Source organism: Astyanax mexicanus, chromosome 11, assembly GCF_023375975.1.
Source record: "Astyanax mexicanus isolate ESR-SI-001 chromosome 11, AstMex3_surface, whole genome shotgun sequence".
Lineage (NCBI taxonomy): Eukaryota > Metazoa > Chordata > Actinopteri > Characiformes > Acestrorhamphidae > Astyanax > Astyanax mexicanus.
Window position 1 is genome coordinate 4,254,520 of NC_064418.1, and position 229,692 is coordinate 4,484,211.

Below are 229,692 nucleotides of genomic sequence, written 5' to 3' on the forward strand. Positions count from 1 at the left end.
AGAGCTATTGTAGGTCACAAGTGTCTTATACAGTCAATGGCAGCAGTGTGTCTTGCTTACGGTCACTTACACACTCTAATATGTATAATGAATCTGCTGTGATCTGATCACCTGAACACACTCACGAAAGGCCTAATGGATTAGTGAGTAGTTGTACAGACTCTGGTGAGTATCAGGTCAGGCTCAGTAACATGGCGTTTTGTGTAGACGGCACAATCCGGCTGCGGACTCTCATTCAGCGGGCATTTGGGAAAGCACTTTTCTCCTTCATTACCCGAATAATTCTTTAAGCCAGTGACCCTGTGATTTTCCATTTGTGAATACTTTCCACAGCATTAACAGTTTGATAAATCCGCTTTCGAACAGAGCAGCTGCCTTAGCCAGCTTTTCTCACAACATTTGACAGAATGCTAATCTCCTTTTTCAGGAATGTGTATGAAAAAAAGGTGCATAAAAAAAGACTGTGCCAATTTAATAACAATAAAAAAGGCCTTACGCTTAAGACCCAAATTAAAACGTTATAACATTTTACACTACAGTGGAGTTGACCCTAATGACCCAAACAAGTCTGTGTTCCAAGAGAGTATGCAGTTCCAGATTGAGGCCCATTGCAGAGCTCTCCTTTTTTACTCTCATATAGTATTTATATTGCTTGGTAACACTTTACTTGAATGGTCCATTTGTGGCCTAATTTATGCTTAACTGACATCCAACTATCCTTCAACTGCATGTCTATTGAAATAATCCTTTTATGAATGTAACCCGACATCCAACTCTAACCCAAACTCTAATTTTAACATTTTAGCATTGGCTTTAGGGTTAGATTTAAAGTTTAGGTTAAGATTGGGGTTAGATTTTACCATTGATTAATGGTTAATGTTACAAATGACCAGCATATAGGAAAGCCTCTGGACTGCAAAATCACAACAAAATGCATAAACTTGGATTTTATTTAATGAAACGCAAATTCAATTTCAAATTCAAATCTGCACCTATTTTTTTTTTTCATTCTATATCCTGTACACTTGTTGCTTGCTGCAGAGGAAATTGATATGATGAGGTATTAGACGGATTATGCCGTCTAAAACTCCCAGGATGATGCGGCTCAATGAGGGCTAGGAAATTCTTAATCCGTCTACAGTCACCTGCTGTAACCTTTCAGTAAACAAGCAGCCCAGCACATACTGCACCTGCACAGGTACGTAAGTAGCATGGATCCAGTGGCTCCATTCTCAATATTCTGGAGATAAAATGCTGAATAAATACAAATAAAAGGATACTAGTCAGCTCTCACTCTCATATATAACAATAATCTGCACAACATCTGGAGAAGCTAAAATTCTCTCTGCTAAATCCAAAGCAACAGCACAAGATCAGCCATTTCCACTGGCAACTATTACAGATCCTAAAGAAAGTTTTGTATTTTGCTTTATTATTTTTGTTCATACTTAATTAATGTGAAAAATTAATTTTTTTAAACTATGGAATCATTATCAGAAAACTTTTCAAAAATATTTTGGGGTCGTTTTCTATATGCATTTTATTTTTTTGTCATTTATTCACCGACAAGCTGCGTGAAAAGCTGCAAGACAATGTGAAAAATTACAGGATGGACAAGTATTGTGAAACTTGGACTTACGGTCGACCTTCACTTTCAAACATATTGAACTGTTTATGGTGACCTTGTTCTGTTTCTAAAAGGTTATTTTTTATTACCTTCTTAAGCTTAGTAATAGTATGTTATTATTCGCCATGTTGACATGTGACAAAAATAAAACAGCTGTAATGTCAATAATATCAAAAAGCATTATGGTGTGGGATCCTTTAAAACTGGATACAGTTTGAATTTGGTGATTTTTTTTGCAAGAACGCTTGGTCTCTTTTATCTCACTAGATCTCTTCAGTTCTAATTCTGTGTTTATTTGTTTTTAACAATGTGTAAATTAGCAGATGGAGACTGAATTAAGCATACTGATATGTCTGTGTTTCAAGTATCTTGAAATGATGCCTTAATATAAAGTTAAACACATGTTTCAAACAAATAACAAATTTGAGGCAATCTCTCCTTGGCTACAGCCTGAATGACACATTTAATTACATCACTGATACTCAAAGACACATAGACTAGTAGAATGCCCAATTGCTCTTAAACAAGAACTAAAGAAAAAAAAAAGATTGACTTAGTGCTTGTTGCACATCCAGCTGCTTTTTTTTTCCTTTTCTAGCATTTCTTTCTTTGATATATATCCAATTAAATCAATTTAAAGCACTAATCCAGCTTTCGAGAACTGACACCTGCCCAAGAGCAAGTATTGGCTAGACCCACCACACTGTGAATCCATAAGCCTGGATCCTCATTAATTTATCTAGCATCATCTCCACATTAACCACGCCAGAGCTCAACCAGTACTGGCCACCTTCACCAGAGGAATTCACCACATGGACCACATGGATCAACACAGTGAATTCTACACATCAGTCTGTTTAAACAAGCTATTAAGTTCACATGACTCCTGTTTTTCAGTCTGATTGATGTGCTGGTGGCTCTGTGCTTTAGCTGAGACACAGCAATGCTACTGGTGCTATCGACTTCATTACTGCGCAGGCCTGAGGTGAGGAGCTCATTTGCACTGAAGCTACTGAGGGAGGCCGCAAAAGGCCATGTCAAGGACTAAATCACGCCACTCAATCCTTCAATGAATTCCTATAGAAGGTCTAGAATAGACATTTACATGCAGTAGGTTAAGCACTGTGGTATACAGGGGTTGGACAATGAAATTAAATAAGGTTTCAAATTGGAGCAGCCTGGTGGCCAATCTTCATTAATTGCACATTGCACCAGTAAGAGCACAGTGTGAAGGTTCAATTAGCAGGGTAAGAGCACAGTTCTGCTCAAAATATTGCAATGCACACAACAGTATGGGTGACATACCAGAGTACAAAAGAGGACAAATTGTTGGTGCACGTCTTGCTGGAGCATCTGTAAAATTTTTAGGTTTTTTTTTTTTTTGCATAATGAAAAACCACTCAATTTAAGGTGTGTTCAAACTATGTACTGGCACTATATATTTGAATTCTACATTTGGAAAGCAGAAATGCACTGTACCTTTACTTGAATAAATAAAAAACTTTATTTCTATGTGAGCGTCGGGGCGGCACGGTGGCGCAGTGGGTAGCACTTCCGCCTCACAGCAAGACGGCCTGGGTTCGATTCCCGGCTGGGGCGACCCGGGTCTTTCTGTGCGGAGTTTGCACGTTCTCCCCGTGTCTGCGTGGGTTTTTTCCGGGTTCTCCGGTTTCCCCCCACAGTCCAAAGACGGCACGTTCAGGCTAATTGGAACTTGGTTGGAAATTGCCCCTTAGGTGTGAGTGTGTGAGTGAATGTGTCTGTACTGTTACCGACCTACGAGTCCTCTTCTGAGGCCGAGATCATAGAACCTTGTGAATAGACGTTACCTATCCTGCCACGAAATAGCTGATGTGGCGTTAAACTCGACTAACCTGACCTGACCTGACCTATGTGAGCGTACAAGTGTTTTACTGTTTTACAGTTTAACCACAGAAAATGATGTACCTCTTACATACAAGCAAATCTACCTCTGATTGTGGTGTGACACTATGCAGATATGGAAATAGAAATATAATAACGCATGCAGCACAGGCCGGCGAAGAGTCGGTCCGAGCATTGATCCAGCCTCAGCATGGGAGAGGAGTACACTTCCTTTAATCAGGAGCAGGGCCCAGGGCCTCTGGCTCCCCAGAGGTCCCTCTCAGATAAAACTGTCCTGGAGCACAACTGGCTGAGATGAGGGAGAGAGAGTCGGGCCTGAGGGCCTTGGCACAGAGCAGGTCCAGCGCTGGATCTCAAAGAACTCATTATTCCGTACCTGCTGAACCTTCGCTGGAGCAGGCTGAATCCAAAATCACCCTTATACGGGGCAGGTCCCAAGGCCAGGAGAGCGAAGAGGGGCTTGTTTTCAAGGGAGGTGCAGTTTGATATTCCTGGTGCCATGCCAAGCCCCTGAGCTACTGACCAAATTTGGATTTTTTTTACATTTTTTTTGGCATTAATATTATTATTATTATTATTATTTTGGACATTAGCTAATTGTTCTCTCTACACCTTTCGATGACCCTTTCGATTTTTTTTTTTTCTTCTTCTTCTTCTTCCCCCACCATGTGTGCAAATGAAGTTTTCACCCAGGCAATCACACCTTTAATTAAATTAAAACAAAGGTGCTAAAGCTGTTGATTGTCAACGCAGAAGGGGACGAGGGGGGGGGGGATGTATGGGGGGGTCGGAGGGGGTGGAATGCAATGAATATCAATGCGTGATGAGTGACTGAGCTCCCCCAGCTGTCAGCCAAATGAATGTGAATATTCAGTTCTTTCCCCTCCACTTAACTTCCATTTAGCTCTGATAACATTTTATTAGCTTTTCCCCCAGCGCCGCTAAACGAGAAGTGATCCACGGAAAAACAGCTTCGTGTTCATGTTTATTCCAAAAATCGTACCGCTCCTTCCTGCCATGTTCTTAATTTTACTTCTCAACACTTTGATTATTTTTTTATTATTTTTACTTAGTTATTACATCCTCTCAACTGATCCAATCATGAATAATCTGGGTGTGCATGTTTTATTATTATTTTTTTTTAACTGTACTATGTGGATATCTTTTCTGTCCAATAAAAAAATAAAAATAAATATCTCCAAAACTGCAACTTTACAGGAGAGAGAAGAAAAAAAAGCTTTCAATGGAAGTCAATGTAAAAATAAGTGGATTTGTTTGTACGTAAGAGAAATATTCTGTGGTTAACCTGTAAATCAGGTAAACACTTATACGCTCACATAGAAATACAGTTTTTTTTATTTTTTTATTTAAGCAAGTAAAGGTACAGTGCATGCTTTCATGCAGATAATATATAATGGACGATATAGCCAAAATGTACAGTATAAGTCGAATATACACTATCAGTCCATAGTTTGGACACACCTTAAATTGTAAAAAAGAGTTTTTTGTTATTATTTTAAAAAAATAAATAAATCTGCCTTGTAGTTTAACACAAAGACTACAAAGAAAAACATATGGGAGTATGTAGCAAAAAAAAAATGTAAATATATTTTCATTTTATTATATTATTACAGTCAACTTTATGAGGTAGGGTCTCCTGGAATGTCTTTCAGTTAACAGCTGTGCTGAACTCATCAAGAGTTACAATCTATTGGTCTACAGTGTAAGAGATTTTTAAATTTGGTGATTTTTTTTTAAAGAACTCATGGTCTCTTTCATCTCACCAGATCTCTTTAGCTCTAATTTTCTGTTTCTTTCTTTTTAACAGTGTGTAAGAGTTTGTGTGTTCAGATTATGTAGTATGCTAAATATCAAGAAAAATATAGATACTTTTTTGTTTTTCATTGGACAATGACAGCATGCACTATGCACCAACTACTGTATGCTTTATATGAACAGACTTTATATGAAAATCTGCATAGAGAGCTCTGGAATTCACCACAATGGATTTTTGCTAACTTGCGAACTGCTTGATGGAAAAGGTGAGTATTAATCAGGCGCTCTGAGAGCGCGAGAGGATCCTCTGAAACTTTGTGATGTCTCTGAAGACCGGTAATGAAGGCATCCATCAGGACAAGAGATAAAGTTTGGATGTGAAAGCCAGATCTTCTTCTTTCCGCTCTCTCTCTTTCTCTCTCGCTCTTTCTCCCTCCACCTCTCCCGAGTCTCCTCCGCTCCAGCACACCAATGTCAACACATCCTCCTCATGTCAAGACAGATTGGAGCGCTGGTGTGATGCTAGGCCCTGAGCTTCAATCATTACTCTCCCATGCCCTGCTCCACATATTGATTTAGATGAAAACAACTTGCTAATCCAAATAAACACCATGTCAGCAAGCCATTCAAGCTAAAAGAAATATTAGCACAGCATGATCCATCGGCCGGGTGAGTCCAAGGTCCCCCAGCGCTCCTGCCCAGGCCGAGACGCGAGGGAGACGGGGAGCCGGCAGGCAGCAGGAGCATCGCACACCGGTCCTGCGCTACGGGTCAAAGCAGGACAGTAAAAACAGGTCGACTTATGGCTTAACCAAAAACCACCAGAGTCCATCTCTCTCAGGGACATTATAAAATGAAATTCCACTGATTTAATGGTCATTTGATGGTTGAGATGTAAAAAGTCCTTTTCGAGTGATTTGATGTGAAATGGGTAACCATTAAAAAAAACCTACTTAAATTTAACTTTATAGTGGTGATGACAATTTAATTAAGCTGTATGCATTTATTATTTTAGTGAGTCAACAGTAGTAAAAGTAAACATACTGCTAAAATAATATCTGCTAAAATGTACAGAGGTTTACAACCCCTCCCTTTCACAATGCATACATTTAAATTTCTGGCTAAATTGCAAATACCTCCACACTCCCTATTTAGTTACTTTCATAAGTCCAAAAACTACAATGTCTACATATATATATATATATATATATATATATATATATATATATATATATATATATATATATATATATATATATAAATATATATATATATATATATATATATATATATATATATAAGTAGCACTGTATTTCTGATTTTTTCATGTGAATACCTGTAATTACTGTTCTATTACAAGTATATAACGCAACATGTAGATTCATAATCTTTAATTTAATGTGACTTGTAACAGTACATTACTTAGGATATATAGGGTGAGATTTGGGATTAAACTTCTTTGTTTCCTTTCTTTTGTGAGTAATATTCTAATCTATATTATGGCAAGAACTACTCAACTAAACATTTTGCTCATCAAACATTATGATGGAACTGGCGCTCATCAGGACCACTTCAAAAAATAAAACCGAAAGTTGCACAGGGTCAGTTCATCAGTTCATCAGAGTTACCAGCCTCAGAAACAGGAAGTTAACTCTTTGACCCTGCATGGATCTTTCCACTATGAGCACATTTTAAAAACAGAATACAGGCAAATTTGCATTGTATAACCATTTCATTGCAAAACAATATTTGCAGCACCAATTACCATTTATATTTCTTAATAGTAGTAATAGCTTTCTGAAATGTAGCTTTTAGAGCTTGTTAAACTCTTCAGATATTTGGGTCCCATTACAATCACTACAAAAAAATAGTTTTGCTAAAATGTTTCAGGTCAGATTAAACATCGATTAAATAAAAGTCAAGATTTGAAAGTTTTCTTTTCTAAGCTGTTGTTAAAAGTACAAAAATTTCGAAAATCTCAAAATCTCCTAATGAGTGATGACATCACTGTAAGGGGACACAATTCATAGGTTACGGCATTGCTTCCACTTGTCTTTTTTTTTTTACAGATTCCTGCAGGTTCTGCAGTTTCTGCAGATAAATGCCAAGATCTTAACACCTTCCTGTTAATGTTAAGAGCAAAAAAAAATGTTTTCTGTGTCGAAGTGACGAGAAAACGTTTGTTTAATAAAAACAAATGAAAAGCTAGGTGTCCCCTGTTATTCGACAGGCATCGCATGTGAACCCAATCTGACATTACGAGTCAACACTTCACCCTGTTTGGCCATTCAAGTGGTGTTAATGTGGGGTTAGGGTTGAACCCCCCAAGCCTTGCTTGTCCCACCACCACCAGCACCTCCCTGAGGACCCGGCGGCCCCCGGGTGACCCCGGGGCAGGGTCTGGTGCGCTGCGGCGGGGGAGCGTGTCGGCTCGATCGCCACAGCGTGGCACAGGGCAGGAGAGGCTCGACACAGCATGGGCAGCAGGGCGGCCGCGCCATTCTTAAGGTCATGCTAATTGCCACACTCCACCGGCGCTCTGGCGCTTAGCGGCGCAGTTCTGCGCGCCGAGCAAGGTGCAGGTGTTAGTGCCCTTTAAACCTTTAATTAAATATCACCGCAAAAGGTTAATGCAGGGAGCCAGGTATTCCAGCCCACTGCCCGAGCAACCACTGCTCTACAAAACTCCAACCCTCGCAGAGTACGAGCATGTAAAGGAGCGAAGGAAGAGACAGAGGAAGAGAGAAGATGGAGTACTGTTTGAGATAAAACACTGACCAGGTCACAGTACTGTTCCTTGTGCACAACATTATCATCATCATCATCATCATCATCATCATCATCATCATCATAATTTCCCAGCTCTTCCCAGAATCCTTTAGAACCTAATGAGAGACATTAGAGAAGAGTTATCCTCCAATTAAAAGCATCCAAGATCATTTAAATGTGCATTATGCTGGAGTTTTCTGCGTGTGAACCAGTGCATCTGCATGATTTGGAAGAAAATCTATTAAGCGCTATATAAAGAACAATTGTCACTCTCTAAATAACCTAATAGACAGTTTGTGTGACCTTTGATAATTAGTACCATCTGCTGTGCCATTATAATAATGTAGAGGAAAACACACACACATACACACACGAACACACACACACACACACCTTACAATCCAAAAGGAATTCACTGCAGCAGAAAAAAAGAAGCCTTGCTGTTTCACTAACTCAAAAAGTGCTTTATTTAATCTAAAATTAATTTCTCAAAGCAACATTTTCTCACAAAGTTGCTAATTAGGCGTAAAAAGAATACAGCCCTAAAACCGTGCAGCACAAATCAGGGCCAAGGGCGTTTTTCAATTCCGCCTTTTACGCAACTCAGTAGCTCCTATGCTGAGCTGCTCGCTCTGGAAATATTTGGACACATTAGGAAAATAGGTTCCAGGCCAACAGCAGAGCTGCGATATGAGACTCGGTAAATATTTTCCAGGGGAATTTTACAGTGTCTCTTCTGCTGCGGCACAGCGCGCGGAGCACAGATGGGGAAAAGGAGCATGTATGATTGGTGTGACATCGGGTTCCAGCACATAATTAACATAAATGACCCTAATTAACATCCGGACAGTGTCACGATTTCCTCAAGCATGGCGGCATTGCCAAAAAGAGCAGATCTGGTTCGGCTAAGCCTTCTTTCTGCGTGCACTGCCAAATACTGAGCACAGCCAAATAGAGGTTAACCAGTACACCACATTTACACTCTCATTTGCAGAGTGAGTTTGCTGCTATGGGGAACAACCCCTAAAAAAAAAAAAAAAAAACATACCATATGCAGTAAATGAACGTTAAAGAATGCTATTAGAAATTAAAGCTTTCTAAGATAACCTCAAAAAAAAAAAAAACTAAAAAAAATATTTGCAAAACACTAAGCGTGGCCACATGCTCATTCCCTCTCTCTCTTTCTTTCCTTCCGTATCTACTGTATTATCAATAGCTCCTCTACGGACATCTTAATTCACACACGTTTAATATTCATCATGAGTCTGGGAAGCTTCAGCGCAGCCAAATTTTCATACCATATTTTAGCAAGGCAGAATAATCTCACTTAACACAAGAGTGGGTCCCTTCTCTCATGCGCCGCGTTGGCCCCCCGCTGAGGTTTTGTTGTTTCCTGTTTTGTTAAATAATTAATTCCTCCCTGCAATTCCCCCCATAATCTATAGCGCGCCATATGCAAGAGCCGGAGCACTAGTGGCACAAGCGTTTCGTCATAATAATGGAATTATTCGGAGGAGCCGCTGAACAAAGCATTAAAAAAAAAAAAAAAAAAAGGTTTGCTGGTGAATAAGCATACATACATGTGGGGATTTTATTTTTTTTAAGTCACCATGGCTACTAGTAGCACAGGGACCATATTGTTCTTTTTCTGGGGATGGTGGGTTTGGGGGAGTATTTTAAGCCCCACCCCTTCCTAGCACCTGGCTGAGGAGGCTCTATTGTGGCTTGGAGCTCGAGAAGCTGGAGCGTTTCTTAGCTTCACTGTCCATCATCACCATTAGCTGCAGGTTAGCTGCTGGCCTTCTGCGCCTTCAGCTCCTCAGACTTCGTTGTTTTCTTTTAGAGGTTGTGTGTGTGTTTGCCTTCTCTCTTTTTCTTTCCCCCACTCTCTCTTTCACTCTCTCTTACTCCCTCGCTCTCTCGCTCTTTCTCTCTCTTCGAGGCTGGGACAGGGGCTGAGCCGCTTCCCCATGGAGAAGCCTGAATCCGGGGGCCACCTGCAGCAGCCGCCACCAGCGCAGCCGGACACCGCCGGCCTGCTTTGATTTGCGCTCAGGCAGCCGCCCCGGCCGCCTTTACGCCCGCACGCCCTCCACACAGCCCACCAGCTAATGTGGGATATCAAACGGCCGTCGTCTGCTCCGTCTCGCCCGCTTTATTATTCTCCCTCTCTCTCTCTTTCTCTCTCTCTCTCTTGCTTTCTCTCTGTTGTTTCTTAGGGTCTTTTTTCCAGGGGTTTGGGGCATTTGGGGCTGTGGTTTAAGCCTGAGCTGCAGCCCGAGAGCAGGTCCTTTCAGAAGCACAGCTTGGGCTCAGTGGCCCAGGCGGCTGCCTCCACACTCCTCTCGCTTTTGTTAGCAGGAGTCTAGCCAAACTGGGCCGCCATTTTTTCGCTGGCATCTTTGAGGAGAAGAGAAACACATGAAACCTACGAGCATCAGTCCAGCGCTTGGTATCACCAACAACAAATCTACCAAACCAAGTCTTATATTATATACTTATCTTAATCTTACAGTAGAGGAACGTGTACTAAAAATATACTACAGTTTTTACTAATTTAATTCATTTTATAGTATAAACTATTTCCAAACCTGCATATACTAAACATATCTGCACCCATTTTTTCCTCAATAAACTATGTGATAACTAAAATATACTGCAAACAAGCCTAACAAATACCTGGTAAAGTCACTGGTAAAAAAAAAACTGAAGGCCTATCCTTTCCCAAAAATTTGGGGAAAGTAATACAAGCTTAATTAATATAATAACCATGAAGTAAAACAATTTCTTTATTTACTTCCAGATTAGTATTTTCATTGTTCTATGGGAGAAACCTTGTGTTAACACTAGCCCCCGTTTAGCCTGAGTTAGGCATAATGGTGTTAGATTACAGTCACCAAAAGGGGAGACTAAAATACAAACCAAAATCAGAAAATGTCTGGACAGTATGGACAATACAAAATAAACAAACAAAAAAAGTCTAGCAAAAAAGCTGGTTGGGGTAATTTTGGGCTTGTAATGAGGTTAAAAAATACAAAAACAATTACGTGATTTAAAAAAGTGACGCTGTATCCACTAAAAACAGAAAATATCCAGTTTGTCAACAAAATGTGAAATGTAAAAAAAAAGGGATTGGAAGGTATGTGCATATTTCTTCCTCTACAGTACATAATATAATATCATTAAACCATTAAAGGAAGCATAAAGTTCAAGGGCACAAGCCTAAGCTGAACACCTGTGATGGAAAAAGAATAAGAGACCACTTAAAAATGATGAGTGTCTTTGATTTTACCAAATTGAAAACCTCTGGAATATAATCAAGAGGAAGATGGATGATCACAAGCCATCAAACCAAGCTGAATTGCTTGATTTTTTGCACCAGGAGTAAAGCAGCATAAAGTTATTAAAAAGCAGTGTGTAAGACTGGTGGAGGAGAACATGATGCCAAGATGCATGATTAAAACTGTGATTAAAAACCAGGGTTATTCCACCAAATATGGATTTCTGAACTCTTGAAACTTTATGAATATGAACTTGTTTTCTTTGCATTATTTGAGGTCTGTAAGTAGAAACTAGAAACTTTAGTTTTAACACTTGTTAGAACCTACTCAGCCCAAATAGCCTAAGATAAATAAAAAATGCACAGCAAGTAAAAGTCAAGGTCTCAGGAGGATCAGTTGAAAATCAACCTAAAGATAAAGAAAGCAACGTGTGGAGAAAGAAGAAAAATTCTGTACTGTTCAGAAATAGGAAGTCTATTAATGGAACTGCACTACACTCCTAGGCCGCTTCAACGGCTTGCTAAATTAACAGCACTTGACAAGAAAGAAGGTATTCCACCAGTTCATACATCACATTAAGCTGAAAGACTGGGAAATATCCGTGGCCGTAATTTTTTTGCATACATAAATTAAGTGCCAGTAAGTGATTTGCTGAGGCTGGGAAATATACTTTGCACATGTCAGCCATTGTTTATACATTCAGATTGAGGAAGCAACATTCATGGTGTGCTTCCAGTCGGCCCCCCAGGAAGAAAGGGATAATTAAATGAATTGACTAAAAGGGATGCAATGAATATCCCTGCACAGCATAGGGTCAGAGCCAGGCACAAATTAAAGGCTGGTGCGAGGAGCTCAAGATCAATTCCGTGAACTGAACTGAGAAAAACAGATACCGACCAAGAGAGAGCTTGAACACTACTTTCCTACATATTTATACTCAAATTACATTAATATTAGTTAAAATTACTTAATTTCAACACTACGTAATGTTGCTACAGCTAAGAACATGTAAGTCTTCCGGCTTTACATTATGTTAGAATGACAAAACAAACAATTAGCGTGACGCTGGAAATGTGCAAATGTGTACATAACTGATTTACTCATTGACATTCACTCATTGACACACAACACATACACACTAACACTAAATAAACAACTGACTGAACACATGTCGTGTGTACAAACACCTACTTACAAAGACCATGACAAACAAGAAAACACACACACACACACATACACATATATACACACATACACAGGGACACACAGACATAGCCACATGCATACGTACACACACACACACATACAAAGACACACACACACCTACCTCGCACCTGAGGAACATGTGGTGATAAAACTGGAGCTAATTAAGTGACAGACAATTGAACTCAGGGGAGACATTCCTGGGAATTACTATCAACAACTGGATCAACATGGCAGGGAAGAGAAGGTGTTTATTAGCCAGTTGTTCGGCACTTTCCTTTACGCCGAGGTGCTAAAATGACTTACTGCCTCCACGTTCTCCACCTTTTTGGAGAGGTGGCATCCAGTATGTGGCATAGAACACATTCCATAGGGGAGCCTTATAGAGTTTTATTTTTTTTTAAAGGGTCTAATTTTGGAAGCTTGATAAAGTGAGCCAAGAAAACCAAGAAAAAAAGTGCTACTTAGAAACAACCCTGACAAAATTAGCCTAAAAGTAGCCTACAATACCTAATCTACATTTTGTACACACCAGTATTATAAAGGACAGAAAAACAGAGAATATTCACTAAAGAACTCTCTCTGCAGTGATCTCTCTCAACAGAAAGATCACTACTGCCAAAAAAAAAACATGAACATGCTCCTGCCTTCTTCTAGATTGATCCTTGTATGCGAAAAGATCTGAGAAAAGAAAGAATGAGTTGGTCTCTGATAGATTTTTTAATTTCTTTCTATCACAAGCCTGCAGGTTATTAGGTTGCATAGGTTATGTTGAAGGTATAAACACCTTTAACTGAATTCACCTTCCAGACTCCATTGAAGAAGATTCTTCTTTCGGCTTGTGGCTTGTTACTTCATAAGGAAAAGATGCTAGTCAGAAATCAGGATCAATCCACACCCTTTAGAGCGTGTACGCCGTCGTCCTGTGGGTATTCTACCAGTGGATGAAACGATCATGCTAAGTATGACATTTTTGGGTCTGAATTCCCTTTATATTCACTGATACATGAATTCAAAGCAAATTCGCAGAAGCAAGTCGAAAAGTAGAGAGAGAGAAACAGAGAGAGGAAGATAGCAAACAAGAGAAAGAGCAAGAGAAAGAGAGAGATACAGAAAGATCATGTCATACTGTAGCTAATCTCCCTGATGTATCAGCATTGCCACCATAATTCTGCACAAAAAAAATTCTGGAAAAAGAAATAAGAGACACCTTAAAAATGATGAGTTTCTCTGATTTTACCAAATTGAAAACCTCTGAAATAAAATCAAGAGGAAGATGGATGATCACAAGCCATCAAACCAAGCTGATCCAACTGCTTGAACTTTTGCACCAGGAGTGGCGGCATGAAATTATTCAAAAGCAGTGTGTAAGGCTGATGGAGGTAAAAACGCCAATATGCATCAAAACGTGTATGCATGTGATTAAAAATCAGGGTAATTCCACCAAATATTTTTGATTTCTGAAAAAACTTCTCGTGGATATGAACTTGTTTTATTTTTTTGCATTATTTGAGGTTAGTTTTTTTTTTAATAAATGCTTTAAAAATGCTGTCTGTAGTTTTTAGTATAAAACAACAATGTTCATTTTACTCAAACATATACCTATCAATAGCAAAATCAGAGAAACTGATTCAGAGCTGTTTTTACATATGAGAAGCAGACAAAAGAAATAAGCAACACATTATTCTACCAGGGAAAGGAAAAGCCACACAAGCCATGTTATTTTGACATAATCAAACGTTATCACAACACTTCCCACAAAGATATACCACATTATACTAAAGCTATGTGTCAAAGCACTTTCCCTAAACATGTAAAAGGTGTGAAATGCGACAACGATACATGTGACCCCCACTTTAGAGCTGTCAATTAAACACAATGCATGTTAATTCCATTGCTAGGAACGGACAGATGTGCCAGACAGGAGGCATGTGGGATTTACCGAGGCTGCGATTCAAACAGCAAGCCCTTGGATAAAGTGCAGCGACTGTACGCTCCTCATATACAGTGCATGCTGTGCAATTCACCCAAAGTTGCTGGTGGCGCTTTGTACCAGAACATTGCAGTACAGTGAAATGAAGCCGAGCTCTCAGCTCTCGCATTTCAGACGACTTTACTCTGCAGGCCGTGCTGTTCACAATGCATAACGCATGACAAAGGATCCATCTGCATGATAAATGATGCTGAATGTCCTGATATTACCTAGAGACATTGTCTTCATGCTGTACGCCCAAGTCCGAATGTGGAGTGCATTGTGGTGATCCTACGAAGAAAAAAACCTGTGAAAATCATTACCTAAAGCATTCCACTAACTGCCCATTATTGGGACAGAGTGGGGGAAATTCATGGTCAAATGTATTCTTTTGTACACTTAATGTGTTATCCATTCCAGACTATAGAACAGGAAGTACTTTATCTGCCCGTTTCCTACATCTCAGCCTACATCACCAGCTATTCAAGCACTTTAGACTTCAGAGATGCAAAAAAAAAGATGGCGACTACCGTTGTAAAATCTTCCAAAATCCCCCCAAAAGCACTTGGAGTTCAGAACATGCACTCTTGTCACTCTTCTCACAGTCCTTATAGTCATAGATAGATCACAAGCCATCAAACCAAGCTATGCACCAGGAGTTGCATAAAGTTATCCAAAAGCAGTGTGTAAGACTGATGGAGGAGAACATGCCAAGATGCATGAAATGCACTGTGATAAACAAATATTTATGAATATGAACTTGCTTTCTTCTCATTATTTGAGGTCTGAAAGCCATTTCTCATTTTCTGCAAATATCTGCTTTATATGACAATAATTTTTTGGAATTTGGGAGAAATGTTTATAACGTCCATAGTTTATAGAATAAAACCACAATGTTCATTTTACTCAAACATAAACCTATAAATAGCAAAACATAGAAACTGATTCAGAAACTGAAGTTATTTCCAGAGCTGTGAGTGTTAGAGTCAAAGCTGGAATTAGGCCTATGGCATCTTATAGTTGTGACATCACAAGGAACCTAACCCACAATGTTTTTTTAAAGAGAGAAAATGAGAAAAATATATTTGATTTTAAATACATACAATTAGCTAATATTTGAGTTCTGAAATGAAGTATGTTCAAGCCCTGTTATAGTAATAGTAATGGTAATAACTGGTGTATAATATGGTTATTATATGGTAAGAAAGAAATCTGAACATTTATTTTCCATCCTAACAGTTGAACCACCTTTGCTTGTATATTGTCATCCTTGTAACAAGATTCTTTTCAGGTAATGGGACTCTGATCATGTTTTCTGTTAAAATTAACACAAAACAATAAATCCAGACATTTTTTATAAGGTAGAACCAAGTGGCTAAGAGTTTACAGTTGGTAGCTACTATATGTCAATTATATATCAAAACACATTTGATCCAAATTGTGCACTATACCATTATTGATGTGCTTATTTAAACTTTATACTTTAATTTTGACATTCAAGTTTTTTATGCACATATAAACCAAGAGAAATGACCTAATGAGCATAATGAGTTGGTTTCAGCAGTTTAAAATGTTGAGTTGAGTTAAAGTAAAAAGTCATAAAAAGTGTAAGTAATCTTTAAAGTCAAGAGAAAACTACTCAACTCAACTGCCTATGAGGCCGAACAAGGTTGTGCAGCATTTTTCTCTCTTCTATTCAAAGTTCAAGTTTATCTTTGCACATACAACGATTTGTCACAACTGCAACGCTATAATCTTCCATCTCTGATCACTGTAATGCACTTCCTGTCCTTGGATAGCGAAGACCATTTTCGCTAACAAAAGCCAAATGAAAGATAGAACAGAGAACAGTGGCGGGAGGGGGGGAAAAAAGAGCACAATGTGGTTTTAAGCATCTCCATTTTTTCCCAAGGTCTGCAAAGGTTAAACTCAAGTGGCTGGTAACAACTCTATTATGTGGTGAGTCCTTCATTGGCCGCCAGAAGCATAGCATGTAAAACTGCAGAGGAGTCCTCTCCCAGGAGACCCCTGTGCACAGCAGGTTAACCTGTCAGTGCTTTTTTTAAGGCCTGATTGCCAAGCCCCCTGTAGCTTGAGGTAAACTGACAATTTTCCATCAGCAGGGAAGGTGGCTTTATTAGTGATGGGGGGGAAGTAAATTCAAGCGCATAGGGCATTGTTCCCTCCGATGGCGGATTAACATATGTGAGGTCCAATCAATTAGCTTGATGCTAAGACACAAACCAGGGCAGCTAATGAAGGGAACAGGTCTTGTCCAAACAAGGCAGAGTGAGCAGAGTTTCCCTGAAGAGCCAGAAAGCATTTTTTTTTTTTTTTTTTTTTTTTTTTTTAACAGAGGCTTGTGCTACAGCGTGCACTCCAGAAGTCAGGTACTATTTGAGCTATTGATTGTTTGAGAGTTTTCTCCCTTGTAGCTGGCAGGACCCAGCAGTTATGAAATCAGGTATACAGTAAGCACTGGGCTGAAAGGTTGGCTGCGGTAAATAGCATTGCCTCTACACTGCAATCGTACAAGCATCAGCTTGCTCTTTTTCTCCAAATGGCAAATCAATATGTCCCTCAGCTACATATAAACACAGAATTGATGCCTGTGCAGCAGTCCTCATGCAACTATACTGTACATGCTAATAACAGTCTAGTAAGAAAAGGAAAGTTGCGCTTTTAAGGTTTATTTTGGTCTTTTTTCTTCCTTTGGCACTTTGGTGTATTGCCCACTGTGGTCTGAACACACCTCATTATTTCTGAAAATGTCTACTTTGTTCATCGTCTATGCAATGGAGCTTAGATATAATAAAACAACTTAATGCTTTTTAACCAAATCTATTATTTCCACTTTTTGGAAAAAACACTTTATAAAAATAACAGATTAAATGGCACACACAATTATGAAGCTACAGTCATGGATATAAATGCTAATCTCCTGAAATGGCAAGAGCTCAACAGATATTGTACAGGTCCAGGTTTGAGCTGACAGAAAGGCTACAAGAGCTCTACTAAGAGCACTGGTGAAAGGCAGAAAGACATCTCAGAATGTACAACACTCCTATCAGCCAATAATAGAAAGCTGAGGCTGCAGTTGGCAAAAGTTCAGCAAAACAGTTGAAGAAAAAACTAGATCTAAAGAATTACAATGTCTGATGAGTGCACAGGATCGGAATTTGGTGTAAATTGCATAAATTCACCACCCAAGGTGGTGTAAAGGTTACAACTTGATACCATGTGCATCCCTTAATGGTATAATGCAAGATTTCCTCACTTTAAACTGAAGTCAAACTTCAGTTTAGTGTTCATTAGTCGCCTTCCTAGTTGCAAGATAAGAATTCAATACATAACATTGTGAAATAGAGCAGGATTAGAGATTTGCAGCATAAATCTGCACCTTTAAATCTGTATGAATATTATGGCTCAAATATGTGAACATGATCCCTAAAAGGACCAGAGCTGTCTTGGGAGCAAAGTGAGTTATATTCACATACAACCCAAACAAATGTCACATGTACATCTAAATAAATGCACTAAAAATATAGCATGTGAGCCCTTTAGAAGAAGGTCTGGTGGAAGAAAAGGAAATTATGAATCCATGAATAATTCAGACACTCAAAACACATATATATACATGGAATTAAGGCGCAGTCTGACCCTAATAAGGGGACGCTGACGGTTAAGACTGGCATGGAGTCTGGGGGTGGCTTCTGAGCAGCATGGGAGCCATTTAATCTAGCCCTTGATTAACTCATCGTCTGTCCACTTGTCCTACAGACATGTGCTGACATGTCATAATCGCCATAATTCTCATCAGCCTCTGAGCTCGCTCCCTGGCTCCTTGATTAGGGCCCAATTCCCAAAAGGGTCTTGGTTAGTGCCTAATAATTCCCCCTAGCTTCACGCCAATGTTCCGATGGTCCTTTAATTAAATACACAATATCTAGCATGCACACTAACTCAAGATGGACTTGAACCCAGACCGCACCACGCAACAGGACACTAGACCCTTTCGTGCAATAGTCTGCTCATATTAAGGCATCAGCGTTAAATCCAAAAAAGCATTATGTCTTACTGTTCTGTGCTGAGAAGGAGAATCTAGTGCACAGGAAATGGTGCAAAAAATAAAAGATGAAGACGACACACTCATACGTCTGTAGCCTGCTGTACCTTCAAATAGCTTCCCTCCCTCGATTTCTTAAAACTGCTACAATATTTGTCAGGAGCGCCACTCCTTTCATACAATTCCCTCTCCCCCTGCTTCATTGCGAAAAGCTGTCAACAGTGTTTCCCATTTATTTGTCAAGTGTTAGGAAATGTGGGGAGGGCCGGTGTGGGTCCCCAAGCCCAGGCTGAGCACGCACCAGAGACCGCTGCATCCACACCCCCTTGCACGAAGCCAGCAAGGTGGGAAGTGTGCACGCTCATTTTCTCTGCACCTGGGCGCTGTTTGCTTATCAACACCACCTTTAAGGGCTGCATCCCAGAGACTGGACAGCCAAGAGACAGCACATGGGTCTGCTGAAAGTGCGTGTCGGGCTCTTCAGGGCTGCAGTTATGCTGCATGACTGTGAGCGGGGGCATGGCGTTGTCGGCAGGATGAATTACCTGCCTGCGTTTTAAAAAAGTAAATGCTGCCGCCAGTCACTGCGGTGTCCTGCCACTGATGACTGTTTTGCTCCTAGTGACTCATCTAGATTCATCTGGACTTACTGTATGTTTATTTAACTTCCTTTTCTAAAAGAGCACAGTAGGTAATGAGGCTAATCCTAACCCTAGTCAAATGCCATCAAATGTGGTCAGATTGTGGGTGAGTGTTGGGAGTACCTCATTTTAGCCCATATTTTGTGTGATATATCCTACAGGAATCATGCTGCAATCAGCTGCGATGTTTTAGCAATTGGGCATAGGATCACATATAGAGAGAAAAGTATGTCCAACCAATTTATCTTCTGCATGACATCATGTGTGTTTAGTTCTCACGTGTTCTTCAAAATGTGCTCATGTAATTTGTGACCCTGTGTTGCAGATCCACCATGCAGTGTTCCACAACAACTGAACGACTCATAATTACCTGACGACACAAAATGCAGCAGTTTGGTATAAATACAGGCTTGGGCTATTATATTACATGTTGATTGGGGAAGTGTAAAAGAAAATGGGCTGCGATTGTGCTGAAGAAATGTACATCATGTTTAACCTAATTATTTAAGCAATATAACCTATACAAGAAATTACTTATCAGAAATAAGTGTTTTAACCATTGGAATAGGTCTGAAAGACACAAATTCACAGCTACATCAGAAGACAAGTTTCAAGTTTACATAAGTCTAAGCCTTCAACTGTGAAGAGCTTTAGGTTTTACAGTTCAAGTGGCATAAAAAAAAGCGATGCTAACATCGCAAATTGAGAAAAGGTGATTACTTTCAATGCATGGCTAAAACATCTAGAGAGTATTCTTAACTATTTGACCAGTCTCATCATCCTACAATCACTCTACAGTTACTAATTTGGCACAGGTACTCAAAAGTTTCTGAATATTCTCCACAATTCCTCTATCATATACATCACCACCATGTCCAGTCGCATAGTCTGAAAAAAATACAAGCACAAAAAAGTCTCTAACTCGAAGACAGTAGCTTTCTCAACCACTAAAGGACATGAATTGAAAAAGAAACACCACAGAAAAATACCTCTGAACTCTCTAAAACACACAAGCCAAATTCATGTATTCCTAAGAAACATAGTCTACAAAAAAATCTACAAAAAATGGATCTGATTGCAGTAACTAAATCATAACACTTCTCACTCAGTTTTGTTTTCACTCAGGTTCTGGTACTGGTTCTAATAGGCAATACTGAATCACAGCTCTCTGGATGATTCAGTCCTCACTGGCAAAATGGGATGCCAAGATTGCACTGCTAACATGATTCATGTTTACAGACAAGCTGTTACACACACTTCTTTCATGCATTTTCAAGATGACAGTGACTGTAAGACCTCTTGTGTAACAGCATTAATTATTGTTTTAACAAGACTCTGCAATCCTCTCATCATCTTGACTGTTTAAAATGCAAAATATTGTGTGAGGAAAGGATTAGCTTCAGATTACAGGGACAAATGGTAAAGATTAGCATCCTCGTGGACTTGGAAGTGTGAAGCAATTTTCACCAAACATCACAGTCGCCTCTAAATAAACCATTTACGATTAATTATCATCATTTTCACTTCGTCTGTCTTCCAAATAATACATCCCTATTGGAGCTCCTCATTTGAACTGAGGTCATGAGGGAATCATCACACATCGCGAGACTGTCATTAAACGCAATCTGTCCCATTCGTTCAAATCACCATCACTTTGGGCATTAGCTTAACTCGCGTGTGCTGTTGTTCTCCACATTGACATGTGTCAGGTGCTACTTGACTAGCCACTGATGAGCTCACTGACCATGAGTGCCTAGACTGTCAAGGGAATCAAGGCTTCCAGCATGGAAACTTGGCATTCAAAGTCAATCAAATTAACTCCTTCCAGTTCACTAACCCAAGCAGCAAAGGACCTGCCTCCAGACCAGTTGCTCTACGCTGATAATATCGATGGAGCGATCTCGAACGCACCGCATGTGGTACGACATACACTGATAAATATGGCGGAAATGAAGCACTCCACTGCACAGTCCTCACATCATACTCAGTGAAGTGCAGCAGTTATCAGAGTCGAGAGATACAGCTCCCTTTTTCCAGTGCCTTGAGCATTGTTTTTGAAAGAAAAGTATCGAATTGGACTAATATTTGTACGAGACAAAGATGTTTTTGTTGTATTCGGAGAGCTCTGCAGGCGTTAGGCCTCCTCTTGAGAGGACCAGACAGCGAAAATAAAAAATTAGGATCAGTTCTGCAACTTATGGCACAGGAATCCATTCCGCACAGACTGCTACTGTTTTGATGTTCATCTTCAACCATCGCTGGCTGTTTTAATAACCCGTGGAAGGCCACTTGTGAACTCTTGATGTGGGCAAAGTCACAAAGTTGTAAGGCATTAGATATTCACAGGGATATCAAACCAAGCCCTTAGCGTAAAGGGGCTTTCACTCCACCAGGATTCCTCCATTAGCTTTTGAGATGTTGTCAAAGGTGGTCAAGGGGAAAAAAAAGTAAACAGCAGACAGCTGGGAAGAGGTTTGCCTGTGAGAGGTAAGGGAGGGGGTCTGGATTCTCCTTGATATCATGAAGTCGGCTATCAACACTTGTTCCTCTCAACTTATGTAAATCTTCCAGAATTGTGTTTTTCACTGTTTTACCAACAGTTAAAATAAAATGAGAAGGAAACCACAGGGGAAAGTGGGGTGGGGGACGACACTGTGTGCATGATAAAACACAGGACGTGTAGATCTGATATAACCAAAAATAGTTGCATTTTCCATCTTTCTAAAGCATTCGAGGTGTTTGGGCCCACTGAAACTATTTGAATTGTTTGTTGTTGTTTTTTTTGTGAATAAAGGACAAACACAACTTAATGACAAACTTTAACTTCCTTTAATTCTAGTAATACAGAGCTAGGGTCCTAATATTCTGGTCCTGGGTCAAGAAAAGTTAGCTAACTTTCCTGCTTAAACACACATTTACCCAGGAATTAAAATGTGGGGTTAATCAGGTGTGTTTCAAAAGAGAAATCACCAAAATGAGTTGGGCATCACCATTCCATAAACGAAATAAAGAAACTTGTTTAGAGATAATTAAGTAATTATGCAATAGTATACACATCTGCACACACCTGTATCTGGGCCTTCTGACAAATACCATAATATGTAATATTTTCTTTAAAGCCAAAATCTGATGCACAAGATGTAAGACTTTGTGTTTGCAGTGGCAAAATGAAGGTAGATATACATAAAAACAGAACAGGCTTGTTCCATGATTGGGCATGTGGCTTAGGTTACTTTCCTCACAAAACATTTTTTTGGGGGGGACAATGTTCTGTATGTTATATCTTGGAAAGGTGACTGGAATAACAAAAGCAGCCCTCTTTGACCCTTAAAGACACAATCAAAAGCTCACGAACAATGAAAAGGTCATTTAAAAAGCACAGTTTAAGGTAGTAATGTATTAAAGAAAAAAAAGATTTAATTCTGACATAACTACTTTATAAATGGAACAATAAAAAGCCTCTTTAAGCCCTGATTTTTCAGGCAGAGGAATGCTGTGTTTGAGGATGAAAGAGGTGAAGGACTGGAAGTGTAATTCTGGATTTAAAGGTGTTGGAAAATTGAAAATTTCCTTAATCTGTCATGGCCTACTTTTAAAAAGTGGGGCAAAGAACTTGTAATGCTCCTTACAAATCCAAGGCAACACCTTGAGAGTTTGCTGGAGTTTGGCACACGTAACCTGTCAAATACTTAAATGAGTTTGCTACCTTATCTTGTTGGGGCAGACTTAAAAACACACCAAATCCAAAATATGTGTGTGCATATATATTTGTGTGTGTGTATGTGAGAGAGAGATACAGTATTTTAAAGAACAGATATAGTTCTTTAAAATACACCAGAACCTTTAGCAGCATTATGTAGTTGTTACAATTTCTAAATTATTTAAAGTTAAGAATATGAGATTTTTGAGCTTTTATTTCACTGTGATTGTTTATAATTAAGTTTCATTTGTTGCCCGATTTATCCACAAATCCAAAATTGTTCCCATTCATTCACTAACCTGGAGTGCTCAGAATCAGTTTAAACACTGAGGGTGGACAATAAAAAAATCTACAAAATAGCTTGAACTGTTATAAAATATGCTTTAAGGTATTGCAACATCAATAGTATGGCATGAATCAATTCCTTATTTAAATGAGCCCTATTTCAACATTGCATTTTATTCTTGATAAAAAATAATAATTTGGCTGTAAACTTTTGCATATTTTTCTGTTTTTGATATGGATAACATTTGGCAGTCAATTAGCAAACAGTTTTTATATTGTCATCATTTTATTCGTATAATTTCTACTATATTTTGACCATATCATTTTGTAATTTACAATCATAGGGAAATGCACGTCTCACTCAGGTGTGCCCACTTTAAATGACTTCCACTAATGAAAAACACTCACGCCAGACAAAAGTGTGTTTTGCTTTGGAGGCTATTTGTATGGCCTGGTCATGTTTGTGCCGAATGGGTGGTGCCAGTGCCCGTTTCCTTCAGGAGTGGGCCTTTTTTGTTTGCTTCTCTGGGCCAGAAGTGACAGCTATTCCCGCTCGCTCACAGAAAGCACATTCAGCTGTGGGAGAAAGGCGGCGTCTGCGCCCACGCCACACAACATGAAAGTCAGAGCTCTGTAACACAGGAAACTCAACTGTACATAAACTTCCACATAAACACAACACTGGCTATGTGAGAGAGGGGGACCTCAGAAGAGAGAAAGAGAGAGAGAGAGAGAGAGAGAGAGAGAGAGGGGTAGAATGAGTGTACGGAACAATACAGCATATTGTATCATATTGTCACATACTGATATACAGGTGTATCTGCATATCCAGCAGACTAGAATTACTTCTTTTTAATCCTGGTTGTCTTGTCATTTAAACGAAACAAGCTATTTAGCACTTTTCTTTTTATTTACTTTTCTTTACCTTAAAACTGAATATAAATGGGTGAAACATGTTTCTCTTAACATACTGGCTTGTGTCTAGTGCATTGAAAAAAATAAATCCTGTATTTTTGCTGGTTTAAATTCTGTTTACACTAAAATAATGGGAAACACATACAAAAAGCAAATTCTCCAGTGTTTAGTTAGTATTTTTTAATACTCATATTGTTTTGTCAATAAAAGGTACATTTAAAACACATTTTGCAGCATTAAAATGTACTGAGTTAAGAAACCACCAATCTGGATCTGGATCAGATTCTGTTTTTTGTTAACCATGTGAGAATCTAGCCTGATAAAATACTTAGAAATATTTACTAATATTTCATGGTCAATTTAAATAAACAACATGCACATAAATAAGTTTAAACAAATGAATAAATAAATAGCAGTACTATGCATATAATATACAAACATAGGCAAAAACAGATAGACAGACAGACAGGTAAACAGGCATAAAATGGCTAAAAATATACTTTAAAAATATCTACTAGGTCTTACTAAACATGTAAAATACATAATTATATAAGAAAAGACACCATGTCATTTGCCTACCTGTCAGTCAGACATGCTAGTCAATAGGCTACATTTTGTTTCTGCATTAGCTATTCACACAGCTCTGTTCGCTAGCTATCCAAGCCATCCTTTAGCCTTTAACACACTGCTTTAAATTTGAGGGGAAATGGTAGAGCAGCACAGGAATTCAGTGGAAACCGCTCTATAGCTCATAAGGCTGAGTTCAAAACCAAGTCAATACATTCGCGCCATTTCTCCTTACGCACCTTTCACCTTAGCAGCAGGATAAGTCTGCTCAACCAATCACATTCCCTGCTTCAGCATCGTCATCACATCGTGATTGAATGTCGCGTGTCTTTCCTGGCAGAAGCTGAGGATGATGGGCTGCAGCGGCCCTGACATGCAGCACGGTGTCAAAGCGCCATGTATTCGTAGTTCTACAGCTAGAGTTTAAGCATAAAAACATGAATAGTTTAGTCTAGTAACTATACTAGAAATGTGTCTGATGAGCTTGTTATCATGTAGTTTAATGACGCATTATGTTTAGCTTTTAATTAGAAGATATTTCAGACACAAGCTCACTGAAAACTATAAAAGTATGCACTTGCATTTATCATTTATTAAATTAGTTAATTAAATACATTTTACTACAAGTAAATATGCATAGATATTTGTCGTGCAAAATGATGCATGGTATATATATATATTCACCCACTAAATGTCGTTTGTAAGAGTTTAAGAGTATTAAGTCTTTACTTTTTAATACTTTCACGTAAGTGTTTCATTTCTCATTTACTCACCAATGTAGCAGTACAATATTTATTATTCTGTATTTTAAAAAGACATATTCTATAAGTAACAGAATAGACAGATAAAATATGTTATGTCTTAAGGCATGTGTTTTAATGATTTTTTTTTTCACTTTGCCTAGAATTAATACGCAATTCTCATATAACTTTAGACACCTTAAGGGGCCTATAGGCTTCAGAAAATAAATCACAAAAAAAATCCTACTAAAACTGAATTGAACTACTTGAAAATAAAATAGCAGTATGTACAGTTAAAATAATTTGCAGAGGAAACTCGATACGAATTTGGTAGTTTGGTTACTGATTTACACCGAAATGATTCCCCAGAAATAGAAGAGTGCTTTTAGATTGTTTGCAGCGGGTCCTATAAAACGAAAGACCGAGGCTCCAAATGCACTCTTAATGAAAGCACAAACACGGTCTAATACAAGTATGACAATACATGGAAGAGCCACAATAGCTGGAAGAGTCTCTTCAAAAATAAATTACTTTTTTTTGCTGTCCCGCATCCAGACTAAACCCACTCATTTTATGCTTCTCAACTCAAGCGGCATTGAAAATAAGATCATCTGTTTATACTTATTCTTATTTTTACGTGTTTCACGCAAAGGCCTATCAGTTACCTCTATCAGCGTGGGTACATTTATCAGTCAGGACAAGCGCAAGCCTAAAAAAGTCAGAATTTGATAACACTTTATTCCTGCTTATTTCTGAACCACACAGCCTTGTTCACTACACATCTATATTATCTACTTTCAGATTTACACGCTGGTATTAAACAATTATTAAAATCCCTTTGTTTTCGTGTAATTTAAACACAACTTGAATATAAATGTTTGATAGGTTGAAATACAATTAATGTATTTTTGTCTGAAAGGTTTTTACAGTGTATCTATATTTTAGACTAAAATCTGCTTTGTGCAGAACCTATCTGTGCATCAGTTACTAATTATAATTTATTCAGAGACAATATTTAATTTATTTACTCTTCTATGATTCTGTATAGACTTGAAAAATAGTGTTCATTGCTCCTCTCTTTTTAAAGACAACGGCAACGTTTGCATGTTCAAATGGTTCCGTTCCTTGTTAAATGGAACAACTTTGAACAACCTTTGTTATATTATGATAACAATACCTACATTATATATAAGGCCTTTTTAACAAGAAAAAAGTATATGTACACTTAAAAAAACCTGTGAATCGTGGAATTAAAGCAAACACCAATAATTACTAGTCAGTAATAATTCAAAGGCGAGACAGCTTCGATTCTTTGTTGGTGCATTTCGCTTATATGAAATCCTGATATGACATATGAGCTCGTATGTCTGTAATTTATCAGCTGTTACTAAATACTTTGGGAGAGAGTGCGGGGTTACTGGGGGTCACGGCGCAGGTCACTGACCACGGTCTGAACGAATTTCACTTATAACTACATTTACTGTTATTTCCGCTGTAGCCGGATATTTTTTTCAGTTAGTATTACGTGTTATATCCAACAGCACTGTGAGTGAGTAAGCGTGTGTGTGTGTGTGTGTTCTATGTACCGTGGACTTTACCTTGTAACTATGTTAATTAAAACAATGGAACCAAGTTGGACAGTTTTCCTTGGGCGCTGCATCATACATTAATACTCATTATATGTCTGTTTTCATTATATGTCTGATTTATTATGTTATTTTTATAAAAAAAATTCTGCAGTATGATGGGTGAGTTGCTAAATATAGCTGAATATGGGCCTTATATATGAAGCTGTCCCTTCTGTAATAGGCTACACACTGATTTACAGTGGGATACCCTTATGGTGTTTTAGTTTGACGAATAGAAATCTTAATACTAGTTAATATTAGTTCTAATAAAGAATTTCCCTAAATTATAATATTCGTTTCTGAGATTAATGTTGTAAGGAACAATTTAAAATAACCAAGCCCAATTAAACATTAAACACTGAACAAATTGGGTAAAAATATTAAAAGAATAAATGTTGTTTTCTCGAAAGTTAGAATACAATTGGATCTGAAAGGACGTGCAGTTTTATTTATGTTATTTGTCTCATTAATTGTAGGAACAGATTATATTATATTCTTACATTGAACTGACTCGTATGAACAGGCTCTGGTCCAGTGTGAGGCGGGGCTGAGGGTGCGCGCGGTCGTATGCTTGTGTTCTTGCAGGTGTGGATGTAATTGGTGGAAAATGAAGGCAGCCATTACTCTAATGATTGAAAGCGGAGACACGGCGCAGATGCTCCACATATCTTATAGGTTTCAGTTAAGACTAGTAACGCTGTTAACAGTATAAAACGCACCAAAAGCGTCAGATAAAACTTTAAGACAAAGCGTTTAGCAATTTTATCACAGACAAATGTACTTCACAGTTGTTCAACGGCTTTTACATTAAACGGAATAATAAAACGCAAACAAATGTGATTGTGTTTCGACAGTGAGAGCAAATACAATTTTAATATAATTAGATTTAAATGTGTTACCTTTTACAGAAACGAAAACGAAACGAACCATAAACAAGTACATGTGGTTTCTACACACCTTACGAAAAAGCCTTATACAGTTTTACACGTGAATAGGTTAAAAACTACATATCACAAACACGTTTTTTCTCAAATGAAAAACACATAATCACAAACAATTTATCTGTGTGGAAAAAAACGTTTGATCACACGTAAAGATGTATAATCCAATGAACCCAGGCATGATAACTCGTAGCAAAAGTCGAATCACATGTGTCTGACCATATGTAAAATGTCTTATTACATGTGCAGCAAATTACATGTGTTATTACTTGTGGAAAAACAACTGACCACAAGTAAAATAGATGCAAATAAAATACATTTTTGGCAAAACAATTAAATATATGTATAGGGGCCATTTATTTTATGTTGCAACGCCTTGACACGTCAGCATCAGCAGCTGATTTTTGTTCACATACTGTGTGTGTGTGTGTGTGTGTGTGTGTGTGTGTGTGTGTGTGTGTGTGTGTGTGTGTGTCTGTGTGTGTGCTTGACAGTGTATTAATATAGTGCGCCCGCGTGCATCCTGCTCGCTCACACTGCTTGTGGGAGTTCGTGAAGGGTACAGTGAGACCACATCTAGTAGACAAGTAGCATTCCACCATCTGTAACACTAAAGCTTACCCCAATTTTAACGACTCAGCCACTGGAATGCAGCCATTTAACCCCTCGCTCATGTACAATAAAATATACAGTATGATCAGTTTTCACATCAGGCTTAAAACAGCTGTCGGGAGACTTTACAGTGTGTTCAGTTAAATAAACATTAGGCTCATAACTCACGTCTACTGATACTATAACTGCCGAGCTGCACTTCACATTCTGTCATTCAAGCACAACAAACAAGGGTTCGCGCGCGCCTAAACTGCAGTAAATAGCATGATACAAGCAGCACGTGTACCTGTGGCGGGTGGAGAGATGCACCTCTGCATCTCCATCCCGGATCAATATCAGAGCAGCGTGTGCTGTGAAGGGAAGGGGTCTCTGCGCGCTGCGTGACACTCTGACCTTCCACTTTCGCTACAGGTCACGAGACTCTCTTCTAAAACAGGTCATAGCAGTTTGGTCAGAGCGACTGCGACATTACAGAAGACCCAACGTCCAGCATAACTATACAAGAGCCTAGCGTGGGTTTGAGACCTTACATTATATTATAGATACACATGTTATGTAGTGCAAAAACATGGTGGTTGACACATAACATCTATCAACCATTTAGTCATTTTCATTGGTATGTATAGAACCGTTACCCAAATAATTGTTAAAAGTGTTTACAAATGGTTCCCACTAATGTGAGGAACCATTTAAATATTTGTCAATAATAATTAAATAAAACGATTGCATTTCCACAAACGCAAAGAAGAATTTAACCATCGGTCATGATACACAAAAGGTCTCATGCAATGCGATAAAACATTTGACTAGCTATCATGGTTCTAAATTCTAAATAGAACTGTTGTCTTATATAAATAATTAAGTGTCCACCAGAAGTATTTTCAATCTTTCCACCTCTGCAAAGAACCATTTGACCAGCTGCTCTGGTTATATAGAGAACGTTTCCCTTACAAAAGAACTAAAAGAAAAAAACAATGCTTCCAAACAATTAGTATGGATTTATTTAGATTCACTTCATACATACTGAACCATTGAGGAACCATTTTAAACATTTAATATTACTACACGTTTATGTGTCGATGTGCAGTTGTGCTGGTTTTGTATGTTTTATGGAAGCATAAACATGCACAACTCTTGTGGGTGGGTGTTCAGTGTTATTGCAAAACAGTTAGGAGAAAACTCTTATGGACTACCCGAGACCTGGTACCTGCAATGTAGCCATAACGTTGTATTATTACACTGGAGTACGAGGACAAAAGTTGAATTAATTTTCTATTCAATGTGTGTACAGTTACCACATGAAAAAGTGAAAAATGTAAACATCATTTCCTTGTGCTCATTTGTTATTAATGTAGAATTTGCAACAATTTGAATTGAGGAGATTCAGTACAACACTGTTGTTTGGTGAAAGCCAGTAGAGTAGGAACTCTAAGACTTTCTAAGACGGCTACCGGATGGCAGTTGTGGTGGGTTTTGTCACTGGATTAGCGCCAATTGGCCAGCCTCTTCCCTTAGGCTTCGCATATTAATATTAATTTTATCATCCATAGTGAACGTGCTGCAGCGTCTTAGCCCTCGCCCAAATTTCAGATATTTTTGTTGTTTTCATTTTCCCCTTTTTGTATTCCGCGTGTTGAGGGATGTTGTTTTTAATCTGGGGTGAACAGAAAGGGAACTGCTCAGCTGGTCAGTGTAAGGTGTAATAGGGTGCCAGCTGATGTGGCGCTTGCCAACTGGCCTATACCAATATCGTCAACCTCGTCTGTGTTGGTCTGTATCGCCCTAAAATACCCACACCGAGCGCGCTAAATTGTTAATTGAAGAGACATTTTCATAGACATTCTGCCAGCATTAATACGGAAGGCACGATTATTGCTACATCTTAAATTAAATTAGTTTTATTACTGGATAATCTTACTCAAACTACACGAATACGCGTTTTTATGTGCTTGTAACCATATAAACAGCAAAATGAACAGAAATCATGAGTGCAGGATCTGTTGTTTCCCAAGATCCTAGCAGAACGTTCTCCGATAGCTGGAAGCGTCTATCACCTTCCAAAGGTGTGTAAAAAGGCGCTCTGCGAAAGTTAAGTTCAAGTTCATGCTTAGGCTATAACTGTTTTATCACACTCGAAGGTTGAAAGACGAATGATATAACAAAACTGTTCACAGTTTAAAAAAAATCTATTTCTAATTTAATGTCAACACGCAATAAACCTGAAACCCGAAACATGTGCTTTTAGATTAGATCGAAGTGCCTAAAAATAGTAATTTAGGGTTTTTAATGTCTACTTGCAGAATATTAGATTGGATTGAAGGCGTTAAAAGTTTGGGACTTTATATTAAGTTCATAAAATCGCGTAGTACAAGGCATTGTTAATGAAAACACGTAAATTCAAAATATAAACAAATGTGATACCATAAGCGCAATAGTAGATCGCCCGATATGTAAACCAATGTGACCATTTTTAATGTATAAAGGAAAATAAAAACACAGAAAATGATAAACAGTTTAACACTTGCACCACATTTTATTATATTTGTATGCAGTAATTTTTTATCACAATAATGAAGGAAACAACTCTTAAACTTTGAACAAAAACACATAACAAAACACCTGCCCATGTTCAGCTCTTAATTGTACATATTTATAGTAAAGAAACATTCTTTATAAATATTGTTTCATCTGTAGCAAGTAAATACCATAATTTAATTACAAATGGATAAATATGGCAGTCGATATTTACAATAGGAAGGGTGTGGTTACAGAAAATTTAACGGCACGACGTTTATTTTCCTCACAGTCTTCCAAATATATTTCACAATTCCAACTTGCAAAGCACAAAAAATAAAAAAGACGTCACAAGTTAAGCCCAGCAAACTAAAAATATACATTCACAAGCAAATATTGTGTTGTCTCGGTAAGGTGTTTGACTTTGGCACTCTTTCCAGTTAATAGATGTTTAGGTACAATCAGTTTGCCTTAATGGGATCACAATATTTATTACCATAATACAACTTCTGTTTCTTCTCTTGTTTTTATTTTTAATCGTAATATGTGCACTAAAAAGTCCGGTTAGAGAAATAGCTACCATTGAAGTAACATCTATACACCAAAAAAACGACAAAATCTATTACAACCATTGGGAAAGAGGGCGTATATTATTTACAAAATAAGCAGTGCGTCTCGTGAACGTCTCTTCGATGGGTGAGGATCACTCCCGTTGGAATAGCCTTTCGTATAGTTCGTTTGTATGTGTTCGTTTGTGTGGTTTTACTTGTACAAGTCTTAAACAGACTCCGTTCTTTTCTGGAGTCGTGTGTGAGATGCTTCTCTGTGGATTGGCACAGTCCTACACATACCACTCACTGAAGTTAGACGACAGGCTGCTGTGTCCGTTTGAGGTGTGCACCGCTGAAGAAGGCGACAGATTGGTGTTGCTTTGGGTCTCGGTGGAGGGGGACACCAGGCCGGGGGGCGTGGAGGACTCGTAGCCAGAGCTGGCTGCTGGCGACGAGTCAGAGGCTGGTGGCGACGATTCGTGAACCTATAAAAAAAACGTACATCAAACGTTAATGGACCATAACACCTGATGGATCATAAGTTCATAAGTTATACCATTAATATATATATATATATATATATATATATATATATATATATGTGTGTGTGTGTGTGTGTGTGTGTGTGTGTGTATACGTGTAAAACCCTTTACCTTCATGTGCTTTCGCAGGGAGCTGGGGTGTGTGTATGACTTGTCGCACATTTTGCACAGATACGGTTTGTCTGAAGTGTGAACGTGCATGTGCTTCTTTCGGTCACTGCTGTTCGCGAAGCGTCTGTCGCAGCCTTCAAACTCACACTGAAACGGTTTCTCCCCTGGAGATGCAAAGACAAAAAAAATGAGGAGACAAATAAAAACATGGAAAACATTCAATAGACGGGACAGCTGCTATGTACAAAACGCCCAACTTCATCAACACTGTACATGATAAGTGAATTCAGTGCAAAATAATATGCTAAGAGAACCCATTTAGTCTGTTCATACAAATAAGTGAAGCTATAAAATGTGTCAATAAATGCGCGCAGAGTTATTTTAAAACATACCAGTGTGAACAAGTATTTAAAAGCTGGGGGAAATACATTTGAGGTGGGTCTCCACTTTTAAGTTTCACCGTGTGTGGCTTTATTTACAGCATTCGGCTCTTAACCCAAAGGTTCAATGGCAAATTAAAAGCAGATTAGTGGACTAATAATAATAATTATAAATAAGATACATTTACTGTAATTTTGCTCTTCGTAATGTGAACAGCTATGTTAAAAATGGCTACACAAACAATCCGACCACCGTTTGAGCGTTATCCTTCTCAAATTGGCTACACCATGATCTACTAATGATTTTAGGATTTTCCGTTTTTAAAACAATACAAATCCATTAACACCTCCAAAAAAGTTAATTTGCATAGTGTATTATAACTGGGGAAATGGTTCAAATGCTCCTGATAGCCTGTCTAGCACATTAACAGCCACACTACTTAACAAAACAATAGGCCTTCAGTCCTCTTTTGTCCAAAAGTAAAACGTAGTAAAAATGAACACGGGCTTAAAAATCATCTTCAGTACCTCAAACAGTTATGGCAGTTATGGCTTATAACTTGGCGAATCACTCGAGCGTATTTACAAACCCTGACGTAGATGTGTGACTGAGTGAGCATTGGTCCACGCAAACAGTAATTCTGTTGGGGAGATTTAGGGCTCCTGTGCGCCCGCCCTGTGCTCACAGGACAGAGCCCTCACATCGCCTTTGACCCGTTTAAAGTTTACGCGCTACAAACCCTCCTCAGATCGTTACATAATTCAACACATTCTATACAACATCGTGTCTATTCAGTACCGCGACACACTGGCCGCTGTACCACCCCGCTATATACACACTGCTCACTGGTATGATTTTTTTTCTGAATTAATTAATTAATTAAGCTTTAAACCAACATCTTAGCCTCTCCTTCCAAGAACACAGTCACGTTTGAACGAGTTGTTTTGAAAATAGCGTAATTTCAGACTGGAACGAGTATCAAGTTATTCTATGGCACAAACCAGCGCGTGCGTCAGATTTCATAATTATCATGAACTGATTATCCAAGATAAAAAAAACAGGGAATTAATTTAATCGTATTTACCTGTATGCGTCCTCTTGTGAATCTTTAGGTTCTCCGACCGCGCGAAGACCTTGCCACAGCCCGGGAAAGGGCAGGGGAACGGCTTCTCTCCCGTGTGCACGCGGATATGGTTGACCAGCTTGTATTTGGCTTTGAAGGGCTTGCTTTCCCGTGGACAGTCCTCCCAGAAGCATATGTGGTTGCTCTGTTCGGGTCCGCCGACGTGCTCCACGGAGACGTGCGTGACGAGCTCGTGCATGGTGCTGAAAGTTTTATTGCAACTCTTCTTGGGGTTACTTAGCTGCTCCGGGTCGATCCACTTGCAGATGAGCTCCTGCTTGATGCATTGCTGTCTCATATATCGGAAGAAGGCACCGGGGTGGTGGTGGTGATGGTGGTGGTGCGCTGCCATGTTCATGCCCATGTTCATGTTCATGGAGCCGTACTGGTTGTGCAGCTGCGCGGCCGAGTAGGGGTCGGCCCGCGGACTGGATACCTGGTGGTACTGTTCGGAGCGCCCAAACACCTCGCCCGCGAGCCCCAGGCGCATCTGCCCGTTGAGTACGTTGGGCGAGCCGTGCGAGCCGTGCTGCTCATGGATGCCCGGGAAAAGGATGTGGCCCTGGCTGTCCGCATGCGAGTGGTGCAGCGAGCTGGCGGCGGGGCCGAAGATGGCGTGCTGGCCGCCCGCCGGCGACGAGTCACCGAAGCCACGGCTGCGAAACAAAAAGTCCCGTGTGGAGTTGAACGGTGAGCTAGCGTACGATGTGACATGGGCGGCGTGTGCGCCCAGTGCCGCTGCGGGGTATGCGGGTGCCTGGGATGTGAACGCCGAACTCTGTCCCGGGGAGAGCTCGTGGTTCAGTTTGAAGGCGCCCATGTGCGCCGAGTCTACGAAGCTGTTCTGCGCTAAACTCAAGTCCCTGTCCTGCATGTCGCCGGCCGCGTGGTGCCTCGCGAACGTTCCAACTCCCAAGCCGGGGAACTGATGACCAGCGTCCAGTAGCATCGCCTTGTCGATCGATGTAGATGGAGCTCAAGGCAGTCTGTGTGCAGCGGCCCAAGAACGAACGCGAAATAAACAAATAAACAATAACAACAACAACAAAAAAAAACAATGCAATTGGCTAGGGAAGTATTAACTTCCAATATTGAAAACACGACATGAGGTGAACTTCTGGGTGCTGATCCGCTCACAGGAGAAAACAATCACACACGCACACACAACAAGCTTTCTTACTCGGCTGGTCAGGATTTTTTTTCTTCAGGATAACTTGCAACTTAAAAATCCCATGAAAAGAATGGAACAGATTCCTTTGCGTCTTTCCGTTCAAAATAAGTCGATGTGCTGGTATTTCTTGTTTGTTTTTACCAAATTAAACGAAAAAAAAGCAAAACACGACCGTTCTTACTTCTTTAAACGAAGGACCACTTCTCGAAGCATCTCGGATTAGAGTGTTTATTTCTTTCGCTTGGCTGTGTTTATCTCGGAGGGTCTCTCTTTCTCAGTGGACTGGCCCTACCTCCTCTTACGCCCCCTTTAACTGGAACCCGGCACTCCGCTTGCCGCGCTCTCATTGGCTACGGCGCCGCGTCAATCCCACACGGCCCGCCAATCACGGGTAACATATCGGCAACTAATAGGTGATCGCCATTTTCCACTGAAAATTACCGCCTACTTTTTCTGTGAGTCTTGTTCTGGGGGAGGATAGCAAAGCAACACAGGCTACTATCCTTTTATTACACCATCAGGAATGCGTTTATAACGAACGGAAAACACCTATGAGTGCTTATAGAGTACGTTTGACAAAGTACAACCGCGCAGACTGGAAATATAAAGAGAAATACTAAATCGTTTCCTTCTTCGGTTATTACTTTGACTATTTTATAAAAGCCAGTTCGGGTGAATCTAATTAATGCCCAGAACAAAACCGTAATCTACCAGACAGTTTGGTTAATGTAGAAAACGTAAGAACCATAATTCGTGGTAGGCCTGGCTCGATTTGTACGTAAGTACTCATAATGTAGTAAACAAACAGAATTTAGCCAGTGGTAAAAGCATATTATAGGAGCAGAATCATGGACACATGGATTGTACGTGAAATTGTTTGCTGGCTGCCCGGACGTGTGTGTCACCATTTAGAGGTGTAGGAGCGGAAAATAGGCAGATAACAGAGTGAAAAGCAGAGTGTCGGGTCTTGAATTTTCAACCAGTAATATTAAAAGGGCCGAGTTAACTATCCCTGGATAGCTATTGTTTCTATTTATAAGTAATTTACTGTAATACAGACAATGTTAGTCTTGGCCCCCATTACGCCGCTCTTATAAGCACCAGTACAATCATGTTAATAACATCAGAATAATCTGCCACATATATACTATAGGAAGACTGGGCGTAATACGCGCTTAATGGTCTATTTTTAGTAAAACTGCAAATATGTCATACAGGGGAAATTATCATGTTGATACACACGAGCAAATATTGAATTATACTAGCACAGATTTATTTATTTTATAACAATGTGACGTCATAAATCTAGAAAAAAAAACACTGCATTGAATTTACAAGTCTAAACTGTGTTTGAGGAATGACGTGTGTTACAATCACAACACAAGCAAAAAAAAATACAGCAGCTGTCTTGGTGTAATGTTACTCAGGCAAAACCAGGAATTAAACAAATTTTCCAATAATGTATTCAAATGCAGATTGTAATGTATTGCTTCTACATCTTATATTCACTGACCAACAAATCCTTAAAACTAAAGCCACATAACAATGTCACTGATATGATATTCCCCACATTGAATCCAAAGCCTGATAAACATCTAAGTGATTAAATAATTAATTACAAACTCAATACACAAAGACAAACCAAATAAATCAGTTGAGCTAAGGGGACCTTACCTACAATTCGACTGAACTCATATTCCGCCAGGTCCTGCTTCAGCACACTACAAACTTTCTCTTGTCTCTCGCCTCCAAACACTTGCAGCGGCCAATAATAGGGCGGAAGAAGTCTTAAACTTCGGGATTTCTGAGCGCCTCAGCTCAAAGCCCGTGCAGCTTGTACGTTATGTACCATTCTTTCCAGACTATTTCTACCCTCTCCGCAGGAAACACAGGATCTGATCCAAGTTCAAAGTCACGTCTGCCGACCTCTCTAAGAAGTTCTTTATTTCCCCAGAAAACCACAAAAAAAACTTCTCTCCTTGTCATGGGCAGGGAGAAGAAGAAAAAGAAATTAGAAAGAAGGCCAATGTATTCGGCCCGAGGCACAAAACTGTAGGTTCTGTTCCTCTTTTCTCATGGCATGGGAAGAAAAAAGTTTGCAAAATGGTAAACCGCATTTTTGGCAATCCTCAAAAAAAGGCCAGAAAAAATAAAGTGGCGTTCACGTGGTCACTAAAAATTATCTTACAAATGTAACACTGCGTTCACTGCTAACCTACTCAATTTTTTAATAGAGCTGAAAACAAAACTATAATATATTTGAGCTGGTTGCCTTTAGGCACAACACCGTATTTGTCTAAGATGTGACATTATCAATGTGTTGGGGCACTGTTGGTTACTTTCAGCGACCTTTCAAGGGTGTCTGACCTTCGACCCGTGAGGACCACATATGTTGCCCCTTAAACATACTATGTAAAGGACACCCCCATTAAAACAAACCTCTATACATAACAGGTTTTAATTGGACCTAACGGTGACTTCCAAAAAAATATTCTTGTAATGTCAGTAAGGAATAACCATTATTTACATTAAGGCCGGAGGCCACGCACACACACACACAACACACACACGCACTGTACACGTGTGCATACGCATATATAATGTATTAATTTGAAACGATAGCGAGATCAAGCTGGTTAAACTGAATGCACATTGACGTAATGTGTTTCTAAAAGGCAACGACATCAAGATGTTTTTTTCCCAATAAATCTTATTAATTGTGCGTAGAGGGAAGCATTGGCATAATCGGTGACTATTATGGCCCCATGCATCATATCTGACCCCTAACACTACTAACAGGTATGAATGAATGTGACTAAAGGCGTGGGAATTGAAAATGAAAAATTACATTCTGCCACAGGTTCTCACGTAGGGTCAGGAAAGAAAAGAGACAATTGATGAATAATTGACATTAACGTTATTAAGGATTTATTTAAATTTATTTTATTAACAATAATAATAATAATAATAATAATAATAATAATAATAATAATAATAATAACAATAATAATATTATTATTATTAATAATAATAATGTATAAATATTATATATATATATATATATATATATATATATATATATATATATATATATATATATATATATATATATGTGTGTGTGTGTGTGTGTGTGTGTGTGTTTGTGTGTGGTTTTTTTTTTTCAACGCTTTTTTTCTCAATCTGCCAGAAGAAGTTTAACTTTACATGACGGTCCAAGACAGATTTTTTTAAACATTCATTTTCTAAAAACAATTAATCAGCTTTAGATGTCCTCACACTTACACAGAAGATAGTTTACCTTTTGTTGCAGATTAGAGAACTATACATTGTTTTATTTAGTTTTTATAATATAATATATAAACTATATTATATGCAATAAATATAAAATGTAACACAATATTTAGTGTTGCATAACCAAATTAACCCTTACTTGTAAACAAGGTTCTCAGTGCTTTTTACTAAAAATGAATCAATTGTAAAAATTATTTTAAATTAAGACATATTAAATGGATGACAGTAGCATATCCTGCTGCGTTCAACAGAAAAAATAAGAGCGTAAACTTGTATCATGAAGTACGACAGACGTGCGCGCACATACAAATACATAAACACATAAATACACATATCAACGTTTAATTTAGAGAAGATATCCATGTCTTTCTCAAAGGACAATCTGTTGCAAATTCAAAACAAACAGTGTATATTTAATCCAAAATGAGGCTTAATTTAAAATATTTTACATTTGTTAAAAGTCGCGTCCCTTCGCTCCAACTCGCTCCATAAGCACGGGCATGTATTTGGACGTGTCCATGCATTTATTTATTTTAGTTAATTAAAAATAATATATTCAGTTGAAAAAAAGGCTGCATTAGTTTGACATAATACTATATTTGTGTACATTTGGTATTCACTTTACATTTAGCCTGTTAATCCTGATTTGTTTACTTTGTTTAACAATAATTGCTGTACATTATTTTAAAATAAATTTAAAAAGTAATTAAAATACAAAAAACATAAACCCCATTTTGGTTAACCTCTAATATATATATATATATATATATATATATATATATATATATATATATATATATATACAAACGAACAGACGGGTTATTTTTTTTTAGATATATGTATAAGAAGTTAGATATTTAGAAGATTCGGATATACAGTACAAGAGTACAAATTCAAGTAACCTGAGTAAAAACAAAAATGTAGTCAACATATGTCCACGCGTGTGTGTTTGCGCGCACGCGCGCGTGTGTACGCTGGTAAACAGAGTCGACCATAAACAGATTTGCGTGTAACTTTGTGAGCAGAACTTTTTGGAGAGAAGAGCGCTGTGGAGAGTGAGGGGGCGGAACCCCGCTGAGCCTCTGCGCTGAAAGACAGCCAATCGCTTCGTTCTCTTAACTGCCAGTCACCGAAATCTGTCCAATACCCGCAGTGCCATTTCTAAACTGTATTCCCCACTGTGTCCTCCAACTGTTGTATGTTCTGCCAATCGCTTGAGGACAGAGTGGGAAAAGGAGCAAGCAGAGTTAGAGGCAGGACAAAAGAAGTTATATAGACGGGTATATACATATATTTTAATGTTTTAGAAGGCGTGTAGTGGGGGGAAAACAATAGGAGTGAGTGTGGTCATGACAGTGTAGTTATGGAGCCCCCTTTGAGCAAGAGGAATTCGGCGATAAGATTAGCGGATTTGGCAGCGACTCAGCCCCTTCCTCATCAGAATATGACAGGCTTCCCGGGGATAGGGGGGCATCACCCTCACTCACACCATGCCCACCTCCACCCTGGGGAGATGGGCAACGACCCCGGAGTGGCTCTCACTCCATTTGGACCCGAGCACATGGCACAGACAAATGCTCTCAAACTTAGCCCATCTCAGCCCATTCAAAGCCACCCCGAAGCCCAGACCGCGGCGTCCTTCACTTCTTCTCAGACCACAGTTGGTTTCCCCGTGGCTCACCCCCACTCGGGCTACGCAAGCAGCAGGGACTTCATCCTCAGGAGAGAGCTCTCTGCCTCTGCTATGCATGCACTTGGCGACCAGCATAGTTCCGCCTCCTCCCCTCATCACCATGGCATGTTCATTTCCCCAACAGGTGCTTATGGGCACGCGGAAGGTGGTGCCCATCCACTTTTCACTGGACTTCACGAGCAGGCGGCCCCAGGTGCCCACCACCATGCGCTCAACGGCCAGATGCGCCTGGGTCTGCCGGGGGACATCTACGGCAGGCCAGAGCACTTCGGCCACAGGCCCGAGCACTATGGACCGCCGTCGTCATTGCACACCTACAACTCCATGAACTTGAATGTGAACATCGCTTCAGCTCCTCACGGAGCCACGGGGGCGTTCTTGAGGTACATGCGGCAGCCCATCAAGCAGGAACTCATCTGCAAGTGGATCGACCAGGAGCAGACGGCGAAGAAACCCTGCTCGAAAACTTTCAGCACCATGCACGAGCTGGTTAACCACGTCACCGTGGAGCACGTCGGGGGACCTGAGCAGAGCAACCACGTCTGCTTTTGGGAGGAATGTCCGCGCGAAGGGAAAGCCTTCAAGGCGAAGTACAAGCTGATCAATCACATAAGAGTTCACACGGGAGAGAAGCCGTTCCCCTGCCCATTTCCCGGCTGCGGGAAAGTCTTCGCGCGCTCGGAGAATCTCAAGATCCACAAGAGGACCCACACAGGTCAGTGAAAGCGCTGCAAAAAAACGAGCAAAAAGTTGTTTTGCATGCTCAGAAAAAAAAAAAAAACTGTAGCGTTAAGTTTGGAAGTGTGTCGACTCTCGAAGACGGTATAGTCTGTAGCCCGAGTCCTGCTTTAAAAAACATTAAGCTCTTGAACTTTTTTGCTTTTACTAATTTACCCGACAGTGTGCAAGAAGCATTGACGGCGATAAATCGTAACGTATTAGTTTTATTTATCAGTGGCTTGTGTTTTTTTGGTAGAGTAGTTGCAAAACTTTTTATACGCGTTATTGGAAAGTACTTATTTTCTTTACCACACGCCTATTGGCATCACGCTTTGCTTTCTGAGGTTCCATTGATTAACACAACACAGAGTAATCAGGGTTTAAAACATAAAGCTGGAAACTTTGAATACTTCAGATTTAAACGTAATACGAGCCTAAACCCCTTGCATATACAGCAGGGGTATCACTTTTCGGGATTTATAATAAACTCTACAACGCAGACGGGTTTTCTCCCCCGCCTGTGCATATGTAGGCCAAATGTACCTCACTATGTCAAACGTAGTAGCTGGCATGGAGGAGATCCAGTGGGATAAGCCGTGCATACAGCAACAGCAGCTGATTTTCTAACCCATTCCCTTTATATGACCTCGTTGTCCAGGCTTTGTGACCAAGTCAGACTGTAGGTAAATAGTTCCGGCAACGCTATGCTAGTGAAGGCCCCACTATTTTCAGCCGTTTTATTTAAAATAACCAATATCCCACATCAAATTCGGATTAAACCCATGTAAAACCTCTGCTGAAATGTTGGTCCATGCTCTGTGGACATTGAAAACGGGTTATTTCTGGCTCTCCAGCCTCGCTGCTATCCAAACACGTGCTACTCCCTTTTTTTCAGTTGCATCTTTAGAGCTACAATACCAGAGCCACATGCTACGCTTTTGCGGTGTTATGCCTGGGCAATGCATGACATCTAGCCCTCTTGTATTTAATGTAATTCATTAGCGTTAACGCAGAGTATATAAAAGTAACCCACTTGTTAAAAATAACCAAGTATTATCCTTCGGCTTTGATTTAACATAGCACTTAGTTCAGAACACAGCGTAGCATACGTTTTGTGCTGATATTTGATATGTGGTTGACTGATCATCAGCTGACACTTTTGTCTCTCTACTGACATACAGTGGTTGTGGATTAATCCAGTTTTGCTGACCAGGCTGATACTTACAGGCAAAGCAAAAACAGAAAGATAGGCCAGTTTGTTGTCCGCGGTCTGAAAAGTGGTAAATGTCAATTAATGCATTTGTATTTTGTTTAGCGAATCTGCCTGTGCAAACACACGTGGTGGTTTGGTGCACATGGCAAGGTACGTGGCATGCTGAGTGAAAGTAAACAGTGCGTTTTAGAGTAAGCTTCAAGCGTGTATAAAGATAGGGGAAGAGGTGAAAATTGATTACTGTATTTCAAGCAGATGCTGTTCAGCTCGGACATGCCTATAGCCATAGGTCAGTGGAATCACCTCCACAGTGAAGTCAACAAATAATGTCCATTAATAGCTACAACCCAAGCATACTCCCACTGACCCTTTGAATACTACACTTTCAGTTGGCCAGAGGGAATCTACAATTAATACGGTAATCTACAGTTATTGTTACAATGAATTTGACAATTATTCCACTAATATTGTTTCTGTTTTGCTTTTGCTTTTCAGGTGAGAAGCCTTTTAAGTGCGAGTTTGATGGCTGTGACAGGAAATTCGCAAACAGCAGTGACAGGAAGAAGCACTCTCACGTGCACACGAGTGACAAGCCTTACTACTGCAAAGTGAGGGGCTGCGATAAGTCCTACACGCACCCCAGCTCCTTACGCAAGCACATGAAAGTCCACTGCAAGTCCCCTCCGCCCCCTTCGGCCAACTCAGGAGCCGGGTACCATCCGTCGTCTGGCGGCCTCGGTGACACCCTCTCTTCGCCTAGCGCAGGGGAGGCGCACAGGAGCCGCTCCACGAACCTTTCTCCTCAGGTCACCAACCTTAACGAGTGGTACGTGTGCCAAGGCAGCGCCGTCCCCAACCACCTACACACCCCCTCCAGTGACGTGCCAACGTCGGAATCCGACGACGAAGACTCTTTCAGACACTCAGATCCGAGGACAATGCTCTGATGTGAGCACACGCGTACACCAGGAATATATATATATATATATTTATGTTACAGTCCCACCCCACTGTTTCTGTTGTTGCTGTTTTGTTGTTGTTGTTTTTATATGCATAATAATGAATAAATGTGCTTGATGCACAGTAAGCTACTCTACGTAAGCGTTTTAGTATGGAGGAAGGTCGCGCAACAGCGCCGCGGATGTCAGATGGTGAAGAGCATCTGCTCTCAACACCTTCTCGTTTGCCCTTAAAGATGTGCATTCTGTGCTTTCATTTTAGATGTGACCCATTCCGTTTTTACGCGCATTCATAAACTGACCACAAACACTGCAAAGCAGTGGACTGAACTGATATTCTGAACTGATATGGCATTTTTTATTTCATTTTTTAAGCGACCGAGAGTTAATATCATGAGGCCTATTTGAAAATTGTTACTTCATCAAGACCACATGGGACTATTTTGCTCCATCCCTTCACATTCCATTCCAAATAGGGGGACGACCAGCTTTTTGTCCTAAGTCCAAAATGTGCTCTTAAATAATCCATTACTACTCGATCTGTAAAGGTGCCCCGACAGTAATGTCGTGTTAAAACAGTAACAGTTCATTAATATGTGTTGCGTGCCAACGAGCGAATGGATTTATATAGCTTACATTCCCCCGAGAGCTCCTTGTCAAAGTGATGTACTGACGTTGAGTGTCTGAAGAACGGTTCTTTATTTCTTTATCGAGTGTTATGTAACAATTTGATTTTTTTTCAAATGAGAATCATTTTCAAGTAGGCCGTCCAGTCGCAACTGTCAACATGGTTCATTTTAAATAATAATGGTAATAAAATGATGGATTATTTGATTATTTGTTCAAGTTTATACAACTGTGGTCTGGGAGATTTTTTTTGTTTTGTTTTTGTGATATTTAATAACTATTTAAAAGTCTATTTTATGCAAAAGCCAATGTAACTCTGATTTAAGAGTAGACTATGTCATTTGAGACCTTAAATCATGTAAAACCGACGAGCCTGTATCTCTGACGGATTTGTTAAAAAAGAAAAGAAAAATAAGAAAACGATGGAAAAAGAGGCTAATAGTGGTGGTGATGTTTTGTGAATGTTGTGGTAACGTCCCAGCGAGTTTTGTACATTGTAATTTATTTGCTGGTATTCATGTTGGTCTGCAATTACAGATTACACCAAAGAATAATATGATTAATTTTGGTGAAATGTAGTGATTTTTTATCGTGTTCTGTAAAGAAAAACAAACAACAACAAAAAAAGATTTTACTTGAATAGACTGTCTAATGTGAATTGTCCCTCGCATGCCCTGTATAGTAACCTCTGTTTTTTCTGTTGAGGTGCATGGTGCTGTTAATGGTTGCTGTGGTGGTGGTTGTGGGTCGGGGAACTTGAAAGAGGATTGTGGAGATCTTGTGATGTTCGTGAAAAACTCTTTTGTATAAATTTATGGACTTGAATTAAAAAAAAATAATATGTAGATATGGTCTTTCTAGTCAACCCTTCAGTTTTGTGAGCCGACATATGTTATTATTGATAGTAATACTCTGAAGTAAATTTTACAAAAACGTATTCCTTTTTAGAGTTAGAGCACCTTCTGACCAAGCAAACCATTAAGTCTCTCGTTTTAATGACTAACAAAATCAAGAAGATATTGCATATATATATATATATGAAGGTTCTTTGTGACGTAAACTTAATTTCCATCTATTCTATATATTTTGTTACTGGAAAAGCTTAGATGAAAAGTAGTCATTCATAAACGACTGGCTATGCTTAAAAAATCCACGAATCAGTCATGAGTAATAAAAAGCACAAACTTCTATAAGAATAAAAAGGAATTTTGCATAGAGAATATGACGCCCCCTTCTGCTGCTCATTTTCTCCATTAAAACGCGCAACCACACTTTCAAAGTTTCCCCTGTCGGGCTATAGAAACAAAATTGACCAACGCCAGTCCTGCACCGCTTCAAAGCAAATCTGTTTCAGAGCGGAAAGGCGGGCGCTTTGACGATTTTCATGGTGCGCTAGGATTTCTATGACAATTGGCTCCTGAAACGCGAACATTTGAATATGTCTTGTATAAACTCACTAAACTGTCTGTAAATGGAAGCTCGTCAAAGCAGGGAAAGCACCTTCACCCACGAACCCTATAGGGCCTACGATCTTTCTGCATGCCTGCAATGTTTCCCCACCTAAAGAAAAAAACACGACAGAATAGGGCATAAATAAAAATGAATGAGAAGGGTAAATACTCTCCAGAGTAAAATTGCTCTATTCGTTAAAAAAACTCAAGAATATTTATTTAGGAACAGTTAATCAACAGTGATATTTATTTGCTCTGAAATGGTTATAGGTAAGTTGTATTTTAGCTTTTTACTGGACCCTTGAGGCTAATATAATATATGCAAATATACAGTAATAAAACAATATAGTTGATGGTAAAAAAAATACTTTTTAGTAACAAGGATGTCTTAAAATGTATTTAACTTTGAATATAGAAGAGAAACTTCGTTGCAATTTAAATCAATTCGAGATGATTTAGCATTGTGGTGAAACATACTTATTTAATTCTTGAAGCAATTTTTTCGTCTTACTAATAAATGAGTTTGGTTGTTAAAGACTACCTTGGCACCTGATATTAGCATCTATAATTTTGCTCTAGAGATTCGAAGGCAGTGTAGTGGAAGAAATCAGTTCAAAAATTAATTTTAGAGAACACAATTTTACATTGCATTTATGTTTAAGCTACATTAAAAAATAATAATTTAAGACAATATCGGGCGAGCAAGAGAGAATCAGTGCGAGGTTGGTGTGTCGGTGAGCTACGCCTATAAAACTGGGCCCAAGCAGCAAGAAAGTGAATGTTCACGTCATGTAAAACAACACCTTTCACCAAACGGTGCGAAGTTCAAGGGCACCTTATAAACCAGTCCTGACTCTCCCCTGTAAGGCACTGGGCGAAGTTCTACCACCAAAACAACCCTCTTCAATTCGAGACACTCTATTAAGATACAGTTGCGCTGACCTTAGTTTCATGCCACGTTAGCGCGAGTCAATTTGCATTTGATCAGAAGCTCTCATATTTTGTTCCCAGAGCTTTTTAAAATCCCGAGGGCATATTCAGGTTTAATTTGAAACAAGCGCCGTCGTACTGCCCACCTTTTGTCCCAGATCCATTCTTTGCCAAGCGAATGAAATGATCTTTTATTTATTTCAAACAAGTGCCCCGTGAATGGGGTGCAAAATAAACACGATGAAAAATAATCAAAGAGATAGTCCCCTCACAGTGAAATGGGGGAACTTCATAAAAGAGCCGAAGCAGTCCCAACTGAATGAGAGGCGCTTTGAAGTAGAACTTATTATCTGAGGAATACTTCTCGGTTGTCCTAACGACGCTATTGAATCGAAAAGCTACTCCTTTGTCAACGATTTGTTCTCCTTTAGAGCCATGCCCGTGGAAATCACTTACACGGGCTACCTTAAAACATGCAGCCTGCAAATCAGTAACTCCGCGAGTCAGACTTGTAGACGCCACTTTTGAAAAGACAAAGCAGAAGTCAGTGTGAAAACGCAGCGAGGTCTCTCCCATCTCGCCTTTATTAGACAGAATAATCACATCAGAGGAGCCTGTTTACTGCAGTCTAGTCACATTTCACACCGACACTTTCTCATTACATTTAACGTGGGCTCAAAGTGCCGAAGTCGCCTTTTTTTCTTCCAAACCCAACAAGCGTGTGTAAGAGCTTTCCCGTCATTCCAACTCCTTTCCAAATAAATGAAGGGGCACGTTTTCTCTCACATCGTTTACATACCATTTATTTTAGAAACTTGGCTCAGAAAAGCACTTCTCTCATTTGTGTCAAGTTTGAGGTAAATTTCACTATTCTAAAGCGCCCCAACTTCAGTCTATACCCACACAAAAATATGTTGCATAGCTTATGTGAAGAACTGGGTGTACACTGAAATATAAATACCCATATTACAAAAAAAAAATAAAGTTCAAATAAATTGATATATTGGTCACAAATTTTAATACATTAAAAATGATTTAGATATTAAAGTCCTCTTTACTGTCGAAACGATTAAATCACTTCAGCTAAAATTAATGCACAAAGCTACAGTCTGTCAACCCAGTACTCTTAACTTAAACTAGTTGGGTATGAAAATAATCCGTATGCACAAAACAATCCACACGCATAGTAAATCGTTCACGTCATGTTTTCAGTCACTCAAATTTAACAGTTCAAACCACAAAATCAAAGGTTCACAACTTTTTTTTTTAACTTATCATAAGGTTTATCCGCGAAGAATGTATATATATATTTTAAATATGAGCCCACGCCCAAGGCGTTAAAAAGTATAGTAACATTTTCTCTCACCCTCCCAGCCATGCCTCATCATTCTAGTAATATCAAATTAACAACAAACGAGTCGTCCAAAACGTGTCTGCTTTACTGGTTTTGCTGCAGTGAGCTCTGAAGGCAAGAGCAAGAAAAACTGGGCACATTTTCCCTATCCAGGCAGCCTGCCAAAGTCTTCCAAGCACCCTACCTGCCTACTATCTTAAGTTTCCCGAATAAGTGAGAAAACCCAATCCAGTTGCAGCTGTAGCCTACGTTATCTCTCTGCTCAAGTCCAAATCTTACTAAAACACACGTCCCTTTGGAGCAGCAAATAACTTTTTAATGGGAGTGAACGTCGCCTGCACACAGTGTGAGTATTTTATGAGCTTGTTTCTTTAGAACATCCAGGTGGCTACTTTAGGATTTTACTTTGCCGATTGTCTGCCGACGTGTCCCGCGTTTTGGTTCTCTTTGAGAAACTCGAGGTTTGTTGAGGGAGGGAGGCAGGAAAAAAAGTTTTGTTGGCTCTTTGGAGCGAAAGCTGAAGTGCCATTCAGGCAGCTGAGAGTTCACCTATTAGCCCCGATGTCTTTCCGAAAAGACTGGTAGAGTTAAACATCTGACAATGGGCTCTACAGGGCGCCACTCGCCTGACCTATACTCGGTTTTAATAGTTTCATAGGAACTTCATTAAATCAATTACGCAGTGAGCACATCATAATGTAAATGTAATTAGCTCTGAATAAAGTCTGCTTTCTGTGTCATACAAAAAAGAGAGAGAACTTCTTGAGTTGGATTGCATAGTGTGGATTTCTAAGTTTGTTTGTTTCACGTGCTTGAAGCAGGCTAATATCAGATTGCTGAGTGCAGCCTTATCAGTCTATCGAGGTTCTCGCTAACGCACACGGCACTGGGTCGTCTGTTTTGACTAGCTGAAGGTTTTTTACGCAGCTCCTGCACCCTCGAGAGAGGCTTCTCATTAGTGAGGTATGCACCGTGCACGGTGTGACCAAGACTGGAAACATGTCTGGAGGGTCCGACAAGTTCTCAGCGAATAATGCCACTCCTAATCCGAAGAAAGAAAGTCAACAGACTGGAAAACAATAGCTTTTCATCAAATGTTTATAATTGTTCAAGAGTGCTGTAAAGGGATTAAATATTAAATATTGGAAAAGGTGTATGATTATTGTAAGTAGTGATATTGAATGGAATGAATGAAGCATAAGCCATTACATTTTAGCTTCTTTTTTTTTTCAAGAAGTGTCATTTACTAGAGCTTACTTATTAACAATTAGTGGGAATAAGATAGACATCTTCTCAACAATAATATGATGTAACATACATAGCTATATATTTGTCAATAAAAAAAACAAACAAACGTGTATATTAAGATACATCTCAATGTCTTCTCTAAACTGTGCTATGACCAAAACATAAGAGCATGGGTCCTTTGATACCAAAAACATATGAATCATCTTTCTTGTCTGCTGGGGGAGAAAAAATGAACATAATATCTGGCCTCCCAGCAACATCTGTGGGCCTCCAAATTTGGTGCACGTCCAAATGTGGGATCCACAGGACTGGGAGGCTTTCCAAAGCACGGGGTGAGGAGAGCAAGGTCGTCCACGGGCAAGCACTGGAGCCAGCCCCTCGTACCTGGCCCATCCAGCACGCCAAGCAGACGGCCGAAACCTCGGAGCCGAACTAGCACCTCACCACTCGCCTTGTGTTTGACAGGGTCTGCTTAAAAGCCTCTAAATGCAGGGCTGCAGTTCCAATAGAAGCATGTTCCATCCAGGTGGTAAATGCTTGACAGTGTTTGTGCGGCCTTATGCTGGGAAAGGACACCATTTCAAAAGATGCTGCATGTTCCAGGAGCCATCCTCCATAACGGGCTGTGGTTAAAACAGAGCAGAGGTTATTTTAGATGGTATAAAGCTTAGTTACTGTACAGCTGTACACAGGTTGTAAGTAGAATTGACCTCTTTGTGACTTCTGGGTGCCATAATCTGTCTACATAAAGCATTATCTAAAAAGGGCACAGATGCTTGTTTGATTTTGATCTAAACATCTTATTCAATATTGTTAGTTAGATCACGGATATGTAATCAGGATTAAGAATGATAACAATTATTAAAGGTTTGATGGAAATATTACACGCCAAACAAAGTTTATTGTAGTTAAAGTGGAATTCCATCATGTAAAGAAACACATTTAAAGAAACATTTGAGGTGTAAACAAAATCATTTAGCCTGAGTTAATGTAAAATGGTTGTGATTTTCTGCTTACTAACCAAAACAATCTGAGACAAAATACACTGTAGCTCAAGAATTATGTAAGGGCGTGATGTAACTTTCAGAGGCATTGAACAACTCTAATCACAAAAAACAATTGTTACGTTGTCTAAAAATCGGAAGAACTCTGTTTTTAATATTTAATCATTTAATAATGCAGAAATCTTACATTTACACTGCTATAATGTTTCTCGTACATTTTTTTCCTCTGAAAAAATACTGTAGTGCTGCATTTAAAAATAATATAAAATAATCTACACCTATAGAATGAAGTCTGGCTCATTTTACCTATAAATTGAGGAAGTCTTTCTAAGAAGCTATCGTGCACACCACAGCAGTGCCTCTGAATGCAGTTGCAACACCTCTCTTACAGGAAAAGGTCAAGATTCAGTGTGAAGAAATCATTCCAGCGCAGCTGGACCACCATAAAACACAGAGAGAGAGAAAGAGAGAGAGAGAGGAGCTAATATATAAAGAGAGCAAAATCAGAGAGAGTAAGGAGAACCAGAGATCTCTTATCAGCTTTTAGCATCTTCACACATGAGGCTGATTGCTTATTACGTTGTCCTCTTTTTGCATTGCCAGTTTGGATCCCACAATCTGTAAATATCCAGAACCCCTCGTCCCTTCAATGGGGCACTAATCCCAGCATGATAAGCCCATAAGCTTGCGTAAGAATCCCCTAAACTGACCCCGTTGCGTCACCGGCCACGTGCCCATACCTCCCACCCGCCCCCTCCCAGCTACAGCTTTGCTAAGGTTGCTGGATGTTCTTAAACATCACAGGCCACATTCGCTGTCCCCAGGTGACCTTGGAACAACCATTAAACCTGGCTTTGAGCTGCTGTAACTACTGCCTCATAGACCTGAGGGTCCCTCTGTGCTGTTGATGACTTGTTTTCGTACCTGCTCCACAGCATTTCGAACAGGTAATGCAAGCACTGCAAACCGTATCTCCTTAGTGCAGTGCTTCTTTACCATCTCTGCAGGGCTGAATCAAAGTTGCAAAGTTGCAATTTCATACTTTATCTGCTTCCCCCATGCACACAGTGGGTCTGAGCACGGTGATTTGTCTCTACTGGACATCTTGTCCCTGTACAACTCCTGTCTGAAATTTGCATTCAAATTCATTTCTCAACCACAAAATGCTGCCTGACTAAGCAGCAAACGATTTACCTCTTCTACCGAACATGTTCTGTGGATCTAGTGGTTAAATTACCATGTGTATGTTGTATGTAGACATTCAATATAATGTCAACTAAGATATGGTAGGTAGTTAAAATGTATTTTTAGGTCCATACAGCCTGGTGTTTTAATATCTAGGATAATGTAGGTTCTGTTTACCGTTCTGAGCATCAAAATCAAATTTTAATTTTTCATTCATTCAAAGGGATTTTAAAATATATGCATGAACTGAAACTGAAAACGTTAAGGTACAAATCTTACTATTCAAAATAGTTTGATATAACGTGTTTTATCCTAGAGGAACTTACCAGGTATTTTTTTTATAGTGCTGGTGATAGAAAACAGATGTCTGATAAGTTTAAAGGTCTCTAGAAGCTACATTTTCAGGAAGTTGTTACATAAAATAATTACAATAGCCTTAAGATAAATTAGGCCTGATTAAATTTACCAATGTTAATCATATTTTTTATATAATATCGGCTAGCAAACAAAATGGATTTTGTTTAGTTTATATATATATATATATTTTTTTTTTTTTTTTTTTTTTTTTTTACAAAACAATATCAGTGCCCAAAGTTACTAAAAACCAAGAATCCAATTTAAGAATACATGGAAATTTTACATAGTACAGCAGCTAGAAACATTCAACATTCACTGCTGACCTTAATCCTGCTTTGATTCTTATTCTTATTGATGGAAAGAAAAAATAAATGAACTCACCTGGTAAGCAGGCATTTAAAGCAGCAGTGAGAGAAACAGTGATGGAGACGGGCTGGTGAAGAAGTAGTCCCAATGGAGATTTTAGTGCTCTGTCCCAGTCACAAGACAAATTGTATAATTAGGCTCAACTCTTAGGGGAAGGCCACCTTTGCCCCGTCAGTGACATCTGCAATGGTAAATGACAGAATGTTTCAGTAAAATAACGGGGCAGATTAATCTTGGTCAGATATGATCATCACTGAAACGATTAACTGCGTTTTAGACAAGTTATCTTATGTGCAGGTTTATGTGCATGTCTGCGTCCGTTATAAGATGGCGATTATTTTGGTAAAAAATAAAAATAATGTTAAATGATGTAAATAAAAAAGTCGTTATGAATGCCACTGTACCTCAATTGAATTAAATACAGCTGAAACACAACTCCTGGTTCAATAATAATAGTAACAGTAACAGTAAGTCACGGTAACAAATGTTGAAGTGCTTGTTAATCACCCTGACACAGCTCAGCATTACATTACTTAGGTGTTCTTTTGTATTTTAGAAACGGGTCTACTGGGTCTTGGTTCCTTCCAAGTTTTCTTCCTTGCCACTGTTGTCTCCACAATAATTGGCATCTCTGTGGTGCAGCTCATAAGAGGCGTGGACCTGTTGTAACAAGTGCTGTATAAATAAAATCGAATTGAATTGAATGGAAATGCAATATTAAACGTTACATTTTTTTCTAATATTGGAACAATTTATAGAAAGCTTTTGGTAAAAACCTCGAGCTGTTTGGGGGTGGGGTGGTAGGTATGACTTTAGGTAGGTATGGTCCTGATGCGAGGCAGCCCGAAAACTTCACATTCTCTAAGTCTTTTTCCTGACTGTCTGAGCTCATCATCAGCCCTGTCAACCTGTGCGCTCTCCGCGCTGCGCGCGCTGCAAAGGGGGTCGCTCAGAGTGAAGGAGCAGAGCCGGGGCTTCAGATTGCTGGAGACAGGGTTAAAGGCATCAGCCCCACGCGGAAGGCTCATTACGTATAGACTGCCTGAACAGAGACAACGGCGCCTTACCTGAGCATCCCACCTTTCTGACACAACGAGACAGCCCGGGGCAAACCGATCACGTTATTGATAAAAAAAAATGTCAAAACGTCAAGGTGTCCGCGGGTGAGGCGACTAACTAACTAACTAGCTAACTAGCGCTCACCGAACTCGGAATCAAAACTGCTAACACGTATCTGAAGAAGTTCGTATAGAAGTTTCTTTCTGTAATTAAAATGTATATAAGGCAAGGGGACGAATAAGAGCTGGCGTTTGGGACGGGTGTGTGTTACCTTGATATTAAATACAATTAAGTTTAATTCAGGGTTTAAAGAGAGGGAAAAATAAGTAGCGCGTGACCACTGCGCTGGAGAGACAAAAAAAAAGTTACGACACCACCTACCAAAATATCTACCCATTAGCAAAGCAGATTTGGCTGTTGTGGAAAACACTATTCAGCTTTTCAACTTTTCCCGTTTTACGCATTACGCACAAAAATCAAACATTAATATCAGAAAATGAAAAAGGCATTTTTACAAAAAGAATAAAAACATTAAGTGGCTGATCACAATTTCAACAGTAAATTTCAGTATCAAAGCTACTGTCTGGAAGCTAAAAGTTACTTATGCGCACATAATAGCTGCACAAAATCAACTTTTTAAAGTAAAAACAATTGTTTTTTAACGGATTGTGACGGAATGAAAAAAAAAATCTAAATGAAAAACATGTTTAAAATACAGGTAATAGAGGCTTAAATCATGTCCGCCTATCCTGTGGAAAGTAAACTAATGTGAAGTGATGAAGTTGCTCCTAAACTTCGCCGCTGCACACTGTGAGGAGAACTTTCGGGGTCAAGTGGTTCATTAGGCCTATCCCTCTTTACTTTGCCGTGCGCTGGGCTTCTCCAATGACATGCCTCACACACTGTGTGGATTCAATTTAATTAAGTGCCATGAATTCAGAGTTGCTTTAAAGCCAACGGGGGGCTTGCCCGTTCCAGAGTTTGAATGCCGAAGCTACTGTATAAAATCACATAGACGCGATATATATAAATATACATATATAACTGGTCAAATATCTCCTCACAATGTACCAATTTTCCAGAATTAAACAATCATCAAAACAACTTTTAAACATTGTAAACTGGTGTTACTTCATGTGGTATACCAAGCAACTAAACGGTGTTAATGTAATTTAAACAATACTTTCAATCAAGTAAATATTTATTCAAAGTATTTGTTTGAGCCATTTTTCAGTTACATGAATCACTTGAATATTTATTTCAAACATAGTATAAATTTAGCGCGTATCAGTTCTGTAATAAATTGTATTTCTTAAACTGCACCTCCAGCATAAATCTAACCTATTTAAAAAAAGGCATTGGCTTAAAATAATTTGATGTTGTCTTATTCGTTCAATTGATTATTATATACGACAATAATACAGTTTTTAAAGTATGTTCACTTTCTCTGATTCGAATTATTGACCACCCCACTCATTGTAAATAACAAAAAAAAAAAAAAAAAAAAAAAAAACAAATACCAAATAACTTTATAAATAACCAGTTAGTTTGAATTATAATGGCGTTTTTTACACAGAAGTGATCTTCTGATGTCAGCAGTGAGGAGCTTGGAACAGTAGCTCGGAAAGTTCAGGCAGCGCAGGACAAAATGTTTAATTGGATTAGAGGAGGTGATGGCATATATTACAATTAAGAACCTCAGAGTAAGCACGCGCCTTTCTCCCAATTAACACATGTTAAATACAGATTAAGTCAAGATTGTTGGATTTTTATTTTGAGGCGCTAGAACTGAAAAAGTAGTTTTATTTTTTTTATACATTTTAGTCTCTATATATAATTTCGAACGCTCATAATTACATTCAAATTAAAAGGACATTTACTGTAAAAAAAAAAAGTCTGGGGCGTTTCTGATAAGAAAAATCAGAAGCAAGGTGCAAAAGTTTTCCCCCAAAAAACACCTTCAGACGAACTCCGTGTTTGGCACGCCGCGCTGCTGCTGCTCTGAGGGGAAGAGAACAGGTAATGTATAGTGTGATGTGTTTCCCCTAAGAGCGTTCGCGCGCCACTGCGCTGAATATTGCAACTTTCATGCACAGGGAGGCACAAACATTATGCCACGAGAAAATAGCGAAATATGCTGTATCTTTAAGTAGATCCTCGTGGAAGTGAAGGCGCGTCCTGCTTGAACCTTCGAAATGAAGCGGGGCACCTGCCCGCGCGCTTCATATGAGGAACGAGGTAATGAGCGCGTGCCAAAGATCATCAGATACTTGACAGTCGAGTCAGAACACTAAGTGTAATTTAGTGGGGAAGTCTGACAGCAGTACAGTTGAGCTATTGCTCGCAGTTACTGCTCTCTTTCTTTCTGTATTCTGACGGAAGAATGGAAGATGATTCCTGTTTCTGGCTATTTGAAAATAGATAATTTAGCAAAAAAAACAAAAAAACAAAATCCACCTACCCTCACCCAAATCTAATCAATCAGACAATATTGGTATGGAGGCTGAATTATGCTTCTTTAGTTTTGTTTCTTTAACTACAAAGCCAAAATTAATAGAAACGACATCTATAGAATAAACTCATTATGAACTAGAACATAAAAAGCGAATTATTTTGTGAATGCAGTTATTTTACATAGAACAGTAACAACCCCAGGATAAAATTAAATGTAATGTAAATATAAACCCAAAATCTTTTTCAATGTAATCTTAAGCAATCCATAAAAGTTATTGTCTAGTTTGCTTTAAAAAAATATTATGTATAGTTACAGGAAAAAAACAACGTACTAATTATCAACGGAAGTCATTGTAAAACATTTTGTTTCATTATATTTTATTTGCTTGAATGATTTCAATCATTACGAAATTTTTTAAACAGCGAAAGGCAGTACAACTGGCAGGAAACATACTATGCAAAAAAATTATGGAAATAAAAATGTATATTCAAGATTCAAGAAAAAGACAATATGGATTTCAACAAATCATTCCTTTTCTGTTTAGAGAAGTATTACCTACAATAATCAGACTTGCAAGCATAACACTTTATCTCTTTTAACTGACAAATATAGACATTTTAAAGATTAAAAAAATATATTATCTTTAAAATCAGTTTGTGGAATGGCGTTTTTGCGTTTCATAAATGTTTTACAGAAGCAAAAATTGCGATATTCAGGCTTGAAACGCTCAGAAATATTTGTCCTTCTCCGATGTGTTTGGACGGATAGGTCGTAAAAGCCAGACCACGGCGTTATTGGCCCTCCAGGATAAGTTAGATAGGACAATGACGAATGCCCCAGAGGAAGTCATTGTACAAATGGACCGTTGACTTTTAACCTGTCGCCTTAAGAGACCTAACACGCCTTATCAATCAGCATGCCTCTACTCTGAAGGACATAAAGCTGACAGAGCAGCGGAGAAGTTCTCCACATTCTCAACAGCCTTTCCCAGCATGCTGACACGATCACAAAAATAAAGGCCATCCAGAAAGAACACTACTTTGTTAAGTGGTGGAACACTTTCGATCATTTCCTTTATATTTTGCTATTTTAAAATAGAAATTAGACCAGGTAAAAACTTCAGTGGGCCCATATCACTACTGCGCCCGTTCACGAGCAACAAGGAACAAGAAACAAAAAGAAAAAAAAAATCAACTGTCGCCTTGCTGAACACCCATTCTCTTCTTCCCCCCAATTTGGACAGCATCCGGCGGCCCACGTCTGAAACGACGGCGCCTGCGTTGTTCTTCTTTCATCACGAAGTCAGTGGGTGAGACGCTGGAAGCTGCGCAAAATAGTCAAATCACACAGCAAGCTCACTCCCACTCAAAAGCGCATTTATTTTATCTTTGCCATGAAAAAGAACACGAGCCCGCTTTAATTCCGCTCTAATTTATCAGCAATTGTGTGATAATGAGCTTCGGCTTCACCATTATGGGCAACGTGTAAAAATGCAGGACGGGCAGCCTCTCCTCCAGCCTCCGCTTCGTTCCTGATAAGGGGATGGAGAGTGTTGGGCTGTGAAGACCCGCAGGATACACACCCTAAACACAGCCCGAGAGAGAAAATGAGCCAAAAAGAAAAATGCACCTGCCCATTAAACGCAGCGACGTACACGCTTAAATTTACAATGAGTGCAATTTTCACAACCTGGTAAGAACGAACACATTTTAAATTCAGACTGAAAGTAAAAATGAGCTTCAGACCTTTAGTCACAAAAACCGAGGAAAGACGGCGATTGAACATCAGACAAATTAACCAAAAAAAAAAAACATAATAATAACATAATAATAATAATAACACAAATAATAATAAAATAAATATTTATAATGTTTTATAGCAATTTATTTAAAATACTATTTGTTATAATAGAAAAAAATCACAACTATTATTACCTATATTAAACGTATATAAAAATATTATTAGAATAACTATTGTTATGTAATTTAATAGATATACTATATATTATATGAATGTATTATTGATAAGTATATTATATGTCATTTTATTGAGCTTATAATTTAAGTAGTAATTAAGTAGTAAATAAGTTTAAGATGAGGGACGTAATCAGACCCAGTTGTGATGTGTTGAAAAGGCTGGACAGTCCTGAACGTGGTCTGCTGTGAGCAGAAAGCAGGCTAACAGGTAGACTGTGTCCAGGAGTGAATCCTGCCTCCAGCTGAAGTTAGCGGGACCTGAGCGGAGTGTGAGGAGTGTGATTAACGCGTCCCCCCCCCCCCCCCCCCCCCAACACACACACCCACACCCCCACACACACTCTTTCCTCGCTGAAGCCTAGCAACCACGGACAAAAGGCCCTGAGCTTTTACCGGCCTTAGGGCTCCGGCCTTTGATATGCCTCTATTTCACCCGGGCAGGTCTGATTAGACCGAGCAGAACACACTAACCTGCCCGGACACTAATCAACCCCGGTCCGGCCTGAACACTGACTGTTAAACACGGTACAGAGTTTTAACCGGGCGCGTGTTGGAGGAAAGTTTAGAAAGGTTGAGAGATGAGGGTTATTTTACTGAAACACATATCGTGCTCATGCGCGAGATCATTCAGAAGGTTGAACTTTAAATTTTATCAACAAAAATGAGCAATTTATTTTAAAGACAATGTATGTTCTACAATTACTTTAAATCTCTCTCATTAAAGGCTCTTTATTTATTTATTTATTTATTTAATTCAAAGTACAATTACATGACACATATCACATAACGCAAATGATATTTGCAGAATTTTATTATTTTTTCTGCTAAGCTTTGTTCATAGACATGTTTAAATAAATACATTTATTAATTAAATTAAAACAAAATTGAGCTCAAATAAAAATAAATTACTACAGACCATTGTTCAGACCAAATAACATTAAACCTTCTAATACGTCCAAGAGTCTAAACAAAAGTGTAAAACAGATACAATTTGTGACTATCACGCTTTCTTTCCCCATTCCGTTGTATTCCGATATGAATTTAAATGTTATTTCATCCGCTCTGATTAATGTGCACTAGCCGTAAGATTTATACAAAATGAAGCATTATATGTCCAAAGTCAATAAACGTCCATTTAAAGTTTTTAAATGCATTAAAAATAATTTATATTGTTCCGTTGATCAACTTGTTAAAAGCAAAAAGCTGTAACAAAATATGACAAAAATGAAAAACCAGTACTTTTGACCAGTACTTGAAAGAGTGGTTTAACAGAGGACGTGTAAAAGTCGGTAAAATCAATCAAGTTTCAACACATTTTAAACATATTGTCGAAATAGTTTTGATAAAACGGAGAAAAAAATCAGGAACGAGAAAAACGTATATGTTTCATTAAAATGATTACAAGTCATTTTTGGAGTACTGAAGCGACTGTTTTACTGGTCTATGACATGTTGATTTAACATTGAATCAACACAATGTCCTCAACCTTCTGCATTTTGAAAGAGCATTTTACTTGTACATTTCATCACCATATAATTTCTTAAAACGGTTGGATGGAGGAATAGAATGGTGGTTTGCTTCTATTTGCAGTAACTGCTTTTTAATTTAACACCATGTTCATGTTCAATTTGGTTTACTGTTTTAGTGTTTTTGAGATCAGATGTTCGATAATCAGATTGGTAATGGTGGGTAACATTCTTTATACTCATTTTTACTACAGTGATGTAAGTTTATTGGTAACAGTCTGTTAACCACAGAATTAACACCAAATTCAACGTTGATTCAATCATAACATCAGTGTTGATCAAGGTTATGTTCATTTTACAGAAGGATGAAATAGAAGGATATAAAATTAATTATTGCTAGGTAAAACTGTGCTCGTTTTCTAAGCGACGTCCTGTAGAAAGTTTTAATGAGATAATTTTTTAAGGGGCACCTGCGAGTTTTCGTGATGCTGTGAGAAGGGAGAGCAGCTCAAGGCCTCCTTCCCCTCCTTCTTCTCTCCAAATCCTCCCCATCCCCTCCCTCTTTCTCTACACAGCTCTACTGTAGAGCACTCTGGTCCTTCTGTACTGTTTTATCCTGGTTGCTTATGAATTAAATTTCATTTCAGTTACGCATTATCCCCTAAATGGTCTCTGCATTAAGAAACCTCTTGTTCCAGTCGTAAACTATTTCTGTTTTATTGCAGGGGGGAATAATCTTAGATGAAATTGGTTTGTCACATATTGTCATTACAGCGCTAGTAAAACAATGAAGTCATTATTGGCGGATCCCCGGGCGAGAAATTAGGCGAGTGAAACCATCCCCGCCACACGGGCCCCGTCGAGAAGGATGGAAATATGCAAAACGTTTCGTTTTAATTTTCGCTCCGACGCCGCTTTGCATACGTGCATTTTTCTCTCCGGCGGATTTTCTGTCTGATCGTTTCTGAAAGCAATCTCGACACGTCAGGGGGAACACAGGGACCCCGGTCCGGCCTAATTGAGTGGCGTCGGGAAGCGGCGAGGTCCTAATCGCGTTAATTGTAGCGAACTCTCTCTGGGAATTACAGTAAATGTATTTAAATAACTCCTCCTTGTAACTGGAGGAGATTACGTCAAGTAAGGAACATAATAGAAATGTCATGTAAAATTACACACAGATAGAGACAGGCTTCTCGCTTAGGCTGTCTACAGAGATGTCACTCAAATTCTCCCTAAAACATGATGTATAAAGTCGCCTCTTCCTAATTATACCTCTTAACAAGTTTAGGTAGCCAAGAAAAAAAGAGCTAAATACATTTTTCACTAACCATATGTCTATTTTTATATATATATAAAAAATAATAATAAAAAAAGAGACCACGCTCACATAAATGACGACTTTCTTCGATTTTGCCAAATTGAAAACCACTGGAATATAATCAACAAGAAGTTGGATGATCCCAAGCCTTCAAACTGAAGATTTAAGCTGAACTGCTTGAATTTTTGCACCAGGAGTGCATGGCATAAAGTTACTCAAAAGCAGTGTGTAAGACTGGTGGAGGAGAACATGATGCCAATATGCATGGAAACTGTTATTAAAAAACAGGGTTATTCAAATCAATATTTGGTGGATTCATAAAACCTTTACAAATATGAACTTGTTTTTATTTGCAAATAAATGCTCTAAATGACAATATTCTTATTTGGAATGGGAGAAATGTTGTCTGTAGTTTATAGAATAAACAACAATGTTCACTTTACTCAAACATAAACCAATAAATATCAAAATCAGAGAAACCGATTCAGAAACTGAAGCCTGGCAATATCTATCTTTTTCTCTTATGTCTAAATCACAGAGTTTTGCACTGTTTTGTACACTTACATAGCAGTTGACGAATTGTTATGGGTTATTTCTGCAATGTTAAATAAAGACAGAAGTACAGTCAGAGTGGGGTAATTTGTTTATTTGTATGATATTGTAACAAAGAGGGGCACAAACTACTGAAGAGCAAATTCTATATGGACTTTTTATGTAGTTAAACTGCTGCCAATATTTCTCCAGATTCACCATAAATATTCTAAAGTGTGTTTTTGATTGAATTTGCACTTAAAACTATGTATTTATTAATGGTTCCTGTAACATAGCAGGATATCATACTGACGCATGTAAAAATTTGCAGTTTTTTTGCCATTTGATCTTTTAGTCAAAGAGCAGGTTTATTACAATCCCAATATTTTTTGATGTAATATGTTTAGAAAAATAATTTGGCCTAAACAATACAAATTGTTATTATTGCATTATCCAGATAATTTGGAGTCTGTTACAACTATCTATCTAAGTTGGTTACATTTGAACCAATTTATTGCGTAGATTGTAACTGAATCAATTATTAAAGGTTTGTGTAGATGAGATATGAAGATGTGCATGTTCTTTATATATATATATATATATATATATATATATATATATATATATATATATATATATATATAAAGCACAGAATAGATTTTAATGCTGGAAACAAAGTATTAAACGAACACACGAATGAACACAAATCAAACACCATCTGCCCATCTGAAGTTGGAAAAAAAAGTGACCATTTCTGATGGACCTTCTCATGGCTTCATTTTTGACAGACAACAGCAGGCTTAGCAAACAGTGCAGTGCGAGGTTTCTCTGAGCTTTTTTACAACAGCAGCGTCAGATAAACCTCTCCACCTGGGGTTCCATCACTACACATATTGCATTTCTGCTCTAAGCCTATTGGCCCATTGGGCTTAAAGCCCAGTGTACTTACTGTCTGAGCTAGTGACTTATGCAGACACTGTGTCTGATTGTGGGAAATTCGGCAGCGGCCAACAAGACACCGGGCCTTCGCCATCGCCGTCTCCAAGACGTGACGGGAGGGTGGAAAATGAGATCACCAGATGAGATGACCAAAACAAATAGAAAGACCATTAGAAAATTAAAAATAAATGAGAATGAAAGGCTAAGAGAAGGGTGGGGTGTGTTTTGGGGTGGGGAGGGGGTTAACATGGGCCTGGTGCCAGGCAGGCAGCTTACTGTCGGCCCTTTGGGCTGGTCACAGCAGTGTCCTCCATCTTTTTTGTCTGCGTCTCAGGGCTGGCACCGAACGCCGACCTGAAGTGCTCGCCGCAGACACGATTGATCACGCCACATCCAGCCGAACGCTACGACGAGGCCTTCATTACCATAGTGACCAACTGAACTATTAACCATCCAACCCCTCCACCCTGCTCTCATACCTCCCCCACCACCCTCCACCACTTCTGCCCTTCTTGCCAAGGCCTCATCAACAGTGGGAGACAAAAGACTGGCAGACGCGAGAAAGAACAGAGTGTTCTGCAGGACGCATTCATGAGGAAAAAAAAAAGGCACAAGCGCAAGTGTCAAAATGACAGTCACTCATTCAATATGACATCCTGGAGTTTTGTTTAAAAAGGAGCTTTCTTAACAAGTAGTGTTGCTGGAGGTTTGACAGCACTGCTGAAGAGAACAATGGCGGCGTGAACTTGTGCTTCTCGGGCATGTTATGGGTGAAAAGCAGATGAGATTCATACACAAGCATACAGGATCATACAGGAGTCTACCAGCTATGAGACTGTGGCAACAAAGCAAAGCAGAAAACAGAGAGAAACGGCAGATATTTACTTACTGCAAAACGGACAAACACTGGCCCCTTGCGGTGTGTAAGTGTGTATATGTGTGTATTGTTGCCACACAGGTCAGCTTAGAGCTGATGCCTGCTTCAAAAACGTATTCACCCCCCTCGCACACTTCACCAGCTCAGAGTGCCCTCTTAAACAAAGGCGTGCGGTTCGGAGTGGGCTGCCGGCCCAAACTCTCCTCTCACTGTTGGTTTAAGGACATTCATGGCGGCTCTTTGGCAAATGATGTTTTGATGTGCCAGGCTCCGGACAAGCGTGGAAGAGCCTTGGGGCTGAATGGAGAAACAACTGTTTGTTTGCCCTTTTGCCAGCCTGGCCGAACCCTGGGCCAAACAAGTGACCCCAGCAAGGCAGGAGGCGGAGGCAGGGACGTATACATACACACACTCACACACACACACACTACAACCAAACACCACACTGTTGGGATGGAAATAGAGGGAGATAACAGCATAACAGAAAGTCACATATAAAAGTTTGGGCAACTGCTTGTTTTGGTCATCCTTGTTGCTGCTACGAAAAAAAAAAAAAAAAAAAAAACTCTTACGTCTAAAACGGCATATTTAAAATATTTTATTTCAAGACATTTTGGAGTATTTGTATTAGTGTCTTCATCATGAATTCATGAATTTGGTCAAAAGAAAAAAGTGAGAAACTGCACAAAAACATGGCAAAACATGGTGTTTCTTTTTTTTGCGATATACAGCTCTGGAAAAAATCAGTTTTCTGAATCAGTTTCACTGATTTAACAAATAACAGGCTGAAACAACAAAAAAAAAGATGCAGAGCTGTCAGGATTCAAATAATGCAAAGAAAACTAAGAGAAATAAATCAATATTTGGTGGAATAATCCTGGTTTTTAATCACAGTTTTCATGCATCTAGGCATCATGTTCTCCTCCACCAGTCTTACACACTGCTTTTGGATAACTTTATGCTGCTTTACTCCTGCTGCAAAAATTCCAAGCAGTTCAGTTTGGTGGTTTGATGGCTTGTGATCATCCATCATCCTCTTGATTATATTCCAGAGGTTTTAATATGGTAAAATCAAAGAAACTCATCATTTTGAAGTGATCTCTTTTTTTTCTTCAGAGCTGTATGTGCCAAAGTAAGTTTTTTAAATCTTGTAAGTGAGACTGAACAATGGCCAGTGTGCTCATGGCAAGGAGAAATGAATTATTAGAAATGAATTATTAGTATTCGAGCGAGGTCTGGTAGTAGGTGTCAGATGGATGGGACATTCCATTTCCAAAATTGTGTGGGCATATAGCATTCCTCATTCCACATTTATTTTGTGTCACACATGTACCGGATATATATTACACAGAATACATTACCACCCACAGTGGACAGCACAGTGGGTGGTAATGATCATGACCACCAGCTGCCCATCTGCTAGAAATGTCCACACAAACAGACAGAAAAAAAGTGACTCTCCAATGAAAAACATGTATCTCCATTTATGTTAAATTTTAGTTTATAACATAATTTGTTTATAACTCACAAACCGTCCCCCTACACTGTGACAAAACTTCTTAATGAACAGACCAATAGAAGTACTTTAAAATTACATGAAATAAACTATTTTTACATTGACTTCCTTTGAATCATAGGAAGGTTTATGTCTCTCCTGTAAAGTGGCTGTTATGGAGATACTTTGGAGATACTTGTTTTTTATTGGACAGCAACGATATATATACTTATCTGGTGCCTTCAGGTACCTTTCCACCTTAAAGATTGCATGTCTATAATAATAAATTCTCTGATAAATAAAAAGAATTTTGCAAAAATGATGCATAATGCAAATTTACAGAATTGCTGTTTTCTGTAAATCAAGGCACCACTGTATTATATTAAATCAAATGTAGATTTTTTCTGAATTCTTACACCACTAATAAAACAGGCATAAATTAAAGATGCACAATGACATTGATCTTTTGTGTGAGAATACAGACAGCCACATCAGACCATCCAACTTTTTTTTTTTTTCAGTTCTAGATGAGCTATAGCTAATGGTCTGAGAGGACGCGTCTGTCTGAAGTTCACAGTTTATCATCCGACGCCCTGCACGGTGACAGATACGGCTGCCCCGTTCAGCCCCGGTTTGGCTCATTTCCCCTGGACGGCCGAGGCCAAGGTGACGATGTTCTGGGCCTGCTTCAATGACGGCATGTCAATCATACTGCCATGGAAGGTGAACGCACCCTGGGGAGAGAAAAGCACAACTATGGATGAGTTAAAGCTCTATAAAAAGGAACAGAGAGATACTAGGTCTTATTCTATATTGAAAGCATATATTGTATTGTTTTCTATATGTGTACGATAAGAATAAGCGCAAATACTCCTGCCCTAAAAAAAATATATAATTTCATGCAATCATGAGTTTCCATCATGGTTCATGCTATTTTTCAACAAAAAAAATCAGGCAGAGAAACTTGCTACAATATCACATTTTAAAATATTAATTAGAATTAAACCCTTGGTAAAATGTTGCACTTCGAGTTGAGTCCAGCCAGTCATCCATGATGACAAAACGTTATGTTCGTGTGTTACGTTTTGTGATGCAGCCACATAAAGCCAAAAAAAAAAAAGCCACGTGAAGCTTTTAAAAAGTGGACAAAGATGTTATGTTATCTGCCAACCCATCCACAGTATCATCATAATAACATCTTTGAAAACGGTAAGTAGAAAACAGCTTATAAACCGCTATATTACATCACAGTTAGTTCTGACCCTGCAATGTGATTGGCTGAGAGGCATTCTGTGAGTGCCATTATCAGCCGGTAATGCACTGTAACCGAAGCTCTCCATGAATTACTCTGCCCCATACGTACAGATAACCTAGCGACGATGCAGCGCTTACAAGCCAAACAGCGCAGCTACAAACAGAGCAGCAATGGAACTATTTTAAATGGTGAAGTTTTTTAACTAAACATCCTATTTTCTCATCCGATTTAACTTAAAATCTTTCAGTAAACCGTGATAATGGAACTGTGGTATAATCGCAATAATACACTCAAGGTTCGTGCTATAGCATGTTATATTGGGACGAGGAACACAGAACAGCAGTGCCAATATTACACATTACAGCTTTGACATAAAACTACAGAATACAAATGTTTGAAAACTGTATTTCTGCATTATTGTGTCCGGATGAGCAGCAATTAGAATTCAAACCAGTTCTCCATGCTTAATTGGCATTCCAACAGAAGAAGTGTTGTCTACTTGTTCAGCAGTATGATTTGGATCAATAAAACCTTGTAGGAAGCTTATGGACAAATGCAGTGTTGTGTGTTTTGTTCGTGTCGGTTGGAGATTTGTGAAAATATTGCATTTTCTCCACCAAGATTCTCTTGTTTGGCTGCATGGGAAAAGCTGGAATAAGAGGAAAAAAACAAAAGGAAATGCTTCTGACAGCTGCATGAATTATTGCTGGAAGTCTTTTATTTGATTTTTAAAGGCCTTCATTCATTTTCCCGCTGCACAGTGCCAGATATTTCAATCAGCCAACACCAGTCGGAATAAGCTTCTGTTATACGCAGCCGTGTTTGCTGTAATGTTCGTTTATTGCCAAGAGCAAAACGCTGAAATCTGAATGTACGCTTCGGCGTTACCCTGAAATGCCAAGAGATAGAGAAAGCCCAGACCTCAGGTGGGTGTTTTATAGGCTTTTCCTGTTTATGTGAAGGGGAATTTAATAGTCCAAAGAACAAGCGCAGAAAAAGTAAGCCCAGAGAGAGACAGTGCTCCAGTGTGCGGCCTAATGGCGTCTGATGACGGCACAGAGCTGAGAGGGCCACACAAGCTCCCTCAGGCTAGCCTTAATCTAAGAATTACTGGCAGCGAGGTGCAGGCAGATTGTGCATTAGCGGCACACTGTCTCTAGCGCGGGCAGCCCCACAGAGTACGAAACACAGGACTCACTGATGCACTAAATTTTTATTTTGCTTTTTTTTTCTCCTTGTCTTGCGATGCTCTCCATTGCAGAGTGATGTGATTTTGAGGTGTGCTTGAGGAGCATGCTTTCGCGCCGTTACTGCAGCAGGAATTTTGCGCTGCCAGTCAGAGTCTGCCACATTAGTCTCTGCTAGCTGCCCGGCTGCGTGTAAAAAAAAAAAAAAAAAATGCGCACCAGGCTGTGGGAGGGTGGCGTGAGGGTGATAGCAGGGTGGGAAGTTTGGGTGGGACACAGTGACGTTTACCTTCCCCAGTTTCTGGTGCTCTTCAAACGCAGCGATCAGCTCAGTGGCCCATTTGACTCTCTCAGGACTGGGGGAGAACTCCTCCTGAACTGTCTGGATTTGGTTGGGGTGGATCACTTGTTTTCCTTGGGAGAAATGTGGGAGAAAACAGAATCAGTATTTTCAATAATTATATCATATGATAATAACTTCATGTGTACAATACCAATTACAAAAAAAAAGTTGGGATGCTGTGTAGAATTTAAATAAATGCAAAAAAAGAGAAAATAATTAAATGATTTACAAATCTCATAGACCCATACTTATATAATATTGTTTATATTGTGTGGTTGGTGTGGCGCAGTGTATAACACCACTACCTGCCAGTGAGCGAGACTGCGGTTCAATTCCTCGCCTGGGTGACTGTTGCTCCCTGAACAAATTTCTATTTTTCATTTTTAACATAACATCAAAAAAAAAAAACAATAAAGTAATTTGTTCTTTACATTGTCTTAAAATTTTAGCATAAATGGACCCTTAGAATTTTTTTTATATTTAAAATTATTTAAAAATATATATTTTACACTGACATGTAAAATGTCATGTCCCATGGTAGCTACTGTGTGGTATATACACACACTGAATGCGGATGTGATTTCACTTGTCTGTTTAATAAATGAGCGCACTTGAGTGAACTTTTAAATAAAACGTCTCATCCGTCTGGCACACAATCAAACCTTTATATCTCCTTGCTATGAGTATACAGGCCAGTGTTCAATCTCACTCACAAGATAGCACCTCACAACCTATACTAAATATACTGTCTATGATGAATATAGATGAATATACTGTTACACTCACAAGATAGCACCTCACAACCTATACTAAATATACTGTCTATGATGAATATAGATGAATATACTGTTATCTCAAGACTTGTTTCACGTAAAGTGTAAGTTGATGTTCACTGAAATGTGAGAAAAGGATATATTCTTTTGCAGAAAACTTTTCAATTGGGAAAAACAAGGTTTTGTTTAAACACTGAGAAAATAAATGCTCTCATCATTCTGTGTTTAATTAATGATTAATAAAATATTGTATTACATTTAATAAGAATGAATTGACATGTCTAATGTTTTTCAATAAACCTGTAATGATTATGTTTTTGACCTATTGTAAAATAAATAGATTAATAGATTAAACCTTCATTTTGCTGACCTCCATATTGTCCTATTGTCTTTTCCTACAATTGTTTAAAAAAAGAATGGTCTTCACCAATAAATCAATAACAGCATCTCCATATACATACATAGTCATAGTGAAAAAGTAAATACATCTTTTTAACTTTAAAATGAGTGCAATTGTATTATTTTGCTATTAAATAAATAAATAAATAAATAAATAAATAAATAAATAAATAAATAAAATGTTAATTGCTGCTATAAAAACGGCAGTAAAACACAAAAAGGGTTAGTAGGTTAATATTTTGTGTACTAAGCTGCCAAACCTGCACTATTAAGATTAGTGTATAGTATAGACATTAAATTATTGGGACACAGCCTACATCAACTTACATCACTTCCTGTGTGTTTTATCTGTTCCCCGAAATCATTCAACATTTTCAGAAAGTGTTTAGAAATTGTTCATATAACTGAAAAGTGAAAACTGAGGAAAAACCTTGCTGTTTTCTTATAATGACCACCGAGCCTCAAAGGGTTAAAGGACTTTTCTGTGGTGGAGCGTTCTCTAGAGGCGGCGGCTGATCTGACCAGCATCCACTTTTTCTCCAGCTTGATTCTGAGCGACTCAGCGGGGAGAGAGGATGCTATGAATCATGGGTGTCATCCTGATTTTCACCCTGTGCCCAAACCCAACTCTGAAACTTTACTGCACGCTTAGTTACACTTCAATCTGAGTCAGACTCTGTGAGACTCTGCTTCCAATAACACACACACACACACACACACACACACACACAATACAAACATACATACAGTACATTTCACACTGTGAAACAGCTATACCAAAGAATGTGCAACCAACCTTATGTATACACAGTAAACTCAAGGGCCTGACCGATATATCAACTGACTGACAATATCTGACGATATTAACATTTATAAATATATAAAAAAAAAAATCACTTACAATTGCTAGCAGAAAAGTTATGATAGTCATGTGACATTCGGTTTAAAGTCTGTTAAGCTTATTGTCAATATAGATAACTCCTGAATATTTATTTAAAAATAATAAAAGGTTAAAGTAAAAAGTAAGCTACTGTCATCACAAATAAATAAAAAAAAAAAACAAAAAAAAAAAAAACAAAGGCACAATATGACATGCTTACAAATGTATTCTTTAATATGACTATACAATAAAAATCATGATAATGTAAAAAAAACAACATTTTTAAAATAATAAAAATAAACAAAAATTACTGACAAAATTGGGAAAACTTAATCAAATATTATAGAATAATAGAAGCAAAAAAAATCTGTTAAGATGTCTCTGAAGCTTTCAATTATATTATTTTTGATTATTTATAATTTTTTAAGTTTATAAAAAATGACAGATGAGAGATCAGACACAGATATAAAAAGTGTATGTTTTTTCCTTTATTTAGTTGTATTTTATTGTTTTAATCAATACCTTTATATCTGCACTGGTTACAAAATAACCAATATCATTCAGTGTCTACTGCAAATATTCATGTAACAATTAGGGCTGCCTATATTGTTTTTTTGTGTGGATTTTCCCAGTGTACAGTGCAATGCCTCTACTTTCATCATCATCATCATCATCATTTTAATTTTTGGCTAATTTAACATATTTAAAAAGCATTATTTTTCATGTGCCCATGTTAGGACATTTAATGTAATATGTGTTTATTTTCTATTCTATTCTATTTATTTGTATTTCATTGATTTATTCTGCATACTTTAAATTCATTAAATGCAAAGTTTTTGTTTTTTTTGCTCTATTATTAATTAAGAAAGGTTGGTTCACTTAGTTTTATTAGAAAATCAACAAAATGTGTCATTTTAAAAATAGATCTCCAAATGCACAGGACATCTTATCATCTCACACACGCACACGCCCACATACACCCCCTCACACACACACACACACGGATGGAAACAACTGACGTCTGTAAAGCTCAGCTTTGGCCGTGTTAATGACCTGATAGTGGGGTGAGAAATCGGAGAAGACTATAACTGATGCCCATGAAATCCCACTTTATGTGATGCAAGGCTGCCATTAGCTTATGTCTCTATAGACAAAACAGGAGACACAAATAATCCTGTTGAGTCCGTACTTAATGTTCATGCAGTAAAACCTAAAACACACTTCATATTTAGTGTCATTTTTTATAGCATATTTCATTAAATTTAATTTTCTATCAAGAGCCTCATTTTTTATATTTCTTCTCATTATTTTTAAGTGGCTGTTAGTCTGCAGGTCTGTGCAGCAAAATCATCTCTGTCATCTCTATTTTGGCTATGCCAATAACATTTGTTTAAATTATCAGTAAAAGTATCAGTAAAATAGTGACTTGGTTCTAGAATACATTTTTTCAGCAGGATTCAAAATTTTGGACACCTTTGTGTTCAGTACAAGTCATTTACAGAAAACTTAGTCAAACGAAAATTAGTTATTACATTTTCAGCAGATTTGTAGAAAAAAATTATTGTTTTAAGTTGTTTATTTCTAAAATTATATTTATTCTACAAATAAATGAAAATATAAAGCTAAAAACACAACATTTTACACAAAACATTTTTTGAGTATATTTCAGTATAGATTCAATAGATGGAAATCAACAAAACAGCTATACCAAAAAAAATAATAGGCAATTAATGTGCAATTAATTTTGAGTGTGTACACACAGTAAACTCAAGAGCCTGATCGATATATCAACTGACTGACAATATCAGACGATATTAACATTACATAGATTTATAGGCATCAATTAAACAGGGTTCATATAGGTTTTAACCAATACATTTTCATGATTTTTTCATGACTCTTCCATGCCTTCAGACATGAACAGTAAAATAAAAAATCAATCAAAACTATAATCAAAACTGACCAAATTTTCATGAGTTTTCCGAAACTTCCTGGGTTTTTTTATTTTTCCAAAACTAATCCAGGCCAGGAAGTTGCTACTATCAGTCATTTCATGACCTTTCCAGGTTTTTCATGACCGTACAAACCCTGGATTTATTGGCCAGCCATACTCTAAATACAATGTTTTAAGCTGGATATACTTTTTCTCCTGTATGTTCTCTAGAGACATATTTATGAAAGAAAACTGGTATGAAAGAACGCAAGAACTGAAGCAACAGCCCAAGAGCTTCCATTCTATCCATCTATAGGTTTTATCCACTAAATCTTTCATGTGTTCTCACTTGTTCTCAAGTGCCAGAGAAACAAATCTAACTATTGTGTCCAGGCCAATATAAAAAAAAATATGTCATGAAACCTGATTCTTCTTTAAATCTTTGTAAATTAGATGTAAACTTATATTTACTTAGAAAATCACAAAACAAAACATGCAATTTAACCAAATGCACCTAAACTTGTGCACAAAAATGATTTTACAGGCGCTGAAAATCAACCTGCTGAAAAGTACTGTATGAGGCGCCGGAGCCGTCAGCAGGGACTTTTGCGTCACTTTGCGGATTAAGAGTCTCCGAAGAACAAATCCGCAAAGGTATCTGGCAGGCTGAGAATTCAGCGCATGAGAAAACCATTATCTTCATCTGCTAGCCTTACCCCAGTTAACCCCTCGGAACGACGACTCGCAGCCATGTGTGACACATTTCAACTTGTGCACATTTCATTCATGATGTAACATATGATTGACATTATTAGGCTTTAATATGTTAACACACTCCTGCGCTCGGCACAGGTGTTACTTTCTGCCACATTTGTTTCAGTGACATGGAGACAGAGTGTTTTACAGGATGCAGTTTAGTGGATCCAGTAACGGTTAATGAATAATGCACAGCTAAAAAAAAAGAAAAAAAAAAGAAAAGAAAATAGCTGAGGGGCAAAAATTAATAATAATAATAATAATACAGCGACAACACTGCTTACAAATGACAGCGAGACATACACTTAAATGTAAATAAAGCAAACCAGCTTGGCAGAGGGTGTAAGTGTCTGTCGGGCAGGGGCCGGCGTACGCTGAGGAGTGGATGGAGGGTGTGGGTGGAGAGGGATGTGTGTACTGTCCCTCTCCGCTCCCAGAGGAGCCGGCCTGTTGGATCAACAGCCTGAAGAGGAGGCTGAGGGCCTGCGTCTGCGACGCCCGGCCCAGAAAAGGCTGGCGGGGGGTAGTTCCCTCACATCAACAAAATATGCCCCCTTCCCTGTACTGCCACCTGTTCAGGAGCTGTCTGCTCTGAGCCAGCTAGTGACAGAGCCAGCACGAGGGGCGTGCCCGGCCTTTGCGCTGTGCAGTGATTGGCCGGCCGTGGTGCATCATTTATGCCGCCCAAAGCAGGCAAACCAATCAGAAGGTGCCATCTGGTGCGGGTACCTCTCGATGGGGCGTTTTTTGGTTTCGCAGAAAGCCCCTCTCTGTTAGACGATGCTCAAAGTAGCAGGAAGATGAACAACAGTTTGGCAGTTTTATGATTTTTTGGATATTATTTTATTTTTTATTGATTTTTTTGTGAGATTGTGGGACTATAATGTGTTCACATCTCATCTCACTCTGCGATAACAGGATTTGTAAACACATACATTCAGATAAAAAAAAATGTGCAAAAAATACAGCATTTAGTTTTACTGTAATCAGTTTAAAACAATAAATAAAAGATATTCCACAAAAGATACATAAAATAAGAAAACAACAAAAACAAAATACCCAGTCCAATCAATCATTTAAATGATCATACGTATGAATTAATGTGAAAGCTATTTTTTTTTTATATATAAATCACAGATAAACCTCTTATGAGCTCTCATGAGCTGTAGGTCACCCTCAGACACTTTAATACTGTAATCAAGAGCCACTCATGTGTGAATATTCGCAATAACACATCTAAGTAGAAATATTGAATAATAAAATCAACAGAGGTCAACAGTATAATTTTGTCATATATATATATATATATATATATATATATATTTTTTTTTTTTTTTTCAGTCAGATCTGAATAATGACCAAAAATGTAAATTCACTGCTATTAATGAGTTAATGAGTTATTATATTTGTATACTGGTTTAAAAATAGAAAATCACGTACATGCATTTTTTTTTTTTAAGTAGACGGACCCTAGAAAAAAAAGTGACCACTATAAGCTATTACCTACAATTCTATGTTTTATGAATGTTTATTAATATTTTTCAGGTTGAAGGTTTATTAAAATACATAATACATAAGGACATACTGTATTTGAATGGCTATAAAAGCAGTTAAATCATAATGGTGTGGTTTTATTTTATCCTTTTATTTTTCAGATTACTCAAACACACACATACGTACAAATGCAAACAGGCACACACACACACACACACACACACACACACACATATACACACACTTATACACACAAACAGGCACACACACAGGCGTGCATGGGAAGTGTAAACAGTGTCTGTAGTAGGCTTCCTCACCCGGGCGGAGTGTCTAGCGGTGGCTAACGGCTCTGCTGTGGAGTTCAGCAGCTAGCTGAGAAAGCAGGCTCTGAACACACTCACTCGTGAGACTCGGTCCCTCCTGCCGGCAAGCACACACTGGTGAGCGGAGCGCTCCGCCAGTACTGCGTTCCAACTTCAACATGGCAAGCCTCGCCTGCTCCTCTGACTGAGCAAATTACACCTAACCTCAGTAGTGTGGCTGCTTTCAGAATAGGTTCACATTGTGCATTGTGGAAGATACAGTTTCAGCTTCAGTTTGACCACCGACACACAGTTTTTCTCATTTCTAAGCAGGCCGTGATCTTTCTCGGTTTAACCTCAGCCACAGATTAGACAATAATAACAGAACGAGCGCATTAAATCACATTCGTTGGATGTGCAATACGTGGGCCACGTGGCAAACTAAAATTAGAAGCTGGGAAAGAGTGTCCAAAAGAAGCAAAAAATGCGAGGGAATGGCACTGAGGAAGAAGAAGAAGAAGAGGGGACTAGAAGAATGCTGTGAGACAAAAGCCCAGCGCACTGGAGGAATGGCAGTGTTGCTGTAAACAGAGATGAGCAGGGGGAACAGTGTGTGTTCTGCAAACAGCCATTACATATTCATTAGCAGAGGCTCTGAGGAGGGCTGCCTGTGGCCTCCTGTGGCCAGTTACCCGCTCACCGGGACTCCACACACACGCGTTGCCTGGCTACAAACCCACACAGCGCTTAGCTGCGAACATACGGCCGCAGCTCGCTCTGCGAGCAAATACACACATATACACACACATACACATACGCGTATACGCACACACACTTCCACACAATCAGGAACATACACACACTGCCGCAAATCGCAAACACACAATTCCACAACAGACGCAAGCACGCACACAGTATAAATTGAGCAAGGTGGTCTCAGGCCTCAAATCAGACCTATAAACGCAGTGTTCAATTTTCATCCTCGCCGGCTGCCAAACACTCGATTCAATTTCCCAAATCCTTTGGTGCAAAAATGGCCGAAATAACTTCATCTGCCCCAAAAAATACGTAAACACAGATAAGATAGAAAATGCAGCGCCTCAAGCTGTCGCACCTTAAAAACGCCCGCATCAAGAAGGCCGACGCTCGAGAGTTCAAAGCGGCATTCTGAAGAATTCATAAAAGCACTAATGAGCTGGAACTCCAGTAAACAAGCGGGCCGAACACTCAAAGGAGCACGCACAGAAACATGAAGAGAGGCGCGCAGCCTGAGGGACAGCCACAGTACCCCAGGAACCTCTCCATGCTACAGCAGATGGGCCTATAAAGCCCGCATCACTACAGCATGCGCCCGCCTGGACCCAGCATATTGTAACATCGCATTCTTTAAATATAAAACAGAACACACAGGAGAGAGGAGAGGATACGTTTTATCACATGCTATTGAACCAAGCATCACATTCTTTTTAGGAGACAATGTATGTATGTGTGTGTGTGTGTGTTATATATGTTTATATACAGCATGTATACAGAGATACAGACATAGACTGAGAAGACTCTACTATGCTGCAAAACTGATAAAATATCAAGAATATACAATATACAGAAAATACAGCATATTCATATATTGCATTCATTCATGTTGTTTTCCAATATTATTAGAATCTTTGAATCAGTGGGTCTTTACATTGTATCAGAATTTAATGATGAACAGATCAATAGAAATGCTTTAAAATCACATGGAATGATATAAAGATACATGATATTTATTGTGATATTTTGATATTGTGATATTTTGAAAAAAGAAAAACCCAGTTCCTTGAAACTGTGATTAAAATACTATCTATTGCAATGCTTCGTATTCATTATCTGCAGCATTTCCTACAGTTAAACAGCACTAATTCAACTTTTAGGAAAGAAATGTGTAGTTGGTCAGTGTTAATAAAGCAGTGATGATATTTATAACATGCCCAGAATATTATTGTATTATTGTATTTTGTGTATAAGGAAATCAACATTTATCACAATAAAATAAAATATTGTTATATTGCCCACGCCTGCTTGGAAACAATGATATTTAATTTTTTTGAGATGAACTAGTACATATAGGTATATATGATGGGATACACTGTCCAGCACAACTTGAGCACACATTCCATTCAATGTGGACCTGTGTGGGTGGGTGTGTGTGTGTATCCAGTGAACAACCTACCAGTAAAGCCCATATGTGCGCCCTCTCTGGCCTGTTGCAGAAGCCCTTCCCCATCCTTGTAGTCAATGTAAACAAGGTCAATGGCCTGCAGGCCAAAGGCTTTAGTAGTGACCACCACTTTCTGCCGAGCGTACAGCAGCTCTCTGGCATCTTTGGTCCTGGTGGCACCTTTAATCCAGACCAATGTTGTATACACACACACACACACACACACACACACACACACACACACACACACACATACACAGATCAGACACATAGTGATCAGGGAAACATGGACATTCAAACAATTACAGCATCATATAAAGCAAAATAATAATCAGTGTGGCCTGAACAGCTGAGCCAATCAAAGAGATCTGAGTTAGTTTCTGTCATAAGAAAACAAAAACGAGCAGATGAAAGTGAAGAGAAGAACAGAGCAAGCAGTATGTTAATGGGCAGACCTATGCTGGCACAGAAGTCATCAGAGCCGAACACCACTCCGTCGTGATGCAGACCAACTTTTGGTCCGAGCTGCCGGATCTCTTCACACACAGCCTGGAACACACAGAGGAGACACAAAGAGCTCTGTCTGTGTGAGTGTGTGTGTGTGTGTGTGTGAGAGAGAGTGTGTGTGTATGCTGGCACTCGATCAAGTCGCTCAGTCAGATGGCTCAAATTTCCCTCATAACTCCCTCAATCAATGTCTCTGCTTCAGCTTCTCACATAGAAGTTCATACGTGGAAAATGATCAGTTATAAAAACAATACACGTCCATGCACACACACTTACACACATAAACACACACACACACACACACACACAGTCAGAGTCACACACACACACACACAGTCAGAGTCACACACACACACACACAGTCAGAGTCACACACACTCTTACACACACACAGTCAGAGTCACACACACTCTTACACACACACAGAGTTATAATTAATAGCCTGATATAGCTGTGTATAACTGTGTCCCTGTGGATAATAAAAAAAGAAGGGGTTTGGGGGGGTGGGGGGGATAGGGGACGCAATCTGTGAAAGTCTTTCAAAGCCGAGACGCAGCACCAAAGTGGTGTTGAGGGAAAGGAAGGAAAGTTTGGAATGTGAGACGATTCGAGACACGGAGCAGATGGAATTCGTCTCGTGCTTTTGTTGGGTTCCAAATTAATTTCACTTCTTGCTGTGACTCTGCAATATTTCCCTGTCTCTGCTCTGGGATTCGCTCTAGCCAGCACAATAGAGTTCAAGACTGAGGGGGGAGGGAAGGAATTCAAAAACAGGGGAAAAGAAAAAGAAAAATCAGAAGAAATTGGCCTGCATTTTTACAGCCCACAATGTAAAACCATAATCAGTCTGAAGGCAAATTAATTCTGTTAAGTCTGTTTTATGTAAAAGTGGATATTATCAACCATTTCAAACTAATATTTACTGATTAATATTAATATTTTAAGTTTTAAGGCGATATAAACATTTAAACTTAAAGATTATTTGAGCTGAATCATGATGTTATCATTGACTGCTTCTTTTTAATATTAATCTATTTGGGTAAAACTTTTAAATAAGGGTGCATTAATTAACAGTACTTACCTAAAAACATTGTTAAATTGTAAAAAGTAATGTCTTAACTGATTATTTATAAACACCAGCGAAGACATTATTAAACATGTTGTAAACAAAAATGAATTGAGACAGCAGTTAAGACATTTATGTTGATTGATAATGACTTTACTAGTGTCTATTGATGATTAGATGAGACATTCTTTAGTAAGTACTGGATGTGTCCCCCCATTTCTGTCACTCACCATCAGTGTGTAGTGTTAACCCCTAGATCATACATTATAATTATCTGCTGGAACTGCTGTATGTTGTAGGCTGTAAGAGCAAGCATCATTTTCTGAGCTGCTAATTTCTTGCTAACTGCGTTGGTGGTGTGCTATACTGGTCACACTACAGCATTTTTCTTTTTCCACCTAATTTTCTGAGTAATTCAAATCTACATTTTACTTAAATTACTGGCGCGGCTGGTGTGGTGCAGTGGATAACTCCACTGCCTGCCAGTGAGCTACCATATGGGAGACTGGGATTCAATTCCAGGTCTGGGCGATTGAATTGTGTGATACACCAATAAGAGTCCTTGGGCAAGACTCCTAACACTACATTGGCCCAAATCTGTAATATGGATAACCTTGTAGGAGCATCAGCTAAATTTTGTAAATGTAGAAGTAATGTATATGTAAATTAAGCCAAAAAGAAGACTAAATACAAATTGATTTCATTCACCTGACCATAAAATTCAAAGCAGAATTACTGCAAAGCAATTGATTTAAAACTAAAGCATCAGATATAGGCCTAATAACTGTGTTACAAAAAGTTGAGGCACTAAATTACTATCAATGTATCCAGGCTCACAGTGTCTAATTTTCAATTATGGTAAAAAAAAAAAAGGGTATAATTGGAACGACAAAATAAAACCTCCACAAAATCAATACAATAATTCAGTTAGCACTTGTCAAAAAGCTGCAGGCACTGATTTACTCCTGTGCACACAGTGACAGCTTCCTTAATCTGACTACTACTGCTATACAAACTCCCTACACCTGCATTTTAGGCTGTAATTTACCTTAAAATTCAGCAGCCCCACAGCAGATTCCACAAAGGTGACTAAGCGAATGGGCTCCATCAGCTTTCGGCCTTTCAAGTGCTGCTGAAACCTGTCAACAAACTGACACACACACACACACACACACACACACACACACACACACACATATACACACACACAGACAAACACACACAGACACATACGCACCAATCATTATTTATTCATAAATAATGACCAGCACTCATCTGTGGGGAACATCAATAAAGAAAGATCACCGTCTGGATAAAAATAAATAAATTAATAAATAAAGTAACGGAAACTGTTTGTTATTGAGGCGAGTTCGCTTCCCCGTCTGACATTCAGCATTTGAACCCTTGAGGAAAAAAAATCCCTTTAAATCCCTTTAATCATGTTCAAACTGATGCTGATGGTACATTACATTACATGTGACAGACACCCAATTAAATCCAGGAAACTAGAAATACCATGAGTCAGGGTTTAAGAAGTGAGAGCCATAGGTTGTTGTTTTTCTTTTTTCTTTTTTTTTTCTCTCTAAACTCAACAGTATTCACTCACTCACTCCTGGGGTCTTAACGCTGGACTGATGCTGGGGCTTCGCAAGCCCCCTCAAGACGTACTACATGTTCCAGTGCGTCTTTAGAGAGAGAGAGAAAAAAAGAAGCAAAGAGAAAGAAAAGAGAAGGGGAAATGAAAAGCCAAGGGGACAAGATTTGAGCTTTCTTGGGAGAGCATTTCATTTTGGCATTATTCGTTTTTTTTGTTTTTTTCTTTCTTTCCTCCCCTCGGCCTCCCCAGGCAGAAGGACCAGCGAGACGTGTGACAATCAGGGTGTGATGTGACACTTCTCCCAGCCTTTCATTCTGCCGCATTCTCTCTCTCTCTCTCTTTTTTTTTACTCCACTAATATTTAAGCTTACCTAAGAAGGCTTTAAAATGAAGTTTAGTTCTTTGAAGACCAAAGCATTCTGATTTTTTCCAACAGACCAGTTCACAGCTAGCTGTGCACTGCCAGTGGGGTAGCCCGAATTCCAAAATCTATCATCTGGAAACACACAAAAGCACCCTCCGTCAGATATTTCCTTTCAAAGCCAGTTTAAAAAAAAAAAAAGAGGGGGGAAAAAAAAGGAGACAGGATGGAGGGGTGGGTGGGGGGAGGTGAGAGAGAGAGAAAGAAGAATGAAAGAGAGAGAGAGAAAAAGAATGAAAGAGAAAAAGAATGAAAGAGAGAGGGGAAGAGAAAGAGAAGAAGAGAGAAAACTCATAAGAGAAATGTGTAATTTCCTATCCCCTCTTTTTCTCTCTCTCCATCCTTTCTTTTTTTCGCAAACTGGGGATTATTTCGAGGATCAAAATAACCTCAGGTAAGTCTTTTTGTGTATTTTTTTTTTCTTTCTCACTCCCCCCCTAAATAAAGACAAAAATATCCCGTGCGCACTTGTTTTATTAGCTCAAAGAATATATGGCTTCATTGAGGGACTTTTTGTATTTTTTTTTTTCTAATGGGGAGAATTTTAATCATCTCCCCATTCAATCTCAGTAGGATAAATCATATCTGAGAGATTTGCATAAATATAAACCATCAAAGCCTTTTCATCTTCAAAGGGGTTTTCAAGACCCAATAAGCTTTGTACTGTAATCATCTGAGGTCACAACCCTGCAGGAGCAAGGCTGCTATGGCAACATAAAAACTAACGCCGAGGGCTTAGCATAATATTCCCCCCCTAAACACCGAGCGAGGGCCGCGTTCCCAACCGGGCGCTGTTCCCTCGCGTCCGCGCACTTCCCCTCGCTCCTCACGCCTCTGTTTATCGGCCACCGAGCCTCGGCGTTTGGCGCGGCCGCTGCGGGTGGCAGAAATGAAGAGTTTATAGAGCCCTCGAGTGGTGGAGCACGAATGAAAAGCTCGGGCCAAAACAATTCACAAAACACCGGCTCTATGACTGAGTGGGCTATTAGGATGGTGAGGATGTTGAGGAGTGGGGGAAAATTACAGGTACGGCCAATGACTTTAGAAATTGAACGCTTATTCAGCCGAGGGGATTTCTGAATTTCCCTCAATGTTTTTTTTTTTAAGCAATAATACAGTTCCCAGGTTGGAAGAGAAAAGGGCCTTTCTAGTAGGTCAATGGCTCGACGTGAGCTGACCCTTCTAGTACTTCTTCAGCCTTCAGTCTTGAGTCTTGGAAGAAGGAGGAGGAAGTAGAAGAAGTAGTAGAAGAAGAAGAAGAAGAAAAAAAAAGCATCCCGTCTTCAATAAGAGCTGAGCTGCATTAGCCATTCCTTCAGTGTTTGTGGTCGTGAGAATAGTGAGAAAAAGAAGAAGAAGAAGAAGAAGAAGAAAAAAAAAAAGAAAAGCCTACGCTCAGAGAGAAAGTGATCATGGGTGATCATGGGAGAAGGAGAGGGCTGGTGAAAAAAGGGCGGGGAGTGGACAAGTTTCCATTAATTTTCTTCAAAAGAGGGCCAGATTAAATGTTTCCGGCCTGGTGAAGTGCTCATTTCACTGAGGGGGGAAGGGAGGAGAGAGAGAGATAGAGAGACTAAAAGAGAGAAGAGAGAGAAAGAACCAAAAAAAAAAAAAAAGCAAAGAGAGGAGACTAGAGAGCCGGGCTTGGAGCCTGACCTTTTCAGAAAGCTGGTGCACACCCAATGGCGTGGCGGCTGAAGAATGCACGCGGCTCCGAATTTGCAGGAGGATTGTCCCCGGACAAAGGGGAGGGAGTTACGCCTGTTATAGTCCAATAAGCCTTGTCAGTCAAACAAGCCGAGAGAAAGGGAAGAGAAAAGGAGAGCAAAAGATTTTCACACAAAGGGAAACAAGTAAGTCCGTCTTTTAGCAACAAATCAGTGTGGAGGTTCTGCTGCTAAGCTTGCCAGAGAAAAGAAGAGGAAGATAAACAGCGGCGGGATTTGCGGCCTGACGGCAGAAGACACGAGGAGGAGGAGAGGAGCCGTAATCAGGCTGGAGTACTCCAAGTCCCTGAGGAGTTAGCAGTTAGCAAGTTTATAATCCAGTGAGAGACAGACAGAGAGAGAGAGAGAGAGAGAGAGAGAGAGAGAAAGAGATTTAGCAGAAAGTTTAGCAACTTTATTATTTTAGCTGTATAAATGATGCAGTTAATAATAAATTAAATAAGTAGCATTCAGACAGTAAAAATATATTGAGTACCAGTAAAAAGTTTGGACATATCTTCATATTCATTGTTTTGACTTTTTCTTTACATTCTAAATTAATACTCAAGTCATCCAGACTATGAAGAAGGGATACATAAGGAATCATGTAGTAACTTGTATCATGTAGCGTTTATTCTGTGCAACAGAGGTAATTCTTGCACTTCCTTTCCTGGGGCAGTCCTGATGAGAGCCAGTTTCATCATAACGCTTTAATTATCATTGTGATTGCACTTGAGGATACTTTCAAAATTCTTGAAATGTATCAGATTGACTTTCCTTCATTTCTTAAAGTATTTTTTCATTACTTAGTTGAGTAATATGGATTAGAACATTACTCAAAAAGAGCTACTTTATTCACTGTATACCTGTAACCGCTTCAAACCTCTACCTCTTCAAAACTTTACAACTGATGCTCTCAAACACATTAGAAGAAAAGAAATTCAAGTAATGAATTAACTCTTGACAAGTTCAGCACAGCTGTTAACTGAAAGCCTGAATTCCAGAAAATGTGCAAACCACATTTAAGCAAGAGGACCTATTTTGAAGGAGTTAAAATATACTTTACTATTTTAGTTGAAATAGGACTTTAGTATGAATCTACAATGCACAAAATGCTAAAAAATAAACCCTGTGAATTTAATGGTATTTTTACTTTATTTGTTCACGTATTTATTTATTTGCTATTTTAAAATACACAGACATTACAGCCAGATTTAACCATACATGAATACCGCAACATATTATGATATTATTAATGCACTTGTTTCCAGGATTGGAGTAAAATAGATTATATTGTTCAGATAAACATTCTCCCTGGTTTAGCTATAATAACAAATGTGAATAGTGTGTGTATTTTCCTTTTTTTATATAAGCAATAAAAAAGTTGTATCTCGGTGGCTTTCATATAGTTTGACATTGCTCCTGACATTACACATCCATTGATTGATCTGAACATATGGGAACATTGTGATGGGGATGCTGAAGAAATATATTTATATATATATATATATTGGTTGCAGCCCTAATCTAACCGGCACTAACTTAAGACATTAAGTTATGACATAATATGAAATGATAGTCAAGTTAGTATAGTAATGATCATTAATAAAAAATACAAACGACCTCATTTGATAAGGAGTCAGATTAGATTTGTTAAGCAAACAAATGCAAAATTTTGACTTTTTTCTTTCCATTTGAATGATTTATTTTTGGAAATACGTGATAATGAGGTATTGAGGGCAGTATACCTGTGTAGAGGCGTACAGGGTGGAGAGATGGAGAGCGAGAGAAAAGGAGAGACACTCTCCTTTCATGTCTCTCTCTGTCTTTCTCTCTCTCGTCACTTTCAAAGCAGCAGGCCCGTGTCAGGTCAGTGCTACATGACGTCCCGCACCACTCGCAATCTCCCGCACCCTGCTGAGGCTATGAGTTAAGGCCCTGGGCAGACGTGTGCAGAGGATATGTCTACACATCCACACTTAACAAACACTCTCTCTCTCTCACTCTCTCTCACTTATGCTCTCTCTCTCTTTCTCTCACATATTTACACATGCCTTATTATTTGTTGATGGATTGGTAAGTGCTGTGTGAAATGGCCAATTGAATAATACAGTGCTACTAAAAAATACGAGACTGGTAAATCTTATAGATCGCTTTGTGGAATAATATAAAAAAAATGGGATGATTCACAGATGAAAGCTGTGATGACATACGGGAATGTTATTTTACGGTGTGCACAGTAGGGTGTCCTAAACTATTTTGCAATACTCATTAGGGGTGGGCAATATTATATCGTATACAATAAATTGTGACACAGAAATATCATGATATTAAAAATCCATATCGTGATAATAGGGCTGTTCTGTCTTTAAAGTAGTCTATTATTTACTGTGAAGCTTTAGGTGTATTTATTGTATAATTGTTTTAGTTTGCAGTTTATATACATGCACTTAATATTCTACAATATTATTTGCTGCATTATATTATTTTATGCTATATTATTTATTATATAATATTATACTATATTCCTGAAATGAATGAACTATTTTAGTTTTCCTATATCGCCAAGTATATCGTTATCGCAAAAATACCCTGAAATATCGTGATATTATTTTAAAGCCATATCGCCCACCCCTAATACTCATGCAGTACAAGTGACTTAAATTTAGCTAAATGTTAAAAAGACAAAGGAATTGCATGACAAAAATGATAACAATGTAATGATTTGAATCATCCATATTCACTGCCTGGCCAAAAACAAAAAAGTCGCCACAAAAAATAAAAAAGGTCACACACTCTATAATATATTTAGTTGGACTGCCTTTAGTTTTGATTGCAGCTTTATACATTCACTGTGGCATTTTCTTTAGATAAGCTTCTGCAATGTCACAAGATTTATTAAATCCAGTGTTGCTGGATTAATTTTTCACCAAGATCTTGCAGCAGCATTGATGATGGTAGAGTCTGACCGCTGCACAAAGCAGCTCTTCTCCATCCAGCACTCTATCCCAAATATTCTCAATGAGGTTAAGATCTGGACTCTGTGGTGAACTCTCTCAATCCATGTGTGATCCAAATGATGGATGATCTCATGCTCCCTGAACCCTGAACTCTTTTACAATTCCAGCCCCATCAATCCTGACATTCTAGTCATCTTGGAATATGGCCGTATCATCAGAGAAGAAAAAATAAATCTATTGATTCAGGAATAACCTGGTCTATATTCAGTATATTCAGGTAGTCAGCTGACCTCATTCTTTCAGCACATACTGTTGCTGAACCTAAACCTGCAGACCAACTGCAGCATCAATCCTACATATATTTCCTCTTATTGTATCGAAAATAAGCATATCGAGGATATCACCAATACTTAACATACACAGACGCAACTGTACATTTCATTACAGAGATGTCAAGAAAAATGGTCTAACAGAAATGCTCCAAAATGACTTTTTTTACATTAATATTTTTACAATGATATTTTTACATTAATTTCCATTTGCATCTCAAAAAAAAGAAAAAGAAATGGGAAGTGAATATGTTTTGACATTGACCTTAATGATGTTTACATACTAATTCCTTGTATTATTCATTAAAATTGAAGGGCTTTTTAATAATAATATGGATTGCATAATAATTTAATAAAGATTTATTCCATATGCTTTATTCAAGGTGCCTTTAAACCATTTCTATTAGTCTCTTGGTGGTGAAACTGTTGGTGTCCACACAATGTAAAGCACAGCAGGCATGCATTTTCATTTGTTATAAAAGAAAAACAAACAAACAGTTATTTTATTTTGATCCGAAAACCTATATGACAGCAACGACATACAAAGTTCTGTACATATAAACAGATCAAAGCGTGAATAAACCAACTAGTCGACTGTCTCTCGAACCCAGCTTCCTTTTTGATCACCTGACCCGAGCGTTTCTGGAGTCTCACGGTGGGAGAGCGAGCATTCTTTGAAGGAGGAAAATCAGAGGGTGGAAAAAAATCTTGGAACTGGTCAATGGAGAGAGTGAGGGGAAGAAAATATGAGCACCTGTCGGCAATTAAAAAGGCAAGAAACAGAGAGCGGCCCAGGAAATATATGAGCACTAATTAAAAGCACTAGTTAAAAACTTCCTGCTTCTGGCCTGGACTAGCTGTGAGCTACAGACTGAGGCCCCCCTCCTTCCACCTTTATCTCCACCTCCACCTCCACCTCCACTTCCACTTCCACTTCCCTCCCTCTCTCTTTCTCTTTCTCTCTCTTTATCCCTCCTTCTCTCTCTCTCATTCCCTTCCTCCACCTAGTTAAGACATTGTGACTCCTTTCAGGTCCTTTCAGGAAGCATGCAGAGAAGCTGAATACTGAAGATTTGGGTTAGGTATGTTGGGGAGGTTGGGTGGCGGGGGGTTTATGTGGCTGGGGGCGGCTAAACTGACGGATGAGGGGGTCCGCAGAAGCCACCGGGCCTCCTCCAGCAGCAGGGATGCTCTTCGGACAGACAGACGGGCGGACAGAAGAGGGCTCGCTGCCCCGCCCCCCGGACCCATATGGAGGTGATCAGGAAACAAGGGTGTTTAATGATGTCACTGTCTCCTGACCTGTGAGGGACCGGCATCTGTGTCGAGGGCTTTTATAGAGAGAGCCGCGTGTTCTGCTGGCCTTGAAGTCCAGCTTGGTGTTGCTGTGTCAGAGCTAGCACCCATTTCTGCATCCGGTCAGCTGGCATTTCCAGCGCCGGCATGCTTAACCCTTTGAACTCTAGGCTGTTTTGGTGTTTTTTTTTTCTTCGTTTTTGTCAGTTGCTCTTTTTCTTAGGTTTTATAACACAGTAATTATATCAGACAGCTACATGTCGTGAGCTCTTTTACTCCAGAAGCCATACAGCTACTCAAAAATATAATCATTTATAATGTAAAAGGAAGCAGAACTGTTATATTTTCCAGGAACTGATCATGTTTTGGTAAAAAGTTTACCAAGCGCCTGTTTTTTATTTCATTTTTTTTCAATGTATAGGCTTTAAATATATTCACACCTTAGATATCTTTTCAAAAATGGTTTGAAAAGAGTGTATATGAGTTATAAGAAGGCATAAGTATATTGATGATAATTCATTACATGGCTTATTAATTATTACTTTGACAAAATACATGGAGAAACAGCATCAGGCAGACTTATTTTCTTGATAATCACACCTCTTTCTTCATTGGGTGTCTTGTAGATGCTTTTTTACAGCACTGGGATGTCCTTGGTATTTTTAAAAAGAGTAAGACCTGCCCTTTTTAACCATATATGGATTATGTTTATGTGTGAAGGGATTCCTGAGTAATTAAGCTGAGAACACAAGGTGAGATTTTGGATGGAAAATCCGTCCGTAGGGATCTAAGGGTTAATGAATGAGTTTCAGGTCTACTGGGCCTCAAAAGCCAAATCTACACTTTTTACACAAAACAAGAAAACCATATTTCACCATAAAGAATCAATCCTGGCTTACTGGCTTATTTAATACGTCTTGTGATGCTATTCAAAATATCATCGTATCTCGCCAGCGAGAATGTTTTTGAAGCAGTTCTCAGGTTTTCAGACTTTCACAGGCCGAGGTCGACGTATTCTGTGTCACATCTGAAGCGAGGTCGGTTTCAAAAGGTCATCAGTTTCTTGGCTCCGGCTCAAGAAAAACAGCCCGGCTATCTGTGGGTCTGGCTGCAGGGATCGGCTCCCTCTCCCTCCAAAACTCTGAAAGTTTGTTATTGAAGCTTTGAAGAGACCTGAGGTTCTCTCGTTCTCCAGCGGTTACGTACCGAGCGATCAGTGTGTTCTTTAAAGATGGCGAGGAAAATGTCATGGGTATTTTTAGGTCTTCATTTTTCATATTATTCTAGGCATAGTCTTTCATCATGGCCTATCATCACTGCAGCTCAACACTGAGCCAGTCTGATGGAAACTAAAGGAACCGGTGTGAATTAAAACTCACTGAATATGCAATCATGTTCTACTGACAACAGTGTATCTAATAGCTATTAGGATCCTTTATTAAACAAATTATATAACTAACTGTACTCTATAAACAGTACTTATTATATATCTATTGCCTAATAGTAAAACTCTGAAGTTTAGTGCTAAGCTGCATGTCTCACGCAGGCCAGACCAGGGACAGACACTCACAGATAAATATGTCAGAGTTTATTACAAAAGGGACTAAGCTTACAAGGATTTTGAGGGACAGATGATAAACGGTAATACAAAAAGGGTCAGTAATGAAGTAGGCAACACAATAGAATGTGTTATAGAAGAAAATTAGATTCAATACTTAGCACTGAACTGAGCAAACTGAGGGGTATATATACTAGGGAGGACAGGTGGAGCCAATTAGTAACTTGGAGAGCGGGAACGCCGTAGCGTTATGTGATCGGTGGAGTCAGGGAAGTCCGGTGTGGGTGCATGCTGGGAAGTTGAGTCTTTATAGTACAGTTCAGAACCTTGAGTAGGCAAACTGACAGTGTTAGGACTGACAGCATGTGTGTAATCTAGTGTTAGATTAGTGATAAAAGATAGTTAGATATAAGTTAGCAGATTATGTGAAGATTTAAGGCTGCCAGACGTAATGTTGGGCGGCATCACTAAATATTTCATGTCAAGTTTCATGTAGAAATGTCAATGTATTAATGACAGTTGTCCCATCAACACATATAAAAAAATAATAATAAGGCCTACATTATCTATCTAAATGTATATTTATTATTTTGGTAAGGGGTGCATCAGCATGCAAAAAAAAGAAAAAGAAAAACGAACATTTGACTAAAGGCCAAAAAAACTAAATAGTGAACTTTTTTTTTTTTTTTTTTTTTTTTTAGTATTGCATACTTTATTTTTTAAAAAACATTCAATTATACTTATTCTGATGAAAGTGCTTTCTTTTGAGATCTTTCTGCTAAATAATTTCGGATGCTATATATTTGGTGCATCCCTGGTTTGGGTAAAGTGCAAATAATTTAAAAACTAATGTCAGATTACTGCAAACTTAGAGAGGCATACCAAAGTAACACACCTACTTTTGGTGTTTTTTATTATTATTATTCTAATTTCCAATCACTAGTGTGGAATATTTATAAGTAAACGTTGGGTATAGGCTATCATCAAATGGTCATGAGTGTCTGTCAAATGCATTATATGCCATTATATTATATATGTTTTCGTGTACATACATTGCTGGTTCATATATACATTGGTTCAGCTGGTTCAGGAAGCACTGACGTGTTGTCTGCACTCACCCACTGCACTTCACCAACGTCCTCCACCTTTGGCAGCATGAGGGCTGGAGGAAGGACCTCCGCCTGAAGAATGACCTCCAGGTCAGCCTCGGCCAGACCGCTGGACACAGAGTTCACCCGCACACACTTCTCTGTGCGTCCCAGCTGCAGCTCTGCTAGCATCTTCGGGATCGTTTCCCGTGCTGCTGCCTGCAGAAAAAGGACACACACACTAACATACACACACACTTTTATAAGGATCATGGCTATTGCATCAGCTGCACTGACCTGCTTTGTGCTGTTTGTACCTTTTTACTGTGTGCTGGTCAGCAAAAGAACAGGTGACCCAACTGTAAATGCAGCATTCAGAGACAAAATTGAAGGCTGAATTATTGTAAAATACATAATTCTTCTACTCTTCTGAATAGATTTTAAGGCACTGTATTTTGTCTGAGCGTAAAAACCTAGGACTGGTTTATAAAAGATACCTACATACAGCCAGAACAATGAGACAACACTCAATTGGGCATCTGTTGAGTGATTACCAAAGGCTTACAATAGTGACAATAAGGGAGAGGGGCACATCCTGGAAAATTATTTATTGCTGTTCAAGGAATGAAAAAAAAAATAAATTGAACACATAATACATAATACATAATAATAAAAAAATAAAAACAGGACGGCAGTATTAAATTCACAGATTAAGACACATCAGTGGCCAATATTTCAAGATTTTTTTTCCCCAGAGGAAATGCTGGCTGGCGTCTGGGTTTACAAAGTAGAACAAATCCAAGCAAAAGGGATCATCCTCAGTGGAGCAAATGCACTCAAGATCATAAAGCAAAAGTCCTCGCATCCTCACACACCTTCCCCATAGAAGTCTTATATACACACACACGCACGCACACACACACAGAGACACAGACACACAGGAAGTGCAAGGAGGGAGGGGAGGAAGAATCAAAGCTTAAGCCGAGCACCAGAGCCGAACAGTGACACAGCAGCACACGCCAGGAGATTCAAACCAGATGCAGCCCCGGCGCAGAGCGGAGGGGCAGGGAAACGGGCCTCCGCTGAGCCGAACACGTGGCTGCATCCAGGAGGAAATGTGGTCCGAGTTACACAGTATGAGGAAACGGTAGCTTAGGAGTTGTCAGGTTAGATCAGAAGAGAGCTGGGAGAGCGAGCAGGCCGGCGGGGTCTGCTGGTGATTAGCCTGCTTCTGCATGGAGCCGTGGGAGCAGCAGAACGTGGGGGGAAAAAGCTCAGAGGCTGAGAGAAGTTAAATGAGGAGTTGAGGAGTTACTCAAGCAAGGTCATCTTAACATCACATCACAATAATATTATGACCACATTCTACATGCTGAAAATATAGAAACACACTGCATTTCTATAATTACAGACTGTAGTTCTGTATCTGTTTCTCTGCAGAAATTTTATAGTCCTCCTTTCACCCAAAAGTTTTTCAATGGCCAGGATGCCACAGGATAGATCACCACAGAGCACCTATTATCATTGAGTTATTATTAAGTAATTAAGTGGTTGAAAATTTAATATTTTATGTATTTATTTACAAATGAATTACTTTTGTTAACCATTACATCCATATTATTAAATAACATAAAAAAATAAGTGATAAAGCATCTGTTATCTATCTACATAAGGGTGCATAAACATGAAATTTAAAATCCAAAAAATAAATAAATAAATAAATAAACCATTAACTGACGGCCAAAAACTGAATAATGAACATATACTAACCCAGTAATTTCAGTATTGCATGAATTAAGTAGCCTAATATATATAAAGGCTATTTAATTCATGAAATACTCACTGTGCTCCACTCTATTAGACACGTAGACACTCTCACCATGTAAAAGCTCATCTTTTGGTGGACATTTTGTGTTGACCATCCTGTTTCTCAGTGACCAGGCACATGATGTGGATATTTTTGATTGGTGGACTATTCTCAGTCTAAAAGTGACACTGAGGTGTTTAAAAACTCCAGCAACACTGCTGTGTCTGATCTGTTTGTACACACCACCACCAAGTCAATGTCAATACACCATCCAAATGGTGAATATTTGTCTATTTGCAGTCTATTTTTTTTTTTTTTTTTTTTTTAATTATTCAAATCATTTTTTTCATCATTTTCAGATTATGTCTGGGTAACTAATGGCAAATTAATTGAAACCTATTGTATATTCAGAGTCTTTAATTTATGTAATCTTGTCCATATAATTTTGTTTCACAATCACAGTTTCTTGGTTATCATAGCTGTCTTGTTTCTGCTTTTTTGCAATACTATTTAGTAAATATTGTCAACAACTAAAATAGGAAAATAATATCTCATTAATCATTATCAATCTAAAATGTTTAATTAATTGTGATAGTAATTTGAGGTCATATCTCCCAGCACTGCTTCAGACTAGTAAATTGTCTGTAAAGCAAGCTGGCAATCAGAGTTGAGCACTGCGGTAATGCAGGGAAAGTTGATGGACTATAAAGCCATAACTCAAGGCCCATAAATCTGTTGCTTGGTAGATCCTTCCTCTGATCTTCAGCCTCCCTATATCTCACATAATCCCAGGATAATCTTGACAGGGTATTATTGCAGTCTCTGGATGATTTGTATTACATGCATCACATCTTTAAGCGAGAACAGCAATATAGATATACAGATAACTGTCTCACAATAATATATATATATATATATATATAATAAATAATGCTACATTAAGATAACTAGCTGTATATGCAGTATAAAACTCAATCCTCATCTCTTTCTGTGAAAGGATGGCTCCAGACAGCCTCAAATTTGATTTTCTATCAGTGGGAGGAAGGCCAGTTAACTCACCTCCTCTCAGAGTTAACTGACAGAGAGAACATTCTCGAGAACATCTCGGCTCCTGAGGGGCCGGGCAACTCCAAGCTTGAATAAAGAGCTTTGAAAAGTGAAATGTTTTACATTAATGGATCTCCATCCAACAAGTTGCTTCAAAGCGTGCTCCCCAATCACCTAGCATCCCACAGAGTGGCCTGGAAAAGCCCAGGTTTCAGAGATCTTTGATTCCTTCCATCAAGCCCATCATTAAAGCCTGACACTGAGTCATGACAGCATGTCCACAAAACGCTCAAAACAAAGGATGGACTTTCAAGTCTGGAGATGTTGACCTCCAGTTAAAAAAGAGGGCCAGCTCCTTCATGTATTGAGAGCCTCAGAATTTGGACTCCTGCGGAGTGATATGCCAAAAAAGGAAGTGGATGTCTGGATTATTCAGCTACGTCTGGGAAAGGTGTCTGAGTCAAAGGCTAGCAACATACCTCCTTTTTTTGCTTGTTTTTTTTTATTTCAGGTAAAGATATTTACAGTGCACTTCTTACTTTACAAAGCAGAGTTTAAAATATGAGTTGTGAATATGTGAGCTTCTGTATGTGCTACCAATAATTCTATACAGTGATCTACACAGTTAATTGACAAAAATATATAGTTTATAGTTTAGTCTTTTATATTATATATAATTACTGTTGAACTAATACAGAATCTTCGATATAATAGTTATATATAGTATAATTCATTTTAAAATAACAGTGTTTCAGTAACGTAATAACATTCTCAAACAGGAAGGAGTATTGCTTGACCCATGCTTCGAAACATGAGTCATAGCTCCATCCTTTTTGTCTTTTATCTCTGGCATTTTGTAACCTGCTGAGATCCTCGCAATGCCGCTGAAAGTGAGCTGTAGAGATGTGAAGGACAGACAGGCCTGTATTCTCTAGGTGTGAAATCCGGTAGGACAATGTCCAACGGACTGGCTTTGACAAGCGACATGACGGGCATCTGCAGCCCTGTTCCAGTTTAATGACCAATAGACCGAGCGCCTGATCGTCTCCACATTTTGCATTTGTCCAGTTCCACATGAGGAGAACGCTTGTCCCCTGTGGCTACACCACGGATGGGTCCATTTCTTCAAAGCGCTGGGTTTGGCGGACTGTGTATTTCAAGCCTGTGTGGGCCCAGGCTCTACCAATGAAAACAGGTCAATGTAACTTGATAATGAGGGTGTGAGAAGGTGTGCTCTGTCTTGACATTTAGCAATGCATCTGGAAGAACAAAAAGTTATTGCTTGTATAGTTGTGCTGGGCAGAGTGATAATCTATTACATGCAGCTTAAAGGAGCATTCAGTAGGAAATGAGAGTGAGTGAGAAACAGCTACAGTAGTCCAATTTCAAAACGCCACAGAGAATCGTCTGCGTTTTTAAAATATGCTGAGCATATTTTATGCAGAGCATGTGTAGCAGCTTAGGTTTCAGCAGAACCAGCCAGCTTGCTAGCTTCCATGCTGCAGCACCGCTCTCTCGCTGTGGTGTATTGGCAACCTCAGGGTGGAGTAAGTGTTGGGGAATGAGCAGCAGGCAGAGTCAGAGGCCAAAAACAAACACAGACACTGTGATGAACCGCACAGTGCAAATAGGAACGTATTGGCTGAAGTGCTGTTGACAAGAGCTGCCAGTGCTTTAACTAACCATGTTTCCTTAATACCTGATTATAATTAGTGATCATTTTATCATTTACTACTGAAAATAAAATCCTTAATGGTCCTTTAATGGTCCTTTAAAAATTCACACAGATTCCTGTGTTTTCAACTGGAGATGGGTATAGAGATGCAACTGACCATGGCATAACATCTGTGTTTTCAAGGCAAGCTCTTAAGATGGCAGCAGCATATGGACAAGCACTGTCTTACTGAAACAGGAGTGTGTTTGATCAGAAAAGTTAGGTCCAGCAGTGGCAGGACTTCATTAATGTATTAACTTTGGGCTGTCAATGTCTCCGTTAGCAGTCTTACTGCTATTCTTCTTCTAATGAAGCAGAATCACCTGGAATGGTTTTCACAGCATCTTGAAGGAGTTCCTGGAGGTGCTGAACTATAGTTGGTGAGTTTCCTTTACGCTGTGAAGCTCCAGCTCATCTCAAATCACCTCAAATCACCATCTCAATTCGTCAGGTTTAGATTAGGGGTTAATGTGGAACTTTTTATCACGTAAATGCATATGTGTCACTTGTGTCATGTCTTTAAAATAAATCTAAAAATAAAAAATAAAAATAGTAATAATAAAAAAAAAAAAAAGAAAAAGACATTAGGGTTGCAGAGCTGTTTTTGAGCAAGCAAACCAGGTATTCTTTTTTTCTCCATGCGTTATAATTTTAAGTCATATTAAAAGTAAGGCTTGGGTGAATTTTACATTTTATATGCAAAGTGCAATTACAGTTAAAGTACCAGTTAATTATAAGTGAGATTTTCCGAAGGGGTTCATTAAAATATAAAAATATCTTTTATCTGCTGAAATGGATCGTCTACCTATATTCTGTATAAAAATTTGCCAGGGTCTAATTAGTAGGTCAGATTACGTGTTCTGACCCCTAACTCTCAAAAGGACAGACATTTCTACAATCATTAGAACACACCGAGACACCTGACAGCAGTGATGCTCCAGCCGTCCTCACAAGGACACCTCCACAGGATTTCTGCTCATTGGGCAATTAGGTGGCTATGATTGCAGCAGTGCTCTCTTGTCACAGGCTCTGTAACTGCATCGCTCCGTCTCTATAAGCAGTACACAGCTGGACTCGCCCCCCCGACACTCATTCACTGCAGGTCCAACATCCTCCCAGACGGAAAGCTCACAAAGTAAGAGACATGGCACAATCCTGAACCCAGCAATATCTGACCTGATAATGAATCGACCAGAAAATTTTACGTTTTATCCAAAATTATGGTGGGTCTAAGTTTTCGATAACTTACTTATATACTGAATGCTGTGTATGTGTATATTCAATAAAGATATTACAAGCGACGATGAGCTGATAAATCCATGCAGATTCATCAGATAAGGCTACTGGTTTACTCCAGTAACCTAAACTCAAACCTAATGAGCTACAGATTATTTACAGTATATTTCTATAAAAAACAACAAAATTCAAAATATAATTTATAATAAATTTATTCACACGTTGATTATTACACTGTCCGCTACAACAAAAAATAAATAACTGGAAATGCTTGGAAATGTTTTGGACACACAATTAAGCTTTCCTGCTTATTCAATAAGCTGCATGTGATGGATTTTATAGTAGGACACCATTAAGAACCTCTACAACTCAGAGACACATGCAGAGACATCTAGCATACTGTGCTACACATGCATTGCACATTACTTTTTAGGCATATCATTTTTAATAATTTATTTTCTCCCATAACTTTTTTTTGTCTTCTCTAAATATAACTGTAATCTAACACTTCTTCTACGTGCAACTATTTTTTGAAGATGAGTGTTATTTATAGTCTTTAATTATATTTAATATCTAGTTTTGCTAATTCATGCTTCCTGTATCTACAAAAGCTGCTGTTGATGGTAAAATTACACGAATGGCTTTAAAAAGTCAGAATTTGCAAATTTGACTTTTGCTCAGCATGTTAAATTTAAAAATAGTCAAGAAACCTATTTTTTTTTTGCTGAAAGTCACCTCCTTCACATAATACACTCACACCTATTCATATGCACCCATGCCCACACACACACACACACACACACACACACATGCTTTACTGTTGAGTGGCAGGTCATTTCTGGCAGCTTTTCCATGCTCACTGGAGCTGGGGCTCCACTTTTTTTTTTTTTGGGTGATCAGGGTTTGTGTTTCTTGGCAGCGGAGTGGTTTGTGTTCCTTCTCTGTGCTCTGGTGGGCTGTGCTGTGAAGAGAACAGCATGGACCCTCTGCTGCAGTGACACAGGGGCTGCTCTCCAGAGGACTACAGTGCAGCAGTAACTAACAAGCATATAGAGAGAAGAGCAGGCCTCGTACAGCAGCGTGTGGTCAGCGGTACACGTCTACCACCACCTCCTCCTCCTCTCTCTCTCTCTCTCTCTCTCTATCTCTTTTACACACACACACCCACCAACACACCTACTCCCTCACACCTCCAACACTGCCTCTTGCACAAGCAGCTGCTCTTTGAACTTAAGACTAAATCCATCCAGTGCTTTTCGAGCCTCTATATCACATAACAGTTGGCTGCATAAATTATGCTAAAATGGAAACACTGACAGGAAGCCAAAATATTACACTTTCAAATCAGCCCACTCTGAAATCTAAGACTATAATAGTGTATTATTGAGTCTGATTTGACAAATGAAAGACATGCGCCACACAACTGGCAGTACAGAGTGCTCTAAAGATCATGTAATGGATGGGAAGTTCTCCTAAGTTCAGCAGACAGAGATAAAACAATAACAGCATAGAGCTGCTCTATACAATATACAGTATAGGCCAAAAAATTGAAATTGGACACACCTTTTTTTTTCAATGCGTTTTCTTTATTTTCATGACTATTTACATTGTAGATTATTCTCACTGAAAGCATTAAAACTATGAATGAACACATGTGGAGTTTTATGTACTTAACAAAAAATGACCTGGCCTCCACAGTCACCTGAACCCAATCGAGATGGTTTGGGGTGAGCTGGAGCACAGAGTGAAGAAGGCAAAGGAGCAACAAGTGCTAATAAACACCTCTGGGAACTCCTTCCTTCCTTTAAGACTGTAGGAAAACGTTTTATTTCAGGTGGCCACCTCTTGAAGCTCATTGAGAGAATGATGCCAAGAGTGTGCAAAGCAGTAATCAAACTAGAATATATATATATAAACATTTTTTTCTTAGTTATTTCACCTTTATTTGTTAAGTACATAAAACTCCACATGTGTTCATTCAAAGTTTTGATGCCTTCAGTGAGAATATACAATGTAAATAGTCATGCAAATAAAGAAAATGCATTAAAAAAGAGAAGGTGTGTCCAAACTTTTGGCCTGTACTGTAGACAATACAGACAGGATGGTGTAAAAGAGTAAAGTAAAGCCTGCGATTCCACTTCTCCCCCCCAAACCACTCTTCTGCTGCCACCAACAGGACTGCCACAGAAGCAGACTCCACATAAACAAGCCCCCCTGCAAGTTATGATGTCAAAAACGGGAACTGACGAGTGGAAACTCTGAGGAATAAGACACTGACCATCACCTCATTATATAACAACCTCTTTCTACTCAAGCAAAAAAGACCAGAAATGAAGGGCAGAGTGGGACACAACCTTATACCTAATACCTAATATACAGCTCTGAAAAAAATTAAGATACCCCATCAGATTCTAAATCAGTTTCTCTGATTTCGCTATTTATAGGTTTACAGTATATTTGAGTAAAATTAACACTGTGGTGCAGAGCTTTCAGCCCTCAAATAATTCAAAGAAAACAAGTTCATATTCATAAAGTTTTAAGAGTTCAGAAATCAATATTTGGTGAAATAACCCTGGTTTTTTAATCACAGTTTTCATGCATCTTGGCATCATGTTCTCCTCCACCAGTCTTACACACTGCTTTTGGATAACTTTATGCTGCTTTACTCCTGCTGCAAAAAAATCAAGCAGTTCAGTTTGGTGGTTTGATGGTTTGTGATCATCCATCTTCCTCTTGATTATATTCCAGAGGTTTTCAATTTTTTCTTAATTATTACGTGGTTACTTTCTTTCCAGAGCTGTATACTGTATATCTTGGTATCCTGATATCTTATTTGGTATCACTTTGAACTTGAGTGTCCTTATTAAGTGTTACAATTGATTGCTGAATAGTAGCAGTGTAGTTACATAGGAAAAGATCAATGAGATCAATTACATGTTGTACCTTGTAAAACAAAAAGTGCATCTCTAAAAATAAGAGAATCATTGAAATGTTAAGTATAGATGTATTACACACAGAGTGATCTATTTTAAGTGTTTATTTCTTTTATTATTGATGATTATGGCTTATAACAACGCAAAAATCAGTATCTCAGAAAATTAGAATATTACATAAGACGAACTGGCACTTTTGGCAGTGTGGGCAGTGTGCCAAGTCCTGCTGGAAAATGAAATCCGCATCTCCATAAAAGTTGTCAGTAGCAGAGGGAAGCATGAAGTGCTGTAAGATTTTGTGGGAAAACAAAACTGCACTGACTTTAGACTTAATAATAAAACACAGTGGATCAACACCAGCAGATGACATGTCTCTCCATTAAAGCATTACTTATCATCAGTAAATTTTACATTTCATTTGTAAATCAAGGGAGCAGAGTCTGGAGGAAGAGTGGAGAGACACACAGTCCAAACTGCTCGAAGTTTCCACCAATCAGTGAAACTGATGTCGAGACATGTTTGATGTCGAGACATGTTATCTGCTGGTGTTGATCCACTGTGTTTTCTTATCAAGTCCAAAGTCAGTGCAGTGATCACCTGTGCTATAAAAAACTAGTGAATTATGGAAGCAAGATAAATGTTACTTTTATGTTAAGTATTGAGGGTGAAAAAGGATAAATATCTATCTCACTACTGTCAAATGACCATGATCCAAAAATTAGTTATGAAGCATCAGTATTAGCATTACTTTTACAGAAATTTACCACATAACTTGCTGATTTTCCCTGATGGTGCAATACTTACCACATAATTACAAATTGCCTTGCTTATAATATTACTAAAAACACACAGCATGTAACTGGATGTTAGCATTCAGTGGTTCTTTGTGATTGTTTGGTTGGAAAGCAAAATACTGGCAAAACTAGTGCGTTGGCAGCCTTATAGCGTGTGCCAAGCACATCATCTACATTTCTATGTACCAGGAAACCAATCTGTTTGGGTATTAAATCTTTACTCCATTACTTACTACAGATATGTGTATTATTTAGAAAGAGAGACATTTTTAAAACTAAGGTGGAACAGTTTTTATGCATCTTGGCATGTTCTCCTCCACCAGTCTTACACATTGCTTTTGGCTTGAAAGATTTCAGCAGTTCAGCTTGGATTGGTGGCTTGTGATCATCCATCTTCCTCTTGATTATATTCCAGAGGTTGTCAATTAGGTAAAATTAAAGACACTTATTATTATTTTAAGTGGTCTCATTTTTTTTCAGAGTTGTAACATGATATACAGTTTAAAGTTTTTTTATGCTTTTTAAGCAACAAGAACAGTGAGATCTAATAACAGGAGTACGACACTGCCCTCTAGTGGTTGAGGCTTAAACACAACAATAAGTGAACCACTGACACTAAACATCTTTACATGTAATCTTTACAAATCAACACACTATTGCAAAACCCAATATCATGATACAAAATCTTTATCTATATCGATATTTATGTTGATTTTTCTTAATCTTACACCCCTTACACCTCCTTTTGTAGTTCTAATATAGAAAGAACAACTACGAATGAATCCCATCTATGGACATAAGAAGACAGTGAATAGAGGAAGGAGAAAAAAAACGAGGCAAGTCTGCCGCAAGTCAGCCCACACCACCTGCGGTCCGGCAGATCGGATGACCGGTGACACAGCACCTCGGTCATATAAAAAAGAAGGCCAGAGATGTGCCTTCAGACAGCCTCTCTCTCATTACGGTCTCATCCGAGCCGGTTAGCTGGAGGATCCTGCCTCTGGCAGTGGAGCTGGGGGATTTTTGTGGAGCTGGGAGCAGACCAGATAGGCTAGGAAAACAACATCCGCCCACTTTCACACTCCAGTGGAAGAGGTGGTCCCTCCCGGCAGGGCTGCGTAGTCTTGCCATCTGGAGAATAAATCGAGTGTGAAGTACAGTATAGTTTGGGACCAAGCTGCGTGGCAGCAGCTCAGCAGTTACTTCATTAGTTCCAAACTTCCAGTGATTGGGCAGCGAAAGGGGGGCGCGGAGCGGCTTTCGGCCGCCGGGTGGAAGGCCCCAAACAGAGCGACGGTGTTCAGGGCACCTCTAGCACAACATACACACAGATAAACAAACCCACCCCCGGAGAGAGGGAGATGACAGGTGTAGCGATAAGCGCTAGCTGGAAAGAAACAGAGAGAAAAATAAATAAATGAATAAAAGCACCCCCTTCCAAAACCACCACAAAAAAAACACTCTCTCTACAGAGGATACTTTTATATAATAACTGTGTGTTTCTGTTTCTGTTCAAAGCTTTTTTTTTCTTCCTGGGTGCAAGTGTATATAAGCTGCTGGGCGGCAGTTAACCATCCCTGAGCAGCATCTCCTGGCAGAGCATTGTTCACGTAGTATTAGACACTCGGCGGCCAGGGAGCCATCACAGCCCAGATATTATTTACCAACAATTACAGACCATTTCAAACCTCACACTGTCCCAACTTTCCTCCCAAAGATCAATAAAAGCACATACCTGCTTCCTGTACAGTTTTGGTCTTTAAATGTGCCTCCCTTTAGGAGAGCACAATTTGGGGAAAAAAAAAAATGAAAGAAAAAAAAAAAAGGAAATAAGCTGCATACTGTGTGATAGATAAAACTGTTACATACAGAAGCAAAGTGAGTTGTTTTAAAAACAAATACTCTTTGATTGCAAATAAATGTACAATATATAGAAGCACAAGACTGAACAGATCAGCAGGTTGTACTTTATAACATATAAAGTATATATATAAAAGAAATATATATATAAAAAACTAAATGTGACCAATATTTGAATCCACTAAACCTAATTTAACTTAACTCTTTCAGTCCTAAATTATTTCCAGTGATAGAAATGCGGTAAAAAAGACTAATATTCTACTATAAAATCTATATAGCAAATAAATTCAGCTGACTAAAATATGATTTTTTTCTATTGCATTGCATTAGTCTGTGTGTAATATTTTATATTTCATATTGACCATTTTATTTCATTATTTCATTAACCATTGCTTAACAGTAAATAAAATATATGATTAAAAAGTGTTCTAAATCCCATTAAATTAGTAAAAAAAAAAAGTATCTTAATAATTAGTTAATTCGCCTTAATGATTTTGTACTACTGTTTTTCCCAGTGATTTTGCAGTGGGCGGAGCCAAGCTACTTTTTCATTGGTTTATACACTTTAATTGGCTGGTTCATGATCTATTCTGATGGACACCAAGCAGCTCTCAAAGAGTGTTAATAGTGCTATGTGCAAAAAAAAAAAAAAAAGAAATACTTGATGTCCACTGTAATGAATGCAGGGTCTAAAAGGGTTAAATTACATACATTTAGTAGATGTACTGTTGCAATATTGCATGAGCCAAATCCTAACCATCACTAAAACATCCCAAACATCAACTTTAACCATAGTCCAAAACCTAGTTCTAACCTTAATCTCAATCCAAGACCTAAATCTTGTCACTTATCTTAATCTTATCTTTTTCATTATTAGGGGATTTTAGATGGTGTGTGTTAGAACTGTGACATAATTTATGATTTACCAGGTAAACAACTACAGATATTAAGATGGCCATACCAAATAAAATGAAATAAATTTATAAATAAATAAATAAATCAGTATTAGTCTTCAGTAAAAGTCTGTAGACAATCTAATAATTGTTTAGATGCTGCTACATTTTTAATATATGGTTGATAAGTTCCTGAGAGTCTGATGATGGTTTAATTAATACGTTTTAAGGAAAGAAAATTAAACAGATAAATGAATAAACTACTTTATAAACTACTTATGATTATAATATCATATTCTGGTTATTTAAAAGCGCACTCAAAAGTGTGTAAAAGTAAAAAATAAAAAAAAAAATAAAAAAAACTTGCTCATTCTCTCTCTCTCTCTCTCTCTCTCTCTCTCTCTTTTCTCTGAGGTGTGCAGGAGTGCAGTGGAGCTGCAGGAGGAAGTGTCATTTAGCAGCGTGGAAAAAAATAAAACATCTATCTATAGGTACACACAAACCCCCAACAAACCCCCACAGATTTTCAATTGCCAGGAAGGGGAAAACAGCCGAGCGAGTGGGAAGTGAAGGAGAGGAGAGTCGCAGAGCGAGGTGCTTTTTATTATTGAGTTAATAACTCATTTTACATTACGCACTAGCGCCTCAGCAAATAAATAATGGATCACAGCTTTCAGGCGTACTGCGCCAGACTCTTTAAAGCTAACATATGGTCTTTAAAATTGACTGAGTCTTGTACTGAGGACTGTAAGCGCTTGTAGCCCTGACAGATTTATACAATCAAAAAGCTGAGCAGTAATAGGATTATTTGCCGGGCTCTCTGCTCAGTACAAATGTTATTTTTCAGGGTGAGCTATTAGCATTTTTATCTAGGAGGCTGGAGCGAGTGTTAATTCTATCAGGCCTGACAGGAACATGTGCTGCTGCAGAAAAGAGACTGTTCTGCTTGGGGAGAAAATCAAGGCCCTCCCCTTAATGCCATTTCCCTGCTCTCAGATCACCTGGCCTTAATATTCAACAGCAGAATAATCCTATACAAGTACACGGTGATAGAGGTGGGCGATATGGCCCTAACATAATATCACGATATTTCAAGGTATTTTTACGATTAGTGATATTCTTGGCAACATGACAAAACTTTCGAGAATTTATTAGTGCAACATTCAGTAGAAACAAAAAATATATATTAGAACGTTTGTTGATTTCATATAAAATCATAAAAATAACCAAAAAAAAAACCAAAAAAAAACATGCATATAAGCAAAATAAAGTAACAACAAAATCTACCACAAAACTAATGTGCAGAATATTTAGTGCTACATATAAACTGCAAATGAACAATTCAAATTAAATAAAGTAAATAGCAAAATAAATACAAAATCAAGAACTATTTACTTTGAATGGCTGTAAAAGGCTGGATTAAGATTAAGACCAAGGTACCTTTAGGGCTGGGAAATAATTCAATATCAAAATAAATCATGATAGAAGATGTTTTGGTAACAGTAATATGATATATATATATATATATATATATATATATATATATATATATATATATATATATATCACTATATGACTTTATTAACTGTCTTTTTTGTTTGTAGGTTCTTTTGCAGGCATCTCTTATGGGCCATCAGCATTTTTCTCTGTGAATTTTATATTGTTTATATTGATATTGATACATACAGTATTTTATCAAAATGACTAGACTTAAAAAAAAACAGGGTGATATAAATTTTAGTCATATCATCCAGCCCAGCTAGTAACAGTGTTTTTCAAAATGACTGGAATTAATAAATACACTGTAACATGAATTTTAGCCATATCATCCAGCCCTACAAGTAACTTTTTTTTAAGTTCTTCGTTTGAGTAAAAATTTAATTTTTTTGTTTTATTCTATAAGAGTTCAGAAATCAATATTTGGTGGAATAACCCTGTATTTTAATCACAGTTTGTTTTTCATGCATCTTGGCAGCATGTTCTCCTCCACCAGTCTTACACACTGCTTTTGGATAACTTTACGTCTTTACTCCTGGTGCCAAAATTTAATCAGATCAACTTGGTTTGATGGCTTATATTCTAGAGGTTTTCAATTTGGTAAAATCAAAGAAATTAATAATTCCAGAGCTGTATATTGTGCTAAAAAATTTGGCCATATCATCCAGCCCTATAATAAGTAACAGTGCTTCTTTTTTGTATTTTCGTGTTGCTCTTTCAAAAGCTTTATTTTGGTGCCATTTTGGATGATCAAAGGAAAAAAAAGAAAGAAATGTGACACTAAAACCCACTGTTTACTTTATGAATGGCTGTGAAAGGCTGGATTAAGACATTACCAAGGCGCCTCGGTGACACAAAAGACAAGAAAACGTTAAACTACTATTATTTTCAAGCACCAGTGGCCACTTCTGTGACATTTTCCTTTGGAGACCTTTTTCCCCCACTTAGCAATGAGAGAGAAATAAGGGGGTGTTGGGAAACACAGAGCTCCTTCACCTTTTTCGAGGGGGTCACAGTTGTCCATCAAGCTGAGATCCCCCTCTCCTCAATCAGGAATAGCCTCTGGCCATATCAATCATCTTTATTATCATGACTTAAAAACCTTTGTTAGGTGACTTCTTTTCCCTCCAGCCCCCCTTTATCCCGTGCTCCAATCACAATTTCATGGCAAGGCAAGCAGGGCCAATTGGCTGGCTGTGTGGGTGGGTCGAGAATGCTTTTAACCTGCTGCATCTGCCGACTTCCTGCTGCTTTCCCAGTGTGAAGTGGGCACCTTGTTTCAAGTGAATGTGATGGGGGGCATTTCTTGCCTTTATCACGACATAATGGGAAGGAAACGTGCTTGTTTTAAGCGCGGTGCTTAGCTAGCTTTATACAGCGTGATTAAGCACCAGCACCTGGCTGAATAGGGGTCGTAAATGATTTGTTGTTTTTTTCTTTTTTTCTGCGTGCTATAGAGTCAGGTGTTAATGTTGTGTAATTAATGAAGGGAAGGAAGCGGTGGTAGTGGCGGCGGCCTACCTTTTTATTCAAGGCCACGCCATCCTCGCAGTCCAGAACAGCGCAGTCCACATCCAGCGAGGTGAGCTTTCTAAGCTTGCGTTCATCATTTCCTGGTACGTAGAGCACGGCGCGGCGCGGTATATACTTCAGAGACGTCCCTGGAGTGTGGTGACCTCGACGGCTATTCTGGTGCCATGCAGCCAGCAGTACCCTCTGGACCAACCTATAGAACAAATAAACAATAAATATATTATACACTGTCTGGCCAAAAAAAATGTTTCAATAAGCTTCTGCAATGCTACAAGATTTATTTTAATCCAGTGTTGCATTAATTCATTTTTCACCAAGATCCTGCAGCAGCATTGATGATGGTAAAAATCTGACCGCTGCACAAAGCAGCTCTTCTCCATCCAGCACTCCATCTCGAACCCTGAACTCTTTCACAATTCCAGCCCCATGAATCCTGACATTCTAGTCATCTTGGAATATGGCCGTGTGTATCATCAGGGAAGAAAAAATAAATCCATTGAATCAGGAATAACCTGGTCTATATTCAGTATATTCAGGTAGTCAGCTGACCTCATTCTTTCAGCACATACTGTTGCTGAACCTAAACCTGCAGACCAACTGCAGCATCAACCCCACATCAATTAGTTAATTAGTTAAATCCAGGGAGTGCCTTTTTTTCTTGATAAAAAAGACCCTTAAATTCTGTGCACATTTTTTGTAAATGTGTGCTTGCACCTAGTGCTGGGTGATATGGGAAAAATCATATATCACGATATGTTTTTTTTTAAATATTACATATAATGTGATATATATATATATATATATATATATATATATATATATATATATATATATATATATATATATATATAATGATATATATCATGATATACCACATTTGAGTATGTTTTCAGTTATTCTTCGAAAAATAAGACAAAATAATATCATTGCTTACTTTTTTCCAACTTCATTTCAAAGAGACATTAAACCAAACTTTCACAAATGAGAATTGCTACTTTTTAGTGCATCAAAATCAAACACTATCAAAATAGTGTATCAAATGAAAACAGATGAGGTAGATGCAGTAGCTATTTTTTTTTTCAAAATTACACAGGTATTTAAATTGAGTTATGAAAATAAACTCAATTAAATTTTTAAAGTGTCCGTCAAATAACGTAAAGCAGCGTCACGTCACAAAACCACATTATGAAGCTTTTTTTGCGAAGATTACTTTATTATTACTTATATAAACAGAGTTTATGCAAAGTGACCATGCAAATACATTTAATCGTAGCCTACTTTATATATTTGCATGAATAATTTTTTTAATTACTGTAGAAATGATAGGGACAATAGAAGGTAAGTAGCACGATAGACACTTTTCTGATAGGGACAATAGAAGGTAAGTAGCACGATAGACACTTTTCTATCGTCCCCACGATATTTATCATCATATCGCACAGCACTACTTGCACCATATAAAAACAAGCAATCACTTAAATAACATTACAAATACAAGAATACAAGAAATATGAAGAAGTAGCTCCATTCAAAGTATACACTAAGTTTATCTATATTCCAGAACCACATCAATGTAAAAAACTACAAAAAACTACAGTACATGTAGAACACACTTGTTAAACAAACAACTACTCATGGCCACGTGTGAATGGAGTCTATAGAACTTCAGCCAGGGCTTGTTTTGCACTGCAGTAATTAGCGGATTCTATACATCTTACCAACAAACAAACATATAATCAAGAGCGGGACTGAATGGACTCTATCTATCTATGTAGCTTTGGCCGTGGTCTGTTTGCACTACGGTAATTGGTTGTTTCTATATGACACATGAACTCCAGTGAAAGCTAAGAATGAAGGCTATCTGTGTCTTCATCTCCTTCCTTCCGATACGTTTAACACAATGACAAAACAAAGTTTGTTTTCCTCTAAGCCCCCCATTCAAGGGGATGAGTGCTTCTGACCTGGGCTTTGAGCGCCTTTATCACTCACAACATCACAGCCAATTGTTCTGCTTTAATGCTAATACACAAAGGCTTAGCAGCTCCAGCTGAATAAACCTATTCGGGGCCAGGGCCACTCTGGGCTGAAAGAGACAGAAACAGAAAGGGATTACAAAGCCCTGCAAAAATAATTAAAGTTTGGACAACACAACAAATCTCCATAATACTTTCGGCTAATTACTCCCGGAAAGAGCGCGAGCTAGCGGTGAACAGTAGCGCGGCTAATCTAAACAATGAGCGCTCCGCCGCCAGAGCCAAGATCTCCGTTTCACAGAGCCCTAATGAAAGGCTCTGCTTTATTGCTTCAGCTCCTTCCAACACATTTTATCACATGCACCAGTAGTCGCAGTTATGGCACACACGTTTTAATTATTTGTTCTGTAGGTCGGCCTGCTCAAACAATTAGCGCTAATGAATGGGCCAAATAATTGGGATCACATATAGCTAATTATACCCGGGAATAGTCCTCGCTTGGCTGTTCCTTCCCATTGGCCTCAGAGGGGTAATATCAGGAGATTGTGTTCCTTTTCCGTCCAGGGAGGGGAGCGAAAGGAAGGAGGGGGGAGCCACTGGGCTTTGCGAGAAAAAAAAAAAAACGGGGGGCTCAAGTATTCTCCCTTCTGCCTTTGTTGTCAACAGAAGCTAAAGTCACATCAATAGGCACTTAATCCCATCCTCCACGCTTACAATTGCCTTTCCAGTATCAATCAGGCATAATCTCGACTAAGATGATGCAGCTATACCGAGCAATTAAAAGCAATTCAGGTAGTTATGGCTGCGAGCGCTTTGCGGGCCCAAGTACACAGAGCCTCCGCAGGGATCCCGAATGCCGTTGTGTTTAAATTTGGCCGGGAACAATGCCTCTCATGGGGACGAGGAGAAGAGAATTTGCAAAAGCTCCTCTTTGGCATGAGCTGAGACAGAGGAACAAGGGGAGGAACTATATATTATGTGAGAGACAAAAGCCTACAGCACTTACAATTAAATGTTAAAAAAACAAAAAAAAAACAAAGAAAATGAGCAGTAAAGCAGCAAAACTAATGGATGGGACTAGTAAACATTGGCCTCCTTAATAAGAATAGTGAAAAATACTTAATAAATGTCTCTAATAACTGTGCAGTTACACATGTAATAACAATAAGTGTAAATATTGGTGAAGTACACATTGGTGTAGCTTGATAGCAATTGTTCACATTATGTAATTACATGTGTGGCGATCTGCGCAAGCCCAAACAGTAATTCTCAATTCAGTTTTGAGTATTATGGCTGCCGAATGAACAGACTTTCCTAAAAGCATTTTGGGCTCTTCAGCACTAAAAGCAAATCGGATGTGCACATATGTAGGACAACATAGAACAGTGACAAACAGTTCTGGGCTCGGAGTGGTCCAGCGGTCTAAGACGCTGCCACTATGATCAGGAGATCGCTGGTTCAAATCCCGGTCATGCAGCTTGCCATCAGCTGCCGGAGCCCTGAGAACGCAATCAAACGGAGAGATCGTTTTCAGCATGTATGTGTCCATTTTTCCACTCAATATGCCTTTCTTTGCTGCAAACTGGCTTTGTCACTGATGAAATCTGTCTTGCTCAATTCCGTCTTTATACTTTAATTCATTTCTTGGAGCTGGAGTAAAGTTGCAGTAGAGATATGTGCTGCTTTCCTAACAGGCCCAGCTGTTTGAAATGCTCAGGCAGAATCTAACCTCTCGAACAGGGAGCTCTGCCTTGGGCTGTTTTGTGCAGCAGGGGTTAACATTGATTGCGTGTTCAAGAGCACTAGTACTGTTCACAACATGGCTACAGGAAAACATGCAGACCTTACCAGGCTCACCTACTGAGAGACTCCGAGTGGGATGTACAGTCATTACACAGAGAAAGGAAGGTGAACTCTTCCTCTAGAAGTAAGTCAAAGGTCCTGCATGAGTAGAAACATTCCTTCCCTCCCTCAAACCTACCAAACACCATAAAAAACCAAAGTCCCGGACACTCAGACATTTTCTTTTAAAGTTAAATGAGCACTGGATGTTAATCTACACAGATTTCTCTCCTGAAAACTGTTAATTTGGGTGAATTAAGCGCTTCTGTTTATTTACAGTAAGCTTGGATTTGCAATATTTTCAACAGTGCGATTAGCAGAACTTAGCGCTAGTAAATGCTGCCCGACAGCGCTACACTGATAAACCCTGAGTGTTCCAGTAAACCAAGATGATATCAGGTAGTGGTTCATCCCACGTAACTTGTTTTGAATGGCGAAAGAGCTAGCACTTAGCGAAACTAGCAGCTAATGCTAATACTGCTCCAGCCTTGGTACTGGAGAAACTTCACTGAAAACTCACCCTTATAATGATGTACGTCAACCAAGTGGCTTTACTGCTCCTTAATACCTGACTGGTATTAAGCACAGGAATATAAGGCGCACTGACATTTTTTGGAAAAATTAAAGGATTTTAAGTGCACCTTAGAGTGCAAAAAAATATGGTAAATGTCATCTTACTCAAAATGTGCTTTTAAAACATACTGAAGACTAAAATTCTTTTCTCTAACAAGGATACATGTAAGCACATGGCTACAATCATTGCAAAATATTGTAACATACATATCTAAGATACCTGGACAGTTATTCAACTTCTAGACTGGAATTTATATGTTATTGACCAAGTCATTCAAGCTACAGTAGTAGATGAAAATCGAGAATTGTGTAGGGCAGAGCTGTAGACTGTTGTAAGCAGGCCCTGAGGTCTTCACATCATCTGATGCAGCTGGTTGAGGACATTAGGCTAAAGGCTAACCCCAAGAGGCCGTCTGTTCTTTCCACTCTTCCACTCTTCGTCCTTCCACAACAAACTGTACTAAGTTACCACCTATTGACTACACAGCAGGAGAGGACTGAAGAGACAACTGAAGGACTGCTGCGTTTTTATTTTCACTTGAAGCACAGCTTTCTCTAGACCACATCCCTGACTCAGCCACTCAGTCAGTCAAACACTCAGGCTAACCTTAAAGGATATTTTACACTGTTTTTGGGGTCATTGTTCATTATTATTCAAAATAATTACAAAATCAATACATGACAAAAAATGCCTTATATTGCATTTTTCAATGAAATGCCAGCTTTATAAACCATCATCTGGTAATAAAAGGAATAGCATGTTTGTCTTTGCAAATAATCAACAAACAAACAAACAAAAAAAATGTCCCATACACTGTGTTAACAAATCTTAATGAATGGACCAATAAAAATTCTCCCAAATTACCTAAAATATAGACATAAAAATATAAACAGCGTTATACAGGAGTTTCAGGCTGGAGTAGTATTAGCATTAGCTGCTAACCACAGTGCAGACTGTAGCCTGCATGTTTAATGTGTTAAAACAAGCTACGTGTGACAAACTGCAAGCTAATAGCGCCCTGGGTTACTGGAACACTCAGGGTTCCTCAGTCTAGCGCTAACCACGGCTAGCTCTGCTACTAACCGTGGCTGGCGCTGCTGCTAACAGAGCTGTTGATAATATTGGAAATCAAAGCTTATTGTAAATAAACGGAAGCGCTTTACTCATCCAAATAAATCGTTTTCAAAAGAGAAATCTGTGTAGATTAACATGCAACATCCTTGTTGCGACTATTGTCGCTTAAAATGCGCCTTATAATCCGGTGCAGCTTAGCTATTAAAATTGCAGAGATCAAACATAATATGAATGAAATCGATCATGTGATCCAAGCAAAAAAAATGAAGAACACTGGCCTTCAAAGACATTTTGGTGGCTTGCTTTTCTTAAAAGTATTAAATCAAACCTTTTACCATCAAACAGTATTAAAGAGCACCACTTTGAATTCAACTGCTAACTAGACTGTGATAATCATTATAGCGTGTTTTTTTATTTTTTATTTCTGTACACAGGCTAAGTAATCATTAGCTAAATACACATCCATACCGAGGAGCGCTGGCTCTTATATCCATGGAAGTCATTAAATGTTGCGGCACACCGCTCACACAATATAAAACAACCAGCCTTCAATTTTACAATGCCACAACAGTTCAGTCAGGAAAAGTCATCACACACTCATGAGCTTATCGCCCAAATATTTATTTGATTACCCGATTTGCCCAATTCCCATTTGGAACCACACTCTGCTATGACCGCTGTCACCAGAGGCTAATAATACTCACACAATAATTCACATAACAAGAAAAGCAGACGGAGAACAATAAAAGCGCTACGCCATAAACATTATTGCTACATTACAGTGGTGGTGGAACCGCTCGCGACGTAACTTACACATCGCTTCTGGAATACACAATCCGGCTTTTTTACTGACTGGATTCCACATCTGGCCAACATTTGCCCCCGCTATAAAACTGTTATGATATATACTGTACATGTTTAACAATCCCTGAAGTGGGCCTGTTGAATATTTCTGATTTTTTGTCTTTTTTCATTTGATGGCTGACGATCGATTAAAAAAAATACCAAATGAATGATACAGCTTCTTATTACTTAAATTTTTAAGAATATTCTTTAATGTAAAAAAGAGTTTATGTAGTAGCATCACATTGGGATTTTAAATATATTGTTGTTTCTAAGTTTAGAAGGAGGGAGGGAGAGAGAGAGAGAGAGAGAAAGATAGAAAGAAAGAAGTGAGGGAGGGAGGCAGTATCTATCTATCCATCCATCTATACATCCATCCATCCAAATTTAGCTTATTCCACCTTCACAGTCAACGAGTTACTGAGACACACCAGTTCATTGTACTGGTAGAAGCTTTACATTCAACCAGTTACTACTGAGACCAGTTTATTTTACTAAAATGAACGAAAATTAACCCTTTGTTTTGTGTGTGTGTGTGTGTGTGTGAGAGAGAGAGAGAGAGAGAGAGAGAAAGATTCAAGCAGAAAGAGAGATTCAAGAAGGAATAATGGTTCATTATGAGTTTTTATCCATATTCCAACATATGTATAAAATTAAATCAATAATCTACCTTCTAAACGTCTGAACAGGATTGATTATGTTTACATCACTTAATTATCATAAAAAACTGAAAAAAAAAATGATGCTAAAACTATCACCAAGATGTGTAAAAAGAGAAAACTATGGCAGGACGATTGGACCAAATTTGATGAATGATTAATGCTTGAAAAAAAAAAAAAATTATGACAACGTTTCCAGATTAATTGCATATAATCTAAATCATATATCGCTAGCATTTCAGTCCAAATGCCTCAGCTTGTCCAGACTCTGTATTTTAGGGGTGGCTTTAAAGTTAGAATAATCGCATGCAATGACATCATTATTCACTTATTTTATTTATTTCAATTCCTACTGAAAGCTTATTATAACATGAGTCTGCACATCTACGCTGAGGTTGTAAAATAACCAGACTGAGCTGCTGTTTCTGGATTTACTGCTTGAGCTTCTAAAGCTTTCTGCTCTTTGGTGCTTTTATGTGGTTCTGGACAGGACTGCTTCTCATTACCTGTAATCCTGCTGTCCCAAAACATACGAGACACATGAAGCAGAGCGACTTTGACAGGATTTCCGACTCGTTGGACACAACGATTCTGCTCAGCTGTTTCACCAGCTCTCCTCCACCTTCTCCAGTAATCTACAGCTTCCACACTGGATTAACCAGCCTAGAGTCACTCAGTGACCTTCTGCCAACCTTCTGCCACCTGTACGCTACCAGAGCAATCACAAAGTAATGATTTCACGGTTAGTCTTGGGTGTGACATGGGGGTGAGTTTATGCCATGGTTGACTTCGCCAAAAAACTCAAAAGTCCCCCCTTCCTCCTCCTTGGATTTTTGTTTGGAGTTATTTGAACTTGCTAAAATGACGCTTTATGACTGCAACCGAAACCATAGAAAATGAATATTTGTCAAAAGGCTGAATACTGAAAACATTTTTTTTTCATATACAAAATTTCATACAATTTTATAGTGAAAATTAAAAAAATAATAAATTACCACAAAAAATGTTTGGGCACCATCATAAATATGAGCTCTCAAAACCTTTAAAAGCTTTCACAGGAACAGAAGTGAACAGAAGTGGGAGGCCCCGATGCACAACTGTGCAAAAAGATAAATATCTTACAGATATTTGTTGTAGTTTTAGACAAAGTCACCTCACATGTTGTCAGCTGACAGCCTGTAAACTGAAGCAATTACAGAACTACATTATATATATTTTTAAACACATTTCTTTAATATATCATGTCTACCTGTGGCTTATACTAATACTATACAATGCTGTTTTAAGGGCTGTCAACATTGACGTGTTATTGCATGTAATTAATCTGGGGAAAAAAATAAAATAAAATTAACAAATACATTTTTTTAATGATTTTTTAAAATTTTAAATATTTAGCAGAGTGTTCAGAAGGCAGATTACAGTGAAGGCAAATTAAAGTGTACCCCAGAACACCAACTTCCAACTTCACGATCGGTAGTCTTTACCAATATGTAAAAAATATATTTTCCCAATCGTACATTCAATTATTTTATATGCATTTAAATATCCACTATTAAACACTTATGTCTTGAGAAGAACAATTGCAAAAAAAAAAAACAGCAAAAAAAGGGATGTTTTTAATGTAAATGGTAAAAATAAATGTTTTTGCTTTGAATGTTTATTACTGTTTATTACTCAATGTCAGACTAAAATATACATAAATATAGTGAAGGCCAGAGATCAAAAGACATGGGGAGAAGTGTCTCAGTCATTTTAGTCTTAAAGAACGTGTTAATGGATAATAATGCCAATGCAAAATGTGGTTATGCTCAAATGCATATTATTTTTTTTTTTCTCCACCACATTTTCTTTTTTTAAATGCTTGGTTAATTTCACGTCACATCCATATACAGTATGCAACCTCTGCTAAGATAATGTCCTACTGCCATTTACAACCATTTGACCAATTCCTTCAACCTGTTTCATCGCATTCCTCTTCTCTCTCTTTGGGGTCGAGTCTCAGAACGGGAGGAAATCTTATGGCGAAGCTGAAAAAAAAAAACCTGCCATAAGCAGAGCTATTCAGAGAGCAATTAGAATATACATTAGACTCCATAAAGGTCTGGAAAATGGAAATGCATCAATCTAACCACCACTGTGAACTTTAAAAGAACACGTTGATGACACTTTGCAAAATTGGTTTACTGGATATATTTAATAGCCCGCTCAATTAACATGTAACAAGCTTTGTGCTCCTCAGCGGCCGGCACACACTGACATTTCTTTTTCTATTCTTTTTTCTTTTTCCTACAGAACTTTTGATTCAGAACTGCTTTCCCAAAGAGGGAATGATCATACACATTATTTGCCCATGCATCAGGAAATTTCATGCTGTTTCTAACCATCAGAAGGAGAGGCTGTCTTGCTGGGTTCTTCAGCCTCTGTAATGTATGGGCTTTGATTTGTTCCTCGAATTGTGTACATACCGGGAAAAGACTTATTTTGTTACAGACAATTCGCTTGTATATATTCGCTTGTATAAGCAGAGCCCACATTTATGTTTTAGATATTTTTGTTTTGAAAGACAGACAAAGTAACTGCATTAGGAATTGCTATAGTTTTTTTTGTTGTAATTGGGTTTTATGTTTGATTAGATACAAAGGCTATCTATGTTAAAGCATAGATTATTAATAATTATTTTTTGTTTATACAAATTTGCAGTGAAAAATTTTATAAATAAAAAATTTAAGCTCTCAAAACTTTCAAAAGAACGAAAGGAGAAAGGAGTGGGAGGCCCCGATGCACAACTGTGCAAGAAGATAAATGTCTTCAACTGACAGCTGATAGCTGCACTAAGTGGAACCAACACCAATTCCAACATCAACAGTGACAAGTTGACTTTAGGATGCTGGACTTCATGGCAGAATTGCAAAGAAAAAGCTATAAATCAAAAAGAAAAGACTGTGATGGGAAAACGCAAATAGACATTGGAAGACTGGTAGGAGTTGTGAACAGATGAGTCCAATTTTAAAGTCTTTAAGAAGCAGGAATAACAAAAAGGTGCAAGACCAATGCTTAATGCCATCTGTTAAGTATGGTAGAAGCAGCATGATGGTCTAGAGATGCTTTGGAGGAGGTACAATAGGACATTTTACAATGCCATGTCATGCCATACCCTGTGGATAGCGACTGATTGGGGCCAATTTCATCCTACGACAGGAAAATGAACTCAAACACATTCAAAATGTGTCAGCAATATTTAAGAAATAAGAACTTAGACAGAATTATGACTGTAATAGTGTGGGCACAGTCTACGGATCTAAACACTATTGAGCTGTTCTGGGAGCAGCTTGACCGTATGGTACCATCATGCCAATCCATGCTGTGGGAGATGTTCCAGGAAGCATGGGGTGAAATCACGTCAGATTACCTCAACAAATTGACAGCTAGAATGTATAGGGTCTGCCAGGCTGTATTTACTGCAAAAGGTGGGTTTTCTGAATAAGGCAAATTTTGAATTTTCATTCAAGCCAATATTTCTAACTCTGACAATGTCTTCCTGCCATTAATGCCATTATCCAGACAAAAACAATAAATCTTTATTCTGGCAATCAAAAAAATATGTTAAAAATATGTTAACTTTTCTCCATTTAAACTGGTTTGTACGGGTGAAATCTACAACCCAAATTAGAAAAGTTGGGTTAAAACTAAAAAACACAGAAAATAAAAAATAAATACAGCATTTCCGGAACCAGTATCCCAAATATCCTTGGGAAAATGGACTTTGCGAGCTCCACAACAAAAAAAAGGTACATCCAGACTGTTATCAGCAACAAGTCACTGTATGGTGTTTTGTCAGTACACTTCTGTGACACAAAAAAGTACATTGAAATCTTAGATCAACAGATGTTGCCATAAAACCAGCATCTTTTCCACACACACATATATATATATGTATTTTCAACAAGACAGTGAGTGAAAAGGTATTGGAATTTTACAAAGAGGTAAATGTTTTTTTTGTGGAACGTTTCGCAGTCCTGAAATGCAGGAATTGATGTATGTAATTACATGAATTTACAAATTATGTTTTTATCAATGACTCTTCTATCTAGTACTTTGATATTTGGCTGTCTTGGATCACACACTCCATTATGTTTTTTTTTTTTTTTTATGTTTTATGATTATTCTTTCTTGAACTTCTCATTGCTTCTCTTTGCTCTCAACACCACGAAGGAATACGTTGTCTAATTTGTGTATTCACCGCCCCATCCAAAAACCCCGCCCTCCCCTTCTTCCCAACTCGCACAAGCACTGTCAACTGCAGTCCTCTCAATATGCAGATTTCACAATTATTTCCAGCGTCTGGCGGTGACAGCAGTAGCTGTGTCTAAAATGCACAAAATTAAAGATTTGTGTTTCTACTCTGCGATAATCAGCATCTTTTTAATATGCAAACTACTTCAAGGATCTGTCGTGGCATAAGCTTTTAAATTAAATTTAGAACTGAAGAGGAGGGAAAAAATGGAATACAAGGAAGGAAATCAATGCTGTGATGCATAAACATGAAATAAAGTGTGTGTTCTGGGGGGAGGAGGGTTGTAGGGGGGGGGGGGGGGGGGGGGGGGGAAATAAAACGGTCAAAAGGATCATCAATATTTATTTGGTTTCCATGCCTTGTCTTGCCCTCGTACCTCCGCCCAGCACCAGGCTAAAACAATCCCAATAAAAGCTGCTTCTCAGCATGGGAGAGCGCTTGTTTTTGAGCCTAAAGACACAAGAGCCGGTCCGAAAAAAATGTGGCCAAATTAACAGGGGGGCACTGAGGACGGTCAGGGAGAAAAAGTGTTAAGTTTTTCTTTTTTTTTCCTCTTTCTCCTTCACCCCCCCCCCTCCTGCAATTCGCTCTCTCTTGCTTTGGCCCTAAGAGAAGTATATATCTGATCCTCTTTAAACAGGATCAGCTGGTGGCTGGTGACCCCAGTAGCTGCATCATCTCAGAAGTGGGCTCGGCCGTGCCTTTTCTCCCACTTTTCCTGCGCTCGCCTCATTAGGGTGGATTTTACGCCCTAATCTGCACAATGAGGATAAAGTCATACTCAGTTAATGCGGTCAAGTTATCTGTGCTGGCCTACGCACTTCCCTGTAATCTCCTCTGAAACTGCATCGGCTTTTTCATGCATTCTCTCTATACACACACACTTACACACTTACACAACACTCGCAACAACTCATCAAACTCACAGAGGAGGACGACCACAATCGCGCATTCAAATTCATCTTTGTTTTTTGTAGTCCTCCACCCCTTCCCTTCCATTCCCTTCGCTTCCTTCAAAGCCCGTCTGTGGTGGACGGACAGCTGAAGAAATGTCTATATCCCGCTCAACTCGCGTAAAAAAAAAAAGAAAGAAAGAAAAAAGAAAGAAAACACACATCATGGGAGGAGCGGATCAGAACACAAAAGCAACACTGTCTTCCTAGTAAAAACTCGTCCTCATTCGCGCTTCTACTCACTTCTATCAAACATCTGCCAGGAGTCGCAGATGTGCAGCAACAATCGCGCGCACCCAAACACACACACACAAAAAAAAAGTTACATCCAGCAACGATCTAAGAAACCAACTGCTCCCTTCTCTCCGATTCCTTTTCTCCCAAGCAAGATCAAGAGCGAATATTCTCCCATTAATTTTTCTTTAGAAATTATTGAGGGAGGGACATGAAAGGAGGCGAACAAGAGTCGGGGTGTGGGGAGGGCGTCGGGGTTAGCTTTTAACTTAGCATTTTTATTGACTCCGGGAAAACAAAATAGAAGTGAGAGAGAGAGAAAGAGAGAGAGAGAGACACAGAGAAAGAGAGAAAGAGAGAGAGAGCAAGAGAGAAAGAGAGAGTCTCGCTAAGAGTGTGCACTCGGCAATAGCCATTCAGGCCTTTGGAGCCCCATTGTAGCACTTTGAAGGGCCTGAAAGGAAACCCCACTGGTGGAAATCCAGTGGAACATCTCCACAACAGAGCACAACTGTTCCCTTCTGCATGAATGGGAGGCAGATAAAAGACGAGATGGACTTCTGAGGTAGGGCCAAAAACAAAGGCAACAAAAGTGCTGATCATGAGGGAATGACACAACTCGCTGCGGCGGAGGGGCACGGAGAAAAGAGCCGCCAGACAATGGCACTCACGGCCAAGTGACACACTGAAGAATTGAAAAATCTACACAAGAAGTCCCCCCACCCCACCTCTCCTTCTCCAAAACCTCCTTCCCTCCACCCTACTCTCCCTCTATCTCTCTCTCTCTCTCTCTCTCTCTCTCTCTCGTTGTCTCTCTCTCCACAAAAACCCACAAGGAGCTTCTGGACGACTGTGGGGCCAGGCTGTCTCGTAAAAAAAAAAGAAAAAAAAAAACAGAGGGGGGAGTGAGGCAGACTGAGAGAGAGAGAGACAGATAGAGAGAGAGAGAGAGAGAGACAGAGAGAGAGACAGATAGAGAGAGAGAGAGAGAGAGAGAGAGAGAGAGAGAGAGAGAGAGAGAGAAAGCACAAAGGCGACAGACAGACAGAGAGACTAACACTTGAGAGATCCAAAAGAAAGGGGGGAGAGAAGGGCCAGAATTGAATTTTCACAAGCCAGCCAGAGAGGCCGAGGATGACAGGAAAAGGCTTAAAGAGGCCGAAAGAAAGCGAGCGGAAACCGGCTCTCCCATCCTGACTGAAGCTGTAAAAGGTGACAGCAGATCAGTGGCATCCCCACACAGAAGGAACAGTCCAGTGGCACCATTCAACACCCACTTTTTCCTGCCCGTTTTGTTCCTCAGCCGCTCTTCTGAAGTGCCTCTTTGTGCGCTGACACAATTAGCTTCTAAACCCCGGAGGAACGTTCTCCTCCTCCTCCTCTTCCACTCAGCGATTCAACACGTGGATGACTCTTCTTAAGAGAGACTTTAGCCTTTATCAGACTCTGAGACTCTGAGAGAAAGTCTCAAGTGCATCCAGGGCCTTACAATATAATTAATGGCTCCGCATGCTGCATCCCGGACGAGCCCCCACGAGATTTTATTCCATTGCATTACTATGCAATTAGTTGGGCTTAGGTACCAAACCTATTTCTTTAAACTTCCTTGCTCAGATGTAATTAAAAAAACAAGCAGTTTTGGTTTGTTTTGTTGTCTTAACAATTTGTTATCTATGAGCATTATCACGTCTACATTTTTTAAACTTGGAGTTTTCCCTCTTGGTTTGGTTTGATTTGATTTACATGGGAAAAAGAAAAAAAAAAACAAATATTTGTCACACCTATCTTGGGTGGAGACAAACCATCAATAAAGGAAGTAAAGCTGAGAAATATATTGTAAATATCAATATATGAAAAATCAACATATATGAAATATCACATCTGCTATGCAGGTTACCATCTGATCCTGTGTTCTGGACTAGAGCATAATTCAGTGCAGTGCAATTACTGTAAACGACTCGCACTAAAATTAAAAAACAAACCAGAATCTGATTCAACCGGACTAAAGAACTGCAAGTGTAAAAACACCTCTAAAAGACATGGTTGCTGTCGCAAATTGAATTATTTTATAAAATTGCATGGAAAGTCATAATGAATGGACCAATATGGATAGGTTTGATAAAGTTATCATTTTGGAGATTTAAGGACTCTTCTGACAGCATCAACATGCCTCTGTTCTAATTGGCTGCCTTTATTAGCCTCTCATCCAACAAGTACGCATTAGCATTAACATTAGCACTACGTGCCTCTCTCTCTCGTGCCGACACATCTCTCAGTGCAGCTGTGCATCTGTAGCTAAAAAAAACAGCAAAAGCAAACCACCTGGTCTTTTTCATTATTTTTTTTTTTTTACCTTCTTGACCCGAGCATGAACTTAAGACCAGCTGTTTGCTGTTTCTCCACTCCAGCAAAAGATGCTCCACATACAAGCTGCTAATGCATCCATTTTATCTTAGTAAAAATCTACGAGTCGTCTCTCTAATGAGTTTTTTTTTTTGCTGTTGGTGAAGAAGCTGCACATGTGAGGTGTTTCAGGGACAGATTCGTTCCCAGTACACACATACAGATCACTTACATTTCTGAATGTGAACCGCCAAGAAAGCCAAATCTGATCTGAGCAAAAAAATCAGATTTGAGCAAGGTGGCTTGTAATGCGAACGTAGGTTTTGATGCCAGTTTTTGCTCATATTGTCAGTTTATTTCCACATATTTACTGCATAAATGTTACGGTATGAACGGTATACCAGTATTATTATAGAAAAATGGTGAAAGTTCTTCTATACTAAGGGTCCTTCCATAATTATGCCTCTTTGATTATTATTCTGGAACATTCACATGCCACGAATAACGTCCTCCTGCGTACTCCTTATACTTCACTTCACTTCACTTTCCAACAGCAAAGTCTGTCTGGCGGTTTACCCGAGTCGGCGTGCGCTGTCCATTCTAATGGGTGGCAGGGCTTCATTTACAGTTAAATCATGCCACCTCGGAGACTGAGAGCGGACGTGGAGGGGGCAGGGGTGCAGAGATTTGTTTGACATGTTTTAAGAAAAAATCTCCAAATGATGCACCCCAGCCCCCCACACAAACCCCCCACCCTGACGGAGACATTTGCATGCCTGCGCACACATTCTCACATTCTCAGCGATTATTAGTGATATGCATACAGAGAGAGAGAGAGCTGGTTCTACAAGGAGTTCTACACAACAGGAAATTTAAAAAAAGAGAGAATCAACACGACTTTCGAAAAAAAAACAAGAAAAAAGAGCAAATAAACTAAAAAAAACAAATCCTGATTTACGGAGGTGAATAATGGTGAATAATGGAATAATAATGAAATGCGGCGCGTGGTGCGGTTCCGCGATGAATGCAGTGAATGACAATTTAACAACTGATAATTATCAGACGCTCTCATCTACATGTTAATTAAACTAACACATAATTCCTCATTTACAGTGTATTCCCCCAGGAGTGTAGTGATTACAGTGTGACAGTGAAAATAATGTAAATCCAATTATCCTTCACTAATAATGTTATGACGACAAATCCTACACAGTATCTCTTAATTACGGTCCAAGGACGACTACTCTTTGGCGGTCTTTATGACAAAACACAGACAAACGCAGCCAAACACAGACAACCTCATTCCGAACGCACGACAGTACCATTAAAAAGGCATTCCTAAGGGTGAGAGTATCCCAACTTGTGGCCTCCCAGGCTCGAGCCCCAGTGGAAAAGGCCATTCAGGCCAGTTAGCTAAACTGCTACAATGTGCCTGGGGCCGTGAACGGAGCTCATTTTTAACCCTCTCTTTCTTTCTCCCTCCCTCCCCTCACTTGAGCTGATTAATGGATCAACGCTGTAATTGATTAGCAAGAAGGTGAGAATTAAACCAGAGTTCAGCGCCAATAATGGCCTCTTGACAATAGCGGGGCAGCGTAAAATGTAAAACGATAGCCTGCAGCCAGACCGCCATCAAAGGCGAGACGGCTCGCGGCTGAAAGAGGGCTTCTTCGGGCCCTTTTCTCTTGATAATGCCGTCAGTTAAACTGACAGGAACCATTATGGACGTGGCCTGTCAGCTCACCTTCATAAAACAAGCTGTAAAACAGCAAATAACAGGCTTATATAGCTTCATTACCAGAGCCTCTTCAGATCGCAGTGGAGGCGCCGGGATGCGAGTGAATGCTGCGATTGCTGCGAGTGTTGCGTACTCTTGGCGTGCTCTTGGTGTGTGCATGTGTAAGTGTGTGTGTGTGTGTGTGTGTATCCTTTTCATTAGTTCAACCTATAATGGAGAGGGCTAACAGGGCTCCCATTTGGAGACAAAAGACAGTGTTCAAGAGAACACTGAAGATGTAAGAGAGGGCGAGAGAGAGAGAGCGCGAGAGCACCAGAGAGAGAGAGTGAGTGAGCGCAAGAGCATACGACATACGAGTGAGAGAGGGAGGGAAAGCAATAGAAACAGAGACAGAGACAGAGACAGAAAGAGACCCCGAGAGAGAAGGAGAGTAAAAGGGAGAGAGAGAGAAAGAAAAAGAAAAAAAAGAGAGGGCGCGAGAGCAAGAGAGACCCCTCACTAAACACAGTTAATATAAAGAGCTCTTCCTTTTCATCAGGGCCGCCACACAAAAAAGAGAGTGCCTCACCACACTCACCAATCATTATTCAACACATTATTAATTAGCCCACGTTGCCTCGCCTATAGTTACAAACCAATGTGATCAGGGGCTCCCAATGTTAGGATAAAATGTCCTCGCAGTGGGAAGCGAGAGAATTGGAGGGAGAGACGAACAAGGGAGGAGAGAGAATGAGAGAGAGAGAGAGAGAGAGAGAGAGAGAGAAAGAAAGAAAGTGAAGGGGGACAGGGAAAAAAGATCACCACACAAGCCATTAATAAAGCGCAGTATAAAGTACTGCTCCAATAGAATTATTTAAGAGTTACCACCACAGAGTAAGAGCAAGAAGAGCACAATGCGCGAGAATGGTGGCCTGGGGGAGACAGATGGAGACTGCATCTGGGAGAGGAAACCTTTTGCCACAGCACCGCGCTTGATGAGCCACGAGTTTTATTTATTTCATGCAAATAGATCCAGGCTTTTCACCGATCTGACAGCGGGGTTGCAAGGTGTCCAGGGTTTGGCCCAAGTCTTTTTTTTTTTGTTTTGGGTTTGGCAGCTCCTGATGGGGTATGGCCAGGTTGGGGATTTTTACTTAGGTTTAGTTTAAAGGAACAGGGCTGAAACATACTTTAACTTTCACAAAACTGTCCACCTGAATGTGTACACTGCAATTTGTCCACCAAAAGTTGTCTATTACGACTTAAAGCATCATCCTTTTAAAAAACATAGAAAAGTTCTGTGTAAGTGTCTTATGATTCCAAATCTGTCCTTACAATTGCCTCAAGCCATTTCCAATTTCCACATTTGAATAATACTGTATATTGCAGTGCTTTTCAGCCTGTGAGCCATGGCCTCCCAGAGGGAAACAGTGGCACTGCTTAGAGCCAATTTGTTCTTAAGAAAAAAAAAAAAAATCTTACGAATCATAAAAGTCAATTTTGCAAATAACAGTTAATGTTATTTTTTTTTGCAATCATATTTTTTAGCTTGTTGATTGGTCTGGCATAGTGCAGTCACATGACTGACAAAGCTAGCTGATGGATTAGCAAGCTAGCTAATATCAGTACTATGAGTCTAAGTGAAGCGCTTCAGGGTAAATCCCTATTCAGATGGGATTAGTTTTACCTGGAGAGGGGGATTAATGTATTTTGACTACAGGATGAATTTATAATCAATTAACGTTAGATAAGAAATCTCAGCATAAATGACTGCAGGATGTAAATCGAGTAGCTACTTCCATCTCAAGTTACTCCTAATCAAACAAAACAACCATAAAAATGAGTTTAAAGCAGATATATGAAGGTATCTGTGCCATACAAATTATATGCATTATGGACAATTGGTTAAATCCAGGGTCTTTCACACAAAAAAAAAAAAAAAAAAAAAATCATCCTGAGGCAAATCTATTCAATCAATCTATTCAATAATCTTTTGTTGCCTTGTATGTATTTGTTTAACATTAAATAAATGTTGCCACAATCTGTGGAAAGTTCTGTGGTGGGTTAAGTTAGCTGTAAGTTGCGGAAGGGTGAGATCTTCTAAAAATATATACTAAAATAAACAATTGCTAAAGCTGAACAAAGCCATAATACCAAACCGATGAGTCCCAAACCCTTTAAATCTTGTAAATATGACCACACTTTATCTACCCAAAACCAGAACCCCTTTAGCAATCTATTGCACTAAACGGCAATATAATTGTTTCTTCTTTAGATACAATAACTGCGTCATTAAATTAGGGTTTAAGGGGTTAAGCACGTGAAACAGGCCTTCAATTGCAAGGCAAATGAAGGTAGGATATAATTGGTTGGGATGGGCTCTATTCAGTACACTGCACTTACTTACTGTCTCTACCAGACAAGCACTCAGGACAGTCATTTAGCAGCTGGTTGGACTGGAGTTGGGCTGTTAGTGTTGGTTTAGCAGTGTAGAGGAGTGGGAGGGGGAGAGAGAGAGAGAAATAAAGGGGGAGAGAGAGAGTCTATGGACAGGTCTGTGATTACTGATTTAGAGGGCTGACTGATTAGCGTTTGGTTTTAAACAGCAGCTGAGATTGATGTGGCACCATAGAGAGCTTTACTAGCCTGCAGTCTCTCTCTCTCTCTCTCTCTCTCTCTCTTTCTTTCTCTCTTTTTCTCTCTTATACACACACACACAAACACACATATTTAATCTATTTTCATACTCATCTCCCACATCACCATATGGACACCTTTGAGTGGTTTCTAGTTGTGGTCCTAGAGTGGAACTAGCTAACTAAGACTGGGGCCTACACTAATATAGACTGTAGTGGAAAATTTTTGCTTTAGATAAATAAAACAAAAAACACAGGGCATAGGATCACTCCGGGCTTTTAGTAGCAGAGAATCATTTAATAAAATATACCAGGATCAGCCCTGTCCCTTATTCATTATAGTTTGAATCTGGATAACTTTATACAATACAGTCTGACAAAGTTAGTAACACAAATTAAGCCGTACAAACAGCATTTTCTGTTTATCATTAGTTTTTAAACTTTATGTCATACAGACTGATACGCCAATATCTGCTTAAAATGCAACAAATGGAACCATGTGCCATCTCGTAGATGTTTCAGCATATCCCTCAGATGAACATTTACATACCCAGCTGTCCATATTAAGAAAACAGGAAACATTTAGTAACTATAGTAGATCAAATTGGGGCAAGCCTATTAGTTTATTAGGGTGCCTATGTTTCAGTAAAGATATTGATATTGATAAATTATGCTAGGGGTGGGCAATATTATATCGTATACAATATATCGTGACACAGAAATATCATGATATTAAAAATCCATATCGTGATAATAGGGCTGTTCTGTCTTAAAAGTAGTCTATTATTTACTGTGAAGCTTTAGGTGTATTTATTGTATAATTGTTTTAGTTTGCAGTTTATATGCATACACTAAATATTCTGCAATATTATTTGCTGAACTATATTATTTTATGCTATATTATTTATTTTGCCACATTATGATTATAGTTATACTATTATACTATATTCTTATTATATTATATATTATTATATATTCCTCATATTTTAGTTTTCCTATATCGCCAAGTATATCGTTATCGCAAAAATACCCTGAAATATCGTGATATTATTTTAGAGCCATACCGCCCACCCCTAAATTATGCAACATATCACAATATCAATATTTTGGCCCACCACTAGTGAGTGAGGCTTAAAACTGACTAGTGTGCTCATGGTAAATTATTGTAGTTCTATCTGAGCGAGGACTGATAGTGGGTGAGTCACATGTATGTCAGGAATACGTCACAACAGGCAGTAAATACCACACACAGTGGACAGTGCAGTGTGTGGTAATGATCGTCATCTGCAGCGGACTGTAATTATCCAGGCAAACATACATACGACAGCAGAAATTAACATATATGCATATAGAGCCTCTTGCACTGAATGTGGATATCACACAGGTCAGTGCAGCAGTCTTAAGCTCCCATGGGACATGGCAAAAGTCATGGGACATAGCAGAAGCAAGAAGCACTGCAGTGTAGGCTGACACATTTTTCAAAAATGTACGTTTGTCAAATTGTAAGTTTTTTTTAATGCCAATAAACAGTATAATGCTAGTTCACTGTTGTTTCTAGAGCAGATTAAACAGGATGCAGAAGTGAAAGAGAAATATTACGCAAATATAAGCCATATATGAGCTTCTGTTGTGTGTTATAATAAGCTAGAAGCGCCATACAATCCATTCTTCCAAGTGTTTCAACAGGACAGAATGAAAAGACAATGATGAAATCCAGTGATGGAAGATTTCAACATTAAGATGTCAGTGTGCTTTCTGTAAGGGAGTCATGGGAGAGTGTGTGAGTGTGTGTGTGTAAGTGTGTGTGTGTGTGTGTTGGAGAGAGAGAGAGAGAGAGAGAGTGAGAGAGAGAGATGAATTGCTTAGTTGCACCGCAGGTAGCTGAGGCCCAGTGTAAGGAGAATAAGGGTCAAGCAGAGTCTGACTCTAGCATTCAGTAGAGCAAAGTGAAATGGAGTGAAGCAAAGACACAGTCAGCGGTGTCTCTTTACAGTACTTATGAGAAGACACACACACACACTCTTGCTCTCACACACACACACACACATACACAGGCACAAACTGTCATTTAAGCCGGCTGGCCTCTCACTGGACCCACCGAAGGCCACTGTAACAGATGGGCTAGGTGGCAACATGGGAAGGATACCCAAACAGCCCCAGCACACAGCTTTGGATTTGCCCAGAAAGACATCGCGCTCGTCTGATTTCCGCTCCAAACAGCGTGTTTATGAGACTGAGCGCTCCAGCTTTTGGACACAGATCCACTCGGACTAATCCCAGCCACTTTCTGTAGAGCTGCCAGTCACCAGCCTGGCTAGTGCGCCTTGCCCTCCAGTGGTGTGATAACGGTACTGCAGGAGTTTGTGGGCAAAAAGTGCTGATCAGCTCACCCACTGACACAGAGACCACATCATAAAATCACACCAGATATACAGGTTATCATCTGTATGTGATTTACACTACCAGTCAAAATCATTACATTTACTAATATTATTATACAGCTACTGAACTACTATTATTTAGTAGTTCAGTAGCTGCAGTGCTGTCTAGCCCAGACAAGCTGCTTTTTTATTTTCTTATCTAACCTTGTTTTATTACTATACTTCACTACTACAACAATGTTGCAATATTTATAAAAAATGAGTTTCTTTGATTTTATCAAATTGAAAACCTCTGGAATATAATCAAGACGAAGTATGGATGATCACAAGCCATCAAACCAGGAGTGGCATAAAGTTATCCAAAAGCAGTGTGTAAGACTGGTGGAGGAGACCATGCCAAAATGCATGAAAACTGTGATAAAAAAACAGCATTATTTCACCACATATTGATTTCTGAATTCTTAAAACTTTATGAATATGAACTTGTTTCCTTTGCATTATTTGAGGTCTGAAAGCTCTGCATCTTTTTTGTTGTTATTTCAGACATTTCTCAGTTTCTGCAAATAAATGCTCTAAAGGAGAATTTTTATTATTTTTATTTGGAATTTGGGAGAAATTTTGTCCGTAGTTCATAGAATAAAACAACCATGTTTATGTTACTCAAACATAAACCTATAAATAGCAAAATCAGAGAAGCTGATTCAGAAACTGAAGTGCTCCCTTCATTTTTTCCAATGCAAACATTTATGAAAATTAACATAGGAAACATAGGAAATAAAATTAAGCAGACAACACATCGGGAAGTATCTTGAAATCAAACCGTCTACAATCAAATAGAAGTCAAAGTAAATGTAATAAACATATTTGTTCCTGAAGGTTCCTTAAGGTTTCTAAACCTTAAATCTAATGTTTTTAAACCATAAATCTGAGTCATGCCTTTTAAAATAAGATACATTACAAAATTACAAGGCTGGTAGTAAACCACAGTGTAGCTGTTTGTGGTGTTAGTGTGTGCGTAGGCTTTGTAAATGGCTGCACAAACCAATAAGACACACACACACACACACACACACACACACACACACACACACACACACACACACACACATGAGACTGAGCCATAAAGTTTACCCAAAAAGACACCAAATTTGTCCAATTTCCACAACACAACCCCAAGGGTCGGATTAACTGCAGTGCTAAAAGATATTCCTAATATTGCAGGAATAATAAATTACGATTCATTGCACTTAAATTGTATCGCTCACTCTGTTGTTTCTACAGTCTTATGCATCCAATATTTGCTCAATTGCAAGAACTCAGTCATTTTATATCTATTGGTACTACTCACTTTCTACTCAAATACAAATCACCAGGTGTTGCATTGCTTAAATGACATTTATTGCATTTTTGTTTTTTTAATTTTTTATATTATATTATATTATATATTTATTCTCATATCTAGATCTCCTATGCTATTGCTGATGCTGATCTGTGTGTCTTTAATTGCCTCCCAGGGATGAATACAGTTTTCTGAATCTAAGTCTGAATCCGAATCTAAATTTACCTAGACAGATTTGCTAATAAGCAAATAAGTCCTTAATGCCAGCCAGAAGTGGATTATTTTGTCGTGTTCAAACAGAAAAAAAGTTTTCCATACTAAATAAACTGGTTCTTTTGGCAGGTAAATTTTACGTGCATTCAGCCTGAGCGCTGTTTTAATCTGTGGCCGGGCAATCTCAGTGCTTCACTGACCTTTATATAGCATTTTATTCCTGCCAGAGTAACCGAGTCCGTGAGGGAGAGAGAGAGAAAGACAGAGAGAGAGACACACACACACACAGACACCCTGTAGCTGCTGAGAACTCAGGGCTCCCCCACCTCCCCCAGACGGGCCCAGATCCTTTAATTAATACTGGCTTAGGGCCGATTGCTCCTGACACTGGGGAGTTTCCTGAGGCCCAGCCTACCCTACCCCACAACACAGGGACCAAATCCACCATGGCCTGCCGCCCACAAACACACACACACACACACACACACACACAGCAATGTGTAATGTGCAAACAAACAAATGCACACTCTCTCACACTTTGTGAGGACAGTAATTAAAAGTCAGTCTTCCCGTAGCTATGCATTCTAACAGCTTTAACCTCTACATCTATAAAAACAGGATGCAGCACACAGAGCAACCTGAACCAGGGCCTGATATTTCTCCTGATATTTAACTTTCAGCAGCAATGATTCACATTCACAGTGCTTATTATGCTTATGTTCATATAAAACATTATGTGTGCAGGATTGGAGAAGGAGACTGTTGGACAGGCGCCCACACGAAAGAGAGGAGAAGCTGAGTTGTGCAGAGAGGTGTTTCAGCTCGTGTTTGACTGCAGAGAGGCACTGGTAGGATCTAACGTGCCACCTAGCACATGTAGAAGTTTAAGTATTGATATAATTTGCCATTTGTTAGTGAAATAGTTAATTTATTGTGTGTATTTTAGGTTATCAACCTGTTAAATCCAACTAAATCCTGGAAATAATAAAAATCCCTAAAAGGAGGCAAAGTTTCATCTGTTGTGGGAAAATTTACTAAAATATCCAGAGTTTGGGAGTGGATACAAGCGCCCTAATTGTAGTCACAACACAGGCTTTTTTAAGTTAAGCCAAGAATTGAAACGAACCTGAGATAACTTGAAAATGTTGTGTGTAAATAGGTTACAAATTGTTTTATTATTTGTCGAAAAGTGGAATAATTTTGTCATAGTTTTTGTTTTCAAGTAGTTATGTTTATTTAGTTATTTTAGTCTCATTTTCATCATAAAAAATAGGGCGTCATTGAAGACTTTTTTATCATAGTTTTCAATATCAAAATTAGCACTGGTTACAATAGAAGACTATTTTTTTTTCTCATTAAAAACATAATTTACCTTTTTTTATTTTACCTTTATTAGTCACTTTCTATCACTTTCATTTTAATCTCATGTTAAAATAGAGTAAACACTATTAGTTTAAAGAGTCATCAAACGTAAAACACTACACATAACTTTAACTCCTTCAGTATACTGTGATTATAATCCATATCCATCCCATATCATCTCACTGTTATGTTAAAGTTAAATGTTATGCATATCTTTTTTTTTTTTTATCCAAATTTCCCAAGGCCAACTGTCCCACCGATTCAGCTGCTACTCAGCTATATCCCCTATCACTAGTGATGCCACATCACAAGGAGGGTGAAGACTAGCACACGCCTCCTCCGATACGTGAAGTCAGACTCCGCCTCTTTTTAAGCTGCTGCTGATGCAGCATTGCCGAGTAGCATCACAGCGCTAACACTCGGAGGAAAGAGCAGCAATACATCGGTTCTGATACATCAGCTCACAGACGCAGCCTTGTGCTGATCTACATCACCCTTTTGGAGTGATGAGGGGAAAGAGTGCCATCTACTGTACCCACCCAGAGAGAAATCAAGGACAATTGTGCTCTCTCGGGGCTCCGGCAGCTGATGACAAGCTCAGATCATAGCGGCAGCGCTTTAGACCGCTGGACCACTCAGAGCCCCAGTTACATTTCTGATTGTGAACCGTCAAGAGGTTTCTAAATAAAAGATTGCAAGGACCTCATCATAGCAGTTGCTATCAGCTTATCAAACTTATTACTATAAATGAAAATAATAACACATTTTATAACAATAACTCTTTTCTATATTAGAGAACAATAAAACGTTTAAAACCAGGCTAAAGACAAATTTTAATTCCTTGGCTTTCAACCAAATTTAAGACTGTTCTTATTTTATTTATTTATTTATTTATTTTTTATTTATTTTATTTCTGTTTTTATTATTTTATTTTGTTTAACTTTTACTTTACTTAGCTCATAGATTTATATAAAACGATTTTTTATTGATACCTATATTTTAATTTGTCTTATTGTTTCTAGTATTTTGTTTTATTCTATAATTTGCTATGTACAGCACTTTGTTGTGCTCTATAAATAAAGTTGAGTTGAGATAAAATAAGGATCTAAACCCCAGTAAAGCTCTTACCAGCACATTTATCACTAACATTTATTACCAGCACATTTGACCAAGGGCAGTGCAGTGATCAGTGTACAGGATGCGAAACTGCAACACAAGGCTCACCACATGGAGCGAACACATGTGTCAGACAACCAGGGCAACCCAGTGTGCTGGCTAATCATTCCAACATGCAGCCGCTGCATTCAGTAGCATGTAGCTTTAATGGGATCTCTGTAAATGCACTGGATCGTTCCAGTTCTTACTGTACCAGAACCTCCGGATCAGGATCAGCTCTCTGTTGTGAGGAGACGTGGAAAGCTGGTTTTAATACACTGTTACACAAAGTTGAGTGTAAACTGTGTAAATTTTACATTTCATTAGGAAATCAAGTGAGCAGAGTCTGGAGGAAGAGTGGAGAGACACACAATCCAAACTGCTCGAGGTCTAGTGTGAAGTTTCCACCAATCAGTGATGGTTTGGAGAGACATGTCCATCATCTGCTGGTGTTGATCCACTATGTTATATTATCAAGTCTAAAGTCTAAAGTCAAGTTTTGTTTTCCCACAAAATCTTACAGCACTTTATTTACTGCGCTTCCCTCTGCTACTGACAACTTTTATAGAGATGTGGATTTCATTCTGCCAAAAGTACCAATTGTTAATTGTTAAATTTATCGAATAATCATCACAGATATTCAGTATATAATGCATTAGAAATGCATTCAACATGACTTTTCAACTTTTTAAGCTAATTTTATGTAATTGAAAGGTTGAGCTGTTGCTCAGGTCGTCTTTGCCCCTTTGTAAAAGCTTTTACAATTTATAAGGAATTAGCCTCTGATGGAATCCACTATAAAAATGCAAAATCAGTCCAGAGACAGGAGGGCAGACAGGCGGGGGGAATACGGGGGTGGGGAAGGCGGTGTGTTTGTTTGCCTGTGGCTAATGAATTGAGTAAAGTACCAAGCGGATGCAAATGGCAGCACTAGCACCTAGAGACCAGCGACCGCAAAATTCACAGCATCTGCAGAAACGAAGCAGTAAATCCAGCAGACCTGCGTCAGAGCTTAACGCGAGGGGGTGAAAAGAGCTAAACAATCGTTTACTCTCAAAAAGACCATTTCTAAACAATTCTCTAAAACTGACAGTCAACAGATTAACTAAAGCTAATGCTGCAGGCTTTTCTACAGCTGAGTAGAACCAAGGGCTCAGTACCATATGTCCAATGATTGCTTACAAAGTTTGGAAACACATTCTCATTTAATGTTTTAATTTTTTTTTATTCTACATTGTAAATTTATACTAAAGTCATCCAGACTATTAAGAAACACATAAGGAATCATGTCAGGTAAATTTGTATTAGTATTTTGGTTCACGTATCTGGAGTGCTATTAACTTGCGGTTTCTGAGGCTCTTGGTCTTCCTTTCCTGGATTGGTCCTGATGAGTGCCAGTTTCATCATAACATTTTTGACTGTCTTTGGGACTATATTTGAGGATACTTTCAAAGTTCTTGAACTTTTTGTACTGACTGATCTTCATTTCTTAAAGTATTTTCTGAGTATTAGTTGAGCAGTTGTTGCCATTATTTGGATAGGGCCATTCACTGTATACCTGTAACTCTACCTCTTCACTACTTTACGACTGATGCTCTCAAACTAATAATAAGAGGACAGAAAAAAAACAAATTAACTCTTAAGGAGTTCAGCACAGCTGTTAACTAAAAGCCTGAATTCCAGGTGACTCTACCTCATAAAGCTGACTGAGAAAATGTCCTACTTTGAAAAATATAAAATATAAAAAATATTCTGGTTTGTTTAACACTTTTTTTATTAACTCCCAACTCCCCAAATCACTGAAAAATCACCCCAATAGTACCAAATGGAGCACCAACATTGCAGAGAACACAGTTCCACTTCTTTACTGCTCAACCCTGGGGGTCTTTATACCCCTTCTAACCCACGACTGACATGGTAACAACAGGTCCATGCTTATCTGCTACAGACAGTGCTATTGTATTGCCAATACGTCTTTACAGGGACTAGATAAGCATGTGCATGTGTTTATTCAGACAATTCTGAATTAGTATATAGTCTAAAGTCCAGTTAAATAAGCTGTAAAAGTTCAGTGTAACAGGGTGGGTGCAGAGCAGACGGGCAGCGCACTGGGGCAGGTGCCACCCACCATCGCCCTTCCTTCCCCATTCCAACCATGCAACCCATAAATCATCTCTTAGCCAGTGAAAACATGGAAAATCCACGTCAAACACAAATATAAAGCAGCAATGATGACATAGCAGGTTCCAAAAAAAAAAACGAATATAGCGGAGCATCAACATCATCTCCACAAAGACGCCAGTCCTGTGCTAGCTGAAGAAGTTCAGAGCTCTTGGTTCAGATCTAGACAGAGACAAAATCTCTTTTGCAACTGGGCGATATGGTTAAAATATTATATCAATATTTACATTCAACATTTTCTCGATACACAATATTTATTTATCAAAATTATTTTTCAATGAATGCAAAAAAACAAAATTTGGCCACATCAATCAATGCTCACTGAAATACTTGTCCAATAAACCCCAACTCAGGCGACCAACTCAGCCTGCTGCCAAGTTCTGTACGAGCCAGGAACGGAAGTGCGGCTCACGACTGAGCGGAAATCATTAAACGCTGTCCTGCATGATATCTCAGAGGCTTCCCTGAACAAATAGGACACCAGTGCGCTAATGACGGAAACTTCTCTCAGAGTCACTCAGGTCAAGTTCGATGGCGCAGGACTGACATAGCTAGAATAACTTTTCAAGACCTGAACTGAAGCCTGCTGCCCAATGATAACCCTTATCTGTTCACTCACTGAAAAAACACAGTTATTAACTGCTTTCCACAAACAAGATATTAGTGTTGCTAAAACTAAATATTACTACTAATATTTTCCAAATATGTCACAGTATTAATACAAATGTTGGAAAGTTAAAGAGCCAATTCCAAATGAACTAAATTAAATAAAAATTAACCAGCCCACTTTTGTAATGTCACAAAAAAACAACACACTTAGACTTTTAACAATTCAGCCTAATGCAGTTTATCTCTACCCATTAATGCTAAAATTATTATAGCCTAGGCTGCAGACAAAATGGGCAAGTCTTATGAAGACTCCTTCTTAGTAACATACAAGTCGCACAAATGGACTGGTCCGACAACACTGTCTGATGACATCTTCAGAAATGAATTACAACTATGCTCTAAATGCTTCTTTTCCTATTTTAAGTTGGTGGCACTATATTTCCTTTTCTTTTGTTTTGTGTACAGATAATTTGGGGTAACCAAAGACCAGGAAGGATACATCAGCTGCGTCCTTCACTTGGGAGCAACAGTTTTATAATGTAGCAGCCTAAAAACACAGCATATGCTTTAGCCTGGATTGCTTTGTGTTAGCTTTGTGAGTGTCCAAATTGGGCGACCAATCATGACAGAGCTTTTGAACATATATTAACCCTATAGATCAGAGTAACTAAAACAGACAGCATAAACACTGTATAAGGAATAAAGTAAATTTGAATTCTTTTTTTCTCTGCAAAAATATTGAGAGTTGTTGCTGTTCCATATGAAACAGTGGTCAAGCACATCCTGTTTGCTTTAATATTTCTTGAGACGTGTCTAAAACTCAGCTGGAATCCACATGTTGCGGTTTTCTTAATTGACTGGACAGTTTTCAAAAACACACCTGGGTTTATAAGGAGCACAATTGACGCTGCAAAAAAACAAGCCAACAAAACTGTGTGTGGATCTCAAAGACCAAACTATTGCATGGAATAGGACAAGGACAGAAATAATATAAAGGTTTTAATGTTCCCATGACCACAGCAACCTCAATCGCAAAAGTGAAACCTGAAATTGGGCATTGTGGTATGAAATCTTGGCCACAGAGGTATGAAAGAACCCAATAGATGCTCAATACCCAATAGCAGAAAGGTTTAGGGCTGCAACTAATGACTAATGATAACTAAGGAGAACTCTGGTGTAAAATTGACTTTTGGTATCAAAACATGATAAAAAGTACTTACCTTTAATGAATGGCACACCTCTGCTCTCCCACAGCATTCCAAAATCTGAAATGTTAACAGAAATGTTAATAGTTTGTTCAAACACCCTTCAGACTGGGTGACACAGAGAACGATTTTTCCAGATAAATCACTTTTTCCACCGTTATCCAGCTCAAAGTAGCTTCACACCTCCTTGCTAGAAGCACCAGGGGGCAGGCTTTGTGGAGTCTATGTATATATATGTCTATGTGATGTTTAGTTCAGTAATGGAGCTGAAGCTAGCGTAATAGGATATAAACAGTGTTTTAATAAGATTCTTGTGCACTTTTTAAGTTATTAATGCCTCGTTTTAAATGCCAGGGCTCTCCGGATTATAGCAAGGAGGTGTGGAGCTACTTTGAGCTGGATAACGGTGGAAAAAAACATTTTTTGAGGCAAATTATGCCCCGTGTCTCCCAGTCTGAAGGATGTTTGAACAAACTGCTAACATTTCTGGACCTTGGAAAGCTGTGGGAGAACGGAGGTGTGCTATTCATCAAAGGTAAGTACTTTTTATTAAACAAAACTACACCATGTTTTACTACACTGGAGTTCTCCTTTAATAGGAACTAATCTGTTGATAATTTGTCTGATTAGTCATTATTATCAGATTATTTTTTCATGCCCTCCATTTGTTTTTGTTCTTAGTGAGGCAGGGTCTTGTCTGTGGGGTCTGGCAGGCTCTTTCTTTCCACTAAAGGTCTCTAATGAAGACTGCCTGCTCCTGCTTAGACTGGGTTAAAAGAGGAGCAGAGAAATGGTTTCAATTTAAACTTGCAAGGGACCAAGGCTCACCAAATCCCAGGCTTCGAGACTTCCTTCCTCGGATCAGGAGGAATGCTGCGTCTGGCTTTCTGCGCGGCTCTTAGACTATAATAAAGAGAGCAGAAGAGAGGGGAGCCCTGCCTTTAAGCTTTTACCTTCGTTCGGCCCCACGTTCCTCTGATCAGAGAGAGGCTCATAAGCCTGGAGATCAAACGAAAAACATCTGATATGACTGTAATCAGAGGTGAGAGATGATGGCAATCGTATTGTAGGATTTACACTTGCAGATACGGGATAAATAAAAATGATAACTTGATTATACACCTACAGTACACTCATAAAACTGAACCTACTGGAAAGTCTACTGATGGAAATGTTTTAGCACGGATTAGACACATCGCATTTCTGCATATAAAGGAAATCAGACTCATGAAGCAGCAAAGTTGAGAGCTAAAATGATCTCAAAATCCAAAAATCAAGCCCTGCACAAAGCGAGCTCAGCATAGCCCGGATCATACATGCAGTGGTTAAATCACTGGAACAAGAAGTCCCTTTGCTGTCTATGGCTGTATCCTGTATTTTCCAATTATCACCTTTTAAAGGCCAGCTGGGTGCATTCCAAACCATCAGGGGGCAATTCCATTTGCATTGCTCTGAGACAAAGTCATGCTCAAGTACTTTTGTGGTAAAGTTCATTACAAGTGGAGGCACACCATCACTGCTTTCATTATTTCAGAGCAGGTCAGCTCATTTCTGATCCCAGGCCAGTGCTATTGATCCAATTGGCCACGCTCTCTCAGCTATGACTACAATTAGTTTTTTTTTTTGTTGTTGTAGTAAAAAGGAGGGGGACACGACTCACCACACATTTAATACTGAAAGATAGATTTGAGACAAAAAAGGGTAGTTTGGTTTATTTCAATTTAATCTAATAATTAATTTAATGCAAATTAATAAATACGAAAACTATAAAGGGTTTTTGTATGTAAGTTATCTGTTTTGGTTCCGTAAATTATCATGTTTTTTGTTTTGTGTGTGTGTGTGTGTTTTAGAGATTTGTGAGCATGAAGAACCTTTCAAAGGTTAAAATTTTAAAACCATATAAAATGAAACATTTGGGGAAAAAAAAAAGCATGACCGATTAAGTTATAAATAAACTGTTTTTCAGAGGTTTGCATTTATTTTAATGTCTGAATTATCTACTGTAAATAGTCTAAATGTTTTTTAAAGAAAGTTATTTCAAAACTACAATTAAAAAAACACTTTACATCTTTTATATTCCAGAATACATACCAAAAATGTATAATACCTACAATAATTATTATTTTTTTCTCAGCAGAATAGGTCACTCTCAGGAGCTCAGGGAATAAGGGGAATGTGTGGTACAGTCCTAGGATGCCATCTGCGTGCAACAAGTCCAGTCGTGAAACTTCACTACTCACTACTAAATATTCCACAGCCAACTGTCAGTGATATTATAACACAGTAGAAGAGACTGGTAATGACAGCGACTCTGTGCTCTGTCAGTGTAAAATAACAGAGCGGGGTCAGCGGATGCTGAGGAGCATCGTGCACAGGGTTCACCAATTTTCTGCACAGTCACTACATCAATCACTACAGACCTTCAAACTTCATGTAGCTTCAGATTAGGTCAAGAACAGTAGAGCGTAGAGAGACTCATGAAATGGAGAGTTTCCATTTCCATAGCTCTATCCAAGCCTTACATCACCAAACGCAAGGCATGTGAGTGGATACCTATGGATATATAGTGTATATATTGGCCCAGAATTACCACACCAGTACATGCCAAGTATTAACATCACTGTAATTGACAAACATCATGATTTCTTTTTTTATTGACAGGTGTGCCAAGCAGCATTAAACAGTATTGAGGCTTTTATTTTGCTGACTAGGGGTGGGTGATATGGTCTTTAAATAATATCACAATATTTCATGTTATTTTTGTGATAACAATATTCTTTTCGCGAAATGAAAAAACATTAAAACATTAAAAGAATATTCCAATAATACAGTTTTGCAAAAAAATAAAATAAAATTTTACTATGATATGGCACAATCCTGACTGAGAATACAAGAATTTTATCAGATTTACAACAGAAGTCAATGATCCAGAATGTCATGATACTAACAATAACGCACTCCTAATAGGAGATATATCCAGGATTAAAGTCAAATAAATGATACTGGACAGATATAATATAGAACAGGAAATGAGAACAGTGTGATTTTTTTTTTTGCTAAAAAAAAACAAAAAAAGTGGTACCCTGATGTGATAATTAGGGGTGGGTGATATGGCACCATATTTTAGGATTTAATATTGTTCACGATATTTAAAAATGTTGCTGATATTATTGCAAACGATACAATGATACAATATGGCACACCCCTGGTGCCATAAAAGTTTAAAAAATGAGGCTCAGGCAACCCATTTAGTTTTTATTATTATTATTATTATTATTATTTTGGTTAGTTATTTTGTTCTCTGGTTGTCTCTGTGTTATCTAATGTAAACTCAGCATTTGATTTCTTACAACAGCAACCCACTACACCCACACACACCATCCCACTCCACCCACTCTTCCACCCACCTCCCTCCCGCCCGCCCTCTCTTTGCTATCCTGCCTCTGTACTGCATATAGGAGCATTTAGCTGTGAATTCATTTTCATGTTTGGAACTACCCTGCTGTGGTGCGATTCAGCGCCTGCATATTTAAATAAATAAATACATAAAATAAAAAAATAAAATAAATCGGCAACACTACATATGGTCTGATTGGCCTTGTGGGTATTTTCACAGTGCTTGGGCTGCACTTCCTGAAAAAAAGACGGGAGGCAGAAAAGAATAGAGAGAAGGGGGGGAGAGAGAGAAAAAGAGAAAGAGTCAACGGGGACACAAAGACAGAAACACGACAACTCTGTGTCTGGTGACTCTGCTTCTGATGTGCCATTATGTCTCCACAATGTTCGGAAAAAACGGCAACAAAGGCTTGATGGCAAGTCGTTCCTCGAGACGGAGGAATATCTAAATCATGCGACTCTTGCTCTGCTGTATGAATGGAGTTGGAGGGGGGGTGATGAAAGGAGGAATACAAAGCGCTGAGTTTAAGCTTTTCACAGACTCATGCCCCCTGATCTGTCCAGACATTGTGTGTGTATATGTGTGTATATGTGTGTGTGTGTGTTTGGACCGGGTGGGGTGCTGAGGTGTGAAGAGGGAGAAGAGCCAGGGCCTCAGGGACATGCACCCACCTCCACACCAGCAGCCTCTTAATGTGCTGTGTCTAATGCGGCTATTTAGGGTTTGGGGTGCAACAGTGCAGAGACTCAGGTTTTGGGGGGAGAGGCTGGACCCGGGTGACTCGGCTATCACCTATCTCAACAGCTGGGGCCCAGAAGGGTAAACAAAAGCCGTCAGGAAGTAGCGCATGGCTGCAACCAGGCCTAAAAGGCATGGCGGTGTGTGTCTGCAGGCAGGCTACTGTTGCCAGACTACCCAGTGGTGCTCCTCTGTCCCTGCCGGTGCCTCAGATGGCCAGCCAGGACATCACGCGCCACAACCCAGCTAAAAAAATAAAAAAAGAGGGGAAAAAAACCCTAAAAAAACACAACAGAGATCTTCCTGAATGTGAATGTGAATAGGGGTGGGCAATACAGCCCTAAAATAATATCACAATATTTAATGGTAATTTTTGCCATAACGATACAATTTTTTTTTCTTTTCAAGAATACACTACTGCAACAAAATGAAAATTACATTTTATTATTGCATACGATATGATATGGCACACCCCTAACTGAGATATTTAAAAGCTACATTAATTTTATCAGATTTGTAACAGAAGAAGACAATGATCCAGAATGATCAGTCATGATACTAATAATAATAATAATAATAATAATAATAATAATAATAATAATAATAATAATAATAATGCGCTCCAAATATCTCAAATATCTCATATTTCCAGGATTAAAGTAAAATAAATGATACTGGACAGACATAATCTGTCTCTATTAGATATATAATGTATAACATATAATGTATAATATATAATTACTCGTATTACAGCCTGTTTGTACTAGTGACTTCTATTTTGACACAGCCTGTTCGGTTAATATGTTGTTTTATGGCTCAGTTATTATGAACTGCACTGTTTTTTATCCACATGCTTTGGTTATGTGATGGACAGCTGCTCAGTCTGTATATTTTCACTGCAGCTTTGCATCCAGTTGAAAAAAATTATCAGCAATAAAACTGTATTCCACACTGTTTTGGTTAAACTTTAGACTTTAAATTTATGGTTTATGTGCACGAGGTGTGATCAGTATGGATAACATATTTTCTTTGACCTGTTTCCCCACAAAGACAGAAACAAGCATGTCACGTGTCATGTGTAGTTAGTGCAATTTTGGGATTTGTGTCATTTTGGAGTTGTGTTTATGTGTGACAGTGTATAATTTCTATGATGACTGCCTATAAAATGTATGTTAGAATTTCTAAAGAATCTTTACATAGTTCTATACAACATTAAATAAAAAGGGTGCCGCTACTGTTGCACACCTTGAAATCCTTCTTTTTTTGCACTATATAAGACAAAAGGTATCAGAATGTTCTCCCTCCAGCTGCCGTTTCTTTCCATTTCACATTTTATGTCCAGAGCCTTCATTTGCAATTCAGTAGCGGGTTCACTGTCAAATGAACGGATGAAAGCCGCGCCAACTGGACAAACCGGGGTTCGTGGGAGGACGAGCCGCCAGCGGAATTAAAGAGAAAGGCCCACAAAGGGCTTTTTGCCTTCCTGGGTTGTCACTTTCAAATGACCTGCCTTGTAATAACTTGCACATCTTCATACAGTAATTACAGCCCTTTATGCTGACCCGATTCAAATCCGCACAGATGACTGCAATAAAAAAAATGGAAATAAATAAATAAATAAAAAATAGGCGGCTCCAAAGCGGACTGCACTGGAAGGTTAAACCTTTCAGAGGACCTTTTCAGCAAAACAAACCATTCCTTGCTTGCCCTTTCAAACAGCATAAGCATGGAAAACAGCCCCTGGCAATTTCTCCAGGCAAGCTCTTCCGATTCAGCGCCGCAGCGCAATATAGAGAAAGTGCTATAAAGTCTTTGCAATAGATAAACAAAACAACATAAGCCAACCAAATACGGCCCTACAGTCGGCAAACCAGATTTCCAAAACCCACTAAAACGTAAATATGTATGAGAGAGAATGTCATTCGCAGGAAAGAAAAAAAAAAAACAGTTGGGGTTGTGAAAAAAAAAAAGAAAAAAAAAAGAAAAAAAAAAACATGCACGCTCTACTGGGGACATTTACAAAGGTGTTAAAATAATTCAGTACGCGCTCTCACCAAAGCAGAATCAGAGAATAGGCCTAATTAGCCTAGTTGTTTGTTGGCACATCGGCTATTAGCTGATAATTAGGTTTGAAGTAAACTATTTGAAAAGGGCTGTTTTATCTAAACTGCATTTCCCCAGATGGATCTTTGCATTTTGTGCATCAATTAAACATGCGCTTAAATGAGCATCAGAGCGTGCGCCTGTTTTCTGCTCATGAAACAAAACAAACTCACAATAAAGTAACATATATTTTGCCTTGTTGAAACAAAGCCTGCGAAAAAGGAAGCTTCAGGCTAACTGTCAGAACGTTGTGAATTCAGCACTGGAGAAATGTGTTTTATTGTATTTTTCATGCTTTTGTTATTTGTTCTAGAGTTGTCAGTCCTTTTGTTGACTTTCTGTGCAGTATGTGAATTCTACTAGGGTTAAAAATTGTACAGAGAATCCAAAGGTTCTTTAGGAAAGGTTTAAATTTTGTCTGGGGAGTTAAGGGGTTTCAAAGACTGGAGGAAATGCTGTATATAAATTCGATAAAATTTTTATTTCGTTTTTTACTGCTTTGTCAGCTGTAGCGGTGTACAACTAGCAGCGCTGTACATGTGGCGATAAACTACACTGTTGAGCTCACAGTGTCGTTAGTGGTGTTTGCTAGCTTTGCTGATACTCAATGGGCAGATTGATGCACTCTTGATGCACTCCAGTTAGTAGAGCAAAAAAAAAGTCTTTGCTCTGCTTTCCTTCATGATGAACACTGTTTTTCTAAAAGTTCTTGAATCTGAGTAAAGAAGAAATGATTATATGATCTGACCAGCTTTCAGGTTTTCCTAAATGTAATGATAATAATAGCTGATCAATACTTCCATTCCACACACTAAAGCAAAGTTGTAAAGTTTTAGAATAAAAAAAAAAACTCTTATTAGATATTACTAACTAATAAGATTTTTTTTTGTATTATAAAACTTTAAAACTGTGTTACTGGAGCAGTATGTCAAATACTGCCATAATTCCTATAGAGGTAAAGAGGTATTTCTATAGAGACTGAATCACAACATATCATACTATATGAATGACCGTTCGTTAGCTTATGTTTAAAAAAAATGGTACTTTTACAATAAAGAATATAATGCAATGAATACTCTAATAAAAGAAATTAACAATTGACACGGCTATGTGGCCAAAATTACAATATTTTATGTTATCTTGATAAATATATCCCATAACAAATCATCTATATTTTTCCAAGCATATTGCAGATATCATCTGTGTTTAAACATATGACCATAAAATAAAACAAGAGTGTAATTAATCATGATTAATGATTAAACGTTTGTGAATAAGATGACTGTAGTATGTAAGTATGGAATAGCATTTTTTGAAGATCTGCAGGTACTATAATAACAAAATATCATAACTATACTGTAACATGGAAATTTGTAGTTTAAAATACATAAATAAATATGATGGCATATTAATTTCCATAACGCACAATGGCCACTTTTTGTTTTGGCTGTATTGAGAAGTGTACTGAATGGAGACACCACCACATCGTAAAGCCATCTTTAGCTCCCAGCGACCTGGCAGAGGCTCTTCAACACATCGCTCAGCTCTGCCATCCTTCTCACCCTAAGGCCATTTACACCTTCATGGATCTAATGGGCAGCGCCATGGCACCACTAGGGTTCAAATTCCCAGAGCTCAGCTCAGCTCTGCTGAAACAATGTCTTATCTGCATTTTAGAGGCAGAGTAAAATGCTTTTTGAAGCCCTTTAGGTCCTCGGGGAGAGAGCGATTAATATGGATGTGCAGATTATGATTTAAAACAAGAGTTAAAAGCACAGCACTTTTGACCGTGCTCTAAAACGGTCTTTAAGTAGATAATCTATGGCAGGACATTCACGTCAGGTATAAGGCACCTTTCCCTGCCATACATTTCAAGCTCCACACACTACAGAGTAACAATTGTGCACAGATTATTATTCCACTCATGAAAAATTACAGTAATGTATCCTTATGTCCAGAAATCAGAAAATCACTGTAGATTGGCTTGAATATCATTAAGACTTAGAAGCTATTCTTTCTTTAGAACCATAAAAAAGGCCTACAGAGGTTCACATTCTAGCTATCCATGCATGATCGATATATATGATATATATTTCTTTCTTTTTTATATAAATTTCTTTTTAAATTTTCTTCCATTTTCTCCCACCCAATTCTGCTACTCAGCTGAATATCCCCAATCACTAGTGATGCCACAACACAAGAAGGTTGAAGACTAACTGCTGTTGATGCAGCATTGCCGAGTAAAATCCCAGCGCTACCGCTCGGAGGAAAGCGCAGCGACTCAGTTCTGATACATCAGCTCACAGATGCAGCCTTGTGCTGATCAACATCACCCTAGGATGATGAGGGGAAAGAGCGCCATCTACTGTACCCACCCAGAGAGAGCAAGGTCAATTGTGCTCTCTCGGGGCTCCGGCAGCTGATGGCTGCAAGCTGCATAACTGGGATTCGAACCAGCAATCTCCCAAACCTAGTGGCTGCACTTTAGACCACTGGACCAATTAGCACCCCCTCCCCCAACTAAATATTGCTTATTGGAGAGTATTTTAACAAGTTTACCAGATCTGAAGTGTAAATATTTTAAGCATTGGCATTGGCCAATATTGATCTGAGCTATGTGTTTAGACTATATTTGTCTAATTAGTTGATCCTGAAAGACGTTCCCAAATTAAACTGAATTTCTGAATGTCGAGACTGCCTGGTGAGTTCTCTGTTGTATGGCATGGTATAAAATAAAACATTGATTATAAATAAAACATATGCGAAAAGGCATATTACGCTGTAATTTTAATAGCTTAACTGAGCTGATTGAAGACAGACACTGTAAAACACTGAGGAGGAAGCTATTAACAATTAGTGTAGGAAACCCTACAAACTCTAGATGAGCCCTTCCTTCCACCGCCATTAGAGAAGGAGGGAGACTGCAGCTGCAGCTGGTAGTAAGGGAATAATGCAATTCATTTGTTGCAGAGGTTTTACCACAGTTAAATTGAGTTTAGACACAACATTGTGGTCAAATTAGTGAAAAAAAATAGCCTTTCGCTCTTATTATAAAACAGCAACAAATTAAAATCCAATGCTCCTTCTAATCAATGTGGGTTTTTAACAGTATAGTTTAGTTGCCAAGCAAAGCTATTTATCTAGGCAGTAAACTTTTAATTGCATAGGTTAACATGTTAATTCAACCATTTCATCAACTCTACTTATGGGAAACCAGTATGGCTGGGGCCACCAAGGAGAAATCTGGAACTAAAGTTCTGTACTTCTAACCAGCCCCATTCCCATGATAGTCTTTGCTGTTTTAGCATCCAGGACTTTGAGGATATTTTAAGAAACTCATGATAAAAGGGCTATAGAAAGTTGTGACCAAGTGCTGCTGCCCTTTTCCCTATCTTAGGTGGAAAAGTGTAAAGAAAAGGCACTAAAACTTTAGTTATGATTAAATGTGGTCTGAAACTGTATAATGCTGAACCAGTACACACAGTAAGGAGTAGAACACTGGTTGTAAATGAGTGTCTGCAGCCATGAGACATATCCTAGTAACATCCAGCAGTTAAACAAGCTTCCTGTGACCAAGAAACCGCTACAATGATCTTCACACAGAGCTGCTGTAATCCTTAACTCCGGTAAATGATCTGACTGTCAATTTTTCCATCTCTAGATCAGAACTTATTTGCAAGTGACATTTAGATTTAAGTCTTGGATGCAATACATGACTTTTAAAGCCGGAGCAGAAGTTAAACTGGACATATTACAGTACACGATATTCGCCAGATTCCTGGCAACACGGTCCACCATACATATTACTCAAATTACCTATAGAAGACTCAGATGCCAACATGCAGGTACACAAGCTTGCTGCAGTGGTTGTTTGTGCTACTATTTGACGCAAAAAAAGTAAAAAACGATGTTGGGTAAAGTGATTAGTTGGTCAGAGACATGGTCAGCATGGTCTCTCTACACATTACTTAAAGAGCTAGAGGTAACAAAATGATTGGATTGGTGGCTGTAAATGTAGTAAAAGTAGTAGTGGACTCCAACTGCGCTAACTGTGCAATAGTGCTACCGTTAGACGATGTAATGAAAAATGTCAAAAATTTAAAAATTCTCTTTTTAACTGCAGTTTTCATTGGTTCAGTTGGTTCAGGCTTGATTTGGTGAGTAGTGCTCCCACTACCAGATTCCACCTAAAATGAGGTGAAAAAAAATATATATATATATGTTTGATTTTCTGTAACTGAAGTCCGATGTGACTTTGAGTCTAAAAATCAAGTCTCAGCCCATCATACACTACACAACTTTCACTCCAACTGTCAGATCTGACTGCACCAGAGTCTGTAGACTAGAGCCAATTAGCACAGGCTCACCACAACTGGAAATCAGGGTTAAAATCTGTCTAAAAGTCGTGTCATCTTATGAGAGAAATCCCAGTTTGGCTGAAGTCACTAAAGATAAATCTGTAACCAAAGCTCTGCAGAAATCCCACGATCCTCCATCAACTAAATATTTGCCGTTTTGGCATCAGAGACTTGGAGGCTATTTATGGAAACACATGAGATGATAACAGGACTGAAGGAAGTCATGGCCAAGTGTTGCTGTCCTTTTCCCGAACCTGTGTCACAGAGCGGTCAGCGAGGAGATTAACAGAGCAACGTGGTGCAAGGGAAATAAAAACAACCCACGTCACCGGCAAACCTCGGCTCAGGGTCAGAGCTGGGCCAAACGGCATAGTAGTAGCCTGTGCTCCACTACTGCAGCACAGCCCGTTCAGCTCCTTAACAGCGCACTAATGATCCTGTGATTAAAGCTGACGCGAGATAAGCCCTGACTAACGCTGTCAGCACTGTTTCTACTATCGCGCTGCAGACGCTTTCCTGAAGGACGGATGCTGAGGGAGTGGACTTTGAGGCTCATTGGTGGTGCCAGCTTTCACCCAAAACAAAGCTGCTCCGTTCGGCTTCACTTAGAGAACCTCTGGCTCAGGATCCGCAGCCCTTAGGTTAAGTCAGTGGCAAAAATAAGATTAAGGGAGTTGGAATGCAGGAGCAATCAACCACTGAGTGGCAGCCGGGAAAAGAAAAGTCCCCGCTATAGAAGAACACGAGGAGGAGGGTTCAACAGAGCCGTGAGCTTTGATTAGACTCCTGCCTTTAACCGCATCCGATGAGTAAGCCCGTCCACCCCCACGTTTTACAGCCAGTGCTGACCTGCTCTTTTCCTGTAAATAAGTGACGTGTTCTTAATGGTGTACAGACCCCGCCATGGGAAAAGGTTTCCAGCCTCATCAGTCCTTCCTCGTAACAAAAGCGCCACATTTCATTGCACCTCCATGAACAAAGGAGTTTGGCTGGCCCTAAATACGGAAATAAACTGAGGAGAATGGAGGCCTCGGGGACGCTCGCCTCACAAGTGACCCTTTAAACCTGGGGTAAAACTTGTGGCGTCAAAACAGAGATTAGCTGCTCCTTTTCACACTGGAAGAAGAAAAAAAAACTGGAAAAAGTCAAGTGCAGACAGCTCCTGACAGTTGTTCCCAGTTTGGAGGGGGGTGGAAGAGTGCCTGTCATAAAGCCGGGGCTAGGAAGCACTCGAGCCAAGGCTATAAAACGCTCGCTGGGAACTTGAAAGCCACGAAAGCGAAGTCGAGCGCTGCCATCTGGAAACAATAAACAAACAAAAACTAACCAAACAAACATTATGTGTAGGGGGGTTAGAGAAGAAACCCTAAACCGTCGATTGTAACCAACTTGCGGAGGGAGAGGCGGCGGCTATATACTGTAGAACTGCGCATGCATCATTAGGATGAGGGATGTGGACGTAGACACCTGTCCATAGAGAATAGAGATTTCTGGGGGAGTGTGTGGGGAGCTTGTGTCCAAGCGAGTGTGTGTGTGTGTTATATGTGTGTGTGGGGTGGGAGCATGGCTTGTTTCTAATGAGCTGCAGCCGCACTAACAGGGCGCTATACTCTCAGTGATGTGACCAGGGGCCCATCACACACCCCATTAAGGGGACAAAGCAAGCAGACGTCCTCGCTCGCCTGCTTGGCTTCCACCTCAAACGTCTGCACCCAGTCACCACACACATGCACACACACTCACACTCGCACACACTCACACACGCACAGATAGCGATTGGACATCCACATGGGGCGGGATCACCACGAGCAACCATTCAAAACAGAGGACATCCAGGTGGTGCACACAAGAGGCGGAGTTACACACCGAAAGTACACTGGGCCCTGCCTGCGTCCAGGAGCTGATCCCACTGAGCTTTAAAAGCAACACAGAAACAACATCCAAACATCCAAGGGCAAATTACAGCCCCACGATGACCTTGAGATCTGAACAAGGGTGTGTTTGATGCTCTTAATTCAGTCAGGGCTATTCTCAGTTTCAAAAAGCAGGACTTTTTAAATGAACACACACAGTAAAGCAGTGATATGGCGATATTTTTTTGAGATATGTACAGCTCAGCAAATGCTCAGACTGATGTCTGAACATGTAACATTTAGCTGTGTAGTTACAAATGACAAATTCAGTAAAGCAAGCAAGTTGAATGTGGATATTTTAGTGATTTTTTTGATGTTATATTATATATAGGTAGATAGGTACATAGGCAGACAGTCACACAAACAAATATCGTGCATTCCAATTGCAAACTGATTACTAAGACTAACTAGATTTTGAAATATTGTATTGATGAGTTGAGATAGAAGGTATGTACGTAAATAAACAGACATACAAACAGAGCGAAAGACAGACATACAGATATGGTACATATTTTTATATACACATTTGCATAGTATGTACCAATACTAATGACTGTATGAACTAGGGGTGGGCGATATGGCTCTAAAATAATATCACGATATTTCAGGGTATTTTTGCGATAACGATATACTTGGCGATATAGGAAAACTAAAATAATTTATTCATTTCAGGAATATAGTATAAGAGTATAACAGAATAAGCACAATGTGGCAAAATAAATAATATAGCATAAAATAATATAATGCAGCAAATAATATTGCAGAATATTTAGTGCATGCATTTAAAGTGCAAACTAAAACAATTATACAATAAATAAACCTAAAGCTTCACAGTAAATAATAGACTACTTTTAAGACAGAAAAGCCCTATTATCACAATATGGATTTTTAATATCATGATATTTCTGTGTCACGATATATTGTATACGATATAATATTGCCCACCCCTAGTATGAACAATATCATATTTATAAAATTTCCAAGTTGAGGTAGTAGGTTTGTAAGTAAGTAAATAAACAGACATGCAGACAGATATAGTGCATTCTATTTACTAATAACAAATAGTTTCAAGTATGTAGTATAGCATAAAATGTAAAAGTTGAGTTAATTCAACTATCCAAGATACTTGGAGAACATACTCAGAACCAGTCAGTTTCTGAGTGTGGTTACAGTGGAAATGGAATCCTAAAATAATATCAAGATATTTTATGGTATTTTTACGACAAGGATACTCTTGGCGATATGACAGAACACTGAATTAAAAAAATATATTTAGAGAATACACTACTGCAACAAAATGAAAATTAAATTTTAGCATTGCATACAATATCATAATGCACACCCCTAACTGAGAAGCAATAATTTTATCAGATTTGTAACAGTAGAAGTCAATGATCCAGAATGTCATGATACTAATAATGCACTCAATATATCTCCATATATTCAGGATTAAAGTAAAATAAATTATACTGCCTATATACCCTAGCAGATATATAATGGGAAATGAGAACAGTGTATTTTTTTTTTTTTTTTGCTAAAAACAGTAAAAAAGTAGTATCCTGATGTGATAATTAGGGGTGGGTGATATGGCACCATATTTCAGGGTATAATATTGTTTGTTCACGATATTCAAAAATGTTCAATATGATATATTTCACACCATTACTACTTAGTTTGTAAGTAGGCTGGTAATAAGAAGTCCAGATTAAATTTGTATAATATAGAAAAAAAAAAGAAATGTGACCAATATAGCACTCTTAGACAAATCAACAGACAAAACATATACAAACCATTAAATAAAGAAATAAAATCACTGCAGGGTTCAACACTCTCAAGGTGTATGATCTAAATGTACAATAATTACTTTTTTGTATTTAATTTAATCTAATCAAAAGCATATCTAAAAACAGTGAGCTTCTGTAAAGGTAAATCCAAGCCCATCAAACAAGAACTCCCTACGTCTCCCTACGCTAACAGCAAATATACAGAGCATAAAAAAAAACAATTATGATCAGAAAAGCCCAACAACATTAACTCAGCATTTAATTGCTTCAATAAAATTAACAATAAATCACTTAATAAATCCATAATATTCCAAGTGCTGCAGGAGCCAAGGCTTCAGCTCAGTGGGTTCTAACGGGCAGGAACATTACAAAGCATTTATAGAAACTACAACTGTGTTTTAAAAGTCCAGAGCATTTTGCAGCACCACCAGAGTATACCGCGTGCCCGCTTTTGGGTCTCCCAGCCAAATGGAGACAGATTAAGAACGTGTAACTCATGATGGGCAGCTCCACCTATCGTCCACGGTCCACTGCAGCACTCACGCCGCCCGCTGAGATGCCTGTACCAGGACGCACTCATTTCCAAAGATAATGAGAAGCGATGAAACGTTGGCGGGGCTGCGGACCCTCACAGGGATGTCAGAGAGTGGGACCCAACCTCGAGGCTCCACGCTCTACATTTACATGTGGAGCACCATGGGAAACCTGCTCCTGCTATTATTACTCCTCATATTGCTTATGTTCTGTAAATATTTCATTTTTTTCTTTCATCCAGTCATTAAACAAAGGAGGGACATCCTTTCATCGCATTTGTTCCAAATGCAAGCAACTCATTCCTCTGTAAGTTGTGTTTGCTGTAGTCTTTTATATAGAAACTGCTTATCAGACTTACCACATGCGGTTTATAGCCCTCAGTGATTTACAGAGGCGAATTACTAAAGGCTATAAAAGCTGCAACAGACAGAAATCAGCTTCTCCAGAAATGCATGCAGTCAAACGAATATGCTTTGTGTTGCAGAATCAAATATCTAATGGATCTGTCGTGATTACCCAGCATGCCTGTAAACGATCAAATGTTGACATGGATGATTTACGGCTGTTTAATTGGGAAAATATCTTAAGCATAATCACACTTTAATGACTCCAATAATGTTTACGACTCCAATATTTACAACCTTTTAATGAACGCTTAAACAATCTGCTCCTGACAGTGCAGAGGAAAGTGATTCATTAACTCGACATCACTCAATTACGCAACTCGAAACATGAAACCACCTCAGTCATCCTAAAGATAATATAATAAATAGCCTTATTCAAAAATTAGTTCAAATCGTAATCGTGTATTACTGTAAGAGCTGAAAATCAAACTTGCGAGAAATGTAGTTTTTTTGGGGGGGTTTCAATTCTGAAACTCTTCACTGGCTTCAGAGTAAATAGGCTCTCCTAGTCTGCTCTCCTTAAAATACCAAACTTTAGCAGAACATTGTGAACACTGACCTCATGAGGAAACAGAGAGAATCACAGCTTTACTGCTTCGCCACTACACACTCCAACCTGCAACCTGCTCCTGCTGCAACTGCTGTAGCTGAAATCAGTCTGCGCTGACAGAGAAGAAGTGCTAAAGTTCAATACAGAGACAATTAAAAACAGTAAGTCCACGAGAAAATAAATAAACTAAATTCAGTCAGTCTTATATATGTTTAAGACATTATATATGGTTAAGACATATAAATCATTAAAATTTTTACTAACTAATTAATAAATTATCAATTCATTATTATTTATAAGCATTAACATATATAAGCATAACTATGTTTTATAACTGTTTCAAGTAATGCTATTTGTGACCCTTATTATAAAAGGTATAAAAGCGTTACCAATATTTTAATATACATTATTTACAACATCTGTTACTTAATGATATTTATTACAGTGTGTGTTAAGCTAATCGTAATTTAATGTTATTAATATTAATGATATATAATTTATCAATCAATGTAACATTATATTGTATTAGCTAAAATTGAAAAGGAAAAATTTAGATATAAACATTAGATACACACAGTATATACACAAAGGTGCATAGAATACAATATTTAAATGACACATTTTTTTATGATTTTATAATTGAAAATAAATAAGTGCAATATGAACAAAATCAAGAGAAATTTAAATCCTCTGCAAGATCGAATATTTAAATATGGCAATTTTAACACAAATTTTAACATAAAATAAAATAAAGTATTAAGTGTGCATTACACATTTCTCACACTCAACAGTACTTTTTTATTTGATTAAATTACATTTTGTATTGTTATTTATATTATTGTTGTTGTTTTTATATGTGCAAATAACTGATTTGTATATTATTATTTTATTACGTATTGTGCTGTTTGGATAAATGCAATAATGGTAAAAAAATAATAATTGTGTGTGAAAAAAAATGAATTTCTTAATAAATATTTTTACTATAATGATTTAAAATAAACTTTTTTTTCACATTGCATATAATTCCTTAATCGTGTTCTTTAGCTACTGAGCTCAGTCTAAGCGCTGGAGTGCTGCTGTGGTCGGAGGTCTGTTTCAGGACGGGACTCTATCGCAGCATTGTTCTCACATTCCTCAAAGGCCATGTTTATACAGATGCGATTCCGTGGCCTATCGGAGGTGCTGCTCTCTGGCCAAGATCCTCTGCTGATCAAAGCGTTTAATGCAAGAGCAGAGGCACTTGTTTGGGTCGCTGTTTTTGTCTGCAGGGACCCGGAGCACAGATCTCCATCTGTTGGCCGTATGGATCTTCTCAGTTACTTCCAGGACAGAGAGTGCACCGGACTGCCGTCCCTCCACATTCAGTTTACTCAGCTGGCCCCTCAATCCTGTTACCAGCTCTTTGTTTTCCCCCCAAACCAACATGTGTTAAGTTAATGCTCTGTAACAAATTTCAAAGGCCAGCTTAGGAGGGTCAACAACAGGTAATAGAGCACTTTATTGATGTGCTGCTCTGAAAAGAAAGAAAGACAGAGTCTGTCTTTTTGGAAAGACGTGTGTTGCTCTTTCGTTTAGTCATGTTTTTAAGAGTCTGCACTCTTTGAAGAAAAATATACAAGCTTTATTCTTCACCTGTTCTACAGCTCTGGAAAAAAATAAGACCAACAGCTTCTGAATGACTTTCTCCCAAATTCTAAATAAAAATACTGTAATTTAGAGCATTTATTTGCAGAAAATGAGAAATGGCTGAAATAACAAAAAAGATGCAGAGCTTTCAGACCTCAAATATTTAGAAGAAAACAAGTTCATATTAGTGCTGCAACTATTAGTCGATATAATCGACAATGTTAATTATTTAAATTTAAAATTTAAATGCCTTTTAAATCTCATGTTTAGCTGTTTTTCTGTTGTTTTTAGAGATGGAGGACATGGCAGAAATAATCGTTGACTAATCGACTAATTGAAAAAATGATCATCAGATTAGTTGACTACCAAAAAAATCATTAGTTGCAGCTATAGTTTATATTATAAAATTCAGAAATCAGCATTTAGTAGAATAACCCTGGTTTTTAATCACAGTTCATGCATCTTGGCATCATGTTCTCCTCCACCAGTCTTACACGCTGCTTTTGAAAAACTTCATGCCGTCACTTCTGGTTACAAAATATCAAGCAGTTCAATTTGGTTTCAAGACTTATGATCATGCATCTTCCTCCAGAGGTTTTCAATTTAGCAAAATCAAAGAAACCCAACATTTTTAAGTGGCCCTTATTATTTTATTTTTTTTCAGAGCTGTATTTAGTACAAATATAAGTACAAATATCCCAGTCTATCCATTCATTCTCACAGCTCAGACTGAAGCATGTGGTTGCTCTGGGCCCAAGTGGCTTTTCTTTTCTTCAAGTTGTCCTAAATGGATTATGGCCACACACACCTTCTCTCTCGCTTTGGCCACCATCACCAATCAATGTGGAAATGACTTGTCAACACATCACTGTTTGCTCAGCTCTCACTTGTTTTTCTATCGGATTCCAAAGGTAAAGGGCAGCAGATGAGTTGAGCAGTGGGTTTTAGACTTATTCTTTATTTAATAAAAAATGTTTTTTAGTTTTGTTTGGATATTTCTTAGCCATTCTATACGAGTTTAATATTAGAACTACTTCATTTCATGTCAAGTACATTTTTAATTAAAGTAAAATATGTCAAAATACATATTATGGGTGCAATTAACACAACTTACAATGCTGTGTCTCAATTTAAAATGAATAATTACATTTAAAAAACAAATGTCTTAAACAGATTCATTATTTTTATTATTAATGAACAGGATTTACAACATTCTTAACCATATAAATTTAATAATTATTAATCATGTCTAACTAGAGTCAATAATAAAAAAAAATAATTAGGTGAGACATTATTTAACCATTTATTCATTTACGTTTAAGTTTGTTAAGAGTCGTAAGTACCGTACTGTTATCTGATGTACCCTTATTGCAAAGTGTTACAATAAGTGGAGATATAAGGTTTTTGCATGACATTATCCAAAATGTCCTTTATAGGCCTTATTCTTTATTATGATGTAATATATGATATAGCATATATACAATCTTAATATTGAAAGACATTTTTTTCAATGCATGTTATATTATTATTAAACATATTAATTTATGGTTCCTAATGTACCGGTAATATAAACTTAATAAACCGACTGGACAAAAAAAAACATACTGTGAAAAATAATGAATATAAATTAATATTAAAATTTCTTTTCCCTAAAAATACTAACAATGCCAACATTCACAATGTGCTCTAAATATTCATTTATTAATTAGGATTGGAAAATTAATAAAAAAGTATTCAAAACCAATAATCAGAACCTAATAATCCAACATAATTTTCATGCGAAATCTAATATTTTTTCTCTCACTGTATATGTTAATGTACTGTCCGCCTTAAAACATACCATCACATATGTAATCACATGTCTTCAGCATGCCCAATCTACAATACAGAAGCAACATGAAGGAGAACTCCAACAAAAAAATCTGTATCCACTGTGAATATAAAAAAAATTGGCCCTTTTAAAAAAAATGTACTTCATCATTTCATTAATTGAGGTCATTTCACCCAGCGCTAAAAAGTGATTCCAAAAGAAAAACATTTACTGATAAAAATCTGAGGTGTTCACATTAACCACCACCACATCGCTCAAGACTAATCTCTACTAAACTGCATAAAACAAATGACATGGTGTAATTCTAGCAGAAGGGTGCATAAGAATCTATTAAAATTCACATTCCTCTCTAATTACTTGGTAAACTACGGCCATTAGAAGAATTCACCTTTGATTTATGCTAAATGCCTCCCCGGAAGGGGTTCCCATTGCTGCCAGGTATCTCAGGGCCTTTGCACAGTTGTTCTTAATTGAAAAAGTTATAGTAGCACATTACACTTCAGGGTTTTATAACCTGCGCTATAAAGCCTTGGCAGGCCTCAAAAGGAGAAGCTGCCCATTAACTTCTAGGGCCCAGGCCTTGGCAGAGTAATTGCCAAGCTCTAGGCCACTTTCATCACTTGTCGAGTCCATAGCAGCAGTCAATGTTTCCTCTAGGATGCTGCTGTATCTGTGACAAGCGGGTGTTGGTGACAAACCACAGCCTGTCGTTATAACACTGAAAGCAGCCGGCTTTCCATAAACCACATTCACTACAGGGTCTGGAGCAAGTTCAGAGCATGCAGGCAGCCATGTGTGCAACCTCACTTCCTAACCAATTTACTGTACATCATCATATTATCTGAGGGGGTTACACAATATCAAAAGCTAATAGAGCATCTCCAGCATCGTGCCGTTGTTATCCAGTGCTTGGACCCCTAAAATAAAAAGCATGCGCTTCCTCAGAGCTCAGCAAATGGTTCCATCTTCCAGGGAACAACAATAACAACAATGAGAACTGGTGGCTTTAATTAATTGAGCTAAACACATCCTCGCGGCAGCGCCTCGGAGAACCTCGGTCACTAAATCTGTCACTGTACACACCTCGTGCTCACACACACACACACACGAGCTGAGAATATGACGAAGCCTGGCGTGACAGTCACTTCACACTGTAGATGAGCTGGCCCATCAGCACAGCGCCTCTGGAAATTCAGCTGCCTTGAATTAAAGCCACCTGGCACCATGTTCTGATGACCAATATGGACAGCTTACTAGGACCTTTAAACCATGCCTTCTTTGTAATTGACATTTAAACTGTTTGAAGTTCCCCATTAAAGTCTCTCAAGATGAATCAGCTGCAGATGTAGCCAAGCATCCTAACAAAGTACAGTACTGGCTGATTAGGGTCGGACACTCAACTGATTTGTTTGTTAAAAGGAAACGACTTGAGCAGAAGACTTGAGCTTCCTCTCTTTCTGTTTGTTACTTTTAGTCCATCTGTTTTAGATCTAGGGGTGTGCCATATTGTAACATACACAATAATACTGCCAACATTTCTGAATATTGAGAATATCACATCAGGGTACTACTGTTTTGCTGTTTTTAACAAAAGAAAACAGATTATATTTGTCCAGTATCATTTATTCTACTTTAACCCTGGATATATGGAGATATTTGGAGTGCATTATAAGTATCATGACTTTCTGCATCATTGACTACTTAATTATTTAATTCAGTGACACAATGGATTGATGAATGTCAAATAGTGTCACAAGATAACACCTTATAAGACAACTCCTTTAAATGTGGGCATTTTCATTATTTATTTATTTGTTTTTTTTGTTTTGTTTTTTTTGCGTAATACCATCCCATAACTTATGGCATGCAAGTGTTTTTGGAAACAAGGAAGAGAAAAGTTTTTTTTTTTTTTTCTCCAGTGTTTTATGTTCATATCCACATATACCCAATCACAGCAGTTTAATTTAGCAGTTTTTTTCTTATTTAGTATTTAGTTGCAAAGGCATTAAGTTAAAACATTTCAGACACACCAATATCTAATAATATAAAAGCCAATCTCACAAGCTATTTCCAACTAGTGCTTATGTTTACTACAATCAACAAATTCCCCAAATAGCCCAAGCCAACAAGCCAAAAACGAAAAGCAAATTCAAGCCAAAGACAAGGACAAAGATGTATGCACAGTAAAATACATGAGCCTATGTCAAAACTCCATTACATATTTCTAAATAAATGCTTCCACACACAAGCATTTTAGGACTACTGGCATTTCCACAGCAGACAGACATTTCAATACAAAGAAAACACACCCAATTTTAACATTCAAAAGTACATAAAGAGATTAACACAATCAGAAAATCTGAACTCCTCAGAGCCTTGCAGTCCTCAGGGTCCAGTACCCTGCATTATTCACTACCATTTATGTTTAAAACTCACCCACTCACTAAAGGACTGCTAATGAGCTGATTAGTTGAATCAGGTGCGTTGGGAGCTTGAGTGCGCCTCCAACAACAGGACTGCGAAACATTGCTTTTCTTATTGATATTTTAAGAGAGCTATAAGTAAAATCAGAGCAATGTTTGATTATATTATATTAATGTTAGATTATATTATATTTAAGAGAACTCTACTTGCACACAAATTCACATCTTATAAATGAAAAGGGAATGACAAAAAAATAGTCAAAATAACAACACAAAACTTTTTCCTATGAACAAAAGCGGCCTCTTAAATTTCGTTCACAATTGGGTCTAAATCTGTTAGTGAGCACTTCTCCTTTGCTCAGATAAACCATCCACCCGTCACTGATTTTTAGGTTTTTATTGGCTGTAAGGTATAATAATCAGCAATAAATTTTAATTGTTTTTAGTCAAAATAACAACACAACCCTTGTGTATACCCTATTCAAAAATACATAGCTATATATATATATACACACTATATATACGTTTGTCCTATTGATCCGTTCCACCTTAAACGGTGCCTCAGGTACGCTCGCTTGCCTGAACTATTTAAGGTGGAACGGAAAGTTCGACCAAAAGTGCCTGGTCTCAGCGGTCAGACGTGGGGTTGGCTGAGGACAGAGAGAGTGTGGAGAGCTACACACATTTATTTGTGAGTATTTGTGTAAATAGGGAGGTCTACAGTCGGGGGTCTGTCTCAGAAGCAGGTCACGACTGTCCGCGTTTTCCACAGTTAGAAGCTAACGCTAATTAACTAGCGTTAGCTTTCATATTCCCAAAAAAGTAGCCAAATAATCACCGTATTCAACTAGAAACATCTCTTAGCTGAATGTCAGAGCGGAGAGCTGCATAAATACTGAAAACATACGATTTCAATACTTTCAGAGACACATTTAAATATATATTACAATACTACCTTAAATAAGCCCCAGACTGACCGTGTGTGTTAAGTAAATGTATTATAGCTAGTATTACAGTAAAAAGTGTAATCTGAATGTCAGCCACAGCTCCGTGTTTCTGTCTGTCAGCTTTACTGCAGCTTTATTACAAAAACAGCCCTCAGTCCGAGTGTTTATAAAGCAGGTCTCACGCTCAGAGTGTTTATAAAGCAAGTCTCACGCTCAGAGTGTTTATATAAAGAGAGCGAGCAGCGTTAATCAGCTGTTTAACACTTACTGAACCGACTCCTTCCTGCAGCCTCGGCTTATGCTCAGCGCCATGTTTCCACCCTCAACGCAACGCGCCCTCCCATTGGCTGGCAGCGTCACCACGTTGCACGTTTGAAGACTTTTGATTGGCTGAGGGACGGAGGGCGCTCGTCGCTGCTGATTTAAAGCTGTAAACCAAACGGTATTTTAAAGGTCTCATTTTATCGTTTTTAATTTATTTTATATAATATCTAGTTGTGGTCTATAGTTTGAATGGAGGCCATTTCAGCAGTTTTTTGTGAAAAAGACTCCTCCAGTGATCAGGTATAGCGCTGCTTTAGTCTGGTGGAGGAGTGGACTGGAAGAAATTAATATTCATACATGCAAACATATCACCTCTGATTGGCTAACAACATTGTAAGGCAGTGAGACAAACAACAGTAAAAAAAAATAAAATAAAGACATTTTTACACTAATAACAGTCTTTGCAATGTCAGATGTTACTTAACAACACGTGTAATGCCCTGCTAAGTGCAGTTCAGACACTGACCCAGTCTTAGAGTCTCTTTTTAAAACGCCAAATCCACTGGAGATCCTATGTAAAGGTGGGAAGTCCAGGTCCAGAAAGTAAAAATGGATATTTACTTTTAACTAGTGTAAACAGAACTGTTCTAAACATACATCTACCTCAAGTTAGCTAGCCTGTTAGCTGGTTAGTTACTATCTAACTTTTCAGATTTGTTTATATACAAAATTTTAAATAGCTGTATAGGCATGAATGCAAAAGTGTAACACCAGAAGCAAATAATATTCTTTAAAAAATTGTGTTTAATTGCTAAAAACAACAAAATATATATTAAATACTATATATAATAAAGAAAAAATATAATCATAATAATATTTAGTAAACCAGTGACTGTGCAAAAGCTGTATTCTCGCGTTGTGTCTAATGACCCTCACCAGGACAATGAGAAATAGGCATATCCAGTATATAATCTGCAGTATATAATCTGCAGTATATAATCTGCAGTATATAATCTGTACCTCTCTTTGTATGTCTCCATTTATATTTCTCTCTCTCTCGTTTGCACCCCCTCCCCTCCCCCCTCCTCTATGTCTGAGGTCAGTTTAGGTGAGGATCAAGTACATGTGCTAAATCATTATATCAAGAATAGCAAAGTAATAACACTTTGTACAAAATTGTCCAAAAATCTGTCTTTACGCTGTCTTATATATTTTCCTTTCTTCTCCCTGCATCTCTTTTCTTTGCTCCACTCTCTTTCTTCTGCTTTTTTTAAACGCACACAGTCATCACAAGTTTATTTCCATAAATATCTATTGCATGATGATCCCCATTGTCATTTCTATGGGCAGGCACGACAGGAAAATAAGAGCAGGGAGTGCAGCGACACCACGACAGAGCGCTCCAGGAGCCCTCGCACAGCAGAGGCGAATTACTACTACTACCATCAGCCAGGTCCATGTGTGGCTAACAAATGACACGCAATATTTGCCATGATTAAGTCAGCAGGGGATTCTCTCCAAATGTCAGGATTCAAAAAGCGGTTCCCCCGTTATGTTTTAACTGTGTGCACCAGGCAGTGCAAGGAGATTGGGGAGGCGCTCTTTAAGCACAAGAAATAGTGTTTAGCCTGTTTATTTTGGGGAGCAGACTACAGGCAAATGAAAAAGAAAGAAAATAATAATTGGCTATTAATAATTATTTTCCTAGATGTTTTATAATTGATATATCTTTACATAAAAAACAAGTTACCTATTATTATTATTATTTGTATTGTAGTTTTTACGATACTGATACAATATGACAAAACACAGAGTTAAAAAAATTCTTTGAGAATACACTACAAAATGAACAAAATGAAAAAAAAAATTGTATATGTTACATATGATATGATATGGCACACCCCTAATTAAGATATAAAAAAATTACAAGAATTTTATCAGATTTGTAATAGAAGTTAATGATCCAGAATAATAAAGTCACAATACTAATAATAATGCAAACCAAATATCTCCATGTATCCAGGATTAAAGTAAAATAAATTTTACTGGACAGATATAATCTCTAAAAAGTCTCTAGTAGATATATAATGAGAAATGGGAACAGTGTGAAGTTTTCTTTTGCTAAAACCAGCAAAAATAGTACCCTGATATGACAATAATTAGGGGAGGGTGATATGGCACCATATTTCAGGGTACAATATCATTCACAATATTCAAAAATGTTGGCGATATTGTTGTTTCAATACATTACAGTGTTGTGTACATGGCTTAAATATGTTTAGTTAGCATCCTAATTACATATTTATTTATTATTCACTTTTTATTTATAACTATGAATATTTATAACTATGTAACACCATACATCAGGATACAACTGGATATCAGGGTTCTTACTCCAGAAAGAACTTGAGAGTCTTGTGTAAAACAGCTCTTCAGTCAAATCGCCCATGCTTATATTACAGCCAATTCCCCTGAAATAAATGCATGAGAGTGTCTGGGCTGCTGTGATGTGTGGTTGGTTCAAACGAGGCCTGCTGTGCACTACTACTGCTGACATGGTCGTAGCCGCTGTCCTGCAGTAATAACCTTATTTTGCAGGATGTATCTGCATGGTTGTTACAGATGATGTGCCTGTGTTTCAATATTAATACACATTTCTAGCCATGTCTAGTTTTATGTTGCTTGAAAAGATAAAAATAACACAAATAATGATGATGATAATGATGATTAAAATAATATGTCACAATGCTATTATAATATATATTTGTGTACTTCTTATATATGTAGCACACTCTAATGTAACAAAGTAAAAATCTTTGCTAAATCTTTTTATTAAATAAAATGAGCATCATATGTGGTGTGGATTGGAAATGCCATTCATGGGTTACTTAGAAACTGCCCTTTTTCTTGCCTGCCTTCATTAAACACAATTGTTGTGTGCTAATCCAGTTTTGATAGCATTTGGCACACAGCAAGATGCTCAACTTCTATTCTGGTCTCCCATAGGAACCACTGAGTACCTCGAAAGACGCCAGAATTTGGTGGAGCCAAACAGGGGTACGGGCCGCTTGATGCAAGTCACTCAATACTGCATGCGGCTGCTGTGGACGCATGTAATTTCGTCCAGCGTTGTGAAACCAGCTCACCAATGACATCTATGCCAAAATCTATGCCAGTCTAAAACATGCCATGCATTAGCAATTCTTTAAAAAAACAAAAAACAATAAAAGCTAATGTTACATTTTTGACAGTAGAATACATATCTCATCCCTCTCCCCCCTCTTTTGTCCTCCCTGATACAAATGGACAATGCATCACCAGGGTTTGATGTCTCTGATGTCTGGGTTCATTAAAAATCTTGAAATAGTGCCAGGACTGGGGCCCGGAGATTAAAGGAATATAAAAGGATGACAAAATTTATGGATGGCAAGTCACCACCTCACTCTGGCATTTCTAATAAACAAATGGTTTCTGTTTCCAATTTAAATTTCTCATTATACTGTGACTTTTTGAAAATGTGTTTTGATTTACCAATATTTTATCTGTAAAACTGCATAATTGATTAGATTTACATGGCTCTGATATTCAACTCCAGTGTCTCTCCAAAGAGAGAGAGGGAGAGAGCGAGAGAGGGAGAGGAGGGAACTCCAGAGGTATAATCGCATGACATGAAACAAGGGCATGTCAGGAAAAAATATAATTGCGGTTCCTTGAAACCTCTGGCACATTTTCTTTCTTTGAAAAACTGTTTTTTGAAAAAGGTTGACTATGAAGTGATGATACACTTCACAGCCTTCTCACAGCCACATCCGTGCTTTCTGACTGACTGTTTTAAACCGTAGTGTGCTTTTCTATTATTGTTTGTTTTTATTTCTTTTTTAAAATAATTATTAGTATTATCTTTATACATTATGATATATAATAAATTCATTTCTGATTTTGTCCCAATTTACATTTTCTGCTGCTGCTACTCAGCTGTATATACACGTCACTAGTGATGCCACACTACGAGGAGGGTGAAGACAAAGTGGAGACTCCGCCACTTTTCAAACTGCTGCTGGTGCAGTATTGCCGAGTAGCATCACAGCGCTAACACTCGGAGGAAAGCGCAGCAACTCGGTTCCGATACATCAGCTCACAGACTCAGCCTTGTGTTGATCAACATCACCCTAAGAGTGATGAGGGCAAAGAGTGCCATCTACTCTACCCACCCAGAGAGAGAGAGCAAGGCTAATTGTGCTATCTCGGGGCTCTGGCAGCTGATGGCAAGCTGCATGACCGGCATTCGAACCAGCAATCTCCAAATGACCTGTCTTCATTGAATTAGTAAATTTTTAAGAATACTATAGCAAAAAATAGCCGAGGCAGCAGTAGTGTATTGGATCGCGACCCCAACGACATAGGTATTTATTTTTTCCTTTCTTCTTGGGTTTACCTGCTTTGAGATCAACTGTTTTGCAATTAGGTTCAACAACCATCTGGGCTGGAGAGCTACTAGCACTCCACTCCATTACACTTCATGCCATGTAATGGCTTGGAAAATATTTGGCCCACAGCCAGACTTTTGCCGATTTGCTGTCCCCTGGCATTCCAGGCTGCTTTGAATAAATTCTTATATAATTTATGTGACCCTAGATTGAATATGTATCTGATTTGTTGGCAAGTGACATGAATTGGAATGGTCAGATTGGATTTTATGCATGTTTTGTTTTTTGCTAGTATGCATAAGCCCATATGCTTAGGGCTCTTGAGGTTGTGAATATGGCAACATAGAGGATGCACATATGATGCAAACTGAAATTTGACAAGGATGTATTCCATTGTTACATGTCTATAAAGCTCCCTCTGTCACAAAATTGTAGACAAATGTGATTATTATTAATCATTTTCTGTATCAAACAAAGCTTCATATTTTATACATCTTCCTCAGTCGTAACCCCTTCAAACTGGGGTTCCCTAAACCGTGCCAGATTTGAGGTTCTACGGGCTCCTCCAACACTGGTAGCCACAGTTAACCCCAGTCTCAACACATGGGAGACAGTAGGGCCTGTGAAGAGCAGAGCCTAAATTAAACTCAGCACACCGTGTCAGAAGCAGCGCGCGTCAAGACCCCTCGCCCCTCCGACCCGCAGCCTAGTGAAGGCACCCGTCTTTAATAGTTGCCTGCTCGCATTAGCAAGTCCGCGGCTCGGCGACCCTTCATTACCGCACCGCCTTCGCCCGAGCCTCGCATTTACAAATGATATCATGACGATTTTTCACGCTCTTCAGCGCACTGATGTTTTACCGACTCATTTCCTATGATACCTTGTTACGGATCCAGCTGTGAAGAAGAGATGGCCCCCCGCGGGGCCTGCGCAATGACCTGGAAGCGCGCGGCCTGCAGCATGTGCTGCGCTGACAGAGCAGCAGGACACCGTCACAAGCCCTCTACCGCAAACTTTCCTCCTCTCCCTCGCTCTCTCTCTCTCTCTCTCTCTCGCCCTCTCTCCCTTCCTTTCTTTAACAGATGAGTAAGCACCAGTCCCTCTCAGGAATCGGGAATCGCGGGTTTCCCGTGTCCTTTCTGGTGAAGTGCAGTGTGTGGATCTCCAGCGTGCTGGTGATTATGGGGGGAAGGGTGGTGCGAGGGAGGCTGGGGCGGGTTGTATGTGGCAGGGTCACTGGTTGGGTTAAGCAACTGCTCAGCTTTAAAGCAAGGGGGACTTCTGATCTTGGACAAATTGTCCATATGATAACACATAATGAAGCTACCGATCATTCATAACATTAAAACCATTAAAACTCATATTATGTAGGCCCCCCTCGTGCCCCTGAAACAGCTTTGATCCGCTTGATTCACGCATGAAAAATGGCCTCCGTGGATTGATTGCATCAATGACCCTGTCAACAGTTCTCCAGTTTCAGTGGTTTTAAAGGTTCTTCCTTGGGACACTTTTGGTCGGTACTGAAAGTTGGCACGTCAAGAACTTCCCAAAGTAACTGCCTGTCAAATGTTAAAATTAAGGTCAAAAGTTGAGGAATAACTGCTTAATTTACAAAAAGTAATTAACTTGACCATTTAGTATTAGGGAAAGATAATAACCCTTAAAATAATCTATATCTTACAATGGAAACTGGTATACATTCAAAGTGTTTTCTGGAGTGAACCTTGGATTCGATGCAACAGGCTCTCAAAAAAATTGTTCATATAAAGGCTAAAAGTGTCCCTTAAAAATTGAGGTGGTTTTCAAAATAAACGCACAACCTGTCTCCCATGTACTCTAAGAAGAATTAAGAAAACATTAGCTGCGTTCCAAAGCCTGGTCTGCATTTCTCAGTCCCTACACAAAGAAGTTCAGGCTATGTTTGGAGCAGTTTTGAGGACGCATTGGATGAATCCTTTTCGGGCCTTACAATTTTGCAATAGAAAACACAATAAATGGCATCACATCATAACAGCGGAGAAAAATAAGGGCAGGGACAATAAACCGCAAGACAAATAGGGAATGATTATATATGTGTGAACCTTTAGGTCTGAAACAAACACCAAATACTGATGCTATTCATGAATAGGTTGATTAAGACAGTTATTATATAACAGGGGATTAATAAAGATAGTACTAGCAGTGGTTTTGGTCACATAATTATTATGAATTCGTCTTGAAACCAGATGACTATACCAATAGCAGGGAATTAGCCATTAACATCAATTCCTCACAAACTAGGGTTGTAACTACTAGAAATAAACATTTACAGGCCTTTGGAGCCTCTAAACCAGCAGTGCCAGGAATGTTAGCAGAATCACAGGAAATGCTGTTAAGGGGGGGCTTTCTTTCTTTCCTTTTTTTTCTCTTTTTTCCCCCCTGAGTTTGGTTGGTTGACCCTGACTCCTATTTTCTCACTTCATTTAACTGAATTAATGAGCAGCTTCAGACCTGCTTAAGAAAATCCCCTTCTGTACTGGCCTTGTTTACAGCAAACATGTGGTCCGCAGGTCTGAGGTGAATAAGCACTGCACTGCACACCCTACCTAAACTGCATTTAAAGTGTATTGTGACTGTTGGGTCCAGTGGATATGTTGTGAATAGATTTTAAAGCATGTAACTGTATTTAAATTCTTTTGATTTTTGATGACAAAAAACTTTAAAACATTAAAATAATAAAAAATGCATTGGAATTATATATAAAAAAATAAATAGGTCACTGTTTTAGCATCACTGTTTTAACTGTTGCTTATCAATCCGTTTTGCTCAATCTCTCTCTCTCTCTCTCTCTCTCTCTCTCTATTCCAACCTTTCCACCTGTGTGAGAATTATGGTCAAGACCTTGAGGAACAACTGCTTAATTTACAGATCGTAATTTATTTGATCATTTTGTGTTAGGGGAAAGTTAATAACCCTAAAAATAACCTATAATATTACAATATTACATTCTAAAAAAAAATACATTACACTACAATACAGTCTATTCTAAAAAAAAAAAAAAAAAAACAACTAGAATTTCCCCTAGGGGATCAATAAAGCATCTATCTAACTATCTATTATTCGAAGTGTTTTCTGGAGTGAGACTTGGATTCAATGCAACAAGCTCTCAAAAATTGTATTAAAGAGATATTTAAATAGGTGAAGTCATGTACAGTGTGGCCTCCAGCATTAGTGTTTTAACTGTTGCTTATCCATCCGTTTTGCTCAATATTAATGGAATGACTCTCTCTATCTCTCTCTCTCATTCTCTCTCTCTCTTTCTCTCTCTCTCTCTATCTCCCTATTCCAACCTTTCCACCTCATCAAAACGACAAGGACAATATGCTGCCTTATTTCAATATGTACCATGTTCATGTGATCTCTGAGCTGATATGACTTCATGCATTATTCATGTTCAACTTTGCATAAGCATTTCCCCCCCCATCATCCTTGTCACTTACATGGTCAACATTATGAAATTGGATTGCCATAAGCACGGCTTCACACAGTGGTCACAACTGGCTAGTTAGTAAGGACACGACTTGCACTGGGGACAAGCACCAAATGCCACTCCAGTGACCCGTGAATTTTGAAAACAAGCAAACACTGACAGTAAGACAAGTGACGGCAGCGTCTGATTATTAATACATTACTGAGAGCAGGAAGCTGTGTCTTAACATGTCCCTCTGCCAAACCTGCAGCCAGGCACTGATACTGCCAGCGTCTGGCACAAACTGCCAGAGAAGAACATGTATGTATAAAATTACCATAGAAAAACAGATCATATGTCCACCTGGACCTACTTATTCTAATTCATAGATCAATTTAGCCTATATGCCTCCTGTAGTGTAATTTTGTATTGTCATTTTCAAGCCTTTATAATGGACCACACTGTGCACAAATTCCTTGAAAGCAAAGCACAATGTCATTGCTCATCCAAATTTAAAGAACAATATATATTTAAAAAAAAAATCTTCTACAATGTCTCATGCAGAAGTTAGTAACAGTTAGTGTTCTTTTCCAATGATGTTAGCTGTCCAGCATTGCGATTGTTACGTTTGTGGGAGATGTAACAGAACATTAATGTAACTACAAAAATATTGTCATTTAGAGCATTTGTTTGCAGATGCAGAGCTGCTTTCAGGCCTCAAATAATGCTAAAGAAAACAAGTTCATATTCATAAAGTTTTAAGAGTTCAGAAATATTTGGTGGAATAACCCTGTTATCACAGTTTTCATGCAGTTTGGCATCATGTTCTCCTCCACCAGTCTTACACATTGCTTTTGGATAACATTTTGCCACTTCTTTGATGGCTTGTGATCATCCATCTTCCTCTTGATTATATTCCAGAGGTTTTCAATTTGTTAAAATCAAAGAAACTCTTCATTTTTGAGTTGGTTTCTTATTTTGAAACTGGAAATTGCTATATTACTCAAACTTGGTAAAAAAAATCCCCTGCCCAATAAATAAATTATATTAAACTGATCTGGATGTAACTCAAATCATACAAGCTAAGAATTTACAATCTACCCAACCACACACATATAAAATGACATAAATATCCATTATCAGTTGTTTCAGCCAAACTTAAATGACCTGTGTAAATGAAAGCATGAACTCTAACCTTGTTCTTTTGTAATAGACAGTTTAATAAGGCATCCAGGGAAAAATATCTCATAACATTCATAAAATTTCTCTCTGTCTAATTGAACAATGACCTTTCCATCACAGGTCCAGCAGGCTGACGAGCTGCTCACTCGCTCTCCTCCAGGCAAACAAAGACCAATTCACACTGTCTCTAAAGTCATTCACATTGCTGATAGAAAGCCCGTAATTAAAGTGCTCAAGGAAGCAAATCTGCCTTTGCCCCTCATCACCCTCAAAGTGTGGGCCAGTCTATAAAGCTCGTTTATATTAACACCTTTTTGATATAAATATCCCCCTCCCTGGGCATAAGAGCAACTGTCAGAAGAACATTTGTTTTCCATTTTTCACCACTGAGGGCTGTTCTACCGGAGTGGAACAGTGACAGGGTGTTAAAAATGTACACCAACACTTACTATTTTGCCCTTGAGAAAAGTTTAGCAGCTCAGCAGATGGGGGTTAATCTGGCACCACTTTATTTTTCCTGAAGACTAATCAACTCCACCGAGCCCCCAGACCCTGAGTGTGATCAGACTGAAGGAGTCAGCTATAGGCTAACTCGCTCTCCTCAAAGCCAATAGAGACATCCTCCTGTAAAAATCTTTAATTAGGTGCATGGTGTCAGAGTGGACATTTTCATGCTGTAGGGGGCCTGAAAAAAAGATTTTTATTCATTAATAGTCAAGTTAAAACATTTACAAGGTTTATAAAATGTGTGTACAGTAAAAGTTAATTGTATCATTTTATAGTCCACATTTTATTGCTATTTGCTCATCATATTTTATTCATTTAAATGAATTTAATTTGATAAAATTTTGCATTTTGTGAACATTTTTTGGCATGTTCTCTTACACGCTGCTTTTGGATATCTTTATGCTGCTTTACTCCAGGTGCAAAAGTTCAAGCAGTTCAGCTTGGTTTGATGGCTTGTGATCATTCATTTTCTTGTAACACTTTACAATATGAGTACATTAATTAAAAGTATTTACAACAGATTTACTTAACTAATGATTAATTGACAATTGTTTAGATATTACTAATGATTACAATATTTTTAACTAATAGTTATTATTTAAAAGGGTTTACATCATTTTAGGCTTTAAATGTAATAATGTATATATATATATGAGGAGGAGGAGGAGAAGGAAGGGAATTGAAGGAAGAGGTGAAGGAGGGAGCAGCAGTAGTAGTTTTATTTTAACTGTAGTAGTGGTAATAGAAGGAGGAGGAGGTGAAGGAGGAGCAGCAGTAGTAGTAATAGTAATAACTGTAGTAGTAATAGTAAATGCAGGATATATACCTACATTATGTTCCTTATCTTAAATATTTTAAATGATATTAATAACATCTTGGTTGTTGATACTGTATATTTTTAAGTATATTAAGTTTATATGTTAAGTATTAAGTATATCTGGTATCCTTCATACAGTATAGTACAGCGCTACATACAGTAGCCGTACATCAGCGTGCCTGTGGAAGTGAGCGCAGTGGGCGGGGCTTAGACTCAAGCAGCCAATCCTGGCAGAGCGTGTATTGCGGCGAGGCTGGTTTTCCCGCCTCAGAGCGCGCGAGCTGAGCAGGCTGCAGTACCCGGCTGTCACCCCCTGATGCTGATTGGCCTTAATGAGCGGCTCGCTGTCAGCGCGGATCTCCGCCTGCAGGACACTTGTAGAATGTGGCAGACACGGAACCTGCTGGAGTCCCCGGTGCTCCTCGCGCTGCCGTACGAGAGAGAGCCTCGCGCTCCACGCACAGACTCACAGAATACACCTAAACACACAAACAACACCGGAGAGGAGCGGGGTGGGGGTGGTAGGGGGGGAACTGGACACCCCAGCGACCTGACCCAACCCTGAAACTGGACATATTGACCATTGAATGTTACGTTCATTACTCAATTAGGGATTTTTATATATTTTTTATATATTTTTTTATATCTTTTTTTATATTTCTATGTTTCATTGATAATGGTAACTCAAAAACTATATAAAATGTCTTTACAGGGTCAGTTAAGTTCCTTCTGTAGTACAAACTTTTTTCTAACAGCAAGTACAGATTTTTAAAGAGACATTCGATATTCTGTATCACTGTACTAATAAGCAGTATATATTTTAATTATACAATTTGCAACATAGAGCAAACATTATACAATATAGACAACAAAATGCAAAAAAAAAAAAAACATAGAACTAGAATTGTACAATAAATGAAATAAATACAGCAAATATAAAACAGGAAAGTGCAGTACTGACACTGTGCAATCAAAAAGTGTGTGTTGAGAATAAGATACATGTATTTGTAACATACTGTAACATATAGGTTATACATATATACATGATCATAGCCGTTACTGAGGTACACAAAATACTAACTAAATGATGGTTCACTCCCAACACATTATCCAACATTATCCAACTTTATCCACATCCTGATTTAATCATTCAACTTGATTTTTTTCATTAAACAATTTACATAAGTCTTTTTAAGAGTATTTTTAGGTGCTATAAAGAAATCAACTAAATCAAAATATAGTTGTATGTCTGCTTCAACGTTGTGGCCGATTCTGTTAACTCTTATTTAAACCTACACAAAATTAGCACTTTTTTATTACTTTATCACAAAATTTGCACTTATTTTTAAACACTTGTTTAATCACTAATAAAAAATTTGACCCTAGTACAGTGATGTAACTTTCTCCTGCAGGAAAAATGTGGAGAGCAGTGAGATATGCCAAACATCTTTCTATTGTTTGGAACAAAATTTTGAGGATACAACAAAATAATCAGAGTTTTTTTTGTCTGATTATTATTTTGATTTAACGTTTATTTCCCATTATATTTTTAACAAAATAATAAATAAACACAATGTGTGTTGTTTGTGGTTCGAAAATGTTTGGAGTTAAATCACAGAATCACATTAGAAAATGTTGTAGTTGTATACAGTATATTACAGTACATCTACATAGAAGATCTATTAAAGAACCAGACCTTCTCATAGGTTAAAGCCAGGGCTGGATATAAAGGGATTGGACAGCATCAGATTAATACACTCCTGTTTTCTCCTGTTTGAATCCTCTCATATAACCTTTCCTCACACGCAGGTTTCAGTCGTGCTGTGTGAGCACACTCAACCAACCGCAGGTCCAGTCTGGTGGAGACAGTGCGAGTCTGGCCTAATCTCTTCACAGGGTGAGGAAGGTCACGTAGAAGATCTCTGGTGGAGGCGTCTGCGAGGACCAGCCTCCACCCCAAATTCCTCCTGGGCACCCTCCTGGAAAATGGCACAGAGGTTTACTAAACATCATTGTGGCCGTGGCACCAATTATAGTTAATATACATCAAATGGCTTGAGCGGAGGCCTAGGAACAGCCTGATCACTCCAATAACGCCAACTGTCACTCTGTTAGCCGCTGAGCGGTGCTGCTGGAATAATTAGTCTGCGCTCTGTGAATAAAACAATATGAAAACAGCCAAAATGACATCCAAAATATGGGCGCCGGCTCGGATGACCTGAAAACCCCCGATCGCGTGGGCCGAGGAACATGGCAGCGCCTTTAAACACGAGGCGGAGCACAGAGACGGGCGTACTGTATGCCGGCTTTGTTTAACAATAGTATGTACATGTTGTGGGGCAGGCAGCGGAGCCCGGAGCCGCTACCCTAAACACAGTGATTGTGTGGACTGCTTTTGTTAGGCTCTGCGTCTGATGGGAATCAAAGTGAATCCCTCAACTAACCACAAACTGCTATACAGTACAATATAAACGTGTGTCGTCTTTCATTATCGTGAGCATCGTGAGCACAGTTCACTTAGCTGTGCTGAAGTTCACAGCTGAAGAGTTTCAGTGTAGATTGGGACTGAATTACAGCAGTACATTTTAGTTTCTAGAAAAAAAAACATTAACTATAGATTTAAAAAGAGTGAGGAATTGTAGTATGCACTGAATAATGTAGAAAATAAATAAAATGTATTTAGCGTCATAAATTGAGCATCTGTTGGTCCATTAGAGTATACCATGAACCAGCCAATAAAAAGTTCGCAAGCCAATGAAACCGTAGATTAGCACCACCCAACACAAAAAAAACATGAGGGCTCCTATGTCCTAATTTTATGTTATTTAGAATCCTTTTAATTAATATATAAAATAAAATGTTAAACAGGCATCAAATACAATGGACATTCAATTATATTATATTCCATATTTTAGTTAATGAGATAATTTATTTATCGTCATAAATCCTTGAAAGGGCCAATATCTTTAAAATGCACTTGTGTGACACTTGTGTGAGCTTTTATGACACCAAAAAAAAAATCATTATTATTTTCATATATATATATATATATATATATATATATATATATATATATATAATTTTCATTTGAAATGTTTAGTGCTTAAAACTACAGTAGAAAATGATCTTAAAATATTAGTGTCAAAATCACATCAGCAAGGAGAACTATGCCTTTGTAACAATGTAATTGCAACGTCAGGACAGAACATTAATGCGGCACTATTTAACTTTGGTGGAGCTGCGTAATAAGAACTGTGTAACAAGAACTGCATAACAAGAACTGCGTAACAAGGACTGCGTAACAAGAACTGCGTAGCGCCTCATCATCCATCATATTTGTATACAATCCTGTACTATACTTTATGGACAAAATTATTGGAACAGATCCTCATGCATTTTCCCCCGAAAATCAATAGTAAAAAATAGGTTATTCTACTTTTGTTGGAGTAACTGTTTCTACTGTGCAGAGAAGTCTTCCTACTAGCTGCTAGACTTTAAGTCAGGATGTTGTCTCAAGCTTCACAGCTCAATACTGTGGTGTTTTACACACCCTGTAACAGCAGGAGGAGCCCAGGAGCAAAAAAATACCAACCCTTGCATTAAGGTGATATATACACTACCTGATCAAAAAAGGTCACACAGTCCCAAATATTTTCAAAGTGGTTCAGGTCTACACAGACGTTTAGTCCAAATCCTTTGAGGTTCTTTTAAATTGTGCTAGTGGAAATGCTCTTACTGTCACTACTAAACATATCCCAGAGCTCTAGTGTTGTTTTTCTGTTTAATTGGTTACTGATTATGAGTGCAAAGCTCACCTCGCTCTTAAATGGAATGGAAAGTGACAAGCTGATTGGTTTATTGCATTAGTTTGTTACTCCCAAAAAACATCCAAAATGAATAAAGAGAAATAGTACCTGCCTGTGGCATGTTTCAAGCCGTGCAAGGTGTACTTTTCCTGTCATTATGACAGCAAAGACATGCTGACAAGACTGACAGGCTGCTTGGTGCGCACAGTTAAATCATCACCTTAAAATCACTAAAATTGTTCCTATTTTGTTGTTTTGTGATTTAGGCAGAGTAGATGCCGTGACATATGTCCATAATAAGTGATTGTAAGCATTTGATCACAGCTTCATTTTAGTACGTGAAATCTTAAAGGGCTGAAAATCTTAAAGTGGCTGCAGCAGCCATTGTGCACAAACAAAATGTGTTATTTGTTTGTATTTTTATTATATTGCGTATTGTGCTCTCTCCATCCGTTCCTACAAAGCTATCGATTTCATGTGCAATAGGAGATTAAAGGAATAGTCCAGCATTTTTGTAATTCATTTGCTCTCTCTGCCAATTCTGTAGCATGTGGTCAATTACAATAAACATAAATTTCAGTGCTTTTTCCTGAACTTAATAAGAGGACAGGAAAACATCTGACACAAAACACATTAGAATATAAACCCTGGGAAAGTGCTTCTATTGCAAGTATGATTTGAATCAGCTCAGTTTATTTGCCACAGATGGAGGAGAAAGATTAGGGAGAAAAACACTGGAAATTTTTTAAAAACTTAAACTCACACTAATGCTGGTGTGAATCTGGACTGTTCTTCAGGAAGGATCCATCACGTGGAGCGTGTGTAACATGCATAAAGGATGTCAGCTTCCTCGTGACAGTGACAGATGCTAAATATGGACAAGGCAGTTTGTGACACACTGTAAGGTGTGAAGTCACCAGCAGTTCAAGAGGATGTTTAGCTACGATATCTGTCTCGAAGGGCGAATCGAGGAGTCATAACTATGATCTGAAAGCAGAGAGTTTTATCAGTATGAACTATATGGGTTTCATTTGAAACACTGCAATATTACACAAGTTCTGTTCATTCAAAGCAACAGATATACAGCACTGGAAAAAATAAGAGAGCACTCAAAAATGATGAGTTTCTTTGATTTTACCAAATTGAAAACCTCTGGAATATATAATCAATAGGGAAGATGGATGATCACAAAACATCAAACCAAGCTGAACTGCTTGAATTTTTGCACCAGGAGTAAAGCAGCATAAAGTTATCCAAAAGCAGTGTGTAAGACTGGTGGAGGAGAACATGATGCCAAGATGCAAAAAAACTGTGATTAAAAAACAGGTTTATTCCACCAAATATTGATTTCTGAACTCTTAAAAAAACACATATAAAATACATATATATATGTATATCAAAATCAGAGAAGCTGATTCAGGAACTTAAGTGGTCTCTTAATTTTGGGCTTAATTTGGCTTAATTAAAATGAAAATATCTTTCCTGGCAGTCTTTGTTGCAGTGTAAAGTATCATATATTTCATAAATCAAAAAAAGAGGAGAGAGTATACCTATGGAGTTTCTGACTTGTATGTTATATTAATCAACGGATTTATTTAATCTAATATGGGCACACTACCTTCAATTTGTCAATACTTTTGATTGTAATTGTGCCTCCGTAGATAAGTCTGCCATTAGATTCTTTTACATATTTTATTCGATTGGGTCATGTTTGAATGATTTTAAAATAAAATAATGAACAGAAATGCACTGACATACCCAAAATGTTCCAGAAGTCAGGGAACAGAAACTAGTACTGCACCCCATGACTTTGGCATGTTCCATGGAAGCTAAATAGCAATGCACTGACCTGTGGGATATGTTTGTTGGGAATTTGCCAGAGTCGTTTATCTGTTTGCATGGACAGTTTTAGACAGATGCTGCCAGTCATGATCATTCCCACTCACTGCACTGTCCACTGTGAGTGATAATGCCATGTAAGACATATTTCTGGTACACATGTGAGACTCTGTGTAGAGATAATAAAGATATTGCTGTCGACAGTGATCTGTGATCTGATGTGGTTTCTTTGATAGGAACTGACAGCATAAGCCTATTAATTTTTTTTTTCTTTTAGGGTTCTTTAGTAAACATTGTTGTGCTATACATAACCTGGTCAATTAAACACTTAAACACATTTACATTAAATGGTTATTTACTTGGTTAAATCACCAGAATTCTTCAGAACTGTAGAAAAAAGTCCAACAAGCTGAGTGATCCGACAAGCTGTGTGTGTATGTGTGTGCATTTGCACATCTGTGTCAGCAATGGATGCATTTAATAGCTATAGGAATTCATTAGAAGAGGTGTCTACAAACATTTGGACATATACTGTATAAGAATATAGGAAGTATATGGGAGGAAATATATATATTTTACACTTTTTGACAGTTTCATAAAGCATGTACAGTACATTTTGTTAAAAAATACTTTCAAGAACAAGATCATTTTGTTGTGTCTGGCATTGTAGGTTAAACCTGATTTTATCTCTTTTTTCCAACATTTTTGTCCTGGAAATGTCCAAAAAACACGCACACACACACGCATACACACACACATACATGCATTGCGTGGCAGACAGTCGGGGCGCGGCTCATCTGTGTGAAGCCAGCTGGCTGCGGGGTCTCCGTGAGCTGAGTACTCGTCTCCCGCTGAGTGCAATTGAGAATCTAAACCTGCTTTAACTCTTCACACAGCCCACGGCCAGCCTGGCAGACACTGTCAGTCTATAGCACTACCACACTGTCTGCTACATGTAGCTACACTGGCTAAGGACCCATAAAGACGCACACACACACATTTGTTTTATTAAATTAGTGAGGACCACTCTTACTAAAATGTATTATTGTAGCTAAGTAATTACTTATGTACACCTTAATCTAACTAACTTTAACTGTAATCTTAACCCTAAATTAAACTACACATAAACTCTATTAACTTTTACTATACATAAATCCAATAAATAACATAAAACCTAAACAAATCCAGACTAAACTGAACCCTAAAACTCAGGTGTTTAGACTACTAACTCTAATCCTAATCCTAAAATAAGCCTAACCCAAACCTCACCACTTCACCTAATCCTGAACTATAATGCAAAACCTAACCAACCGTAGGATAACCCTAAACTTAACTCTAACCTATTGACTCCAAAATTAAGCCTAAATTAAACCTACAGACCGTGTCTGTGTGTGCAGACATTTGCAGTGAAGATAAGGAACTCTGCACTGACCTGAGGGATACACATGTGGCCTTGCATGTCTGTTCCCATGGACAATTTTAGCCAGATGCTGCTGATAATTCCCTCAGTGAGGTATTCCAGGTACATGTTTTTAATATTAATCTACAATGTAGAAAATATATTAAATAAAGAAATTGAGAAAAATATTGAATGGGAAGATGTTTCCAAACTTTTGACTGGTGCTGTACACCTGTTTTCTATTCATACCGATGTTGTACATTCAAACAAACAAACAGTCTCTTTTCTTATCTCTATCTATACATCACATCCTTACACCCTATTCCTGAAAACACTCTATTCCTGAAAACACCCTATTCCTGAAAACACTCTATTCCTGAAAACACACTATTTCTGAAAAAACGCTATTCCCGAAAACACCCTATTCCTAAAAAAACACCCTATTCCTGAAAACACCCTATTCCTGAAAACAAGCTATTCCTAAAAACACCCTATTTCTGAAAACACGCTATTCCCGAAAACACCCTATTCCTTAAAAAACACCCTATTCCTGAAAACACCCTATTCCTGAAAACATGCTATTCCTAAAAACACCCTATTCCTAAAAACACGCTATTCCTAAAAACACCCTATTCCTGAAAACACGCTATTCCTGAAAACACCCTATTCCTGAAAACACTCTATTCCTGAAAACACGCTATTCCTGACAACACCCTATTCCTGAAAACACCCTATTCCTGAAAACACTCTATTCCTGAAAACACCCTATTCCTGAAAACACGCTATTTCTAAAAACACCCTATTCCTGACAACACCCTATTGCTGAAAATACCCTATTCCTGAAAACACTCTATTCCTGAAAATACCCTATTCCTGAAAACACGCTATTCCTAAAAACACCCTATTCCTGACAACACCCTATTCCTGAAAATACCCTTTTCCTGAAAACACCCTATTCCTGAAAACACGCTATTCCTGAAAATACGCTATTCCTAAAAACACCCTATTCCTGAAAATACTCTATTCCTGAAAACACTCTATTCCTGAAAACACACTATTCCTAAAAACACGCTATTCCTGAAAACACCCTATTCCTAAAAACACCCTATTCCTGACAACACCCTTTTCCTGAAAACACTCTATTCCTGAAAACACCCTATTCCTGAAAACACGCTATTTCTAAAAACACCCTATTCCTGACAACACCCTATTCCTGAAAATACTCTATTCCTGAAAACACCCTATTCCTGAAAACATGCTATTCCTGAAAATACGCTATTCCTAAAAACACCCTATTCCTGAAAATACTATATTCCTGAAAACACTCTATTTCTGAAAACATGCTATTCCTAAAAACACCCTATTCCTGAAAACACCCTATTCCTAAAAACACCCTATTCCTGACAACACCCTTTTCCTGAAAACACGCTATTCCTGAAAACACGCTATTCCTGAAAACACGCTATTCCTGAAAACACCCTATTCCTGAAAAGCACTGCAGGTGCCAGTAGCCCTTTTTGGAAGCGGTAACTAAATGGAGTGCTAAATCTGACAGCCGGGTGAAATGTTGCACGGGGCGTCTGCACGCGAGCACAACTGACTGACATGGTCAAAGATGGGCATCCGCAGAGTCACGCGTAATTGGTGATGATGGGAACGGACACAAGCCACATGAGGCCAACGACAAAGGGCTGCCATCGCCACCAACAAAGGGCCGGCGGGAGGCCCGGCCATATGCGCCGGGGCAGGGCAGCTTCAAAGGCAGCCAGAGCGGCACTACTGTCCAATTTCACACCCAGAGATCCCTCCCAAAAATAATATTTCAGTGTATCATTATCCCTTATCCAGGACGCGTTCCCAGGTTGAGCATCCGAGCAGCTGGGGAGTGAGAGAGGAGGCCTTTATTGGACTGGATGCAATTGGAGCGGAGTTGGAATTGGCAGGTGTGACACACACTGTTAATCAGTACAGATGTCCGTTTTTATAGAAACATAGTGTTTGGAATGGCTTTTGAGATTTTGATAAACGTGTCATATTCACTGTTTTTATCCCGTCTTACATGTACGAACGTATGAATTCAGATCCATCAGATTTGGCTTTCTTTTTTTACCAACTGTAGTGTTCAGTTCCCTCTAGTGGCATAAGTTGGAATAATTGTCTCTAATAATTTGATATAAAGGCCATGTAAATTTGATAACAATTCACTTTCACATGCTAATCAAATGCCTATGTAATTATTGTGTAATTTCATTTGAGTTATGTGCATCGTTTTCAGATGATACATGCTGTTATCTGTAAGATGCAGAAAGGGTGGCCATGCTTGTCATGGTATATTTGACATTTGGCATGGCATTTTCCATTGCATGAATAATTAGTGTGATCCATGTCTAAGGTGCTTGGAACCCTGCTTGGATCATCGGCACTGTTCCCATGATGACAGAATAATACGGCTTAAAAAAAAATAAAGGTTCATAAATGGTTCTTGACTTTTATTTTTAGAATAATGATGTATTATTACACACTGTATTTAGTAATGTGGCCACAATAAGAAAAAACTTGAATTGATCTGACTCAATTTTGAAGTTGGTCTGGCCTCTTATGGGTTAAAAAATATAATTTAATATAATATAATATAATACTGAAAATAATTTATGTGACGTGATATTTTTCATATATAAATTAGCTATAAATCATAGTGCATTTTGTGCACTTTAAATGGAGCATGACCTTAGAAAGTTAATTAAAAAACAAATTTAGTTTGTTTAGTTTAAAATTAAACACCTTTATTTTTGAATATTTTGAATAATTTCAATATGATTATTTGTTCATTATTGGTTTGGAGATATATACAGTATGTTATTGATCAAACATCAAATAATATGTTTGTATTGGGAACAATGTACAAGATGACTTGTATTACAGAGATGAGCCTATGTAGCGTTTGGATTCTCCAAGGTGACTTTATTGATTGATGTGCAATAAAGTCACCTAAATTGAACAGTAGTCTCACACACAGGGTAGCTCTGTGGTAGGTGGTGGTGTTATCCAGTGCACCACACTGATAAATAGCATCTTCTCTGTCAGCATGTTTATGGCAAAAAGCAGACCCGTTGTAACAAGGCAAGCAAACCAATCAATGGCTCCGGGCCCGAGCTGGGAGTGATGTGGGAAAAGAGCGACATCTACCCACCCAGAGAGAGCAAGACAATTGTGCTTTTTCGGGGCTCCAGCAGCTGATGGCAAGCTACATGAACGGGATTCGAATCAGCATTCTCCCGATCATAGTGACAGCAATTAGCTATTAGATTTTTTTCGTTTCTAAGTACCATTCACGGCTGATTCAAGAGGGTTACCCCAAGATTTGCAGTTGTACAAAACACAAAAGTAATAAAACTGATAGCATAGCCTTTAATAAATGTAGAGATGGTAACAATATTAGCTAGCTAGCTAGTTTTAAATATAAAACTGTAGATTTTTGGTTTGTCTAAGCTTGATTTTGATGGTGAAGGTGGTTAAGAAAAGCTGATAATTCAAATAACGATCAGGAAGTCACACCCTATGCTGGTATACTAGCTGGTTAACCTGCTCCTGACCAGCTTACTGAATGTTGTATTTGATTTTTTGGTAATGCTTGGCTATGCTGCTCATGCTGGTTGACCAGTACCGTCCTGCTGGTCTTGCTGGTCGTAGCGTAATGCGTCGTAAGTCACTCTGAAACTGATTTGCCTCCTGGGCTGTTTTTTTGAAGCTGTAGCTGCACCATCTTATCATGTATAATTCCCTCCAAATCAGTTTCACCCTGACCTCCCTCCCCTCCTGAACAAACAGAAAAAGGTCAGATCTCTGAGAAGTGACTTTCATGCATGTCTCATGCTGGGTCGTCACTTTCAATATCCAAAAACCTTTTCTGTCACGGAGCCGTCAACACTGTATACACACGCTTAAGCACAGCATAGCATGCAAACGTTTTTTTTTTTGGCATGACACTAAAAAAATCCCCTTTCACAGATTAGTTGATAATATCAACCACAGTGACACAATCAAGGATAAGTGTCTTTTTTTTATGTGAAAATTTTCTTAATATTCCCCAGTTTCTCCCTAATTCAGAAGGTCAATTCCCAATCCCTCTCCACATGATTCAGAATTCTTGTTCAAAATTCCACGAAAGTACCCCAACATACCCAATCGTTTTTCAAAGATTAGGTATAGTAGCTAATAGTGGCAAAATCTTCAGGAGTTTTCACTCCTGACAGTCTGGTTCTATAGTTTTGGTTTCACATTGCAGTTTAGTAAACCATATAAAAAAACTTTACTACATCCTGTACTCATCAGCTATGTGGGCTTCACCTCTCTTTATGGTGTTGTGACAAATTCTAGCTTTCTGTCAGAATTCGACTCTGAGCGTAAAAGGTCCTGCGGTTCATACATGTCCGTACTGCTTGACGCATCTGCACTGTAAGGGAGTCGGATTTTGGCCAATACCTATTTCTTTTTCCTCTGGTTTATTTAAAGACTAACTCAACTTTAACTGTAATTGGTCTGAAAATCTGACCTATCTAGAAAAGTACAAAAAAACTGCCAGCAAACTGGACCATGGTTCAGTAGATCAGTAGACCAAGAAAACCTCTTTTAATCAGACCAAACTGTGGTTCGTGGCCATGTACACACCTGCTACTTTAGTTTATACCAAACTGAAAAATCAGAAAGTCCAGTACTCTTAAAGATTTTGTCCAAGGTGACTTTTTTGGAGCAATAGAACTACTCTTGTTTTTCTTTGTCAGTCTTTGATTGGAGGGTTCTTTAAAGAATCTTTTATATTTAAAGTGGCAGTCTGTAGGTTTTATGGATTCTGGGATTTAGAGACCTCTCTAATAAGAATCTGTAATTGCACATACTATATTGAAGAGTACTAATGCAGGTAAATGCAAATAAATTTGTGAAATTGTGAAATTCTGTTTTTGAGTATATTGTTTTGTTAGTTTTGTTTATTCATGAAAGACTGTCAAAAATTGTATAAAGCAACTATATTAAACAAACCTACCAGACCATTCTGGTAAATGTTTTAATAATACAAAAATCAGACATTACAAGGATTGTAGTGCCAGGACACTGATACCATTAGTTCAGAATATTATCTCCGCTCTCAACTCAGGAATACTTCTGATTTCAATTTTAAAGAAAATATTTAATATATGTATGAGTGTGAAAAGCTGTTTAAAAGAGTTTCACTCGATATGCCAATACCAATCAATGATTTTTTCAGGCCGATCACCACATTAAACATGCACTTGTGTAAAAGGGCACCGAACCACATGACAGACACCCAAAACAACAATGAGATATTCAAACCTCCTAATCTTGAGCGTGTTGACTCAACTGTTTGAGTCTAAAGGCCATCGGCGAGAGGGAGAACTTCCCTACTGGGCGTGCAAAACAACAGTGTCATTTCGTTTTGTGGAGCGATGAAAGTGCAGAGATCTTTAACTCTGTGCTGCGGATTAATGGAGCGTGAAATCTAGCACTGATCTGCAGGGTGTTAACTCGCGGGTGTCTGCACTAGGCCTGCGTGGTGTGATCTAAGTACGGCCTATCATAACCGCATGTGACTGCTGACGATTAGTGACCTTTCGCTGGTCTATAGCCATCCACTTCAATTACAGCAGACCAGACTAAGGGATGCTACGCCTAGACCAGCAGTGACCACGGCAGACTGTAACTGTAGCAACTGTAAAGTAGGATGCTAACTTGTGTGAACATGGCAATAGACTTCCCTCATATATAGAGATTAAAAAAATATATATATATATATATATATATATATATATATATATATGCCTTTATTGTAGTGTTTTAGATTTCCTAGGGAGCTATATGAGACTGATATATGAGAAAATTTCAGGCATATATATGTTTAGATTTATTAATAAATAAACACACAACACAGCTACTTCTTGTCACACTCTTGTAAGCTCTCTTTCTCATTGTGACAATCTTTTTTTCTAGTTGACTAGTTTTAAAAAAAGGAGTTAAATGGTGGACTTGTCATAATTTCTAAAGCAAATCCTAAAGTGAAAAGAAAAAAATATATAAGTAGGTGTGCTACTTTCAGTACACCTGATGGGCACTTAGATATTAGGGGTCATCATAATATACAGGGGTTGGACAATGAAACTGAAACACCTGTTTTTAGAGCACAATAATTTATTGTGGTGACGGACAGTTCTGGTGGAAACAGGAGAGTTGAGGTGCACATTGAATTCTGCCGTGATTTGATCAGCCGTGGTTTTATGTTTTTTGGATACAATCCAGGTTAGCACCCGAACATCCCTTTCAGACAGCATCCTCTTACAGCGTCCACAGTTAATCCTGTTGGATGTGGTCGGTCCTTCTTGGTGGTATGCTGACATTACCCTGGATACCGTGGCTCTTGATACATCGCAAAGACTTGCTGTCTTGGTCACAGATGCGCCAGCAAGACGTGCACCGACAATTTGTCCTCTTTTGAACTCTGGTATGTTTGAACACCCATACTGTTGTGTGCATTGCAATATTTTGAGCAGAACTGTGCTCTTACCCTGCTAATTTTGAACCTTCACACTCTTCATGCTCTTACTGGTGCAATGTGCAATTAATGAAGATTGGCCACCAGGCTGCTCCAATTTAGCCATGAAACCTCCCACACTAAAATGATGACAGGTGTTTCAGTTTCATTGTCCAACTACTGTACAGTAGATTGACAACAAGGTGAGTGTTGGCAATGGTGATGGGCTTCCTTGCACCTCATCACACTATTTTTTTTTTTGTTGAGTATTTCAACCACTAGAGGTAGACACTTTACTCATTTTACTGTACCTATTGTTGTACCTTATCACTTTATGCACTACTATTTTTGCAGTATTCACTTCTTAGAGGGTCTTCTTTAGTGAGTAGTGTGTTGTTACATTGTTTGCTAAGTTGTGGTGCTTGAACCCTAGAACGCTAACGCCGGGTGAATTTCACCCACACAATTTTTTCATGTGGTTTTCATTGTGTTGCTGCTGTCTGAGCTGCATGGGACTTTGGGTAGGAGCTTCAGGGCTCATTGATGTCATTAATGTTGTGGTTGATTCCCTCCTCCCATCTATGTTTTTTTTTCAAGAGTCGTTCGTTCAGGTGATTTTCATCCAACGTTAGTGATGGAGAGTAAGATATTTTATGGGTGTAATTTACCTGATGTTTTTAGTGTTTGTGTGTTTAACTCAGGCAGTCAGGAATGTTCCAGTAATGGGTGGACCAAAGATCAAGTTCCCACAAGCATTATTTTATTATCTGTTAAGGATTACCTGATTTTCCAATCATTTTTCTTTTTTTTATAGGGTCATCCATGGTACCTTTTTTATTTTATGTGAGGGTTCCAAAACTTGTCATACAGTGTACACCCAACGTTATATAGTGATGGTGGTACTAATTTTAACGTTAGTGTTCTACACTGTTAAAAAAAAAGTGTAAGAAGCAGTAATTTTCTGGCAACAAAATTGAAAAATAATGTCACATTTCAAACAGTTATAAACAGCAAAAAAACAGTTTTTGTATTTACTATGATTAACAACTATTATTGTCATTTTACAAGAACTTGTCCTATAATTACATGAAATATTTTACTTTTAACAGATTTTAATTCCTTAAAAAGTTTCATATACTCCTTATAAAACAGAATAATTATTAATTTTACCAGAAAAGGTCCTATGATTACATTAAATCTTTCACTTTCAACAGATTTTAATTCTTAAAAAAGTATCATATAGTCCTAATAAAACAGAGTAATAAGTAAGTTTACAAGAACTTGTCCTATAATTACATGAAATCCTTCACTTTTAACATATTTTAATTCTTAAAAAAGGGTCATACACTCCTTATAAAACAGAGTAATAAGTCATTTTACAAGAACATGTCCTATAATTACTTTATGTACCTGATTTTCACTGTCTTGTGCTTAAACAAACATGATGAATTGCAGTGCACTGAGAAAAAGTTTGGCTTCATGCACACATTTAAATGTCAGCTGTGATTGGGTAATGCTTGTGTTTTTGTGTTTCTCACAGGTTCCTTCACCTGCAGTCACGAGAAGCTGTGGGCTTTCATTCTAGCTGACAAACAGATACGGCTCAAAACCTCAGATATGATCGAAACCTTTAATGAGACTCTACAAACTCTACAAACTCTACCAGTATTGAGTAATCTTCCTTAGAATCACGTCAGGTAGAGCACATACTCTACAGTTTCTCATGCCTACATGTCTATGATACCTTGAGTAACATTTACACTTACCTACATACACTTCATATATAACATACAGTATATGTATATATTGATGCTGTCCAATGAAAAACCAGTCAAATCTAAATTTCTGATTACTTTTTAAGGGTTTTTGCTTCAAAATTAGATTTCTTGATGAATGGACCAATTAGAAATTAGAATCCACAATGAGCTTAAATCAACTCTTTTTTATTGATTCCATTGAAACTTAAAAGAAAAGCTTATATCCCTCTCCTATATAGACTTTTTTTAAATAAAAATGGTTCTAGAAACCATGGAAAAAGGTTTACCTACTGTTTTAATGCACACCAAAGATGTCAGCTGTGATTGGGTAATGCTTGTGTTTTTGTGTTTCTCACAGGTTCCTTCACCTGCAGTCACGAGAAGCTGTGGGCTTTAATTCTAGCTGACAAAAGATACGGCTCAAAACCTCAGATATGAACGAAACCTTTAATGAGACTCTACAAACTCTACAAACTCTACCAGTATTGAGTAATCTTCCTTAGAATCACGTCAGGTAGAGCACATACACTACAGTTTCTCATGCCTACATGTCTATGATACCTTGAGTAACATTTACACTTACCTTTCTGCCTAAAAATATAATACAAATTTTATCACGGCTGTATGTGTTATTATGCATGCATAAGAAAAAGTAAAAAAACTGAAAAAAAAACCCTGATGTACTATAGATAATGATCTTTGTGGTAAACCCTTCCTCATGTTTTCATCTGCTGAAGCCTCACCTCAACATCCTTTTGTTTAACTGGGTCAGAGATGCAGTGCCAGACAGTGTGTGGTGTTCCTGCAAGAAAATAATTCGATATTCTTGTAAAAAGTAAGAATTCTCGTACTGTAGGTTAAGGGTGTTTTAACACCAGCACTATTTGGTCCAGTTTAGGGGATTTTCACACCTGTAGTTTGTTTCTTTGGTCCGGATCAGTTGATGAGTTCATTTAGTTGGAGTTGGTTTGGTTTCACACAGGCATAAACCTAAATGCACCAAAATGCGCACCAATAAATTATGCGAGCACGCTGTGCCCTCTGATTGATAGAGCTGTCTGGCATGGGAGGAAATATAAACAAATGAAAGTATAGTAAATATAGCGAGAAGATTCTGTGTTCCAGCGCGCATGCAGCGCAGATGTATATAAAGTAAACCATAGAGTCACACAGCTGTGAGCAGTGAACACAGTGAACGCAGCACAGACGGCGCATGTAAACAGCATGGACACAGCGTTTGTTCATAGCTGGGGTAATTAGCATTATCTGGCTAATATATATATGAGATTAACCTTCGCTATATCAGCAGTTTAGCTCAAATAAATGGACTATATTTGATAGCTGGGTCAGATCGAGACCAGATCACGTTCTCACCACAAGTGAACCGCTTCAGAGCTCTTTTGGAACCGAAACGAGATCACCTTCTCTAGTTCCGGTTCTTTTAACCGGACCAAATAGTTCTGGAGTGAAGTGTGGTTCGATTGAGCAGGTGTGAAAACAGTAATCACACTCGGGAGTGGATCAAAAGAACCAAAACAAAAAGCTATTAAATATAGTCCATTTATGTGAGCTAAACTGCTGATAAGGTGCAGTTTAAACTGATAAATATTAGCCAGATAATGCTAATTACCACAGCTATGAACAAACACTGTGTCCATGCTGTTTACATGCGCGGTCTGTGCTGCGTTCACTGTTTCACAGCCGTATCACTCTATGGTTTACTATGTATACAACTGCGCTGCACGACAAAACACCAAACACTATGTTTGAAAGCGTTTCTGCGTTCAGTTTTGTGTTAAAGATATACAGATATATGATCTGGAACACATATTAACTTTTTTTGGATATATATATATATATACATTTACTCCCACGGCAGACAGCTCTGACCAATCAGAGGACACAGCCTGCTCATGTGGTTTATTGGTGCGTATATTTCAGTGAGTTTAGGTTTATGCCTGTGTGAAAACAAACCAAACAGAGGGAGAAAACTCTCCAAACTCTCTAAACAAACTAATCAACTTATTCGGACCAAAGAAACAAACTACAGGTGTGAAAACCCCCTAAAGTAACACCTTGGCGGCATTAGTTTCACAGATAAACAGTGAGTGCTGCAGATATGACTGTGACGATAGCATGTCTGACATTTACCCAGGGTCTCCCCCTATGACTATCTTTCGTAAGCTAATCCAGCCAAAAGAAATGAGCCAAATCAAACTGGAACTCAAACTGCTATTATCTGCAACTCCTCTGTATTTCATCGATTGCACATTCTGAGAAAAAGAGAAAAAAGAAAAAGAGCTGAAGAGCTGATAGAAAGTCTCTGTGCCAGGTTTAGTGGTTCATCTCCAGTCAGCAGAGTAGGTGGTGTGGTCTTCTTTCATTACAACTCAACTCAAAGACTGACACCACCAGCATCTCACACTCACTCTTCTTTAAAGGTACACAGAGAGAGAGAGAGGATCTTCTGGAGATGCTCTGATGGGTCCATCTACTTAATAGCCTGAGTAAACTGTGAGTAATTTGAATTATTCCATTTTTTCCAGCTTTTTTTGTAGATTTTTTGTTCTGTATAAAAGGAATATAAAGGCATCTACAGTACCAATAAACGCTTGGACACACCTCTTCTCATTCAAAAAGACGTGTGTTTTATTTTTATGATTCTTTTGGTACCACTTTAAAATAAGACTACCTTTATAAAGGATTTATAAATGGTTTACAATTAGTTTATTAATGGTTACTAATTTGGTTGTAAATGCCTTAAAAATCATTAATAATCAGTTATAACACACATACGTAGAAAGGGCAACAATATAGATGGCTGTGGGTTCACTATTTGACAAACAACAGGTCATTGTTGCCTTTTCTATGTATGAGTTATAACTGATTATTAATGATTTTTAAGGCATTTACAACCTAATAAGTAACCATTAATAAACTAATTGTAAACCATTTATAAACCCTTTATAAAGGTAGTCTTATTTTAAAGTGGTACCGACTTTTTTTTACAATGTGCATTAAATATTAAAGACTATATACTATATTCTAAAGCTAAACAAGAATACATACTGAATTATACTGTAGAAAAAATGTTAAACAAACCAGAATGTGTTATGACCAGTTTTATATTTAGATTTTTATTTTAATCTCAGTGTCTTCATGAGGGAGAGTCACCTTGAATAGTTTTTCTCAGCTTTTCCCACAAGATGTGAAGCTCCAGCTCATCCAGAATCACCATCTCAGTTTATATCAGGTTTAGATCAGGGGATTAATGTGCAGGAATAACACTTTGTTTACTGTTTACTGTTTACTGTTTATACATCATAATCACTCTATCAATCACACTAACAACCCCCCCCCCCGCCTCTTTTACTTTCTTTTTTTTTCATTCACCTTCAGTAAGTAAAGGTGGGGTTTGCTTCTGTCACTGTGCTGAACTCAACTCAACTCAAGACTGAGACCAGCATATCTTCACAACGCTCAACTTCACTCAACTCACTTCAACTCAAAGCAAAGGGAGGATCAGCTGGTGATGCTCTGTTGGGTCCATCTGCTTCACTGATTGAATTAAGTAAGTAATTTGAATGATTATTTCAGTTTTTAATCTGTTTTTTAAAGGTTTCTTAGGAAATTGTATACAGTATTTCATTCTATATAGACCAGCGACTTTCCGATGAATCATTTTAATGCATAAATGGTTAAACTGTTCTTCATATATAACATACAGTATATGTATATATTGATGCTGTCCAATGAAAAACCAGTCAAATCTAAATTTCTGATTACTTTTTAAGAGTTTTTGCTTCAAAATTAGATTTCTTGATGAATGGACCAATTAGAAATTAGAATCCAGAATGAGCTTAAATCAACGCTTTTTTTATTGATTCCATTGAAAATTAAAAGAAAAGCTTATATCCCTCTCCTATATACACTTTTTTTAAATGACAATGGTTCTAGAAACCATGGAAAAAGGTTTACCTACTGTTTTAATGCACACCAAAGAACCTTAATGAGCATGATCCATAGAATGTATGATGACCAAACAAAAAAGTCTTCTTAGAAGTCAACCTTTCTACACTGAGCCATATATACTGACTTTTAAGTGACTTATTTTAATTCACACATTAAATAATATAAGTTAAACAGCATGTACTAAGAAAAGTTTGTAGCTTGTTGATGTATAAATTGGTACCATATACACTGTACACTGTATTATACACTTAAAACTGAAAATTTGATGCTTTAAGATTGTTTAGTTATCTCAAAAAACTTTTTTTGTCATTTGTCATTCTTATAGTGCTTGTTCACACAGTGCTGATTATTTTGTGCTTCATGCAAAAAAAAAGGAATTATCAGAATGCAAAATCTTCCTCAAAAACTTGACTAAAACAATAAAAAAAATGATGTATTAGGCTCTCTAATCTCTAATCTCTTGGTTTAGGCATACTTGGTTTAGCTAACTTAAACTGTTTACTCAACCAGTAAAAATCTCTCTCTTATTTTTACATAATATATAAGCTTGCAATAAAGCAAATGTGACCAGCTGGTTTCAGCCAGCATATAGTCTATATCGTTGCTGTCCAATAAAAAAACATGTATCTCCAAAACAGCAACTTTACAGGAGAAAGATAAAACCTTCTTAACTTTCAGTGAAAGTCAATATAAAAAGTCATTTTGTAGATCTTATATTGTTCCTTTCTTCACAAAATTTTTGACAAAGTTTAAGGGTCAGTTTGTTCAATTTATGTGGAAAGTAAAAATTGTCAAAAATTGAGATACTTATTTTTCCTCAGACAGGTGCCCAATATGCAAAGGGAAAGGTTTAGGTTTTCCTTAAAAATGGCTCTAGACCAACTTTAACAACACATTTAGGTTGCTGATGCAGTTCATTTACTTAACAATAGTCAATTATGTTGGTTCACCAGTTGTTTCAAATCAAAGAAACCCATTTGATGTTCCATTTGATTGCTCACCTGACCAACCCAACTTTTCGTTTTTTTTCTTATCTTTTAGGACAATGGAAACTCAAGCTCCTCTGAATGTTTCTTCATTTTTTTCAAAAGAAAATGTCTCAGATCATTCCTGCAATGTGTTCATGTTCAAGGACGCGGCTCAGGTTCTCTTTCCCATCTTTTACATCACTCTACTTGTGATCAGTGTCTCAGGCAACAGCCTGGTCCTGTACATCACCTGCCAGAGGAAGCAGAAGTTCAACTCCACGTCTTTGTACCTGATCAACCTGGCCATCTCAGACACGCTCTTCACCCTGGCTCTGCCTGGCAGGATCACCTACTACATCCGTGGATTCGACTGGCCCTTTGGAGACCTTCTCTGCAGACTGACTGCCGTCATCTTCTTCGCCAACACCTACGCCGGCATCGCTTTCATGACCTGCATCAGCGTCGACCGCTACTTGGCAATGGTGCACCCACACAGGTGCCTGACGCTGAGAAAAATCAAAACTGTGCGTGGTGTCTGCGCTCTGGTCTGGGCCATCATCGTTTTGGAGACGTCTCCTCTGCTTTTCAGGAACATGATGAAGGACTGGGAAAATCAGCGCACGTGCATGGAGTACTCCAGTCTGGACGCGTCTCCAAAGATGCCCTACATGCTTCTGTTCGCCTGCGCCATTGGGTTCTGCGTTCCCCTGGGAGTCATCATGGGCTGCTACAGCAAGATCAACTCCAAGCTTTCGAGAATGGCCAAGGAAAACCCAATGACCGGCAGGTCGGGAAAGAGTCAGCGAGCCAAGAACGTGATCCTGCTGATCCTGCTGAGCTTCGTCGTGTGCTTCGGACCCTACCATTTCAACATCATACAGTTCATGGTGCGCAGGCTTCTTCGAGAACCTTCCTGCGAGGAGAAGAAGGCCTTCAAAATGTCCCTGCAGGTCACAGTGTCAATGATGAACCTCAACTGCTGCCTGGATCCGGTTATCTACTTCTTCGCCATTAAGACGTACAAGCAGAGGGTGATGAGCCTCTTTAAGGGCTACATTCCATCGCTTTCCTCCAAAAGCATGCCGGAAAACAGCAGCAGCAACACCTGAAGAATCACCCAGTTCGTAATAAATCAGTCTTTTAATCAGCATTTATGAGCAGCAAGCAGACATACTTGGACTGTCAAACTGTAAGCCAAGCATGGCGTGACAAATCCTCAAATCCTTGGGTGCAAAAAAGGTTTAGTATAGTTCACCCCAAATGAACATGGACACACGAGTGTAAATAAATGTGGTTTGGTTGAGTGTGTTAATAACACAAACTCTTTTTACAAAACCATTTTGCAAAACTGACATCTGTTTTATATATTTACAGTACATACAGCTTTGGAAACAAATAAGAAATGACTTCACTTCAGTTTCTGAATCAGTTTTTCTGCTTTTGCAACAGTTTTTATAGGTATACATTTGAGTTAAATGAACATAAAAAATATTGTCATTTACAGCATTTATTTGTAGAAGATAAGAAATGGCTGAAATAACAAAAAAGATGCAGAGCTACTTTCAGACCTCAAATAATGTGAAGAAAACAAGTTCATATTGATCAGAAATTTTCATTGATCAGTTTCATGCATCTTGGCATCATGTTCTCCTCCACCAGTCTTACACACTGCTTTTGGATAACTTCATGCTGTACACTCCTGGTGCACAAATTCAAACAGTTCAGCTTAAACAGTTTGATGGCTTGTGATCATCCAACTTCCTCTTGATTATATTCCAGAGGTTTTCATTTTGGTAAAATCAAAGAACTCATCATTTTTAAGTGGTCTCTTATTTTTTTTCCAGAGCTGTATATATTTCATAGCGTTGTCTCATTTTTAGTTCTTAACTGCTGTTAATGTTTCCTGTTTTTGTCACCTAATAGTGAAACTGTGATGTTTGACTGATTACCAAGATGAGCTGGTGAAGGAGACAGTGGTATGCAGTGGTTTACACAGATTTTACACACCTCTCTGCAGGTTATCTTGTAACAATCTATTCAGGAAATTGCTGCATACATACAGACTTGCAGATCAGGGCATTGAGCAAGTGAACAAACACATAGAATACATGTTTAAAAGTTTAGGGTAAAAAGTTAGAAACGTTCAACTTACATTCAACTAAGAATGAATTAAATTGAATTTAATTTATTTGGACATTTAGTGGAATGTTCATACAACAGTACATTTGCATGAAATGAAGAAATAGTAACAACACCTCAACCCAAAATTCCATATTTGACTTATTAAAAATTGATATAATAGTCAAATATTCACACATTTTAGAAAATCACATAAAAAAAAAGTTTATATACTATGCTATATACAGGGGTTGTACAATGAAACTGAAACACCTGTTGTCACTTTAGTGTGGGAGGTTTCATGGGTAAATTGGAGCAACCTAGTGTCCAATCTTCATTAAATGCACATTGCACCAGTAAGAGCAGAGAGTGAAGATTCAATTAGCAGGGTAAGAGCACAAAATATTGCAATGCACACAACATTATGGGTGACATACCAGAGTTCAAAAGAGGACAAATTGTTGGTGCACGTCTTGCTGGAGCATCTGTGACCAAGACAGCAAGTCTTTGTGATGCATCAAGAGCCACGGTATCCAGGGTAATGTCAGCATACCACCAAGTAGGACCAACCACATCCAACAGGATTAACTGTGGACGCTGTAAGAGGAAGCTGTCTGAAAGGGATGTTCGGGTGCTAACCCGGATTGTATCCTAAAAACATAAAACCACGGCGGATCAAATCACGGCAGAATTCAATGTGCACCTCAACTCTCCTGTTTCCACCAGAACTGTCCGTTGGGACAATACATTATTGTGCTTTAAAACCAGGTCTTTCATTTTCATTGTCCAACCCCTGTATACAGTATATAGCAAGACATGTATAATCCTGTAATTAAACATAAACTGAGAAGAAATGAGCTGTAAATGGTGCTGGTTTTGTATGTATTTGTGTCTCTTGAGCTCTTAGTCTTTTAGTATTGATATTTTTGTGATTGTATAATTTTGTATAAACTCTGAAGTGTGTGAAGATCAGCGCTGATAAGAGCTGTGGGTAGGAAATGTGGTGTAAGGCGTGAAAAGGAAACAAAAAAAACAAAGTGGAACAATACCTCCATTCTTCACCCACCAAGTTTTCATAAGACTTTCAGTAATTGTAATGAACATTTTTAGATCTCATGACTGTTATTTTCCTACCTGTTCCACATTACTTGGCAACAATGTGAATGACTTGGCTTATATTAGTAAATGTAAGCAAATCCACTGGCTTATATAAACTTAGATTCTGGCTTATATGAGTGGCTGTCTGTAAGACAAGTTACTGTGGTTCTTACTGTACTATTTCTTATGTTTCTTAGGAGATTGCTGTACATTTTTTACATTTTAAGGAAAATATATGTTTGTTTTCCAAATTTCTATCTCTTTCATCGTTTCTCTCAAAAGAAATTAAATAAAGCTTTAAAAGTGAAGACCGAGTTTACTTATTTAACAGAGCATTGTTGACTGGTTATATTCTAGACTGTAAATATTACTATACTGGACAAACCACTGGTTGATGTGTCATACTATACAGAGGAAATTGGTGCTGTCCAATGAAAAACAAGTATATCCATTTTTTTATCGATTTTTTGTTTACTAGATAACTTAAACAGACAAACTATGACTGTCTCTTACACTGTGCCAAAAGTTAGTGATGAACGGACCTCTAGAAGTACTTATAAATGACCTAAAATTAATTGTTTTTACATTGATTTCCATTGAAAGTTTAGAAGGTTTTTTCTCTCTCCTGTAAAGCTGCTGTTTGGAGATACTTGCTTTTCATTGGACAGCAATGATATGGAAAACTCTCCCTTTTTTAACTCTACATAGAATTTTGGATATTTAATGGAGAACTCACATACAGATTTTTTTTCCAGTTTCTCCAAACAGGTTTTAGAAAAAACGCTATAAGGGTATAATTTTGCCTCTGCAGAGAAAAAAATTGTTTCCACCGCTAAAAAGCTCAAAACAGCTCCACACTTCATTGGTAGAATTCGGAGAGCCTAGACATTTAAAATAAGACATTAAGAACTTTGTGTTATTAAAGTGCACAGGAAGCTTATTAAAATAGTCTATTTACATCACATAACACTACACTAGTTCTCTGGATGCTGCATCTTAAAGTCTAATGTTTTAAATGTCAAGTCTCTCCATACTCTACCAATGATATACGGCACTATTTTGAGCTTGTTAGGGGTTTAAAAAAGTGATTTCTCTGCAGAGGCAAAAATATGCCCCTATAGCGCCCATTCTAAAACCTGTTTGGAGAAACTGGAAAAAAGTCTGTATTTCGAAGGCTGTTGGCAAACGGAGGTCAGCTATTTAACAAAGGTTAGTGCTCGTAATTATGTTTCAATACACCCCAAGTCCATTTCACACTGGAGTTCTCCTTTAAAAACAACATAACCTTGTTCTAATTGCTTGTTCTAATTGCTAAATAATCTGAAGAGGAAGAGAAATCTTTTGGGCTGGAGTTCAGGTGGTTCTGCCTGTGATAGGAATCCATCCCCACATCTCTAAATGTTTTAGCCTGGGAAGAAATATAAACGATGTAGAGATTCTATTTATATGAATTTAGATTAGGACAAAAAGTTTTGGACATGTTTCTCCAACCAAAATGTTCTTACTTTAGAAAATATATCTGTCTAGCTCACACAATCACCAATCCTGCGTTATCATAGCTTGGCAGCCAATTCAAGGATTCGTTATGGTGCTAAAACACACTCAATAACTGCAGTCAGAGAGTTTAGTTGTGTAAAGCCCTGTACAGCTGCGGTTTTGATTAGATGACGTGAACGCTGACACAGCCAGTTCAGACGTGACTTGTCAATTCCAGCGATACATCAGAATTTTTGTCTAAAAAACTACTAAATTTACACAAAATTTAACGTCGGAATTTTTCAAAGAATCTGAATCAATTTTGGAAACAAACCCTGATCAAGTTCAAATACAGCTTTTTGCCTGTAATGGGAAAAAGAACAAAAATTTAAAGCAAACAGCACTCTGCAAAAAAAGCTGAAAATAAAAATTAGATGGTTTCTCCAGCAGGATATTTGTTCTAATCATGTATTAAAATTCACAATAGACTTTCCCAAGAGGTGCAACATCTTCAAAACATCATCAATAGTTCTAACAATAATCCTAACAATAATTCACAGCAGCAATAACAACCTAAGGGTTTTACTAAGTATTACCATGCTGGCTGTCCCAGGGTTAAGCTGTGGTCTTTTTTCCTTTTTTCATTATTTTGAAACAAAAAAAAAAAAGCTTAAAATATTAAAAAAGTCCCTAATAGCAACAGAAAGGTGGCCAGAACATTTACAGTTGTGGTCAAAAGTTTACATACACTTGTAAAAAAACATAATGTTATGGCTGTCTTGAGTTTTCAATAAGTTCTACAACTCTTATTTTTCTGTGATAGAGTGAACACATACATGTTTGTCACAAAAAACAGTCATAAAATTTGGTTCTTTCATAAATTTATTATGGGTCTGCTGAAAATGTCACCAAATCTGCTGGGTCAAAAATATACATACAGCAACATTAGTATTTGGTTACATGTCCCTTGGCCATTTTCACGGCAACTAGGCGCTTTTGGTAGCCATCCACAAGCTCCTGGCAAGCTTCAGGTCGAATGTTTGACCACTCTTCTTGACAGAATTGGTGCAGTTCAGCTAAATGTGATGGTTTTCTTGCATGAACCCGTTTCTTTAGCACTGTCCACATGTTCTCAATGGGGTTTAAGTCAGGACTTTGGGAAGGCCATTCTAAAACCTTAATTCTAGCCTGGTTTAGCCATTCCTTTACCACTTTTGATGTGTGTTTTGGGTCATTGTCTTGTTGGAACACCCAACTGCGCCCAAGACCCAACCTTCGGGCTGATGGTTTTAAGTTTTCCTGCAGAATTTGGAGGTAATCCTCCTTCTTCATTATCCCATTTACTTTCTGCAAAGAACCAGTTCCACTGGCAGCAAAACATCCCCAGAGCATAATACTACCACCACCATGCTTGACAGTAGGCATGGTGTTCCTGGGATTAAAGGCCTCACCTTTTCTCCTCCAAACATATTGCTGGGTGTTGTGGCCAAACAGCTCAATTTTTGTTTCGTCTGACCAGAGAACTTTCCTCCAGAAGGTTTTATCTTTGTCCATGTGATCAGCAGCAAACTTCAGCCGAGTCTTAAGGTGCCTTTTCTGGAGCAAGGGCTTCTTTCTTGCACGGCAGCCTCTCAGTCCATGGCGATGTAAAACACGCTTGACTGTGGAGACTGACACCTGTGTTCCATCAGCTTCCAAATCCTTGCAGACCTGCTTCTTGGTGATTCTTGGTTGACTCTTGACCATCCTGACCAATCTCCTCTCGGCAGCATGTGATAGCTTGCGTTTTCTTCCTGATCGTGGCAGTGACACAACTGTTCCATGCACTTTATACTTGCGTATAATTGTCTGCACAGTTGCTCTTGGGACCTGTAGCTGCTTTGAAATGGCTCCAAGTGACTTCCCTGACTTGTTCAAGTCAATAATTCGCTTTTTCAGATCCACACTGAGTTCCTTTGACTTTCCCATTGTAGCTTTTGTAGCTGAGTCTAATCACTGGGTCAAATGAGCCCTATTTAAATGGGCTCATGAGAAGTCAACAGCTGTAGTCAATCAGAATCACTTACAAGAAGTGAAGAGGCCATGACATGAAGCTAATTTGATTGACACAACTCGCTACATCACCAAAATTGACAAATTTTGTTGCTGTATGTATATTTTTGACCCAGCAGATTTGGTGACATTTTCAGCAGACCCATAATAAATTTATGAAAGAACCAAATTTTATGACTGTTTTTTGTGACAAACATGTATGTGTTCCGATCACTCTATCACAGAAAAATAAGAGTTGTAGAACTTATTGAAAACTCAAGACAGCCATAACATTATGTTTTTTTACAAGTGTATGTAAACTTTTGACCACAACTGTACTATGGGTGGGGGGTTATTTATCTACATAACTATATTTAACATTATTTAACATAAATTATAGAAAATAATTATGCTAACAATCCTAATTATATTCATAATTGTTATTATAATCATTGGACTTAATGTGTAGTATATAATACTATAGCTGTTTTCTATCTGTCAATAACAGGTGTAAGAAGGCAGCATCTCCTCCCTTTAAATCCCCTTTAAACCAAAAGCGTGAGAATTGACCCACTCTTTACGCAATAATACATACATATACATATAACTAGATCTTTCGATGGTTTAAAAGGTTCAACAACATACCCGCCCCACTTTTGGACCATCATGCACTGTGGTGTGTGGATCACTAGATATAGCCCAGGAGATTAATCACCCATGAGTTTATATTTGAAAATAACCTATTACTCATATAGAAAGTAACACATACAGGTGTTATGTACACCCACTACAGACAGCTCAGAGCGTGGACCTTTGTACTCTTATTGGCTGTAGCTAGGTGCTGTATTTACTTACAGTAACAATACCTTTACATTTGCCTGTGTTTTAACCTTCCTGTCTGTTTCTTTACCTCTTTACCTCAAAACAGGTGAAAAACAGGTCAAAAAGGTGCTTCCTCCTTTAACAGCTATAACATGTATTTGGATCAGGCTACAAACAGGGCTGCTTTATGAATTCATGCAACGCAACTTTGTCTTAAAAGCATTTGACCCTGTTTTACTCTTATTCAGTGTGGGCATACCTTTTGCTAATATTACTTTTACAAAACTCAAACTATGCAGTGCTTTCGCTTATAAACATTTGGGGTATACACTGGCAAACCCACACTTTCTTCTTCACAGACACACAATGCAAAGAAGATAGATTTGAGGAGAAGGGCGTGACTAATTTGCGATACAGAGTAGCTTGGAATGGAGTGTAATGGAATGGCGTGGCAATTCTAATCATAATGCACTGTACTGTGGGCAGTCAAACAAAATCCCGGACGATTTTGAAATCCCCCCCCGGACATTTTTTTAGGTCTCAAAAGTAGGACATGTCCAGGAAAAGGAGGACGTCTGGTCACCCTAGTTAAGTGGTAGGTCCAAGGGTTGAAATGGGATTGGGCCCAAGTCTATATATGTAATTTTTTTTTTTAAAACAGCAGGCACAACCTAATGAGCAGCATCAGCGTCCACTAACTGTGGCATTTTAAATGACTCATTCCAAAATATAAGAGCAAAGGCGAAGTGTGATATAAAAAGAAACTTGCAGGTTAAAAATGAAAGAAATGTCATGAGGAGAAAGCAACAGAAATCAGCATATCTGACTTTTCTGCTCCTTTTATCAGATTCTGCCTCTTTTCTGAGAATGCCCTCGCGTTATTATGTCGAAACATCTTTGTAGTTTTGATATGCAAAACATAAGAGCGTAACGGTAAGTATTACTGCGAAAGTGTTGAATTCTTCACCGCGCGCACCGTGCAGTCATCAAGGAGAACAGGGAGCAGGCGTGTGCCGCTCGTTTGAAAGCCGCTGTCTGTAGGTGTTAGATCTGCAGGCTGGAACGACACTGCTAGCTTCTCCTTCCTGCCCTGTTTTGCCTGAGGTGAACTCCACAACAGGATGCATCTACCACAAACGCACACCGCTACGCTTCTTATTTCAGTGACACAGGTGGTCTGCCATGCATTTTATGCTAAATATAGATGCGCAACTCTAGCAAATGTATGCCAATGTGGGGGTGGCATTTGTGTAAGAAATGTAGCGAAGTATTACTTAAATAAAAAAAAAAAACATTTCAGATACTAATCTAAACCTTTCCCATTAAATACAAAAAACTGGGAACTGGGAATTAATGAGTATTAATGGAAATGTAGTAGGAAGAATTCAAGAGTGGGATGAAGTTCAAGTTTAAGTTCAAGTTTATTGAACTTGAGTTTGAACTTTTATTGGCAATACTGCATATGTACAGGACATACAGAGCACTGGAATGACGTTACTCTCTTTCCCAAAGTTACAGCAATAAAACAAAGTGATAGTGATAGTAGACTAAAGTACAGCAAAATAAATGTATAAATAATAAAAGAATGAGAGACACTAAATGTACAACAATACAACAAGATCACATTATACAGTTGCAAGAAAAAGTATGTTAACCCTTTGGGATTACTTACTGGGATTTCTGCATAAATTGGTCATTAAATGTTTTCTCATCTTCATCTACGTCACAACAATAGACAAACACAGTCTGCTTAAACTACAGTAATACCACACAAAATATATATATATGTTTGCATGGTTTTATTGAACACAACATTTTAACATGTTAACAGTGAAGGGGGAAAAAGTTTGTGAACCTTTGGATTTAATAGCTGGTTGATCCTCCTTTGGCAGCAAAAACCTCTCAACCAATAATTTCCTGTAGTTAGAGATTAGACCTGCAGAACGGTCAGGAGGAATTCTGGATCATTCCTCTTCACTAAACTGTTTCAGTTCAGCTATAATTTTCTTGGGATATCTGTTGTGAATTGATCACTCTCTTGAGGTCATGATGCCACAACAGCATCTTAATTGGGTTCAGGAGGTCAGGACTCTCCAGAAGCCACTGTGTTAATTTTATTCTGTTCGAGCCATTCGGTTGTTGATTTGCTTCTATGTTTTGGGTCGTTGTTCTGTTGCATCATCCATCCTCTGTTGAGCTTCAGTTGGAGGACAGATGCTCTTAAGTTTTCTTGCAAAACGTCTTGGTTAACTTGGGAATTAATGTTTCCGTTGATGACGGCAATCCATCCAGACCCTGAGGCACCAAAGCAGCCCCAAACTATGATGCCCCCTCCACCATGTTTTACAGTTGGGATGATGTGATGATGATGTGCTGTGCCTTTATTTCTCCACACATAGCGTTGTGTGTTTTCCTTCCAAACAACTCAATTTTGGTTTCATCTGTCCACAGTATATTTAGCCAGTACTGCTCTGGAACATCCAGGTGCTCTTTTTTTGCAAACTTCAAACATGCAGCAATGTGTTTTTTTTGTGGACAGCAGTGGCTTCCTCCATGGTGTCCTCCCATTAATTCAATTCTTGTTTAATGTTTTTCTTATTGCAGATTTGTCAACAAAAATGTTAGCATGTGCCAGAGATTTCTGTATGTCTTTAGCTGACACTCTAGGATTCTTCCTCACCTCATTGATCATTCTGCGCTGTGCTCTTGCAGTCATCTTTACAGGACTTTACCACGCCTAGAGAGAGTAGCAGCAGTGCTGAAATTTCTCCATTTGTAGAGCGTCTGTCTTACCGTGGACACATGAACATCAAGGTTTTCAGAGATATATTTGTAACTCTTTCCTCTGCCTGTGTTTTATCTATCTGTCTGTCTGATTCTTTACCTGTGCCTTAATAAATCCTCCCTGCACATATATCCTGCCTCAACCCATGTTTTATTGGTTACACATAAATTCTTTTTAGATTAGAGAAAATGTCAGGAATTTCTGCACTCGAAGTGTTAAAATAACTCATCATACCTATTCATTTATTATATGTGGTAGACAGCAGCTTTCAGTGTTTCCCCTCTTAGTAAAAACAAGAACTCGTAATAATCAGTGGGATACCACACACAGAAGTGTGAAATCTTGTACGCTTATCAAGCAAAAATAAAATGATAAGAAAAGGGAAAAGTTTTTCTTCCCACTATTTTTTTTAAAAGGTTAGAAAGCATTTTTTATTCTTTAAAATATATATATTTTATTCATTTATAAAATAATTTTCTATGTTCCTTTTAAACGCACCTGTGAACTAATAACAGCGTGACCCAATTTCTTTTACATGAGAAAGTTCACCTGCTAGGTTACTAGGTGTGCATGAGTCAGGGACTTTTGCAAAATAGTTCACACCCACTCTATTTCTAAGGTCAGTTGAGTAACAGATGTTTATTAACTTATAAATACTTATTCGTAGTGTTAAGTACTTCTTCTTATTTAATTTTTTTTTGCTTTTTAAACATTTTATTTTTGTTTGTTTGTTTGTTTGTTTTTTGCAGTAGTAGTAGTAGTAGATTAGTAAAGCTAGATTTAATAGTTGCATACTTATGTCACCCACCACACCCTTTTCAATACAGTGAGTGTTGCACCCGCTTCTTTAGTTTGGTAAATTTAGCAAATCCCTGTAGAGATATACTGACAATAGAATAAGAATAAGACAATCTGAAGCAAAGAAACCTGAGTCTAATATCAGGTGTGGGATAGAGAGGTAGAAGCACAGTGGAACTTTGTTCTCTGAAAACATGAGGCTCCATCCAGTACTGCTGGGATATGTTGGTTTGGTGCTCCAAAATCTAGTAGAAAGCTTTTTTTGGACAAAGTGTGAACTGAGTAAACTTCTGCCATCTTGTGGAATTAAAAGGTAATACCAATATATCAATATTCTTCATTCCAATTGCAGGACTGTTCTAATACAGAGAATATTTAACTCAAAATGTGTTGTGAATTTACAACATATTCTAGATTATTTGCACATTTATACAGCATTGTAATATCTATCTATCTATCTATCTATCTATCTATCTATCTATCTATCTATCTATCTATCTATCTATCTATCTATCTATCTATCTAGTTAAATTATACCCTATCTATCTAGTTATATTATACCTTACATCTACAGTGCAATACCATATGTATGTATTGTATGTTATTGTGTACATTGTTAATTTTTGTTTTTATTGTGTACAAGTTAATTGTATATTATCAGCCGGTAATGCACTGTAACCATAGCTCTCCATGTATAATTCCGCTACATACAGGTAACCTAGCAAAGATTTAGCACTTACAAACCAAATGCAATGTCATTAAACACCACTGGGAGTCGCTGGATCCCACAGGCAGTGAAGAAATGCCATATTACACACCCTATCAACCATCCATATCAGGTTAAGAGTTGTTATTATTATAATATAAGCTTAAGTGTATATATTTCCCACTTAATATAGGGTATTTTAAGCTGAATGTAATATTGGCTCTTGTAATTCCACAGGTCTCGCCGCTTGGGGGCGCCAAAGTAAAGAAAAATTCTTAAAAAAAAAATAGATATATATATAATCCATAAATCAAACGAGTGCTGGACTTTAATCTACACAGATTTCTCTTCTGAAAACAATTTATTTGGTTAAATAAAGCGTTTCTGTTTATTAACAGTAAGCTTAGGTTTTTCCACAATTTTAGCAATCTGGAAAACCCGGAGTGGATCTTCAAAAATAGTGTCATGGTGTTTATAGAGGCAAAAATTAGTGCCAATAAAACTGCACCCCTGTCCAAATATTTATAACCCTGCCTGTGTACATAATCAATTATCAATTGCTGCTAATGTTGCTAAAACTAACACAGGTAGTGACTGATAAACTAATGGAAAAATACGAAGAAATATTGGACAACATGTACATAAAACTGAAACTCACAGCAGCAAACCATATCAACATTGTAATCACATATCTTAATGGGAAAGACCCAGCGTGTCACGGTACAGTGCTATCACCATCACACCCACAGACACGGGTCCCACGTCTCCTGTGCCAGAATACACTTTAATACCAAGAAGTGTCTGAAGAGTATGGAAGAGTATGTGGGCGGAGTGATTAAATGATACGTCTGAAAGAGATCTACAGACATGTTTTTGTGTGTTCTTTGGAGAAAAGAGAAAATGAATGCAAATGAGTTATAGTGTTGACCTAACCCATTGCTAAAGGTAGTAGAGTTTGTTTTTTTGTATCTTCACCAATTAGAGTGAGGACTTGAACTTTCCACAAAAAAACAATGTATTTGTTTAATAACTAAAAATACGTTGAAATTATATAAAAAACTTTTATGTTAAAGTAAGAACACTTTTATTTTGTCAGATTTATGTCGCACAAATACCTAGTATCTCTTTTTAATTTTTTTTATATTTTTAATTTTTGGCATAATTTAAATTATGTCAAAATGTCATGACGAATGGACCAATAGAAATGCTGCAAAAGAACTTGGAACTATTTTTTTTTTTTTTGAAAGAATTTTATTTTAAGTAAAGAAAGTCAATTAATTAACATTGTTAAATTATTATTTTTTTTTACATTTATTAAAACATTATTAAACATTTTAATGTTTAATAATGTCTTAATTAATGTCAATTAAAATACTTTACAAATGTATAATGAACTGAGACAATAGTTCAATTGTAATGATTAATTTTGTCTTAACTAATGTCAATTAATAATTATTTGAGACATTCTGTAAAGTTATGCTAATTGATGAACATTTATTGTAAAGTGTTACCAGAAACAAATGTACTGAAGTTTCCAGTTTGAAATTCCCCTTTTTTTCACAACAGTGATGGAATATGGAAAAGTTTATTTTTGTTTTATTTTTTTATAAAACAATAAAATACAGCTCTGTAAAAAATATGAGAAAAATAAGAGCAACATGGATGATCACACGCCATCAAATCAAAATGAATTGCTTGAATTTTTGCACCAGGAGTAAAGGCATAAAGTTATTCAAAAGCAGTGTGTAAGACTGGTGGAGGAGAACATGATGCCAAGATGCATGAAAAAAACTGTGATAAAAAAACAGAGTTATTCCACCAAATATTGATTTCTGAACTCTTAAAACTTTATAATTATGACCTTGTATAATATTTTTATTTGGAATTTGGGAGAAATGTTGTCTGTAGTTTAAAGAATAAAACAGCAATGTTCATTTTACTGAAATATATACCTATAAATAGCAAACCCAGAAACCGAAGTGGTTTCTTCATTTTTTCCAGAGCTGTATATTCACACAAAGATTTGATATTAGCGTAATACCAGCGTTTTGCCAGCAGAGCGCGTTGTTGTGTACCAAAAGGAATTAACTAGCGTGGGCTGCTGATTGTGTATGTAGAAAAATGGAAAAATAAAAATGATCATAGATGTAATATAATAGATTGTGTATAGAATATTTTATACAAAACAAAATGTATTAAATTTAATTGTTTTAATTGATATAAAAGCATGCAACAATGTGCTTAAAAAAGTGTTTATTACATGATTTAATATTTTATTAAATAATGTCTTTTCATGGTTAAATTTTCATTACTACTTCTTTCTTTTTTCTTTTTTTTTTCTAAATAGCACCAAACATATTCCACTTTAGTTGGCAGCCAAATAACATTTCTTTTAGTGCTATATAGACACTTTTTATATAATGCACCGACCATTTCATTACATTTCATTACATTACATTACATTACATTACATTACATTTGGCAGATGCTTTTGTCCAAAGCGACTTACAATATTGAAGTGCAAATAATAGAAGAGGTTAAGTACAAAAATAATAGAAGTTAAAATAAAGCATCTATAGATAGGGCCTTAAGGAGGTCAGAGGGAAATAATGGGATTTCCCATACATTATTAACATTTCTTTCTAACTAGACTATCTAAATGATGATGCTAATACTGAAAGTAAGATTAATTAGCGCTGAATATTATCATGACAGAATATGTCCTATAAACTATGCTGTTTAAATGCCAGTTACCCAACACCCCCTGTATGAAGAAGTCAGCAGAAAAACAGCCACAAGCGTTTACTTCCGCTTATCTTCCCCTCCAGCAGCCCAATAGGCAACATTGTGAGATTAGAAAGGAAAGTATAGGTCAACCAACCAGGGAGCAAACACAGTATAAATCCTGTTACACACAATTACAGAAAAACAACCCTAAATATGATGAGCTATTGTGCAAAATCACAGACATCCTAGTAAAAAAAAGTATATTAAAGTATATTAAGCATTATTATGCTATAATGCACTCAAGTACACTTGTAGCCACATTATTAATCAGTATATTTAAAGAGTGCTAAAATGGAACAACTGTTTTTGTACTTATTATTATACTTTAATTGCATAAAATTAATACAAAAGTCTTACCTAAATTGTACTAAGTGCACTTCAGTGTGTACTTAAATGGAACTATTTTAAATATGAGTAACAATTAAGTAACATTTAAACATAGTACTTCATGAATGTAACCCCATATTTTAAATATATATAAATTTTAAATGCTTACAGTAAAATTATAATACATTTAATGAGTATTTCAACTGTATCACTTTTATACACTGGGTTAGGAATATTAGAAATATACACAGAATTGATGTAAAATATATAAATATATATGTGATATATTTACAGGAAAATATGCTTCTTGTTCCTGTCTTTTGTAAGCAGCACACTTCTAGTAAGCTATATTTAGTTAGGTGTGAATATATATATATATATATAGTGTAATAAACTGTACTACCAATTTTAGCATGTTACAAATATACTTTAAATCTTTTAAAATTTATAGTAGTAATACATTTTTAAACTTTCTTAAAAGTTACATGATATACTGTACTTTAAGTGAACTACTGTTAAGTAGTATTTTAGAAGTGTATTGAATTACATTAAACTAAAAGTTTACTTTATAGTAGTCTATTTAAAAAAATATATATACTATATTGTACTTTTTTAAAAAAATATGATCAAAGTTTTTTATCAAACGCAAAAGCATAATATTAACGTACTTTTAATATATTTTAAGTAAGTACATAAATCTGTTACATAAGTCTGTATGTTTACAGCATACTAAGTACAATATAGTATATATATATGTATATATATATTTTTTTTTCACACATGGCCTTTCAGAAAACACCTACTTTTTTTCATATCAGAAAAACAAAATGCAAAGCATCCATGTGCTGCAGAATTGTACAACTGCACATTTCAACAGACATCAGACAGGATATCCTCTGCTTAACTTCCTATTCGCTGGTCCTTGACACCACTCTGGTGTACCCTGTGCCTAGCAGCAACCAATAAACATTTCTAAGAACTTACATCACCTGATCCGTCATTAGATATCTTCACTATTAGTGTTCTACAAACGCTCTGCTGTCAATTACCAGGAATTTATAGAGCGGTGCAAAGAAATATGTGTCACTTTCACTACTACTACTACTACTACTACTACTACTACTACTATACTATTATAGCAGCTACTACTACTACTACTACTACTACTACTACTATAGCAGCTACTACTACTACTACTACTATAGCAGCTACTACTACTACTACTACTATAGCAGCTACTACTACGACTACTATTATAGCAGCTACTACTACTACTACTACTACTACTACTACTACTATTATAGCAGCTACTACTACTACTACTACTATAGCAGCTACTACTACGACTACTATTATAGCAGCTACTACTACTACTACTACTATAGCAGCTACTACTACGACTACTATTATAGCAGCTACTACTACTACTACTACTACTACTACTACTACTATTATAGCAGCTACTACTACTACTACTACTACTACTATTATAGCAGCTACTACTACTACTACTACTACTATAGCACCTGTCACTACTACTACTACTACCAATACTACTACTACTACTACTACTACTACTACTACTACTACTACGACTACTATTATAGCAGCTACTACTACTACTACTACTATAGCACCTGTCACTACTACTACTACTACCAATACTACTACTACTACTACTATTATAGCAGCTACTACTACTACTACTACTATAGCACCTGTCACTACTACTACTACTACCAATACTACTACTACTACTACTACTACTACTACTACTACTACTATTATAGCAGCTACTACTACTACTACTACTATAGCACCTGTCACTACTACTACTACTACTACCAATACTACTACTACTACTACTACTACTACTACTACTACGACTACTATTATAGCAGCTACTACTACTACTACTACTATAGCAGCTACTACTACTACTACTACTACTACTATAGCAGCTACTACTACTACTACTACTACTACTACTACTACTATAGCAGCTACTACTACTACTACTACTATAGCAGCTACTACTACTACTACTACTATAGCAGCTACTACTACTACTACTACTACTACTACAACTATTATAGCACCTGTCACTACTACTACTACTACCAATACTACTACTACTACTACTACTACTACTACGACTACTATTAGAGCAGCTACTACTACTACTACTACGACTACTATTATAGCAGCTACTACTACTACTACTACTATAGCAGCTACTACTACTACTACTACTACTACTACTATAGCACCTGTCACTACTACTACTACTACCAATACTACTACTACTACTACTACTACTACTACGACTACTATTAGAGCAGCTACTACTACTACTACTACGACTACTATTATAGCAGCTACTACTACTACTACTACTATAGCAGCTACTACTACTACTACTACTACTACTACTATAGCAGCTACTACTACTACTACTACTATAGCAGCTACTACTACTACTATAGCAGTTACTACTACTACTACTACTACTATAGCAGCTACTACTACTACTACTACTATAGCAGCTACTACTACTACTACTACTACTACTACTACTATAGCAGCTACTACTACTACTACTACTACTACTATAGCAGCTACTACTACTACTACTACTATAGCAGCTACTACTACTACTACTACTACTATAGCAGCTACTAATACTACTACTACTACTACTACTACTACTACTACTATAGCAGCTACTACTACTACTACTATAGCAGCTACTAATACTACTACTACTACTACTACTATAGCAGCTACTACTACTACTACTATAGCAGCTACTAATACTACTACTACTACTACTACTATAGCAGCTACTACTACTACTACTATAGCAGCTACTACTCGATAAAAACAAAATTCTTTCTTCTTCTATTTGTGCACTACTGCCCGTGTGTCACTGGCACCAACACAGTCCCAAAGCTTAAAGGAGAGTATATTAGGAGTACATTTGGAAATAAGTATTTTAGAAGTGTATTGAACAACATAAAACTTAAAGTGTACTTCATAGTAGTCTAATTTTTTTTTTAAAATATACTATATTGTACTTTTTAAAAAGTATTATCAAAGTTGACGATCAAACATTTGATGAAAGCATAATATTAATGTACTTTTTAATGTTTTAAGTACATAAATCTGTTATATAAATCTGTATATTTACAGCATACTTAGACATTTGTCAATATATTTTAAGTACAATTAAAAAAAAATATATATATATATATATATATATATATATATATATATATATATATATATATATATATATATATATATATATATATATATATATATATTTATATTTATTTATTTTTTTCACCAGGGTAATCACATGGCCTTTTAGAAAACATTTACTTTTTTTACACATCAGAAGTAAAAGGCAAAGGAGAACTCCAGTGTAAAATAGACTGTTGGTGTAGTAAAACACTGGTTAACGTAATAAAAAGCAATTTATCAGGGCAAATTATGTCCCGTGTCACCCAGTCTGAAGGGTGTTTGGATAAACTGTTAAAGCTTTTGGATCTCGGAACGCTGTGGGAGAACAGAGCTGTGCTATTCATCAAAGATCAGTACTTTTTTTATCATGTTTTACTACAACAAACGCCCATTTACACCATAGTTCTCCTTTAAAACACCCACCCCCATGCTTTACAGTTGAGTAGACGTTCTTTACATGAAATGATTCCAGTCCAGTTGTTTTAATTTGACTTTGCCATGCAGATTTCTGCCTCAAACCTAACTAGGTTAGATTTTAAAAATGTTCTATTGTGCTCCAACGATGAGCAGACTTATATGAAAAAAATAATAAAAAAATATGAACAAGCAAAATGTGTGCAATCTGTGTTTGTTTTCAAGTTGTCATGACTGTCATGAACACACACATCTCCAGAGACTGATGCTGCTCCTTTTTGGTGTGAAACTGAGAAGAAATGTGGCCTGTAAATGCTGATGTTGTGGGGGTGTTGTGGTCGGGGGTTTTGAGTCTGCTTTTTTATCTGAAGAACCTCCACACTGTGCCCATTTACAGCTTTGAACTACATTTCATAAACAATACCACGAACATAGAGAACACGACTACAGGCAGTATTTCTATGAATGTTTTGAATACTCCTTATTTTGACATTACCTTGACACTGCCACCTGATTATTTATTTGATGGATGATCAAAACCAAGCTGAAATGCTTATTCAAAAGCAGTGTGTAAGACTGGTGGAGGAAATCATGCCAAGATGCATGAAAACTGTTATTAAAAACCAGGGTTATTCCACCAAATATTGATTTCTGTACTCTTAAAACTTTATGAATATGAACTTGTTCTCTTTACTTTGTTGCATTATTTGACGTCTGAAAGCTCCGCATCTTTTTTCTTATTTTCTGCAAATAAATGCTCTAAATGACAATATTTTTATTTGAAATTTGGGAGAAATGTTGTCTGTCGTTTATACAATTAAACAACAATGTTTATTTTACTCAAACATATACCTATAAATAGCCAAATCAAAGAAACGGATTCAGAAACGGAAGTGGTCTCTTAATTTTTTCAGAACTGTATATAATTATAAATTAAGAGACCCCTTCAAAATGATCAGTTTCTCTAATTGTACTATTTACAATTGTATGTTTGTGTAAAAGTTAACATTGATATTTATATTAATACTGATGTTAACACATCTTGGCATGTTCTCCGCCACCAGTCCTACACACTGCTTTTGAGTGACCTTTTGCCTTTTGACACAAAACTTCAAGGAATTCAACCCATTCTCCTTTTTATTACATTCCAGAAGTTTTCAATGGGGTTCAGATCGTGAGATTGGGCTTGATCTGGTGGTCCTTCATCCACACATTGATTGTCCTAGCTGTGTGGAATTGAGCATCATCCTGCTGAAAAAAAAAAAAAAACACATGAAGCTTAGATTTTCAGGTTTCTCCAGCACTAAGACTGGAGCATTAGCATTAGTGACTAACTGCTAGCACTAGCTCAATAGTGCTACACGGAGAATCCCTGAGCTTGTTTTAACATGTTAAACATGCAGGCTTCAGGCTGATAATACTTACCCCTGAACTGTGAAATAGCTAGCGCTTAGCGTGGTTAGCTGTTAATGCTAATGCTGCTCCAGCAGTGCTAGCCGGGGTTAACAGTGGGCTACAGGCCACTAATACTCACCTCTAAATGAAAAAATAGTGCTAGCACTGTTAGTGGCTAATGCTAATACTGCTCCAGCCTCTGTGCTGGAGAAACTTCACTGAAACTCCTGTGAGGTGCACTGGATTATATTATATATTATTATATATAATATTAAAGGATTTTAAGTGTGCCTTATAGTGCAAAAAGTATGATACATTACTTTTACTTTTATACTTTAAGTAGTTTTGAAACCAGTACTTTTTTACAAGAGTAAAAGCTTAAGTTAATACCTCAACAAATACAGAAGTATTTTAAACCCTGGTATCTATACCAGCTACTGGTAGAATATTAATACTTTTGACAACTTAAATTAATACATACCATTTTCTGCAGAAAAATGGGTTATTTGCTTGTTTTAAGAGCAATTTCAGATTTGGAGACTCTAAGATTTTGCTTCTTCTTCTTCTTCTTCTTCTTCTTCTTCTTCTATGGTGAAAGTATAGCCACAGTGACACAAATTTCAACAGCAGAAATTGTTGGCAGACAAGTTGATTGTAACTTAAAGCAAAATTCGGGTGTGCAATTTCAGACAGAAAATGGAAAAAAGAGCTGAAAAGGTTAAAGGTAAACATTAGTAATAATGGAAATGTAATATACAGTCTCCACATGCTTACATGATGTACGTTCACATAAAGGGGACGAATCATAGTAAGTCATTTTAGGCTGTAAACCACATCAGCAGATCTTAATAAAGAGCTGACTGTGGTTTGAGCAGGTTAGAAGAAATGTGTGGGCATCTATTTATATATTGTGATTTCTAGTGCTTGTAGTCTTTATAAGTACTGCAGTCTCAGTTTAAAACTAATGAAGCATAAATACGCTACTGATTTCATTATATAATAGATGTATATATATACATATTTAATTTATTTGTTTCTGTGTTCTGTACACTATGTGCATAATGCATTTCGTAGCTGTCCAATAGTAAATAAAAAAGTAAAGCCATTTTTGTTGATTTTTAGTTTTTACTGCACACAAATTAAATATACTATTTTTACATTGACTTCAATTGCAAGTAAGAAGGTTTTATCTTTCCCCCTTAAAAATTCAGTTTTTAAGATACATCATTTTCATTGGACATTGACAATATACTATACTATATATTTATAATTATTAAAGCCAGTTAAGTCTATTTTTATCAGTTATATCAATTTTCTTTTCAGAGCATTTCTAATTCTTGTTACCTGTAGTTAACCTGTAGTTTTAGACTTTCCGACTTCAAAGTAAACCTGTTTTTTTATTTTTTTTATTTTATGTATTTATTTATTTATTTATTCATTTAATTTACTTTTTTGGTCAAACAATACATTTTATAAATGGCTATGGATTGCAGATGATCTGTAAAACTTAGGCATCACTAGTTAGCATGTGCTTTCCATGCCATGCGTTAGTAAGAGAACCATAATGGAAAAAGAAAAGACTTTTCAGACAGTGCTGTGTGAGAGTGAGTCATAGGAGAAGTCACATTCTGAACAGACTCATATCTCTCAAAACCTCAAGAACTAGCTTTTTTTTTTCAAAGCGTATGTCTTCTGCTGATTTGACAAAAGAAAAAAGTATTTTTAACTAAATGACCACAAATCTTGAAGACTTAAAGGAGAACTCCTTTAAGGTGTAAAATGGACTTTTGTTGAAGTAAAACATGTTAAAAAGCTCTTACCTTTGATGAATAGTACACCTCCGTTCTCCCACAGCGTTCTGAGATCCAGAAATTTTAACAGTTTGTCCAAACAACCTTCAGACTGGGAGACACGGGGCATAATTTACCCTGATAAATCACTTTTTTCCACCGTTATCCAGCTCAAAGTAGCTCCACACCTACTTGCTAGAATCCGGAGAGCCCTGACATTTAAAACGAGGCATTAATAACTTATTAATAACTTATTATACTATGCGGCGTCTATGTATATACATATATATCTATGACATTATCAATACAAATATGGCGGCGCAAGGAGCTGAAGCTAGCTAGTGTTATAGGATGAAAATAGAGTTTTTTTTAAAAAGGTTCTTGTGCACTTTTTAAGTTATTTATGCCTCATTTTAAATGTCAGGGCTCTCTGGATTCTAGCAAGGAGGTGTGGAGCTACTTTGAGCTTGATAACGGTGCAAAAAGTGATTTATCAGGGCAAATTATGCCCAGTGTCGCCCAGTCTGAAGGGTGTTTGGACAAAGTGTTAAAATTTCTGGATTTTGGAACGCTGTGGGAGATTTTTGTCAAAGGTAAGTACTTTTTATCATGTTTTACTACAACAAAAGTCCAAAAAACATTTTACACCAGAGTTCTCCTTTAACAGTCTTTATTCTGGCCAGAAACAGTTTATACAGACAATCTGAACAAAAAAAACACAACAATCATGACTACAGATACATGAAACCTTGACCCCCCCCCCCTCTACCCTCCATCCCCCTTAAAAGAATCAGTTCTCTAAAAGTCATGACTAAGCAGAGGCACGTCGCTCAAAACCGAAGACAAAAACCGCTCACGTCTCAGAGACTATTAAACACACGATATTTCAAGCGACTGAAACTCCGGCAGGGCCCACCCAATTAACCTCAAAAGTAGAATCAGTGGGGAACGCACTTTTACTTTTGTACAAAGTACATTTGTTTTGCTTGTCAGAACATCTTTCAAGGAGGTGTGAAAAATGTATTCAGTGGAAGATGTTCTAAAGTCCTACAGAAAGGTGTGAAAACCGCTCAGTCTTACCATAAACAGTCTTGGCACCAACCGTCACAGTAGTGTTGCATGCATTTTCTATAAACCCGGGCTGTGGAAGCAAGCGTGATGAGATCATTGTGCAAGCTGTGTAAGTTTGAAACCAAAGCGGACATCACCTTAAGGTCCATGAGATATTGTTTGTTGTACAGTCAAGTGATTTATGCTCTATATATATCAATTGTACAAAAAGTTATGCGAAAAAGGTAGGTATAGAGAAAAATTATATATTTTTAATCACAAAAATGTAGAGAACCTCTATGGCATCCCTCAATGAACAGTTTGTGGCACTTCTAACCTATAGAGTGTGCATTACTCTCCAGCAGGGGTTGTTAACCTGAGATTCATGACTTCAAAGTGGGTCCTGATGTACAGTACCAGTCACAAATTTGGACATACCTAAAATTCAATGTTTTTTCATTATTTTGCAATGATGCAACTCAAGAAGAAACTCAAGTAATTAACTCTTGATGAGTTCAGCACAGCTGTTAACTGAAAGCCTGAATTCTAGGTGACTCTACCTCATAAAGCTGAGCCAAGATGTGCAAAACTGTCATTCAAACAAAAGGGTGCTACTTTGAAGAATCTAAAATTAATACACAGCTCTGGATAAAATTAAGAGATCACTGATTCAGTTTCTGAATCAGTTTCTCTGATTTAGCTATTTATAGATATATGTTTGAGTAAAATGAACTATGTTGTTTTATTCTATAAACTACAGACAATATTTCTCACAAATTCCAAATACAAATATTGACATTTAGAGCATTTATTTGCAGAAAATGAATTCAGAAATCAATATTTGGTGGAATAACCCTGGTTGGTTTTTAATCACAGTTTTCATGCATCTTGGCATCATGTTCTCCTCCACCAGTCTTACACACTGCTTTTGGATAACTTTATGCTGCTTTACTCCTGGTGCAAAAAATTCAAGCAGTTCAGTTTGGTTTGTTTTAATGGCTTGTGATCATCCATCTTCCTCTTGATTATATTCCAGAGGTTTTCAAATTGGGTAAAATCAAAGAAACTCATCATTTTAAGTGCTATCTTACTCAGATATACTGTATATAGTATTTACTCAGAGTTCCTTAAGATTTGGTCCTTGAACCCCTTTTGTTTATCAAAAACTTGCTTTCTTTTGATCATATGATAAGTACTATGTAATATGTAACTTCAAGCTGAATTTTCACTGCTGGTCTGATAACTCTCAGTGCAAGCTCAGCATTAAATCTATCAGAAACCTTGTATTTTAGGTCATGAAAGCCAAAGGAACATTTTAAATAAATTCTCTCGCACTCTATTTTCTTCTTTTTCAAGAAGAAGACGCACATGGTTAAGGAAGACCCTGAACTGGGACTTTGTTTGGGCAGTATTTCAGAGCGTTTATGGATTTCACAGGTGGCTTTCTCAGTTTCAGTCAGAGTTTCGGGGCAGAGGTTATGGGTATGTGTCTTCACCTTTACACATTCATAAACAAGCTTCAAACATCAACACCAGCTCTATCTGGCTGTGAAAAAAAGAGGGAAACTAATGAAGATGTACACCACATCCTGTCAGTATCAGAAAACAGATAAAGATGGGGCTCCGTTGCCAAAACAACTTCCTTATCTGATTGGCCTATATGCTGAACGCTGCATCAACTGTATAACCCTTATAGTATTACTGCTGAAATATGTGAAAAATGCTTCTGGGCAATTTCTAAAGTACTGTACTTTCTTCAGTGTGTTCTTAAACACTACATATTAGAGTTGTTTGTGGATGTCATATTTAATATAATTGATTTATGTATTTACTAACTTATTTATCTTCATCTTATTCTCTTCTTCCTAGTCATGGAGCCCATAGATAAGGCACCAGTCCAATGCAAGGTACCCCACACAACCATTAACTCCTACACTCAAACCTAGAGGAAACTTATCACACCAAATTCACCTTTCATGTGTTTTTAGAGAGGTGGAGTGGAAATGAACAGCTCATAACCCGAGCCCCCTGGAGCTGCACAACACAACACACTACCTATAGCGTCACTATGCCACCCTCACATGCATAGTTAATTCATACATTAGCAAAAAAAGGACAAAGGGACTTTCCTTTTTAAATGGCAGACATTAGGACCTTTTACGAGGGGTAAGTGATCAGCTTATTAAGATTTAACTTTTGTCTTTTTTGTAAGATTTTACAAATGTACACTTATTTGAACCCTTTAAAAACACTGCGTTTATTCAGGGTCCTCTGTAATACTTCCCATTTCTACCCAGTTTCAAGAGTTTCTTAGAGGCTGAATTAGGCCAAAGGGGGTTTTACACATCTAAAAAAAAGGTATGTTTAAAGAAGAGCACTTATTTGTTTTTGTTTTGTTTAACTCCTTATGTACACTGTAAAGCGCAAGTACTGGCTGTAACAGAAACAGTTCCCTACTCTCTCATTTGTATTGTGATTTATATGGAGAAACCGATTAGTTTACTAAGTAGCCCATTTCCCATGACGGCCCTGGCCTCAACCCTTCAGACATGCCGGTGTTGTGGCGAATTCAGCACCCCCGCCAGGAAAAGCACCCCCTCTCGGGAGCGCACACGTTTGTCTTCTTGGCTTTAACTTTTTTTAGAAAATGAAAATACCCAAGATACTGCTCAAAGCTATGCTGACTCCTAAGAACCAATGAAAAATAGTCATGTCACCTACAGCCTCTCCTGTGAGGGAGCGCTTTTCCTAGCAGGGGTGACTCCCAGTGAACCAAACATTTCATTTTTTGTATTTCTCTATATCTATAATATTTGGCATAGTTAGTAAGATCTAAACAGTTTAAAAACAAAACTTTGTAAAGAAAGTCATTTTTACATTTAAAAAAAGGAAATTTCAGATCAGAAGGTCCGAATTAGTCAAAAAACAAAATATTAGCTTTTAGCACACATATTAAAGTTATAAAAGTGATGTGCTGTTAACGGAGTAATCTTTTAAACGTTTATATTACATTTTTTTGAAACACAGATATCACTTCATCGCAATGTATTGGGGAAATATGTGAAAATAGCATTATTTACTATAAATTATGATGCATTGTGGGAGTTTATAGTGCCATCAAAATCACTGATTGTATGAATTCCACTTTATGATTTGGACACTCAATAAATAAACTTATGTACTAAATCGTAAATAGGGAGCCATTTGCTTTACTTTAGTGCTGCTCACTGCTGGCCAATGGGAGGCCTGGCTGAAGTACTGAGGGAGGAGTCTAACATTTAAAAGCAGGATCCAAGATGGCTGCCAAAAAGAAAGGATATGCTGTTGCCATGCTTGTTTGTTTTATTTGGTTTTAAATCTATTATGTGAAGACTACTCAGCCTGATCTTTGTTTTAATTGGGGTTTACTCTTTTTAATAGGGCTGTGCTTTGTTTTAAAGTGTTTTAGCTTTAATATTTGACCTGGATTTATAAGAAATATATTTGTTTCACCTGGGATTTCTAACAGGTAAGAAAGGTGTACCTCTTCACCTATTCGTTCCACACAACCAGAACTGTGTGTTGTTTCATTTTTATGGGCTTAAAAGTAGGAATCCCACCTGATGAATTTTAATTATTTGGTCAGGGAAGTGCAGAGCAGTTAAGTATTTTTTTTTTTTTTTTTTTTGTGGTTTCATTAGTTTCCTAGCTAGATATATTGTGACTCGGAGAAGGGAAGTGTGCTTGTTTGGTTCTTTTCCTTTCTTTTGTGCTGGCCTGTTTTATTCTACCAGTGTGTTACTTGCATATACAGCAAGCTTCAAAATGTGCATTTTTGGTTTGTTTTAACTCATAAATAAAGCTCTTTTGCATTTTTCTCACTTGTCTTTTCCTCTTCCTTTTTACCTGGTTATTAAGTGTTATGTTTCATCCACAACAGATATAAACTCAGAAGAACATACAAAATAAAGCTTAGTTTGTTTACTGAGGTAGAAAATAAAACATAGCAGCTCTCTAGTTAGTTCTGTGTAGAGGGACTCAAGACTACATTACCCATCAACCTTTGGTGCTTCTAAACTCCAACTATGGATAGCCAGAAAGCACAAACTATTCTCCAATACACCTAGACATAAAGTGGTAGCAAGATAGAAACCTGCAATACATTAGCAAAGACTTTACACACAATTTGTTGTAACCTTGGGCATAAAACAAGTTTCTCCTTTTATTGTGCACTTTCTTTTGTTAAAAAAGAAAAAACAATAAAAAGCTTAAAGGTCTTGCTGGCTGATCCTGTGTGCAGATTGGAGGCATTTCTAGAAGGTCAAAAATCACTGCAGAACCAATTTTGGGTTTTTGGCAGAGAGGCCAGATGAAAGCCTCTTTTTGGTTAAAAACAGGCGGGTGCTTGCCAGAACTTTCCAAAAACACACCTAAACAAAGCTTAATCTTTGGAAAAAAATAAGGTTCACTGGCCTGATTCTTACATTGTATATCTAGTTCTAAGTGTTTTGTCTTGAAACCAGACACACTGCTCATTACCTGCCCCGGAATCATCCCTAAAGTGTGGTGTGTGGTGTGTGTGTGTGTGTGTGTGTGTGTGTGTGTGTGTGTGTGTGTGTGTGTGTGTGTGTATTTAGTGGTTGGGACACTGAGACTGCTCAGGGTACAAAGATGGGGACATAGCATGGCATAGGGACCCAACTAGAACCCTGTCTTAAAAAAAGAAAAAAAAATGTCCTAATGACCTAAATGACCTAAAATGACTGTTTGCTGATGCAGAAAATCCCTCAAATCTTCCAAAGATGTTACAACTGTCAGAGGTTTAACTATGTACTGTTTAAACGATCTGAACAGTTATGTTAATGCAATATTTTAGTTTTGCAAATAGTAAACATATTACATTTTCCCTGTAGGATATTGATTGCATTTTAATGAACTTTATGTAAAAAAAAAAAATAAAATCTGAGGAATTTCTAAATATATTGTGTTTTCAGACCTTTTTGGTGACAGTTGCAACTTCACACAATCACACTAACCCTGTCTGTTGTCACAATAGTAAATATACAATTATTTATTTGGTCAAATCGAAATGTTATTTAGTGATAAAGTCCCCACTCTACACCTCTGGAAGATAAGAGGTCAGTGGGTGTTATAAGAATGTGGTTGAATGTAGCAGGAAGCATTTTAAAGTTTCCATGTGATAAAAATAAATAGAACAATATTATTTTAAATGTCTTTGTAACCTGACTGGTCTACCCGTAACTACCACTATAACACCATAACACCAACACCAGATGTGCTCAAGTAATAGTGCACGCACTGCCTCTCAAGCTCAGTTCCTCTTTTTCATGATTTACAGGTTATAAACGAAACATGAATCATAAGTTCAACAGTCTCAAACGAGTCAGTCTGATCAGTTACTGCTCTTGATTTGAGTTAGGCTCACTGATCTTGGTTTCTGTTTAAAAATGCTGCAGCTATCACAGTGTCTGAAAGTCATTTCAGGCCATTAGGTCCTGGCAATCAGCCCTCTGCTCAGATAAATTAGTATACAGTACCAGTCAAAAGTTTGGACACATTCTCATTAATATTTGTTCTTTATTTGTATTATTTACTACTAAAAACTATGAAGGCATACAAATGCAGTTAGGTAGACAAAAAAACCCAACCCAGGTGGTTTGTGGCAAGTTGAAGCTCAGAGTAAAGGAAAGGGTACTGTAGAACTTCCCATACTGTAGAACAGAGAAAACCCATCATAGAGAAAATGATTCAGTGTGTTTGATATGAACATTTAAGGCCAGTTTCTAGTTTTGAGTCAAACCTACGCCAAGAGAGTGGTTCTACACCAATCAGTGATTCTCTCTTAAAATATCAGCACACTGGCAGAGACCCTTATTAACCCTTTACCTTTCATTGATGGTTTAGTTCTAATGGGAAAAAAAAAATCTCAAAAAATTAGAATATCTTTGAAAAGTTACTTTATTTCAGTAAATTTATTAAATTTCAATTTTAATATTATATTAGATCAATTGGTACTTTTAGTGCAGTGTGGGCAGTGTGCCAAGTCCTGTTGGAAAATGAAATCTGCATCCCCATAAAAGCTGTTTGCAGAGGGTAGCATGAAGTGCTGTAAGATTTTGTGGGAAAACAAAACTGCACTGACTTTAGACTTGATAAAATAACACAGTGGATGAATATTTATTATGTTTAATTTAACTAATTTAACATAATATAATTGGTTAAAGACTGTATTTACTACTTTTACCACTTAAAAACAACACTATGTAGCAGTTGCTCATGGGCATTTGCATAAGACAGTATAACTCTATATTGACCACAGATGCTTCACTCAACTTACTTGACATGGTTCACTTACTATACTATATTCTTTCTGCACAGTTGGTAGATACCACAACCACATTATATCGTAGCATAATGCAAACAGAATGTGCATTGTGAATTGCTTATTTTAGCAAATAAATGCATATGTGTTTGTGATTCATCAGAGAACTTGCAAACACTTGTTTTTATGTGTTTTATGTATTAATTAAAAGGGGAGCTAACACGAATGTTTCAAAATACTGTTTTTTTTAGCTATTTTTTACTAAACTAGGAGAGAACTAGGAGAGAAACTTAAAAGTAAACTTTTAAGAGTTACAGTTCTGTTCCATTGTTTCCATTTTAGAGCACAATAGAGTGTCCAACTGTCAAACGGTACTCTAGTGAACAGCACAGCTCACTACATGACCTGGCTGTTAACCAAAATGCATCGAAATTCTCTTTGTTACTAAGTATTTGAGGTGACAGTGTTACTCATGTAAACAAGTGAAGAAACCAAACCACAGCTTGTTGTGAATTTTATATATAGTTCAGCATCGCTGCCATGGCCACAGGAATAACACAGTGCCTGACAGTTTGGCGGGAAACAGACTATTGGTGAGTACACTTAATATTAAGACTAAGATACTTAAAAAAAAAAATATATATATATATATATATATATATATATATATATATAAGCTGTATATGTTTATTATGTATAAAGTGATTCCAACAATTGATGGAAACAAACCCCAGACTTCAGATATAGTTCACAAAACTAAGTAAACAAAAGTGATATTCTTAAAAAAAACATTTTCATGCAAAGTCAAACAAGCCCTGGATGCAGCAGCGCTATCCATGGTTAGAAGTGCTTTACGCTGGTAAATGCTACCCGACAGATGTCTGCATCTCATACAATAGTCATGCAATACTCATGATTAAGAAACAAAATCCTGTTCTTTCCCGCCAAATCGAAAATTCACTAATGAAAACTATGAGATGAGACCTTTAAACATAGTTTTGCCATTTTAGAAATCTCATTCAGCAAAATGAAGTTAACGTCTTGAATCATCTGGACCTCTTTTTATCTCTTTTTTATGGGGGTCCTCTGGGATTTTATTCCTGTCCGGAATGACCATGTATGTGTTTTCTACAGAGGTCCTCTAAAAAAAATTACAGGCTAAATTACCTACTGTTTTTCGCTGAACCCGTGATCCTCCGGTAATTTTAGTCCCGTCTGGACTGACATTTCTGAGTTTCATCTCCTTGCGTTTAATAAAATAGCTAGTTTATACAGAGATCCACGTAAACACATCTACTGAACGTGATGTCGTGTGACCGAGAAACCAAAAAAAAAACAACAACACTGGTCCTCCTGTTTTTTCAATTAGAGTCCGGATGCAAGAGTTTTATCACTGAGCAGAAGTGTGAAATATTTTTTCACAGGCATCCCCCTGAGAAACATCTGGATAGGGCTGTAGTTAACACAATTACATGTTACAGATTTTGGTGTGGGGCCCACCATTGGCTGTTGCAATGTCTTGTAACATCTGGACCTTTAAAAATCTTGCCATTCTTAATTGACTTGATCCCTTGTCAACCTGGCTGGGGCTAAACTGGTGTGGTTTGGGAGAAAGAAGGAAAACGATGAAGGGATGAAGAGTCTTGGTGTGAAAGCAGCAAAGTAGGCGTGTAAGTCGAGATGTTTGAGTTGTTTTAAAGCTGGTGATGGAGTGGAGTAATACAGTAAATGAAGTAGTATTGCTCATCGTAGTCTCATGGTAGAGCAAGATCTAAAGCTTCTTTTTTTTTTTCACGTGTTTTTTTTTTTATGTGACCAGTGATGGCGCATGTTAATGAGGAAGTGTCTGGCTTATTTTTCCTTCATCCACTGCTTAGTGAACTAAAAAACATAATATAATACTATTTTGTCTTTTTTTTGTTTGTTTTTCTCAGTAAGAGTCTAATCCAGATCCAGATCCAGATCCAGATCCTGATCACGCTTTTACACCCACAATGATGAGTCTTCTCAAACTGGGAACAAGAACAGCAAAAGGTTTTGCTTCTAGTTTCTAATTATTTGAAGCAAGTGAGATGGCTGACTTTCTCCTCCCATACAAATTATGATAATATCTAATACATAGATGAACTGTTCCCATCAGATAACCATCAGCGGAAACTTTTGACTGATGGTTATCTGGTGGGAACAGTTTATGTGGTATTGCACTTTCTTCGAACTCTTACTTTATAATTGTGGGCTTTTCTCTCATTGGTCTTTGACTATCCCCTTTTTAATGTATTAATTGAAAGTATGATTTGAGAATGTAGCAGTAATGGCAATTTTAAATGTAAATTAAATGATACATTAAAAACAAATTTATTTTTTACATAGCTCTAGTTTATATAGCTTTTTTTATATAGAATCCTGTAATAATAGAAAAAGAGATACATAATGCGTAAAAAAATATATAAACATACTGTAACAAATAAGTCCTCGGTTTCTTACTGTATAGTGATGTACAGTATGTCAATTATAATTAGTTAATTATGTTGACAGTATTTGTCACACTGTGTCACTCTGTATTTGCAAAATACTGGGGAAAAAAGCAAAGGTTTGGATACAACTTCTTATTCAATGTTTTATTTATTTATTTTTCCTACATTGTAAATTAATACTGAAGTCATCCAGACTATGAAAGAACATATTAAACTTAAAAGTGTTAAACAAACCAAAATACCAAATGTGATGAGTGCCAGTTCCATCATAATGCTTTTAATGACCTTAGTTGAGTAGTTCTTCCAATATTATAGATTAGAACATTACTCAAACAGAGCTATTCACTGTATACCTGTAACTCTACCTCTTCACTACTTTACAACTGATGCTTTTAAACTAACATTAAGAGACAAGAAATTCAAGGCAAGATATAAGTAATTAACTCTTGACAAGTTCAGCACAGCTGTTAACTGAAAATCTGGATTCCAGGTGACTCAATCTCATAAAGCTGACTGAGAAAATCCAGCCAAGATGTGCAAAACTGTCATCTAAGCAAGAGGTGCTACTTTGGAAAATATAAAATATATTCTGGTTTGTTAGACACTTTTTTTGTTTAATAAATAATTCCACATGTTTTTCTTCATAGTTTGGATAATTTTAGTGATCTACAATGAAAAGCATTTAAAAATAATTATAAATATATATATAAAACTTTTGACTGATACTATATATGCATTTACACATACAGTAAGTGATCTTTTTAAATAAATTTAAAGAATTTTTATTTTTTATATATTTGATCTACTTTTAAATACAGCTCAACTTTGATAACAGAGAAACACGAGGAAAAAAAAGAGAACTGGAGGGAAAAAAGTGGGCAGACCTTCTAAACCAATACAGGAAATTGTGTCATTGTGTCGTTATGGTTACAGCACCACACCGTTCTCTGCTCATTCGCTCTGCAGAGGAGAAACGTGGTTCATGCTGGACCAGCTGAGACAACACCCATCACTGCCATGCCAACAGGAATAACTCACTGCCTGACTGTTTGGCGGGAAACAAACTATTGGTGAGTTCACTTTCTGCTGTAATTAATGATCTTCCTGAGATACTTGGACAATTAAGTAAGTAAAAGCTGTAAAATGTTAATTATATGTGTAGTTAATGAGTGAAACATTGAATATTTCTTATGATTGAAGGCTTGAAATGCTTAAAATGCTTTTGAAATATTTTTTAAATAATTTTTTAAACCACCTATTACTCAGTGTATATAATCCTATAACACTGCTGGATAAAAAATAATTTCTGTTGAACTGATATTGTTAGGTTAGATGACCGTCTGACTTGCACAAAATGTTTCTACTATTTAAACATTTCTAAATATGAAGCTATTTTTTGTAAATCAGCTCAGCTCTGGAAATAAAATAAGGGACCACTTCAGTTTCTAAATCGGTTTCTCTGATTTTGAGTAAAATTAACATTTTTGTTTTATTCTACAAACCACGTACAACATTTCTCCCAAACTCTAAACTCCAAATATAAATATTGTGATTTTAGACCATTTATTTGCAGAAAATGAGAAATGGCTGAAATAACAAAAAAATGATGCAGAGCTTTCAGACCCCAAATAATGCAAAGAATACAAGTTCATATTCATAGTTTCCAAGTTTTAAAAGTTCAGAAATCAATATTTGGTGGAATAACCCTGGTTTCTAATCACAGTTTTCATGCCCCTTGGCTTCATGTTCTCCTCCACCAGTCTTACACACTGCTTTTGGATAACTTTATGCCTTTACTCCTGGTGCAAAAAAAGTTCAGATTGGTTTGATGGCTTGTGATCATTCGTATTCCTCTTTATTATATTCAGGAGGATTTAAATTTGGTAAAATCGAAGAAACTCTTATTTTTTTTCCAAAGCTGTAAATATATACATACATATATTTGACCACATACACAATTTAGCAAATGCTCCACGTGTCCACGTGTCTGTCTATGAGTGTGGACGTATTATACGTCTCTTCTGCACTCTACATCCATTTATCATACCTCTGTTTATCATAAATGTTTAGAACTTTCCTGTATGGCAACCTCTGTCAGTCAGTGGTTCACTGATTGTGAGTTAGTTCTTACACTGATTTCATGGTGGGTGTAGATTCCCCGGTTTGAGTCGGAGGGACAGGAAACACATTTCACTTAACCTCAAGTCTGCTCGAGTGAGCCAGGACTGTGCTGGGACCCCCACTCATTGTGTTGAAGCCTTGATGACTGAGGTGGAACTTCCTTACCATACATTCCCATTGTGCTGTAGACTTCCTGCAATGCACTGGCAGCAGTGGCATTTTTGTTTTGTGACTTGAGCAGCAGGCATGCTGCTCGGTAACTAGGTTGTAGTACTTTTCTTTTTCTTTTTTCCTAATAACCACAATGACCTGCTTTGGGGGAAAAAAAAGAGCAGATGGCTTTGTTCTACTTCCTCACTGAAACCATATACCGTGTGGTACATGTGATATCGTGAGTGTGTGTTTGTCCAAAAAAAAAAAAAAAAGTAACTTTTGCAACTTCTGCATTTGCTTCCTCAGATCCTGTATCTTCCCGAGCTGATCTCGTGGCTACGATGGTGATGGCCAACCCAAACAGCAGTAGTGCTTTCGGCCATGAGTCGAGCGTTGAGGTCAACTGCACCAACCTGTATGACCATCGTGGCTGGGCAAAAGTGCTTCTCCCTATGGTTTACACTGGGGTCTTCATCGTGGGTCTCTCTGGTAATCTGCTGGCCTTGCACGTGATCTGGCCCAACGTGAAGAAGATCAACTCTACTACGATCTACTCCGCCAACTTGGTGGTGTCTGACATCTTGTTCTCGCTCGCCCTTCCATTGCGGATTCTCTACTATGCCATGGGTTTTCACTGGCCAATGGGTGAAGGTCTATGCAAAGCCACAGCCCTGTTGTTCTACATCAACATGTACGCTGGCGTCAATTTCATGACCTGTCTGAGCGTGGATCGCTTTATCGCAGTGGTTCTGCCTCTTCGCTTCTCCCGTTTCCGTAAGGTCCACAACGTACGGAATATTTGTATAGCTGTTTGGGCTGTGGTGCTGGCTCAGACCTTGCCACTGCTTTCAATGCCCATGACCAATGAGGAGCCCAATGGCTACATCACCTGCATGGAGTACCCCAACTTCGAGAAGGTAGAGGGCTTGCCCTTTATGCTCATTGGCGCCGTTTTTCTGGGCTATGGAATCCCTCTAATCACCATCCTCGCATGTTATTCAGCTCTCTGCTCAAAACTTCGTCTTTTGGCCAAAACCAACCAGTTGACGGAAAAGTCGGGCCGCAGTCGCAAAGCTATCGGCGTCATCTGTTGCGTCATCTTGGTGTTTGTGGTTTGCTACAGCCCTTATCACGTAGACCTTCTGCAGTACATGATCAGAAAGCTCCTGTACCGCCCCGACTGCGGGGAACTGCACGACTTCCAGATATCTCTGCACATCACTGTCTGCCTCATGAACCTCAACTCCTCCCTGGACCCCTTCATCTACTTCTTCGCGTGCAAGGGCTACAAGAAGAAGGTGCTCAAGTTGCTCAAGAGGCAGGTGAGCATGTCCTTCTCCAGTGTGGTCAGAACATCCCCAGATGGATCTTCTCCAGACGGCATTGGCAGTGATAAAATCCACATGAGCAGCAGAACCTATCTGAGAGAGAGGAGCAGCATGATAGTGAGTGAGTGAATAGAGTGGAGTAAAGCTTTTGGACTCAAAAAAAAAGAAGAAGAGACAAAACCAGCTGGGTGATGAGACAGGAATCTAGGATAATAATGATGGATGCTGACCAAGTGCCCGAGTGACTGACCAATACAAGATAAAACAAACATTTGATTCAACAGATTTGATTCAACAGATTTGATTTTATTGTGCTGATGATGTATTGTATATTGTATAATGTGTATTATGTCTATAATGCTCTATATTATTTTTGTAAATATTTTCTGAATATTTTCAGCCATGCACCTGCTCTCAATAGACTGTGTATCATCACTGCTTTAAAAAATAAGAACTAAAAGCCTGTCAGAAGGTCGTCAAAAACCTGAAATCATGCCTCAACTATTGAGCAATTGAGAAGTGAGTAATCCCTAGCTACTCTGCTGGGCCTCTCAGAGGAAACCACGTTGCCACATAGCCACATTGCTTGGAAACACGTTTCCAAACTGAAGGCGCCACCTACTGGTAGATTTCTGTTAATTCTGTTGTAGTTCTGCATTAGTTTTAGAGGAAAAAGTGAAACCCAGAGATGTGGGAGTGTGACATCAATGATCAACATTATTGTATATTGATTACTATTGGAAATAATGTGCTTTTTGCCCCTCAAAACTTAAAAAATTAGAGATTATCAAGATTTTTAACACAGAACACTTAATGTTTATCCTCTGTTTAAATAGCTTGTATTTTTTTTATAAAAATAGCCCATGCCTAAATCATTTAAGTATGAAAATGAGTGTTTGTAGAAAAGTTTAACAACATTGCTGAGGATACGAATTGAATTTATATTGATAGTGACTCACATATTAATGGAACTAATTCAGTAACTATTTTATATGAATTTTATGTGGATTATGTGGATTTTTTATATGTATATTTAATTTTGCAGATATCCAGGCATCTTAAATTCATTATGAGCTTCATTATGAACTTAAACTTAAAAGATGTAATTATTATTTTTGTTGTTATTTATAAACTGAATGTCAGAAGTGTCGGGGGATAAACCTATCAGGAGGTAAGTGAGCAGGATGAATGATGCAGACTTAAATACTTAATATAGTGTAATTATAGAAACAAGCCTGAGGAGGGCAGTGTGGTTCAACATGTGGTATTATTAATATTCTTACATCTTCAATATTCTAAAGAACAGTGGACTATAGAAATTGGAACACATTGCATTATTGTATATGTCTTGTATATAGGGTTTAATTTCTGTACAGGGGTTAAGTTTAGTTTGGTGGAATAACCCTGTTTTTGTATCATAGTTTTCATGCATTCTGGCATGTTCTCCTCCACCAGTCTTACACACTGCTTTTGGATACTTCATGCCTTTACTCCTGGTGGAAAAATTCAAGCACTTCCATTTGGTTTGATGGCTTGTGGTCATCCAATTTTCTCTTGATTGTATTCTAGAGATTTTCAATTTGGTAAAAACAAAGAAACTCTTCATTTTCAAGTGGTCTCTTATTTTTTTCCTGAGTTGTATATATATGCAAAGTCTCGAGCTAAGCAGCATACTGTTATGGTTGTATGTACTTGTATTGTAGTAGCATATTCTGAAACTAGCTGCTAAATAAAGAAGCGATTGAAACAGGAAAAGTCACCAATAATCAGCCAATCAGCTCTCCCTCCCTCCTGCCCTGCCTCTAAACCCATACATCACTCAGTGCCACTTTCCAAAACTACCCCTTACATTTTCAGAATAGGGTTGAAAATCTGCAAAAAATAAGGGGGTTTAGTGCCCCTTTATGCTAAACACATATATTTATGCTGCTTGAAGTGCATATAAGAACTGTATGGACTAGAAAATTAATCTTTTATTATGTTTTGAAGGCAATGTTTACACATAGAATAGTTCACTGCTGTGTGTGTGTGTTCACTTTACAATAAGGATCACAGACATGACAGTATTTATGGCAGTAAAAATGGTTAAATGGGTAAAACTCTTTAATGGTTAAACAATGGCTCAATTAATTATTAATTGACACTAGTTAAGCCATTATTACACATTGCTAAATTTACTTTTTAATGCTTAAGAATGTAATGAATAATAATAAATTATGTCATTTGTTAAAAAATAATGATTAATAATGTCTTAACCGGAGTCAATTAACAATTATTTTAGACATTATCCTTGTTGTAAGGTGTTACCACTGCATGGCTGCAGCCCAAGTATGGCTACACTGGTTGTTGGTTTGGTTGTTTAGTTTACATCTCGTGGGTAATTTCAGTAGAGCTAGGTTCATATAGGTTTATTAGGTTTGTTATTGTGGTTACACACTGGTGCTTGTTTTTATAATGCAACAAACCACTTCTGCCTTTATATGTTCTGTATATAGAGAATGCATGTGAATAGACCTCTGTAACATCCTGACAAGCCCTGTTTTTTTCTAAAGAAACAATAAATCACAATTTAAAAATAAAACTCCTAAAGTGCATTTTGCATTTTATTTTACAGTCTACTAATATAGCTGTTCTGTTCATTTAATGTTTGTCACTTTATTTGGTCCATTATAGATGCCTTACAGATGTTTATATAACATCCAACTGGACTCTAAGGTGAATGGAAATAATCCTCAGTGGAATTTAACCCCTCAGCTACAGATTTAAAGGATATAGTTAAGCGTAGGCCTAGGGTTGGGTGTAGGGTTACATTTAATTAGACAGCATTTATATTCAGCTTAAAATTCTGTTGCATTTAATAGACAGTTGACTGAATGTTAACTTAGCGTCTATGAGGCCTCTACAATCTACCATCCAAGTATAATGTTATGTTATGTTATGTTATAGAGTTTTTATGCACCAATCATTCTCCCTTTAAGGAGAAATCAGTTTATTGTTATTATTATTATTATTATTATTATTATTATTATTATTATTTTGACAACTTTTTATTCTTAAAAAGTAATTTGGGATTTATTTAGACTTACAATACCCATCAAAAATGATTATACTTTCTTGAAATGTTGACTGAGAGAAAAATTCACAATTGGGATGACTTTAGTATGAAAATACAAATATAAAAATATACATAAAATATTAATGTAACTCAATTATTATTATTATTATGATACAGTATTTTTAGATGTAACTGTTTACATTGGATGAGAGTATCTTTTAAGCAATGTTCTATGACTTCCTGTTTTAGTGAGGTGTGAGCATGAGGTGACACAGAGGTCAAACTTCCTTCAGTGTGACTGAAACTAGTCGCTATCCTCATCACGTGAAAACTTAAGGTAAAAAACTATATATATATAATAGAGAAGTTACTAAACCATTTTGGACCTATTTGAAAGCTTAAAAATAATGTGAACACAGAATAATCTTTCACAGAGAGTGGAGTAACAAGACAAGACCATAGTCTTGTTTAGTTACTTTATTCAGGACATGATGAAATGACCCACAACAAGCAATGGTTCCCTTTTAAAATGGGGCACCACCAGTGGAGACCCTCAACCCAACACCAGAAGAAATAATGATACCCCTTCAGTGGCTCCTAAGACACTCCCATACATAAAATATAGTAAATATGGTGCGGTTTTGAACATAGTCTTTTTTCAACTTTAGAACTTGAGAAAGACAAAATAGCACACAGAAACTAAGGAAAAGTGATATAAAAAAAATTATATAAAAGTTAGTCACCCATCTATATCTACATTGACAACAAAAATGAAAAAGTTCAGTCAACTAAAACTGTAATAAACTTGCCTGGACAAGGACCCATTTATTTGGCCACACACACAGAGTGGAGGCTGGCAAAACTGGCAAAAACAATCCCCAAGGATCACTGTTGGAGAGTTGATCAGCACGTCTCCAAAATGACCATCAGATAATCCATTCATGCCAACAAATTATTTGGCAATGCCAGGAAAAGCTTTGCTGTTGTCGAACCATGAACACGAGTGCCTGCAGTTTTCCAATTTGCTACAGGAACCTTTTTTAGGGTCAGATTAAAAAAAAAAACGAAGACTGAGTTTATCGTTAGGAAACATTTAACATTGAGTTTGGCCATGACAATAAAGAGGACTCACTGAAAGTATCCAACTGTTGAGTATGAGTGAGTATGAGTATGGTGGAGGGTCTGGGGCCTCGTTCACACCTGGCATTAACATGCAGGCTACCACTGCTGGAGCAGTATTAACATACTTAGCTGATACCCACGCTAAGGTCTAGCTCTTTTGCCTTTGCAATGTAGCCTGAACTGCTAGTATTCTGGCTTATAGCGGATCACTCAAGCTTCCTAAGTGTAGCACTTTCGAGTGGCATTTACTAGCGCTAACTGTGGCTAGTGCTAGCGTTTATCCGCTAATGCTAATGCTATTGCTGCTGCACCATGCCTTTGTGGAAATCTGGAAATCTAAGTTTACTGTAAATTTACTCACCCACAAACACAGTTTTAAGGAGAGAAATATGTGTAAATTAACATCCAGAACTTGCTTGAAAAAGAAAAAGTTTTATTTTTTTGAGAATTACAGTTTTGTTTAGGTTTAAGTCTCACCGCTGAATTAGAAGGAAAACATGGCAAGTCCCTGTTCCTTACTAGTGTCTCATAATGCACCCTATAATCCGGTGTGTTTTATGTATAAAAATAGACCAGAAAATAGACGCTAATTGATAGATTGACAAAAATTAATTTCTTAAAGTTGTTTTTTTTTTGCTTTAATTATTTAAGAAGTTCTTTCCATAATATGGATTCGAACATTACTCAAATAGATGAGCAGATGTACAGTTTTGCTCCTTATTTATACTTAATAGCAAATAATAAAACTATGCTTCCAATTAAATGCTGTTTACAATCCCATAATAAACAATCTGAATGAACAATCTGAAACAGTGCTAAAACAGTGTTGATATCTCAGGTAATAACACTGTGGGAGGAGTTACATGGCAAATATCTGGCTGAACACAAAAAAAGAAAATGGAAGAAGAAGAAGAAGAAATTGCTCTATTATATTATGTATTTGCTGTATAAGTCTTGTGATTGTACCATTTTATATCAGTATATTTATTTGGTATTATTATAAAAAAAACAGGCATTGCTTTTTGTTTATGTTTTAAAATCCCCTCTTTTGTATGGCCAAATGATTAAAATTTAGCTCATAAAAATGGAATGTACATTATTCAATTAGCAAAAAAATATATTTTTATTTTTTTCTGAAGCCTAACAACACTAAAACAGTGTTGATATCTCAGGTAATAACACTGTGGGAGGAGTTACATGGCAAATATCTGGCTGAACACAAAAAAAGAAAATGGAAGAAGAAGAAGAAAAAGAAGAAGAAGAAGAATATAAACTGAATAACAGTTAATAAAGAGTCAATAATTGTGGAGGCGACTGTACATACATATACAGTACAGGCCAAAAGTTTGGACACACCTTCTCTTTTTCAATGCGTTTTCTTTATTTTCATGACTGTTTACATTGTAGATTATTCTCACTGAAGGCATCAAAACTGTGAATGAACACATGTGGAGTTTTATGCACTTAACAAAAAATGACCTGGCCTCCACAATCACCGGACCTGAACCCAATCCAGATTTAGGGTTTGGGGTGAGCTGGAGCACAGAGTGAAGAAGGCAAAGGAGCAACAAGTGCTAATAAACACCTCTGGGAACTCCTTCCTTCAAGAGTGTTGGAAAACGTTTCATTTCAGGTGACCACCTCTCATTGAGGAGCTCATTGAGAGAATGATGCCAAGAGTGTGCAAAGCAGTAATCAGAGCAAAGGGGGGCTATTTTGAAGAAACAAGAATATAATTTTTTTTTAGTTATTTCACCTTTTTTTGTTAAGTATAAAACTCCGCATGTGTTCATTCATAGTTTTGATGCCTTCAGTGAGAATCTACAATGTAAATAGTCATGAAAATAAAGAAAACGCATTACAAAAGAGAAGGTATGTCCAAACTTTTGGCCTGTACTCTGCATATATTAATGTAAATGTAGCACAGAAATAAACTAAAGTCCAGTAATCGTCTGTCCAGTCTGCTGCTGGCTGTTCTGAGCAGTATCTTGTTGTAGGCTGGTGGCCGAAATCCCCTTGTGACCTAAAATAAGCGAACAGCCTGGCAGAGGAAGCGGTAAGTGTGAGTAAACACCACAAAAACAGCCAGCGCTACTGTCTCTGACTCTGTATTAGAAGAAGCCAAAGCGTGTAGGCATGATCTGTTCCCCAGACCCTCTTCTCTTTCTGTTTAACTCTTTATCTCCGATCATATTGTGCTGTAATCTGTTCTCTGTTTGTCATGTTTGTGAGGAAATGAGGATGAGGCAGACGAGGAAAAAACAATGTTAAACTGAAGCACAGAAACAGGGATTGTGTTGATTAGAGTGAATCAGGCCTGTCTGCTGATAAGTCTAATTGCAGACGTGGGGGAAGTACAAAGAGTTTCATTTCTTTAAACGGTTAATGTTGGAGTTTTTTTAATCTTGCACCTGCTCTATTATATTATGTATTTGCTGTATAAGTCTTGTGATTGTACCATTTTATATCAGTATATTTATTTTGTATTATTATAAAAAAAAAAAAACAGGCATTGCGTTTTGTTTATGTTTTAAAATCCCCTCTTTTGCATGGCCAAATGGTTAAAATTTAGCTCATAAAAATGGAATGTACATTATTCAATTAGCAAAAAAATATATTTTTTATTTTTTTCTGAAGCCTAACATTGAAGATGATCCAAAGACAATTTCATAAGACAATTTCACGTTCATTTATGCACATAAATATCAGTCAAATAATTGAATAAATAAGTAAAAAAGACACTCCATAATTTCAAACTACATTAAGTTATGTTTTAATAATCTTTTAAAAGCAGAATGACGAGGTGACATCCGACTCTAGTATATATCTGTATTTTATCCATAGTGATAAATTGGTGACCATATATAAGTAAAACAGTAAAATAATATATACATATATGTAAACATGCAAACAACATTGTTCCTTTGTTATAAATGTTTGAATATAAGAGTGTAAAAGTCCAGCAGAAAAAAAAATACATGCAAGATAGCTTTGGGTTGATTGCAAGGAAATTGTATTAAATCTCCAAGTAAAATTTAAGAATAAAAAAACTAAAAGACTAAGCTATTTAAGCTATTTGTCCACTATCTAACATATTTACAAGTATATGCACTGGTTTTATGTACAGAAAAAAAAGTTAAATAGAACCAAACAGGAAGTGTTGTGATGTCACCTCCAGATGTTTTGGAGAGAAAATTACCCATAAGTCCCTCCAAACAAACAAAATAGGTTCCCAACCCCTGAATGAAGACATGGATATCACCCACCACAGCAAAGAACCATAGATCAGTATGTTTTCATTCATTCTTAGATTAAATAATAGTTTGTAAAAGCATCTCTGAACAAATTTCTGCCCAATGAAAATACAAAAAATATATATTAATGTACTTCTAATTACAGATTTCTTTTTAAATGCCATTTGAAATGGTGATTGGTTGCTTAATAGCCTGTGGCATTGGAGTTTTCTGCTTGAACTGCTGGAGCTTTTATAGGTATATTAAACACATAAAACAAAAATGAACTAGCTATATATTTTTTAACTAAATATTTAAGTTAAAGGTCTCATTTCATCATTTTATCATTCATTTTTAAATGTCTATTTGTGGTCTCTAGTATGAATAAGTGCCACGTGATCCGTTTTTTGTGAGGAAAAAAAAAGTGCTCAGGTGTTTCTATTTAGCCCTTTAGCTTTAGATCACTGAATTACTGGTCTCTGAAGAAAGACAGGATTTCGTCTCTAGCTCGTGAATATTCATACATGCAAATATATCGCCTCTGATTGGCTAACAGCACTACAGCAGAGAATGCCTACTGCCCCCCCTCCCCCAACCACAGTTAAATTTAAAGCTCTAAAACTCTAAAAAAGGACAAAATGTTTTCAGAGATACAGCCTTAGTTATAAAGAGACAGCACTGAGTGCTAGATAAAGTTAACCCTTTTTATTTTTATGACTATTTACATTGTAGATTCTCACTGAAGCATCAAAACTATGAATGAACACATGTGGAGTTTTATGTACTTAACAAAAAAATGAGCTGAACCTCCACAGTCACCGGACCTGAACCCAATCTGTTGGGTGGTTTGGGGTGAGCTGGAGCACAGAGTGAAGAAGACAAAGAGCCAACAAGTGCTAATAAACACCTCTGGGAACTCCTTCCTTCCTTCAAGACTGTTGGAAAGCTTTTCATTTCAGGTGGCTACCTCTTAAAGCTCATTGAGAGAATGATGCCAAGAGTGTGCAAAGCAGTAATCAGAGCAAAGGGTGGCTATTTTGT

General features: G+C 37.8%; 5 protein-coding genes and 1 long non-coding RNA gene across 9 annotated transcripts; 3 read left to right on the forward strand and 3 right to left on the reverse strand.

Moving 5' to 3' along the window:
* Nucleotides 1-31,115: 31,115 nt before the first annotated feature.
* zic2a (zic family member 2 (odd-paired homolog, Drosophila), a) lies at nucleotides 31,116-36,079 on the reverse strand. The gene is made up of 3 exons (XM_007227776.4): nucleotides 33,791-36,079; nucleotides 32,326-32,489; nucleotides 31,116-32,157 (listed from the first exon to the last, which is right to left on the reverse strand). Exons 1-3 carry the CDS (start codon nucleotides 34,776-34,778, stop codon nucleotides 31,963-31,965), a joined length of 1,347 nt encoding a protein of 448 aa, XP_007227838.1. The 5' UTR covers nucleotides 34,779-36,079; the 3' UTR covers nucleotides 31,116-31,962.
* A 3,368-nt stretch (nucleotides 36,080-39,447) lies between these two features.
* On the forward strand, nucleotides 39,448-43,867 carry zic5 (zic family member 5 (odd-paired homolog, Drosophila)). Its single transcript, XM_007227775.4, has 2 exons — nucleotides 39,448-40,699; nucleotides 42,413-43,867. Exons 1-2 carry the CDS (start codon nucleotides 39,655-39,657, stop codon nucleotides 42,862-42,864), a joined length of 1,497 nt encoding a protein of 498 aa, XP_007227837.2. The 5' UTR covers nucleotides 39,448-39,654; the 3' UTR covers nucleotides 42,865-43,867.
* Nucleotides 43,868-48,320: 4,453 nt separating this feature from the next.
* Nucleotides 48,321-52,311, reverse strand: LOC111194946 (uncharacterized). The gene is made up of 2 exons (XR_002651399.2): nucleotides 51,414-52,311; nucleotides 48,321-49,109 (listed from the first exon to the last, which is right to left on the reverse strand). It is a non-coding gene; the product is annotated as an uncharacterized LOC111194946 (long non-coding RNA).
* A 10,251-nt stretch (nucleotides 52,312-62,562) lies between these two features.
* clybl (citrate lyase beta like) lies at nucleotides 62,563-155,416 on the reverse strand. Of its 4 annotated transcripts, none has more exons than XM_022680624.2 (9): nucleotides 155,342-155,405; nucleotides 148,256-148,376; nucleotides 102,867-103,071; nucleotides 87,595-87,783; nucleotides 77,658-77,759; nucleotides 75,492-75,585; nucleotides 75,049-75,216; nucleotides 66,246-66,370; nucleotides 62,563-64,248 (listed from the first exon to the last, which is right to left on the reverse strand). In XM_022680624.2, exons 2-9 carry the CDS (start codon nucleotides 148,258-148,260, stop codon nucleotides 64,153-64,155), a joined length of 984 nt encoding a protein of 327 aa, XP_022536345.2. In that variant the 5' UTR covers nucleotides 148,261-148,376; nucleotides 155,342-155,405; the 3' UTR covers nucleotides 62,563-64,152. The 4 variants fall into 4 exon arrangements, with proteins under 4 accessions (XP_022536345.2, XP_022536346.2, XP_007227836.3 ...); XM_022680625.2 differs by having other exon boundaries at nucleotides 148,256-148,359; nucleotides 155,342-155,377; XM_007227774.4 differs by lacking the exon at nucleotides 148,256-148,376 and having other exon boundaries at nucleotides 155,342-155,416.
* Nucleotides 155,417-183,303: 27,887 nt separating this feature from the next.
* si:ch211-184m13.4 (7tmA_EBI2 domain-containing protein) lies at nucleotides 183,304-189,504 on the forward strand. The gene is made up of 3 exons (XM_007227778.4): nucleotides 183,304-183,574; nucleotides 184,460-184,631; nucleotides 186,074-189,504. Exon 3 carries the CDS (start codon nucleotides 186,078-186,080, stop codon nucleotides 187,107-187,109), a length of 1,032 nt encoding a protein of 343 aa, XP_007227840.1. The 5' UTR covers nucleotides 183,304-183,574; nucleotides 184,460-184,631; nucleotides 186,074-186,077; the 3' UTR covers nucleotides 187,110-189,504.
* A 29,052-nt stretch (nucleotides 189,505-218,556) lies between these two features.
* Nucleotides 218,557-223,822, forward strand: gpr183a (G protein-coupled receptor 183a). Its single transcript, XM_015603986.3, has 2 exons — nucleotides 218,557-218,709; nucleotides 220,220-223,822. Exon 2 carries the CDS (start codon nucleotides 220,255-220,257, stop codon nucleotides 221,368-221,370), a length of 1,116 nt encoding a protein of 371 aa, XP_015459472.1. The 5' UTR covers nucleotides 218,557-218,709; nucleotides 220,220-220,254; the 3' UTR covers nucleotides 221,371-223,822.
* The last annotated feature ends 5,870 nt before the right edge of the window (nucleotides 223,823-229,692 follow it).

What these genes read in the sequence shown, in the direction of transcription:
- zic2a (XM_007227776.4), bottom strand. Translation starts at nt 34,778, where the DNA reads ATGCTACTGGACGCTGGTCATCAGTTCCCCGGCTTGGGAGTTGGAACG. An exon ending in TCACAAGAGGACGCATACAG is followed by an intron (nt 32,490 to 33,790) that starts GTAAATACGATT and finishes TTGCATCTCCAG; the next exon opens with GGGAGAAACCGTTTCAGTGT. An exon ending in CCCTGCGAAAGCACATGAAG is followed by an intron (nt 32,158 to 32,325) that starts GTAAAGGGTTTT and finishes TTTTTTTTATAG; the next exon opens with GTTCACGAATCGTCGCCACC.
- zic5 (XM_007227775.4), top strand. Translation starts at nt 39,655, where the DNA reads ATGGAGCCCCCTTTGAGCAAGAGGAATTCGGCGATAAGATTAGCGGAT. An exon ending in CCACAAGAGGACCCACACAG is followed by an intron (nt 40,700 to 42,412) that starts GTCAGTGAAAGC and finishes TTTGCTTTTCAG; the next exon opens with GTGAGAAGCCTTTTAAGTGC.
- clybl (XM_007227774.4), bottom strand. Translation starts at nt 155,385, where the DNA reads ATGGCGCTGAGCATAAGCCGAGGCTGCAGGAAGGAGTCGGTTCA. An exon ending in TGCAGGAAGGAGTCGGTTCA is followed by an intron (nt 103,072 to 155,341) that starts GTAAGTGTTAAA and finishes TTTGTTCTATAG; the next exon opens with GTTGGTCCAGAGGGTACTGC. An exon ending in CGCACATATGGGCTTTACTG is followed by an intron (nt 66,371 to 75,048) that starts GTAGGTTGTTCA and finishes ATTTCTCCCAAG; the next exon opens with GAAAACAAGTGATCCACCCC.
- si:ch211-184m13.4 (XM_007227778.4), top strand. Translation starts at nt 186,078, where the DNA reads ATGGAAACTCAAGCTCCTCTGAATGTTTCTTCATTTTTTTCAAAAGAA.
- gpr183a (XM_015603986.3), top strand. Translation starts at nt 220,255, where the DNA reads ATGGTGATGGCCAACCCAAACAGCAGTAGTGCTTTCGGCCATGAGTCG.